At 34.8% G+C, this 243,793-nt stretch overlaps 19 protein-coding genes and 1 long non-coding RNA gene across 36 annotated transcripts; 14 read left to right on the top strand and 6 right to left on the bottom strand.

The window, feature by feature from the left end:
• Positions 1-655: 655 nt before the first annotated feature.
• Positions 656-6,966, bottom strand: LOC132066293 (uncharacterized WD repeat-containing protein C2A9.03-like). 2 transcript variants are annotated; one of them, XM_059459824.1, is made up of 10 exons: positions 6,847-6,966; positions 5,543-5,674; positions 5,184-5,351; positions 5,003-5,089; positions 4,417-4,551; positions 3,707-3,817; positions 3,071-3,162; positions 2,879-2,984; positions 1,764-1,850; positions 656-1,318 (listed from the first exon to the last, which is right to left on the bottom strand). In XM_059459824.1, exons 2-10 carry the CDS (start codon positions 5,651-5,653, stop codon positions 905-907), a joined length of 1,311 nt encoding a protein of 436 aa, XP_059315807.1. In that variant the 5' UTR covers positions 5,654-5,674; positions 6,847-6,966; the 3' UTR covers positions 656-904. The 2 variants fall into 2 exon arrangements, with proteins under 2 accessions (XP_059315807.1, XP_059316278.1); XM_059460295.1 differs by lacking the exon at positions 6,847-6,966 and adding an exon at positions 6,694-6,793.
• A 9,678-nt stretch (positions 6,967-16,644) lies between these two features.
• LOC132065440 (aspartic proteinase 36-like) lies at positions 16,645-26,258 on the bottom strand. Its single transcript, XM_059459207.1, has 10 exons — positions 25,785-26,258; positions 23,810-23,939; positions 23,428-23,675; positions 21,649-21,873; positions 20,349-20,511; positions 20,141-20,214; positions 19,347-19,434; positions 18,654-18,729; positions 17,647-17,718; positions 16,645-17,227 (listed from the first exon to the last, which is right to left on the bottom strand). Exons 1-10 carry the CDS (start codon positions 25,997-25,999, stop codon positions 17,067-17,069), a joined length of 1,452 nt encoding a protein of 483 aa, XP_059315190.1. The 5' UTR covers positions 26,000-26,258; the 3' UTR covers positions 16,645-17,066.
• A 2,469-nt stretch (positions 26,259-28,727) lies between these two features.
• Positions 28,728-30,721, top strand: LOC132060676 (uncharacterized). The gene is made up of 3 exons (XM_059453652.1): positions 28,728-28,755; positions 28,818-28,948; positions 30,509-30,721. Exons 1-3 carry the CDS (start codon positions 28,728-28,730, stop codon positions 30,719-30,721), a joined length of 372 nt encoding a protein of 123 aa, XP_059309635.1.
• Positions 30,722-34,988: 4,267 nt separating this feature from the next.
• Positions 34,989-39,178, top strand: LOC132064668 (uncharacterized). The gene is made up of 9 exons (XM_059458096.1): positions 34,989-35,148; positions 35,257-35,376; positions 35,840-35,907; positions 37,308-37,416; positions 37,523-37,591; positions 38,084-38,141; positions 38,319-38,554; positions 38,634-38,685; positions 38,779-39,178. The coding sequence occupies exons 1-9, from the start codon at positions 35,146-35,148 to the stop codon at positions 38,844-38,846; spliced, it is 783 nt and encodes a 260-aa protein (XP_059314079.1). The 5' UTR covers positions 34,989-35,145; the 3' UTR covers positions 38,847-39,178.
• A 1,116-nt stretch (positions 39,179-40,294) lies between these two features.
• LOC132061157 (fanconi-associated nuclease 1 homolog) lies at positions 40,295-53,051 on the top strand. 6 transcript variants are annotated; one of them, XM_059457010.1, is made up of 15 exons: positions 40,295-40,512; positions 41,505-41,637; positions 42,593-43,221; positions 43,307-43,411; positions 43,795-44,059; positions 44,147-44,209; positions 45,894-45,992; positions 46,066-46,184; positions 47,268-47,359; positions 47,455-47,542; positions 47,639-47,779; positions 47,883-48,106; positions 50,216-50,489; positions 51,246-51,479; positions 52,039-52,173. In XM_059457010.1, exons 1-15 carry the CDS (start codon positions 40,429-40,431, stop codon positions 52,069-52,071), a joined length of 2,583 nt encoding a protein of 860 aa, XP_059312993.1. In that variant the 5' UTR covers positions 40,295-40,428; the 3' UTR covers positions 52,072-52,173. The 6 variants fall into 6 exon arrangements, with proteins under 6 accessions (XP_059312993.1, XP_059310582.1, XP_059310181.1 ...); XM_059454599.1 differs by having other exon boundaries at positions 40,299-40,512; positions 44,147-44,203; positions 52,087-53,051; XM_059454198.1 differs by having other exon boundaries at positions 40,299-40,512; positions 52,087-53,051.
• Positions 53,052-57,329: 4,278 nt separating this feature from the next.
• On the top strand, positions 57,330-60,296 carry LOC132067769 (amino acid transporter AVT1H). The gene is made up of 3 exons (XM_059461091.1): positions 57,330-57,585; positions 58,318-58,931; positions 59,530-60,296. Exons 1-3 carry the CDS (start codon positions 57,330-57,332, stop codon positions 60,070-60,072), a joined length of 1,413 nt encoding a protein of 470 aa, XP_059317074.1. The 3' UTR covers positions 60,073-60,296.
• Positions 60,297-63,787: 3,491 nt separating this feature from the next.
• Positions 63,788-69,642, bottom strand: LOC132060243 (U11/U12 small nuclear ribonucleoprotein 35 kDa protein). Its single transcript, XM_059453524.1, has 9 exons — positions 69,521-69,642; positions 69,330-69,479; positions 69,155-69,252; positions 68,721-68,772; positions 68,451-68,521; positions 67,928-68,018; positions 67,768-67,843; positions 64,921-64,999; positions 63,788-64,561 (listed from the first exon to the last, which is right to left on the bottom strand). Exons 2-9 carry the CDS (start codon positions 69,475-69,477, stop codon positions 64,139-64,141), a joined length of 1,038 nt encoding a protein of 345 aa, XP_059309507.1. The 5' UTR covers positions 69,478-69,479; positions 69,521-69,642; the 3' UTR covers positions 63,788-64,138.
• A 1,478-nt stretch (positions 69,643-71,120) lies between these two features.
• LOC132067757 (late embryogenesis abundant protein M17) lies at positions 71,121-73,978 on the bottom strand. 2 transcript variants are annotated; one of them, XM_059461080.1, is made up of 5 exons: positions 73,832-73,978; positions 73,062-73,196; positions 72,469-72,579; positions 71,551-71,651; positions 71,121-71,520 (listed from the first exon to the last, which is right to left on the bottom strand). In XM_059461080.1, the coding sequence occupies exons 1-5, from the start codon at positions 73,923-73,925 to the stop codon at positions 71,392-71,394; spliced, it is 570 nt and encodes a 189-aa protein (XP_059317063.1). In that variant the 5' UTR covers positions 73,926-73,978; the 3' UTR covers positions 71,121-71,391. The 2 variants fall into 2 exon arrangements, with proteins under 2 accessions (XP_059317063.1, XP_059317054.1); XM_059461071.1 differs by having other exon boundaries at positions 71,121-71,651.
• A 4,022-nt stretch (positions 73,979-78,000) lies between these two features.
• On the top strand, positions 78,001-80,953 carry LOC132060666 (ABC transporter G family member STR2-like). The gene is made up of 4 exons (XM_059453644.1): positions 78,001-78,496; positions 78,857-79,599; positions 79,848-80,314; positions 80,430-80,953. Exons 1-4 carry the CDS (start codon positions 78,038-78,040, stop codon positions 80,951-80,953), a joined length of 2,193 nt encoding a protein of 730 aa, XP_059309627.1. The 5' UTR covers positions 78,001-78,037.
• A 3,056-nt stretch (positions 80,954-84,009) lies between these two features.
• LOC132059495 (leucine-rich repeat receptor protein kinase MSP1-like) lies at positions 84,010-91,507 on the top strand. Its single transcript, XM_059452473.1, has 3 exons — positions 84,010-84,126; positions 86,419-86,487; positions 87,272-91,507. The coding sequence occupies exon 3, from the start codon at positions 87,335-87,337 to the stop codon at positions 91,142-91,144; it is 3,810 nt and encodes a 1,269-aa protein (XP_059308456.1). The 5' UTR covers positions 84,010-84,126; positions 86,419-86,487; positions 87,272-87,334; the 3' UTR covers positions 91,145-91,507.
• Positions 91,508-99,260: 7,753 nt separating this feature from the next.
• Positions 99,261-102,898, top strand: LOC132067750 (CRIB domain-containing protein RIC4-like). The gene is made up of 3 exons (XM_059461058.1): positions 99,261-99,679; positions 100,298-100,432; positions 102,549-102,898. The coding sequence occupies exons 1-3, from the start codon at positions 99,547-99,549 to the stop codon at positions 102,737-102,739; spliced, it is 459 nt and encodes a 152-aa protein (XP_059317041.1). The 5' UTR covers positions 99,261-99,546; the 3' UTR covers positions 102,740-102,898.
• Positions 102,899-104,849: 1,951 nt separating this feature from the next.
• On the top strand, positions 104,850-107,363 carry LOC132060655 (V-type proton ATPase subunit e1-like). The gene is made up of 3 exons (XM_059453636.1): positions 104,850-104,878; positions 104,996-105,043; positions 107,002-107,363. The coding sequence occupies exons 1-3, from the start codon at positions 104,850-104,852 to the stop codon at positions 107,066-107,068; spliced, it is 144 nt and encodes a 47-aa protein (XP_059309619.1). The 3' UTR covers positions 107,069-107,363.
• An 866-nt stretch (positions 107,364-108,229) lies between these two features.
• LOC132056727 (uncharacterized) lies at positions 108,230-128,023 on the top strand. Of its 5 annotated transcripts, none has more exons than XR_009415363.1 (15): positions 108,230-108,679; positions 110,821-110,959; positions 111,215-111,434; positions 111,527-111,627; positions 112,536-112,657; positions 112,731-112,822; positions 113,735-113,840; positions 114,883-115,037; positions 124,697-124,821; positions 125,284-125,393; positions 126,195-126,292; positions 126,386-126,624; positions 126,765-126,908; positions 127,019-127,161; positions 127,229-127,318. XR_009415363.1 is itself a non-coding variant. In XM_059450546.1 (15 exons), exons 1-14 carry the CDS (start codon positions 108,317-108,319, stop codon positions 127,302-127,304), a joined length of 2,343 nt encoding a protein of 780 aa, XP_059306529.1. In that variant the 5' UTR covers positions 108,230-108,316; the 3' UTR covers positions 127,305-127,318; positions 127,680-128,023. The 5 variants fall into 5 exon arrangements, 4 of the variants coding, with proteins under 4 accessions (XP_059306529.1, XP_059306126.1, XP_059305364.1 ...); XM_059450546.1 differs by adding an exon at positions 127,680-128,023 and having other exon boundaries at positions 126,765-127,161; XM_059450143.1 differs by adding an exon at positions 127,436-128,023 and having other exon boundaries at positions 126,765-127,161.
• A 13,830-nt stretch (positions 128,024-141,853) lies between these two features.
• On the top strand, positions 141,854-143,400 carry LOC132060644 (galactolipase DONGLE, chloroplastic-like). The gene has a single exon (XM_059453627.1). It carries the CDS (start codon positions 141,958-141,960, stop codon positions 143,398-143,400), a length of 1,443 nt encoding a protein of 480 aa, XP_059309610.1. The 5' UTR covers positions 141,854-141,957.
• An 8,388-nt stretch (positions 143,401-151,788) lies between these two features.
• On the top strand, positions 151,789-152,457 carry LOC132060633 (uncharacterized). The gene is made up of 2 exons (XM_059453617.1): positions 151,789-151,995; positions 152,116-152,457. Exons 1-2 carry the CDS (start codon positions 151,789-151,791, stop codon positions 152,455-152,457), a joined length of 549 nt encoding a protein of 182 aa, XP_059309600.1.
• A 41,142-nt stretch (positions 152,458-193,599) lies between these two features.
• Positions 193,600-195,064, top strand: LOC132067741 (protein CURLY FLAG LEAF 1-like). The gene is made up of 2 exons (XM_059461049.1): positions 193,600-193,993; positions 194,474-195,064. The coding sequence occupies exons 1-2, from the start codon at positions 193,829-193,831 to the stop codon at positions 194,840-194,842; spliced, it is 534 nt and encodes a 177-aa protein (XP_059317032.1). The 5' UTR covers positions 193,600-193,828; the 3' UTR covers positions 194,843-195,064.
• Positions 195,065-202,476: 7,412 nt separating this feature from the next.
• LOC132054147 (clathrin interactor EPSIN 2) lies at positions 202,477-212,302 on the top strand. 3 transcript variants are annotated; one of them, XM_059446389.1, is made up of 14 exons: positions 202,477-202,622; positions 202,987-203,056; positions 203,237-203,288; positions 204,596-204,675; positions 204,755-204,833; positions 205,045-205,128; positions 205,233-205,378; positions 206,563-206,895; positions 207,130-207,171; positions 207,441-207,548; positions 207,632-207,825; positions 208,967-209,175; positions 210,548-211,508; positions 211,589-212,302. In XM_059446389.1, exons 2-14 carry the CDS (start codon positions 203,022-203,024, stop codon positions 212,029-212,031), a joined length of 2,766 nt encoding a protein of 921 aa, XP_059302372.1. In that variant the 5' UTR covers positions 202,477-202,622; positions 202,987-203,021; the 3' UTR covers positions 212,032-212,302. The 3 variants fall into 3 exon arrangements, with proteins under 3 accessions (XP_059302372.1, XP_059303556.1, XP_059302868.1); XM_059446885.1 differs by lacking the exons at positions 202,477-202,622; positions 202,987-203,056; positions 203,237-203,288 and adding an exon at positions 203,419-203,988; XM_059447573.1 differs by lacking the exons at positions 202,477-202,622; positions 202,987-203,056; positions 204,755-204,833 and having other exon boundaries at positions 203,259-203,288.
• Positions 207,310-210,659, bottom strand: LOC132056213 (uncharacterized). Its single transcript, XR_009414789.1, has 2 exons — positions 210,525-210,659; positions 207,310-207,834 (listed from the first exon to the last, which is right to left on the bottom strand). It is a non-coding gene; the product is annotated as an uncharacterized LOC132056213 (long non-coding RNA).
• A 7,878-nt stretch (positions 212,303-220,180) lies between the features above and the next one.
• On the top strand, positions 220,181-224,698 carry LOC132053382 (vesicle transport protein GOT1). The gene is made up of 6 exons (XM_059445733.1): positions 220,181-220,314; positions 220,939-221,030; positions 221,121-221,195; positions 222,592-222,689; positions 222,800-222,875; positions 224,185-224,698. Exons 1-6 carry the CDS (start codon positions 220,242-220,244, stop codon positions 224,206-224,208), a joined length of 438 nt encoding a protein of 145 aa, XP_059301716.1. The 5' UTR covers positions 220,181-220,241; the 3' UTR covers positions 224,209-224,698.
• A 10,077-nt stretch (positions 224,699-234,775) lies between these two features.
• Positions 234,776-239,643, bottom strand: LOC132050858 (extensin-2-like). Of its 4 annotated transcripts, XM_059444582.1 has the most exons (5): positions 238,466-239,643; positions 237,047-237,571; positions 236,936-236,971; positions 235,311-236,860; positions 234,776-235,185 (listed from the first exon to the last, which is right to left on the bottom strand). In XM_059444582.1, the coding sequence occupies exons 1-4, from the start codon at positions 239,508-239,510 to the stop codon at positions 235,350-235,352; spliced, it is 3,117 nt and encodes a 1,038-aa protein (XP_059300565.1). In that variant the 5' UTR covers positions 239,511-239,643; the 3' UTR covers positions 234,776-235,185; positions 235,311-235,349. The 4 variants fall into 4 exon arrangements, with proteins under 4 accessions (XP_059300565.1, XP_059299010.1, XP_059299786.1 ...); XM_059443027.1 differs by having other exon boundaries at positions 236,936-237,571; XM_059443803.1 differs by having other exon boundaries at positions 235,311-236,971.
• Between the last annotated feature and the right edge of the window lie 4,150 nt (positions 239,644-243,793).

The following is a 243,793-nucleotide window of genomic DNA, read 5'->3' as shown; positions in this document are numbered from 1 at the left end:
CTAAATATAACTGTGTTTTTCTTTAATGTCAAAAACTTGACTTAAGGATGTAATTGCAAATGTATAGCCAAATATGGAAGTTAAATAATGAACTTCACTAGCTCATAACATATGAAAGCTAAAGACATAATATATCATTTATGGACGTCACTTCATAGTGAAAGACGTTTCACTGAAAAGCACTAATTTAGTAATTTTGATGTCAAACACCTTCTTACAAGTATGTAATACTTGCAAAAAATAATTTATATGGGAGTTACTAATATATATATTTTTTTGTAATACTTAGTCCCAATAAAATTGTTAATCTCGAGTCACTTTATTTTTCCTTTTTTCTTATGACCAGACTAAAAGGTTGAGCCTGAAGGTTCACTTTTTTTTTGTTTTTTTTTTTTTTGATAACCAAGAATTTCCATAGGATCAATGTCCCATGATTCAAAGCTCGATGGATAATAAACCCTCATCTACTCAAATACGAGGCTTCTAGCTACGACAAATTTTCAACCCGTGACATGCGCCTAACCAACACATCACAAGTTGCACCGTTACCACTTGATGGAAGCCCTAGGGCCTTTGAATGTGAAAGTCAGAAAACAAAACATTGTACTATCTTTCAAGACAATTTTTTTCCTTGTCACTAACTTTAGTATTCCTGTGACAGGTACAGCAATATGCTGTTCTTCTTTTCTCCTCTAACAAACATTTCAAAGTACAAGAGAAGCAAAATGGTAGAGGTTGTATATAACCACCAGAAACAAAGCTTACTCTCAGGGTGTAACTGTACATAGTGTGCCCAGATCAAGAACTGATAACCATATGCCTTGAACTAATTGGATGAATTTGTGCAAAATATTGGGGCTCAATGTGAATAAACTGCAGAACCCTTTTATCCTAAAGGGTTGAACTACGCGAACGAGTCAAGATATTTACAGGAATGCCTTCGGTTGTATTCTAGCAAGCTTCCATATGTTCGATCCCAAATTCCAATGTAAAGAGACACATCGTCCGGACTCAAAGATACCCCTGATATCTCACCGAAAAGATCAATTTCCTGACGTTTCTTGTAATCTGACTCGGTACTGTAAATGTGGACAAAATCTGCAGGTTCAGCCACTACCAGGAATCGTCCATCGGATGAGAAACGGATAGATCTAGCAGCACCGATGTTTCCCTTGAGAATGGCCGTAGACGAGGACAAGTTTCTCAAGTCCCAAATTCGACATGTCTTATCTTGATTCCCAGTGGCGAATGTACGTCCATCTGGATGCCACGCACAAGCAAAAGAGTAGTCTAAATGACCAACAATTGAAGCCACCGTCTGTTAACAGCAAACAAGCTCCCTTAGGTCAGATTTTGGAAGTTCAGCAAATGGAGAACTCATATGAAAGCCGAAATACAGAGAGATGTCTATCTTTGAAGGAAAAAGAAAATTTTGAAGCTCAGCACATTGCAAATATTTGCATTTTTTTAGAACACATTTTCCAAATAATCAACTCATCATAAGTGCAATAACCATATAGACCTAACATGCTTCAGAGTGGGCTTCCGAATTAACAGAACTGACATGCCGTGTTTACATAATCAAAAAGTTGCACTTTATCTGACTTTGCTGTAGTTCCAGTACGAGTGAACCAGCTAAAACGGAATTTTAAGATTTAATAGTATGTACATGTATTCGTTTCCTCTGGGCATTTAACGATCAATAGTACTATCAGAATGATTCAATGGATCTAAAGAAGGTAATGGCTAAAAATTTACAATACCTTTCCATTCCGGGAGTCAACAAGTAAACCATCTAGATCATCCCCAACAACAGTAAAAAGCTTGCTATCTGGGCTCATCGAGGTGTGCTGTGAAATAATAAATACATGAGCTCATAAAGGATGCAGCTTTAAACAGAACTGAAATATCTGTGCATGTAGACAGGAAGAAATAATTTTTAATCCAGATGAAAATTGGAGAGAAGTTAAATATCTATTCAGACATATAATGAATATCCAAACCCCCCCCCCCCCCACAACCCATATCCCCCTACTTACTACTTTTTTATCTTCACTAGGTGGGTTAACGAGGGGAAATATGTTATGCTTTTTCCATGACGACTGACTTTGAGCTTTGAGCAAATGAAAAAACTTCAAATAACCCATTAAAGCACGGCAAAAAAATTTGCAAGCTAAAAACAAGTTATGAAGTCAAAAGAGTAGTTAAACAAATGCAACAATGAGCAGCATAGGAGGTGGAAAAGGGAAAACATGAAATTGAGCATAAAAGAGTATCTCAGGGGTATGTCAGAGCAAAAAGCAATCATGTTGGCAATCTAATATATAAGAAGTTGCACCATCGGCCACAGTGATTGTACTACTCATTGCAAGCCAAATCTCAAATATTCATCCCCCATAAATTAGTCAACAAATGAGAATGATGGGATTTATCCTCAAATGCTAGGCCTTCATCCAACTATCCCCTCTAATATACCACCAAACTAAACCTGAATATATAAATCCTTTGATCATTACTCAGATACTAAAAGCCCATTGTTGGGCTGTCACAACACAAGGTCTTAAATCACAGAGTAAATAAGAAAGAACTTAAATAATCACTTGCAGCCTCAACTTATTCCAGAAAGTTTGTAGTGCATCTAAAGCCTCATACTAGAATTTCATTTAATTAAGAAAAGGCCTTATACTAGAAATTCATGCAACTAATCTAGCTCACCAACAAAATAGATGGTGATGATGATGATGCAGAGGAGGAGGACAATAATATTTATACTTCGTGGACAACCAAAAACTACAAAAGTAACTAATGATAGGAAGTCAAAAAAGGCAAAGAAATGGGAAGAACAATAAGTTGCAGTAAAAGCACGTAAAAAACTGACATTGACTGGCCAAGGGAAGCAGAAGTGGTTCATTTGCTGAAATTTTTCCATGTCGTACTCTCTCACACCACAGTCATTGTTGGCTGCCATAAAACGAGGCCCACAACTGCACAATGTTTATACTTAACTTTCATCAGTTGAAGTTTCAAACTAAGCTCAACAACTGATTATTATAACATTCATACTATGTACCTGACACTTTCGTATATCTCAATGGCATTTGTGATTGCATTATCCTCATAAGTGGTCCTTGCACAGAAGCTAACCCCTGGCTTGTCCAAACTCTGTAATATTTGAAGTAAAGTTAAGAAAATACCACAAGAATGTACATAGTAATCAGTAGGACTAATAGCCTTTGGCCAAGCTTCTAAAATCACCTTATTTTGGAAAGTGCTTTTCAAAAAGTACTTTTGGCGAAAATCAGTTTGTGTTTGGCTCTGATCAATTTGAAAAGCACTTTTGAGCAGCAATTAGTGTTTGGCCAAGCTTTTAAAAAGTGTTTCTAATTGTATTTTCTCAAAAGTGCTTTTGAGAAGAAGCTACTTCTTCAGCTTCTCAAGAACAACTTCTGCTTTTACTCAAAAGCACTTTTTCTTCTCCTAAAAGCTTGACCAAACGCCTCAACTTTGAAAAACAAGCAATTTTTTTTAAAAAAATAAAAATTAAAAAACACTTTTGGCCGCCTTGAAGAAGCTTGGCCAAACAGGCTATTAGCTGAAAGGACTTTTTTAAAATCTGTTTCCACCAACAAACCAGCTCTGTTTCACTAGTCCAGCTAGTCTCAAATATTAGCAGTCATTAAGAGAAACAGGAAAGTATCCCAACTACCTTACAAATGAGTTCCCCTTGGAAGCCCCCAGCAACCACAAAACGGTTCTTCACTGCCATCGTGCTGATTTGGGTTTGTGTCAGACCCTCTAACAAACTTCCTGCATGTTTCTAGAGGCCCAAAGCAACACAAAGGAGTAGGTAAAAACGAAGCAGAAAGAGAAGATATAGTTATGCAAGCAAAGAGGCAAATGTTAAAAAGGAAAAAATCAGTAGGAACTACTTTCTGTGTTGCGGTGGCGAACGCTGGAGGATACTCTCATACGGACCCCACCAACAAAGCCATAAATCAGAGTACTGAAAAGGCATATGCACACAAGAGTCAATTTTTCCCATGCTACATCCTGCATAAGAGGATTATTATTACATTGTATCATTATTTTATTCTTCAACTATTGTCGTTTCTTTTACTTTGGTTATCTTCACTTTGCTGTCAATACTTTTCTTTTCTTCGACACTTTCATCATAGCGTTTTTTATTCTTGTATTTGTCAACCCTGTTTTGATAAACTCTTTCCTTGAGCCGAAGGTCTATCGGAAACAACCTCTCTACCTTACAAAGGTAGGGGTGAGGTCTGTGTACACCCCACTCTCTCCAGACCCCACTGGTGGGATCACACTGGGTATGTTGTAGTTGTTGTTGTACATCACGCATAAGAGGAGGGAAAAAGAAGTAAAAGCATAACAAAAATAAAGAAGGTTTTCAGTTACCTCTGTTGGTACTATATGTCCAGAGAAGTTGACAACTTCTGAGAGGTTGCGGGAAATTGAAGACCAATGCATAAGTGAATCGTTCGAAATCAAATACACGTCATGTTTTGAAGTTGCCCACACCAAGTTCCTTAGCTGCCAACAAGAGTCATAAGAAGTCATTGAAAGATCTCCACAAAGAAAATTGACCCCAAATTATTTTTTTTAAAAGGGCCATTACTTAGGTGGCAAATACCACAGAAAAAAGATCCAATCTTTGAAACTGTAAGTAAAAGATGCTAGCCGCCGAAACCATCGCATATGGTATCTAACCACTTAGATGATAACAATTGACATGAATAGCGAAATAGAGATATAATTCATTTGGAAACCTAATTATTTTTTTCAATCACTGGAGTAAACAAATAAACCACTTCTTTTTCATTTGAATATGAATGGGAAAACAAAAAATACTACACAAGAAAACTGTGTCAGGCATAGAACATGAAAATTGTAAGAACGTGATCTTTCTCTTTAACTCCTTTTCTACTTCATGCCGATGAATTGTAAGAATATTTATCGTAGTGTATGCAGAGTAAATGCAGACCTGAAAATGGAGTATCGTAGGCTTCACCGATCTAGCATTGTAAAAGAATTCGTAGAAGTTGCCACCCTTCTCCACTTGTTTGCATTCCTGAAAATGTGTAAATGACCAGCAATGATGAGAATCTCACTAATTGGAAGCCCTTTAGCCAAATAAATTGTATAAAAATTGCAGTGTCGGAGACCTTATCCACAGCTTCCCCTGACGAAGGGATGTTCTCATAATTTCTGTACTGTTCGAGCCTTGTCAATCTGTAGCTTTCCCTGGTTACGTTCAATCCCTCCCATGTGATACCTTGTATATCTTTCCCTTTCCTTGCTTGTGCAGCTGATGTATCAGTCACTTTTGTTGGCTAAGAAAACATCAGAAATAAAATATGTTCAAATCATGGACCTTTGAATAACATAAGTATCAACAAGCGAGTCAAGTCTAACATATGCAAAAGCAATAATTAGCTGAACTATAAACAACCAATGAGGAACAAGGCAACATTCAATAGAGGCTAAATGAGGGAATAAGTAAATCAAGTTATGTTTTACTAACCATATCATCGTCATCAAGGTTTGTGTCCTCATTATCTAAGTCCCCCTCAAATTCATCCGATGAATCAGTCACCTCCTCCATGTAATCCGATTGATCAACCCGCATCCGCATGCCCTCCCACACCTTTCAACCCTGCATACAAGAAAGTCAAATAAAACCCAATGCACTGTTCCCTGATGAAACTTGTAGATTAAGGGTGTGTTTGGTATGGCGTTTCCAATTTTCCCCTATTCGGTTGGTCAAAATTTTTGGGAAACATTTTCTCTAGGAAAAGAAGTTACTTAAAGATGAGGAAAATGACTTCTTTAGTAGAAGCAGGAAAAACAAATTCTATAAATGGAATTTCACATTAAATGTCTCCTCCGCACCCTCCAACACAACTCACGTCCACCCCCCACCCCGCATAGGCCCCATCCCCACCACCCCCGTAGTGTTTGCCCTCCCGACATCTCCTACCCTAACCCAAAGAAACCCCAAAACGAGACGAAAACTAAATAAACACCTAAAGCTAAACTGCTATTGAAGACTCTAATGCTGAGTTATCATCAATTTGACTATTAATCCCTATCTCTCTGCCATACACAACCATTAATCAGAAAAAGTTTCCCAATCAAGAAAAGAAAGAACCTTCATTTTAGCTACCAAGAAACTCCTACAGCTAAACTAGCATTGGAAGAACACAATGCTGTGACTATCATCAATTCCAAACTAACCTATTTTTTTTATCATACACAACAAAACCAAAAAAAAAAAAAATTTCCTTGAATTAGCCAGAACAGCTCCTAATACTAAATCACCATAGAAAGCTATAATGCTGAAATTTTTGCTAATAACTCCATAAACCTAAGAAAAATATTCAATTCTACTAGTAATTACCAATCTTTTTGCCATACATAGCAAAACCAAGAAAACCATTCCACAAAAGAAAATAAAAAGAACAAAAAAAATCTTTCTTTGAATTACCCAAAACAAGTCCTATTATTAAACCACCATTGCAAGCTAAAAAGCTGAGATTTTTGCTTATAATAAGTCCATAAACCCAAGAAAAATATTCAATTTTACAACTAGTAATTACCTATCTTTTTGCCATACACAGCAAAACCAAGAAAACCATTCGCCAAAAGAAAATAAAAATTCTGTTTTAAAATTACCTAGAAAAACTCCTAATACTAAATCACCATAGAAAGCCATAATGCTTAGATTATTGGTAATAACACCATAAACCCAACAAAAGATCACAACAACACAAAGAAAAGAAAAAAACTGGGAATTTGTGCATAAGAAGAATAGTTACAAGAACTAACCAGAAAATTGTCTCAAATATAACACCCAAATGTATAAAGATTGAATTTTTAAGCTTCTTGTTGTTAGGCGATGTGAATGTATAATAGGCTTGGTGAATTATTACTATATGTGTGGCTTTGTAGGTATGATGATGCTACCCATTTGTTGGAGTTGGGTGTATATAATTGTTTGTAATAGATGGTATGGTACTCCCAAATCACTTATTCATTTATAAAATTAAATTAAATTTATTAAATTTTTTTCATCTTACTCTTAATATTAATATTCTTAAAAATAATCAATATTGATTAGAGTGTACTTATTGGAGGAATATGAGAATAATATAGTAATGTGTTATGAAGAATGTACGCTCAATATCCATTAATAGGCTTTTTTCTTGACCCTTTTTATGAGAAAATGACAAAAAATGGTACGTTGTATTTGCTAGTAAATTTATATGATTCTCTTAAGTACTTAATTATAGGTTTCGGGTTCAAGTTTTGAAAGTAATTTTTTTAATATGAAGCGCTCTTTTCATTAACGGGTCTTATCCAGCGTAAATTTGGATTAATTGAGTCTACGCGGAATGCATTCGAATTAATCAGGGTACAAGTGATAAAAGATAGTATTGATTCTTTAAATTTGTCAAAATTAGCACTTTTAATCTTCATCAAATCTTTTTTGAACCCTAGGGATTAAATTTAATAAAAGGATCCAAAAACTCAATGAAGTTTTCGTGAAATCTATAAAGACTACATCAAACACTAGAAATGTATCAAAACTAACATAAACTACACCTTCAAAATTTGCACTAGACATCATAAAATAAATCAAATGTGAGTTTCTGCAATTTTTTAAAAATATTCTCATTAAATCTAACAATCATTCTTTTTTGACACATTCAAATGACAAAATTGATTAGAGATATATTTTAATGACTATGCCATTTTATCCATTTTCTCCCTTTCTTACTGGTCTTTTTCTTTTCGAATACTTTTTCACTTTCTGTTCCCTTTAATTTATTGCAAATACTGGACAAATCTATTAAAAGGGTATTTTGACCAAGAAATTCTTCAATGGAACAAGAAGATTTTTAAAAGAACACTTGCGAAATGTCTTCCATTTAACAAAAATGAACAAGTAGACTTTTTAAGCAACACACCAACTTTGTCATTTTGTATATTTTTTTGGGTCAAAGGATAATATATAGTACATAATATATTAAATATTGTAGTATAAAGCTTGACTTTGTCCCTAAACAGTCTTTTTTCAAAAACTAAAGTTGCAAAAGGTGAAGGGACTTCATAAAGATTTGGTTTATGATCCCAAATGACTCGATCAACACGAATTTAGAAATCTAAAAACAAGTTTTGCTCGATTATATATATATATATATACAGAGAGAGACACACGAAGTGTAACTTTTTCTATATTTTCTAAATGTGTAAATCGGTAAAAAGCTAACCACTCAAAAAAAAAAAAACCTACAATAAAAGTGTTAACATGCATTTCTAAAATATATTCTCAATAATAGGTATTGCTTATGAAGACGTTTCTTTCCATTGAGCCTGTCTTTCGAAAAGTCGATATGCATGAATTTCTAGAGAACATAGGTCATTGGAGATAATTCCTTCCACGTGATTTTAAGTCTACCTCTTATTTTTAATATCGTCACTCACCATAGTTTCGTACCTACATATATACTGGTGCATTTAAAATCGATAAGACATGACCAAAAACGATGTTTTATTTATCTATTGTCGATGTGTGCTACTTTAACTATTGGAACAAGTCTTCTAAATTTCCCCTTCAGAGACAAGTTAATAAATATTTCTATTATGTCCAAATTAATTAGCCATGCTTAATATGTTATCAACAAAGACCTTGCATGAGAACTAGCCGAATTACAAAATCAAGCAGGATTTTGATCATGTCCGATTAATTATTTATATTCCCTTTCAAGTTCTTTGTCAGCAGATAAGCATCACAAAAAGTTATCATTATAGAAAGAAAATGCACATCAAATTGTTGATTACTTCCTTGCACTACAGAAACTATATAATTACACTTGAAAGAGCTAGAAAAGAGAGAGAAGAGTTTTATAAAATAGGTAGTTTATGCCTACCTTTTTATCTAAAAGCATTTGACGGACACAGTAACTCATGAATATACCTTTACTGATGGAAGATAACAGATATCTGGTAAATTAATCGAAACACAACAAATCAATAACATCGCTTTTATTTATTAGAAAAAATAAAGATGGAGAATACTTGTCATTGTATTGACAGTATTAGACGGCGATTTTGGACGACTTGGTCCAACCGATAGCCGTTTCCACAATCAAATGTCGGATTATTTAGTCCTTGGCTAATCAAGCAAGTAAAAACAAATACATATGATTATTACATCTAATTTCTTTTAAACATGAAAAAAGATCCAAATTTATCTCATTAATATTCCAATTTGCTGAACTTTGGTATCCGTTACACTTGAGTTATCTCATGCCTTATCGATAGCAAATCACCTTGTATTGTGCCATTAACGAAGCTTCAGTGTGAAACAAGCGGACTCCGTCAAATTCTTCAAGAAAAAATGACATAAATTTATTCATTAATTTGTCACTATGGTTTAAAATTAACCTTATATTGGAGATTCATAAGAAGTGAAGGATACAAACGAGACTTTTTTCTTAACAATACAAAAAAGATAAAAAATTTAACCGAAAACAAAAATACTCCCTCCAAAATAGTACCGAGATAAAATTGATCATTTCTCTTTAGACATTTATCTTGTTACCTATGCCAAAATTAAGACACGACAGATACCATGGTCGATTGGTCTCATCCCTATTTGAACTTTTGTTATGTGCTGTGTACCATACTTATCAATCATACCAAAATGTTGGCTAGATAAGCTCTAGCTAATTAATCATGAGTCATGACTGGTCTTTTCTGTATCCCCACATATATACATCTTTCAATAATGTATTCAATAATAATATAGCAACACATTTGTCAGCTCAATGTGAAATTGATATGATTGACCCCACATTTGGGACTGCTAGATAAATGGGATATGTAGATGAATAAGCCATCACTTTCGCAGAATTTGTTTATTTATTTAAAGCTTAATTTGAGTGCCACACCTTCTCTACGGAGTATAATTAATGAAATGTTGCATACAAATGTCATAATCATTTTGCCTGTATTCTTGAAGCAAAGGATTTATAATTGTCTGGATATAAACTAGTAGGAACCTTAATAATGCTTTGATCAAGAAATCAAGTATCACTACCAAGAAAAAGAAAATAAAAATTGTGTAGACTTGCTTTGAGCACTCTAATTTCTTCAAGAAAAATAATGTCAGAAGCACGATCCTGCTAATTAAGGCCACAAGCGCATCGTCTACAGAAAGGACGAGATGGCAGATATACACCTGCGGCGGACCAACCGACCTAATCCTAAAGTGCAACAACGAACATTTAAACTCGACAACTCAAATATATAGTATTCAAGCTGGAATTACCGCAGCTATTAGACTCCAAACTTGTCAAAATAATCTGATGCTTAATGATACATATAACTTAAAACTCTTTTCTTTAATTAGAGGATATGTCAAGCCGAAGACAAATCACAATGGTTCGCATTTTCACAGTCTTAACTAATAGTAAATATTAATCCTAAAATGTATAAAAATACACTAGATAAACTGCAAAAATTTATATACCAAAAGGGGTATAACGTGGGCTGATCCACGTTATACCCCAACTTTTTTTTTTAATTTGTCAGATTCAACGAAACCGAAAAAAAAAATTGCCATAAAACGTGGATCAGTCCACGTTTTACAAAATATATTTTGTGTAAAACGTGAATCCCTCCACGTTATACAAATATATATTTGTAAAACGTGGATCCCTCCCGACTCTCATTCAGTTGTTGCCCTAAAGTTTTCATCGTCTCCTCCGCCTCTTCCTCCATCTTCAACTTACAGAATTTTGATCTCCTTCTCCTTTTCCTTCTCCTCCATTTATTTTCTTTTTCCTAATTTTGAAGCAACTTGTTCATCCTTATCTTTTGTTGCTATCTAAATTAAGGTATTTTTTCTAGCTCATATAATTGTATATTTCTAGTAGATGTAGAATATTTGTTTGTCTTATATATCTTAATTGTTATTTTTTATTTGTGTTATTTTAATACGTATAAGATATATGTTTGTCTTATTTGTGTTATTTTAATTTGAACTTAAGATATGATTGTTAGAAGCTTCCGATTTGTTTAGTAGCACTTTTGAAGAAATTTGTTGTTATGTTACCGTTATTTTTGTGGATTGTTATATAAAATTTCGATTTGGTGACACTCTTCGATAATACATATGTTTCCTTTTCAATGCTCAACTGAATACTTGTTTTCTCCAATTAAAAATTAGTGCGCTTTAGATATTTACATAAGAGCTTTAGGAAGATCTACTCCTAAGTGGTTAACATTATCAACGGTCCAACATTATTTTTGTGGAATGTTATACCCTTTAATGTGATATTTATATTCGAAAATGAAATTTAATTGTCAAAATAAAGATACTTGTGTCATGATAATGCTTTATTAATGGGACCTAAGTCTAAGTGTGGATAATGATTTTGTCTATACCTTTATAGGCATTAATGTGGTCCACTATCGTTAGTTTCTAAATAAGGCGAACGGAAGTCGACTTTATCTAGAGTGCATATTTGTTCGCTAAAATTGGAATAATAATTTTTTTTTAATAGTAAGTTACTCCAAATAGCTTGCTTTGACTTTAATTTTTTTTTTATCTAAATGCGAGCTTCCACGGGTATGCGTACATCCAATATGTTATGTGTTAACACTCTAGGAGAAGCATCGATCACTGTGCTGTGTGGATGGTGCCTCGACAGACCGACCGGATGATATTTCCACGCCGCGCGGATACCGAATTTTGGAAGCACGTGAAGAGTCATCCTTTTCATCCTCGCATCCTTGACTACTTTGGCCCGTGCGGATTTTGATTATGTATCCGATTACCGCACTTATTCCCGAGACGCACACATTTCATCCGCGTACGGTGAGGCGACCATCACATTACAAGTGAGATCATGTTTGGTACGGTTGTTGGTCGAATGATGTTAATGCAGAAATATAGGTATTGTTGAAGGGCAACAATTAATCACAAGCTATTGGTCGTTTGGGCACCCGTCCGGATTGTTTAATGGTGTTAGTAGGAGAGAATATGTTAAAGGCTTAGATGACATTACGCATCGACCCCGTAAATTGTCGCGCAGGCAACAATGTTAGGTTGTACTTGCTATGGCTTTTGGCAAGACGATATTTCCGGATAACTGACACTTAATTTAGACTATATGCGTGATTAGCAACGAGTAGACAAGTGTGTGTGAAAGCATTGTCATATTTGTATATTTGTTTATGCCGCGCTTCGTCGAAGAGAGAGATTCAGTACGTGACCTTTAAAATTATATAATTTTATTTCGTTGTCCTATTTGGTAGTTATAAGGTTTTTATGTATTTATTTTAAATTTTTAATATAGGTTTGGGGGGAGCATTATACCGACGCAGCCCACCACCTGTGGCCCTTCGGCCCACACGCTCTTGCACGAAAGTGGACTCATCGTAAAGCTCGCGAAACGAGGCACGTGTTGTGCTACCCATACGTGAGGGACGTATTGGACAACCTAACAGACGGTCGTGTATTTTATCATAATTATGGTTGTTAATGGCGTTTTGATATAATTGTTACGCTTGTGTGTAATTTATTTATTTTATTATCATGTAATTTTATGTTCTTTCACAAGGCCATCAAACTCCCCGAGTGTCGCCCCGCGTGGCCAAGTTCCCCTTATTTGTGGGATCTATCGAGAGTGGCACATTTATTTATTAGAAGCAACATATTCTCGGACCATGTGCCGAGATTGATCTTTCTCATTACAAACGTGATAAACGGTATGCTATAACAAATGAGGTTCAACAAAATTTTGCACACACGCGAGCTTTTTGTGGGAAAATCGTCGCAAAAGGGTAGCCGAGTATGAAACCGAAGACCCGTAGTCATTATCGAGTATTTTTATTGGTATCCGTCACTCGCTCACTTTTATAGAAAATCCGCACATAATGTGCCTAGAGGATACCAACACATCAAATGTCGGTACGTACATTACATTCCATTAGACCACTATCAAATCTTGTTATTTAATTTTTTTATTTTTTTTAGGCTTTAGGACATAATCAAGACTATCCAAGATCCAACCAAGTCTAATGTTGAAGTAAGGAAGTACATATGTTTAGCCGCATTATTACAGGTCCATGGCCGCCGCTCGGGGGACGCATGTTCTCCTCGCCAACGTTTTACAACAAAATGTTTTGTTGCAAAAACGATCCAATTCATTTTCTCAAAACGTTGGCCTGCCTACGTTTTGCAACAATTCATTTTTTGAACTGGCCGGCTAACGCAAAGAATAATTGATTCTTGAAATTTTTTTTTGCCAGAGTACGTCAAATCACGCATGCAACCGTAAAAGCAAAATAGTAAAATAATTTGTAAAATTATTGTTGTTAAGGCGTAATGTAATGCATGCCAAACACCGCCATGCAATCGTCAAATCAAGCATGCATTCGTAAAATCAAAGAGTACATATATTTTTTCAACATCAACATTATGACAATCAAAGGTCCGTGAATCATTTGTTTTATATACCAGCTTACGATTTGTAGAAAATTCTCCACTTTCGCTCAGAGACTTCATTTTTCAAGAATTCTCCACTTCTCTTGCATTCTCCAATAATTTTTAGATTTGTATTCGTATATTTCTCTCGAATTTTCCACTTCTTCCTTGTAGATTTTATTTTTCAAGAATTCTCCACTTCTCTTGCATTCTCCACTTTTCTTAAACATTTGTATTCGTTGAAAATAATATGGCGGAAAATTATGTAAGAAAGTTAACATAAGAGCCGAGATATAACCGTCGAGCCGGCTCGTACAAAGGTTTCCAATTTCCCTCAAATACGATCGTCTACAACGTGTTTTCATAAGCAAAATGGCTATAACCGATCCTAACCTTTCAAAGGGTTATAAAATCGGACGATATCCAACATCAATTACGGCTAGTGGATTTAACCTTATTTCGGACGATGACTCCTTATCGTTATTTCTTCGAAGTCCCGTTTATATTTAGCAATCATACGCATAGCGACCTGACATGTATGCAAAATAATGTCGAACACCCACCGACGATAGTTTGATATTCGGATACACGTATCTTCTCTTTAGTACATTCAACAAGAAACAATGATGTTAGCCAATCACATAATGCGCAAGTGATATTCCCGGACCGAGTAGTATTCAAGTGAATTAGGTGGCGGAGTATAGTTCGATATTGCCCTACCAAGTAGAGTCATTTACGTAAAGGTAAATATAACGATGTTTTTTTCGCTAAACTAGAGACTTCTAACCTCGAATTTTCCTATGTTTGTAGTGTAACGATTTTGAAGAAAATCCCGTATTAACTTACCCACACAAATTGTTAGCAATAATGATGTAGCTAATGTTGAGTCTAGTGATATCCCATTAGATCTCTAGCATAATTACGGTCATTCTTACGAAGACATTAGTCATGTAACGTTAGCTACCATTCTAATGCGATTCCGTATTTCCCCGTGCTAAGGCCCGATGATCACAGATACATCGACCGCACTCAGATTGTAAAAACCCGAATTTAATGTATTCGAATATCTTTTTATTTGTCGTCCATTTTTAGGGGGTTGATAAGTATTATGCAATTACATGTTATTTGTCAGAAACGAAAGGCGCAACAGATAATATTGTCTCAAAGAAAAGAAAGAGTTCATTTGAGGGTTATTTGCAAGCGTCATATTCGGGACGAGCGGATGATCCGTTTTAGAGAAATTTCAAGTGGTGGGTTTTATCTCCACACGCAGATCTATGATTGATCATTTCAATTTGGACCTAATTGCTACTACGTTGATACCATATATTATGGTCGATCCATACATGTAGAAAAAAATAAAAGGATTGCATTTATTTACTCCTAGTTATAGTAAAAGCACTTTTGGGCGCAGAAAGCTATTGAAATGGTATTTGGTGATTTTGAAACCTCTTTCAAGACATTGCCCGATACATGGTCGCCTTAAAATATTTCAACTGGGGACCGTTCGAGCGGGAGTACGAATCAACTACAATACAATGAACACATCTTCAAGTTTCTTTTCTCCGGGGCTTTATAAACCAAGCATACGGATCGCATCATCTTGCCTGTATTCTTGAAACAAAGGCAAACAATAACATTTTTCCACTTGCATATAATCTCGGGACGGTTCGTGTTGTCGCGGAGACATATATGGACTTATTTCTAACCGTCATCGTGGCAGTGTCCAAACACACGATTGGTTACAACCACCATCCACACACCATAGGTTTTTGTGCCGAGATTTGAAAAGCAACTTCAATAAAAAGTTCCTCAAGTATCACTATCGCAGCACCGGGTTGTTAGAAATAAAATGAGAGAACAAATCAAAACAATGTTGTGGTAGACAACGCCATAAAAGGGGGTTATGACAACGAATGTCTCCGAGTCTTACAACGGTTTATCAAGAAAGCTCTAATCGCCACGGTCCGTTATACGTTTAAAAATCTGATCGGTTTGTCGAGAGAAGCACCCTGTCGATTTGTCGATCATGATAAAAGTTTGGCCGCGCGCCGTTGAAAAAAGAAGTTTGACGAAATCAGAGTCCCTAAAGCATACCGATACGCAAAGAATACAATGCAACCGAAGGGGTCTTTGAGATTCTCGACATTTGCACACGAATGTAAGGGCGAAATATCCATCGCCGAAGCGGAAAAAGTGTTCGCGTGGGAAATGAGAACTACCATATGCCATGTTCATACGCAATTAAATTTTGTGATACGAATTCAACCAAAGGACTATGTTAGCAAGAGTTTTATACAAGCAAACGTACTTGCGGCGCCACCTTTCTCCTTCATTAATCGTTAAACACCGAATACGAGCGAACTTCAGAACGACTACAACTAGAAGTGAGGAATGAAATGGATATCGTATGGCTAGAAAGGTAGTGCATAACAACGAACAGTTATTTCGCTTGTTGGTTTTTATGTTTTTTCTTAACTTGTCGACTTATGTAATCTTCCAAGAATATATAGTATTTAATAGTTATCATGTAATTTAACATTTCTTAGCTTATTAGACGTTTATTTAACTTATATTTTAATATATCAACATATTTAATTATTGATGTTAAAATATTTATTTGAGTTATTCACTAAAATTAACTATATAACTTTAAAAATTAAAAAATCAATAAAATTTTTTTATTAAAAACATAGCCGAATATGAATTAGAGGTCTTACAAACTATTTGTAAAACGGGTGAAAAATTAATGAAACGTATAACGTGAGGAATGACGCTGAATCACAAATTGGACGACCCTCACGTTATACCCCTTTTGGTATATAAATTTTTGGCCGCCCCTTTTAGTTTATACCGTGTATTTTTAATAGTAAATATTATATTCAGTGATGCACCCATGTCAAGATTATTACAAAATTTAATCAAATTGACTCTCAAAGAACCACAAATGAGAAAAGATTATTTCTTTATTTGTTTATGTGTTTATTTCATGATCAAGGTATTTTGTTAGGGTTTATTTTATGATCAAGGTATTTTGTTAGGGTCCTTTCAGAAAAAAATAATCATAAAGATAAGGAAACATAGTGCCCATCAAGCTTATATTAATGCAGTTGCACCAGAAGAGAATGTTCACACAACTCGAAAACTATAAGATATTATAAGAAGACAACAAAAGAAGAAAAGTGTTTTAACTTGTCAAGAAGCCACCCAGCTTCTGTTGCTTGGCTATTTTTGTAGAGTCCGAACAACATCGCTTACCATATCAAAATAAAAATATATGTACAGAGATCTATTTACATTATGCATTTTACAACCCAACTTCATACAAAAATGGAGTGGTATAGTAAATGTTCTATAAAGCAAACAAAAAGGCACCTTCCCAAAGTTCAGTATCTTAAGTTTTCCTATCATCAGCCAATCCTATATGTAAAATATGCACACTCCTACTTGACATCCAGTGAATTGCTGTGCTGTATCAATACTTGAAGAATCCTTTTCAGTATAAAAGCTTCCTAACCCGAGTCTCAAGTACCGGGAGCTAATACTCATGTCAGCTTTGCCCGTTAAATAGAGAATAGTGGAGCAGAGCTGCTAGTAACAACAAGGTTAGAGCCATCTGAGAAGTCAACCTAGAAGCACCTGACAGAGAATGAGCGCCTACTAAATGTACTGATCCAGTAATTTCATCCTTCAATCCGATGCTCGATGAGCCTGTAGGAAACCACAAATTAGAATTTAATGAGTTGGTATGGAGACTGAACGTTGGAGGCAACAATATGACACATCTCTTTAAACTCAAATTTTCAAATTTCCAAGCAGACTCGCAGCATCATTCAGTTTTTCTTTTACCAACATGCCATTGCCAAAACTCAAAAGGCATAATTGTTTTTCTTTATTGACACTTGCTTTAAAATGAACATTAAAGTAGCGAAATTTCCCGAAAAAAGTATTGAGCTAAAAACCGTAAGACTAATATAGTTAAATCTTTTGACCTGCAGATTACTCAAGGGACAAACTACCCCGGTCGGAGAAAAATTCTTCAGGATGAGCAGAAATTAACACAACAGAAGCATAACATCTAATTGCAAAATATCAAAACATAGTTTAGGTGTCGAAGTAGTACAACTTACAGTTATACTCGGTCCAACCAATGGCTTGCTTTTCAAGATCATACAAGACTAGCTTGTTCGAGAGAACCAAATCTGCAAACACCAGTTTACTTCAAGGCTTCAGAAGAAAAGAAGATATCATTTACCGCATTTTTCAATCATCATCTTTTAGTTCAGAAAGATCCAAGGACACCTAAAAGCATGATTGAAAGAAATCACATGCATCTTTTATCAGATTATCATAGCAATTGACAAGATACAGCTGAGTCTACACGCACTATCCCTACAATTTCCTTGACACTTTTTTTTTGGCCTGTCTCAAAAAGATTACTTGTTGTAGGCCCCACTGGAGACACAGAAACAGTTTGGTACTGAAGGTATTTTTGTTTGTTTTTTCCCGCACATTTAGCTTATGTAGGTCTTCCTTCTATATTGAATACCGCGTCCAAGCAAACAAGTGATAGTGCTATGTTACGTATCTCCTGTTTGTTAGTTAGCTAAAGAAAATAATGATGCTGATAATGATGGTCATTGGATATCAACGCAACAAAGAATGTTTATAGAGTATCAATTCCCAAAGAATTTGGAATGTGTTGAGTTGCAAAAGAATATCAACGGAGTGCAAATAACACAGGGCCTAAGTAAACCATTAACATGCAATTATCATCAGTAAAACCTAATAGGAGAATGACAGAAGTACATAAATGGAAGAGAAATACAGAACAACGGAATTAACTAAACGGTCAGCAAGGAGAAGTGCTGAGTTATTATTAAACCAAAACTCATCCACACCTGGTGTTTATACCAAACCAATAGATGCATGTCATGTGTTTGTATATTTACTTTTTTTTCCTTAATCATGGTTAATTAATATAAATTAGCACCTCAATTAATCACTTAACCATGGTAAGCTGATGTGGTTTGGTATAATCACACGGTGCGGATAAGTATTTACCCTTCCTCCAGTTCAAAGCAGCCGGATAATTTGCAATCAAAACGAAATCAGCAATAAGTAGGTAAAAGCAGACCTCCAAAAACCGTGAGGTTCCATTTGTCACGAGATAGACTGCCACTATTTTGCCATCCAATGCAAAATAAATCTTCCTAAAAAGAACAAATAGGAATTAAGTCTCCCTGTTGCGTCTAAACAAAATATGTCAAAGTAATAATTAAGCGTGACCAACAATAAATGAAATGGCAGGTGGGAAGAGGGGCAGTTATATAGAAAAAGGGATGATCCACTTTGATTCTCCGATTATTACCACTTCCAACACCCAACAATTTTATTTAAGGGATATAAGGGATAGCAGCAAAAATAGAATCCCTGAAACAGTAATATCAGCTTTGACTCTGAAGGTGATAGCCTCCATTTTCAGATGATGTGGCTAGTGAAAAGTTCTAAACTGTAAATGCTAAATTCAAAGAAAAATTGAGCAGCAATCAATTTCAATACAAATATTACTCATCTCATAATACTAGAAACACATTATCTAAACTAGACCAACTCATCTACTGCTTCGAGTTATGCAATGCTGAGCACTTGACAGTCTATACTTCCAACATTTTTTATGGTCCTATACTGATACATATAGAACAACTCACCAAGTCCATTCTAAAAAGATAATACTCGAAAAGCCACAAAGTTACTAAGTCCCAGGAAAAAAGAGAATTTGAAACTTTTAACGAGAAAAAAGATGATTTGCAAAGAAATAGATACTTACGTAGGGGAAAAGATACTCATGTGGACGAACTCTTAAAGAAAGAGAATTTTCAAAATGAAAATTGACTCGAGGGAATCCATCATCAACACTGCAAGTTGGACGCAAAAAGTTGCTTTTAAGTTAGTGAATTTGAAGGGCTCAAAAAACTGACACATAACTGCAAGAGAAACCTTCAAGAACAAAGTGTCACCTATGAAAAGATAAAACAAAAAAGACAAGGATCTGGTCCATTAACATAGTTCAGTCTTAGCATGGACCACTAGGGGAACCTGCATATTAGCGGAATGTTTTCCTTTTCTTTTTAATTTCTATTCTTTCCTTGATTAGTAATGAAATATTCAGAGGACGTAATTAATTGTCTGGTAGCTTATATCGAGTGGGTGCATGTTCAACAAATCAATATACATATGGAAAACCATAGCTATTTCAGTACCTAGCAGTGCAGAAATATTTCAGGCTAATGATTGAACTACATATAGACCAGGGTCGAGAGACTGACTAGTAGAAGTAGAATTGAACAAGGCCTCCATTGTCATCTTATTTCCACTAAATAGATATTCAATTTGGCATTAAGATAATTATCAACTGACAGCTTTATCTTGAGATAGAATTGGTAGTCAATATATTTTTAATTGAATAAAACCTATCTCAAGAAGTACAATATAACGTAACTTCCAAATGCCACTATTTCTGGATAAACAAATATAAAGCATAGAGTAGCAGCCTGTTGAACAAATTACACAGATCATCTGCACACACAGCAAACAACTAAATTCACTCAGTATGCACCATACCTTCCAGAGTATTCAAAGCATGTATACTCATCATGAACTGTCCGCAATCCCAGATCAGGTTGCCAGGAGAGTATCTAACAATAATTTAAAATATATAAATGCTTCAAAATGTTAGAAACAAGCATTTAAAATCCAAATTCAAACATTTATGATTCATTTAAGTAACTGAGTGACCTCCAATAGGATTAAGGGAGGATAGCTGAGTTACCTTTTTCACTAGTGGACCATAAATCACCTCAGGAAGATAAGCCAAGGTTGTTCCACTGTCAATAATAACTCCCTGGTTCACTCCATTTGTAAATACTTCAGCAGAAAGGTTTAGAGATTGGTAACCAACATCAACGCCCGTCATATTGACATTGTAGTGTTGCCTAAATTATTTCAGGATAATGTCAGTCAATAATCTATGAAGCAGTAAAATCATTTTGATTTGCCGAACTAAAGCGCAGATAAGGTGATGCTGAATTAGTCACAAAAATCTGAAAAGAGAAGAACGTTACTGGGAAGACCAGTTGTACTGGAGATCTTCTTATAGATAAGGTATTTGTTAGAAATACAGGGAGAATAACAAAAAAGAAGACAGATTAACAATTTAAGCAACATCAAGTAAACTCATGTATTGATATTTGCATATGTAGGAGATTTAAAGATCCGTGAAATAGTTAAGTTAAGAGGGCAATCCTTAAAAGGATCATATGAACATGGTTCACACCATTAGAAGAATACGTAATGACGAATGGAGGCTATTACCTCACCATTCCACCATGGCTATAAGAATTTCTTTTAGTGAAAGTTCTCCACTTATGCAAAAAGGACATTAATGAATCTACTTGCAGGAACAGAACTACTGCCCCATATTAATTCATCTTTGTAAGAAATGTCAAATTTAAGCTCGTTGTTCACCACTATGGGTAATTCATGTTTCCAATGTCGAATTTAGGCTTATTGTTCACCATCCGGGTAATCCATGTTTCTGTCACAGACAGGACCCTCTTTACAGTAATAAAGATCTAAATCTTACATCCTATACTGATTGAGTCACAATTTAACTGGGGACCAAGTCCATGGAATTCAGAGGACAGATAAGAAGTAAATGAATATGCCACTTCCGGGAAACAAATTTTCACAAGGTCCCTAGATGTTACTTAAAGTCAATATAAATTACTTGGAATCCTTGAAGAGAAACTACAATGCAAAATATAGTACAGTAAAGGATCCTTTTTTTTTTTTTCCTTCTCTTTTTTTTTCCCGGATGAATAGAAATAAGGGGTCTCATCAAGGCCCTGAAGGAGAAAGCTGGAGTCTGACATGAGGCGAATCAATGAACAATTTCAAATTTTAGGTTGAAGATTTAAAAATTACAACCTAAAAAGAATTAGTCTCCTGGTAAAATGCTACTGCCAGATATTGGTCCATTTAACATCTATGTTGGCTGAAATATTAAAAGCCAACAAGAAGTGCATTAAAATAACCAAATACGTTAGAAAGTAGCGGGACAGTTCACATACTGGTTTGGTACTAATGCTGTCATGATTACTTTTGGTTTGACAACGTTCCCAATGGCAAATATACCACCACCATTTACACCATCCAAGCAATGAGCAAACATTTTCTTCACTCGTCCAGATGAAGACAGCTGGGAAAGCATCGATGAATTTGATTTCCCAAATCCCAGAACCCCATCAAGAGCGTCATCAGAGGACCTTAGATCTATAGACTGTGTACCCCCACACCTGCCCAAACAAGAGGAAGAATGTCAATAAACTAAACCCAAGAGAAAAAGAAGAAGAATAATAAATGAACTAACAGAAAATGTGCCACCAGATCTCAACCCAACTTAGAGGTTGTTCGACCAAGCTTCCAATCTGCTTAGTTTGATGAATACTTTGTCAAATGGAGTTTCAGAAAAGTACTTTAGAAGCGCATTGGTTTATTATTATAGAAGCAGTCTGCATTTGACCCATCATTCAAAAGTGTTTTTGAAAATCAAATTACTAAAAGAAAAAGACATGTAAAGATTCACTTTTCAGTTAGTACTAATACAAAGAAAGGTTTCAAATATATAAAGAGTAATTCTAATTATGTCTTTCAATTTTATTTAATGAAAATGTAAAAAAAAAAAAAAAATCACAAAATAGAGAGAGGGATCATTTTTGTAGGACATTGGTCATAGATGTGTTGTCGATAATGCATGAGGTTAGATTTTGTCCATATAGTTGTAATATTTGGTAAATATAATTCTTTTTGTAAGGAGATGCTACTTGTTCCAGCTTCTTCCCCTCAGTACAAAACGACTTATATTACTACTTAAAGGCACTTTTTTCCCCAAAAGCTTGGCCAAGCACCTTAACTCCCCAAATAATAAGCACTTCTCTTAAACTACACACGCTTTTTAACTTTAGGAGCTTGGCCGAAGAAGTTATAAAGCACAATCATGGGCTCCAAATGAGAATATTCAACATTAAAAATCTCCAGAATCAATGCAAGCATCTTAAATTATTAGGCAACAAAATGCTATTAGATCTAGGCTGGTGCAATTGTATTTGCATTGTTTTGGTGGTGCAACTTGTTTCACGTGCCTTCATCAACGTCTTTTGGCAGACAACACCTATCAACCCCAACAAAAAATGTTGATGACCGAAAGTTCTACGCTCAAAACTACTAAGGTGGACTTCTAACAGTGCCACCAACAAACAGTGTTGTGCTGATTCTGCTGAAGAGTTCAATTTCAGCAGGTTTATTCAAAAGACAGCTGTAAATGGAAAATAAACTAAACAATAACAGGAAACAACTTCAAGTACGTATAAATTCATAAATCAACGACTCATGAACTGAAAATAGAGCAAATCAGTTAATCAGGGATAAATTTGCCAAATCGCTTGAGCAGATGTAAATATTTTGCTTTTGACTATTTTCCAAATCCCATAGCATGAACTTCCTCAAGCATCGAACTCTCTCTAAGGAAAGACTATGAACAGAAACAATAGATATTAGAGGAGATATCCCCAAGTTACAAAAGTTAAAACTTATATTAATAAACTAAATGTTGCCCCAAATAAGTCTTGATATTTTGTGGAAAAGACCCTGGGCTCATAACGATATTGGAGCTACAAAAACACACTATTCAATACATTGTTAGGGGCACGCATTTACAATGTTTTCTTCCTGTAGGACTTTTCCTTCAACTAATAAGTGTCTAGACATCAAGTTTCAGTTGAGGATTATATGATTTCTACAAGCTACTGAAGTACTTTCTGTTCTAAGAATACATCCAACATACATCTTACCCAAAAATTACAGTTCCATTTGTTGAGTTAGTTTGGAGATCACCAGACACCTGATCATATTGAACAACGTCCTCCACAAAGTAGCCCAAACTATAGCTTCCATCTCCATAATTTTCACTGAAATAACATGAGTTGTTACCATAGCAGCCTGATACCGAACCTCTATTGACATCCTTGCAGAACTGGTGTCCACAAGAAATTAATTTACCAGAGAGAGAATCCTTTCGATTGTAGAATGCTAGCTCCAGCTGCCCAAAAGCACATTTAGATTACAAGGGAGGAAGAGAGCCTAACAAATATCTTCTTCTTTTTTTCTCTTTTCTGGGAGCAAGCATATACAGAGAGCTGAATAAGGATACAATCAAAAAGTTAAGAAACGTACACCGTGATATCCTCTTCTGGGGCATTGATCACATCCAACGCAGTTAACCCACATTATGTCGCTTCCCGTATCCACTTGCACATAATAATCATTTGATGGTGTTCCAATCCCAATCTTGGCATAGTAAAGCCTAAAATATATTAAAATTCAGATTATAACTACAAATACAATAGCAGGCTTAAAATGACCCAACATGGTAAAAAGGTAAGGGTTTTCCAGAGCAATTTGCTACATAAGATATTGCACAAAAATTCCATGGATCATTCTTCAATTTATTCAAGAACTAACGTTGTAAGCCTTAGCCCCGAAATACTATTATTCAACCTACGGATTTTATATTTGCACAAGATTATTCAACATCAAACATCTTCATAAACTAATAATCAACTACATGAATATACTTTTGTCGAACATTTACAGACTTCGGAATTTTAATCGTCCAGTAACTTCCGCGAAATTCTGTCAAGTCAACTAGAAATTCAAAATCCAAAGCACTAATCAAGCTTCTACTGACATATTTAAGAAAATATTTTCATGCACAACCAAAAGAAGCATATATATGCCTATCATATCATTACTAGGGAAACATATATTCTCCAGCAGTTGCTCTTCACTAAGATGATGAGCTACCACAAACTAAAGCACGTAACTTTTCTGCTATCATATAAATGCCAACTTTACGCTATTCACTAATTGAATTACAAATTGTGTTCACCACGGTACAATAGTCCATTAGCGATTTGGAACGCTAACTTCGGCAATCCAGACTATTATCCTTTTAATTTATAAACAGTAGCAACTTTGCCATTAAACTCAACTCAACTTAGAAAAACCCCAACATTAATAATTTTTCCTCTATAATTCAAAGCAGCCTATTTTAGCAAATTAACTATCAACTAGCAGCAACTTCCAAACCCATTCCTATTCAACAAACCAAAATAATCAATGTAGAAAAATAACATAATAGAAGTCTATAACCACATAAGTAAACATGCAACACCACACATTCAGTTTACCATCCACAAATAGGAGAAAGTAACAATATAAGCAATAACAGTACATGTAGTAAAGCCCGACGTACAGCACATCAAACAACAGACTTAAGGGTCGTTTGGTAGGACGTATTAGAGATAATAATACTGGTATTAGCTTTGGTATCATTTAATCCCTTGTTTTTTCAACCTATAGATAACTATTCAGTAATATTCTTATACAACACTAGTACTATTCCTATTCTAATACACCGTATTAATTTAGAAATTATACAATGCATGTTATTTAATATACCCGTTGTCCCAATTTATGTGGCACCTTTCTGATTTCGAAGATTCAAATAAGTTTTTCTTTGACCACGATTTTTTCAATGTCTATAGTACTTGATTATGTAGTTTTCAAAATATGCAAATTTTATCGCAAAAAAAAAAAAAAAAAAAAAACTTACAAATTCTTTTTCCGAAGACACAGTCAAAATTAACAGGTTTGACTCTCGAAATCCGAACTGTGTCACATAAATTAGGACAGAGAGAATACAACAAACCAAATAGTCAGATACAAAATAATGTCAACATAACTAATCCCCAACATTACTCATCCTATCTTTACTAATATACACCCTATTCAGCGGTGAATTGATTAAATGGCCCTCTACAAAATACAATAGATCATCTATGTGTTATGCCAGAATCGCCCATGTATGCAGAGGGTCATATACCTCTATTCATTTTTGTAAACACCCCTTTTAACAAATTTCCTCCGTATTATTCAGTACTACTATTTTTATACACCCTACCAAACGACCCCTAAACTATACATGTTTATACACTAACTATAACACGAAATCTTCATTAGTTTAACTAGAGTCCTACACCATACCTAACGTACAAGTATATAAGCATGAAGTACACATACAATACAAAACAACAAGTAAAAAAAAAAAAAAAAAAAAGAGTATATTATGCATAAGAAGTGCACTGACCCGACTGAATCGGGTCGACCCGTGCCGCCAATAGGGAGGTCAACGCCGGCGAGAAGTCTGAGATGACGTTTTTCATCATGGGCTTTTAGGGCACTGAGAGTCCGCTCCGACCCGGTAAATTTGTAGTTCACTTTAATTACACCTTCAATTCCACCATTTACACTTCCAATTATAAAAACGAACAATAAAAAGTAACCCAATTCGAATTTCAACATTATGATAGGGAAAAGAAAAGAGAAAAAAAGTGGAAAGTGGGATTGAAATTTAGGAATTGGGAAGAATATTTATTTTATCAAAAAAAAAAAAAGTATAAGAATTTGGGTGTTGACTGTTGACCTCTGATGGTGGAGGTCGTTGTTTCTCTATTGGTTGTTTTTGAAAAATGGAATTTTGGTACTAAAATCAAAAGGGAAGCACAAAAGGGTATTTTTTTTGCCATTTAGTATAGGGAAATTTTCAATACCGGCCAACAGAAAGTATTACGACATGTAGCCATTTTAGTTTATGCAATATTATACTTGGAGAAAATATCATACATAATGTATCAATCTTGTATAAAAATATATAATAGTATATAAAAGATGTTTATATACAAATGTAGGTTAAACCGGAAACAAACTCAAAATATGGGATGAAGCAGTGTAACTATTTTCTCCCCGTAAAGGTAACTTTCCCTTTTACTTTCTTCTTTGTTTCATTTTTTTTTTTTTTTTTGTAGGGGTTGCTAATTTGGAAACGACATTTCTTTTATAAAAATAAAATGAGCAAAAAATATATTTGAACAAAAAGAAAAAAAAGACTTTTTAAATTTATCATCAATAATATGAAATGGGATGATGGACTTCTCCATCTAACTAGAGATCGATAAGTAATTACTTAATAGATAAATAAAGCATCATCTATTCATCTTAATGTGCAAGTATGTAGATTTAAGTATACGTTTTCTATTGATAATACATTTGTTCTATGCTCTAGAATATAAAAGTAAATCAAAAAGTATTGATTATCTTCTCCTTGTGTTGTTAAATCTCGGGTTTAGCCTAAAATTTGTTTATTAAGAAAAATCAGTTGAATTTGTTTGAAAAGGTTTTTAGCAACAAAATTATTTCAATTATTTGTAAATCTTTCATTGAAGGTTTGAGGCAACGAGTAATAATTAAAAAGCTAGGCCAGACAGTTAATAATAATCGAAGAATTGAGTATTAAAAGATAAAACAATTCTTGTTCGATCTCGTGAACAGTAATGTAAATTGGTTTAACGATGAAGGAATGTTTCTATAATCTAATGTTCACGATGAAAATTAGAAAGCAATGGTGTATTCATGTGAAATACTAGAGGATACAATTTTGGGATTGGGGGGATTATATATTTTACCTAACTAACCAACTTGCCTAACCTTAAGCGCATTTGTGCGTAATATGGCGCAACCTGTAGGCTCGTTTGCTGAAGGTTATTTGGCAGATGAAATTCTAACATGATGCTCAAGATATTATGAAGATGTTGAGACAAGAATGAATAAGCCGAGACATAGTGATGATAAACCTGATGATGTTGACTATCATGAAAAGGAAATTATGTTCCCAAATATTGGCAAATCAGTAGCGGGTTCATAATTTAAGCTACCACCAATGTAGAAGCTACAAGCACATCGTCATGTGCTAGTTAACGTCATTCCAGCAGCTGACCTATTTCTCCAGTAAGTTTATTAGAAAAAAATTACACAAATTGTACTCCATATTGTTTTAACTTATTCTCTACATAGGGAATTTAGGATAGAAACAAAGAGAAGGTTAAGGAGTCGAACTCGGTCGGAATCTGCGATAGATAAAGTTGTACACAAAGAATTTGTTAACTGATTTCAAAAGCCAGTGAGTGAAAGTTATATCATATTTTCTTCCTACTGTGGAGATTTTAATCAATCATGTAATTGATATGGCTCATTCTCGATGTCAGATTTTGAATGACGTCAACAAGCATTCAATGGATCGTAGGTGGCTTGCAGTTGGACCACTTGAAGAAGCTAAGAGATTCACCGCATGCAATGTCAATGGATTTAATTTAGAACTCTATCACGAGAGCAGGGGCTGAAAACTCAAAACAGTGGAGTAGTTGGTACAATTGATACTAGAAGGTATGCAAGAAACTGTGACAACAATATTGGCATCACAGGCCCAACTTGTATTTTATGTCGGTGATGAAAAGGAAAAAGAATGGAGTGTTGTTGTTCATCAAACCAAGAGACTTGTATGATAAACGTTATTTAGAAATATGACTATAAGATTTTAAAAGTTTCAAATGACCACTACTTCATCCAAACTGTTTGCTGCACATTTAATTAGAGTGTCACTGCTTCTCTTTTGCTTAGCTATTGCTAGAGTTTTTTAATGTTGTGGTATGCACTTTTTTGGTTCTTTCAAACTGTTTGCTGCACATTTAATTAAAGTATCACTTGATGTTAATTTTGACTTCAGTTTCTCTATTAAAGTCTCTACTTTATAATTAGTTGCTGCCAAAATTTTATTATTGGGAAGCTTTAGACTTGAATTATCTTCTTGTTGCTATATTTGTAGCAATGCCTAGGCCAAGAAGGTTCAAGGCTACATAAAAAACTTCTGTAGATTCTCATGAGGTTAGGCCCAAACGCTTTAAGATTACACCACCTGGAGTTGGTTCTGCATCAGAAACTTGAAGTGGAGCTTGTTCTGGTGCTTCATCTAATGTAGTGATCATGTTACCATGCCACGACAAATGAGCCTGAGCATGTTTACTCATATGAATCTGATTCATTTGGCGATGATGATGTCGCTCCTACTTATAGTGAGACTAGTCGACTACTGCAAGTACTAACAAGAAGAAGAGCTATTGGATTGTCAGTCTTATTGGTAAGCATCATTATTAATCTTGTACTTTCTATTTGCTTGACAACAATATGTATTTAAAATATGACAATCGTTGTTCTAGATGAGGGTGGTACCATTACAAAGGAAGACTGAAGGTGCAAGATATTTGGTCACTTCTTACTGGTAAAAAAGTTATCACCCCGTGCAATGAGCTTGGTCAAGCAATAAATGATGCAGATGATCTCTTGGGTGGCTTCCTTAGAGGTTTAGGGTCCGACTATTCTAAATTTCCTATGTGTTACAAGTCACGGTGTAAGATTCCAGTTAACTACAAGAAATAACATATATGACGACATTATAAAGGTACATTACTATTATCGTATTTTTGCATTATGATTTTTGTTTAACTTGTTTAATGATATTTTGTCTTATGAAAAAGGAAGATTCTCGTGGAGGATAGTCGATTAAGAGACTATATGATGAAGAGTATTGGAAAGACATGGAAAGATACCAGATGTGTTCTCTATCATCGCTTTTATAAAGAGTCATTAACTTTGGATGAAAATGTTGCAAGACGTCCCAATGGAATTGATCTTTGAACAGTGGACGTGGTTTCTTCAATACCGCAAAGATAAGAAAACACAAGTAAAATATCTAAAGGAATCTTGAAAAGAAAAAATTGGGTATATGAAAATGCTTATTTCACAGCAATTCAAGATTCAATTTTTAGCCACCATAGTTCTCATACCAAGTACATAGGTCATGGAAAAAGATTAAAAGTTTCAAGATTTAAGCAAGTACTCTGTAAGCCTTAAATATATGTCCACATATAGTTAGGTGTGTAAAGCACAAATCTTTAGCTGTCTCTTTAGATGAAGCTAGTGAAAGTTGCAACCTTTAACAAAAATTTGAAGTGGCTCAAGAAATGTTGGGATTTCCTTCATTAATCAAAATCTGGTCCACTTCCATCAACCATATTTATGTTATTTCCTCTATCATACTTGTAGCTGAGTTTTGTTTTGCAGCAACGGAAGAAGGTAGGGTTGATGAAGTTAGCTTCACTAGTATTGCAACCAAAGCATTAGGAAGTAAAAAAAAAATGGATCTTTTGTTGCTTTGGTTTACGCTTCACTAACTTTTTCCTTGTTGGTAACTTGTGTTTCTGGCATCAGTTCAATTATCTCTCAATGGTCTCCTAAAATCGGTCCTATTCTTGCCAATGAGTTATTTTCATCACTAGTTGGTATAGTTCTATGTTTGTTACCTTTTAAGATTATTAATGTGTTAAACAGGTTCCTATGCATTATAATGCTTGTTTCAATTACATCATTAGTAGTAATTGGACTATTTGTTGGGAGAATGAGTATTCTTGATTCTTTTAGATTTACTTCTTGGGAGAATGAGTATAGTTGGATATCTTAGGTAATATCCAACCAAATTGGATCATTCATATAAGGGAAAAAAAAGAATTCAACTATCGTTTTAATTAATGTTTGGTTAATGCAAGCGTAGAAGATGGGCAAGCAGAATGCTGAAAATCGATGGAAGCAAAATTACACACACACACTCTTGGTTCAAAAAGCCTACCTAGGAGAAAAGCTGAAGAGGTTTGTTAATTAAAAAGCTCAAGTTATATGTTTCATATTCTTTAAATTTTCCATGGTCTTTTAGTTTTAATTATATGATTGTAGTCATGATAATGTTGGAGCGTAAATGTGGGGCAACCATAAGTAGAGGAGAGTTGTGGACTTTGACGCAGAAATTAAAAGACAAAACCTATATGAATGAGCAGCCAAGAATATTGGTGTAAGTAATTGTTGATGTTCAGTTTTCTTAGAGTATATACCTACAATAGAAATGGTTGAAATACTAAATTTATGTAGGAGGAAATAGAGAGGATTGAAAGTCTGGATAGCTCGTCTATGCAAATTTCAGAAGTTGAGTCACTTGCTCAAGTGCTAGGAAAAGAGCATGTTGGTCGAGTCCGAGGAGTGGGTTATGGGCCGACACCTACTCAAGTATTTGGCAAAAAAACCTATCAATTTAATGGTGTATCTTCAAATAAGCTTTTCGAGATCATGAAATTAAGGAGATGAAGTTGAAAATGGAACTTCAATCAGTGGTGGAAAGTGAGAGATCTTGAAGGCGAGCTCTTGAGAACTTTTTAACAAGATATATAGTCTAACAAGGAATGGAATTACCGGCTGAGTTGGCTGATATGGGTAGTACTGGCGATGATATGTTTTTACCCTCTCTCTCTCTCTGGATTTTGGGTGCCTTGGATAGTAGTGGTGGGGTGAATATTTGTTCAGACAATAATAATATATTTGCTGAGACAAAACAAAAGTTGTAAGGATCTGGTGGATATCACAAGCATGAAAGGTCTACAGATGACTGAAACAATGACACTAAATTAGCTAGAACTAGTCATATTTTGCTGATGATGAGATCTAATGTCAGCCAGCAAATGCTTAGCTTTATTTGAAAATCAACATTTGGCCATGAAAATTCCAAATACAACTTGAGGTTGTATTTGAAATTTGGAAAACACCTAATTCCCCCTCCCCCCCACCCTCCCTCCTTTTTTTTTTTTCCAATTTCAAACAACCAAAAATTCTTTGCGAAAACTATAACCAAACACAACTCCATCTTAGTAGGCTTTTGGCCATGAAAACCAATTTTTTTACACTTATTTGGAATTACGAAGTTGGAGTTGAAGATGGAGTTGTGTTTGTTATAGTATTTGCAAAGAATATTTGGTTATTTGAATGTACTGAAAGTGAAAAAAGTGAAAACAAGTTTTAGGTGTTTTTCAACTTCCAAATACAACTTCATGGCTAGACGCTGATTTTCAAATAAAGTGAAAAGATTTTCCGGGAAAAAGTGAAAAATTCTTATATATTCATAGTCAAGTTGTATTTGGAATTTTGATGGCCAGTAGCTGATTTTCAAATAAAGTGAAAAGATTTTCCGGGAAAACGTGAAAAATTCTTATATATTCATTCATAGTGTAAAGATTTTTTTTCAATACGACTGTCAACTAAACGCGGTCTTCTGGGCCCACAATTACATTTCCCTTATACATCTCTTATTTACTCAAATTGCCATTCGCACACATAAATTGCCATTCCACAAATGCGATTTATTATTTAGTCCCTGTCGCCAAACGCCTACCTATCATCCAAAGGTATTACTCGACTGTAATATTTATGGCCCAACTCACCGACCCGTACCCATTTCTATGCCCAACAAAGACCCCCATCTCTAGCCATGGTTTGTTCTCTAAACTACACAACAAATTCAATTAATACACATGTCAGTAATAAAAAAAATATTTTGTAATATTGGTTTGAAAATTTATATTATGAGAGAAGATGAATTTTAGGTCTACAAATGGTGTCTATCATAGAGGGGGAGAGAGAGAGAAGAATCTTTTAAAAAAGGAGAAGAAGTTGATTGGTAACTATCCTATAATTAAGTCCACATTTAAAATCAGATTCTTTTCCTTAAAAAATGCCCAAAATCATGGGTATCTCATTAAGTCATAATCTGGTATTCTATTTGGTATACTTTATAATTTTATTGGTATGTTTTGTAAGTAAGAAAAATTAATTTTATGTTTTGTAATATAGAGTTTTAAGTAGTATTATTAAGTAATTTTCCCTTATTATTTAGTCTCTATCGCCAAACGCCTACCTATCATCCAAAGGTATTATTGGGCTGTAATATTTATGGCCCAACTCACCGACCCGTACCCATTTCTATACCCAACAAAGACCGGGCAATTGGCGCGAATGCCCTTCAAATGCGCTGGTCTTTAATTTTTGCCCCCGTAATGCGTGGTCTTTAATATTTGCCCTTTTAAGCTAAAAGATAATAAGAAAAAGACTTTACTACCCCCTACCCATAACATATAAAAAAAAAAGTTTGAACGAACCCCAAACATCCAATTAAACCTATCCATCATTTCAACAACAAACCTTTCAATCGTTCCATCGTTCCAACATTTCACCGGAGAAATCTCCATTGATTGCTACAACATCGAAAAAGATAAAATACATAATATATAGCGTTTCAATTGAATGTAATTCAACTTAATTTGATGCTTTATTAAGTTTAGATTTGTTAATATTTGAAAATAACAACAAATCATCTTCTATGAACTAAACAATCGATATGCGGTTACGAGATTCACATGCGAATCATAATTTTACTCAACAACATAGAATTGATCAAATTTATTGCTTTGTACGATTTTGATTAGTTTATACGTTCCATTTGATTAGTATACAATGCTCAATGACTTAGACTTGAAATTATAGTAACTTTTGACAAAAAATAATCAGCAAAGTTCGAACAAGTAAAAGGAGAGGCAAAAGTTTACTTTACAAAAAACAAAATGCAACTTTCATTTTCATAAGTAAAATAAAAAAAAAATACACAAGTGTTAAGAATTAGACAAGTATGCCGGAGGCAGAAGTTTACATTAGAAAAGAACAAAGTATCTCTGTTAGAGGCAAACTTTCATTTTTATGAGCAAAACAAAAATTTACGCAAGTGTTAAGAACTAGAAAAGTATGCCGGAGGAGGCAGAAGTTTACTTTACAAAAGAACAAAGTATGCTATTAAAGGCAACTTTCATTTTCATAAGTAAAATAAAAAAAAATACACAAGTGTTAAAATTAGACAGAATTTATGAGGAGGCGAAGTTTACATTAGAAAAGAACAAAGTATGCTGTTAGAGGCAAACTTTCATTTTTATGAGCAAAACAAAAATTTACGCAAGTGTTAAGAACTAGAAAAGTATGCCGGAGGAGGCAGAAGTTTACTTTACAAAAGAACAAAGTATGCTATTAAAGGCAACTTTCATTTTCATAAGTAAAATAAAAAAAAATACACAAGTGTTAAGAATTAGGCGGAGGAGGCGAAGTTTACATTAGAAAAGAACAAAGTATCTTTAGAGGCAAACTTTCATTTTTATGAGCAAAACAAAAATTTACGCAAGTGTTAAGAACTAGAAAAATATGAGGAGGGCGGTTTACTTTACAAAAGAAAAAAGTATCTTTGTTAGAGGCAACTTTCATTTTCATAAGCAAAATAAAAAAATACACAAGTGTTAAGAATTAGACAAGTGCTCTATGGGGCGGAAGTTCACTTTACAAAATTACAAAGTACCGTGAGAGGCAAACTTTCATTTTTCATAACCAAAACAAAATATTATTAACAAAACAACACCAATAACACATAAGATTGCATAAAAATCAAAATTATTAACAAGACAATACCAAAAAATCAAGACACACATAAATTAACTTAATTCATGAAGTTATGTCGGAACAAGCATAACTTTACCCATAAATTTCAAAAATCATAAACTCTCATGGACGGCATATGTTGCCTCGGACAAAAACATTCTTCAAAAAATCGATTATTAAACAAAAACAAAGTAGAATAACATAAAAAGGCATTTCACAGTGCAAAATTTCAAAGATTCAACAAAGAGAAAACCAAAACGCATAATTTAAAATATATTACGACATTCATAATACGATATTCAAAAAATCAAAATATATACATAGGGGAACGAAACTAAAGTTGAAAAAATCGTAGAGACACTATAACAAAACACTATAATTTTAAATAAAAAAGGATCAATTAAATATAAAAAATGACGAAGACAAAGATATTAATTCAACAAACAACAATTTAACATAAAAACAAATATTGCAACGAGCAAAAAGATCCAAATTCGTACCTAAGTTTTAAACGGATGAGATAGACACAAAAAAGAGGAGGAAAGAAGCAAAAAAAAGAAAAGAAAAGAGCAAATGACGAAATAGAAAGAGTTTTAATGGGGTAAGGGTAATTTCGTCAAAAAACTTTCATTAAACAGGTGGCGAGATAGGCAAAAATTAAAGAAGACATTGGCAAAATATAAATCAAAACCTGTTAGGTACGTGCAAAAAAATGACAAAGACCCCCATCTCTAGCCATGGTTAGTTCTTTAAACTACACAACAGATTCAACTTCATCAATATTATTATTTTGCAATTTTCTACAATTAGCTTCACATTATTATCTACTGATATTTTTTGTGATATTTATTTTTTTTTCGTTATGTGAAAAAAGAAAAAGAAATCGGGTGGTTGAATTTATTTAATTGGGTTTACAGCTTAAAATTGAATCATTAATAAACGTCACGTGAAACTTAAATAATATTTTTTTAATTCAATTTTGACAGTTACTCAAATGACATAAGTGAACAAGAGGAGTATTTTTAACAGAATAAATAGATAAAGCGTATATTTAGATGTAATTTTTTTCTTCTAATTATTATTCAAACGTAATTTCCCTAACACCAACCCGGTTCTAATACTTATGGCCCAACCTGCACTCTTGACCCGTACCCATTTCTATACCCAAAAACCCCTTTTGGTTCTCTTTAAGTTAAAAAAGCTAGGGTTTTTCTTTCTCTCTCTATCTCTTTCTCTCTCTATACAGTTTTTCATCGTCAGTAGCCATGGTTAGTTCTCTAAAGCTATATGCGACTTCATCAATCTTATTGTTTTACAATTAGCTTCACATTATTATTACTTATATACTGATGTTTTTTTGGTTTTGTTGAAAATAGCCTCAGGGAGATTATATAGATTTGCATACGAAGAGATATGGGCGTCGCCATGATCACTTTGAGCGTAAACGTAAGAAGGAAGCTCGTGAAGTTCATAAGCGCTCCCAAATTGCACAAAAGGTCCTTTTATTTTAACCCTATTTCATTTTCTCTTTCAATTTTCTAGGTCCCTCTATTATTGATGTTGTTGTTGTATGATTTTAGTCCCTGTGATAGTCAACTAAACATATTTAATCTTTAATTACTTGAAATGTCGCACTTTTCAGTCCTTTGCTTGTGAATAATCACAGATATTCTATTTTTCGACAATTTAAACACCGCTGTGTCATATTGAAGTTGTATTTTTGCTCCATATTTAAGAGTAATATACTTCTAAGAATAGTTTTAATATAAAATATTTTCTACACAAAGGGACTAAAATCACACACTTCAATTAATTGAAGGTTAGATGTGCTTAGTCGAATATCACGAGGACCGAAATCAGAGTTTAACCATAACTGAAGGACAAAAAGTGCTATTATCCCTTGTTGTATTGTATGATATTTGTGCTAATTCTTTTTTTTTTTTTTTTGGTTCAAAACAGACTTTGGGTATCAAGGGTAAGATACTTACTAAGAAGCGGTATGCTGAAAAGGCCCAAATGAAGAAAACGTAAGTTCTTAATTGTGTAATTACCATTTTAGGCATGTTGGTTTGGATCTTTTACTGAGTTATTCACTTGGATTTTTATTTTTAGTATGATTGTGAGCTTCAATTATTTTAACTAAGCTGCGTAGTTGTCCAATGAGAGTTGTAAATGGCACAGTCAAAGTGGAGCTAAATGAATATTGAGAATTTATATTGCCAACCTTGTCTAATTTGGGGTTGAGGTTTAGTTGTTGTTGTATCTACATATTTGTCTGATATAATAAATTGATTATCAAATATGACAGGAATAACAAATTTAAACTATTATGTTTGCGTTTCTCCAACATGGTAAATTGACTATTCAATAATCTTCTACCGAATAATCAGAATTAGTTCCAAAGCCAAACTGAACAGGCAGCATTGTCCATCATTAGTGGCATAGTTCCTCTTTCGTAATATTTCGGAGATTTTGATATGGGTAGTAGGATCAATTAATGCTCCTATGATTGGTTGTTATTCAGATTATGGGTGCTCTTTGGGTTGTTTGGGTACCAAACATATTGGGACCTACTGAACTGTTCTTTATCGTTGCTTTAGTGTTTGCTTTTGGGTTGTTGAGTGTTAGTATAGGTTGGATATGGATTGGTGTGAAACCTTATCCCGGGGAGCAGACAATGGCAGGTCTTTTGACCAGCGAGAAAAAAATTACAGAATGATAGTCTGGAGGAGCAACACATATTCAATATTTTTTTAGATCAAGTGGATTCTACTAATCGATAAGGTTGCTTTAGTAAAGAACACAAACCAGCATGCTCAATCTTATACCTTGAGGAGGACTCAGCCTACATTCTCTTTAGCATGGGATTTTGTGTCTCGCCTCTCTCTGGAATGATGGGTGATGAAGAAAACCATTGGTTCACATCCACCAAACTTGAACATCGGTTGAAGTATAATTCATATCACCTATAGGTAGTTTTAGACAAGTTGAATCCTTTTACTGCTACTAATTGCTTCCACTTCAAGGTTATTTAAATGTTAAATGTAGTTTCTCTAACATTTTGCAGTTGTCCATTGAAATAGTTGTAGACTTTTATTGTCTAATAAGGTTAGCTTTGATATCACTAAGATTTTGGCAGGAGTAATTGTTAGAAAATTAAAGTAGTGAACAGTAGGCCCTATATATATTTAGGTCGTAAAATAAAAAAAAGATAAGAATTAGAAAGTTTCAGCCTCTTACAGCGAAGTAACATCTCCATATATTCTGACTACTGTTGCTACAATCTATGGATGATGCTATTTATGGTGGATCAAATTTTATAAAACCAGTTTAGACACCAAAGCCTGTACCAGTTTTTAAATGGAAGAATTGTAGTGTTTGTGAAGTTTTATCCAATTCACATCTTTACTTTGTTTGCGTTGAACAGATTGGCTATGCATGAAGAGTCATCAAACCGACGCAAGGTTGATGATGATGTGCATGAGGGTGCTCTCCCCGCATATCTGATGGATCGTGAGACCACCACAAGAGCAAAGGCATGTTGAGTTTGATGCAGTGTTGAACTTGCCTTTTCTGTTCAGTTGGTGGTACAATGAACATAGACTGATTATACTGTTTTTAAATGTTAAACCTTCTGTGTAGATTCTTAGCAACACAATAAAGCAAAAGAGGAAAGAGAAAGCTGGAAAATGGGAAGTGCCTCTGCCTAAGGTAAAGTTAGAATAGCCCTTCATTAATAAAATATACTCCTATTACCTTATCCTAAAAAAAGAAGGTAAAGTTAGAATAGCATTGTAATTTTTGTCTTTACACTTCTTGTCTCAATACTATCTGTCTGCCTTTATATTGGTTCTCACTCTTGTTTGGTGTATCCATAATTCTTGCTAAACATGTTTCTCTGCGATTGAAGGGTCTGTCATTTACTTCTGTTTCTGAAATAATTTATGTCTCTTATGTGTCGCTCTGTTTGGCTGGTCACAAATAGAGATACTTTGCACTTCAGTTTGTGCTCTTAAGACTGCACTTGTGGATCTTTCATCTCAAATGGAATATTTTAGCTATATGGATGATTCTTATGTATTGTCTTAGATAGGTACTAAGAGATTCCACTGAAAATAGATGACCCACAAAGGGTTGCATTCCATGATCTGTGATCTTTACGTTTACTGAAATTGCTTTCTAGTAAGACACTTCACCTTACAGGTTAGGCCTGTGGCTGAGGATGAGATGTTCAGAGTGATAAGATCTGGCAAAAGGAAGAGTAAGTATTCTTCACTGATCTAATTTCGTTTTCTGTTGGTTAGCCTATAGCTACAGGTTCTTTACCTGTCCAGGTTCTTAATTGCAGCTCCTCGTACTTCTCCTTTGTTGAGTGATTTGTTTTCTTGGGATTGGAATTTGACTTTTTGACCATTTTGATTTGTTTTCATCTTTGCAGCCAAGCAGTGGAAGAGAATGGTTACAAAAGCCACCTTTGTTGGAGCAGGGTTTACCAGGAAACCTCCAAAGTATGAGCGGTTCATCCGCCCATCTGGCTTACGGTTCACTAAAGCCCATGTGACACACCCTGAACTTAAATGTACATTCAACCTTGAGATCATCGGGGTGAAGAAGAATCCTAATGGTCCAATGTATACTTCACTAGGTGTTATAACCAAGGGAACCATCATTGAGGTGATCTTCCCTTTTCAAGACTGCACCCTAGTTTATCTAGTTTAGCTTGCATCACTAATCGTCTTGCTATAAAATCCAGGTTAATGTCAGTGAACTTGGTCTTGTCACTCCTGCTGGGAAAGTTGTATGGGGTAAGATAGATATGCTTTACTTACATGTTACACTTCCGGGATTTTTTCGGCTTCAAATTTTGCTGATTCATTTTATTGGATGGTGAATGCCAGGGAAATATGCTCAAGTGACGAATAATCCTGAGAATGATGGTTGTATCAATGGAGTTCTCCTCGTGTAGTACCTTCTAACAGAGAAGAAACTGCACCCTTTTTGTTTGAATCGAGTGCATAACTCTATGTATCTCATCATTTCTGCTTGATGCCGGTTGTGACAGAGTTGTAGAACAGGAGAGGAGAAATGAAGACGTGATTGTTGGAGCTTGCAAATGCACCTTTAGCATGGTGCTGTAGCGGTGATTTAGCTTTTCGTTTATTGTAGGTTCTCAAGGAAAAATCAAATCATCATTAAGTTATTCATCAGAAGTGTCCCAAAACCTTCTACTACTAGCATCAGTAAACAATTTTAATCATTTGGTATATCACATCTTATAATAGTAGCTACTGAAGGCAAGGTCAAGGTTTGCCAATTTCCTATTTATTTTGGTATACCTGTTTAACAATGAACATTGTATTACACAAAAACCTTAATGTTACATCAAAACCCCCTAGTTTAGACAAGAGTTTTAGCTTCCAAAGTCAAATGCAGAATCAATTTGTTTGCATATAATTAAGGGACAGCTTCAGCTTAACATAATCCTTGGACCTAGAGTCCTACGGACTACGGAGTATCAGGGAAACACAAGTAATCAAACACGCTAAAATCCAACCAAACCGATTTATTATGAGGGAACATAGTGAAAGAGATCTCTATCTTATGAGTTTCAAACATCCGAGTTTGTTCTAAATTAGTAATATAAACATATTCCATGGATTTTAACACAAATATAAGGTTTGAATTAAAGCTACTTGGTTCGGTGAACCCGTAACCTAAGACCTAGCTCTGTACATATTTGTAATCCAAGGATAGAGAAAACGAGAGGAGGTAAATCCATACATCTTAAGGATCGTTTATTTACTTATTAATAAAGTGGAGATTATAATGCCAACATTGTTTATAAAATGATTAGTAATAAAACAATTATTATGTTGCACATGTTCTTATTTTACATTCTATCCCCCCAGTTCCAAAATAAGTATCACCTTAATAAAAAGAATTTGTTCCAAAATAAGTGTCACGGAATTCAAGACAACAATTAGCGAGTGTTTTCAACTATACAATTAGTGTTAAAGAAGTACATTGCCCAATTCTGAAAAGAGCATCGAATAAATAGGGATAATTTAGTAAACTCCCTATTGTATTTATTGATCTCTTAATGAATGTAATGTTTGTTAAGATGACACTTATTTTGGGAAGGAGGAGTATCTTGCATTATAATATATATATTTCTACACTATATTTCGCACAATTTGTTACGAATATTATTTAATTTAATAGTAATATTTAATATCATCAAGCTGCACTAATTAAATGTGGCCCAACCAAACATTTTATTAATCTTTGCCTTGTTGGCGAGGGTTTGAATCCAACATTGTAATCCCCTTACTCATTTTCTCTTCCTTCCCCGGCCCTCATGTAACAGAAAAAGAAAAATTAAAAAAATATTTCTCTTGGTGGGTTTTGTTGGTATTGGTCAGGTTCAAAAGTAAAAAAGAAAATATTGTAGTTTGGCGGGAGTGAATAATAGCAGAGTATAAATATATGGACAATTGAGCATTTCCTTGTAGTGTAAGCTTGGATCCAAATTAGGGTTTTATTGTACGATGCTCAAAGGTCGAGAAAGCTTAATCAGATTAATCGGTCGCCGTCGCCGTCATCGCCGTCACTCTCTTCTCACCTCTACTCAGGTACCTCACTTTTGGTCCCCTAATTTCATTTTTTGGTTGTGAATTTAGGCTAAACACATTTAACCCTTAATTAATTCAAATGTGTGGTTTCGGCATGTGAAGAGGAGGTGTGAGAGATTGGGCTATAACAGGAGTTAAAAGTAGGTCGAAGAAGAAGAGGTGATTAGATGATACATTTTGGTTGTGAATTTAGGCTAAACACATATATAGCCTTTACTTAATTCAAATGTCTGGTTTTCACCTCAAATTAGGGAGTAACAATACAAAGTTATAACAGTAACATGAATAATTAAACAGAAAAGGGCCAAACATACCCCTCTACATTCAGAAATGGTTTAAATATACCGTCTTTATGCTTTTGGTCCGAATATACCCCTGTTGTTATACTTTGGCATTGATATGCCCCTCATTTTAACGGAGGGACAAGTGTCATCATCCTATTGGCCTATTTTAATTATCCCCTAATTAATTAATAAATCCAACCCATAACCCGGTATCCAATTAAAAGACTCATACCTGTACCTGGAAAATTTGAGGCAAGCTTCAAAAAGCTTCTTCAATGGCGGCTGCTGCTGATTCATTTCTGAAAATTCACAAGCATGGGGATCAAAAGTGAACATTACAATTAATTGAAGGTTATATGTGCTTAACCATATATCACATGGACCAACAACAACATACCTAGTGTAATCCCACAATTTGGGTCTAGGGAGAATATGGAGGGTAGGATGTACGCAGACCTTAGCTCTACCTTTGTGGGGTAGAGAGTCTGTTTCCGATAGACCCTCGGCTCAAAAGAAACTTAGTCGATGCAGGATTACAAGGAAAATAAGACAACAAAATATCAATATACAAAACAAATAAAGCAACACGTAGTAATACACACAAAAGTTTTATCACATGGACCAAAAACAGAATTTACCAATACTGGGATACCACAGCTATATTCATTTCAAGTTTTGCTTAATTTTGATGAAAGCTATTCATTTTAGGGACTTGAAATTGCTCCTAAGGAAGATAAGGATGAGGTAAGCACTGTTAATGGAAATGGAAATGAAGGTGAAGAAATGGTTGATTGTCCTGTATGTCGAAAGAAGGTTCGAGGCGAGATTAACTCTCATTTAGGTATATTCTTACTTTAGTGTTATGTGGAGTTATTTGTGATTTTCATGTTAATTAAATTGTATTTTTGAGAATTTTTTGGAATTTTCTTCCCTTTTTAGCTCAATAGTAGAGTAAATGTGGTATCTTGTCATGTTTTATGCGTGTTGCAATTGTGCTTCGGATTGAAGGAAAATGTTTAAGTTGCTGGAGAAGGTCAGATGCAGATTTAGGTGAACCCACTAGCTTTGGTTCATAACCCTATGCATGTGAAACCCCCCCACTAGATAAGTAAATATAATAGATTTTGAGTACAGTAAATCAAATGGGCTGTGGTAGAATTTAGAACTCGAACACATAAAGTTTAAATACTAGATCCGCCTCTGGAGGAGGTATTTGAAGTGTTAAATTTCTTATGTTATCATTTGTTAATTATGGATGAGTTATTAACTTATTTCCAGAATGCTGATGAATTATGTTAGGATGGAGAAAGCATTTTGTACAAACACAATGTAAATATAAGTTAGTGGAAAATTCTTGCTTTCAAAATTTAAAGAATTCATTTTGCAATTGTTGACACTCTTTGTGAGTATTCCTTCTGCAGTTTGTGTTTAATTGACATCATAGATAAAAGAAGATCTCACGAAAAGAACATATTGGTTAAGACTTAAGAGAGACTCATGTTCTTTGCCTGTACTACTTAGGCATCATATGAATTTAACAATTTGACATATTCACTAGACTACTAATTCTCAGTATTGAGCAGACATAAGATCCGGTTTTACAAGGTAACATATAATCGCAGAAAGAGAACCATGAAATTTAGTCGTCTCTCTTACACCTCTTTTCCTTTTGCCAAGTCTAAAACCAGCCTTTTTTTGTTGCAACAAGTTCATTAATTTGTTTTTAATCTGACGTATTCTTTTGTTCATTTAACTTGAGCTATGTGAAAGCTTACAGCGGAATGTGATTTTCTCAGATAAGTGCCTTGCTAGAGGAACTAAACGAAAATTGAGTCAGTGCACCCTTTTCCAGTTGAAATTCTGCACACGACCTAAAGTAACAGTCTCATCAGTCGAGTCAAACTTTACAAGGACCGACGTTGGTCCGAGAGCCGGTGATGGTAATATCTGTGATCTGGCTTCTGAAATTAGCAGCTCAGATGGTCCCGAAAATAATGTACAAGATGAGTCCAATTCATCATCAGTCTCACTTACTTTGACAACCAACAGATCCAAAATTTGTACAGGAGAGAGTAGTGTTTGTAATGGGGTTAATAGAATGGAAAACTTAGATGGTCTCGTCAAATTCGATGATGAATGCAAACTTCTGTCTGGTGCAAAGTCCACAATTTCTAGGCTAGAGGATTGTCCTCACCACCAAATAAGTGATGATAGAATTGACAACATCACACACTCACCTTTGTCACCTTCTGAAAACGGGACGTCTAAATGTGTGGAACCTTTGGAAGATGATGATAACTCTAAGATTTTGCTGGATACTTTCATTGTTGGCCGTAAGTTTGGTGATGACATAGAGTTAACTATTGGAGCAATGGTAATGCTGTCAAGGGATTCCCAGAATGTCAAGGATCCGAATGCAATCAAGGTTGATTTTCACTATGGTTATCTTTAATTGATAACATTGTATCTGAAGTATGTGTCTGAAACGCATAGCTTGTATGTTCTGGCAGGTTCTGACGGAAGATACTGGTCAGAGTAAAGAGCTAGGTTTCATTCCCAGGGAATTGGCACAGTATTTATCTCCATTGATAGACAAGTTCCAGCTGATGTTTGAGGTAATCAATACTAGACATTTTGTGGTCATATTCTAAGTTTTTCCATTTCCCTCATGAGCTTCAACTTACCTTAACCTTTGTTGTTATTGTAATTGAATGTTTAAAGCATATAGTATGAGCCACTGCAGAATCTACCACGTTATTTGCTAATGAGACTATTGGGCCTGTTAAAGGGTGTTCAATAACCTCCCCTTCTAAAAAAAGGTGTTCAATAACCTCCGAGTGCAAGGAATCCTATACAAAATTGAATTAGCATTTTAACGATTTAAGAAAAGGCAATGAGAGCTCCGACTTGCTGTGCTATCTAGTAAATAGTTATTTTCATCAATTCAAATCCTGGATTTTTGAATGTATGGACTGATCACTAACTTACATGGATTCAGGGACATATAACTTCTATTCCACAGCATCCTCGTGCAGTTGTCCCAATTCAGATGTATTCCTCTAGCATTGGGTCTTTTGACGAAAAGGACTCCTCTAGTTTCCAAGAATTCAATTCCTTTCGAAGAAATGCTCTATGTGCTGCTGAATTCTCCAAGACTCACCCTCCTATCCCTGCAAAATACCAGCATAACCTTCTACTTTTACTAAAAGAGGTTTTGGAGAGCAATGCACACCTTTTCACTGAAGGCGAGAAGACCTTATTGAGTAGGATTTTCAGCACTTGGATCATCCCAGTTACTCCTTGATAACTTTGCGTATATAACTCTGTTTTTTTTTCCTCTGTTGGTACAGAATCTTTTTTATCACTCTCAGATGATAGTCAAAGGCTCTTTGCTCGGCTTTATGCACGTAAAGGTGTTCAACTTTAATCGCTCTTTTGGCTTGCAACTGTAATATTCTAGAGTTGGTCAATTTCGGAATCTTTACGGACGAAGTAGCCTTGCTTTATTTATGGAATTCACATATGCTACTCGTTTAATAAGTCATTAGACCTTTCAATGTCTGGGAAGATTTGAAACATGATACTCAGTTGTGCTTCCCGTTTTATTGGAAATGACTTATTGCTGTGTCCTTTTTTTCTTTTCTCAATAACATCGGTGTGGGTCAGCTTACCTCAGCCATTCTATCGGGTCCCTGCATCCTTCTATCAGTATAAATTATCGGGTAATTCCTCTACCAAGACTTAGATAGATTGAGAAAAGTCACCTAACTCTCTTGCCTCTGCTAAAATTTGAACCTTGGTCGCCTTTGGTCTTCATTCCAGCTTCAGCTACTACTAGACTGGGTGTAACTAGTTAGTACTATTTTCATGATATCATTATTTTTCAGACACTACTTTTCCTGACTGCTACAAACCCATAATTGATTCTTGATATGAGCAGGATACACTTGCATGTAAAGACGCAGGACAATACTGTAGTGCCATCACCTCAATTATCATTGTCGGTCCTATTGGATTCAACTTGCTGATTTCCCAATAAATTTCGGCTTGTGGTTCCATATGCTAATAATGGAGCATTCTGCATGAAAAGGATATATTATTTGGTTTTTAGGAGCTTCCCTTAATTGTTGTCTAGCTTTTGACATTTAATGTAGTTCGTCCTCTAAATTATCACTTAAAGGTTTTACTCATCAAACACATTATCTTTTATATTTTTTATCTGGATTGGATTAGCTTGTAAAATTATAAATTGCAATCAAGTTTTCCTCAAAAGTAGAACTCAGCTATCTGAACCCCACTCATGAGAGGTAATTTTCTTGAAGTGGAAGTAGTTATTTATGTGATTCCTACCTGCAAGTTCGGAAGAACCTTAAGACTCGTTATACTTCATTTACTGGGTCGATAAGTTATCTCTCAGAAAAGTATGCCATAACTTTGAAAAGAAAGAGGGAGAATCAATTCTTATTTTTAAGCTAGTGAAGGATACTAATCTACAGAGGTCCCAATGTCTTTGCATTCCTATTGCTGGAAAAAAGCTTCTATATTAATTGTCAAATTTTTGCTGTTATAATAACCTCAAGTATCATAGATATTTTCAACTCAGATGCAATTGTGGTGAGGTGCAGCTTTGGTATCATATCTTAGTGTTCAACCATATCATATGCTGAAAATATTTTAACATTCTTAGGATCCCAGTTGCAGACTGAGTACAACTTTAGGTGATTAGCTTGAAGTTGGGCAACACGTGATACTGCTGTTTATTGAAATTCACAAAGTTGTCAATGATACATGTGAACATGGTACTAACTTATCCACACAAAAGAGGAAAAAAAAAAAAATGGCAAATGTATGAGACCACGGTAATAATGCATAGGCCTTTTTCTACATAATGTTAAATTACCTGCCCTGCTTGACTGATAATTCAGCTGCTATTAGGATCATATCAGAAGGGTGTGGTTTCAGTTTCCTTAATTTGCACGACCCAATGCTTATAATATTGTGTTTTGTTTTTGTGAATACTTGAAAATTTGAATGGTCCATTACTGGATGAGTCAAGAAGTTTCTTGATCATATGAGGTTCCTTTTTTCTTACCTTAGGTCCATGGTTTCGGATGGCTAGCATATCATATGCCGAAATATGTGATTATGAAGAAGCTGTTAAGGGGCTTTCTGGTAGACACATTGTATTACATTGTGGTAAATTCTATGTAGTCTTGTTTTAAGAGTAGCTGAATGCAACATCATCTAAGTCATTTTTCTTACTTTGCAGAAGCAGAATGTGTTTCTTTATTCGAATCAATTGATAAACTACAAATTGATGACTTAAAGGAGGTTTTGAATGTTCTTAATGTTGGTGAACTACGGGACCTTGTCTGTAGTCTTAACAAGGTTTGTGTTTTATCTATTTTAAGATCTACAAATTGATGAATTTGCTTGTGCCTGAAGGTCTTCCTAGCATACTCTCTCGTGAGGTAAAAAAAAGTAGCTATCCTTAGGATCATGAAAAGTTTGGAGCATTATGGAAGGTTCCATCTAAATTTGATTGATGCCATAGTTAATGCTCCAATAAGAAATTGGCTTCTGATGACTACACAGAAACAGGATACTGTGTGGACAGATACGGGCCATACAATTCGTAGCACTAACGTCATTTGTTCTTTACATGCATTGTGTTAAAGCGAGTGGAAAATCAGATTCCTTTTGTGTGTTCTGAAATATACGCTGAGATTCAATCTGTACACTAGGTTACTAATCTTTGTCTCTTGTAACTTTCTACTGGGTTGGCATCCCCTTAGGGGCCATATCAATACAACTTTCAATATTTACCTATCAAAGATTGATTAATCTTTATTAGCTGGGGAAACGAAGTAGTAGTTTTTCCGTACGAAGGAAAAGAACAAAGGAAAATAAATAAAGTATTACTTTGTCAGAGCTTGTGCTTGCCTTCAGTCTTCTCTGGATCTGTTCAGTGCTTAATTTCTGTATGACTAAGCTTGGTTTGCACGAGGGAGAGATATAAGGAAAGTAGAGTGATTGTCTTCTGTGCAATGGAGGAAAATGTGAAAATTTAAGTTTAAAAGAAATAAATAAATAGATTCGGTTAGGTGGTACAGAAAAAAAAATCCATTTTGCTTCTCCACCTGCTGTCATAATAGCTGCGCTGCAGGCAACAGCTGTAAGTTTTTAGTAGTTGTTTCTCTGAGGTGTTCTCATTGATTAACTGCCTGAAATATTTTCTCTTCCAAAATTTTGTCTGATATTAGTTGTAGTCATATCAGGATCTCTTGGAAGATTAGGCTTACTGATTTTGTGTCTCTGAAGTAAAATATTCTAGATACTACTTAAATGTTCATTGCATTCTCCCTTTTGTTTGTGGGACTTCCATGTTCAATGATAATGGCGTTTCGATTGACTTGGTTGAGTTACATTTATCTTTCTTACGAGTGTGCTCTATTTTGAGATTTAGCTCAGTCACATAAGAAGATCGCCCAAAATTCTGATCATGGTACAAGAAAGCAAGATTATGTTGCTCGGGTTCTTGGTGCATATGAAAGTGGTTTATGGTACGTTGTTTTTAAATTTTTTATTCCTCGGTTGTCACTCTGTACCACACCTTAATATTCTTTCATGTAATTTCTTCAAAATGCCATCAATGCAGCCCCAACCTTCCAAGTATGATTCTAGGGAAAACTGGAAGTTGTGTCCGGATATCTGCATCAGCTGAATCTGTCTTTTGGCGTGCCGAGGTGATTTTTGAGAAATTTCTATTATGTTGTCTAGCCTTATAGTATGTAAACATTGTTTGTTTGACATGTGCCCTTCTTAACTTTTTGTTCCTTTAGAGGCTATTTTTTCTGAATGGAGAGCAAGACCTGTCGGCATTTTTACTTGTCGACTTGGGCATTGTGAAATATCCTGCTTACAACTGCATATTCACGGACCAAATTTTTCCAGACAGAAGTGACCTATTGTCTTATGAGGAGGTACACTTAACCCTTGTGTAAAGATACTTTCCCCCCCTTACTAGCTATCCAAAAGAAAAAAAAAGTTTTTTCCTTTTATTTAGTTTGAATTTAATGCCCTTAGGCCATTGAGGTTGCACAAGGTATGGATGAGTCTCTTGACGAGAACAACAATGAGTTGGTATCAAGATGCATTGAGATTTCTGCCTCTCACGTATCTAGCTTTGTGGAGGAAGATAGATCATCAGATTCTGGGTCGATGGCTGCATTTCTATCTTGCTTTTCAGCCAGTTGGGTCTATTCTAAGGTGATCCTGTTGGGTGTTTCTTTCCTGGAGCATGAACGGAGGTGAGGAGGTCCAACATGCTTGATTAGAAGTTATTCTCTAATGATCTTAACTTTTGTGAACTTTCAACAGAGTTCATTCTTTGAACAACAATATTAATTTAATAACAGATTATTCTGGATATTAGCTTCATCCCCTAGAAACCTTAAGTTGCAATTTATATATTCCATGATCCACGAGGAAGAATTCCACAGTATAATAGCTCATTTAAATTAATGAGTATGAAATGATTCTCTTGTTTCACACCAATCAGGCCAGAGGACCTTTTCTGAAAAAGAAAAGTTTATGTCTAGAGGAATGAGAAGATTAGAGAAGAGTATTTTGCATGTTCAGATGCATAAAACAGAAGGGGAGAGTTCTATAGTGAAGTTCACAAAGACTATATCTGCCCCCTGCACCCCCCCCCCCCCCCACCCCCTCCTTTTCTCTGGGTTGTCTTCCATTACTCCAGCAAAAGTAGGGGGTAGTGGTGCGTGTTACGGTTGAAAGAAGAAGAGAAAATCTGTCACATGGTAAGCTCTTGTAAATAGGGTTATGTTTTATGTTGAGTTCCATAAGATGGTTAATTTCTGATATGTTGAGTTTCCATAATTGGGGAAAACAGTCATTTGTATTTAGACAGTAAATTTTGATCGAGGTTTGTCTTCACTTAGCTGTTAAGTGTTTCCTATTTCATGAAATCATACTTGTCTTAAAAGTTCAATAGTTAGATTTTTGTAAGTGAGTCTCATTCTCCTAAGACTTGGTTTCTCTTTTCTGGAACCTTCAAGTACTCATTTTATTATCTTACTCATTGGAGCTATGGAGCACATACTCATTTATGTTATTTTCTATTAGGAAAAAGTCCAAATATACTCCTAAGTATTAGAAACTTTTTATCTTTAAGTATCTCATATAATCTTCTTTAGTAATTAGAGTGAATCTATGAAGCACATTTTCTTTTAGAAGGTTACACGCCTTATTGTCTGTTTCATGACATGAGTGGCTATTCTGCTTGTTTGGCCTTCTTCAACCATTTTTTCCTTCCATCACTTGACAGTACAGAGTTTAGTCCCTGATATGTGTTGTATGTCGATCAACAAAAGAGGGAAAGGAAAAATGGTAGAGCCGTAGAGGTAAATCACAGATCTTTATATTGGTATATATAAATGTAGAAATTATTTAATTGTTCAAGGCAACAAGTGCCATTGAATTGTCTTTAAAGTTAGAGAATACACTTGTCCCTCATTGGTTGTGTAAGGGTTACCAAAGGGGTTTGTTCTTGGGGCTCCACCCATTGCTTAAGATTTTGGGTTGGATGCTCAAATTCTTTCACATGGTATCAAAGCCGCAATGCTTTCTCTCTTCATATTCTATCGTTTTGGGCTTCTCTCTCAACTAAACCCATAGAGTTGTCTGGGCTTCTCTCTTTCAATTCAGTTCATCGAGCCACAAACTTTGCTCCAAGCCCGCTCCTTAGCCTGTTGAGCCTACTCACCGTCCAGGCACTCTTTTCAGCCTGTTGAACATCTTTTCTACATCAGGTCAGCTCTTCAATCTTCTCAAAAGAAAGACCCAAAGAAAATCAGTATTCATGTGTAAACCCCAAAATCGGGTTACGCGTGTGGGAGGGTGTTAGAGAATACACTTGTCCCTATTGATTGTGTAGGGTTATCAAAGAGTTTTCTAATGTCCGAGGCAACTCCATGCATTGCCTTAAGGTTTTAGGTTAGATTCTCAGATTCTTTCAGAAGATTGACATCAGTTCTTCCAACAAGTGATGTCTGTGTGCATGTTTTCTCATTGGAACTGGTTTATGAACTCGCGCACAGTTTAACAATATTCTCATTGGAACTGGTTTATGATCTGGCGAGGGCTAGTTAGGCTGGTGAATTGAATTGAGTGAATGGCCTGGAGGTAGTCTTTAAAAGTGGACTTATTTCAGGTGTCTTATGAGCCTCTGAGAATATTGTTAAACAGTGCGCGAGTTCATGCTATGCCAAAAAATAAATGGGAATAGAGTCAGGTGGATATATATACACTCTTCATTGGACATTTTCTTGTAATGGTGGTGATACTGTTCTAAGTGAAGTTGCTTGTGTTTTTGGAATTTAGTGGGTATACTTTTTCAGGTATAAAGATGCAATCGATTTGCTTAAGCTGCTGCTAGTTAAATTTAAATCTGATCGAAGAAGGGGATATTGGACTCTGAGGCTCTCAGTTGATTTGGAGCATGTTGGGTGGCTTGATGAGAGTCTTGAAGTAGCTGAAAAGGGGTTGCTAGATCCTTGGGTTCGTGCTGGCTCTATAGTGGCTCTACAGAGGCGGGTTCTGCGGTTGGGGAAGCCCCCTAGACGTTGGAAAACTCCCAGTTTTTTGGATTCCGTCAATAGGAAGATAGTGGAGGTAATTCATTCTATCTCCTATGAGTTTCTCTGATGGACCCCTTTGCACTTCTGCCACTCTCTTAAGATATCAGTATCACACTACAGTTTCAGATTCATCCTCCTCCTTGATTATTTGGTAGGCGTTTGGCCATGCGATTGAAATCATGATTTTATATTTTGATTTCAAATCGGCGTTTGTTTATGCAATTTGCACAAAATATCAACTTCAACTTCATATCATGATTTCAAATCCCAAATTCTCCAGAAAGGTATGATTTGGGATTCCAAATCAAGGTTTCAAATTTTTTTAAATGTAAAACTTGACCCATAAGTTTATATTTGTAAAAAAAGATCCATAAGTTGGTAGATATATTTACCAACCATTTATATCAAATATTAAAAGATCTGCAAGTTGGTAACAAATTTACTCTTACCAATCATTTACCAAATTGCATTTACTTATACAACTCATGTTCAATTTTCCTTGTTATTGAACTAAAGTTCGATCACTTGATGTTGTATTTTTTTAGAAAGGCGTTCTAGTAGCGTATTAATTTTGTTATGAACTTTGATTTGCTCATTTGGTAAGATTGTATCAGAATTGGAAAATTTTTGATGATTTTCACAACTTGTGGGGTTTTTATGTATATGAAAAAAAATACGACTTAAGAAATCCAAATTGCATGTCCTAACAAAACTTCAACTCCAAATCACCATGATTTCAAATTACTGATTTCATGTCATGATTTCAAATTATGTCCAAATGGCTCCTTAGGTTCATGTTCAGGGCAGACCGGTCAACTGCAAAACAGGGGTGAAGAATGTCTTTTATGGTGAGGATGGTGAACGTTGTGGAGTAGAAGAGCTTGCTCTAGAGTATTATGCTGGAGAAGGAGGATGCTGGCAGGGGGTTCACACTGAGAGTGGGATTTGGTTGACTATTTTCGGGCTCCTAATGTGGGACGTTGTATTTGCGGATGTACCAAATGTCTTCCGCACCAAATTTCAGGTATTACCTGCTTGATGTTTTCCATAGACTTGGCTATTGTGGCCTTGCTATTGTCAGAACTTCTATGCTAAATGGTTGGGCTGATAAGTGATAACTCCGTTGATAATTCAGTTACACGACATGAAACTGTTACTACAGCAGATAACACTAGCTTTGCTTAACGATTAAAGAAACAATATGCTTAACTTCATAGTTAGTGAGCAGTGCGAAAGTTGATGATTATGTTTCTCATGTTTTGCAAAATTTATCCAATTATATTAGGTTCCTTCTAAGTTCTGCTCAACGGTGATAATAGTAATTTAAAATAGGATCCAACGTGTTCTCAGAAGACACTATTTTTCCTTGTTCCTCAAGTCCCCTTTATTGAGTGATGATGGTTGTTTACTTTTGTTTTCTTTAATAAACAATTTTTTTTGGGAGCAACAAATGCAAGGTACTATTACATGCTGGATCTACAATCACTGTTCAAACTAGTTGGAAAAGATAATGCTGAACTGTTAAATAGCTTAAATACTCCATTGTCTCATTTTATGTTTGACATTCATGGTTTGCTATTCAGCTTTTTGATCTGCAAGAAATTCTTGAGAAATAAAGTCTTTTTGCACAGACTGCACCTTTGGATCTGGAAACTGATAGCTTTTATGAAGTCAGAAGGGGTCTTGTAGAAGCTCTTCTAGATAAGATTGAGCATGGCATGGCGGAAGAGTTACTTATCATGTCATGGGAATCACACGTGGGAACAGCCTGTAGGGGAGTCAACTGGGACAAGCATTCCCTTTCTGAGCTCCGAGCAGCTGTTACATGCATCGGGGGTCCTTGTCTTGCGTCAATCTGTCGGAATTTGGCTCAAGATTACAGGAGCTGGTCAAGTGGAATGCCTGACTTATTGCTGTGGCGCTTCCATGACGACTACAGAGGTGAAGCAAAGCTCGTTGAAGTGAAAGGTCCCAGAGACAGACTTTCGGAACAACAACGTGCATGGCTACTCTTTTTAATGGACTGTGGCTTCAACGTTGAGGTATGCAAAGTGAGTCATGCCCCAATATAGTGGTAGAAATTTGCATGGCAAGCCATCCCATAAGAAGATATGGGTTGGTTAAGAGTTACCAACAATTTACGACACTCCAAGTAGAGATGATATGAGTTATACCTAGATTGAGTCACAATTTAGCTTACTACCCAGTTATACAGATCAAGCATTTGATTTGGCTGTAAAGATGGGTACCTCCCATGCCACAATATTTACCATAAAGGATAAAGAAAAGAAAATTTTCAGAGCCATTACTTTACACATAAAGAGTTGCATCAAGTGAAGGTTGGCACTTGGCAGAAGCAGTTAGTCCAGAATTCAGAGGAATCAAGACTGTAAAGTAGCAACCATGAGATTTGCTTGTTTTCACTGTGAACTGGCTAATTGCCTCAAATCTTCTATCTAATTCCGTTTTTCCTGTCGACTTTATTCTTGTACAAGAATGCTACCTTTTTTTAATTGTATTGCTTTTATTGTAATATTTTACTTTGAGGTGATCATTGGTATTACAGAGGTTATCAAAGATCTTTTAATTCGTTGAAGCTTCCATCTTTCTTGTGCCCTTTGATAGAGAGGTTTTTAATTAACGACTTAATTGATGAAGTACAATGCAAACTAAGAACCAATATAGTCTGAAAAGATCGTGCAAAGCAACACATGGAGTTCGGTAGCTAATAATTTTGTTCCTCTCGGAAAACCCAGGTCCCATATACTGCTGTCAAGTCCGCAAGTCAGATAGGGTATGAGCGGGTTGAAAATGGGATAGACAAAAACGAATAAGCCCATGAGCCTATTTGGATTGGCTTAGTTTACCTGCTTTTAAGCCAAAATAGCTTTTAAGCACTTTTGTGATGTTTGGGTAATACAAAAAAGTGCTTTTAGGCACTTGTTTTTAAGCCAAAACAAGAAAAATAAGCTACAATTCCTAACTTATGGCTTTTGGCTTATAAGTCAAAAGTCATAAGCCCATCCAAACGGGCTCACATATCTAATAACGGATAATATAGGTTCCCATATTATGCATAGCTTCTTGATATTACCATATTCCTAGCCTTGATTTATGTTGTCGTCGTTTTCTTGGCTTTGCTTACTAATCATTCTTAGCTGTAAATCTGTAATGTTCATATAGATCTCGCAGAAAAAATATTTTTCCAACAAGAGAGTACTCTACACCTTTAAGGGGCAAAAACAAATGCAAAACTAGCTCTTCTCTGTTTCACCATCGATAAACCATACAAGCCGATAATCATACGAAAATAACATGCACATGCATACAAAGTCAGTGACGGATTCAGGATTTTCATTCAGGGTGTTCGGAAAAAAAAAGAAGCTAAATATCTGTTGTTATTTTTTTGCCGGGGGTGTTCAAAAGTTAATATATGCGCATAAACACGAAAATTTCACCTATATATCTGTTTGTAATTTTTTTTTACGAACACCCTGGTCCCAAGTAGATCCGCCCCCTACAAAGTGACCTTAAACATAGGATCCCCAGGCCACCAAATGCAATTGTTAAGACGAGTTCTTCAGTCAATCTTCTCGGTCTTTCTTTCTGATAGGAATATTGTCACACACGCGCGAGTTTTGTATTTGACCACTTCTGTAGAACATCTTACAACAATAGTAACTACTTACAGTCCCCAACATATTGGGTTCGACCTTGAACCATATTTCTTTATGTCATTTAGACCAAATGAAAAATTATAAATAATAGTGATAATACTACTATTAGAAATTCTCTATATTATTGCTGCCATATAAATCTACGATAAGGTCAAAATACTCCTAGAAAATGATAGGTTTATAAGCAATGTAACTAACAGGACTAAAACATATTTTCAACAAGTTGATATCACCTCTATGGAACTTTTTTCATCTTTTATGCTCTATCTTTAGCTAAATTCAGATTAATTCAAAGAAATTGTAAGTCTTTCGAAACAACTTCGATCCCTGTGATCTCTGATCTATCTTACCCTCTTTTAATACCTTCACTTACCATAATTTCATACCTATGGATTGGTGTATTGGTAGGTCGACGCAAAATAAACCATCTAATCTTAATTGTTAACGATATTGTTAAAATTAGATATTCAGACTAAATTAGACAAAAGAAGCTTTATGAATAAAATATATAAAAGGTGGAGCCTTTATATTGATGTGAAAATCATTTCATGTTTGAAATATTTGATTACGCAAGCAGAGGGAGCATTTTTCTTTTTCTGTTTTACCTAAAAGAAAGGAACTATATTAGATTTGGATACGATTCTTTAAGCATCATTTTAATCTAAGTCAGCAAAGGTATTTAAAAACAGGAAAAAGGAAATCTAAATAGTCTCTTTTATCATGGAGAATAAGATTAAAAAAAAATAAAAAAAATCATATTCTCTTGCAACCATTAGTATCTTCTAGTCGGAATCTCAAACCTCCTAAATTCTTTGTCATAATATGAAAATTCTTTTTCCGCACTGCTTAAATGCTTAAACAAGGGTAAATTCTTTTCAACGGAACCTGGAACCTGTAACAAGATCTATTCACTACAAAAAAATGAGTAATTTGTGGAGGTTGGAAGTTGCAATTCGCGGAGTTTTTACCCTCCTTTAGCAAATAGTGGAGGTTAAAACGTCTGCAAATTGTAACTTTCAACCTCCGCAAATTACCTATTTTTTGTAGTGATTTAGGGATGCAAATCAGAAAAGAGATTATCAATGGTACAATATACTATTTACACTTTTAAAAGAAAACACAGCTTATATCATGACAAATTTAATATTTATATGTGAGTGCATATTGAAAGTGTAATATGAATAAAAGGTAGTGGCGTACGCAGGATTTTCGACCAGCGGTGCCGACATTTAAAGAAGTGGCCAACAGACTACCATAATCAATAATGGATGTAGTCTTAGTGCCACAGGTTCAACCGTATCCGCTATTTTTGATACCAAACATAGATATATTTATGTAAAAAATAAATAGAATTACAGCAAATATTAGGTTCTGAATCTTAACATATCAAGTTAATAGTGAGCAACCCTAGCAAAAAAGGAGGAACAACTTACTTTTTTTTTTTTTTTTTTTTTTGTGAAAAGGAAGGGTAGTATTTCCAAGATATTGGGTAAGTTACTTATGATAGCATTAATTACCATAAAACAACTAGTGTTATACTGGTTTAATCCATCAACACTCCTAACCATCAGCCCATGTGTTTCATTTTATCCAGTGATGTCATCTAATACAACATGTATGTTTTCGAAAATTATTCATATAGGTATTTAATAAAAATTTCTGACGAAGGGGTGTCCGACACCCCTTAGATGAACGTGGATATATATATATATATATATATAGATATATAGAATTTAAACTCATGGGAAAATAAGCATCGCGTGTACCTTTATCAATGTAGGAAACGAACTCTCTTTCTTATTTGTTTTATTTGGTTAATTGAACTTAGTTATGATACTACATATTATGCCATAAGATGAGGAGATTTCCCTTTATTAGCCTTTGATGATCCTCAATTCCTATGGAATATAAGGTGTTTGGCTGCATGTCACAGAATCAGCATATAATTAACTTTATTGGTATGTAAGCATTTATTCATTTTGCAACTCCAATTGCAAAAATTTCATTCATCCATTAGAATCCAACTGGTATATAGGTACATACACAAATTAAACCCCACTCTAAAGGCGACAGGGTTCATCATCGGAATCCTCTGTATAAGAAATTTATATGGCATAATATAAAGTGAGAATTATTTTTATGTACATATAGAAAATGCTTAATTTTTTGATCTTTTTAATACTTTTAATTTCGTCAATAAATTTTTTAGCTCCGCCATCGCCCATTGATCCCACCCCTTGCAATTCACAAACCCTATCACTTGCCCACCCACAAGAATCTTCCCACATTTGTGGAAGAATCTGATTATGTCATAGAAATATTCCACTTTGAGACCCCACCCTTCTTTTATCATTCTTCTCACCAATCAAATCATGTTTCTTGATTCAATTCTAATTTATTTACTGATATCTTACCTAATAATATCTCTATGTACATTATATTGGGTTTGTTACGTTGTTTCGATTTTCAAACTAATAGATGAGCATCATTTAATTAAGCTCTGGAAAAGACGATCAACTTCTTTATAACGGTTTAAATTGTCTATATATATTTTTGATGACTAACATCTAATATAACACACAACATGAATAATTGACTTTTCAAAGAAACTTGACCGTTATAATGAAATGTTGTTATAAATGATGAATGTTATAGAGAGGTTTGACCATAGTTTATAGCATGGTTGGTTATATTTCTCTTTCTTCTTCGTGATTAAAAAAGAAATAGAGGTTGCACACATATAAATGATATTTTCGCTAGAAAGAAAAACATCTTCAACACTAAAATCGTTTTTGCTGCTCTTGAATGATCATTATAAGCGGAAAAAGCTAGTATTTTCAGTTAAAGTTAAACGAATAAATGGACAATTGAAATAACTCCAAAATAGAAAACAGAATTGAGACAACCAGACTTGACATAATTAAAGAATGTGTTTATTGATGATGGAAAATCCTCAACGTCAGCTAGATTAGAAGGGATATATATGTTTTCTATTTAGCTAGATTCTTTCTTAGCGACATGCATGCATATTAATTAATTAATTAAAAAGAAAAAAAAAAAGAAACAGTAGATTCTCACAAATAGGAGTTAAAATGACTTAGCTTGTGCAATTCTGAAGCTATAAATATGACCAAATTTCTTTGCAATTTACTCATCATTCTCAAGAATAATATACATATAAAAACAAGATATATACAATGTGTGACAAGATTTGCAAGTCTAATGGTAAACCATTGTCCCTTGATTCAACTTGTTTGCCTCATCATAATCAAGTAACAAGTGAAAATAGCTCACATGGAGAAAACAATGTTGAGAAAGAAAACAATATTGTTTTGAACAAATCCTTAGAAAACTCTATGGATTTGGAGAGTTTGGTTTATGTTGAGAATCAACATGTGAAATCGAACAGCTCTTTTCTTCATGCTGTCATTAATATGATTGGGATGCTTATAGGTGAGTTTCCTCAGTTTTTATAATACCTGAATAAGTTAATCAGTTTCATTCTTTTCGTTTCATATGTATTGTCCGGAGGGGCAGAGCTGCACGGTTCGAAAGAAATTCAACTGAATTCCCTTAGTCAGATAATTATATCATTAAAAAAACTATTAAGGGGTGTAATGGGACAGTGTCATCCATCCTTAACTAGAGGTGACAAGTTCAAGCCCGAGAATGAAGAATTTCTTGGTAACAAGCGCTTATCCTCTTACCGGGCCTACACGGCACACACGACTATGAGCTTATTCACCCAAATTTCCCCTTTTCAGGTTGTTTCCATTTTTAAAAGTTGTGTAAATATAGCCCTTGAGAATTATCCTTCTAGATAACACTAGACCCATAGATTGCTCAACCTTTACACATAAAATATCAAAATATCGTCTAAAATTTGCAGTAACTTACACAAATTTTAGGCTAGCGTCATAACATTTCTCATACGATTTTTAATTTACTCAAAACAGATCTGTAAATCGTGGCCTAAAAATTTCATAAGTTGCAAAGATATAAGTAAAAAGAGAATCATTTACTAAACAGTTATTCCAAAAGGGGACAACTAGCTAGCAAAACATTTTGATTAGTCGTATCAGTGTACTTCGGATACCGAGTGCCTAATTACACATTCTTTCATGTATGTAATGTTTGCCTATTGTTTTAACTTCACTCACAATTTTTTTTAATTTTTCCTTATAGGTCTTGGACAACTATCAACTCCATATGCTTTAGAAAATGGAGGGTCCATCTCTTCTATCCTACTTATAGGACTTGGAGTAATATGTGCTTATACTTCCCATCTTCTTGGAAAATGTCTACAAAAAAATCCCAAATCAAAAGACTACAAAGATATTGGCCACCAAGCATTTGGAATAAAAGGAAGAATCATAGTCACATCTTTTATATACTTAGGAATTTTCATGGCCCTTATTTCTTACACAATTTCCCTTCATGACAACTTGTCCATTGTGTTTATAAACACAAATTTCAAGTTACAAGGGATTTTAATTCACTTATCTACTTCACAAATATTAACAGCAATTGCTGTTCTTGTAGCTATTCCAAGCCTTTGGTTAAGAAATTTATCTTCTATTTCTTTTCTTTCAAGTGTGGGAATTTTTATGTCACTTTTAATATTTGTGACTGTGGCATGTACTGCTATTTTTGGGGGTGTTAAAGCTAATCATGAAATACCAATTCTTCATATCCAAAATATTCCTTCAATATCTGGCCTTTATGTTTTCGGCTATGCTGGTCATATTGTTTTTCCTAATATCTACACAGCTATGAGAGACCCCTCAAAATTCACCAAGGTATGCGGTACTTTTAATTTTTGAATTAATTATTTCTTGATTTTCTTCATAGTGATCATAATAATCTTCTCATACATAATCCACGAGAATTAATGAAACTCTTTTTCTAAATTAATAATAATGACTGTCATCACAACAATTAAAAAAAAGGTTATTAGATACATGCATACTAGAATAGGATTTAACTTATTAAAAGAGAGCAGGAATTAGCTACATACTATACAAACGACTTCCATCGCGAAACAACAAATATCCTTCATCACTATAACGATTAGAGACAGATTATCAAAAACTCCTATTAGTTACGGGCAATTTAGCGACAAATTTGGTAGCCAATTATATATTACACTTAATGGGATGATTTATAGCCACACAATGTTTATGACTTGTTTTAGACCATAAGTTTTAAAAGGCCGCATAAAAAATAGCTCGTAGCTAGCATAATTTTGTGATAAAATTTATCATTAATTTGTCGCTAAATAGGATTAGCAACAAATTTTGTTGTTTAGTTATAAAATTTATTTGTCGCTAATTTTTTTCTTTTTAACTGGATGCATTATTTTTTATGTACTAATTATTAGTTTTATTGTGTTTGAAGGTATCAATAGTGAGCTTCTCACTTGTGACAGCACTATATGTATCCTTAGCTTTCATGGGAGCAAAACTCTTTGGTCCACAAGTGAGTTCACAAATAACTCTAAGTATGCCCCATGACCAAATCATCACAAAAATTGCATTATGGGCAACAGTACTCACACCAATGACAAAATATGCATTGGAATTTGCACCATTTGCTATGGAGCTTGAAGAAATATTGCCACATTTAATGAATTCTAAAGCTAAGATGATGATAAGAGGAATCGTGGGATCAATTTTGCTATTGATAATCTTGATTTTGGCCCTTTGTGTGCCTTATTTTGAGCATGTTCTTAGTCTCACTGGCTCATTAGTTAGTGTGGGTATATGTGTGATTTTCCCTTGTGCTTTTTACACTAAGATTTTTTGGAAGGAAATTTCGAGGAGGGGCTTGGTTCTTAATGTTGTTCTCGTCATCATCGGCTTGTTCTTGGGAGTTTCTGGAACTATTTCTTCTTCTAAGTTACTGGCGAGAAGTCTGAAGAGAGCTCATGACTCAACCTAGAATCAGTTGTGAAGCATGCTCTTGCTTATGAATTTGTTGTTCTAGCTCAAATCATGCTATCTTCGAGAAAATAGTGGTCCAGAATGGAAAAAAAATAAGGTGGATTGTCCTTTGACTAGTTTGTAGTTTTTCTGGGATTATGTAGAGGTTGAAGTGATTGTATTATACATAATATGTAGGTGGAAAGTTATTAGAGGAATCTTGCTTTGATAAAAGAGTGTACAAATAAGGTATATTAAGCATCTTATATGAATACAACAACTTCTACTGTATTTCTCTATTGCATATAAGTTATATACATTAGTGTAATTGCTTTATATATTTTCTTAAAACATGAGTGTAGTTGTAATTCTTTTATACACTCAGGGGTGACTCGACTACAAGGCCAATAAAGCAATCGCTTGAGGCTCCAATTTTTTTGGGGCCCAATTTTTTCCTTAAAAGATGTATTTTATATATACACTGTTGCCTCAATCGAAAAAAGTTTTTCCAAATTAAAATTGATAAAATCATATCTAAGATTAGTAATGTCTCAAGAGAGACTGAAAAATCATATTAGATCAATTGAAAAGGAATTGTTAGAACAAATCGATTATAAAACAATAATTAATGACTTCGCATCTGAAAAAGCTAGAAAAGTAGATGTTAAATAAAAATATATATGATGATTTTTCCTTTAAAAAAATTAGGGCCAGAGGCGTATCTAGCCTACCAGGTAGGGGTTCAACTGAATCCCAAACTTTCAATGCGGAGCCTAAACTTATGTGTTAAAAATTATTAAAATTTTAATAAATAGTAGATATGAACCCCTAACTTTAAAAATATAATGGGTTCAATGCTAAAAATCTTAAGATTGAACCCAAAAAAAATGGTCTTTAAATTTTGCCCCTCATATTTGTGGTCTTTAAATTATGCCCCTCATATTGGTGGTCTTTAATTTTTGCCCTTCGCATTGCAACTTTGAGCTTTCGCGCAGGTTCTGAGTTCGAACCCCCGCTCAAGCAAAAATTAAAAAAAAAATCGCAAGACAAGGTTTGAGTCGCTTGTATGCGGGACCCGGCATACTTTTGTTAAGGGGACCGAGACTTGGCATAAGTATGCACGGTGTTTGATAATTCCTTCACAAATTAGGCCCTAACTTTGTGAAGGAATTATCAAAGTTATGTATGCAAGTACGCCATAAGGCATAAGTATCTTAGGGTCAGCATAACTTTGATAATTCCTTTGCATACTTTTAATGGGCAAACTTTTACGCCGGACCGGCATAACTTTGTGAAGGAATTATTGACCATGATACTTATTGCACAAGGCATAAGTATCCTTGCATTGGTAATTCCTTAACAAAAGTATCGGTCCATAGAGCGAAATTAAACTTGCCTTGCGAATTTTTTTAAAATTTTTGCGCGTGGGTTGAACCTGGAACCTATGGGTGTTAGCCGTTACAAAAGGGCAAATTTTAAATGAGGGGCAAAATTTAAGCATTTGATGAGGACCCAAATTTAAAGAACAATTTAAGTCCCTTTTTCCCCGAATGAAAGTCTTTGCAATTTAAGCTTTTTTGAAAGTCTTTGAGACAGCTTTGTTAATTATTTTTCTTCTTTGGTGGAAGCATCATTAGTATTTAATCAAAATCAATTAATATATATAAAAAAAACAATCAAAATACAACGATATAATCTAGAAAGTTCTAACTGATGATAAAAAAGTAGTTCTAGCTGATTTTTCATTTGAAGTTATTTTTTTGATTTATTTAACCGAAATGCGATCGAAAGCACAAGGAAAAACATAGCTATTGACCTATATATAGTTCAAAGACTAAACTGCAATTTGTCCATAAACTTATTGAAAAAAATAAAAATAATAATGAAGAATTTTGTGCATACACGTCAAACCGTGTTGGATATATGTGATCCATATGACTTAGTCACTTGCTGACTTTGAAAGTACACTTTTTGTTATAAAAAAAGGTGATTAAATGCATCATCACTAGGAAACGTAAGAAGCCATCTTGTTATTATATGCACAAACCTCAAAAGGACATTTATATAATTCTGGTTCTTGGTTATTAATTTCTTCCGGAGTTTTTCGGGTTTTTTTGAATAATTTTCAAAACATATAACTCTCAAATATTCTCTTTATTTAGTTTTTAATCTATATAATTTTGATGTTTCATGAAAATAACATAAAATGAACATATATATGACATTGTATTAAAATATTAAAGATAATAAATAAGTTAAAATAAATATTGCTAATTAATAAGCCATAAAGAAAATGACCATGATCTAAAAATACTAAGTCATGCTAAAATAAATACACTTATATGTATTGATCATCTTTGAAAAAAAACTGGTTGATTTTACTCTCTAAATAATTATGCAAAACTAAAGAATAGAATTTATTGTCATTCCAAATGACTACATAATTATAGCATTAGTATTTTGATTTGGACTTTATTTGAGTCATAGAATATAAAACTTATTGACATTCAAAATTTTAAGTTCAAGCTTTAATAATATGATAACATATTATCTTGATAATCAAATGGTCACAATAGCTGAACAATAACCTTGAGATTGGTACATTTTCGGACTTGGATTTGCCTCTCCTCTTAGGGAAGCAAGAAAGAAATCTAGAGGTTATAATTGCCATTATTTTATTTCGTATTTAGCTTATATATACTAATAAAATAAAGGTAGAAATCAATAAAAATATTATTTTCTTGATTCTAAAATCTATCATGATAAAGTACATAAAAGAAATGATGAAAAAAAAAGGATAATTCTCAACCAAGAGTTTATTGGTGAGTCTCCACATCTAATCTTTTCATGATCATTCATTTAAAAAGAGTAAAAAAGGTGGCAAAAATTAATTAAAAAAGAAAACCACCAGAAACTTACATTTTCTGGCCATCTGGCCATTTGGTTACCAAGGTGATAGTCTTGTGAATTTTAAGTGACAAAACAAAGTCGTGTGCTTTGGCGCAAAAAAAAAAAATAGATATATGACTATATGCGAAATTTACCCCTTATCTTATCACCTGACTGATAAAATAATATAAAATAATAAGCAGTTCTTTATTTTGATAGCTTCACTACACATTGTGATGGTTCTTTGTTCTTTTATATTTAGGTACAAATATAAATCATGCAGATATTCGTCAAGACCATAACACTGGATGCTGAAACCTTTGACACCATTGATAATGTCAAAGCCCAAATCTATGAAAAAACAGGGATTGAAATAGATCATCAGAGGCTAATATTTGGTGGCAAGCAACTGGGAAATGGCACTGTGAAGGATTATGACATAAGAAAAGAGTCCACTCTTCATCTTGTTCTTCGCATGCTTGGTGCAGCCAAATCTTGAATTTCCTTAAGAAAAAACACTTCTGATTGTTTACTTTTTGTTTAAGCTTTAAGTTGACTCAGAAAGAAGTAATAAGCAGATATAATAATTTCTTGGATATATAACTTCTCTAAGTTACATTACTTGGCTGAATTTGAATGAGTTAGCTTGATCATTGTGTTTACTACTTGTCTTCCAATCCTTTTTCTTTCCTTTATATTCACCGGTCTCAAATATTAGTCGTTTGGGCAAACTAAATTTATTACACTTACTGCTCCAATTAGTGCAGTGTTAAATAGTGAGATGCTTAATGAGATATAAGGAATAAATTAGACAAATAATCTTATGAGTGCTTTTCTTAAGGGTGTGTAAGAATCTTAAAACACAGCTAATATCAACGGGATGTAATCTTTTACAACATTTCAAGAATCTGAAGATTAGAGTCCTTTCACATACTATTGGGGAGGTCGTCCCTATGACTCTATAAGCATAAACTTGATTCATCCCCATAAAAATTACTCTTTTAGAAAGCATAGCTACAAATCTTTAAGTCTAAACTAGAACTTGAGGCCGACCTCTTTCATTTAACAAAAAAGACGGTAAGAGGAAACCATCTAACAAAAATATTCGTATATTCTCGCTCATCCACAGGTTTTACTAGGCCATCACCACCATATGGGTGCTTAGTATGTCGCCTATGATGTTCTTCCTGAGATATTTAAGCGTTACCAAATGAATCATCCCTGCTTGGTGACCACCTGTCATCCCCATGAGACCGTGCATTATGTGCTCGACGACGTTCTTCTCTGTGCATTGAAGTTTCATCAGATGAATGATGAAGACTGGGAGATCTCCTGTCATGCCTATCTCTGCCACTCTTTTGGCGCTTGTGAGAAAGTCTGCTTCTGTCCATTGAACTCCTATCGGATGAATGATCATGACTGGGGGACCTTCGATCACCTCGTTTCCTTCCATGTGTTCTCTGCCTGTGAGAGAAATCTTCCTTGTCGACGGACCTCGATGGGCACTCTCGACTTATAGACCTCTCCTGTCGATGAGAATGCTTGTTTCCTTTATCATGCTTGTGAGAAAAGTCTCTAGCCTCGTCAAAGCTCCTCTCTCGTCTGGGTGGTGATGGAGCCTACACAAGTTTAATTCAAGTCATCAGAATCAATAAACAACTAATTCTCATTTTACGTCCTGTATACCACCGGAAACCAGTCTCCACTTTCTGTTCTTGACTTAACCAGTACTTTCTCATGAAGATTAAAAATCACTTGTATGTCAAATTATTTCAGTCAGAGAACTTGACAGCCATGGATAATGGTAAGAGCAAAACTATAGAGAGGAGCCATTTATATAAGTTCAAGAATATCATAAGCTACAGAACTTAGCTAATTGATACAGTGACCGAAACTAATAAGTTCAGGTACAGTAGAGTGAACACGAGCGATATGGTTTTCAGAAGGCCAAAACCAGATGTGCAAGAAACTGGATTACCTGAAATCGTGACATGTATCTTCCCTCAGGAGGAGGTGGAATACCAAGCCTCTTTAAATCATCCCACGGTATCTGTCGTCTGTTTCCACAAGTATATACATATAAAAATAGTAGCATGGAAAATAGAGCTGAAACAAAAGAAAAGATTGACAGGAAACAAATTGAGACATTGGGATTAATAGTTAGGTTTGGTTACTTCATATAAACTCATCTCAGGCCAATATGATCTAATAGAAAAGAATAAGCTGGAATATTTTAGTAACATTGGCAAGACTTATATTTGCAATATGAAGAGAGACATCTTTGCGAAAATCACAAATCAAATGTGGGCAATTATACTTCAAGAGAAACTATGTTTCTAACAGCGAATCTACAAGGTGCAGAAAGACGACCTCCTGTATAGCTGTGTTCCCATGTCCAACTGTCAACATGACAACAAGTAATAATGCCAAAAAATGGAAAAAAAAATAATGAAATAAACACTTAATTTCATAGCCACAACAGTCTTTTGGCAGGATAAGGAGTCCTAGGTGAGGACTAAGAGTTTATTAGCGATAGGCAAAACGAGGAAAACAGAAGAAAGATGAAGGGCCTAGATCCTTCTTTTTTGAGAAACTGGTACTGTAAGGGCCTAGATCCTTCTTTATTCCTCCTATTTGTACACGAGGGGCAAAAGTTTAATTTTTGCAAGCTAACCCGGTGAGATTGTAATCCTCTTGCCCTTCTCCTCTGCACCCCCCCGGCCCCAACCCCTCTCTTTCCAGGAAAAAAAAAAAGAACCAACTATGTTTTTTTTTTTGATGAAGTAAGTTGTTTCATTGAGAAAAGGCATCAAGCAGATGCATAATTACAGGGGCTAATTACAGGTAGACAAAAGCAAAAGAGAGTTATAAGCCCCTATACATTGGCTCCCTCTAAAACTAGGGTGCTAATAAAATCCAAAAACTGATCTGTACTAGTCACTGGGGACAACATTGTCCAGCAATAAAGGTTTACTAGACATTTCGCTTTAGTGCATGAATGGGAGTGGTAGTTGAGGAACCATCAAAACATCTTCTATTCCTCTCGATCCAAATACACCAAAAAATTACAGCAGGAATCATAATCCAGATCTTTCTGATGGTCTTATCAACTAACTGAAGACTCCAAGAAAAGCTTCCCTTAATCTTTGCGGCATCACCCAACTTAAACTGAAAAAACACAAGAACATGTTCCAGAGGTCATATGCTACTGGGCATTGAAGAAAAAGGTGGTCGACTGTCTCTGGAGTTGTGTTGCAAAAAAAGCATCTGGTGTTGTCCAACTCTAATCCTCTCCTATTTAGATTGTCTAAAGTAAGACAAGCATTGTTTAGTGTAATCCAACTGAAGCATTTGATCCTCATAGGCAGATTGGTCTTCCATACTAGCTTCCATGGCCATCTATCAGGTACTTGACTTTGTGAGCAGAGTTGTCTATAGCATTCTTTCACTGTGAAAATGCCTTTGCTTCCCCACCTGAGCCTGTCTGCTTCACTTTCATCAATATTGTGAGCTCCACCTTTGCCAACATTTCCATCAAACTCCCAAGTTCCCAGTCTTGCACAAACCTTCTGAAATGCACATCCCAATGGTTGTTAGTCCTGTTTTGAGCAAAAGTCCTTATCCATAGCTATGTTAAAGATATTGGGATAATCCACCTTAATTGTTGAGCCATCTATCCTTCCAAAACTTGATATACTCACCAGCCCCGGGTTTGAAGTGTATTCCATGAGAAAATTCAGAGCCTAGCTTACTGATAAATTTCCAAGGACCAACTCCATAGGGTAGATTCACAGTGTTAGAGCTCCAGTTGTCTTTCTTTCCATGTTTTGCTATGACCACATCTTTCCAGAGGCTACCATTTTCAGAACCAAATCTCCATAACCATTTCATAAGTAGAGATTTGTTATGGATTGCCAGATCTTTGACCCCAAGACCCCCATTGCATTTTGGGAGCAAAACTTTGTCCCATTTTATCAGATGGACCTTATGAGTGCTGCTGTTTCCTTCCCATAAGAAGTGTCTCCTGATCTTATCCAGCCTTTCTAGCACCTTCTTTGGGATGGGAAAAAGGGACATAAAATATGTTGGAAACAGCAGCACTCATAAGGCTGGAAAGTATTGGAAGAAAGTATTAGAGCCCGTTTGGATTGGCTTATAGCTTAAAGCTGTTTGCAGCTTATAAGCTGAAAAAAATAAGTTGGGGTAGTCCAACTTATTTTTTTGGCTTATAAGCTGTTTTCAGCTTATAAGCTGCTTTAGATAAACTAAGTTAAATGGGTCCAATTATTTTTTTGAGCTTATTTTAAGCACAAAATGACTTTAAGCTGGCCAGCCAAACACTCAAAAAAGCTGAAAACAGCTTATAAGCCAACTTATAAGCCAATCCAAACGGGCTCTAATCCAGTTTGACACACAAAAAGCTACCTGTTGGAAATAAATTTATCCTGCCTAATCTAATCCAGTATCCAGCAACAACCAATCGGAAGAATCAGTAGCCAGGTAGCGGATTTTGTTAGGCAAAGAGAAATTTATCCTACATTTTGGTAACATTTAAAGATCGAACTGATTAATTTTGCCAGATCACTACCAGATTACACTATAACTAAACTTCCACAAAGACCGTATAATGGGTCCGTCCTTCTACCATTCTCCACGTAATGATTGTTAAAACTAAATTAACACCCTTCAACTTCATAAACATGATTAGCTTTCAGAAATGAAAAAGAATCGATGAAAATGCAAGTACGACTTTCGAGCTTGTAAGAATGTGAGACAATCCTCCAGTCCTCTTTTCTATCTTAAGAAATGAAGCAAGAATACTTACAGTGGAGCACGAAATGGTCTTTCACGACCTCCAAAACGAAGCTGCCCTGATTCCTTCTTACCGCCAAGACCGCCTCCTGTAAAGTAGAATAGCCTTGATAATAAGTTTAATAGCAAATTAAAACTTGAAGAAGAAGGATAATCAGACTAATGTAACTAACCTAACCTTCTTGGAATCCAGCCTGACATTAACCTTTGCCTGTTGTAGTCCACTATTATTTCAGAATCATCAATAATCTTATGGTGAGCATCCTGCAGTATGCGAATAGCAAAATGAACAAGATTATGCCGTGAGTTTGGTAAATGAGAAACAGAACCTAGAGATTGGCCAACGAATATAGTAAGTACACAATAAAGAAATTTCCTTGCCACAAGTTTGGCAGGTCTCACCCTTTTGAGTATTTCGGCAACTAAGGACGAGAGAGCTGTTTAGTCTTACAAAATCTCATACATGTCACTAAAGAAGGGTTTTCCATAAATGCCACTATTTCACAGATCTAAGCTAACAGCTAGTACTGCAAGTCTTCTGGATCCTTCATTTTGATACTTAAAATTTCTCTATAGGTTACTCTAGTACAATTATTCTACTTTTTACGTGTTACGCAGAAAAGATTTGCCAGCATGCCGAAAAAAATTCACAAAATGAGGAAATATAGGTTTCACTATTAGAGAGAACATGTCTACCTGGTATGCTCGCCGCATTTCCCTATCTGTTTCAAATTCAACAAATGCATAACCTCGCGAAGCACCCGTTACTGCAAAAGCAACAGAATATGAGAAGATTTTATCTCCAAGTTCCTACCATTTTATCTGCACTTCAATTCTTCAAAAAGTAATATCTTTTCTTTTTACAGTTGCATATTTTCATTGAATTTCCAAATATGCATTAAACCTTCACAACAGGAAATCTGAAATTCCACATATCCAGGTAAATTTGAAGGAAATAGCCAGTACCAATATGTCTGACAATTCTCAAGTTCTTCACCCTTCCATACTTGTTCATCTCCTGTTAATAAACACAACCCAAATTAAATAATTAACAAATACTCAAATCAACAATAAGCACAACAAAAGAAGAACACAAAAGTAACAAAGAAAGACACAAAAACAAACATAACCTTCAAACCCAAACTAATAAATAATCAAATCCACAACACCAATTAGGCAATAAGCAAACAACAAGGAAAAAGAACACCAAAAGTAACAAAAGAAAAGCACAAAAAAAACGATATAACCTTTAAACCCAAACTAATCCGAAAAAGAATAGACAACCCAACATGATAATTACACCTAAATAGCCATATTTTCAGTTTATATTCGCATAACCAACTGTGTTTCCGCAATACACACAGTATACAACACTTCACAACAAAAAAAGAAGGCCTAACCTGGCGAAGCGTATGTTCAGTGGTAAAATGAGACAAATGGGCAACAAAGAGAGTACAATAGGGGTCACCAATAGATTTGGGGTCACCAAAGGGGTCATCTGCAAAAAGAGGGGGGGTTAGAAAGAAAAAAAGAAAGCGGAGAGAAAGAAGAAGAAGAAGAAGTGAGTATACTAACACAAGCGGGCATTAGAACAAAGAAGAGCTCTGTAAACAGCGTTATCGTGAGGAAGAATATCAGTGCCATCGATGCTTCCAGATTGAATAGGATGGTATGAAGATGCATAGAATACTGAGTTCACATTCCCTTTTGATTCCAAACCCATTTCTTCATCTAACTCAAAAACAAAAACCCAACTGCTATTATTTGTATCTACTTCCGGGACTTCCTTTTTTGTTTTTAAAGCTTCCGGCCCTATTTCCAATTACCAACTATTTATCATCTTCGACACTGATAAATAGCGAAAAGGGTCAAACAATACCTCTCTCTCTCTCTCTCACTCGTTCGTGAAAGGAGCTAAAAATATCCTTCACTATAAATTTAAATAAAAAATAGAGAAAAGGGTATTTTTTTACTTTAAAAAAAGGGTTAAAAATATTTTTCGTTTTAAATTTGGATAAAAAATAGGGAAAAGAGTCAAAAGTACCCCTCTACTTTAGAAAAATAGCTAAAAATATCCTCCATTATAAATTTGGGTCAAAAATACCCCTCTCATCATTAAAGTTTTTAAATATACTCCCGTCTTAACGGAAATCCTCAGCATAACCCAATTTTATTTTTAAATCTGACCCAGCTAAATAAAAAACTCATATGGGTTACCCGCTCTTGTGCCTATTGGCTCCAAATGTAGTACTCGGGAATAAGTTGGTCGCGTATGGGTTCTTTTAATGTAGTTGGGTCGGGTTTAAAAATGAAATAGAGTTATGTTGGGGATTTCCGTTAAAACAGAGGTATATTTGAAAACTTTAATTTGGGAGGGGGGGGGTTATTTTTGACCCAAATTTGTAATGAAGGATATTTTTAGCCCTTTTTCTAAAGTAGAAGGGCATTTTTGACCCTTTTCCCTCGATAAATACTTATCCATACCAAATATTATAATAAATTTATTTATTTTATTATGATTTAATGAAAATATATATATGCATTAATTAATTATTATTAATTGATAGAGGTATATATGCAAACACATATTATGCATTTACTAGTTTCTAGCATAAACACTCAATGCACATAAATTGTTTATGCTTCAACACTGATGACTTGTTTGTAAAATCAAATTCGACACGTAGAAATATTTTTTACCACTACAATATTTATTCACTATTTTTAATTAACTAATCCAACTATCTTTGAGTTATACAATATTGCCAGATTATTATATCCTAGACATGATAAGTTAAAAATATTACTATTGAAACGGTGAAGATCATCCATGCGGTAGATTTCTATCTACTTATAGAAAGCGAGATATACTTGTCTCAACCAACATTATAATTTGTTCCTTTTTTAACTATACTTCTATTCCATCAAGAGCATTATTACTTATTAGTGAAAATTGATAAATTTGAATCTTCTTAAAAATACAAGAGGTTTTTCAGTTAATGCACCTAATTCAAACACAAATACCTTTCAAATAAAGGTACATGAACAAATCCAAATTAAATGCACAATTATTTTTCCAAATTATATTTTGAAAACTCACTAAAGCCGAGTAAAAACGCCACTTTTTGTTTGTTTAAATGTCACATTCAGATGTAAAGAAAAAGCAAATTAACCCAAATTAAGATAATATATAAATAATTACTCCATTCGTTTATTGTGACTTACAGTTTTTTTTTTTAACGTAGCTTATGAATATATTTTAAAAAAATAAAGATTCTATGTCTGAATTCATACCAAATATTAGTTAGTTTAAGTGTCTAATTGTCGTACTCCTAATCAAGCCATATAAAATTAAAACAGAGGAAGTAACATGTAAACAAAATAAATTCACATTATTCAGTACAGTAGAAAACATCAAATTTACAACATCACATGTAAACTTGGGTTCTCAAAGCCATTAGAGATCTAACCCTAAAGGCAAAAGTAGTGAAATAAAATACAGGAAGGAAGAAAAAACCCATATATATATATATAATAAGCATCCATATTATTCATACATAAACTCTCATATTTATTTTAGTTTACATTAACTACATGTGGATGCTTCTTCTTTCATTCCAACAGTCTTGAAAACCTTTTAAGGCTGAGCTTCATTTTCAACATAGGCTTTTGCTTCTGCAGCTGAGTAACAACACCTCCTACATTCACCATATCTAATATGACCACAACAACCATATCGGCAGCCTCCCCAGCCACCACCGCCGCCGCCACGGCCTCCCCAGCCACCGCCGCCGCCACGGCCTCCCCAGCCATAGCCATAACCACCTTGTCCACCATAGCCGTAGCCATAACCATCACCATCATGTTCATGTTTTTCAGCAACTACAGCACTTTCTTCTGCAAATATACGTACTAGTTATAATACGCAGAGGTGGAGCAAGAATTTTGAGTTTTTGACTTGTGAATTTTAGAAAGGAAAATTTATTTGGTCATGCATAAGATCTTTATGCACATTAAGTGCATTTTTTTATAAATATAATTATTTATGAAAAGAGTGTTTGATACAGTCATGTTACGGAAAATATTTTCCAGAAAATGACTTATAAATATTTAGAGAAGTGAAAGATATTTTCTGGAAGAGAGATATTTATTAAAGACTAATAGTATTAGCAAACCAATATAGTGTTTTAATTTGATGAGACTTTGAAGTACTTTTTTCCTTATAATTTCGGCCTTAAGGTGGCGTATCCCTGATATAGGTATAACATATAGTATAGCAAAAGAGGCAAGGGGAGCCAAGCTAAGCTACCACCCTTCCTGGGGTGATCAGGGGTTAAAAGAAAAAAAGACTTTATTTTTTGGAGACTTTTAAGTATTGAAGATTGATAAAACTTACTAATATATAAGTTATAGTTAAACAATGTCATGAAATTAAGAGTTCATATAGTTATGAAGGAAAATGACTTCCGCCCAATGGTAGGGGAAGTCATAATTTTTTCCCTTTTACCCTGAAAGATATTTCCACGACCAAACGTTAAAAAACACTACTTATTATTTAAAAAATAGTAACAAATCCATAAAGGAAAAATATCCAACGGTAGTTATAACTTCTAATGTTTATATATTTTGCATCAATTGATATAAAGGGAATAAACATAGGAGGAAAAGAATAACAAATAAAACAACATAAAGAAAAAAGGTGAGATTTAATTACTTGGTCTGCAACATGCCCGGCAACCAAAGCGGGTATAACCACCGCAGCAGCCAAATCGACAACCGCGTCGGACCTGCTCCGTTTCCCTCTTTGTTTCTTCTATTTCATTAGCTTCAATATATATAAACAAAAGGTAAATAGAATATATATACTAAAGTTTATATTTTTGGAACGAGCATGCATGAAATGTAAAGTATTATAAATAATATTCATACAATCAGATCACTTGAAAAACAATTACATATAACTCTTTATAATCATATTAAGTGATAATTTGAAAAGATACAATGTAAAGTACCGTCAGAACATATTAAATGTTGCTAACGCCAGTAAAGTTTATAATATTGGAACGAGCCGTGCATGGAATGTTTAAAAATATTATAAAAGGTATCCATACAATTATATATTACTTGAAAGACTGTTAGATATAACTTTTAATTATATTGATTGCAAATTTAAAAATATATAAAGTATAGTTATAACATACTAAACGTTGCTAACAGTATAAAAAATTTAACCATATTAAATTTTTGAAAAAGAGGGGTAAATTATCGTTGTAACATATTAAACGTGACAGTGTAATTTTTTTTTACTTGATCTACAACAGCGGCTACAGAAATTGCCTCTCCAACCACCACAGCAACCATATCGACAAACTGTGCCTCCGCCCAGCTGGTATTTTGTTTCCTTTGGTTCCTTCTCTGTGCTTGCTTCTTTCATTTCATTAGCTGCAACAAATATTTTTAGCAGGCTTTATATGTGAACATGAAATAATCACATGTTTCTTATTATTAAGACAACATTAAGAAAGTAATTAAGCACAAGTTTATTATATTAGTATATATGCAAATATGAAATGAAAGATATTAATTAAGATTAACTAGCACTTCATTAAGTACTATACTATACACACCAAGTACAAAGCATATATATCATGTCATGCAACTAGAATGAGCGAACTTTTATGAAGACTAGCACTTCATAAATACATAGTAAGATTTGTAATTAGCACATGATAAAGGTCGAACGAGGTACCTAGCCATCTAATTCAGTCAAAATTATCATTGCTTGTCATTTAAGTACTATTACGAGTTTAAGTTATTTACACAATTAGTATAAAAATATTATACACTTAGAATATACACAGGTAATCGTTCTTAAAATGTGGAATTTATATCTTGTAACGAGTACAAGTTTAAGTTATATACACAATTATTATAAAAATTTTATACACTTAGGATATATACAATAGATAAAGATAACTTGTGGAATTTATATCTTGTAAATAATTAAGTAATTAAGATAAGTAACATAATACAATAGATAAAGATAACTTGATGGTGTAAAAATACAAGGTTATTACCCTTTTTGTCATCTTGGGATGTTTCAGCAGCACTTACATAATAGGATATGAGAAGAAGTAAAAGCAAAGGGGGAATACAAGTCTTAAGCTTCATTTTTTGGGTTAACAAAACTATGTATTGAGAAAGTTAAAATTATGAGTAACATTTGCTATTGTGGCCACTTTTTATAGCAAAGGAGGAGTAGTAGTGAGGTTACTATAATGGAGAAAGAACCAAATAGTGAGGTTACTATAATGGAGAAAGAACCAAATAGTGAAAAATGAAGCCAATGTTTTCAATATTTTCTCTTCTATGCCCACATATGCAAATGTTGTTGGCTGTTGAGGAATTGGATCCTTTCTATTTTTATAGCAAAGAAGGAGTAGTAGTGAGGTTACTATAATGGAGAAAGAACCAAATAGTGAAAAATGAAGCCAATGTTTTCAATATTTTCTCTTCTATGCACACATATGCAAATGTTGTTGGCTGTCGAGGAATTGGATCCTTTCTATTCTTTCAAAATCTTATCAAAGCAAATTTTTGCGATCTTCATCTTTTTTCAAACTTATCAATTTGGCTGTGATATGTGCATACATAGCTACTACTTCGTCTGACTTGATATGGGGCTATCACAACCAGGCCAGTTCGATAAAGTTAATTAGTGATCCAAAGCTAAACTTTAATTAAAATTTAAATAAATATTTTTATTTCAAGTTATTTTTACTAAATCTTTAAAGATTTGTATCATTTTCTCTCTCTCTATGATCTTCAATGTTTTCCCGAAAAAGATTTAAGTCATATAACTAAGTATTTACTAGGAGGCTGAGAGCAATAGTATTGGACAACGTGTACAAATCACTTTCACGATCCTATTTAAAGAATAGTAGAAATCCATAAGGTTTTAAAGTTTAGCCGTCTCAAAATAAACTTCAGATATGCAAGTTAAGTTGAAATCACGAGTTTAAAGTTTTTAAATTGAGACGACTGTCGGTTCTGAAGAAAAAGAAGTAACTGCAACAAGCGTTTGGTCTGAAGCTGCCATAACTGGTTAAACTTTAAATCATTTGTAAAATTGGATATATTCTTAAAAAGGGCGTCATAAACGACTGTCTGCTGTCATTTTTACAATAATAATTGGGCCCTCAAATTTAAAGATTTACTAGCTTGGTCCTAAGCTTTCCTATTTTCGTAGAAATAGCTTCCACCGGCCACTTTTCCACAATGTAATAATAGCCATATTGTCATGGAGTTTCGAATTTCACGCGTGACACTCGATGGCAATGTCTTGCTGTGTCACCTCTGAAGTTTAGAATTCCATGACAACGATTATTTTTCAATTTCAAAAAATAGAGAGTGGCTATTTGTGAAATTTATCCCTATTTTTCAACCAGTAAAAGGGTTGAAACACAATGCATTGAATTGAAGTGCATAAATCGCTAAAGTGCTTAAAGGGATAAGATCTATAACAAAGTATATTAGCAAAGCTACTTCCAGAATATTAGCTTACTACTGCTACTTTTTACTCTTCAGAAAAAGAAAAAAAAAATCTCGTTTTCATTATTTTGATATCCAAATTAAGGACATCACTTGTACAAAGTCAGCAATTGAGAGCTCTCTTGATATGAGCGTCTTACGTCAAAAGAAGTCAAAAATGTTCTGCTATAGATGCTCTCATTATAGAGGTCAACCAATGAGGTATGCGTATTATCAGCTTTTGGTTGACCAAAACAAGGACATGCTTTAAGGAAATTATAACAGGCATAATATCTTAAATATCCTTCAAAACTGGGCGAGTTTTATTTAGATCCGCTTAAATTATACTTGGTCCTAACTCTTAATTATCCCTATACTTGACTTTTCTATAATTATTATCTCCTCAAACAATAATTGGTCCTAATTACTTCCTTATACTTGAATTTTCTATAATTGTTACCCCTTCAAGAGAAAAATAGTAAATGAAGGAAAAGTTGATAGCTATATTTTAATGGAGGGATATAGAAGATATATGGAAGGAGATAAGGAAATAGCCATTGGAATGACTAAATATAAGGAAATGATATTTCAGATTTTTTTTTTACACATCAGATTAATATGATGTGGTTGTTATTTTACAATCTCACGCACTAAACGTAATTTTATTTGAAATCACTTAGATTATAGACCTTGTACGTGTATTCGAGAATTCATTACATATGTATAACTGTTTAGTCGCGAACCCGGTGACAAAAACCAATATGGATTACGATGCAAGTTCAGAACTCATAAACTTCAAATCTTGACCCCACCTCTATTCATACACCACAGTTATATAAAAAGAAGTTAAATAGTAATCTAAAGCCAAACTTTAATTCAATAAAATTAAAATGCACATACTCATTTGTAATTCACTTTATTAATTTTTAAAAGATTTTGTACCCTTTATTCTTTGCAAACTTGAATGTCTTCCTGTAAATAGATTAAATCATAGAACTAGTTACTTACTATTACTTAATTACTAGGAGCAAAAATAATAAGCAAAGTGCATAAATCATTTTGAGGACCCTATAGAATAGCATGAATTTATAAAGTTTTTAAGGTTTAGCACCTCAAAATCAACTCCAAGGCATATTGTGAAGAAGAATAAAGCGCAATATTCGCATGAGTATAGTATTAACTAGGATCGATGAGCTATAATTATGTCGTAACTATTATTACCGTTTGATGTGTTAGAATTTTGTAAAATAGTTATTTATTGCTATATTTGTTTGGACATAAAAACACATATGTTTTAGTTATTTGCTCATCGAAATAGTAAAATTGTTATACACATATCTCATTCTTTGTTTTTGTCACAAGCTACCTATTGCATTTTCGAAAGAAAAAAAAAAAACTATTGCATTTTCGATTATTATAATTTTTTCTGAAGAAAAATGCTTTTGTGAAAGCCAAAATTTGGTTCTTGAATTGGGCTAAGAAGTAGGCTTGGGCTTCATCTCATACATGGGCTAAAGATTGGGCGTTTTGCTAAGTAACAAGAGGGCCTGATGGACCAGCAGGAGAGTTCAGCCCATAAGCCTACAGTCCAAAACTGAGAATATACAGTCAAAAACAAAAATAATGTAAAAAAAATCATCCAATTTATCTATTTATCTTCATTAAAAATTAGATTACTTTTAAGCATTTTTATTTTTCTTAGTTTAAAGCTTCTTTTACAGCTTTCATCAGTTTTAGCCTTATAGCTAAATGTTAGTCAATTAAGTCCAATTCTTTCACACATGTTTCTATGTGACTGATGAATTTTGTCTATTATATGAGGAAGTTGTGAGGAAATAATCTCTTATACTCACTTATAATTTAAAGAGAGATGAAATGGAATTATTCAAATAACCGAGAGCTGCATCGAAATTTAAACCTATCTTCTCTGATGTGATTTTATTTGACATGAGTTGGAATAGGCTTGTGGTGATTGTACAAAAGGCTTGGAGAGTAGTATAGTAGTGCATACAGCTGCATTATTAAGAGTTTGTTATTAAGTTGTACGTATCACATTTCAGTCCCATAAGTTAGTTGAACACTTCAATCACAAGAATAGGACTTGCATATATCTCAAAATTAAAAGTTCACTGTTTTACTTATCTTCAATGGTAGGCCGATGTCTTTATAAATATTGAAAACATTTTGATAGAGGAACGATGTCATTAACCAGCGAGCTTGAACTGTAGGTCGGTTGACTCTCCAATTTTTCTCGGTTATGAAAGTGAAAGTGAGATTGTTGTTAAAAGTTAACAGAGTTAACTATTGAGAAAACCAAAGTAGACTAACGTTGGAGGAAAAAGTATATTCTACAATAATTATACAACCTATAAAACATATAAAAGTTAAAATGGTACTAATATTCAGGGTGATATTGGCAAATGGATCAAAGATAAGACAAGCACAAGTTGCAAATAGAGGATGAAGCAAACAAGAAAATATTTTCTCCGTATTGATCAAAACAACTTACAAAACGGATTACTCAATGTTAAATGTAATTATATTAGCCTTGGAAATGCCTCCTTTGGAAAGTCATTTTCTCAGCGTCACCCTTTATAATTCCCCTGCAAATCATCTAAATTCTTTGGGACACATAGTTATCCAAAAAAAAAAAAAAAAAAGAAAGAAAGAACTAGTAGTCCCCAATAAGTCTATATATAAATCACACAGGTGAGCTTAAGTTTTGTGCACGGACAGTGTAAACTACTTTGACTATGGGGCATGTTGTGGACATAGGAAAGCCGGTAAATTATACAGGGGGGCTCGAGTTCTCAAGCCTAACATACACAGTGACAAAGAGGATCAAAGATGAAAATGGGAAATGGTTAAGTCAAGAAGTGGACTTGTTGCACCAAATAACAGGCTATGCACCAAAAGGTTGCATTACTGCAGTTATGGGCCCAAGTGGTGCTGGAAAGTCCACACTTTTAGATGGATTGGCTGGAAGAATTGCAAGTGGAAGCCTTAAGGGTAAAGTGTCTATGGGTGGGCTTGATATGAGTCCAAGATTGATTAAAGGAAGTTCAGCTTATATAATGCAAGATGATAGACTCTTTCCAATGCTTACTGTCTATGAGACATTCATGTTTGCTGCTGATTTTAGATTGGGGTCACTCTCGACGACTGAAAAACAGGAGCGTGTTGAGAAGCTGATCGAGCAACTTGGATTGTCTGTAAGTCGACGACAACTCATTCGCTAATGTTATATAGTCAAACTTCTTTATACCAACATCGTTTGTGTGGATATATTTTGGTTCTTTATAGCGAAATGTTGTTATACAAAACATAAAATATAACATAATATGAAAAACGAGTTGCAAAGAAAACTTGGTTGTTATATTGAAACATTGTTATAGAGGATGACTACTGTAGAGATGTCAAACTGTATAATCGTCATGTTTCTTGAGAACCAAATATAAGTAACTTTTAACATATGTTATAAGATGTACTTAATTTGAGCATCATTCTTTCACGTCTCTAGAATTTCCTAAATTTGAATCATTATGTGGTTTTGATCGTTTATTTGAATGCAGTCGACTAGGAACACTTACATAGGTGATGAAGGGACTCGAGGAGTTTCTGGTGGTGAACGTCGTAGGGTGTCAATTGGTGTGGACATTATACATGGACCTTCATTGTTGTTCTTGGATGAGCCTACTTCAGGTCTTGATTCAACTAGTGCTCATAGTGTAATTGAGAAGGTGCACGATATAGCCCGAGCTGGAAGCACTGTGATTCTAACGATTCATCAACCTTCGCACCGCATTCAGTTGCTTCTTGATCATCTAATAATCCTGGCTCGCGGACAACTCATGTACCAAGGAGCACCGAATGATGTATCACACCATCTTGTCAGGATGGGACGAAAAGTGCCAAAGAACGAAAGCTCGATAGAACACTTAATTGATGTGATTCAGGAATATGACCAATCTGAGCTTGGAGTAGAAGCAATAGGAGCATTTGCACTTACTGGTATGAAACCTCCACCAATCGGTGCAGCAGCAACACACGAGATGTCAGCTTCCACCGTGCCTCCATCACCTGCCCGCCTATCACACCGTGCTAAACATCAGGCCATGGAGGCACAGGGTCGTGACAAGGCAAGCAAACGTCTTCGTTTGCAAACCGGTGCACAAGATGACACAGGATTTGATCACAGTGTTAGGAGTCCCTGGAATACATCCAAGTCCTGGACTGCCAGCCATAGTGGTGTTCTACAATCTCTAGGCTTTTCACCAGCTAGGCGCAATGATCCTAGAAGTCCAAGTGTAATGGGGTAAAACATTCACTTCACTTCTATTTCATGTTATACAAATGTCTTTCAGGTTAAAATTCAATAAATACACGCTGACAGCCTGAAAGATAACTATAGGTAACGCTCCATATTAAATGGTACTAATAGCGAGGAAAATAAGACAGATATTTTATTACATGTTGAAATGCTATGATATTGTAGAAGATTATTTAGGTTGTTAGTATATAGTATAAGTTAAATCTGACTAACCATTTTGGATGTTGGTGCAGTTCTTCACCAGGATGCTATGCCTACTCTACAGAGATCGTTCAAAGTACTCCAACTCCGAATAGTAGTGACTACACTGTCAACGAAAATGACTATTTGACGCCCAATGATTTTGCGATCAATACCAATCATTCTTTCCATGATCCAGGGCCAAAATTTGCAAATTCCTTCTTCTCAGAGACGTGGATTTTGATGAGAAGAAACTTTATAAACATCATGCGCACTCCTGAACTTTTCCTCTCGAGGCTTGTAGTACTAACAGCCATGGGAATTATGATGGCTACGATGTTCCTGCATCCCAAAGAAAACCTTCAAGGCATAACGAATCGTCTCAGTTTCTTCATCTTCACTTGCACCCTCCTTTTCTTTTCGTCCAATGATGCTGTTCCTGCTTTCATTCAAGAACGATTTGTCTTCATCCGAGAGACCTCTCACAATAAGTATAGGGCCTCTTCATACACAATTGCAGGTCTGATTACATTTTTTTGAACTTATTACTCCATGCTAGTACTTAGGGTACATATCTTTTCGAATAAATCTACTAGTGGACGTCGTCCTAATAAGTGTTGTACAAAATGTTGCAGGTCTAATTACATATCTTCCGTTCCTAGCTCTCCAGGCTGCAGTTTATGCAGTGATTGTTTGGTTTGCACTATCGCTTCGAGGGCCATTCATATATTTCTTGGTAGTTTTATTCATGTCACTACTCTCCACGAATTCATTCGTTATATTCGTGAGCTCGGTGGTACCAAATTACATACTAGGATATGCTGCTGTTATTGCTTTCACCGCGCTATTTTTCTTGTTTTGTGGCTATTTCTTGAACAGCAATGACATGCCGAAGTACTGGAAATGGATGAACTATGTTTCAACTATGAGTTATCCATATGAAGGACTGTTAATGAATCAGTATCAAACAAATGAATCTTTTGGAAAAGATCCTCTTGGAAGAGATGTTACTGGTTTTGGAATATTGAAATCACTTAATATTTCACAAGATCCAGGCAAGAAGTGGGAAAAAGTATATGTAATGTTGGGATGGGCTGTTTTTTACAGGGTTCTGTTTTATATTGCTCTCAGATTCTTTTCAAAGAATCAGAGGAAATGAAATACTAATACAAAAAGTAGTAGGCATTGTAAAATTTATTTTGTTCACATACAAAGTTACAAACTTGAATTGTATGTTTAATACTATCAATATATCTTTTCTTCTTTTTATTCTGAAGAAAGTTGTATGACATGTAGATAAGGGTGGCAAAATTAATCCATGATTCCTCAATCCACTCAGCTTATTTTGATCATTAATTCCCAACCAAATTAATCCATGATTCCTCAATCCACTCAGCTTATTTTGATCAATAATTTCCAACCAACTTAGCCCATTTGACACCCCTGCATTATTGCGAAGGTCTTTCTCAGGCACTAATGGCGTTCAAAAACTTCAAAATATGGGAACACTTAATCGGCTTGAGAAGGGCTTAACTAACTGGTTGTACATAGGTGGAAGTAGGGGTGTCAATGGTTTTCAAAAAACCACCGAACCGTACCGTACCGAATCGATTTTATGTTTCCTTAATAAAACCGACAGTTTTTATAAAAATTTATAACCGTACCGAATAATTGGGTTGGTTTTAAATTTTATAAAAATAAACGAAAAATACCTAACCGTACCGAATACATTTATATATGTAAAAGATATTCTATATATTAGATTTAAATATAATAAATATTAAAATTTTCGTCTTGAGTTCGGGATGATGAAATAATTAACACCTAAAGTTTCAACTCTAAAACCTATTAAACTACTCCTATTGAAATTAAATTAGTTCTAGCGTCTCGAATAGTAACTAGCTACTCTTATTGGATACTTAATCTTAGTGGTCTCAGTTCTTGAGTCCCATCTTGATTGATTATTGCCCCCTCATGCGATATAAATTATACTTTTTGTCTTTGCTTGACATTGTTTTACACTACCGTAAAATAGTGGGATCAATCTTTATTCTTATTGTCTTTCATGTTTTCTTGATTCATCACCTTTTAAACAGTAAAAATGTCTAGAACTTTAGCCAAAGTCCTATTGAAGTATGCATGATATCGTGTCTTTAACTTTTACTAGTGACTATGACATGATGTTGCTTTGTTTTTAAAAAAATCGAAAATTAACCGAATCGTACCGCTACCGAAGAAAAACCGAGATGATGGGACGGTTTCGAAAAGTCTAATTTTGGTTCTACAAAGTAAAATAACCGAAAAATTGGTATGGTATAAATTTTATAAAATAACCGCCCAAACCGTACCATTGACACCCCTTACCGTAGAAGCATATTTCTTTTGTGTGATCAATCAAATATACTATTTTTATGCAGGATTTAATATTGAAATTAATGATATCTAACCAAACAAAGATATAAGAGTGTTATTTCAGGAATAGTTAATTTGAGAGTTGATTTTTCCATAGAACATTTTCATACAACAAAATAAAAGTTAATCTAAACTCTTTTTCAGTAAACGGTTGAATCTAAAGTGTGTTGAAATAATGACTTTTGTTCTTTTGTGATCTGATTTCATTATAGTAATCTTTTTGTTTAATGATGTGCTTCCGTTACAGTTCTTATGATATCATAGTCTATGTCAGATTATCATAATTGAACTCTTGTTTGACTATAGAATATGATGCTCGTAATAATTAAAAATATTGAACGCAAAGAATTACTCCTACTAACCATAAAAATAAACTTTTACTTAAAATAGAATTTAGCAATAATAATTTATAAATGATACCGAAGAAAACATAATTTATCCAAAATTTCAAAAATCTTGTAACTAAAACAAATGCCATGTCTTATATAATTTTAGTTTCCTACAACTTTAAATTAATTTTCCAACAGACACAACCTAATCATATTTTACTCTTTCTAAGTTGCCTCTTTCCTTAAATAATAATAAAAAAAACTATTTAATGATTATGTAAATAAGGATAATTTTAGAAGAATAAGATTAATTTTTTCTGGAAATCCTAAAACGCCACTTATTTTGATCATAAAAGCTCTTCTTTTTCAATTTCGATACCCATTAATGACCTAAGAAATTTCACCAAACAAAAAAATGCGGATTGTACGTTGTAACTCTTTGGGTAATGCTCCTAACGAACGATCCGAGGGTGAAGTATGGTTAACGTTGAATCTAGAGGACATATTATTGGATGAATACCTTTGGTAGCTAATTCTGTTGATAGTACGGTAGTAGCATCTAAATGTGCAAGTGTCATAGCGGGATACAAAGTTCATATTTCCACTTTATTTTTGTCCAAACAAACAAAGTACTAATAATACTCTTGTCGAATGTTTAAATACTCTTTAAGGTTTAACTTCAAATAATTATTTTTTTCAAGTGTGTGTATTGGCCAATACGTACTATTAGGGGCCGTGTGATATGAGGGGTAAGGTGGAATATCTCGGTATAAATTGATCTCATACGTAATTTTGGATATCCCACCTTATCCCATTATACTTGGGATTATTTTATCCACCTCTCAAGTATGATAAATTAGTCCAAAAAGTAAAATCTCAGAAATATAATAACGGAATAATTTAGTCCGCGAACAGACGACCCCTTAAGCAAGGGGTGAATCAAAGGAAAAGTGACTAACCAAACACAGGATGAGGAAAAAAACTTTTATTTTCCCCTCCCTAGCATGTCTTAAAAGTGCGTTAAAGAATATTTTAAACCGACCCCAAAAATAAGGAACATTTGGTGTCAGGCAAAATCCCAAGTTTCTCTTACTAATAGATAAACCAAACAGAGAATAAGAAAAAAGAAACATGTATGTTTGTTCCCTGCCTTACCTATTTTCCGAACACATGATAATAATGAGCCTAGTCGTACCCATAGAGTAAACGAGAAAATGAGTGGGAAAAGGAAGAAGAAAAAGATATATTTGTGTTATAAGGGTGAGGTCAGGTAGTGGAAAAAAGAACGTAACCGTCCTTATGACAGTCCCAATTTTGGATGCATGTGATAGTGAAACCGTATCACGCCTTTGGCACCACCCCACACACTCCATTGATGAGTACTATTAGTACTCACTCTAACAAAACAGTATCAAATTTTCTGATTCTCTTACACAGTTTTCATTTTCAGTTACACAGTTTTTATTTTTTGCTTTTCTTCACTATTGGCTTCTCAAAAACAGACCCCATTAACTTAATATCACCCTGAAAAAAAAAAAAAAAAAAAACCCCATCATCAAACATACCAGCTACTTCTTCTTTTCCTGAAAAGGTAAGTTCTTTTTTGTTGAATTTTTTTTTTTCATTTCCAAGAACTCCATGTTTTTTGGCTCCTTTTTTTGCTGATAGTATTTTTTTTTTCGGTGTGTGATTTTCTGTTGATTCTTTCAATGCCTATTTGTATGTTCTTACCTCATTGGGTTCGGTTTTGTTTGATCACTTAAAGTGTTTTTCTTGTGCTTTTCATGAATGAGTTATCACTATTAAAAAATCTCTACCTAAATATTTAAGTGGTATTTTCACACGAAAAAATTAGCAAGTTTCCAGTGTTTCAATAAAATCTCACCATGCTTTTTTCCGGTGAATTGACTTGGTAGAGATGAAGCGGGAAAATTATATTTTACATTACAAATTTCCCGAACATCGGAGGGAAAAATCATTATTTCTAGCAGTGTATGAGTGTGTGAAATAGCCAAAAAGTGTGTGGAACAGAATATCAATCTGAAATCCCAAGATCAACGTCCTCTTCTTTTTCTTCTTGTTCTAAAAGGTACCTTTTTTTTTTTTTTTGAAGTTTTTGATTTCTAATTATACACCATTTTGTACCACCTTCACTGTATTTTCACCTCATTTTTGTTCATGGGTTGAGTCTTTTTTTGATTTATTTAATGTTTCATTCAAAAAACTTCCTGATTTGCATTACCATGTTTTTTGGTTCTTAGCTCATTTTTTTTTGTTAAGTGGGTTTTCTTGTTCTACTTTTATTTCTTTTTCTCCTTTTTTCATTTATATATGTGGTTTCTTTCTTTTTTTTAGCTTGTCATTTGTGAGAAAAAATTTGTTAGGTTATACATGTTGTTTCATTCTATTCTTGTGTACGCAACATATGAACTCGCTTTGAATAAATTTTTATCATATATATATATATACTGTATGTCTTTGTGTTTGAAAAAAGTGCTGTTCTTGGCAGTTTTTTACTCCCTCTGTTCCAATTTATGTGATATTTTTCGCTTCCCGAGATTCAAACTATATGAACTTTGACCAACGTTTTGAGATGTATTTTTTTACCAAATTGATATGACAAAAATTGCAACTTATAGTACTTTTCATGCAGTTTTTAAATATATAATTTTTTTATCTTAAAAAATTGAGTTAATCTAATTCAATTTAACTTCAATATTTAGTCAAATTGACTCTTGAAAAGCGAGATGTATCACATAAATTGGGACGGAGGGAGTATTAACTACAACTACTTATAACTTGAATTTGGAAAAAAAAGACATTGACAAGTGTTATGGGAGAGTCTCATTTTAGTCACACATAATGTGTAGATCTATAAATGTTTCCCTTTTTTTGTATGGAACCCATTTGGTTGTTGTACAGTTTTTTGCTATTTTTAGTAAATTTATGCGCGTGAGAAATGCTTAAAGATTTATGGCTATTTTTTGATATAGAATAACGTGCATATCAAATGTTGTTGAGATCTTTCTTGAGCCCAATGCCTAGTTGTCTAATACATAAAGTTATCAGCTTTTTTTTTTTTTTTTTTTGCTCCACAGTTTTGCCACTCGAGATTCCTCATATTTTCACTCTTGTCTTTTTGTGACTTGTTGATTTTCCAGTAATACTCCCTCCGCATCAAAAAAAGAATCTACTTAGTCATTTATATAAATTGACTAAACTACTTCTAATTAAATATGTATTGAGATTTGATCACATAACACTTAATAGGGGCAAATCTTAAAAGATAAGGTTAATTGTTTCTTGATTTAATAAGTGGACATTTTTTTTTTATCAAAAAAGAAAAAAAAGGCTAAGTAGACTCTTTTTTTTATCCGGAGGGAGTAACTGATAACTTGTTATTTGGCATTTTTCTTGGCCTTTTACAGTATAGTACTAGTTTTTTGTACTTTGTACAAAGCATTAATCATAATTTTGATGAAGGTTTAACTGGTAATATTAACTAATTGGGCATGTTACTAGTACTAATTAATGCTCTTTTATAATTATGTTTAGACATAGATTTTCCTATTTCTTTGGTTCAGCTTTGATGAAATCTTTTGTAGTCGAACCAAATATATTAAGTAACTTATCTTAAGCTTTACAAAAGATGAAACACTATACTATCATATGTGTGATGGATAATATTATGGTTAACACCATATTTAATGTCTTTAAGCCTGTTTTTGTACTTTCCAGGTACTATAGAATACAATGGTCTTGGATTTTCACTTCTCATAAATCAATTCTTGACACCATTTCATAATATAAAAGAATATCCAATAATTTGTTCTTTAATGACAAAAATAGATTTGAAATTTATACAGTTTTTGCTTTATTATAGGAGAGTTTTCGAGCTGGTTTCTTGGGTGATGAAGTTGGTACATTTAACTTGAAGGTGCACACTGCATTGGTATATAAGTTTGAATTCAGTCTTGCCATTTTGTATCTATGACTTTTATCTTAATGCTAAAAATTGTTTGAAGAATGTATTTTCCTCCAACTTCTTCATGAACTTCAGTCAGCCAAATCTGCATATCTGCAAATAGAACTGAAGTGTTTTTTTTTTTTTTGTTTTTTGGCTGATTGTTGTTAGTCGAAGAAGCTATGTTTTTTCTATCCATGGCTTTGCTATACAAAATGAATTCAGGTGTATGTTTTCAGAAGGTTAGATTCAAAATAGTCCCTTAAGTATGCATTTAACAGTTTTGGTAACAATTTTAGTCGGGGGAAAAAAGATTTAACCATAAACATCAACAAAGTCTCATCAAATCCTAAAATATGCAACACAAAAATTGCCCTAGACATTATGAAAAAAAAAATAGCAGAAATTACACCTCAAAAGCTGCTCTAGACTCTGAAATAAATCAAAAATAGCATAAACTACAAAAAATGTACCTCTAAATTTGAGTTCCCACTAATTTCCTTTTTTTTTTTCATAGTTCCAGTCAAATCTAATTAAATATCAGATGGAGACTAAAAGTGTTATCTTTTGGCAAACTTTTTTGGCAAACTTAAAGGACCAAAACTATTAAGCGCATGCTTAAGGGACTATTTTCAACCTACACTCAAAACATAAGGGACTATTTTCGTCATTTTCTCTATGTTTGCATGTACCTATTAGTTCATCTTAGCATGATGCATATTTGATTTCACTTTATAGCTTTGTTTCATCTTATTCATGGAATACCCTGCAGATTCATTCTTTGAAACTGAAGTGAACCAGCATAAAAATAGTGTATCTTCCATTGATCATCAGAATGAAAAAAAAAGGTTCAACATGGGAGGCTTGTGTACTAATGATCATCCTTCTCTGCTTTACTCAACAACCAGTAGTCACAACTGGCTATTTGGTCCGTGACATCGAGTTACTGAAGGCTCTCCGAAATTCTCTTGTCCAGAAAAAGGATGTTATTCCCAGTTGGTTTGACACAAATGCTACTCCATGCAATTGGACCGGCATAGAGTGTGAAGGTGGACGTGTTATCCGGATTGATTTTCCATGTTCAGTGTCACCACTAAATTTACCATTTCCTGGAAGCATTGGAAAATTCAGATCCCTGAAGTACCTGAATCTCAGCCATTGTGCCCTCACTGGTAATATACCGATAGATGTTTGGAGTCTGGAGAATTTGGAGACACTAGACTTGACTGACAACAGGTTAACTGGCCAGCTGTCTCCAGCTATATCTAACCTGAGAAACCTGAAACATCTTGTGCTCGACGATAACAGGTTTTCAGGCAATTTACCATCAAAAATTTGTGAGCTAAAGGAGCTAAGGGAGTTATCAGTTCATGCAAACTCTTTTTCTGGCGATCTTCCTGATGAGATCGGAAACATGGACAAGTTGCAGTCTCTTGATTTCAGCTCAAATTTCTTCTCTGGTAGTCTACCTTCCAGTCTAGGTAATTTGGGGGAGCTTCTATATATCGATGCCCAGCAAAACAACTTGACTGGATTGATATGTCCAGAAATTGGAAAGCTAAGTAAGCTTAGAATTCTTACTCTCTCATCCAACATGTTGACTGGACCTATTCCTGGAACAATTGGCCGTTTGAAGCAGCTGGAGGCGCTTGATCTTCAAAACTGCACATTCACTGGAAGTATTCCTGAAGAGATTTCAGAATTGAGTAATTTGAATTACTTGAATGTAGCCCAGAATGAATTTGATGGAGAGCTTCCTTCAACCATTGGAAAGCTAGAAAATCTGGTTTACCTAATTGCTTCAAATGCCGGATTGTCTGGAACAATCCCTTCAGAGCTAGGGAACTGTAAAAAGCTCAAGTTAATAAATTTGTCCTTTAACTCGTTTTCTGGTCCATTACCTGAAGGTCTTTCTGGGTTGGATTCACTTAAATCCCTTGTGCTTGATTCAAACCGCTTATCAGGCCCCCTGCCTACGTGGATTTCCAACTGGACGCAAGTAGAGTCAATAATGGTGTCAAAGAATTTCTTAACTGGATCTCTTCCCCCACTTTATCTCCCTTTGCTATCCGTTCTCGATGTCAGTTCCAACAGGTTATCTGGTGAGTTGTCTTCAGGGATATGTAGGGCCGAGTCATTGAGCATTCTGCTGTTGTGGGATAACAACTTCACTGGTGACATCCAAAGTACTTTCAGGAATTGTTCAAGCCTCACAGATTTGGTGTTGTCTGGAAACAACCTCTCAGGAAAACTGCCTGATTATCTAGGGGAGCTTCAGCTCATTACTCTTGAGCTATCGAAAAACCAATTTTCCGGGAAGGTACCAGATCAACTATGGAAGTCGACAACATTAATGTCGATCTCACTCGGCAACAATGTGCTCGAAGGTCCAATTCAACCGACCATTGCAAAACTTTCAACCCTTCAGAGATTGCAACTTGATAATAATCTGTTTGAAGGAAGCATACCGCATACCATTGGTAACTTGAAGAATCTGACCAATCTCTCTCTTCATGGCAACAAGTTAACCGGAAATATTCCGTTGGAGCTTTTTGAATGTACAAAGTTGGTATCTCTTGACCTTGGTGCAAACAGACTTTCAGGTGAAATTCCCAGATCAATATCTAAGCTGAAATTGCTAGACAATTTGGTTCTGTCTAACAATCAGTTTTCCGGTCCTATACCTGAGGAAATTTGTTCCGGATTCCAGAATATTCCTTTACCGGACTCCGAATTCACACAGCATTATGGCATGCTTGATTTGTCCAACAATGAACTAACAGGGTCCATCCCACACTCAATTAAGGATTGCATAGTTGTGACTGAATTACTTCTACAGGGAAATAAGCTCACAGGGATCATTCCTCGCGAAATTTCTCTGCTCGGTAATTTAACATTGCTTAATCTATCTTTCAATTCCTTGACAGGTCCAGTTTTTCCTCAGTTGTTCTCAATGACAAGCCTCCAAGGTCTCATACTTTCTCATAACCAGATAAGTGGATCTATTCCTGATAATCTTGACTCTATGATGCCAAGTTTAGTCAAGCTAGACCTTTCATATAACCGGTTAACTGGCTCATTGCCCCCTTCTGCATTTAGTGTCAAAAGTTTGACTTACCTGGACATCAGCATGAATTCTTTCTCAGGCTCATTATCTTTTAACTTTAGAACCTCCAGCTCTTTGTTGGTCCTAAATGCTAGCAACAACCAACTCTCCGGTCCTCTTGATGATTCTCTCTCTAATCTAACGTCCTTGTCCATACTAGATCTCCATAACAATTCAATTACAGACAACTTACCACCTTCATTTTCCGCTCTTGCTTCCCTGACATATCTTGACTTATCCAGCAACAGTTTCCAAAAGTCTTTTCCTTGTAGCATTTGTGACATAGAAGGCCTTGTTTTTTCCAATTTCTCCGGCAACAAATTCACTGGACTAGCCCCTGATGTGTGCACTAAAGCTAGGAAATGCATACCAAGTGAACCTGTTTTACCTCCTAGGGGAAGTATTTATGCATCTGCACCAGTTCTAAGCCATGCGTCTGTCTTGGGTATCATCTTTGTTGCATTGATCCTTTCTCTTGTGGTGCTAATCGGAGTTCTCACATGGAGAATGCTCATGAGACAAGTAGATGTACTTCTCGACAGAGTTAAAGGTAAGGAAGGAAAGAAAACAGACCCCACATCTACAGATGAGCTTCTGATTAAGAAGACAAAGAAGGAGCCTCTGAGTATCAACATTGCAACGTTCGAGCAGTCTTTGTTACGGATAAATCCAACAGCTATTCTCTCAGCCACTGAGAACTTCAGCCAGAGTTATATTATCGGTGATGGTGGCTTTGGTACTGTATACAAAGCCAAACTGCCTGAAGGCCGGACTATTGCAGTTAAGAGGTTAAACGGGGGCCACATGCATGGTGATCGTGAGTTCTTTGCTGAAATGGAAACAATTGGGAAAGTAAAACATGATAATCTGGTGCCATTGCTTGGGTATTGTGTCTTTGCAGATGAGAGATTCTTAATATATGAATATATGGAGAATGGAAGCCTTGATTTCTGGTTGAGAAACCAATCAGATGCAGTAGACGTACTTGATTGGCCAACTCGTTTCAAGATTTGTCTAGGGTCAGCTCGTGGACTTGCGTTCCTACACCATGGTTTTGTTCCACACATAATCCACAGAGACATCAAGTCAAGCAATATACTCCTAGACAGGAATTTTGAACCACGAGTATCCGATTTTGGCCTGGCTCGGATAATTAGTGCATGTGAGAGCCATGTTAGTACAATCCTTGCTGGTACATTCGGGTACATACCACCCGAGTATGGACAGACCATGATGGCTACAACCAAGGGCGATATCTACAGCTTTGGAGTGGTGATGTTGGAATTGGTGACAGGACGGGCACCAACAGGACAGGCTGATGTTGAGGGAGGAAATCTTGTTGGTTGGGTGAGGTGGATGGTTGCAAATGGCAGGGAGATTGAAACGTTGGATCCGTCGTTTTCTGGTTCAGGATTATGGAAGGATCAAATGCTGCGCGTTCTTGCTATTGCAAGGTCATGCACCAACGATGAGCATTGGAAGCGGCCAACAATGCTCGATGTGGTAAAACTGTTGAAGGAGGCCAAAAGCAATGCCTAGCTTACAAGTCCAACAAATAGTAATGAATGGTCTTGTAGGGTTATAGTTCTCTATGTTATGCTGTATCTGTATTATGAGTTTATAGAAGTCAGATGTAATGTAAGTTAAGAGATATGGTGGATGCTTAACCAAAAGTTGAAAAGAAACTATGTTGTTCCCATAAATTGATCAGATATAGAAGTTTATGTATGACACTTGTTATTCATAAGCTCTCACTTGAGAGTACTATAGTTTTTCTTCATACAGATGACAGAGAGGGAAATCATAGAGTCATCCTAATCTTCCCTTCAGGTGCAAAAGAAAAAGAGCTAACTCCCCGCTAATCCAGAATTACAGACAGGATTAAACTCAGTTCGGTTCGATCTTTCTTAGCATTTGTAACTCATTATGTTTTTAACGTCATAGATTCATATTTACTATTTGTTGTAACTTTAATGAAATTTCACGCGTATTTATACTCCGCATCCAAAGTAATTGGTTTCAAATAGACCTGGTAAGTCAAAGCTACATCTGCCCCGTCTGAAATTGAAAACTCAACCAAGCGCGGGATATCATAATCTCGCATATCCCAAAATTGTTATTCCTTATCTCGCAGACCAAACTATCATTTGTGTGTGCATGAACTTCCACCAACTAATCACGATATGGATCTAACAATTAATCCACTAAAGAATGGCATAATATAAAAAAGGATATGTCTCTTGATTTTCATGCACGACAAAATTGGACCGTGATCACGAGCAGAATAGTTGCATCTCGACCATAGAAGAGTTGGTTTGATTAATTTGTGGGCTCTGCTGAATTATTTCTTAAAATGGACAAGTAATCAGCCAAAATTAGGCACCTAATTACTAATCTAACCCACTGTACTCAATCCATAATTTATTCTCCTTTTTGCTTTCTCATTTAGTTTCCACAAACCTCCATTTGGCGTACGTGTCTTCGTTAGCGGAGACAAAAATTCTAACGAGGAAATTGGATACAGAAATTATTACACTATCAAGGGCGGAGTTACAATATTAGGTACAAGTTTAGACGAACCCATAGCTTTTGCTTAGACTCTTTACATTACGAAATCCATTAATACATATAAATATTTAATCATAAACCTAGTAACTAAAACGAACTATGAATTTGGTGACAAATTTAGATCATAACCTTTAAATCACTAATTACTTTAAAAGTTTTCTTTATCTAAGAGAATTCAATACTACTTTTTTTAACCAATCCGACACAAAGCAAGGGGAAGTGGTAAAGGTAAACACCCAATGTATGTCTCCTAAAATTTATACTTAATACAAGTCGACAAATGATAATATATCACTTATGTAACCTTCATATGTCACAAATTCTGATTTAATCCTTTCTCTATCAAATCTGTTTTTAGAGCCATGTTTTCCTTATGAAGAACTATATAATAAATATAAGTATGTTGCCCTTTTCTTTCCCTTTCAAACAAACACAAAGAATATAGAAGCTATGATTTTAATTATATATGAAGGAAAAAATGGCAATAGTTAGAAAAAGTATGTGCAAGAAGAATTAAATTAGCAGTACAGCAAACTCATTGACCATTTCTTTTCTTTTTGTGAGGATGAAGAAATAATTGTGATTATTTTGAAGTGACAAAATGTCCCTTGCCATTCACTCTTTCCACTGAGGTGATCAGGTGACACACCATGCAATGGGATTGGGGAGGAATTGGGATTTGGGAATATGAGTAGATTAATTAAGGATTAATCAAGATAATTTAGACGTAGCATCTTTCCAATGGATGACTGATATCCAAACAAACAGAAAAGGAATTGAATCTTGGGATCCACTTAAATCAAAGAGAATGATTAGACCCAAAAAAAAAATAAAAAAAATGCAAGACTCCATATTGAGACTCACTAGATATAAAGTTAACTTCAAAAATAACAGAGAACATGCTCAAAAAAAAAAAAGTGAAACTTTCATCACCATTAAATAAAAGGATAATACGTACGTATTTTGCATATATTTAACTAACGTGTCAAGAGTCTTTTTAATTTTTAAATTTTGTGCTTAGTCAATAGATAAAATGAATGGGCCGGACGGAGCATTTGACAATCATTTGTGAGCATGAACTTCCATTGATGAATCGCGATCTGTAACGACCCGTTAGGTTGTTTTGGTAGTTTTACTTATTTTGCCCTAAAAGACCCTTTTCTTAGCCTTAGGTTGGTGGTTTTGATGTGCGGGTATGAGTGACACGGTTTTCGAGGCAATCAGATTGGAATCGGAGGGAGAAATTTAAGTTTTAAATCCTTAAGTTTGATTTTAGGTAAAACTTTGATCAATAGTTGACTTTTGTGTAAACTCATTCGGGATCGAATTCTGATAGTCCCTTTAGGTCCGGAACGTCATTTATGACTTAGTTGAGCCTTTGGTTCGGGTCCCAAGGTGTTCGGGTGTGTTTTGAATCGTTGGTTGGGATTTTGGAAGTTTAAGGATTTGGAGTTGACCTTGATCAACACAGGGTCAAGACAATCTCTTTCGGAAATTCTAAGTGCGCGAGCAAGTTCGTAGCGTCGATTATACTCAAGTTGCATACTTGGTTTGTGTTGGGTAGGGGTATACATGAACCGAGTTGTTTCGGATTTTTTAAATACCAAACCAAACAAACTGCTTCAGGTTTTTAAATTTATAAACCTAATCAAACTAATAAAATTTGGGTTTTTCAACCTCAGATTTTTTCGAGTTATTCGGTTTTCTCGGATTTTTTTTTCCGGAAAAGTCTTCATACAAAACATATAACTTTTACTTCAAATATTTCTTTAGTCCTAGTAAGTAGGGGTGTTCACGGAAAACTGAAAAATCAAACCAAACCGAAGAGAAAAAATGATAGTTTTTTGTCTGATGTGATTTTGATTTTAAGCAAAAAATAATCGAAACAAACCGACAATATAAATATCTATCTAAAAATTATAGATGCATAATAAATACGCTCAAACACACACACACAAAAACACATATATGTACAATCAAACGTCTCTATAATTGTCATTCGTTATAACAACATTTCACTATAACGGCCTGATTTTCTCCGAAACCGATTTTTCATGTTATATTTTACTTCTCTATAACAGCATTCTGCCTATAACAGCAATGACATCCATTATAGCGGTACACTCTTTGTAAAATTATCTCTTTATAACAGCCATACTCAAATAGCGTGTAATAATATTTTGTAAGAAATATATTATGTGACAACAAAAGTGTCGATGAAGAGCCTCAACCTACTGCAACTTGGAGCTAGAAGAGTCAACTGTTAAGCACTTAGATAGCCTTTAAGGGAAAGCTATTGAATTTCGTTTAGCTGAAAGTTTGGACAAAATTCTTCGTCAGTTCAAGCATTATATTATCACTAAGAGACTAGAATTTACGAAACGGCCTACAATTGTAGAGTTCTTACGTCAAACTTGAAATATTTAAATTCTCAATTAATTTATAATGCATATGTTCCATAGATTTTAATTCTTTATCTGTGTGGTACAGTTAGTTATGGATTTAATACTAATTTATTAGTCTTTTCAATTTTTGATTTATGAGATATGAAAATCAATTAAGATTTTAAAATTTACAAGTATATTGTTTTTGTTTATAACATAAAAAGTATAAAAATTTAATTGTTTGCGTACTTTTGTTTATAACAGCGAAATGAGATCTAAATATCAAATGCCAGTATGCATGCATAACAGCACCTCACTATAGCAGCCATGAAATTTTCGCAAACGCTACCACTATAGAGAGGTTTGATTGTATATTTTTATAGATAAAGTTTGAAATTTTACGATATTAATCTTTTGCACACTTGATTCATAATTTATATTTTTGCCTTAATAATAATTTAATTTTTATATTTACTTTCTAGTTTGATTTGTTATTTTTATTTTGATAATTCTAAGAATCTATTTCTTGTTCAAAATAACTTATTTTTGAATCCTTCAATTATTCATCAAGATATCTTGGTATATCACAACTAGATCTTTAATTTATCGCACAAAAATAAATTAATTGTAAGAACCTTTTTTTGATGTTCCTTGAAATGGCTAAATTTTTAGATGATGCATACAAATTTTTGGAGAAAGTACATATATAACTAGATTAGGTTTATATTTTCTTCTTTTCACAAATAGGAATAATTGATTTGGTAGTGTTATGCTAGAGAATGGTCAATTTAATATGTGTTTGGACGTATATTGTCATATATTTAAATAAAAACCGACAAAAACCGAAGTAATGAAAAACCCACTTAATTGATTTGATTTGATTCTAAAATTTGAAAAACCGACTAAGTTGATTTGGTCATCTTTTAGAGGATAACCGACTCAAACCGAACCATGAACACCCCTACTAGTAAGATATAACTATATAATTAAGTGTTTCTTAAGAAAATAACACAAAATGTGAGATGAGTGATGACATTGTATTAAAATATTCAACAAAAAAGATAATAAAATCAGTTAAAATAAATATTGCTAATTAATACATCATAAATAAAACGACAATAATCTAAAAATACTAAGTCATGCTAAAATAAGTACGGCTATGGCTAATAAGTATTAATTACATGACAAAGAAAAAAAATTAAGTTATGTATTTTCACTCTCTAAAGCAATTATGCAAAATTAACGAATAGATATTCAACATTATTGTCATTCCTAATGGTAGAATTGAATTTCTTTCATTAGCATTAATGTTGTGTTGGTTCTGGTTTGAACTTTATTTGAGTTACTAACATCTATGGGATATAAAACTCACATTCAAAATTCCAAGTTCAAGCTTGAAATAATATGATAGAAGGCAAAAAACTACAAAAAAAATTCAGAAATATTTACAAATTATATTACAAATAAATATTTTTATGTATAAAATATTTTAAATATTGAATACACGTAATGTCGGGTTGTTTTGGTTCGGTTTGACTTTTTTTTTAGCTAAAACCAAACCAAACCAATTATGGTCGGCTTTTTTTTTCAACACCAACCCACTAGTCGGATTTTTTTCTCGATTTGACTCGGTTTATCGGTTTTCTTTTTACACCCTAGTGTCGGAAGGGGGAGGGGGGGGGGGTTCCGAATAAGTTTCGGGTGTTGAATCGAAGTTCGAGGAAGTTTGAAATTTTGCTGTTTTCTGCTGTAACCGCAATTGCGGATAGTGCCACATTTGCGATGGTAGGCTGGTAGGGGAAATGCCAAAATTTCGGTTGTTTGACCGCTTTTGCGGTAACCGCATTTGCGGTCTTTAGTCTGCATTTGCTGTATCTGTCGCAATTGCGGCGTGACCTGTAGGTTTTGTAGAATTTTCCCCAATCCGAAAGTTATTTCCCATTTGAGTTCTAAAGGTCGATTTTAGGTGATTTCAAGTTCTACTTTCAAAATACTTCATTGGAGTAAGTTTCTAACCTTCATCTAGGCTTTAATTCATGATTTCATCCATTATTTTTCGTTTCAATCTATGATTTTAGGTATTGGAATAAGTGTTTTCTATAATTTGGGGTTTTGAGTAAATAGTGAAATTGAATGCTCATTTATGATTAGATTTCCATGAATCTTAGGATTATGACTATTTAGACTATGGGTAATCTAATTCCACACTAAAATTTCAGTTTTACCCTTGGGATTCGCGTTTGATTAGGTTTTGGCCCAAGGTAGAGCAATGTGGGTATTATTGGATTAGTGTGACCTCGTAGAACACTATTTTGATATTGTTGAACTCGGATTCTTGATAAATTATCGTTTTGACCCTCGGGGTTTGAGGATGGGATTTTGAGTTGACTTTTCAATCCGAATTTCTTCTATGGCAATATGGGTATCCTTGGAAGCTTGTTTTAATGTGAAATTCGTAGCTTGATAGACTTTGCTTGTTCGGAGGCGCTTCGAAAAGGAAAGGCTCAAGTATAGTGTTCGTGGCACCCGCTCAGCCATGAGGTAGGTTATGGTTTACTCTTTTAGACTTCGATTGGAGCGCGTATATAGCCTATAAATGTTGGTGGCGTATTGGGCGTGTGAAGAGGGTCCCACCTTAGTGGTTGTGTTGAACACTTAGGAGGTTACCGATGTATCTGTTTTGGGAAATTGTTGCATGATTAGGATGTTGTGTCGGGGAATGTATGTTAGGCCTATGAGCATTGGTTGTAGTGATAAATCAACTTAGGCTGGTATAATTGTTGCTTATTTGGGCTCTGATAGTCATGTTTGACTTGTTCGTGGAAGCTTATTGACTTATTTTGCATTCATCACACTATATCTCATTTACAGTATGAAAGTGACATCAATCCTGACCTTGAGCTGATATTTTGTGATTCGTGACGTGTACATATTCAGTCCTTACTTCATGCCTCTGTTGACACTTGTTACCGTGCATTTTGTACTTATCTATGCATGCATACATTTATACATTCATTGTGATGAGGCATTTATAAATAATGAAATGGTCTGTCAAGACCGGTTAAAAGGTAAGATTGATGTGTTTTAGCCAGAAGGGAAATGATTCTATTGATGTGTTTTATCCCGAAGGAAAATGATTCTGAGTATGATGGTATGAGTTGCGCGGAGATGATATAACATGATATGATATGATTGATATGGTGCTCACCCAGTCCGAGGGTACATGCCAGATGGTGTTGAGAGGTATATATACCTCACGAGTCCCCCATGGGCCACGACTAGATGACATGACCACTAGTGCCTGTACCAGGCTTGAGATTTGGCTAGTGCATTTACATATATACATTCATTCATTTGACTCATTGCATTCTCACATGATTATTGGCTATCGTCTTTTGGGTGGAACATGACTAAGGTTATAAGAGGTATATAGATGTTGGTTGTGTGATTCTTTTTGTATGTTCTATTTCGATCTTTATATATTGTATGCATTATTCCTTCGTTGTCGGCCTATGATAGCTACTGAGTACTAGTGGTTTTGTACTCATCTATACTAGCTACATTTTTTTCTGGTGTAGATATAGACCCGTGCTCCAGTTCTATTCCATGTGGCTGATTCCGAGGCCATTATTCCCATATTCTAGGGTGAGGGACAACTGGATGTGCAGCCGTGGACTCTCTCTTTATATTATCCTATCCTTTCGTTTTGAGACAATTTCTATTTCTGTATTGACTAAGACTTGTATCCTATTTAGAAGCTCTTGTACGAGTTCGATCAAATTTTAGGCTTGTATTTGACCAAGTATTATTCCGTACTTACTTATATTTATGATAAGACTGTTTGGATAATGTCGATGATGGAAATGATTTTCTTACTTTTCTTTCTTAATGATTTACTACTCTAGAATGATATGCCTACCTCTGTGTGTGTGACCGGGGGGGGGGGGGTATATAGGTGCCATCATGGCCTTCGAATTTGGGTCGTGACCCGATCCTTCTAGATGTGACGGATTATCACTAAAGGGATTCAATATATTTATAAAAAAGTCACAAGAACCAGGCAGATTCATATAATAGATAAACATTAAGAAATTAAATTATTTACAAATTATAAATTTTCAATGAAGTTGTGTTAATTAACTCCACTTCGACAAAAATGGCATCTTCACGAGCGGAATAGTTGCACTTGGACCACCAAAGGAGGTTGAGTTGGTTTGTGGGCTCAACTAGTTTCTTAAAATGGACAACTAATCTGCCAAAATTAGGCACCAGTCCTTCCAACAGGCTAACAACCTAACCACTATTCTAACCCACATATTATTCTAAATTATCAATTAATATACGGTCAAACTTCTTTATAATAACATTTTTATATAATAACACCTCACTATAAAAGTCATATTTTTTTCGAAACTTATTTTTTATGTTATATTTTACCTCTTTATAATCCCTTTTTTACCTATAACAGCAACAACCATCTTTATAACTTTGTAAAATTGCTCTCTATAACAAGTATCTTCTTTTCTGGTAATATACCAATAATTAATCATTTTTATAAAATAGAATCTCTAAGATTGCTAATAATAGGTCTAGAGATTTTGACCAAATATTTTGATATTTTAATACACTACTATATGACAAAAAGACTTTCCTTCTTTACCTAGAGTGATTTTATGCATGTGAGTTGTGACTGTAGTATTAAGTTAGCTGCAATTATTATGTGCGTCCTCAGCGCATAAAACTTTACAACCTTCTTCATTAATTGGTTGTGTCGTACATATTCATCTACGCATCTAAATCATTCTATATATCTTCTTAAATAAGCCAATTGCTCTGACTCTCATAATATAAACTCTATTTATCTCTTCAACTCGTCCTATTTCTCTCATATGAATTCTATCTTCTCTTTATTTTCATTTTGTTATTAGTGTTTATTTTCTAATACATATATATATATACACACGCATACTTCAAGAAAAGAAAAAAAAAATGAAGGAGAGATCCATGGAGAAGTTTGTAGTTTTTCCATTCTCATTAGGGTGTGTTGGAGTAGCCAAAACCAGTAGAAGCCAACCTACAAAGAACACAAAGAGTTCAATATTACATCAAGCTGTTTTAACGAGTATGGTTCTCTCCTTTTTTCCAGTTATTTTTTGTATAGTTAATTAATTAGGCGGCTGCGCGGAGCTAGACGGCATAAGGGGTTTTGAAAAAATTACAATGGCCGTGAGTGTTTTTTTATGTATAAGTAGTAGATGTTGAAATTTGGCTAACCTTGACTTTTCGTGTATTCACTGTTTTATATTTTTGAATTGCATTCGTGCAAAAACTTGATTTTGCCACTGCATTAATGAATAGATCTTCTAGGTTTTGATTGAAAATTACTTCCATGTTAAACTTACTAAACGCAAAGGCTCATCCAAAATCTAGAATCATGTATTTAGTGTCTGATTGTATGTATTTTAATATTTTTTAAATATATGTTATAATAGTTCGAATGAAAAATAATGAATTCAGTTGAACGTACAAAATTTGTCCTAAATCCGCCTTTAACTAAGCGAAATGGTGGTACCCTGTCAATAAGAAGGAAAAAGTTAAAAAGTAAATCCAGACAAACGGAAAAATTCACTTCTGTGTTTTCCAGTATGTTGTTTGCTTCTGCTGGTACTATTTTTTTTTTAATTTTTTTTTTGAAAATAAAAGATTTTGACATTGTTTATTTGGATGTGATTTTCTCAAGAAATACAAGTAGGAGAAGACAGTCCATCAAAAGTGAAAATAAATGGCTTTTGGAGATTTTTGGGCAGACGACGGTTTTCTGAAGGTGTGCACACATTGATCAAAAGAAGTTTCAAAGGTTTCTCTCAATTATTTGGTAAGTATTTATACCTATAAAATTTGGGTTTAAGTTTTATGTATGGATTGTGTTAAATGTGTTTACACAATTTAGTCACTTATTAGATAATTACAAGTAAATCTCGTGATAATTTTTTGGTACTCTACTAAAAATGGTAAGTAACCTGCTAGCATAAATTTTAGATCTACTGATTCTGTAATTCTTTTTATATTATATTATTGCTATATATATATAACTCAAATCCATAACTTTTTACACGATTAGAGTGATTTGCTCAACAGTAGTATCTGCATTATTTTCAAAGTCATGAATCGGTGTTTACTAGAAAGTTAGTTTTTGGATCATATGATTAGTCATTTAATACTGTCAATGACTATATACATACATATATAAAAAGTTAAATCCAAGGAATGATCTAACTTATCTAATGAATTGTGTTGATTATCATTTGCATTGTGTTCATTAGGAAATGTAGATGGAGTAGAATGCCATAGATTTTGTCAATGGTAGTTTCCTGACTTAGAAATGAATATTAAATTGGAAGAGAATGTAACCAGCTAAGATCAAGTGGAAAAACTCTTCATATAAAAGACTTTCGCTTTTAATCATGATGCTCAACCAACGTGAATCCGAATTAATTGAATGATGGGTTTCGAATGGTAAAAGAAGAAGAAGAGAATGTGAGTGTATCGTATTTCGAGGATACAAGTAAATACTTACCCACAATGTACAGGGTGTTTGGCGTGGCTTAGCTTATAAGCTGGTCAAATTAGCTTATAATCATTTTTCAGCTTATTTGTGCGTTTGGTAAAAATAAAAGTGCTTATAAGCTAAAATAAGTCATAAGTTGGTCTCCCCCAACTTATTATTTTTCAGTTTATAAGGACTCTTAGTTTGATTGAGGATTTTACTATTCTATCCTAATATTATTTTGTAATTCATAGAATACCTTACTTAAATAAAACCCCTAATTAACCCTCTCCATCAAGTCACTCTCTCACCATGTTCAAGACATCTCTGCAAATACAACAATTCCCGTCGGCCATCACCAGAATATAACAAGATTCTGAAGCTCTTCTACATAAAAACCAATTGCACGAATTGATTTCGGTGACAAACTTTTATCTCCACATTGCCGTAGTCTTGAATAGATATGTAGACGACAGATGGGTATCAATATTAGATGAAGATGACCGTCCAATAAGTAGTTGCTAAAAAGTCCATGTAAACTAGCAGTTCTTTAATTAATGTTAAGCAAGACAGTAATTGGTCTAAGGGGAATTAACATATGACCTGAACACATATGTTTTCAATAATAGCATTATATTAAAATAAATAAATTGCATGTTTGTTCCATTCAAATATTTTTTGTGATTTACCCAAAAAAAAAAAAAAATGTGTACCATTTGAGGGTTTAATCAAATTACTAATTATTTCATTATAGCTTAATTGTATTGTAATTTAGAATAAAATAATTTATATTTATAAAACAATCTTATCTAATTAATTTTGTATTGAAAATAAAATGAGTCATAAATTATTTGGTATTTTGAATTAATTTGGAATTTATAATCTTGTAAAAATATTGCTTTTATTAGTGTAACTAACTTTAAGGACAGTTAAGCCATTTTAATAGAAAGCCCGATTATCAGCACTTTTCTGCCAAACACTTCAGCTGCTTATTATAAATTTTAGCACTTCAATACAAATACGTAACTGCTTATTTATTAAATCAGTTTCAGCATTTAAAAATGCTTATCAACACATAATGCTTATCAACTACTTTAAATCGGCTAAGCCAAACGAGCTCGTAGTAGGATTTTCATTAAGAGGATTCAATAATTCAATATTCAATATATATAATTTATCATATATGCAGTGTAATTTTTTGGCCAAAGGGATTCAGATGAACCCCCTTGCGTCCCTCTAGTTTTGCTCTTGCGCACACGATACTTACACTAAACCAAACAATCTAACCATATAAGAATAATGAATTAAATTAAGAATGCATATCACATAACCATGACCAAGGGATAAAAACTTATTTGCATGATGCACATCTTTCATCCATTTATTTGGTAAGCAATTTTCTCTGATTTCTATTTGGTAATGTGTTGTTTTATTTCTTGTGCAGTGTACAAAAAAGAGATTGAAGAAGTGGAAATGGAGATGGAAATAGGGTATCCAACAGATGTGAAGCATGTAACACATGTAGGATGGGATGGATCCACTAAAACACTTGAGTTACTTTCTTTACCTTCAATTTCCATCAAACAATTTGAACTTGCTATGGCTGTCCAAGCTGGTGGATCCTCTAGGTTTTAGTAGTAACAATTTTTGTTGATTTTTTCCCCCATTTTTTTTGGTTCCATTTCATGATCTCAGTTGTCATTTTTGCTTTTATTTTTGTTGTCCTATTCATGAGTGTGGAAAAATCATTTTTGTATTGTGTCATGGTGGTATTGGTGTGTAAATATTACTCCATCCGGTCCATTTTATTTGTCATGTTTTTTTTCTTTTTCGCACACCCCTTAGTAAAATATTCACTAAAAGGGTGGTTTGACTAAATTATTTAAATTTATTCTTTGACCTCAATTTAATATTACATTATTTTTCACCACATTAATCTCTCTCCACATTTGTTAAGTAAGGTTAAAGGTGAAAAGTAACAGTTAATTCTATCTTGATTTTCTAAAATGACAACTATTGTGGATCATTTATTTTTAATAAAGACGATAAGTAAAATTGACCGGAGGGAGTAGATGTATTTAAATTTTAAAGTAAAAATGATATTGAAATAGGTTTCCTAGTTTTAAAAATATTAACTGAATTGATAGTGTTTGATGGAATATAGTAATCGGGAAGTGTTTGACAGTGTATGTCACATACTTTAACAAGAATCAATTAAAAGAAAGAAAAAATCGACTCTTGATTTGATTTCCTTTAGGAAAAAAATTAACTCAAACCACCCCTACTCTCCGTCCTTTTTTTATTAATAATGACAAAAAATATTGTATGAATATATATTTTCATGATTAAAAGATTTTTCTTAATGTCAAGTGTGATTAAGGTTAGAATTTGATATTTTTTTGACTTAAAATAGTAAAATATTTTTTAAATGTCAAATGTTGTTATTAGTGTACAATAACCTCGTTATAACAGCCAAAAAAATAAATTAAAACCAACAATATAATTGCAGAGAGATTTGATTGTAATTTTACTTTATTGTTTGGTCAAATATCAAACACTTGAAGCAAAGAAAAGAAAATAAAATATCAAATGCTTTTCAAAATATTTTAATTTCTTGGCCACAAGAATTATTCACTTTTTTCCGATTTTTTTTTTTTATTTTTTTAAAAAATTATTGTTTGGTTATAAAAATTTCAAATTCAACTTAAAGTTGTATTTGAAATGTAAAAAAATAAGAAAAACTTGTTCTTCACGACCAATACCTTGTTGAAAAAATATATTTCAACAAAAAAATATTATTTATAAAAATTATGGCCAAACACAAATTTCAATTCCAAAATTTCAAAAAAAAAAAAAGGGAAAGGGTTTTTGTTTCTATGGCCAAACGCCTACTAAATCTTGTTAGTAATATTTTTGAGATCACAATCTGTCCTTGTCAACAGTGAACAGTTCTCTTGCTCTCTCTGATTTGCAAAACCCATTTTGAGAACCCAATAATCTGAATCAATTCAGATTTGGTAATAATATTTTATTCATTTTCCTAGTTATCTTTTTTTATCATATTTCTTTGGGGGCTGCTATTTTTTTGGTCCCAATTAACCAGTTTTCTATGCAATGTTCTCTCCAAGACTTTCTACCCTTGATATTCCTAACGTTGAGTTCCCTCCACTTTAGCTTCTAAGTTAAGATCATTTCAAAACGCTATACGTTTTTGTTATGTCTTGCTTAGATTGATATTCTTGCATCCTTTCACCACGTACAACTATGAGTTGCACTATGGGCAGTAACACAAATAAACTTATGGTTGGATCTCCCATTCTTTCAATTCAAACACGCAACACAAACTTTCTAAATATCCTTTTGATTGAGCTTCCTCGGCTTTTGGTATAATAAATGATTTGCTTGATTATCAGTAAGTCAAAATATCAATTTGATTGTCTAAACGTTCCATTATAATAACTTCTCTGATCGAACTTCATAATGTGAAGAATGCAATTTAAACAAAAGAATAACATAAAAGCATCAAAGTATACTCTCTTTGTAGAGTTAAATATTTGAAGATCGTTGGAGAAGAAATCATCAAATCAAAGGGGATTTCAGATTCATCTGCCCTCACTTTTATGAATATCTGCATAGTCCTTGTAGAGTTGACAATTGAGTTGACTTATGTTGGATTTCATGATTAAGCCTATTTAGATAACTGAGAGAACCAAGCAGGTTTCAGCAAACCGAACTGGTGCGAATTATGTATTTGCTTAGTTTTTCGTCTTCCATGTGTTGTCTTGATTACTCAATCTAGTTGTCTATGATTGAGCCGGATATACATTGACTGCACGTAACAGAAACTTTGAGCTCTGTTGCTACATCTCTAACTGAAGTTTGGTGATGCAGGTTACACCTGACATTGATTATCACTGCTACAGTATGCTGTTGGATGATGTGAGTCTCTCTCTCCCTCTCTCTCTCTCTCTCTCACACACACACACACACCCTACACACTGCACACACAGAGTGAACGCATCCCCACTCACAAAAAAGGAGAAAAAAAAAAAGAAAACACTTTTAGCACGTGCAGGATCAATAGAAAACAAGACATGGTACATATATTCCATATGCCCATATTTATTCAATGTTGAAGCTTGAGTTCACATGTTTGACCTGAATTGAGAGACTAGTTAAGTCTTATTCTGAATTTTCTACATTGCATTGCACTTTAAAAGTTTTGATGTTCAAAGGGGTTGTATTGTTAATTACTCATTCACTGTATGTATTATGTAGACTGCCTTTCTGCTGCTAAGTACATATTTGTCTGACTACTTGTTTAATATCTCATTTGTGCTCTCCAAAATGCCTTGAGTGTGCGTAACAATGCAGTGGGTATTGGGATGATGCTACCATGAAGAACCTGTAGTCATTTGAGGAGTTGACTGGTTACATAATTTAGCTGTGTACTCAATAATTGTAACTCTAGGATAGATGACTGCTGACCCGTCGCCCTCTAAGATGATTTACATGATGGTTTCCTTCCTAGGACGACTTTTGGTATTTGTTTTGTTAAATTGTTTGACCATCTCATATAAAAGTTTAAATTGTTAGAGAGAGCACACTTTTAATATATTTAGTTATGTTTTCAACACGCCTCTTCACTTGCGTCTGTGATTCTTTTCCGGGGGCCGGCATGTGGAAATTCTTTTAAGATAATAGGTGACTGTGAGACTTGGATCTTGGAAACTTTGTTTGCTATGATACTATGTAAAATTGTGTGATTATTTCATTTTAAAGTTTAAACTATTAGATAGAGCACACTTTTTTTCTATTTAATTCTGTCTTCAGCAGTTTTTACAACGAAAGATTCGAATATTCACTGAGTAGCTCAACTACAAAATAGGTGTCGTAGAAATAAAAATATTTAGATTGGTCTGCTATCATATAAGATTGGGCAAGATTACAGATTATGATATGCACCCAGAAAGTGTAAGTAGCACAGAGGACAAAATGAAAGGTCACGAGATGATTTAGCCATGTTCCATATATACTTCAAATGTAATAATTGTGTGATACCCTGATGCTTGATGGTGCTAATCAGGAGGGTGTATACCTAAAAACATGGAAGGGAGTAGTCTTAAATATCCATAATCTCTTAGAATCAATGTCGCCTTGGCTAAGAACAGAGTATTATTGAAGTAAAGGATGCATATAGGTAACGACATCGACTATTGGGGTTAAGGCTTAATCATCGTCGTTGCACTTACATCTTTGTTTGCCAGGTTAGTGACTTCTTTTTCGGTGTAAGGGAGTTGTCTTAAATACCCATTATCTTTTAAAATGCTTCCTTCTCTTTTGCCCCCTATCCTTGGAATTCAGTATTCTCTTTCTATTGTTGATAAGTTTGCGTGGAGAATCTTGAGTTGACAACTACGTAGCGTCCATGTTAGGTCTCTCTCTTCTTTCCTGCAATGTGTGCATGGACTTGGGGATACCAATTTGGCACGGTCGCTACGTGGTGACCTCATATAGAACGACCTTCTGAGTTCTGAAAGCTTGGATTGCTCTCTGCTTGAAAGTGGATAAATTCTGCTTACTAATAGTATTATTTAGGGAAAATCGGCAGAATCTGCTAGTAAATGGGTGCTCTTTTTTAAGTATTCATTGCAGCCATGAAATGCTTGTTTTCTGAGAAATCAGAGAAAGTAAGGATATTTAGGCAAATGGTGCATCTTCACTAGGAACTGTAAGAAGTAGTGGAATCATTGCTACTCTGTCTGGTTGAACTACTGCTGAACCATAAGTCGTTTTAGTTAGCTTCCATTCATTATTGTGTATTAAACTCAACTAGCATGAGTGACGTACCGATGGAATTTTGACTGCTTCTAACTGTTTTATGTTCTTATGGATAGGTGGGCCATCGTGTACCTTGCGCAGTTGAACCCGCTCATTGTACCAGTCTTGAGTGAAGGAGAATGAGATGCTCATAGAAAGCCAGCAGTCGTTTATTATTCATGGAAGATTAATGAGAGGAAGTATTTTGAGGCATGTAGTAGTTGAAGATACTGTTGTATCAAAATTTCTATGTACTTGTAGTTGGTGGAAACTATAATAAAATCTTTTGTAGATTCATACAGTAACTATGCTCTAGTTCAAAATCCTTTTAGACCTTTCTCTGAATTTTGGTGTAATGGCAAAAATAATAGATGGATGATGTAACTGGTAGCTCTTACTATCTGCTTTTGGAATAAAATCATTATGCATCTTGTTTTCACATCTTTTTTCATCTATAGTCTCCTTGCTGTTTGGTGAAGGAAAATTGTTTAGCCTTGTATTATTTTTTTCTACAAAAATGCCTTTTCTAATTTGAAAGAAAGGTACAGTATGAATTTTTAAATTGTATACGAGTGATGAATATTTTGTGGATAAAATGAAAGCCTTAACAAAATAGTATTGACGGCGCCTTCCACGGTCAATCAAAGCCCGCCGGTTTTCAATATTGATGCCATCAATATATTCTATTTTCTAATAATAATCATCAAATAATTAGACCAAGAAATATGTGAGAAACTATTAAATTATATGACTAGTTAAAGTAATGTTTAGTAAATGCAAAATTACATTCCATAATTTTAAAAACCTTGAGAGGTTGGTTGTTTCAAAATAGTCACATTGAGATTATAATACTGAAAAATTGTTGTGTAATGAATAATGATTTCATATATTGTTGTTATTCTTATTCTACATCTATTCGTCCATAAAATAATACACGGAGTAAATAAGTATATCTTGCAGTGGATGAGACTACTCCTCTCTTAACTGTATGCCGTGACACCCGCCAACCCCCGTTTTTGGGAAAAAAAAAAAAAAAAAAAAAAAAAATAAAGTAATGCTAAGTCTTGTGTTAGAAATAAAAAGTTATACTATAAAATTTTGTACAGAAATATAGAACTTAGGCGTCCAATCAGACAACCTCTGAAAAATAAAATCAACAAATAAGGTAATTAGCAAGAAAAAGAAAATTGAAAAGGTAACGAATGAAATTCTAATTTTTACACGTCATAAATTGAGAAATCTCCTTTTTTAAGTGACAAATGAGATTTGTGTCTTTTTGTTTCAGGAGAGATATAACTCTTGTGTCTCCTAAGCGACACCTCCATCCCACAATTCTTAAAGCTAAAAACAAAGATGATACAACTCCTAAAATGTCAAAATCTAATTAATTGAATGTCTCCTCTTTTACCCATTCCTAAAAAATCACGTAAGCCAAGGCCCATTTTGGGCTTCAAATCATTTCGCAAAATGGTGCCTATAAGGGCACCTGAATTCAAGAGGTTAAGGCGATCTGCTTTAGTATTAGGCGTTTCCAATGCGCTAATTATAATTATGGGAGTTGTTATTGTTATTGTAGCAAGGAATTCATGTGGCCAAAAGGGTATAGCCCCTGTTATTGTTTTAATGATTGTTTCGTTAATTAGGATTTATGCTATGATTGGGACTGGCATTGCTCAGCAACATACTGCTTCCAGTATTTTGACTTCTCAAACCGATTTCCCTGATTCTCAGGCTGCTATTCGACATCAAAGACGGGTAATTTTTTACCCCCTTTTTTTTGTTGTTGCTACACTAGCTTTTATTATGTGGAAAATGAAAAAAAGTTCTTTTTGTTCATGTTGTGATGTGCATTTTGTTTTTATGTGGCGATATTTGATTGGGCATTGGAATTGAAGTATTAATTTGACTTGGGGTAGTTCGGTAGGGTGTGCAAGAATAGTACTACTTAATAGGGTGTATTAGTAATGCTGAGATTAGTTATCTTTGTCATTTATTTTTATCGACTGTTTGGTTTGTTGTATTAAATAACATGCATGACAACAACAACAACAACAACAACAATAACAACAACATACCCAGTGAAATCCCGCAAAGTGGGGTCTTTTGAGGGTAGAATGTATGCAGACCTTACAGGTAGAGAGGTTGTTTCCGGTAGACCCTTGGCATAAGAACAAGCAGTTCAAAGCAGGATGAAAAAGAAATGACGAACAAACCATGGAAACAATGTGATACAATAGTCAAAGGACAAGAAATAACAAATAGTAACAGAAATCGACGGGCAAGGAACTACAGGAGTAATACTACGACTACTAGCATGGAAGGATAAGTGGGACAACACTCAACTACCTACTAACCTTCTACTATAATCTGTGCCTTCCAAAACCGCCTATATACGGTCATGTCCTTGGTAACCTGGCATGACATAATTTCCAAATGGTACTGAATAGGGTGTATTAGAATAGGAATAGTACTAGTATTGTTAATGCCATGGTTTACGATGTATAGGAATAGTACTAAATAGAGTGTATATTAGTTATACATAGGTGGAAAAAAATATCAAAGACGGGTAAATTTTAATCTTTTTTCTGTTTTTCCTACAGTAGCTTTGATTTGTGTCAACAGGAAAAGAATGCTATTTTTCTTTCCTGTTTGGTATGCATTTCATTTTATATGGTGATATTTGATTGGGCATTGGAATTGAAGTATTAATTTGACTTAGGGGTTATATTAGTGATCACCAGAGCATTTTTAGTCCTTTAAGTTTGCCAAAAGTCAATCACTTTTGGTCTCTGTTAAATATTTATCAAACTTTGGTTATTAACTTTAACTGGAATTGTGAAAATAGGAAATATTTAACGGGAACTCAGATTTGAAACTACAGTTTTTGAAGTTTATGTTATTTTTGGTCTGTTTTAAGAGTCCGGTGCAACTTTTTGAGGTGCAAGTTTTGTTATTTTTGGTCTTCTTTGTGTCTGATGTAGTATTTTATGTTGCGCTTTTTGGGTCTTGACGGGAATTTCTGGTTAAATCTTTTTTCTTTTTTCACAGTTCCATTTAATTTTAACAATCCAAAGATTGGTAAATATCTATCATAGACAAAAAGTGCACGCTTTTGGCAGACTTAAAGGACCAAAACTGCTCAGGTGATACTTAAGGGACTATTTTGAACCTACTGCCTTAGATAAGGGACCATTTTGGTCATTTTCTTGCTAACTTGATAAATAGCAAAAGTAAGTCACTGGACAGTGGAAGAAAATATTAAAGTAGTTGTTGAAAGGTGAGTTTAGATGGAGAACATATTACATGAGCTATTTTTCATCTGGAAGGAAACTTTGAAAGTAATTTAAATGTTTTTTTCATAGCTTTGATCTAAAGAAGAAAAGGATTGTAGAGCTAAGAGGCTAATGCCTACTTGTTTCTTAGGTAATGTTACATTATCGCAAAAGTATTACATGAAAGGAATTGTGGTAATATGTTTTTCTCTTACACAAGGTAGGTTCTGCCTAAAATTTTACTTGAACAAACCAATATTCTGCACACACAGCTGGATTAAGCATCTCCTAGTTTCTATTTCCCAGACGTCTTAATTAGCCTTTTAGACAGACCTGATACTGTTTATCTCCTCTGGTTTTTAGCATTCACATGTGTATATATATTATGTTTACATATGCAGCTTTTGGTTATTGTTATATTTATGATTTAAACAGAATTTGATGCCAGTGTGCTGCTTTAGATATATTATTGCTTTATTTTGGCAAGATATGTTCATCCGCTCTGATGGCGTGTGATAAATTATTCTCCTTTACCAAGGATTTTGTACATTTAAAATCATTAGAACTCTCCGAATGACATTTCTTATATGTAACATACTTTTGATTATTATGTCCTGATTACAGAGGAAATATAGGAGACTATTATTGTGGACGCGAATTGCCTCGGTGATTACGATGGTGCAACTTCTTGGGGCTGTTTTTCTTTTGTTCAGTGTCACCAATCTTTTGCATCGTGATACAGCATCAAGCAACTGTCTGAGAGGTAATATGGAATTGTAAGCGTGCCTTCTTGAAAATTTTGTCTTTCATGGGCATATTGTTTAAGCTTTTACATGCTTTATTTTCTCTGATTCCTTTGTTATGATGTTTCCATAATATGTGTCGACTGTTCTCCTTTTTCTTTTTGGTACTTTGAACACGACCATCAGTTTCGTGGATTCAAGTTTTCTTCAGATGTCAAAGATTGTTATTGGGTAGACTGGCATAGATGGCTGATTCTATGAACTATATCTTGCAGGGATTCTCTCAAATGGTTCAAGGTGGCAACGCAACATGCTTATTCTTTTTATGGTTATTACATCTTATGTGGCTCCAGTACAATGTTTTGCTGGAGCCGATGTCTTGAGATGGAGGTCTTTCTATGCAACGGAAGATAATGCATGGAGGGCACATTATAGGGAGGTATTTGATCATGGCATTCGTGAAGCTTTGTGCTGTCTGGGACGGGTCAAATACTTGTAGGCCTCTCTGCATATGTTGACCACAGGATTTGAATTGTTATTGAGATTGTTTAACCCGCTTTCTTTGTTATACTCTGTTTGCTCCGTAGGACTGTGCTAGAGGAAGATGAAGTTTGTTCTGTGGCACAGTTACTTGGTGATCTTGTCACTTACCGTGCATCTGGAACAGGTCATTTGGAGCTCTTGGCAGGTTCGTGCTGATATAGGGGGTCTGTGTACTTTACTTTTACGCACTCTTTATTTGATGCATGTAATACAATTCACCATTCTATAGGAAGTGTGAGAATCTGAGTACCCAACCTAAAATCTTAAGACAAGTAGTAGAATGATGCAAGACCTTAAAATCCTTTTGGATGCCCTTTTATACTCGACGTGGGACATGAAAGGTTCTTAATAAATAGAGCTGTTATAATATTGTATTATGTAGTCTAACATCTCTACCAAATCATGCTGGTTGGACATGTACCTGGAGAAGCGTATCCCTAATTTCCAAAGTCATGAAGATACCTCCTCAGTTTGTTATGTGCATCCTTGTGCTAGCATATCTGACAGTAGGGGTGATATAGAAACAGAAACAAAATAATCATGGGCTTTAACTCGCCCCCAAACCTTCGTTCACCCCAAAAAAGCAAAAGGGACATAGTATTATCTACGCTTACCACAACTAGTTTAGGATGTTTGGATGCTGCAGTTGTTTCTAGAAGTAGGAATTCAGATGTTCTGACTGATTTCTACAAGGAAAAGGTGGTATTGATTTAAAAATAGTTATATAAAAAGTCACAAAGTTTCATGCTGGAAATAAAATGCAGAAGAATAAAAAGGTAATTTGAAATCCTTACAGATTTTAATTGCAGGGGGAGCTAAGAGGAGAATTCTTATTCAATTGACATGATCAACGTTTTCCTTATTGTTTTGCGCATTTTGTTCAGTACAGTTCTCATCCAAAATTACAGTAAAAATGATAGTGATGAATGCTAGAAGTGCTTTAAGTATTGTATTTGTTTTCTATTTCCTCGATTTGTAAGTATTCACTTTGAAAACAAGCTTACCTCTTTCTGTCAGTAAGGTAAAAGAAAATGATCTCTTCTTGATATTCAGGACTAGCTTTATTGCAGAATCCTCGTTCCTTCTCTAAATCGTATGAAGAGTCAATGGTTGTACCCTTGGAAAGGATGCGCGAGGCTGCTTTCTATCATCCATTTGCTGAAGCAGCCTACACGGTATGACAACAAGGCATTTTAATTTGACTTGATTCTCGTTTTGCTTATTTTGATGTGGAATGGTCAATTGCAGGGTCTATTACTTGATATAGGAAGAAATCCTGTACTTTTTTCTTGTTCATGGCTCTATAGGCAAGGGATTCTTGCTCCCTGGCTTTGGAACAGGTCAGACACCCACTGGTTTATCTTGGTTGTAGATCAGCAACTTTGGATTGTTATAGCATGTAACAGCATTGGCTTTTTATAGTTGGAAACAAAGGGCTTCAGTGGAAAAAAATAGAAGTGTATTTGGCTTCAAGTCATAAGTTTGCATATGGATGGATAATACATGGGAACCAAAGGCAACTTACCAGTTCTCAAAAAAAAAAAAAAAAAAAATTACATGGGAACAAAAGGTCGAGAATAAATGGACTCCTATATGAGTTGACAGGATGTAAGAACTGAAATATGGCATATTAGATTCTCTTAACATTTTGATTTTACTGTTTAATGGGAGGAGAATCGAGCTTTGTAGTATGGGGATGAAACAAACAAATGATTGTTCCCTTAAATAGACCATATACAGGCTCCAATTCTTGCTAGTAAAAAAAGTAATAATCTTCAGATCACCTCTAAGAGCTTTGGCTTAAAGGAATTAGCCTTCTTAAACCTGAAAGATCTTGAGAAACGTTAAGATGCTCATCACTCTTTGCTCTTAAGTATCCTAGAGTATCAGACATACATACACAGTACGACCCTTGGTGCATGATAACTGCTTGCTCCACTCAGGAAACTTCAAATGTATGTCTAGTCTTGTACTGGTGGCCAGCAACTGATATTAGACATAAAAGGATAAAGTGGAATTACCTTGGTTCATGTAGCTTTCTTTATTTATGTTCAGATACCTGATAATTTAAGACCCAGCACAATCAAATGAAGGTTCCTGCTAAGGATTATTGACTTCTTTAAATCTGCTTCCTTAGAGGATCCCAAACCCTAATCTCTATGGCACTTCGGCATTTTCAAACTGTTGTTTGGTTCTTCGTATGGGTGCTTGATTCTTCTTTTTCCTTTTGGAATCAAAATCTATTGATGTAGGCGCCCTTTACTAGAAGGTGACAACTGGTGGCGAGGTCATGCAGCAGCCTTCTTGAAACACGTTCATTTGTCAGCACATATGCTCAGAAAAGGGCGTGTTAATCAAGTAAGTCTAGCTTTAGATTCGTAGGCTATTTTAGGCTGCACATGTTTTGCGATGACATTCCTAAGCTCTGATCACTGATCACCTAACCATCCAGGTGTGTGGTGTTAATAGACATGAGTGTAATATTATTTTCTGATTGTACGAGCTACCTATGTAATAGCACTACCAGATTCTGATAATAAACAGTAAATCACGAACTTTTGTCCGCTTATCTATTTCGTTCTATGTTTGTAAGGACATATTGAAACCATGCAATTGCCTAACCACGTGAACTATATTTTGATGTCTAAGCTATTTATAAACCGTATGAAGTTTGAACTGTCAGATTGTCATTTCATAAGGCCTGTAATTTCATAAGTTTGAATTAGTTGAAGACTTTGATTCTAATTTTGAAAAGCGACCACTTTGTAGTATGAGGCGATTCAAGGTGGGGTGATTGCTCTGGGGGTAACAATGCAACTTCATTGAAGTGCATGCTTAGACAGGAGAAAGTCAAAGCTTGAAGATAGAAAAACATTATGTCATTAGTAAGGCCATCTTATCATAAATGCGGGGACAAACGTTGTGGCACTAAGACCATCAGACTATAAATACCGATTATTAGAGAAATTATGACTTTGAACTGACACGTGACACTGCAACTCCGCTCCGGTTGATTGCAGACTTCTCTCCAGTCTTTGACAGCCTTGACGCTACTTCTCTTCTTCTTCTTGCCCTCCAACTAGCTTTCTGTCTTTTAGTTTCCATCTTAGCTCTTCTACGTTATTGAATTCCAGGCAACAATTCCTATACATCTCTCAAAAGTTTGCCATGTCTTTTTCTTTTTTTAATTTATATTTTGAATCAAGTGAAACCATGAGTACTTTAAATATCTTATTTCGGAATTTTTTTTTTTGGAGGGGGGGGGGGCGGGGGGGGGGGGGAGAAATAGGTTTTGTACCCTTGTGTTTCCTTATATTATCGTCTTTAATTTTTCTTATCCAAAAAAGAGATATTGTCTTTCGTTTTAAAAAAAATAACAACTTCCATATCTCTGTTTCAGGGGAAGTGTAAAGCAGCATATTTTATTGTGGTTTTGCATAATGTGAAATCCGTTGTAATTGCTGTAAGGGGAACTGAGACCCCTGAAGACCTCATAACTGATGGTTTAGGCAGGGAATGCTGCCTTACTGAAGAAGAATTAGATAGCCTGCTAAAGTAATCTTTCTCTCTCCCTCTCTCTCTCTCTCTATATATCTATCTATCTATCTATCTATCTATCTATCTTTCTATCTCCTCTACACTCATTTGGTCCTTGTTACATATGCACTTGCACTTAAATCTGCTTCTGGCGTCACTCTCAGACATCCTTTGACTGCTTTCTTTTTTGACATTACATCTTTGCATATCTCTTTGGTATTCCACCTGTGCTTTTTAAATACTTCTTGATTAGTGATAAGAATCGGGTTACTTGAACAAAACAAGATTATAATGCGGAAGCAAAAATATGAAGATTAAAGACAAGAATATAAAGATAGGCGAAATTCAAGAATAAAATCCCCAAATTTCAAGATTAAGTGATAAGAACCCTAATTGGTCTTAGTATTCAAAATTAGCGGATTAAGACTAATTAAGATACTAATAGAGTCAATTCAAGAACTTATATCAAAAGGTGATCTAGACCCTATTTCGAAGAAATTAGAGACAATAATTAGTATAAGAGTAATTACCTTCTTTAATTTACGAATAAGAACCAAAGATATCAGTACGAATTAATCTTACCTCTTAAAAAGAATCGTTCTTATAAGGTTGCAAGATAAATCCAAAGTAGCCACGCACAAAGGTGTAAAGTAGAGAAACTCTCAATAATAATAATATTTGTCTAATGAAAATAACAAAATCCACCCCTATATATAGGGGAAACTTATCCCAAATAGAATGGGATTAGAATATACTTTTATGGAAATAATTAAATAATAAAACCTAATTAGGATTAAACTAGGAAATCCTAAAACTAGGAAACCTTAAACTAGGAAAGCATATAAAATATTGTCAAACTTGTTCCTAAAGAAATAAAGGAAAAGTCAACCAAAGAGCCCATGTTTGGGCGTGACTTTCAGCCCAAATTTGGGCGTGCAAATCAGCCCTTAATTGCATGCAAATCAGCCCCCTCTTTGGGCTCTTCTTTTGGGCTTCTTGTGGGCCTAAATCTTCCTTGTTTCGTACTTGGACTTGGATCATGAAATACGTGTAGTACTTAGTCCACTCCTCGCTATAGTTCTTGAGCTTATTCTTGGGCTCTTCTTTGGACGATAAGCATCTTTTGATTTCACATTTAAGCCCGTCAAACTTTAATGGATGTACGCTACCGTGGATGCTATCATTCCCTCTTCTTGAAAACAATTCGTCCTCGAATTTGAATCTCTTAAAATCAAGTAGACTTCCATTAGTAAGCAACATTCATTAATCGAAAGTAACAATGGTAGCAACAAAACAAGATAGTGACCATGTGTCCACTTAACCCAATTAATCCTAGCATGTATAAATACACCCCTATAAAGTACGTGAATGTCATCATCCCAATAGAAAATTTTCCTACTTATATAAGCACCACAAAAATTACGTCTATATGTTCTAAGGAATGATACATGCCTTGCCAATTTAGTTCTATCAATAAAGTCTTCCAACGGGCATGATAAAGACGACACAAGACCCCTAAAGCATGCTTCAAATTGAACACTTTTATGATGTATCCAAGCATCCTTAATTTACATTCTACATAAAAGCCATTCACATAAGCACAAGAGTTTTCAACAGAAAAACCATTAAATTTCAAAACAAAATGTCCATTAAAGAAAGTTAGAAGAACCATTAAATTTCAAAACAAAATGTCCATTTTCAATCTTATTGGGATCATCACAAATAATATTTTCAATCTTATTGAATTCTAAGTAATTGCTCAAATTCTCAAACAAGAAATCATGGATACGTTCAACAAAAAGTATTTGAAACAGTAGCATAATAATCATCTATCTCCTTATCAGTAGTATAGAACTTGTTAAGCTCACAATTAGCAATATTGCTAATACTTGAAGAATTATGTCTCATCATGCGTAAAAAATCATATTCCAACAAGTTATCACATGAAAACTCATTTGACACTAGAATAAGAGAAGAATCATCTAACTCACTAGCAAGCCTACAAACATTATGTCTTTTTTCAAAGTGAGAATCCACAAATAACAACGTCACGCTCAATTTTAAAAAGAACAAATTACTCTTATGTGAACTTAGAGGTTATAGTTAATGACTTGTTATATAGCAAAATAGCAGCATCCTCAAAAATTAATAAAGTCATTAACATAAGAAATTAGAGCGTAGTTCATTACCTCTTAAAGACCTCAGTGTTCAGAATTCAAGAGTGTGAATAAACCAATTATACATACCATACTTGGTCTTGAAGCAAAGAAATAATATCACCTGCGTTTTTTCTTGTTCATTGGTATTAGATTCTGACAACTTTATCCTTTCCTCATCAACACTTTAGAGATGTGTAGTTTTGACCACGTTGGGATTAGTTTCATCCAACGATGGTTTTACAATGCAAACTTTTCGTAAGTACCTACGAGAGTCAAAACTCGGAAAAAGAAGTAGGAATGTTAGAGTTAGAAATAATCTCACTCAAACTCTCTTGTTTTTCTCTCTCAATCTCACGACTATCCCTCTCCTTTTCTCTTTCATTATCATCTCTCTTTTTTTTCTCTCAAGCACACTTTTTCTCACTTGACATCCCACTCTCTTCACACAACACAACCTCCTTTTCCTCGGGAGATGTCAACACGCACTCCTTACTTTCTCGTTCTTTTCTCTCTCAAAAATTTGTTACTTCGCTCACACGTTTCGATCTTCATAAACTTCACGGAGGTAAAGGTGCAAGTATATGTTTTCTTATTTAGCTCGAAAAAAATTCTATAAAGACTAATTCCTATTAAACAACCGTAGGCGTTCCCAAGCATGATATGACAATCTTGCGTTGAATTACATCACAAAGAACATTATCGAATACTTTCCAATGGCGAAAGAAATTACGCATTGCTTTGTCACCTTAAGTTATCAAAATCATTCAACCATTTTTTATAAATTTGTGCTTGATGCATGTAAGTTTCTTCACCACGTATGAACTACCACATTAGCACCACTTGCATTATCAATAAAAGCAAAGTCTACCATTTTATCCCACACCTTGTATGAAAAATATTTTCCCTCCTTAAATCAGCTACATTGACATTCATATCCTCCATCATGTGGTCATCATACCGGATTTTTAGCTAAGTTGGTGTCGTTTTGAGTTCCTTCAATTTCTTACATGTGTTTGAGACATCTCAAGAAAATATCAAAGAAACAAGTATCTCAATTTGGCTCTTTTTCTCTCTCTTGATCTTACCCTCTCTTGCCTTTTCCACTCAAATTACTACCTTTGGTTGGATCCTTTAGGATTTATATATAAACCCTATTAGTAACAATAAGTAAGATTTAGAAAGAAAAATAATTTACCAACTCAAAATTGGGGATTGATGAAACAAGAAAAAAAGACTAATTTATAATTAAAAAGAAAATTCAAATTTCCCTGATTTTGATTTTCCTTCTTAAGTTGCAGAAACACATCAAAACCCAAGTTTCTTGATAATAAATTCTCCTAGCAATTGACTTTTTTCTTTCTTTTTTTTTTTTTTTTTTTTAATTTTATTTTTTTTTTCTTGCTGGGTGTAAAGCTTACCTTTAAGCAACTACAATTAAAAAAAAAGAAATTTTCGTTTTTTTTTTTTTTTTTTTTATTTAAACTCCCCAAGATTATCAAGAACGAACCTCCACCCATACCAACGATAAGAATCTAAGTTACTGAACAAAACAAGATTATAATGCGGAAGCAAAATATGAAGATTAAAGACAAGAAATAAAGACCGAAATTCAAGAATAAAATCCCCAAATTTCAAGATTAAGTGATAAGAACCCTAATTGGTCTTAATATTCAAAATTAGCGGATTAAGACTAATTAAGATACTAATAGAGTCAATTCAAGAACTTATATCAAAAGGTGATCTAGACCCACATTTGAAGAAATTAGAGACAATAATTAGTATAAGAAAGTAATTACCTTCTTTAATTTACGAATAAGAACCAAAGATCTTCTGCGAATTAATCTTACCTCTTAAAAGAATCGTTCTTATAAGGTTGCAAGATAAATCCAAAGTAGCCACGCACAAAGGTGTAAGTAGAGAAACTCTCAATAATAATAATATTTGTCTAATGAAAATAACAAAATCCACCCCTATATATAGGGAAACTTATCCCAAATAAAGATGGGATTAGAATATATTTTTATGGAAATAATTAAATAATAAAACCTAATTAGGATTAAACTAGGAAATCCTAAAACTAGGAAACCTTAAACTAGGAAAGCATATAAAATATTGTCAAACTTGTTCCTAAAGAAATAAAGGAAAAGTCAACCAAAGAGCCCATGTTTGGGCGTGACTTTCAGCCCAAATTTAAATACAAATCCATCCCAGTGTGCAAATCAGCCCCCTCTTTTCTTTTTTACTAAATCTTCCTTGTTTAGGTACTTGGACTTGGATGATAAATACGAAAGTACTTAGTCCATCCTCGTTTTTTTCTTGTTCGTTGACGATATTAGATTCACACACTTTATCCTCAAACTTTAATGGATGTACGCTACGCTATCATGTATCTCTTTCGAAAACAATTCGTCCTCGAATTTGAATCTTTTGACCATTAGTAAGCAGGATTAGTTTAATCGAAAGTAACAATGGTAGCAACAAAACAAAGAAACCATGTTCCAATTAATCAGCATGTATAAAGTACATGTGAATGTCAAATAGAAAATTTTCCTACTTATATAAGAAATTACGAAGTTCTAGGAATGATACATTAGCCAATTTAGTTCTATCAATAAAGTCTTTGACGGGCATGATAAAGACCTTTCAAACTAAAGCATGCTTCAATTGAACACTTTCTCTGATGTATCCAAGCATCCTTAATTACACCTCCCCAGATTCACATAAAAGCCAGTATAGAACTTTTAAGAAATTAGAAACCATTAAATTTCAAAACAAAGTCATTAAATCCTCATCGGGATCATCTCTAATATTTTCAATCTTTTTTCTCAAATTCTCAAACAAGAAATCATGGATACGTTCAACAAAAGTCTTGAACACTAGTAGCATAATAACTATCTATCTCCTTATCACTTATAGAACCTGTTAAGCTCACTAGCAATATTGCTAATACTTGAAGAATTATGTCATCATGCGTAAAAAATCATATTCCAACAAGTTATCACATGAAAACTCATTTGACACTGAATAAGAAAGAAGAATCATCTAACTCACAAACATTATGTCTTTTTTCAACAGCGAGAATCCACAAATAACAACGTCGCTCAATTTTAAAAGAGAACAAATTACTCTTGAACTTAGAGGTTATAGTTAATGACTTGTTATATAGCAAAAATAAAGATCCTCAAAATTAATAAAGTAAACATAAGAAAGAGCATGTTTTCATTACCTTTAAAAGACCTCAGTGTTCTAGAAAGTGTGAATAAACCAATTATACATACCATACTTGGTCTTGCTTAAAGAAAGAAATAATATCACCTCGTTTTTTCTTGTTCGTTGGTATTAGATTCACAACTTTATCAACCATGGGCCCTATGAGATGTGTAGTTTTGACCACATTAGGATTAGTTTCATCCAATGATGGTTTTACAATGCAAACTTTCCCGTTGGAATTAGTCAAGGTCAAAAAAAGAAGTAGAACATAGAAATAATCTCACTCAAACTCTCTTGTTTTCTCTCTCTCAATCTCACGACTATCCCTCTCTTTTCTATTTCATTATCATCTCTCTTTTCTTTTCTCTCACACTTTTTTCTCGACTTGACATCCCACTCTCTTCACACAACACATTGCCTCCTTTTTCCTAGGAGTAGTGTGCTTGATGTTCTTTTCTCTCTCAAAAAATTTCATTGCTTCGCTCACGCGTTCGATCTTCATAAACTTCTGGAGGTAAAGGTGCAAGTATATGTTTTCTTCTATTTAGCTCAAGAAACTCTCTATTCTTCCATGAATTGCATTCCTATTAAACAACCATACGGGCGTTGCATGATATGACAATCAATAATCACAAAGAACATTATCCGTTTATCCCGATAAAAAAATTTATCGTTTTGTCACCTTAAGTTCATCAAAATCATTCAACCATTGCGACATTATAAGGAATGATGTAAGTTCAACTTCTCCACCACGTATGAACTCACCACATTCACGTGCATTATCAATAATCATTGAGCAAAGTCTCATTTATCCTCATGAAAAATATTTTCCCTCCTTAAATCGTACATCGACATTCATATCCTCCAATCGTGTGGTCATCATACGGGACACTTTAGCTAAGTTGGTGTCGTTTTGAGTTCCAGCTTCAATTTCCTTACTTGTTTGAGACATCTCAAGAAAATATCAAAGAAACAAGTATCTCTCAATTTAGCTCTTTTTCTCTCTCTATTGATCTTACCCTCTCTTGCCTTTTCCACTCAAATTACTACCTTTGGTTGGATCCTTTAGGATTTATATATAAACCCTATTAGTAACAACCTTTTAGAAGTAAGATTTAGAAAGAAAAATAATTTACCAACTCCCAGACGAATTGGGATTGATGAAACAAGAAAAAAGACTAATTTATGTAAAAAGAAAACTTCAAATTTCCCCTCTTCTTGATTTTCCTTCTTAACGTTGGAAACCAAGAAACACATCAAAACCCAAGTTTCTTGATAATAACTCAATTCTCTAGCAATTGACTTTTTTTTCTTTCTTTTTTTTTTTTTCTTTTTTTTTTAATTTTGGTTTTTTTTTCCTTCTTGCTGTGTAGCTTACCTTTAAGCAACTACAATTAAAATAAAAAAAGGAAATTTTTTTTTTTTTTTTTTTACGAAACTCCAAGATTATCAAGAACGGAACCTTGATAGCACGCTCCGATACCACTTGATAAGAATCGGGTTACTTGAACAAAACAAGATTATAATGCGGAAGCAAAAATATGAAGATTAAAGACAAGAATATAAAGATAGGCGAAATTCAAGAATAAAATCCCTAAATTTCAAGATTAAGTGATAAGAACCCTAATTGGTCTTAATATTCAAAATTAGCGGATTAAGACTAATTAAGATACTAATAGAGTCAATTCAAGAACTTATATCAAAAGGTGATCTAGACCCCTATTTCGAAGAAATTAGAGACAATAATTAGTATAAGAGTAATTACCTTCTTTAATTTACGAATAAGAACCAAAGATATCAAGTACGAATTAATCTTACCTCTTAAAAAGAATCGTTCTTATAAGGTTGCAAGATAAATCCAAAGTAGCCACGCACAAAGGTGTAAAGTAGAGAAACTCTCAATAATAATAATATTTGTCTAATGAAAATAACAAAATCCACCCCTATATATAGGGGAAACTTATCCCAAATAGAATGGGATTAGAATATACTTTTATGGAAATAATTAAATAATAAAACCTAATTAGGATTAAACTAGGAAATCCTAAAACTAGGAAACCTTAAACTAGGAAAGCATATAAAATATTGTCAAACTTGTTCCTAAAGAAATAAAGGAAAAGTCAACCAAAGAGCCCATGTTTGGGCGTGACTTTCAGCCCAAATTTGGGCGTGCAAATCAGCCCTTAATTGCATGCAAATCAGCCCCCTCTTTGGGCTCTTCTTTTGGGCTTCTTGTGGGCCTAAATCTTCCTTGTTTCGTACTTGGACTTGGATCATGAAATACGTGTAGTACTTAGTCCACTCCTCGCTATAGTTCTTGAGCTTATTCTTGGGCTCTTCTTTGACGATAAGCATCTTTTTGATTTCACATTTAAGCCCGTCAAACTTTAATGGATGTACGCTACCGTGGATGCTATCAATTAGGTACTTGTGACCATTAGAATTACCTTGCAAGTTCCCAACTGCTATGACTCCTGGATAAATGTTTTTGTATTACCACCTCTCAACAGTTGCCCTTTTTCTCATGTCCGACTTTTAGGTTTTCGCAGATCATGGACACTTAGACTTGAAAAATAAAAAACCATACCATCTTTAAATTCTCTTCTTTTGCTTTATATGCAACATCATACTTATGGAGCTTCATTTAGATTCTCTTTCTATCTTCATTTCTCTTTTGTTTTTCCTCTTGTTTGGACTTGCGGAAGGATGTTTCCGCATCATGGTAATCGAATAGAAAATTGAAAAGGCTATCGATGACTCTGGAAGGAAGAAATAGTGCTAATATGTATAAACTCACTAGAAACAAAAGATTCTAAGGTACATACAGTTTTTTTTTTCTTTTTATAAGGATTCTAAGGTACACACAGTTAAAAAGCTATTAAAGGAACAATCTAATGGCTCTGCACCAAGCAAGGTCATTCATCGCCTAAACTTGTCTTTAGAGATCCAAGTATCTAGATTGAGCCTAAGTACTATACTTATTACTTCTGAAGAATTCTCCTTTACTTTGTGACAAGAACTTCGGAAGAATTTTGTTTGGCTGGATTTCATTTAGAGTAAAAGAAAGTATACATGTCTCAAAAAATGCTACGCATATACTGCCACAATCTTCCTAGTATTGAAGTTGTTGAGTATATTGTTGTCCCACATGGTAGTGTAAATACTTCCAAATGGTGTAAAAAGGTTTTAGGCCCACTCCATCATCTCATCTATAATTGAATGGATTGGATGATCAACTTCTTTTATATGGTATTAGAGCTGCTCCACGTGTAATTTCGAACGATGGTGGGGCAAACCTCAGTAAAGATGTTTAGTCCCTAGGGAGATTGTCAGTGTATATAATACCCTGGGTGATTCCATGTCCACAAGACACAAAAGTGATGTTACACATGAGGAAACATGCCTTAGATCCCTGTGATGCGTTTTAGAGCTGTGTGGACCTATGTCCAAAATGGACAATATCACTAGTACTCTGTTAAAACTTGAACAGAGCCAACCAATGATAAGCTAGTGTTCGTTCCAGTAAGTTCGCACTAAAATTCACGTGTGAACCTTAAGATAGAGTTATATGTGCAAGAGAGTATTGAGTATATTATTGTTTGTAAGTTGCGTAAAGAATTCCAAATGATTAAAAAAGATCTTGGGCCACTCCATCAATTATCTTAAGATCTTGCATTGGATGTTTCGGTTCTTTCATTGTACCGAGAATGGAGGAGATGTTACAGTCCCGCATTGTTTAAGTGTATAGGATGTAGTAAAGCTAACTTTTGGAGTTGAGTTGGGTCCATAGTCCATATTCTCTAATAAAGCAATGTTATATAAAGTGGAAATGATATACACCATAGTAACACATTATAGTGTTCAACCTAAAGCTAAAACCATAAAAATGAAGTGGGTTGAGAACCATGAGGTCTCAGGTTCAAATCCCAATGGAGGCAAAAAACACTAGTTGATTTCTTCCCAGCCTTGGTGGATAGAGATACCTGTTTCCTGTGCTGGTGGGAGGTAGTAGGTACCTCGTGGAATTAGTCGAGGTGTAGGTAAGCTGGCCCAGACACCACAATTATAAAAAAAAAAAACCATAAAAAATAAGGAAAAATGATCTACACCCACATAAGAGATTTACTGGGTTAGATTGAGGAACCAAGAAGAGATTGAACATTCGTTGTAGCAATATTATGTGATTTTCTCGTTTTGCTCCGATTACTGCCTAAATTTGCCGTTCTTGGTTTCTGCATAGCATATAAGCAGCAGTATTTGACTACACTGTTTTTTTTTTTCTTTTTTTAATGCATCATTCTCTTTCAGTGGCAATCATTTTGACCCATGCATTCGTCAAAGAGTGGTTTCATCCACACCACACCATGCACACTCTGGAGTAGTTGAGGCCGCACGTGATCTTTACATGCAAGTAGATGGAAATTCTGGAGATGGTACAGTGCTTTGTTTTCGGGATTATGTAATGCTTGTATCTATTTATTTTTGACCTGAAATCATGCGTAGCATCTAGTTAAATGCTGAGATGAGTTATTAGTGCTAGAATTGCAGGTTGACATGTTTGATATGAAGGAGTGTATATAAGGCCCTTATATACGTGGCAAAGAGGAACCCACTTAATTTTTTTTTTTTTTTTTTTTTTTTTGATTTTTTGAGTTTTTTTTAATATATATATTTTTTTGGTTTAAAAAAGAGGAACCCACTTAAGGTTTTAACTTTACCAGTAAAAAAAAAAAAAGGGCCCTTATATAAGGTTGCCACAGCTTGGCTTTACCTCTTTAGCTATCATCGTACTCCAACAAACTTATGAAGTGAATTGATTTATCTTTCCCCTTCGAATTAAACCTCCGCATCTGCTATGATATTTTGTAAAAATATGTGTGCTTTGTCTATATCAGGTGGATTTCTCTCCTCATTGCTGGGAGTAGGATGTGAGTGTGAGGGATATGGTGTGCGAATAGTGGGGCATTCCCTTGGAGGAGCTATTGCTGCTTTACTAGGAATGAAGGTATTCATTTGTCTAATGAAATGCATTCCTGGAACTTTTCTGTCATGTCTGGCCGCTCTTTGTAGAGGACATGCATGCCGTTTTCTCTCTCTCCCCTCTCCTCCCCCACCCCCCTCCCTGCTCTTCCTTTTGGTGAAACTTGTCCAAAGAACAAAAGAAAAAATGTGTGATAATTGTATTTTTTTTGTGTCGGTGTCACTTTTGCTTCATAAGCATCTGGATTCAGAATAATAGAGGGTGATTGAATCAAATTCACTTGTTTGTTTATCTAGCTGATGATTTTCTTTGTTAAAATCACATTCTCACATTCTTACACTGGTAAAGCTTTTCAACCAAATATATTATTCTGATATTTTAATGGATAGTATCATCTCCAATAAATATGCTATCAATAGATTTCATCAGCTATCCGTGGGGTATGATCTGAACTGGACTACATATCTTTAAAATATATATACTTGAACGTGCAAGACCATCTATTAGAAAACACAGTTTCTTTATTGGGTAACTGAATTGCTGATTAATGCACCCCTGATTTTAATAGACTCATTTTGTGTAAACAGTGGCGGATTAGTTCAAGCACAGAAAAAAGTATTTTATTGTTAGATTGTCTGGATTACATAACTAGACAATCCCTAGTTATGTAAAGATTTGTGAAGTTCATCTCCGTACTTTGAATTTTGTAATGGTCACTTTGATCTCCATCTATTACCAATCAGTTATTTTCTTAATTGATATAAATTTCTGGAGTTACTACATCTAGCCTATTTATAAATCAAATTACTATATTTTGTTGAGCAGCTACGCAAACAGTATCCAGATTTACACGTCTACACATATGGTGCTCTCCCATGTGTGGGTCTGGTGGTAGCAGATGTTTGTTCAGAATTCATTACCAGGTATTTTCAGTGTGTTATTATCTCTGCCACAACTGAGTGTTGCTGCTCATATGCTATTAAATTAACTTCCATTTTTATTTTAACATCTTCCAGCATTGTAAACAATGATGAATTTTCAGCGCGCCTTTCAGTAGCATCAATTATGAGACTTCAAGCAGCTGCACTTAAGGCACTATCAGAAGATGGCACTGTTGATATTACAACAATTCTTAAACTTGCTCATCACTTTACTTCACTGACTATCTGTCAGAAAAGCATGAACGATGGAGAATCGTCAGTTAATTCTTTGTCAAGTTGTACAAACCAAATCAACCATAGCCAGCTTGAAAATGGTACTACTGGACTTTTGAATTTGCCGTGTGAATACATGCCTCATTTAATCATGTTGTTTCTAGTTAACTGTATTTGTCTGCAGTTTCTTCTATTTGTAACTATTTCACTTTTTCATGCAAAAGTGCTACTATTTCTGCAGGATTGGCTAAGCATGAACCAGGATCCTCTGTTTTGCATGACTTAGATACAGATCTTAGCTCTGATGATAAAATCGGTTCAACTGATTCATCAAATCGTTTCAACAGTCCTTTCAATTGCTCCACTTCTGGTTCAAGTCCATTTGGTGATCCTTTAACCGAATTTATGGAGGCTGTTCCATCTTCCCAAAATAAGTCATCATTGAGTATCCCGGAGTTGTATTTACCTGGTCTTGTTATCCATATTGTGCCACAGAAGGATGGCCTTCATCAACCCTTGTGGAAACGCTTGAGAACTTGGGAGAGAAGCTGCAGGTTTAGGGCATATGTAGCGAAAAGAGAAGCATTTAAAGATATAATAGTATCACCATACATGTTCCTGGACCATCTACCTTGGAGGTATTTAAATTAGCATTCCTTTTCCAGAATAGATTTTCCATAGACATACTAATATCTACTTCTTCAGATGTCAGAATGCACTGGAAAATATACTTAAGACTGGAAAACTTAAAGCTCCAGACGATGCATCTGAAATTGTGTGATTGCTGACAGCAAGGTCAGTTGTCACGTCATCAAATTTGTAGTCCTTGACATGATCTTTTTAATGGTTTATCCTTCTCTTTTACTTCTATTGTATTTTTGATTGGAACATTTTATTTTTTGTTTCACAAAGAGAATGCCAATTCACTCCACGTGGTTCTTGAACAAGCATTGTACTAGTCTGGCAACCTAGATATAGTCTGGCAACCTAGATATCATTGGGAAGAACTGATTCATAAACATGACCATGACAATTAAATGAACAAGCATTTACTTCCGAGGATGTAACCAGATCAACAGAAGCATGTTTATCGTCACTTTTCCTGACTAAGAATGCGATGTATATTATCGTTGCATAAGTTGTTTCTTTCTCTTAGGTGATTCACAACCTCAGAAGAGCCTGCATCCAGAACTGCTTCGCAACAAGTCAGCTTAATCATTTTATGTGTCTTAATTGTATAAGCACTTTGTTACTGCAGAATGATTCCTTAAATTTTGTGAGTTCACTTAAAAGTGACCAATCTTGTCATCTCTTTTCTTTTTAACTTTGAAAGGATGAACAAACTTTGATAAAAGGACATGAGATTATCACAAAGTATGGATTTTGTCATTGTGAAATTGAAAGCTTCAGCCTATGATACGCTTTTTGTGTATATAAACAAACAGTATCATTTGTAACTCTTATTGTGAGAAAGATTATCATTTGTAACTCTTATGTGAAGTCCAAGTTTCTTTAGCGTCTAAAGTTCCTGACTTCCTGTGCTAGCACTTGGAATGGTATCAAATGTTTGTTTGGACTTTGGTCGATAGAAAAAATGAAATGACGACAAAATTTTTAAAAGTAATCTCACTTCTCTAATCATATCATTTTAATTTTAACTAAACAATAAATGATCAGCGAAAAGCTAGCGACTTACAGATCCTAACAATGTAAGCTTAGGATCATGATATAAAATAATAATTTCCTCAGAACTTATCTTTTAGAATGTAATTATTTTCAAAAATTCATATCACACTCGTTTTGATTCGCCTTATGGGCATATTATGTTAAAGCGACAACTACCATTTTTAGTTCCGCTATTTTAAATAAAAACCTCGAAAGACCTTTCTTGCGTTTGCCCTTCATTCTTCACATTAGCTATATCATCTTCCTTGCGTACTGATTTGCTATTTCTTTGGATGAAATCTATGGTGATAAATATTGCATAAACTATAGTATAAAATGATGATGAGAAATATTAAAATCCTTGTAATATTGAACCTAATTACTTGGTACCATGATTATTCTTAAGTTTTATACACGCTTCAAATTGGTTACAACTGCTGTTGTTTCTTTCTTCTTCTCCCAAGAGCAAAGAAAGCCAGTTATCTAATGAGAAAGATAAGCAAATAACAAATTTTTTGTCAGATTTCAAACTAAAGACCAGTGACCTTGACGCCACTAGTTTCTGCCAAGTACCTTAGCTTCGGATTTGCAATGCCCCACTAATGCCGTATTCTTCTGTGATAGAGATTACTTAAAAGTATGATTGAATTTCATAAAACATTGTTATGGTATTTACATTTGAAAAAAGAAGGAACCACAAAATATCTTCAGCTCCTTTTTTACTTCATTTCTAAGTTGTCATATTTTTCTCAAAGTTTTGTGCATGTTAGTCTAGTGGTCATGAAAGATTTGCATGTCAAGTTAAAATTATGCATATGCAGGCGCAGACGTATACACACCACCATGTATGTTTTCAAATGGATAACTGGTAGTACTTCCTATGCTATGTAAAGATTTCATATATGCCTACATGGTGTTATTGAGAATACTTACGTGAGGAGGATTTTGGTTTGCTCGAGCTAGGTGGGATTCTAAATTAGTTGCATATAAACATTATGTTACTTCCTATGTATATATTGACCAAATTTGGGACCCATTTGTTGAATCTTCTCCCTACACAAAACTCATCAACGTGAAAAAGAATGCATAGACCCGTTTAAAAACATTTTAATGTTTCATTTGTAGTAGACAAAAACAAAAGAAAGGCGTTGGAGTCGTTAGTCAACTGTACAAACTGTAACACGTAACAAAGAAGTATTCTTCACCTTTAATCAAAGGTCTCGAGTTTAAGTCTTAAATATGAAACAAAATCGCGTTAGGAAGAGCTTTCCACTTAAAATCTTAAATAGGCCTTAAATAGTGCGAATATGAATTAGTCAGAACCCCAATCCAGATACTGGATCTTTGGGTAGGGAAAAAAACAAAGAAGAAAGAACAAGTGCTGCAGCCTAAGAAAAAATGGTTCATTCCTAATTTTCTTTAATAAGCGTTACTTAGTACATACACTAGTTGATGACTTGAGAATGAACACAAGAGGTATATTAGATATAAGGAGATTTAATTAGTCAACCATTTGAAATCAAAGCTTACTAGCTGATCGTGACAACTAAAAGAAAAAATAAAAAGAGAATATTTTCAGTCCAAACAGTTAACTTTTTGGAACATATGTCTGTTACATTAACTGAAACAACCTTTGACGTTTCATTAATAAAATTATTACGTCTATATATGTCAAATGAAATCCCGGTTCTCTATAATAACTGCAACTGAATGCAGCTATTATTTTGCAACGAAATGAAAGAAAAGTAATGACTACTAAATAACCGTCTTTTTAATGTTTCAATAATAAAGCCATTAATCTTTGTATTTGTTCGCCAGATCGACCTAATTTGGAAAGTGAATTATCCTACCATTTGCAACCAAAAACCGCACGCTAGGAATGGAAAATAACCATTAAACTGGGAGCTAGAGACCCTACATTATTTTATTATAACTTAGAAGTCAAGGATTCCGAATAGTGCATGCATACTTATTAACATTCACGGAGTTAATTTCAAGAAGAGTGACATTTATTTATATAAATTTTAGGAATAATTTAATTTTAAACTTTAAATTGTACCTCCCCTTACTACTTACATAATTAGCTAGAAAAATGTAAGGACATGTACGTTTAAGACGTGAATACAAAAATTCTTTTTAATTTTTTTTCTTAAACTCCCTATTCAGTCAAACAACTTCATATAGAGTCTGCGACCATACATACACCGGACACTTAGCCAAAGCCTATTGTTCAAGTGTTGGGAAGACGCTCTATATTGGAGAGAGTGTAACTTACTCTGTAAACTAGTCTTGGTAGGCGTTTGAACAAAAAACATGAGCTATTTGGAGATAAAAATAGTATTTCAAAAGAAGTATTTGAAAGTTTAAGTTGTGTTTGGACATGCATTTAGCTTGAAAAAATGTAGAAGTTTTGTGAGTGAAAGGAAATTTCACTTGAAAAGCTGGTCAAAACTACAATTTTAAACACAAAATTCATCTTCAATTTTCTTTTTTCAAAACATCTATCCAATATATAATGAAACGGTTTTTTGAAACAAAATTATGTCCAAACCAGAACTAGGTTTCTCACGTTACGTTCAAATCCATGAAAAAAAGGATATAAACTTTAATTTGACGAACAATCACATCAGAGTAGTTTCATGTCTTTTTCTTTCCTATACCTTTTCAAACAAATCAACATTTGAAATATCATTATCTAGGATCCAATAATGGGTGTTGTTTAGTATTTTAATTGCTAAAGGCACTTTTACTCAAATCTTGGATTTTGTCTGCTCTTGATTGTTGCCTTGTATCCTGTGCTAATTACATGCATATTAATATAATATCTCCATAATATAGCACTTACACTGTTCCGATGGCAGCAAGAGCCAACTGACATACCAGAGGTGGACAAGTGTGTTTGTGATATAATACGGGGACACTTAGTTAGTACATCTCAATTATTTCATCGGGTACATACTATTTATTGAGTAATTATTGTTTCCCAATTAATTTAGAAAAATGGAGAAAAATATTCACCTATATTATATTTTTGTTCGTCTTAGAATTTCAATCTTAATCTTCAAAATTTACATTTACTTCATTGACAACTAGCCTACACTGTATAGCCTTGTGATCATGCCCAACTCTAGTCCTAAAAAGGATAGCGGTCGCTGCAAATATAATCCGGTCTACAAGTCCAGAGTCGAATCCCACATAGAACTGACGTATGCTATAACTGTTCAGTATTACTAAAAAAATAAGTTCGAACAATATTCTGAATTATAAAGATTAAGATTTCTATTTTAAACTACTTAACTAATAAATAATAAAGCAGTAAAAATTGTCAATTAAAGAGGATGAAGTTGGAAACAAGATTAAGGAGGTCTAGGGTTATGATTTCCCCAATTATTGGAATCCCACTTACTACGTTAGCTGCAATCTCACCGATTTATTCTCTACGGATCATGAGCACTCAATTGACCGTAATTCTCTCTCGAGCAATTACAATAATTTACTAGACGTATTCTCTCGAACTACTCTAGCTAGCAATTTCTCACCGCTCACTATGACCATGTCAAAGCTTCGTTATCTCTAATCCCGCTTTTAAACCCACAGTTTTAATCTCTCATATACCTACGAGTGACGTTGTTCAACAACAACCTAAATATGCATTCTTTCTCAAGCAACACATAATAAATAGGCATGGTCAATCGATGGCCATTCAATCAACTGAAATAAGCATGTAGTTGAACAAGTAGAAAAATTCAACTGTTTAATTATATAAAAACATAACAAGGATTCATCCTACAAAAGGTTCCATCAAAACCCTAGATAAGGAATCTAGCTACTCATAATATTGTTTAAGAACATAGCATAGAATTCCATAACAAACAAGTAAAAGAATGGAAGAAATTGGGACTCTAAGCCGAATCCTGTCGCTTCCGCTCCGTGCTTGTTCTTGCCTCCAAAATAATGTGCTTATGTTCTGTGTTCGTCTTCTGTGCGTTTTCCCTCTTCAAAAATATGTCATTAGGGGCTTTTATATGACCTAGGTTTGTTTAGGAGATCATTTAAGCCCATCCAAATTCTGACAGGAAAAACTGAAGTCGCACGTCTATGGGCCTTTTTACGAGGAGGTTGACGAGCACCTTCTTGCCAATGTTCAGAAGTTGCATGTTATGGGGGAAGTTTTTGGCATGACTTTGTTGATTTGTGTTGCTGCCAACATCACTGGCATGAAGCGAGCAGGTTGACCTCCTTCCGTTCGCTTCAATTGTTCTTGCTTCGATTTCATGTCAATTCATTCATTTATGGCTCTTCCAATCCCAAGCACTTCCTACACACATAAAACACATAATAAGCTCAAAGTAACCCAATAATACATAAACCGCACAACGATAATCAAGATATGAGGCGATAATGTACTTGAAATATAGACTTTTTAGCCGAATATCACCTTGGTCAATGAAAAAAGAAATATTTTTTACAAGGATACAAGTTATGAAAGCTGTAGCAAGAAGTAAGCATTAAACTTCAAGAAATAGGTTAAACCTTTAAATGCTTATGAATAATTTATTCAGAATTCACTAAGCAAAAAAAATGCAATTTTCAGCCTATAAATTTAAAATTTTGAACGTCTTTAAATAAAGCCTGCATGTAATTTATCTAATCATATGATGTGCAAATTAATACATACTGATTCTCATTGTGGCAGGTATATATTTACACAGATGAATCAATATATATAATATATAGTTCAGATTGCACACTTAGTTCTGTAATTAATATTGGTCTCTTCACAAAATTCCCTTCAATCATCCGTTTAGTTTGACAAGTGAATTCAAAAGTTCTTTGATAATTCTACATCAACATCAATATTTGCTATGTGGTTGAAATTTGAATGGCCTGTGAATATTTTAATTGGAAGATGAAGTTAATTCCTTCCTTAATGTCAGATTTTTTTTTTTTCCCTTTCTAATCGTGTTACACGACAAAGAGATATGAATAACAGCTTCATTGAAGTCGGATTATCAAACTGAATTGTCACTTTCGAACGTGAAGCCCAGTGTTTAATTTCCTTTCTTAAATTGTCTTAAGATATTGAGTCTAGCTAAAATGTTCTTTTCAGAGTCAAAAATTAGTTTTAATTAGTTAGAGATTGAATCAGAAATCTCCAAATTCACATGGAATTCTAGAAACTAAACAAATTAATTGACTGCCATGCGTTTAAGAAGTACAAGTGCAACGTAGTAGGTTGGCCGGTATGTTTCCATTAATTGATGGACAATTATTATATGACTATACAGTAAAGAAGAAGAATTTCGCCAAGGACTATTCATATTTTTTTTTTCCTATTATACGAGGATAGAATTAAATTCACACTTATTATTCCAAACATTTTATAAATACTAGTACTAAATTATAAGCCATTGTAATAATTAATACTCCCTCTGGTCCAAAATAATTGACGTTTTAAGTTTGGACACATGGATTAAGAAACTTATTAACTCCTAAAAATTAGCAAAAGATGTTATAGACTAAAATACTCTTAATTACGATTTTCTTTTCTTTTTAGATTGACATAAGTATTATAAGGATATGGGAATGTATCAAGGGCAAATTAGGAAAGAGAAACTAAATAATTTCTTGATTTTATGAAACCTCAATTATTTTGGACCAACTTTGAGAGGCTAAAACTTTAATTATTTTGGACGGGAGGGAGTATATGCTAGCATTAGATATTGCATTTTACACATCGAGAATTAACATGAGCCGAAGAGCCACAGTTCATTACTACATATGTTAAAAATATAGACTATCATAAATTTCTAATAGCTTTTACAGTATAGTGTCGACTCCCCATTCTATATACTTTTCTTTAACTTCCAAATCCACACACTATTGCAAAACTTTTTTCGAATAGTACGTTGTAAATTTAATGAGATAGTCACATACTTTAATATGTTAGAGCAGGCGGAGATCTAGAGGTTCAAGTCTCATTGTCAAGTGATTCGCCACCAATTTTTATAAAAGAATTTACATGTGTCTCGCTCATGATTAACTTCCATTAGTAATGAAAAAAGGGGTGGAGTAATCAAGTCAGTACATGAAACTAAAGGACGTGCTAAAGATATAATTAAGTAAATAAAAATACGTCATCTCTCACAGCTTAAACTTTTAGATGAATTGGTAAAACACTTCAATAATTTATTATGAACTTCAAATTTATGTAATAAATAAGTAAGCCTTTTCAAAATGGACACAAAAACCTTTAAAAAATTGTAAAGTTAACACTCAGTAATCTCTATAACCTCATCATGATGATGAGATACAAGTCACATCAGCATATATATTAAATTCGGCAGTAAATATTTTTCAAAGCATTCTTTTATAGGGAATTAAAGACATTCGTTTTTGTTGTTCTAGCTACTTCGTCTGAACATGAAATTGGATGTTTCTTTGGTTTTTGAGTTTATAAATTGGGTCTCTTCTTACTTACTTATAAAAATAAAAATATTCAAATAAAGTATTCAGATCAAACTGTTTTAATAATGCTTCATCCGTACCAGAATCCAGATAAAATATTCATGTTAAAATGAAGCAATTACTCTCCTAGCACAAATGAGGAAAATGCAAAACTCAGAAGGGTACGTCTTGAGTTTAAGCGGGCTAATAGGAGAGTGGTTGATTTAATTTACTATTGGACTTAGTATTCGGCTAATGTCTAATGGATAGGACTAATATAAAAATATGAGTATTTGGTGAAAGGTATACTTAAAAGTTTTTTAAGCCCTTTACAATTTTTTTTAGTTTTATGATTTTTTACAAGAGATCTTCATTTTTTACATATAAGAAAACATACAAGAGATCTGAAAAGTCATTTTCTTCTATTCAAATTGTAAGAGGGCAAAAAATCTCATTTCCTCGAAAATTTCTCTAAATTTTGTTGAATCGCTTAATAAAGACCGCGGGATATAATCTTAAAGCCTTTGTTACACAAAGGTGGAGATATACTAAATTATAGATATCTGACTCGTTTACCTTCCTTGCCGAGTTGTGAGTCCAGTTCCTTGTACCTGCTCTGCAACATGTATAAATTGTTATAAATGAAACTAGCTGTATATGGTCAATCAAACACTAAAATTGAAATAAAACAATAACCTGGGGGTCGAAGGAGTATCTTTTTAATTTGCACATAAAGATTAAATCAAGAAAACTTGTAGGTGTATAATGCATCTGATCAGGTGCGGAGTGGTGGAGCCAGGGAATGAACTCTCTTTGCAAAAAAATTACATTATATATATACTGTCAAAATTATTTTTATGTATATATGGTAGACGTTGAATTCATTTAGCTTCTTCATATGTTTATTTCTTTATCTTCGAATCTTTTAATGAAAATTTTGGCTCAACCATCGCATCTGATCACAATTTTTTTTGTTATTTTGGGGATGAAAAAATTACATTAAAGTGGAGCAATTAGTACTAGTTGATATTAAAATTCAAATTTATGGTCAATCAAACACTAAAAAAATGAGGAAATGAAATCTCTTGGCCTCTTATAATTTGAATAGAAGAAAATGACCTTATAAAAGAATAAGTCAATAACCTAGGGATTGAAAGAAGATATTTTAATTTGTACATAAAGATTAAATCATTATAAGACTTGTAGCTGTATAATGCATCTGATCAGGGACTGAGCCGGGGATAAATGAACTCCTACGAGGGAAAATTACATCATATATATAAAGTTAAAAGTATTTTTATATATATATATATATATATTAGATATTGAATTCATTTGGTCATTTCATTATAATCTTTTTTCTTCTTAATGAAAAATGAAATTCTGACTCAACCATTGCATCTGATTACAACAGTTTTTGTTATTTTTGGGATGAAAAAAATTACATGTAAGTGGAGTACTGTAATTCGTAGTTGAATATTTAATTTCATTTGCATAAGACATCTTTTTCTAGATTTTTTTTTTCTACTAATCGTTATTGGGTTCGTTATGTTTCATTTGTAAAGAAACTACAAGTTTTAAAAAATATCATGAGTACATCTAAAACTCGTGTTGATATGTAAAATATATGGATTCATCTCCCTCAATCTTGGAAGAATGTTAAAATATATGGATTCATCTCCCTCAATCTTGGAAGAATGTTAAAATATAGAGCATGTTTTATAGATACATGAATATACTTGTTTCTTTGAGCCCAAACAGAAAGAAAGAAAGAAAATGAATATAGTGGTTTGAGTGATGGTGGGTCCATCCGCGTTGATTTCTTACGAGTAAACTCCTATACAGAATTCTCGCATCGGTAAAACTTTGTATCGTGTTGACAATTTTTTTTATTTACCATTATAAAATAATCTGAGGACAAAACTCGTGAGAAGTTAAATTTAGCAAATTTAAATCGTTATCCACGAAGGAAAACTAATTTGCCTATACCTGAAGTGCAATTGATGACAAATCTTCAATAATTATAAAAATAAGAGAAAACACATTCTTTAATTTATATCATAAAAGATACTTGAAAATTATAATCGTAAACCCCAGTGTAACATCAAAAGGAATGAATTAGGCTAATGCTATTTGTAGGGGTGTTCAAGGTTCGGTTTGGTCGGTTATTGATTAAAACTTCAATTTATCGTTTTTAAATGTCTAAAATCATAACCAAATCAATTTATCGGTTTGATTATTATCGGTTTGGTTCGATTTTTCTTTTAAATGTCTAAAACCATAACCAAACCAAATAAAATAATAATTACATTTTTTGATTATTATCATAGGAGCTTTTGGTTACAAACGATTTTTAAACATAAAGACTACCTAAAAAATTAAAATGAAAATATATGAAATAAAAAAACCTTGTGTAATATCCCAAACTTTGGGGCGGTACTTGCATTTTGCCCATTCTCCCATTTTATTAAAAAAACTTACGATGAAAGAAAACATTAAAAGTTAAAAAAGTTATGTTTTTTTTTTTGTTCAAACGATAACTTTTATTTATAGTATATATTAAGGTGTAGTATATTAACTAAAAACTAACTTAGTAGAACATCACGCACCATTTTTGTCATCTTAATACATTTACCTCGGAAATAAAGTAGAGCATAGGAGCTTTTAGTTGTTGTTACAAACATACATATTAATTAAACATAAAGACTACCTAAAATTAAAATGAAAATATATGAAATAAAAAAAACTTTGTGTAATGATCCCAAACTTTGGGGCAAGATTAATATGCATTTTGCCCTCAATTCTCCCATTTTATTAAAAAACGTTGTGTAATGATCCCAAACTTGAACAAAAAAAACATGTTTTTCTATCATTATCCCAAGGCTGAAAAAGGGTCTCGACTAAAAGGAGTTGTTTTTTTCTCGCTTTTTTAGGAGGATAACCCACTACTAGTAGCATTAGCCTAATTCATTCCCTTTGATATTACACTGGGGTTTACGATTTATAATTTTCAAGTATCTTTTATGATATAAATTAAAGAATGTGTTTTCTCTTATTTTTATAATTATTGAAGAAGTATATAGGCAAATTAGTTTTCCTTCGTGGATAACGATTTAAATTTGCTAAATTTAACTTCTCACAGTTTTGCCTCAGATTATTTTATAATGGTGTTCACCCGAACGAGAATTCGGGCAAAAAATTACTTAAAGCGTATATATAGTAAACCAAAAATCAAATTAATGATTAAAATAGAAAATATTTATAATTATTTATGAAAAACTAATATTATACATATAACTCGGTTTTTGAAAACCATAACGAACAAATACAAAAAACAAATGTCGGTTCTTTTTGATTCGGTTTGGTTAAATTTTATTTTTTCCCACCACCTACCCTACCCCCACCTACCCACCACCACCACCACTCAACCCCGACACCATTCACCACCCCCACCCTACCTCCCACCATCCACCTACCTTACCCCTAACCACCACGCACCAAACCCACCCCATCACCACCAACCCCACAACCCTCCGACCACCACCTAACCCCACCCCCCCCCCCCCCCCCCCCCCCCCCCCCTCAAAAAAAAAAAAAAAAAAAAAAACCACCACCTAATACGACTACAAAATTTCCATTATTACTAACAAACATAATTGTTTCATTTTTTATCAAATAGTATTTTTATTTTACTAAATTTGTATTTATTTTCTAATATTTAGTTACTTTCTTATTTGAATTGTATATTTATTATTTTTGAATAACTGCATTATGCACATTTAGATGTTGAAAAATAAACAGTCTTAATCATTTAGTGTTCAGATCTAGGGACAACATCTTAATCATTCAGACGTACGTCTTAATCTTAATGAAAACAAATGAGGCCTTAGTCACTTATTAGTTGCTAATCCATTCCCTCGATCCCCTTATGTAATGAGTTCCTTTTTCTTTGAAGACAAATTAATTTGGGTCATGGGTTGGTTTCACTGAACTTGCTCGATGTTTTCTTTTATTGTTTTTGTTTTATAAATTGGCTAAAGTAATGTAAGTTTTTTGTTTGGTATAATCATCAGGATACGGTATTCCCTGACTCAACTAATCCGGATTTATTTTACGTAGAGCTCATTAAAGAGAAGCATTATCTATTATCTCAGAAAGTCACTTTCTTTGTTGAAAACAATTGGAATCAAGAAAAAAGATAACTTTCTAAGAACAAAACTATTAGCTGAGTGACCATTTGAAAAATCAACTCAAAGATCTCATTCATTCCATCACACTCCTTAGTGGTAACGATCTAAATTTTCAAGTACGCAGTGAGGCTATGCCAACGTAGTAGATCCTGAGTTCGTCCGTTATGTAATTATGTTTATACTTGGTTGGGCGAAGATGTAATATTCCATTGTGTAATCCTTCTTCAAAATCACTAATGAAGTCCTCCAATTCCTTAATAATGGTAAAACTATGTCCATGAATTAAAATAAGCACAAGTGAGGATTCTTTAATTAAGGTTCTATTTATTTTCACTTAATAGAAATTTGAATTTGAAACTTTCAAATATCATCCAATCGAACGTGATTTGTTTTTTTTTCCCTCTCTTTCATGATCACTTATTAGCTCGTAATAAGTCTGAATCACTCAAATCTTGTACAATACTTCAAATATATTAAGATATTCATCAAAATATTATGCGAATATGTTACCTTTACTGCTATACTTAATTAGTATCCACCAAGCATAAGTCACTACACAACGACCACCGCTATCCTGCCATCAAGGCATCAATTGCACCTTTGCGACGTGACTAGTCATCACCACCACCAACCATCTCTACGAACAACCTTCAATGTACAATCACCACCATCAAACACTTTCACCATTAGCAATTGCCGCCAACCATCTCTATCGCCAATTTTACCAAATGAATCATGCACCTGCCCACCTCTATTAATTCACCACCATATGCTCATCATTTATGTCCACCACCTCATTACTAGCTACCCATCGGTCATCTATATAACCACCATCACCACCACCTCCGGAATAGTTTTAGAAAGTGGTTCATTAAAATAAATTATATAACACCATGTGAATTACAATATTTGTAATTTTTATAAATATTATATTTATTAATAACTTATTTGAATTCTATATTTATTAACTTTTACATATAGATAACTATTCATATTCGGATGCTGCAAAACAATCCTAAATATTCAGTATACAAATCTAAATGTAATATCTTAATACTCAAACATATATGCAAATTCAGACCTCTTGATCTTAAGAAAAACAAATGAAGGCTAACTTTATAACTAGACCAGATATTAAATAACTTGGGTTGTCATCATCAAAATATATTTAGTGCATAGCTAACTTAATATTCATCAAGGGTTTGGGAGCAAAATAAATCATTTATCAAAATTAATCCATATTTATTAATTGGTGTCACTTTCCATTTTAGGGTACATGCCTACATGGGATGACTTCCTAATGGAAAATGTATTCTCCTATACTATAAAAGGGGATAAGCTACCAGGACGTCAACATGCTTGTTTAGGCATTTTGAGGGTATTTTCGTCATTTTAGTTATAATGGAATAATATAACTGGTCAAAATAGAATCTTTCTGTAGCTGTAGTGTAATTTCTTGAGCACGATGACTAAATTGCCCCTTCGCTTATGTCAGCTTCCATCATCACTGTTCCACACAATAACTCCCTTTTGTACAAACTTTTGCCGGACTGCCATTTGTTATGGTAGAACTTATATTCAATTTCTAAGGAATGTTAAAACATTTAAAATATTATAGAATATAAAGATATATCATTACATTTAAAATTGTGCAAATTGGAATGCATCTTCACTTTTAAGGATAATGAATCAGTGCAGAGTTTAATGTTGTAGAAACTTTATAAATCTAAATATGAGTTGAAACTTTTTTATTTCACTAGCGAAATTAATTTAGTTTTCTACACATAACTGGTAATATTTAATTTAGCTTCTTATTTATTTGTATACTTTGAATTGAATTTAACTTTTATTTTATTTTATTTATATGTTAATATAATCCAAATTGGTCCTACATTAATTAGATATTTGAGTATACAGTTTAAAAAAAAAAAAAACACTTGACACTTTAAAACATGTTTTAGGGTATTTGTGTGGATAAATCATCTTATAATGGAGAAAAGTTAAAATAATTTCTACATATCAAAAAGTAAAAAAAAGAAATTAGAAAAAAGGTATTTCTTCGGATAAAAGTATTTTGGGTTAATCAATAATATACATTCAGTTAACAAAAGGCTATTAAAACTGTAATTGCTTTAAAGAAATAAAAGTTTAAAGTGAGAAAACTATTCTCCCACTCTATTTATGTTAGATTGTTACATGGACGAGTACCAGGGAAAAATAATAGAATAGTTAAAAAGAAAAGGAGAAAAATAAATGTAAATCTTCAAAAATAAGAGTATAGCGTATTCAAAGAGTAAAAGAAGGATGTATGAAAATAAAAACTAAATAGGCGAGGAATATTCGGGAGAAAAACACAAAAGTAAATAGATATATTAGTTGCTTTTATGGTTCAAGATTTGAAATTTAAACTAAAAAAAATTCAATAGTATATTCAAAATTGAAATTTTAGAAAATTGGCATACGTTGAAGCAGAGATGGTTCCAATGTTATTTCTATTGATCATGATAGAAGTATTTAGTTTTCTTCTGAGTGCATGCTACATAAAAATTAAATTGAAATTTTAATAGATATAAAAAATATATTAAGAACTGCATTAGCAAGCAAAACATGAATGAATTACATTGAAATTAAAATTGTTGGGCCCGCGCGGGCGTTTCTTCATCTAGTTTTCTCCTACAAAAGGAAAGAAATAGATAGGGAAGAGAAAGAAGAAAAATAAATAAACATTAATAAACACGCTAAAATTTGTCCACATAGCAAACGCACCTTTGAAGTCAATTTGAAGGGAAATAGTAAAACCGTATTTTACATTATGTTCCTCGAAACATATTTTATTTGCAGCCGCAAAAGTTAAACAATTAATTATAGTCACGACTTGAGCCTAACCGACCATTTAATTTATCACATAAATTTTTCATTCCTCAGTCAAATTACTCGCCAAACATGCCTTTATTTTCTACTTCTTTTTCCCCCCTACACCTCAACAACATCCTTTTCAATTATCATCAAAGTCCATGACAAATAAACACACAATATGTACATATATATAAGTATATAACCCTTGATCTATAATTCATCTAGAGCTCTCACTCCCTCTCTAATTCTTCCTCTTAAATATTCTCTTTTCATACAATGCTTAGGTTACCAAATATTCCAAATCTGAACTTCCCTACATTTTCAGAAGAGTTTTTGTCTAAGCCATGTTTGTTAAGACCAAATGAAGGTATCTCAGTTTTACCTGCACCATCTCTAACATTACAACAACAACTACGCATCAGTCCCAAACTATCACCAACTGTGATATCCACTAAGGAAATATCGAAGAACAATGCTACTAGTACTAATACTACAATGGATTGTACTTGTAGTAATAGTAGTAGTTGTAATAGTAGTAATATTGAGAGATTGGCTTCCATTTGGAGAGAAGTTCATGGGTCAAAAAACTGGGAAAACCTAGTAGATCCATTGGACTCTCTTCTCCGAGAGGAGATTATCCGATATGGAGAGTTTGTGGCTGCTTGTTATGATGCATTTGATCTTGATCCAAATTCAAGAAGATACTTAAATTGCAAGTATGGAAAGAGGAGAATGTTGAGTGAAGTAGGGTTGGGTGAATCAGGCTATGAAGTGACAAAATACATATATGCTACTCCAGACAAAAATGTCTTTCCAATTGGTGGCAATAGTATAGGCTCATCATGTGGAAAATGGATTGGTTATATTGCAGTATCAAATGATGAAGAAACAAAGAGACTTGGGAGGAGAGATGTGCTTGTTACTTTTCGGGGAACGGTCACTAGCCCTGAATGGATAGCCAATTTGATGAGCTCATTGACTCCGGCTCATCTTGATCCTCATTATCCGAGACCTCAAGTTAAGGTTGAAGCTGGATTCTTGAGTTTGTACACCTCCAATGAGGGCAAAAAGTTTGGCCTTGGAAGTTGTCGGGAACAATTACTATCCGAGGTAGGGAGAGTACTAAATAAGTATAAAGGGGAGGATATGAGCATAACTTTGGCAGGACATAGCATGGGGAGTGCATTAGCGCTCTTACTAGCTTATGACATTGCAGAGTTGGGCCTGAATAAGGACAAGTTGTTGAATATTGATCACACAATACCTGTGACCGTTTTTTCCTTTGGAGGGCCAAGAGTTGGAAACTCAGGCTTCAAAGAGAGGTGTGAAGAGTTAGGTGTAAAAGTTTTGAGAATAACAAATATAAATGACCCCATTACAAAACTTCCTGGGGTTTTTTTAAATGAGCATTTTAGGGTTTTGGGTGGGAAGTATGAGGTTCCTTGGAGTTGCTCATGTTATGCACATGTTGGAGTTGAGATCTTGTTAGATTTCTTCAAGATGCATAATCCTTCATGTGTACATGACTTAGGAACTTATCTTAGTTTGCTTAAGTGTCCAAAGAGGTTACAAGTTCAAGGAAAAGAAGGCGATGATTTCTTCAATCGAGCAAAGGAATTTGTCATTTCCGGGGCTCAAAATAAATTAAACTTCAATGCCTTGCAATTGAAAAATGCTGCCATGAATATGGTGAACTTGGTTCAATCCCAAAGGACTTAATAAACATCATGACATGGTCTAGAGTGATGTGTTTTAACCCAAAATTAGATAGGTTTTTGGTTGAATTATATATAGATTTTCCATCCTCTAGAAAGATCATGAGGTTAATTTGCAATACATATTGTACAATATTAATGATTGTAAATAATGCCAGGAAAATCAAGTCGACATCACATTGTCTTCTCTTCCTTTTTTTTCCATTTGTTAGGTATATATGGTTATGGAGTAACCGACGACAAAACTTCACTAAGCTGAAACAAAAATTAAAGAAGATAAATAGAGGAAGATGCATATGGTGTATATATGTTCTTTGGTAGTTAGTACTAGTAATAGATTCTCTGACCAGGTCAATAGACTGGATTGAAGAAATTAAAAATAGCTCAAAGCATATCTTAAGTATTATTCCTCCGTCCAAAACTTATGTTCCGATTTCTCTCAACCTATAACGTTTATGATTTATGACTGATTGTTTTCTAATTTAATTTAACTCAACGTATAAGTTTCCATAAAGTTTAACTTAAATATATAGGAACAAATGACATGGAAGTACTTGTAACTTGTAAGGGGAACTAAATACTATGAAAACTTTATATATCTTTATCAAATAATTCGTTTGGCTTTTGAGCAATATATATACAGCAACTATATGGAAATGGTATCTACACCTTAAGGATGCTAACAAGTAGTAGTACTATTCATGCCGTAACGACACAACATCTACGTCTTAAATGTCGTTAGTTATTCAAGTTGACTATGTGAATTCTCAATATCTATTTTCAGTCCATTTACATTTACTTTATTCAAATACTCTTACCAATGTTGCCTTCTATCACATGAGTTTAAATTGTATGCACGTGTGAATTGTGAAAAAGATTTAGACAATCAGATCATATATGATACATGTATTAAGTAATTACGGGTAAATCTCTTAATTAATAAGCATATAATTCACTCACGAAACATTAAGATCAACTTTAAATTCATTAGCCCCTTCTTTTTGTTCCTAGTTTGAGCAAGCAATAAAAAGTCAATTATTTATTATAGCACGGAAGAGGAAATTGATGCAATAGAGGTTTGACTCTATAAATGATGAAAATGACAGAGACGATAACGAGTATTTGGAAAGAAGAATTACTAGATGAAAATGAAAAACAAGATGTGTCTGTTGATTTAAAATTTGGATTCGACTATATATGGAAAAGTTGAAAAAAGAAAAAGGAATGGAAAAGTTGAAAAAAGAAAAAGGAATTCCAAATATGGATCACGTAGAAGAATGAGGTCAAGAAGTAGCTAACCTTTCTCTCTACATCAGTCGAACATAACTTATAATAGTCAAAGAAGAAATCGTTTCATCCATCGTGAAGTTGTTCTTGATTCGAAACTATAGTTGGCGTTATATTGTTATATTTAAATAGTCAAAGAAGAAATTTAGTTGCACCATGAGGTATTTAATTTGTAGGAATATTCGGCCTATAGTCAGTCCCCCGCCCAGACTTTGTATCAACAACCTCGAGGTGAAAAATAAAATAAAAATTCCATTGATAGTATAAAAATATCTTTATATATGTTGTCAGTCTAGGTAAATTTAATTAGCTTAATTTATTTATATATTAATGCATGGACTTCAAATTAAAAAAAAAAAAAAAAGAAGATAAGTACTACATTTATTACTAATAATAAATATTTTAAAAACATTATATCCCAATAAATTAGGAGTCACTTTTTACGGAGCATTTTAGTTTTCTTTAAAATTGTATTTTAAAGCTAGACAATCTTGTTTTCTCAACAAATATACCTTTGATACATGGAGTATATAGTATGTATTAGATTGTGGTAGTACTTATCTCAACAAATATACCTTTGATAAATCATTTTAATTTCATGCCTTTTCACAAGTGTCTACGCAACAGAGAGGCACCCCTCCACCCCTAATAGGATAATACCCGACGCTATGTGGAGATATATGTCACCATAATGTTGACATTTAACATGTTCCTCATTTACTCGCTCAAAATGCATCCACACCGCACTTGAGGTTGATCTTCGAACTCGGGAGAAAGTGGAGGTGAAGTAATGTACACTAGTTGAATGACAAATTTAGATAAAGAGAGAATTGTGGAAAAATTGTGTGAAAATGAAGAAGAATGGAGCAATATATATATAGTTTGAAAATATGACCAAATAGTTATTCATAAATTTAGGGGTTCAAATAAAATTAGCAACGACTAATTTTTTAAATTGACAACGGCTAGCTTTTTGAATTTGACGACGACTAAACATTTTTTTAATTTAGCAATTTTATCATTAGATGTAAATGTTAATTTTATTATTATTAGTAAATGTAAATGTCTATTTTTGTATTAGAAGTTAGAACTTAAAAAAAAAAAAAAAAAAAACCGACCCATTAACTATAACCCGGCCCGGCCCGATTAGCCCGAGGTGTAGCCCCTATCCGAGGTGGGCTGGGTCGGACACCCTTCTCTCTCCAAGCCCGGACCCGGTTCAACTTACGGCCCCGCCCGGACCCGGCCCCTTGTGGCCCAATTAAATGCCCGGCCCGGCCCAATAAATCACTTGTTTGACACCCTTCACCTTTATGTGTCTAGGAGTGTAATGTATACATATTCTTATAAAAAACAATTTTATCTATATAATATAATTTTCCAAAAAGGGGTATCAAGGGTAGCTTAATTTTGACTTGCACCATGAGGTTAAAAGAAGGGCACCTCTCAAGGTGAAAAATAAAATAAAAATTTCATCGATAGTATAAACCGATCTTTATATATGTTGTCAGTCTAGGTAAATTTAATTAACTTAAATTATTAATGGACTTTTGCAAATTGTCGTTGAATTAAGTGACAGCATTGTTGCTACGTACATATTTTCTTATGCATACATGAAGACTGAAGTATAATGTAAACGTCCAGTTTCAGTAAAGAAAAACGATAAACTACAGGAAAAGGTGGTTTACCAATTTGCTGGAATGAATAGTAGTTGTTGTGTTCTATTCACACTCGACAATATTCAAGAGCTTAAGTCAGATTGTTGAAAGTTTAGATAGAATTAAAGGGAGCTTCTCCGACCAAATGTGAAAGAGAGCATTGGGATTAGGATAAAAAGAAAAAAAGAAACACAATTAAACACAAACAACAAAATTTAAAGATGAAATTAAATCTATAGAATCCACAAAAAGAATTGCAAGTGTACGTAAATTATAAGGCTGTCATGCATGGGTGAGAACATCGCGGCCGCAAAATCACATTCTCTTCTTCTTCTTCTTCTTTTTTTTTTTTTTTTTTTTTCTTGTTGGTTAAAATGCTATATTTTATAGAATTTTTTATTGAAATTTAATTAACTAAAATCCACCGATAATATAAAAAGAATTACACTATCAGATTTTTTTTTTACTGTTGCAACAAATTAATTAGCAGGAAATTTGATTCCCAAGTTACATTGCATGTATAATAATAGTCATATTTTCCTTTTGCATGTCCCTTAAGAAATTATAAATATAAAAAATAAAAAATTACTGTTTTTATTCTTATGTCTCTTTAATAAATATGCACTGTTTTCAAAACTCGACTATATATTTAAAAGAACAAGGTTAAATATTTGAACTCAATCAATAAATCACTCGTTTGAACTCTTCAACTTTGTAATTTCTATGTTATGTAATCAATATTGTTATCTCAAAAGCAATTAATATTAAGCGTAAAATAGGAAAAGTAATTAATTTTTTTTTTTGATTTTATAAAATGACAAGTATTTTAGGATAGATATATTTTTAGTAACTTTGACAACTAAGGATGGTGTATAAGTTGAACTCATATCAATGTTTATAGTATCTACAACCAAAGGGGCCTTCAATGTGTAGGGTAGTTACTGACCAAAGTTGGGTTCACAAAGGGGTGGGGGATGGGGTGAGAATGATATTGCAAATATTTTAATTGAAGTATCTTATTTTTTTAATTCTTAGAGTCTTTAATTCGTTGTGCTTTTATTAAGTTTAGCCTAAATCAACAGCGCTATTTTCTCTTCTGTTTTGAATCAATTTCTGAAATGGAAATTCTTTTTAGTTTATTATCGATCCACATATAATCTAAACAATATTCAATGTTTTTAAAGATCCATATTTGTATCTATATCATACCCGTATCATATAAAGGTTAGTACTGGACCTAGCTTTAGATCCAACATATCTTTGACAGCATAATATGAAACTAAAGTAGAATTTTTGAAGACCAAAAGATGTGATGCGGCGGATTAAATTAAACTTAACTGTAGGTCTCGGATTCGAGCCCTTGGCATGGAAAAATCCTTGGTAGGGAGCGCTGCCCCCCAAAATGGGGCCCTACTCGGCGCGGATCCGAATATAATCGGGCTCCAATGTGGGTACCGGACACCGGGTGGAAAAAAAAAAAAAGTTGCGAACCTAGAAATTTTAATCTGTAGTGTCAACATTTAAAGAAGCTGCCAACAAATAAATAGTTTGTTGTAGTGATTTTGTATTAATAGAAGATACATTCTAGACAATGTAAGTAATAAAACACAACTTAAGTAGATTGCCACAATATTTTCGATGAGTTTTTTTTTTTTTTCAAAAAAAATTGTATTCATGATAATCTCGTTAAAAATGCTTAATTTTAAGTGTATTTTTTCATTTTAAAACACTAAAGGAGCCTTGGCTCAATAGTTTAGTTGATTGTTAACTAGTGTAAGATTAGAGTGTTTTTCCCTGTGACGTTTGGTGTCTAACAAATGAGGCTAAATTTTTTAAGACATATACAATTAAGGAACTCGAACCTCTGATAGTAATTAAACGAATGATGAGTTGTGCATTGAATTGGGAAAGTGCTATATAATTTATATATTCTGTTGCAGCAATTTGTATAGTAGTTTAACATTAAAGATCTGATTAGGGACATAATCGTAGACTTAGGCTGCTTTTTAGCATTAAATTACAAGTACTAAATTAAAGCTGTCTGAAGATTAATGATATGCATGTTGAAGCTGACGATACTAATGGAAGTCATGGTCAACGACTTCAACTTATAAATATGATTAACTCGAAAATATGATCACCTCAAATATGGAGATCTTAAACAACACAGATTTACCAAATCAAGATTCAAGAATACTATTTATCCTACGCTACTGCAGCTCTTTTTTTGTTTAACAATCGGGTATCCTACATATATTCTCCCTAGTTATTCAAATTCACGTCTGAGTATAAGACCCATTTAAGGGGAATCATTACGTATCCGAAATTCTATATTATTAAAATTGGATTTGACTTAATTAAAGGCAGAAGGATCTTGCCACATTCCTAGGTGGTTATTTTACTGCAGTTCATCAAGCTATAAGTTTAATTTATGTGATTGATTAAGAAATCTTGTCTCTAATTGTGACGGAAGGGCCATCACAAATTTGTAACGGAGTTATTAATCAATAATACAATTCTGTTTGAATTTGTGATGACCAATAATTTGTTATATAGATCGGTTCAATTTTCGACTTAATTGTGACGAATTTTTTCATCACAAACCTTGTTTTTTTTTCTTGTAGTGTGATGTTTATATATACCACCTTCAAATACATAACACATGTCTTTACATACACTATAATTACTAAGCAATAGTGAACGGGTCATTCTCACCTCAATTTATTAGTTAATAAAGTAAATTAATATTGTTTGATGTAAAGATTGAATTCAGTTTTAACACCAAATTGGTTTCATTCCTGCTAGGGTAAGGAAATTGCATGGTTTGTCCTTCAAATGGACTGATATTTAATTTTTGTCCCTCAAATGGGCTGGTCTTTAATGTTTGCCCTTCAAAATCGAGCGTATGCTTAGAGGGACATAAGTTTTTTTAGGGAAACTTACTCAAATAGCTACCTTTTGTTACCTTCTAACTGGATATAACTACAAATGCAATATTACCCAGTGTAGCAGATTTTTTGACAAAACGCGTGTATTCCAATTATTTTGAAATACAGAGAAATATAGCGAACAGAAGACAAGTTCCAGCGAAATCAGAAGCTATTTTTGGAATAGATTTTTTAATTTTTTTTTATGAGAATCAATGTAAATGGTCCCATAAATCACGCAAAACGCATGTTCATCCATATCAGCTCAAATATCTCTCTCCACTTCTATCACATTCAAAAAAAATTGAATTCAAAACCAGTAAAACTTCCAATTAGAGGAAAAACTTAACGAGCTATGTTTTATACTTTCAAATTCTTCTAATTTGAAGTTGAAATACATTCAATGCCATGTGAACGAGCGTATATATAGAATCATAGTGACGATCGGATTTGTATTTCATATTCTACAAAAGGTAAATTTCAATTTTTTCAATTATGCGTTTTTAGATTTTTGTTTTGTTTCTGTTTTTTGTGATTGAAACAATGAATTATTTTTTGAGTGTAGTATTTGATATTTTTATTTTTGATATATTTCGAGACTTAAAGATGTCAAGCATAACAGCTGTTATCAAACAATCCAGGTGTTTTAACGACCAGAATTGCTTTGTTAATTACAAAATAGATGCAATCGTATTCAAAGATTATTGTTCATATGCTGAGTTGCTTGAGATTATTGCGATTCAAATAGGAGTTGATACTAGTAAGAAATCCATTTCAATAAAATATGTTGTCGAAGGAGACAGTATACCGATTGATATGGGAGTTCGGGTGTAGACGATTTGTGCGTTTGCCGATTGAAATACACAACGATATGGGAGTTATAGGTCAAATTGAAATTGAAGATTATACGCATGCTATGGATGTTGAATCAAATGATATATTGAAATATATTGAAAAAATGACAACTTCATAATTGAACAAGGAACATACTGATCAAATTATAAGGATACTAGTTATTCAATTCGCAAAAGATTTATATTTCAAAGGTATTGTATATTGAAATATATTGAAATACATAGTTTTATTGGCATACTAACGAGTTTATATTTCAAAGGTATTGTATTAAATACATTGAAATATATTTTTGAAATTTTTTTCATGTTATTTTTCATGGATTTGTTTTTGTAGTTACACACTGGTATCTTTGGTAAACTGATTGTCATTGGAAACTCCGAGCTTCTAGTATTGCCAATTCTGAAATGTTCAGAGTGAGATATTTCCATGACGAACATACATGTCCGTTGAAGGACAAGGTGTATTCCCAAAGACAAGCAACAACTGGGTTTATTTGGGCATCAGTTGTTAAGCCAAAAATAGCAAACCACAAGAGGAAATTTACACCTAATGTAGACGACGTAAAAAATGAGTTTGGCGTTGATGTTTCTTATATGACGGCCTGGAGGTCTAGAGAAAAGGAAATGAATGAATTAAGAGGGGAACCATCTGAATCATATAAGAAGTTACCGGGGTATGTGTACATCTTAGACAAAACATATCCTGGATCACATGTGAGAATGCATAAATCAGAACAAAACGAGTTCTTGTATTTTTTTTGTAGCCCTTAAAGCATTCATAAAAGGATTCGAGTGTTGTAGACCAATAGTGGTAGTAGATGTTTCCCACCTTAAAACTACATATAACGGTACATTCGTATCAGCCAGCACGATGGATGGTGCAGGTATGTAGTCACTTTTTTTTGTTGTTTCCTTTTGGGGTATATTTCATTATATTTTAAATGAATGTCTCAGTTTTTTATGGTACTGGTTATTGTACAATAACACTCTACAATAGTATATTACATTGTATTTTAATGTATTGCATATATTTTTAAGCTATATTTCACTGTTAAAAGCTGTCACTGTAAAGTATATTTCACTATATTTCATAAAAATTTTGCTTTATTTCACTGTAAAATCAAATGTTGTAAAGAGTATATTTCATAGTATTCCCTATATTTTTTAGCTATATTTCTCTGTAAGATTATTCATGTTTGTGCAGGAAATATTTTGCCATTGGCATATGGTGTGATAGATTCCGAGAACGATAAGTCTTGGACGTGGTTCTTTGAGCAGTTCAGACAAGCTTATGGAATTAGGGATAACATGTGTGTTGTATCGGATAGGCATGAGAGCATTATTAAGTTCTTATCAACAAAAAAGGGAAAATAAGAGAGGATCACTCCTCGGGCAGTCGCTAACCGAGCAGTGTTAAGAGCATATCCAACTGTGCCACATTTGGCGTGTATATGGCATTTATGAAAAAATGTGACAAAGCATTACAAGACGAAAGATGAAGTATTGAGCCCCGTATTTTATGCACTTGCAAAGCATACACAAGGATGAGTTTGACAAGCTGATGGAGAAGATTGAGGAGGTTGATTATCGGGTAAAAGATTACTTGGAGGATACTGGAAGGGAAAAGTGGGCTTGACTGTATTCACCAGTTAACAGAGAATGGACAATGACCTCAAATATAGCCGAGTGTATTAATGGAAAACTAGTAGCAGCAAGAGAGTTGCCTCTTTTTTATCTTCTTGAAGAAGTGAGAAAGATGTTCGGAAGATGGAATTGCACTAATAGAAGAAACGGAACATACACATTCACAACGCTCGAGAAAGCATTCCAGCAATTATTATCAATAAATGAGTGTAAATCTCTACGTATGATGGTATGTTTACTGTTAAATTTGAATAAGTATGACTATATATATTGTTAAATGTATTCCAGTATGGGTTTGAAAGTACTGACTCTATGTAAATCCTGCTCTGACAAAATTCTTGTTTGTTAGGTTGAACCATCGACTAAATTTGTGTATATCGTACATGATCAATCAAGGCGTTTCATAATTGATCTTAAAAAGAAAACATGCAGCTGTCGGATGTTCCAAATGGACGAGATACCATGTCCGCATGCATGGGCTGTTTTGAAGAGTAAGAGCCTTATGCCTGATGATTTTTGCTCAGATCTATTCAAACCAAAGACAGTGGTGAAGACGTATGATGTGATAGTTGATCCTCTCCCTGACGAGAGTGAGTGGAATATTCCTAAACACATATCCGATGAGGTTGTTTTACCACCGAGATACAAGAGGCCCCCAGGAAGGTCAAAGAAAAGCGAGACAAACCATTAATGGAGACGATGATTGGTAAACGTAGGAATGCTTGAAGTACTTGTGGACGTCTTGGCCACAATAGGCATTCTTGTTCTAATGAGCCTTGTAAGAAGCAGTTGTTTAGTTTGTAAGTGCATTTATTTGTTATGGAACACTTATCCCAGAAAAATAATTTTCAATAAGCGAATTATTGGTTAATCGTTGTAATCTGCATTTTCTTCAATTGTCTATATGTCAAAATATTTCAGTGTATTTCAAAATTGTAGCAGATGGACACAGGTCAGGTTGTCTATATGTCATTATATTTCTCTATATTTCAGTGTATTTCAAAACATTACCAGCTGAAAAACAGTCAGGTTCTATATATTTCATTATATTTCTCTGCCTTTCAATATATGTCAAAAAAAATTCATTGCAAACTTGATTTATTAGGTGACAGAAATACTTCAATTTATATTGAAATATAGTGAAAATGCAGACTGTGTATATCAGATGATAAAAAAACACTGCACTTTACACAGAAAAGAACTGAAAAAATATCAGATGATTCAGAACGCTGCAAAAATTTCATTGATGAGAAAACACACATAGTTGTCAAGTCCTACCAAAAAAAAAACCCAACAAAATGTACAAATTTTTCAACTAACAGTAATGTAAATAACAGAGTTCAAACATTAAAAACCTAACGGACTAATTAAGAACTACTGTGGCAACATCATCACAATCTATTGCAGGCCTAGATGCCTTTGGAGGCAGTTCATTATCCTTTGAAGGCATTCAAATCACCCTTTGCCATCCATATTCCTAAAGTAATGTGCCGTATCTCTAACGTAGAATTTCTGCATCGATCTTTTCTGGAATCCCTCTACCAGAACACAAGTACTTAGCAAATGCTACAACATGAACACCACAATCCCTGGAAGAAGAAAAAAGCCGTTACTTGATTAATTTGTGAAAAAAAAAAGGAAATGTCATTAAGAAATACGTACATGGATCCGGAGGCTTGTTATGGCAGCTTGTTCACATACACAATATCAAAGTAATCAGTCTGTTGTTTGCTTTTGAGTTTTGGGTGGTTAATAAAATCGATGTCTTTTTTATTCTCATAAAACCCAGCCAGTTGTAAATGATGTAGCAAAAGGGTGGCTAGCTTGTGTATTTCTCTTCTAACAATGGCATCATGACCTGCAGCTCGGTATGAGTTGTAAATGTACAAACACCTGCACGTAAAAGTAAAGTACATCAGCTCGGTTAACAGGTTAAAGTACATCAGCTCGGTTAACAGGTTAAATAATAACAAAAAGAAAAACTATAAATACCTTTCAATGAACGGCACTACAACCAATATCTAGTGATTTTCCTCTTTGATGTTGACAGGGATGAATACAAGATCCCTTTTGTATGCCATGGCACATTTGCCAGCAGCCTGTGCCCGTTAATGTACTCACAAATTTTGGACTATAATTTGGCAACACTATTACCCCCTTCGGTATTTGCAAATCCATGATGAATTTCATCAATTTTGTAGAAGAATATACAACTAATGGTTGTGAATTTGTAACTGACATCATTGTCATACTTGCCTTTTTTCCGTAAGTAGTAAAATATTACATCAATATGCTGGAAAAAAATGACTTAAGTTAATGTGATTCATTAACTCAGTTTACATCCAGATGTTTAGGATTTTTACTAACAATAATAGGAATATAGAAAAATCTGTTGTAAAAATATATACATAACAGACAGTGGCGTACGCAGGATTTTTCGTAAGCGATGTCACATTTTATAATGCCTTAGACTCCACTTTGTGGGATTTAACTGGGTATGTTGTTGTTGTCGGTGTCACATTTTATAACGAGAACAAATAAATAAAACACTATAACATCATATTTTTTTTAAAAAAAAATACATAAATAAGATAATTCATGTATACTACTACAACTCTTCTCAATATTTTTTTTTTTTTAAATGTATCCAAAATAACATCATTGGAAGGTGAAAGGAAAAAAAATGGCACAGCAGTTCAGCAACTAAGGAGGCTATTCCAAATTTATTTTCAAAACAATCCTCAAAAATGTGAGAAAAAAGGCTAATAATGATGCTGCACGGTTTCGAACTCGCGTCATTAAGTGGAAAACTTAAGCGCCTGACCAACTGAGCTACCTAGTACCTTATACCAAACAGTGTCATTTACTTAATTTATTACCTTTTTTGTTCTGCGTTTTGGCTATACATGGTAAAATTTTCCGACGAAGCAGTGTCACGTGACATCTCTCGGCCTAAGTAAATCCGCCCCTGATAACAGATATGTCACTATGTCGACATTAATCAGAAAATATAGAGAAATATAATGAAATACAGTGAAATACAAAGTTGCAGAAAGAATTAAGGATACTAAAATATAGATAAATATATTGCCATATAGAGAAATATAGCAAAACAGTATACTGAAAGGGTAAGAAGTATGGGAAATATATCACCTCGTCATTCCAAGCATGACCATTCATCGATAAGGTGTAAAACCAGTTTTTGTTATCAACATATAAAACACCAAAATTGAAGGAAAAGTTGATGTCTTCAGGATCCAAAAGTTCCTTGTTCTTTTTGTAACGGCTTTCCTTGTCCTTTCTAAAAAAAAAATCAACAAAAAAATTTTTCAATGTAAAAAGTTTAATCTCCTAAAAAATGAATATGCAAATTTAAAAGATAAATACGTTCAAACTTATTTCTTGTCATGTCTGAGAAGCAGATCCTGCTTAAGCCAACTCCGGTATTGATGAACCAGAGAATTATTGCACGGATCATTGATATTATTTCCAACAAATGGATGCTTCTTTTCAAAAATACAAGCTGGGGGACTTTCGGTAGAAGTTGATGCAGAGCCGTAATTCGTCATGTATGGTGAACTGAAGTATTTACTAGGTTTCCTAGTTGAACCAACATCTGTTTTTTCAATCACTACTTCAGCATTAGTCACAGACTCTTGTATACATTGTCAACCGATGTTATTGGCATAACAAAACCTTTTTCACCCGTTTGATGAAATCCGGTGGTTCCTGATCCTTGTATTTGGCTCGGTAACATCTCGTCAGGAATCAGCCATTGAGACTTAGTTATGGTGTCACTCACTGGGTTGGGTGTTGACTCCAAATTTGAATGTTCAGAGATGTTCGCGGCTTGTATTACTGAATGAGCTTGTGGATTCTGAACTTCGAGCGGCAAGTCAACAAGCAAATCTGCACCATTCCCTTTATATAAATATAAATATAAATATATATATATATATATATATATATATATATATATATATATAGTGTAAAAAATAGCAGAATCTTTAAAAGATATAAATTTATAATTGTAAATTTACCTCTACGGTGTTGAAAGATACTCCATCAAGCTGATTATTCTCTTCAATTGAAGCTCTAAGTGTTTCTATGCTAACATTGCCGCTAGTGATTCCAACAACCGGGACCTCACCATGTAACATGGTTGGAACACCCTTGGAACACATTTCAAATAAAAAAAATATTAACAGAAATATAAGGTTATAACATAAGGAAAAAACAGTTCAGCTGGAATACAAAAATTAAGGGTATTGAAATATAGAGAAATATAGTGATAAAACACTGAAATACAGTAATTAAGGGAATTGAAATATACACAACTGCATATATAATAAGAATAAATACACAGAAATATCTTTGAATATACAGTAAACTATAAAAACCAATTTGAATGAAAATGAAAATAACATAACTTCAAAAATAGCTTCCACCTAACAATAATAAAATTACCTTTTCTGAATCATCAACATGTTTTGGTGGAGTTGTCTTAATGGCAGAATCCTGATGTTTGTTTTGTTCAGGCGATGATTGTACCCCACCGTCGGATGGCTGTACCGGCGCTTGACTATCAGCAGCCTTCTCAGCAGAATTGTTACCCTTTATCGCTTCAAAAACCTTCTTGAAGTTATCATCGATTAACTTGTGAAGATTTGTGATGTCAGTTCGAACATTTTTAAACTCACCAAATACCTAATAGTTGAACATAAACAGTAAGTTAAGTGTTTAACAAACAGTACATAAAAATACATAATAGGATATTTTTTACTTAACCAAAACACTTACATATTCTTTGAACTCTTGGAAATCTTTCCTAATCAACTGCAGTTCATTTTTTGCATAGGCGGTAGGGACATCACATTGACCCTTTGGAACACCTTTCGAAGTTATGAGTGGTTCGGTATGGACTTGTTGTTTGTTCGATGGGGAAGCTGAAATGGGAAGTTGTCTGCGTTTCTTAGAAGGTGGAGAAGCTAATTAACCCGTGATTTGTGGTTGTTTACCCTTAGCAAGTTGGGGAGGAGTGGAAGAAAAAACATCATACTCGCCAACTGCCATATCTGCGCCATGTGTAACTTCATTAACCGTGTCAACAACATCAGGCAGTTGTATAGTATCCAACTCACTGCTACTGGGAATTATATTTGAAAAGGAACACCTCTGAGGAACAAACAAAAGAAAGAGTTAATAAGTGTGTCATCTAAAAATTAACACTAACATAAGTAAAAATGAAAAAACAGAGAAATATATTGAAATATATGATAACAGGAAACTAATATATCTTATATATGTGAAATACAGAGAAATAAAGAGAAATATAACAACCCAAAAATCTGACAAGTATATCATTGATATAAAAATGAAAATAGTAAGAAATGATTAACAATAAATGCTATGAAATATTACCGACTCTTTGCCAACTCTAAACAATCCTTCCATCAAAATATCGTATTTTGGCTGAGCGTCATTGGTACTTCAATTCAACATTCTTGGAATTGAATTTCGGGATTTAACAGCAAGATAAGATGGAACTCTTGAGCAACACTCATATAGCCAAACTTGCATTGCAAGAAGCATCCCATGAATCCTGTAATACTATGTTATGTTGGAATATTTCTTGTTGATGCTTTTGATCAAATCTCGAACTGATTCTTTGCCCCAAGTATAATCAACATATCTTCCATCCTCAACAACTTCAAAATGAACTCTTGGTATGTTCGTTTTCTTTGGCTCACCTATATATATATATATATATATATATATATATATATATATATATATATATATATATATATATATATGTATGTATTTATAAAGTACAGAATTGCAAGCTTAAGCGCGTCCTCATCATTATCACCCCAACTCTTATTCTTAAAACCACCAATCAACTCCAATCTTCTGACGTTACTTCTAGTTCAACCAAAATAAGTATCCATTATCCTATTCTTTTTTGCCTCGTCGTAAATAAATTGACCTTCGTCGGCTACACAATTCAGCCCGCTAATAAGGGAAAATTCTCTCATTGAAAAACTCAAAACAGTACCATTTATATCTAGAGTAAAGCAATCAAGAGTACTTTCATTGAGCTCTCTTACCATGAAGCACCTAAATATCTGTGCTTGTACCTCGAGGTGCTGGATCCCGAGAAATTTTCCAAAAATTATATTGGTAAACATTTCTATCTGTGGATCAGTTAGATGACCCCTGATATCTTTGAACACATCGATGTTCGTGTACCGTTGCATCGATGGAGCCCCTTCGGGATGACGCCTAACATAAAATTTAGATTCCTGAAATAAACAAGGCAACACTAACATTTAGACGGGGCACAAATAAATACAACGCAAACAAAACAACTAATGTGACATACCCTACACTTAAATATATTGAAATACAGTGCACTACAGACCACATTCCACAAATGTCAACATGTATATACAAAAACACAGTAAACAAACACCTCAAAAAAATTCTTTTAAATATACATAAATATAGAGAAATACAACAAACAAGTCGAAAAAATTGTACAAAAAAGAAACTCAAAACCTTTGAAATATACAGAAATATATTGAGGGACAAAAATTAAAAGCCAACCCATTTGAAGGACAAAAATCAAAGAGCCGAAAGTGTAGAAGGAGGAGGGGTAGGGGTGGGTAAGTGGACCTTGCATTGCATATTTTAATATTAGCCGTTATTTACAAATTTACTTTTGCCGGAATTCCCTTTACTCCTGTATCAGTAAGTCCTGCACTACTATCACCATATAACATTGACTACGTAAATGATTATATACTATGCCTAAATTCAAAAAATGAGACAAAATTTTCTACATAGAGATTTATTACTGTTTTCCGGTAAAAACGGATAATTAGTTAGAGATTTATATTTTAAGGGTATAAGAGAAGTAAGTCGTATCCAATCCCAAAAACTCTCCTTTCAGGGTCAGTGTTTGTGATTATAAAATCTATATCGAAGGAACCGAGCCTAATAACAAGATAACGTAAGACAAATAGATATTCCAAGATAAATGATGTGCCCGGATGTATATTGCTCTTGAGAGAAAAATAAGAGATAGGTTACAAGAGATGAAGTAAAGCTGCCTTAGCTTACATGATAAGCTATCTATATAGAAATCAAAACAAGACTTTTCAACCCTAACGTTCGACTGATGTAACCCTTCTGCACCACCACGTGCTTCCCTGCCATAGCACTCTCATCGAGATTCATTGATGTGACCCGAGTTGTTGGGAGTGGATGCCAGCTGCAGAAGCCCTCCCGGTCTCCCCGCGTTCCTAGGTGCGAAAAATAACTCGGGCAAGGATTATACAGATAGTCCCCCCACCCCCTTGTCCAGTCCCTTCATAAACATGAGATCGAGAAGGGGAAGACCCCAGCCTATCCAATTTTACGCGGGAAAGAAGCGAAATGTTACGCTTACCCCTTCGATTGGGCACCTTGTCAAGGCTGCATTTAATGTGCCTCTTCACCCATTTGGTGGTGTCGCTTCAGAAGCGCATATCTAGCGTTTTCTTTCTCTCGGCAGTCCCGATCTTCCTGCGTTTGTTCGGCTCACTCGATTTCCCTTCTCTTTCCCCGGTACACGCTTGCGAGGTACCGAGAATTTGAATGTCGGGTTTGACAGCATCTGATAGAGCTCTCTCCAAGTTTTTCGATTACGACACATTTTTTTATAGTGGCCTCGTTAAAAATCTTGCCAGTAAAACCTCTCCGGGATAAAACTTAGGTCAACAAAAAGAGTGCAACACGTGTCTTCTGTCCTCCTTCCGGCAATCAGGAGCGGGGGCAAGTAGCTCTTCCCAGGTTGATTCCTCCCTCATCTAGGGAAATAAGGAGGCTGAAGTCTTAGAATTCCCTCTGAAAGCTGATCTGTCCGAGCAGAGGAACCGCGGATCTTTTATAGGCTCCAAATGAAAGGAAGCAAGTGAGGCTTTGTCTTCCCGAGAGGGAGATTTTATGGATCTGATGACTGCCCATTAAGAGCTTTACGAACAGACGGCTCAGTCGGAGGCAAGGAGGTTGGCTGCCCAAGGGCGAGTGCAAGCATTGGAGGCTTCCAAGACACGACTAAAGGCCCGTAATTCTCAATTAAAGCAGTGTCGGACTGACGATCAGCATTTTTCCAATTTTTTGAAGGACTACATTGTGTTGAAGACCCGGTTCGATATTTTTCTGGACATTAAAGAGGGCCGAATTCGAGACATTGATTCAGCTATGACGGACGCATAAGTGGATGTGGGGCCGCTGATATTTCAATGGATGATCTTCGTGACCGTACCCCTTCCTCTTCTGATGCCTCCTCTGGTTCATTGGAGGATGAAGCCGCTGCCTCTCTTGCTTAGTTATTGTTTGCTGTTTTGCGGGCCTTTGTGCCCCGTTAAAATTGTTCCACTCGTCGGGCCTTTTTTTTATTTTTTTATTTTGTGTTTTGCTGAAGGTTGGGTCTGCGTACCCCTAGTACCTTTTTTGTCCGAGCCTGCGAGCTCATGATTATGTTTTTTTTTAGTCACCTTTATTAAACATCGGGCCTCGGTGCCCTAAAAAATGTTTGTCTAAATAATTACAAATGTATTAATATGCGTGTGATTGCATTCACTTGATTTCTTTTGTGCTTTGCTGGCAACGAAAATGATTGTAAATAATCTTGTTGGCTTTTATTTTTAACGCTTAACCGTTGGGGCGTGACCGCTATGCCCGTCTACCGGAACAATGTTCATATTCGAGTGTCGGTGCTTCAGCTTAAAAATTGATGACCGGTGCACTCATTTTTGCTTTAGCGTTTTGGGTTGGAGGTCATTATTTTTAACTCAATCCGAGCATGTCACTTCCGAAGACACTTTTTGTGATCAGGAATTATTCGTCTGTTTCTCAAATAAAGAGGAGGGCCCTGTATTTTGGGGCTGATGAGAAAGACATCTCAACCTTATTTAATGGCACAAAGGTTCATGGAACCTGCATTTTCGAAGGGTCTAAAAGTCGTGTCGTGTGTTTGAAGCGATTTTTTTTGCGGGGCTGCTCGGCCTCCGAGTTTGATTCAACCCCGAATGTTTTTTACTCTTTTAAAAGTTATCTTATTGGCTAATGTTTGGAAAAAACAAGTGAAGATTCTTATTTCACTCTCCCTGCAGCTTATACGAACAAATTATTTGCTTTGAGGTATAAAAATTAATGAGATACATGAGGGCGGGGATATATATATATAGGCAAGGACCAATGTTTTCTTTCTCCCAGCAGCCCCATGTTAGGCTTGTGGTATTTATCTCATGCATGGAGGGGTTCAGGACAGAGTACAAAAGGTGTACTACGGAATCTGATTTCGCTTTTGTTATCTTTGGTCGACGAGCCGAGGTTTGCTAACGCATTGGCTTCATTGTTCATTTCTCGAGGGATCTGGGTGACTTTCTATCGTTGGAAATATGCTAGCAGCGTTTTGACTTTTCCCAAGTACTCCCGTATTCGGTCGTCTTTGGCCTCGTATTTCTTGAGGATCTGATTTACGATTAGTTGGGAATCACTTTTTAGCTCGACCACTTCAGCTCCGAGTCCTTGAACCAGCTCCAAACCTGCAATTTGCGGCATCATACTTGGCCTCATTGTTAGTCAAAGGCAAACATTTTACGGCCTGCCTGATCACGACTTGATAGGGTTATCAGGACAATTCCTAATCTCATACTCTTTATATTGGATGCCCCGTCCGTATACAGGACCCACTCTCTGGAAGCGACCTCGAATTCTCGAGCCGCTTTCTTTTGAGCGTGGGGCATTAGACCAGGACTGTAATCCGCCACGAAATCTGCTAGGGCCTACGACTTAATTGAAGTCCGAGGCCGGTAGGTAATTTCATAACCACATATCTCGATTGACCAACTTGCAAGCCTGCCTGAAAGCTCTGGCTTATGCAAGATGTTTTTTAAAGAAAACGTCGTTACCACACAAATGGGATGGCATTGAAAATAATATTTCAGTTTTCGGGCCATCACTACGAGAGCTAGGCTAATTTTTTAAGATACTGGTAACGAGCTTCAGCCTCGGTCAAATCTCTGATAATATAGTAGACGAGTGATTGCGTACCTTTTACTTCACGGACTAACACGACACTTACCACGGTGTCAGAGACAGCCAGGTAGACTAGGAAGGGCTCATTTTCTTCTAGGCTCACAAAGCAACAGCGGGTGCGATAGATACTTTTTCAAGTATTTCAACGCCTGCTGATATTCCGAAGTCCATTTAAAATCTTTCTTCTTTTTTAACACGCCAAATTTTTTTTGACAGTGCTCAGACAAATGAGATATGAACCTTCCTAACGTCGTTACTCTCCCGACTAGCTGTTGCGCCTCTCGGGCATTGGTGAGCGCATCCGAGATTTTCTCAATTGCTTAGATATGGCTTGGGTTAGCTTCTATTCCCCTGCTGGCCACAACGAACCCTAGGAATCTGCCGGAGTTTACTCCAAAAGCACATTTCTCTGGGTTGAATTTCAAATTGTGCTTGCGGAGAATGTCGAATATTTCCTGCAAATTCTTTATATGTTCCTATGTTCCCCGGGATTTAACCATTATGTCATCTAAATAAATCTCCACACTTTGTCCTAGCTGGTGTTCAAACATCCAGCTGGCCAATTGATAGAAGGTGGTGCTCGCGTTCTTCAGGTCAAAGGCATGACGGTATAACAATCGGTACCGTGCTTCGTTTTGAACGAAGTCTTTTCTTGATCCGCCGGGTCCAACCGGATGGCCGAACTCTGAGAAAACATCCAAGAAGATGAGCAATTCATACCCGAACACCAAGTTGACAATTTTGTCAAGACGGGGCATGGGGTACGAGCTTCTTATGCATGCCTTATTCAGGTCTTTTAAATCTAAATACATTTGAAACCATTAGGAGTTTTAGGGAGTACCACCACGTTGGCCAGCCAGTCGGGGTATTTCACTTCGCGGATTGCCCTTAGCTTGATGAGTCTAGCCACCTCCTCCTTAACGAACTGGCTACGTTGAGCTGATACCAGACGCCTCTTTTGTTTCACGGGCTGACTGTCCGGGTGCAGGATTATTTTGTGAATGGCTAACTCTGTCGGGATACCTGCAGTATCCACCCCCAATAGAGTGAAGCTATATGAATTATTTTCTAAGAAGTTAAGAAGCTTCCCCCTGGACCCGAGGTTTAAGCCCGAGCCCAGGTATACCTGCTCCCCAGGGGTATCTGGTTGGCAAGCAATCAACGTTAGCTCATCTGCCGTGGATCTCCCTGCATCCGTTTCTTCGGGTGCGATGAACCCTCTTGGTACCATATCTGTTGTGTCCTCTGGGGGGAAGATTTTTACCTGCAGCTCATTGAGCCTAATCGGGGATCGGACTCCGAGGTCAGGATTCTGTAATTTCTAGCTGCTGCTGCCGTCGGGTTTCCTTTCGATAATTGTCAGGGTCGTATCCCCTTAAATGGGCTCTGGTTCTCCCTGGATCTCCGTAATCCCCCACGAGGTGGGAAACTTCAGGACCTGATGGTAAGTTGAAGGGACCGCCCTCATTCAGGACCAAATTGTAAGGCATCTCTCCTTCAAGGACGTCGAATAGAGCTTTCGAGGAGATTCCTCCCACATAAGTGATCAGCTTGATCTGCCCTCGGGTGGTCTCGCTCGACAAGTTGAACCCGATTGGAATTTTTATTATCGGGATTACCTGATCTACCACCTGCATCTCTTTGAGCACTCGAAGGAGCACTATATTCACGAAACTACCTGGGTCGATAAGAACATGTTTAATATTAAAATCTAAGATTAGTAAGGATATTACCAGTGCATCAGCGACTTTTTCCTCTGCTTCATCGAAGGTTATGACGTCTGCTGGGTGATTTCTCCCTTTGAAGCGGGAGACGGGTCCCATTGCCGTAATTCCTGAGATACAGCTCTTACTACCTTTTTTTCAAATATCACATTGATCCTTTCCTGGGGCGTTGTCCTGTTGTGAGAAGTCCCGACCCCTTTCTCCCTGTCACGCGTGTTTCGGTTATCTAAGAACTCAATAAGATGCCCCCTACAGAGCAAGACCGCAACCTCATAATGGAGATGTTTGCAATCCTCAATCGAATGCCCTGGAATAGCGTGGTACTCACACCACAGATCTACGTCCCGCCAGCTGGGTTTAGACCTTGCGACAGTTGGGAACCTGGCCTCCTCTATGTCTTTCATTGCCATGACCAATTTACCGACTTCCACGTTTAAGTTATAGGATGCCACACTCGGCCGACTGGAGTCTTTTGGCGGCCGATATCGTGGTGCGCCCCTGTCCCTCCTGGGCTGGCCCTGATCATACTGCGGCCTGTTGTTTCGGGCCTCATTCCTTGGAAGAGAATGAGCCGCATACGGCTCACACCACTCTCTTGGGCCCCGTTGTTTAAATGGGATGGTAGTTTTGGGCTTTTCCTGGGGCCACCCTCTGACTTCGATTCGAGCATCTGTTCTGAGATCATCCTCAATCCTTATATTAGCCTTGTACCGGTTATTTACTTCATTCCAGGACTTGGCCGGGAACTCCCTCAGGCTTTCCTTCAACTTTTTTGATGCGTCTGAACCACCGGTGTTTAAACCATCGGCGAATGCCGCGGCAGCCCAATACTCTGGGATGGCTGGCAAAGTCATCATTTCCCATTGGAACCTCTCTACGTAACTGCGGAGGGATTAGTCCTTCTTTTGTTTGATTGTGAAAATGTCCTCTTTTATGTGTTTCCACTTTTCGTGCCCCCGCATGAGCTTTTACAAAGGCATCTGCAAGAACAACAAAAGAATCAATAGAATTTCGGGTAAAAAGGTATACCATGAGAGTGCTCCCTTTATGAGCGTTTGATTAAATTTTTTTAGCATGACTGATTCGATCTCGTGTTGTTTGAGATTGTGCCCCATGATTGCAGCTTAGAAGGTCGTGATGTACTCTTCGGGGTTCGTGGTCCCATCGTATTTGGGTATTTCCAGCATTTTGAACTTTCTAGGGATGGGTGCGGGGGTCGCGTTTGATTTATAAGGTATCTTTCCATACTTTCTCGTCACCGCTCTTTTCAAGATTGGGTGAGCCCCCAGTATCTGGCTCATCCGATCATGTAGTTTTTTCTCGAGCCTGGAGAGCCTCGCCAAGTCAGCGTTCTGCTCGGCCAATCCTAGCCCTGCTTGCTCCACATCTTCCGCAGAGGTCTCCGGTGCTTTAGTGTTCACTGGGTCATCCGACCGGCGCTCTCCCGGGGCCGAGCCAGATAGAGAGTTTAAGAGTTTTTCCATACGTTCCATTCTTGCATCACTCGCCGCCATGATCACGGCCAGGGTGGCATTCGAGAGGGATTCACCTTCCCATACATCTCTTCCACCACATGATGAAGGCGCCTTCTCTTTTTACTGGAATAACGCCCTCTAGGGGGTGCCTTCCTGTTTTCCGCTGAGTGGTAGAGATGATCTTCCCCGATTGGGGCTTTGCCATGGTCTTTTGCCAAAGGTGGTTTTATCTCCTCTCTTTTTTCCCGTTCGCTCGGTGCTAGGTCATGTTCCCTCGGCCGCGAGCCCTGCGGATCCCTCCTCTTGTCTGGAATACTATTTTTTGATGAACTACTTCCTGACTCAGGCATGACTGAGCGTAACGTTATTGTTAAAATTTTTGGAACGATCGTATGTCCCTTCGAGAGTTTTTGCTGTAAATCAGCACAACTCCCCAGCTGTCTATCCCCCGTAGACGGCGCCAAACTGTTTTTCGGTGAAACGGATAATCAGTAAGAGATTTGTATTTTAAGGGTTTAAAGACAAGTAGGTTGTATCCAATCCCGAAAACTCTCCTTTCGGGGTCAGTGTTTGTGATTATAATAGCTATATTGAAAGAACCGAGCTTAATAACAAGTTAATGTAAGACAAATAGATATTCCAAGATAAATGATGTGCCCGGATGTATATTACTCTTGAGAGAAAAATAAGAGATAGGTTACAAGAGAGGAAGTGAAGCTGCCTTAGCTTACATGATAAGCTATCTATATAGAAATCAAAACAAGACTTTTCAACCCTAACGTTCGACTGATGTGACCCTTCTACACCCCCACGTGCTTCACTGCCACAATACTCTGATCGAGATTCATTCATGTGACTTGAGTTGGTGGGAGTGGATGCCAGCTACAGAAGCCCTACCGATCTCCCCAGCTTCCTGGGTGGGCAAAACAACTCGGGCATGGATTTCGCCCAATACAATTACCATGCCTAAATTCAAATTGGAATGGCTTATGATCCGAATCTGGATAGAAATAATAATAATGATTATGTGTCATCCAAATAAATTGGGATCGATACATGAGTCATCATATATGGACTGTGTTTCTCCATTTAGCTTGTCAAGTCTCTAATTATTATTTTTTTTTTTATTTTTTTTTAAGTTATATTAGTTTTATCTATGAATGACATTTCGTTGGTAACATCTACATGTGTCAAATAGGAAGGTTGAGCTGAATTTGAGTGGTCTGAATTAATAAATAGGTAGATTTATAACTAGCCTACATGTTACTTGGACTGAAATAGACAGGGCTAAATTTTTCATATAGCTCAATCCGCCAATCATGACTAATTTTAAATTTCTTTTTCGGTTTCTTACAATTTGTTTGAGTACCTACTCCCTCCGTCCCAATTTATATGACACAGTTTGACCATGCACGGAGTTTAAGCAAGAAAAGAAGACTTTTGAAACTTGTGGTCTAAATCATTTCATTAAGGGTAAAAAGGAAAGTTTTAAGTTAAATTATTTCAAAAGATACAAATGTGTCATTCTTTTTTTGACAAACTAAAAGGAAAGTTTAGGAACAGAGGGAGTAATAACTTTTTTTCTTTATTATGACTATATATAACATATCAAATTTTATGGGCTAATTTTACCGCCTCTAATTAACATCTTTTCTCAAATTTCTATTACCTGTTATAGTAGTGAATTTTTGTCTAGTTTTCAACGTGTTTTTCAGAATGTCTGTAAAAGCTAAAGCCTAAAGATGGGGTAACATGGTAAAATAAAAGTTTCTACTAAAACTATGTCTTGCTGGAAAAATGGAAAACATGCTTTTCATCCTTGGTAGAATTATTAGTAACAGAAGATGAGTTGATTTGCTCTGTCTTTTGCGGACAATCTTTTTCTTTTTACCAACCTGAAAAGAAAAGTGTAAGAGAGAAGTTGAAATATACGAGCAAAGTGCAACTAACACATCAGATAATCATATTTTCTTTTTTAGTGCATCACCAGATAGTCATATGAACGCATACCTTAGGATTGAATATATGATATTACCTTAGGATTGAATATATGATATTGTAGCATATAATTCTCTTAAAAGTATAAGAAATTAAGAATAGGCTAATCAAGAATTTAATGCATACAGAGAAATTGTATGACACTAGGCACTAACTAAGGAACCCAAATACACTAGATAATACTTAGGCCAAAGTCATAGATGGACCTCTGAAGTTGTCCTGATTTTCCATCTAGACCCCCCAACTGAAATGTTGACCATCTGAACCCCCGAACATAAGATAAAATGTGCCATTTGAACCCTCGTGCAGTGGGCACACGAGTGAAGCTCACTTGCCGTGACATGGAAAAATAGACCGTTGACATGGAGCCATGTCATGTTACCTTTTTTTTTTTTTTTTTTTTTTTTAAATAAGCCATGTCAACAAAAACAATTAATTTTAACAAAAACTTTATTTTAAAATCTATTTAAATAATTAAAAAAAATTGAAAAACCCAACCCATCCTCTGTGATAGCCCACCTCGCCGCCGCCACTGCCGCAGCTTCCTCCGCCGCCGCCACCGCCGCCGCTTTCTTTTTTTAAATTTCTAATCATTAAAAATTAATTTTAACAAAAACTCTATTTTAAAATCTATTTAAATAATTAAAAAAAAATTGAAAAACCCAACCCATCCTCTCCAATAGCCCACCTCGCTGACGCCGCTGCCTCCTCCGCTGCCGCCGCTTTCTTTTTTTAAATTTTTAATCATTAAAATTAATTTTAACAAAAACTCTATTTTAAAATCTATTTAAATAATTAAAAAAAATTGAAAAACCCAACCCATTCTCTCCGATAGCCCACTTCACCGCCGCCACCGCCACCACTGCCCCCGCCGCCGCCGCTTCAAAATCTATTTAAATAGCGTTTTTGTTAAAATTAATTTTTAATGATTAAAAATTTAAAAAAAGAAAGCGGCGACGGCGGCGGAGGAGGCGGCGGCGGCAGAGGAGGCAGCGGTGGCAGTGGAGCGGTGAAGTGGGCTATCGGAGAGGATGGGTTGGGTTTTTCAATTTTTTTTTAATTATTTAAATAGATTTTAAAATAGAGTTTTTGTTAAAATTAATTTTTAATGATTAAAAATTCAAAAAAAAGAAAAAAATTGGTCTCTCACGCTCTGTTTAAAGCAGTGAGCTTCACGCGTGTGCCAGCTGGCACGAGGGGGTTCAAATGGCACAGTTTATCTTATGTTCGGGGGTTCAGATGGTCAACGTTTCAGTTGGGGGGTCTAGATGGAAAATCAGGACAAGTTCAGGGGTCCATCTATGACTTTGGCCTAATACTTACTCATACGCGATACATGTATGCCACGTGACATGTGTATGCCTTGTAAATGATTTTTTCTTCCTTAACCCTGGTTAGAAAAATGGCATCTTAATTTATCACTTTGACCATGATATAAACTGGCATGATTTATCACTTTGACCATGACATAAACTGGCATGATTTAATCCATACCCGTGATTTGAGTAAGTTTTTTTTTCTCTCAACACGAGTCCAGTAACTATATATTACATATTTTATAGGGAAAAAAGTCAAATATACCCCTCTACTTTGTTTTATTAGTTAAATATACCCTTCGTTAGTGAAAGTTAATAAAAATACCCCTGCCTTCTTCAAACTTCACACTTATGCCCCTATTTGGATGGAAATCCCCAAATCCTCTCAAATTATCCAATTTAAAAAAAAAATACCCACTTTTTTTGTTGGCCCGCCCCTCCCGACCCGCCTATCATCATCATCAAGCTCTAACTTCATCTTCTTCCATGGAGAAAAAAGAAAAAAGCATGAACACACCCAAATGATAAAATCCCAAAACTCACCTCAAATTTAAACAATGCAATACCAAAATAATATAAAAAACAGACAGAATATGATTCTTGATTATTGAAAATCCAACAAGAAAGTAAATAAAAATTAAAAAAAAGACTTGCCTTTTAGCCTTTAACAGCTTGTTTGAACTAAGTTGTTGACTTAAGACTCAAAGAAAAAAATACCTACCAACCCAAAAAACAATACGGTTGCAATATGTTGTTGTAATTTTGAGAGTAAAAATGAGGAAAAACAAATTTGTTCTAAAGTTTTCTTGTTGGATTTTCAACAATCAAGAATCATATTCTGTCTTCTTTTTGCTATCTTTTGGTATTGCATTATTTAATATTGTGTTTAATATGCTTTATATAGTTCATATTTGTGTATATATGTATAAGTAGAAGCTTAATTTGCTAGTATTTCATAGTTCATTTGACTTATGTTATGTAAATTTATGAAGAGACTTTGTTAATACTGTGTAAATCTTGTTAATTTGTTCTAAAGACTTGATTTAAAGATGAAATTTGAGGTGAGTTTTGGGATTTTATCATTTGAGTGTGTTCTTGCTTTTTTTCTTTTTTTCTCCATAGAAGAAGATGAAGCTAGAGCGTGATGATGATGATAGGCGGGGCGGGTAAAAAAAAAAAGTGGGTAATTTTTTTTGAAATTGGGTAATTTGAGAGGATTTGGGGATTTCCATCCAAATAGGGGCATAAGTGTAAAGTTTAAAGGCGTCAGGAGTATTTTTATTAACTTTCACTAATAGAGGGCATATTTAACTAATAAAACAAAGTAGAGGGGTATATTTGACCCTTTTCCCTATTTTATATTATTCATTTCACTGGAGATCCTCATTTAAGACGTATGAGATCAATAATTTACCTAAAACATGAGAAATTCTTGTACAATCATTTTCTTTTATCTGAATTTTAACAGGTTGTTTTGTACCAGCCATTTCCTCTCTCGACCCCCGGGGCTAGAGGCAATGCAATATTATTTTTTATTCAGAATTATATATGCTGTAAGATTAAAAAATAATGTATCCATGATGATTCTTTTTAACTTCACATGTATTATATGTTATCCAAACCTAAATATTGAATTTATTTTTGCTGGAGTATCGAGCGAGTATGTGAAATTATGAGAAGACATGGATGGATCTTGGTGAAATATCGGTTTTGAATGAGTAAAAGTCAAAAAGAAAACAATTAGTCGATCAATTTTGAAGATGAAAACTAATGATAGGGTGAATGATTAAGTGGACATTATTTAGTAGTACCCTATTAAATGTAGCCAACTAATTCTCTCAAATTTCAAATAAAAACCATAAACAAAGAGGAAACGCTAGTACACGAGAATCACGGTGGTAATATTTCTCCTTGAGAAAGGAAGGTTTGTAACTTTTACCACTTATGATTGATAAGACAACATAAGATTGGAATGTGTCAACTGATTCTTTTCATTATCATTATTCTGTGATTGAAAAATGAGCACATCTTTAGAAATTAATGCGATTTTTATTTGCTTTTCTGTCTAATTTCTTGCTTAACTGTATAGTATGTGGCATACCTGTCGAGGGAAACATATATACATACCAGCTGCAATATTTTATTTTGAAAAATGAAACACCTAAATTGTTGGAATTTAGGCTCGAATCTTACTTGTTCACATTGAATTGATTCAAAAAAAAAAAAAAAAAAAGGCTTACAAAATGAGGAGGCAGACATATGCCAATGAGAAATTGAGTAATATTTTGACAACTCTAAATTGGTCTTGTTTTCAAGTCTCTCGTCTATAACCATTTGGATTGTGGATCTTGAGATGTGACCAACAAATTGAAGGTGCATGTTCCAGTTGAATTCCTCTAAAATTCGTCCCCCTTCTCAAGGATAAAAATCCAAAAGGATATTTGTCTTTCATACACCTATATTCTAACGTAATTTTTTCCTGCTAAAAGATTAAATTGCCCGTTTTGCTTTAAATACAAAATAAGGGTATAAATCTAGTTGGAAATGACAGTGCCTGTTTTTCCGACTTGTTTTCAGGGTAGGCTCTCGTCCGAATATATTTATTTTAAATTTGTATTTATTAGTAGATACAATAATTATTACTCTAATTTAAAATCTGATATGTAAAATAATTATAGAACCGAGAGAATTCATAAATTTTAAATTTTGGGTCGAGCTCTAATTCCAGCTTAGAGAGATGTTCCCTTTTTGAAATCATTGGCGGAACTAAAATTTTACTAAAGGGGTTCAAAATATTAAAAATATATGCACAAAGAAGCCAAGGGAATTCAACATATACTATATATACATTAAAAAAAATCCTCTAAAGATTTGCTCGGTTTTTCAATACTGAACATCATTATTTTCATTTTGTTGTTTCCTACGTACGATCTTTTTTAAAAAATATAAGGACTTTTAGGTACAAAATAAAAGATGTGTACAGTTAAGATTACTGCCCCCTAATTTAGTAGCTATCCGATCAAACACAGCAAATGAACAATTCAATTATCTTCCTTCTAATTTCTATCTTTTTAAACACTCTTTCACTATATATATACGCATCTTTAGCCAAATGTTAGGAGCTAGCCGTTTGACCATGAATAAAAGTTGGATACATTTGAAGAATATCATAAACAAATTATCTTTAGCCAAATATTTGTTCATCAACTTTAACTTATAATTTCGACTTCCAACTTGAAATATAGATTTTGAAGTTTGAAAAATAAGTTTTAGGAGTTTTCAAGTTTTTGCTAACAAAATTTTAACTTTGTTTTCATATTTAAACACAACTTTAAGTTTCAAATATCATTCTTCGAATCTCAATTAAATCATGCACAAACACCTATCTAGTCATCTGTTATGTCCAAATCAAATTGTGACTTTTTATTTGTTACTAGGATACTTTCGAAAGATGGATTAATTTTAAGATTATTTATTCTTCTTCTTAATTTATAAAGGATACTAAAACTTACAAATCTCGCCACAAGTCAACAAAAGTTATCGTTTTGCAAATGTTAATTCATTTTGACTCTTTGAAAGACTAGATAAGATAACCATTTAAGATTACAATTGGATCGATTTATAAATACTCATCGATGAGTTGGTCAAATTCCTTTCATAAAAGTCACCAATATCCATTAAATTATTAAAAAGATCTTCAAACATTAAACCGTATTTTCCCATTTTGGTTAAAGGATCTCCTTAAGGTAATGACAACTATATTTGTTCACACTTTTCCCTCCAAAAAAGGTAAGAATAATACTCCCTCCGGTTCAAAATAAGTGCCCCCTTAGTCTTTTTATTTTTAGTTCAAAATATGTGTCCGCTTACATAATCAAGAAGGAATTAACTTTATTTTTCAGATTTGTCTTAATTTACTCAAGGCAATAAATAAGCAAGAATCTTATTTATTAAAGGATATTTTAGTCAAAATATTTATTTTTTCTTCTAGAAATTAGTATTTTCTTAAAGGATCTGAAAAAGGCTAAGTAGACATTTATTTTGAACTGGAGACAGTAAAACACAGAAGTATTCGTCAATCTTTATTACTCCTCTCCACACGGCGAATATCCTCTATGGATTATGATAATCTGATTGGCTTAATTACTCTTTGGCTTAATTACTCTTCTAATCCTATGTATAAAACCTTCATGATTGTAGCATAGGTAAGAAATGCTACCAAAATTCAACCTCGAGACTCTTGGTGAATTAAGCGGTTCGTGGATTTTTTAAACTTTATTATTTATTTTAATTTGATGCATCTACCATTTTATGAATAGGGCTCCATATAATATACGTTTTTTCATTCTTTTTACTCTTCACTACCCATCTATCTATTTTTAATGGCTCTTCTAGTTATGCAATTTATTGATGTACCAGCTTAATGAAAATTATCTTCATATATCTATCACGTCATTTTCCTTTATGATAGTTTGAAAATGGTGACGCATCGAAGGATTATAGAACAATTTTTATTGGTGCTCTTTCTGTGCTTGAGCTATGACGGGGTTCGCGGAACAAAATTATCTGAACAAGAAGATCTGAAGTTGTGGAAGAAATTAAAACTCCTGGATAAGCCACCAAAAAGAACGATAAAGGTACGCGTCTCAATAGCTAAAATGTAGTAATATTGAGAAGTCTTTTGCGTTTGCATTGGTATAATTATAATTAGGCATAACATAAATGATTTCGTCAATATTTTTACAGACTGAATATGGTGATATATGCGATTGTGTGGACTTTTACGAGCAACCTGCATTTCACCATCCTTTATTGAAAAATCACAATTACCATCCTCAGGTTTGTCTCCATTATATCCTTTTATGGCTTACAATAAATTTTTAATACTAACAAATTATGTAAATAAATGGCGCGCAATTGATTGTTTTTCTCTGGATGAACAGATGAAACCCTCTTCGTTTATGAAAGAGAGCGTTCCAACTACATCGACTAGTGATATACGTTGCAACCAATAGGATTACGTGAGGAAGGTTGTCCTGCTGGAACCGTTCCTATCAGAAGATACACAAAAGAGGATCTTATTAGACATAAAGTTTTGCCGCTACCAGAAGATAACGCAGTCGACCCTCCATTTACTAATGTAAGATTTTGTTGTTTCAATTGATAGTTTTTTCAACTAACAAACAGAATACTCAAAAAGTTCACAGCACAATTATAAATTCAGCTTTCCAGAATATATAACATCTCTTGTGTAAGATAATAACATTATCTTACTTTGGCACAGAGGGACAACTTCACTGATTCCAAAAATAGAAGGATTAAATCTTTGAAAGGGTACAAGGTAGGTAACTATTACTTATGAATATTATCTTTGTATAGATTTATTGTTCTCTTTTTGGCATTTTAATGTTGTGTAGGACATCTTTTGTGATCCTCTTTTTCAATACTGCAAATCTCAAAATGGAAACAGGGCATGGATCTTAACTCTTTCTGAAAAAATTTCTAATTTACACTGTCATTTATTCTCTTCAGCGGGCTATAGTTACAACTTACAACTGAAGACAATCCAAATAATAAGTTCGGTGGAGCTTCGATGATAGCTGCTATATACAATCCTCGTAGCATAGGTCAACAACATAATGCATGTCGATTGAAACTTATTAAAGGAAAAAGTATTATACAAACGGGTTGGAGAGTAAGTCAAATCAACTCCTTCAATTTGTGAATAATATATGTTCCCTTGGCGCCTATAAATCATTATTTTTTTAATTTGCTTTAGGTTGACCCTACTCTATATGGCGACAACAGAACTAGGTTATTTGTACATTTCGATGTAAGTCTCCAACTAGCTAGTAAAATCGCTTAGCTTCTTATATTGTACTTTAGAAATAAGTACCTCAAATTATACATAATCTTTTTAAATATTTTCAGGATTGTTTAACCTTAAAACGGAGAACAATTAAATTTATGTGTGATGCTAAAGATATGTGGCTAAATTCAATTACGGATTAAATAGAATAAGGCAATAAATAAACGAAGAAGCAGTAATTTGACCGACTACCAAGTATGTCTAGCCTCGGGTATAGAGACCGAGGTAGGTACTTCTGTTGAACACTTACACGACGAATAATAAACTTAAGAACAGATGGGAATGATTTCAAAGGACTGTTATTATTCTTGATATGAACTCTTTAGTGTTTTCGTTGCCAGCCTCCCTAATGGATGGGAACCTCCTCTTTATATAGTAGAGGAGTCCCAACCCTAGTACAATCCTAAATAAGGAAAAGAAATCTGGTGACAGCTGTTACCGAGATCGATGCCGAAATACCCGATTGAGGGCGGACATTTCGGCCTTCTCCTTATGGCAGTTAACCGCCCTTCCTTTATCGCCTCGCTGCAGATTGAGCTCGATGCCTCGTTCCCGATGAACCGATCGTATCGTGATCGAGCATCACCATGACAACGGAAAATCGAGCGTGCCCTTATCCTCGGTTTTACCCGTATACAGATAGTCCCCTCATTTCCCGAGGTAAAATTATTGACGACGGGGAATGGACCCGAATAAAGCTGAACAGGCGCCTCCAATTACCTGGGCCAAGACCTTCCAGTCAAGATCTCACTCTGCCCGATGCTAGGTCATCATTACCCAGCCGCTAAATCTTTCTGGGAATCCTCCTTGTATCAGAGTCCTTGATAGGCTATAGGACCTCTTGATTCTCTTTCTATATAAAGCCCATGCCTTCTTTCTTTTCCACGTATCTGCACTTCTTCAAATCTCACTTTGCTTCTCCTTAAAAACCTTCAGCGATCATGGCTCACGTCCCATTATTGACTCAAGGTGAAGATCAGCACTCGTTTACGTCGTCAAGGGGAGCCGCTGGTCCTGACCGGGGGCTAGAATCTCTTGCTGCTGGTATTCCCCCGTCGGGTCTTAGTTATACGAACGACTGCAAAATTCTTCACCATTCTGATTCGGTGGAGAATTTTGAATCTTGTATTAATGATGGTGCCATTATCGTGGTCAGAGAAGATTGCAATTTAAGCGCAGATGTTAACGTTCGCCCTGTTGGGGAAGGTGTGAAAATGAATCACCACATTGCCGGGTTCACTCTCCCTGTTCACCGAGTGATCGAGGACTTCTGTCGCCGGTATCGGATATGCATCGGCCAGATCGCTCCACAGGTTTGGAGACTTGTATATTGTATTGAGAAGTTGGCTAATGTGGCCGGAGTCACCTTCACCCTTGACCATTTGCTTCACATATATATACCTCGGGTGATCCGAGGGGGAATTGTTCATATGATTCCTAGAGGAAGTCGAAGCCTGATCGATCCCGAAGACGATTACGACCGAGGGTGGCTTCATCGGTTTGTGATGATACGCACAGCTCAACTTTATCGTCTATCCTCTGTCGATTTTCCTGAGGTGTGGAACCCTTCACCAAATTCGGTTGCACCCAAGTTTGTTACGGCTATTTTCGAATGGGTGATTGCCCTTCTCCGAGCTTCCCTTAGCATAGGCCGTTCTTGGAGAAGGATGGCACCCGAAGGGTGGAAAGGCAAAGATCATGGTAGTCTCTTAATTTGATTGTTTTGTCCCTCATTCCCCTGTATTATGTCTTAGCCCAATGTATTCGGTTTTCAGGACTTCGGACGAGGAGGGCTTCCAAGAAAAAGTTGGTGGCCGAGGATGTTACTCGGGGAAGAAGAGTATCTGCGCCACCGAGGGCACCTGGGCGAAGAGGGACGGGAAGCTTCCCAGTTAGGCATTCGGGGGTCGGATCTCGGGTTCGAACCCGTCATATCATGGAGACCCGTCGAGAAATGCCTTTTGGCGAAGCTCTGCCAACAATAGTGCTTGATGAAGAAGATCTACCGGGGCCAGATATCCCCGGTTCATCCACCTCCCGTGTAAGTCATGGGGATATCTAACTGGTATCATGCGTCATCGCCGCATCCCGTAGAATAAGCTAAAGATCCCAACCTTCGACGTCGCTGGGTCGGTTAGGGGTGTTGCTGTTTTACTTTCGTTTTCCCACTAGTAACAGTAGAGTAGGGCTTCTCCCGTTTTTCCTGTCATACTGATGTATCCGACATAGTCGAAATTTTGTGGAATGGAACAACCTTTAATGGGACATTGCGAATTGGTTTATATTGGACTTGATTGAGCATTCCATGTGCGTTATTTGTACCTGAATTTTTGTATATGTCCCTGCAATATTTGATCAATAATCTGTAGTTCTATAATTTACAAAAATTCAAAATGTTTCGCTACCGGCTCCCAAGTTCGAACATGATAAAATTACAACCTCATATAGCGAAAAAAGCTTTAGAAATGCCGGACAAGTTAGATAATGTTAAAGAATTACAAAAATTCCTAGGAATAGTAAATTATGCTAGAAACTTTATAAAAGACTTAGGAAAAATAGCAAGACCATTATATTCAAAAACAGGATCTAATGGTCAAAAACACTTTAATACTGAAGACACTAAACTAGTACAAAAAATTAAAGAAAAAACAAAAAATATTCCTGACCTAAATATGCCACTCGAAACAAACTATTTAATCATAGAAACAGATGGTAGTTTCGAAGGATGGGGAGCAATACTAAAAACAAGACCAAATAAATATAGTAATAAAAGTGAAGAAAAAATATGTGCTTATCAAAGTGTTAAGTACAAAGAAAAAGGTAACATGAGTAGTATAGATGCAGAAATTTTAGCTGTAATATACGGATTAAATAGTTTTAGACTATATATCTTAAACAAATCAGAAATACTAGTTAGAACAGACTGTGAAGCTATAGTTAAATTCTATCAAAAGATAAATGATAAAAATAGTAGTAGAAGGAGATGGCTAAACTTTATAGATACTATTTCAATTTATAACTTAAAGTTTGAACATATAAAAGGAAAAGATAATAATCTAGCAGACCAATTAAGTAGATTAAAGATTACTGTTAACTAATAACATGATTTTCCATTTGACAGCATGAGACCAACAAGTTCTCAGACAACAGACAAGGGAAAAGGCATACAAGCCTCAACCCCAGACACTTACGGACAAACAGTACTAGATAATCTTCATTTCAGACCTATATCTTCATTAGGAAGTAATGCCCTAGAGAGAATACAATTTGGAACTAAACATAACCATCAATCATGACTTTTAGAAAATTACCAGAATGCATAATAGATAGACAACAGACATGTTTGGTAGACAATTTATGGATATCACATAACAAAAAAGATTCTAAACATTTTGTAGCCACCCTAAACGCACTTTGTCAATATTTTACAGACAAGAATCTAGACAAAAAATTTAGATATTATGTCGTAGTTCATGGCAGGACTAATGGTATTTTCCAAACTTGGCCAGAAGTCATAGACTCTATTAAAGATATACAAAAACCTCTTTTTAAAGGATTTAATGATTTTACTGTGGCATTAGATTATGCTAGGGGAATATTGGGTCCAAACTACTATATTTCTCCAGCACTCAGACAAAACCCAGACAAAATTCCTCAGTACAACATACAAAAAGACACAGACAAAGTAATTTTTTGTGATCATTGTTCCTCTATGACCGAAGCCTTTAAAAGACTAAACCAGACAAATGAGACATTGATCCAAGAAAAAATGAAGTTATTGGAGCAAGTAAAGATGTTAGAACACAGACTACAAGCAGTCAAGTTCGAGTTAGCACAATCTCAGAGTTTTTCATCTCAAACTAAAATGGATGAGACAGGTGTGCATTCCCCAATGAATGCAGTTAAATCCACTATATCGGATAAAGATACAACTAGTCCGGTTCAAACGGTAGCCGGTAAAGACTTATCAAATTCGTTGATGGCTGTCACTTTGCCAAAAAGTGAAGATGAGGGATGTTCATCTCTCCAGACAAACCGAAGACTACCAAAGACACTAACACAAGGAGCTACATCTACAAAGAAAAGTATACTTGCCAAGAAGAAAAAGAATGAGAAAATAGAGAATATAGTTAAACAGACATTAGAAAGATTTTTTCAGACAAAAGAAGAACAAGATAAACATATAGTCCAAAATCCTAGTCCAAAATTATCTCCAAGTCTAGGGATGTCAGCAGTCCATAGTTCAGATCTTGAAGGAGACATGGAAAATTTTCAGAACAGTGCATTTCAAGACTCGCAGGATCCAAATGATGTAGATTCGGGAATGAGTTTTGATTCCATTGCACTACATAATTTAGACACGTAAGAGAGATAAATTAATGGAAGAAGTAATCATGATAGACAAAGACAAAGAGAAAGGCAGATTCGTGGAAAAAGCAAAAGGAACTAGAAGACATTAATGGAAGAAGTAATCATGATAGACAAAGACAAAGAAAAAGGCAGATTCGTAGAAAAAGCAAAAAGAACTAGAAGACTATTATAAAGTGGCTTTATTAAAGTAACTTTGAGCTACAGCAAAGGACAGATCAGCAAAGGACAATACTATTAAGTTTCTTCTGAAAGTTTCACGTGACAATGGGGCCCAAAGAGCACCCGGCTGAACTCAAAAGATTCTTTAATAGTTTGAAATCCGGAGTTGAAGTCTGCCAGACGCCTATATATAGAGACCATTTGGTGAAGAAGGGATCATCAACAACACTCACAAGCAAAAACCATAACCATATTCCCCTTCTCTTTCAAATGCCTGAAATCTTTTCCCTCACCAAAATTCTTGTAATATAATCTTCTATTGTAAAATAGTATTAGTTTTCAATAATTCTCCTAGTGTGAAGTAATTTTTGGGGTTTCCCGAAAGGGAAACCTCCCTCCGTCGTTAAATCATGTAAGTTTTATTACTATGTTTTTCTGTATTACTCTCCCTACTATATATGTAAATTATGTCAATATTTATGTAATCTATGTTTTATGAATCTGTTACTCTTAGTATATGGTTATTCTCTTAAATTTTTTAATAAACTCGATGGATTAACCTGTAAATTCCTAGGCGATAAAGCGGCCGTTTTAATGTCTAAAAAATGATAAAGGACAATACTGGCCATGACCGGGGTGTGGTTAAAGAAGAAAGTTATTAAGAACAAAGGTTAAGAGAAAGAGATGAACAGTGTAACAAGATTCATGGTTGGACGAGTCCATATTACTAAAAAAAAAAAAGGGGGGGGGGGGGGGGGGGAGATAACGAAGAAAACTTAGAAATATAACTACATGATAATAGGACATCTAGGAGTGAGGAAGTACCGAGTAGGATTGTTTAAACATTTGATAAAAACCACCTTAAAATTTTCCACCAAGTTCTTTGAACTTTCTTTGAAATTTTAATATGAAATTTTAATATTGAAAAACCATAACCCCCCTCTCTCTTTGGTATCTATATTCAGGTAATACATTCTTCCTATGGGAAATAATTGAAAAGGAATCAGAGATAGGTGGGGCGTTTTAATTGGTTGAATTTTTCACGTAGGATGTGATTGACATTCACGCGCAATGCTAAAATAATAAAACTCACCATGTATGCTATGTAAGTCGGATTGTATTTGATAGATACGATGTGATTGACATTCATGCGCAATGCTAAAATAATAAAACTCACCATGTATGCTATGTAAGTCGAATTGTATTTGATAGACACGCTTGAGGACGAGTTCAGGGATTCAATAGGAACAACGCTTAGTTAAAGTGCCAAAATGGAAAAAAGGTGCAAGTTTTAGGGGGCCGCATATGCATTAAGCCTTTCATCAACTTTAAATCTATATATATATATATATATATATATATATATATATATATATATATATATATATATATATATATATATATATATATATATATCAACGCCTACTATATATGTATAGGCTGCTAATACTCTTCATCTCTCTGGTATAACATTAATCGGTAATATTTCAATTTTTTTATCAACAGAATAAATATGGTGATATATATAATTGTGTGAACTTTTAACAAGCAACCTGCATTTGACCATCCTTTATTGAAGAATCACAATTACCATCCTCAGGTTTGCCTCCACTATATATATGCTCTTACAATCAATTTTTATTTTCAAATCTTAAAATGAATAGTGAATTATAAAAAGAAAATTTGGATGCACAGATGAAACCATCTTTGTCTATGAAAGAGAGCGCTTCAACTATATCAACAAGTAACAAGTTGTCAAGAATTGGATTATCTGGTAGAGAATGTCCAGTTGGAACTGTTCCTATCAGAAGAACCACGAAAGAAGATCTTATTAGACACAAAGTTATGCCACCACCGGAAGATATCATGGTCAACAATTCACTTACTCGTGCAAGATAATATATTTTAAGTTTACAAATTAAAGTTGGTTTAAATACAAGTCATATTTCACTATATACCATGCTAGTTTATGAATTATAAACAAAAAACACTGAAGTCATTGTTATCACAAACTAAATTAGCTTTTCAGTATAACATATCTCATATTGTTACCTTATTTTTGCAGAGGGGAAACTCCATTCATTCAAAAAGAAGAAGATATAAACCTTTGCAAGGGTACAAGGTACATATCATGATTTATCATACTTACATGAGTATTATGTTTTTGCATTTTAGTTTCGAGATTGACATCTCGCACACTTCTCTTTTGTAATAACAAATGATTGATACTTAGGCCTCAGCATAAAGACAACTTAATATTAGTATTTACTTGATACTAAATTTTATGCTTATATTGCCAAATTATGATTGCATCCGCTAGAATTTGACACTTTCCGCTCTATGACTACATCATAGTTGTAGGAATGTACTTTATGCACAAATTGACAAAAATAGATATTTTTGATTATATATGAATTATTGAGTTCCTCTGACATGAGGGAACATTCTATAGTGAAGTGGCAAAGGAGGTTCAAAACTTGCATTAGATCACTGGTTTAAATGTTGATTAGGTGTGACACTAGTCTAGCATTTTTTAAAATCTTCCGTATGATTTCTGGTTGTGACACTGTATCTATGAACATCTTGTTGGCACGACAGTCTATCCGCTCTCGGATAAGCCTTGATATAATGATGTAAACATTGCTAAATCGATAGCAAATCACTAAGGGCCTGTTTGGAAAGCCACTCAAGTAATTGGAATTGGGTGTGATTGAGTGTAATTACCTTTGTTTGGCCTATTTGTTTGTGGGTAATTCATGAGTTAGGTGGGAATTGGGTGTAATTGAGAAGGTGTAATTACACTCTCCAATTCTCAAGGGGGGGGGGGGGGGGGGGGGAAGAGTGGGTGTAATTACACCTTTGTAATTACAGGGTTACCTTTTAGTTTATTTCTTTTTAATTTCATTTTAATTTCTTTTCTTTTTTAATTTATTTTTTATTTCTATTATTTAATTTATTTATTTTAATTTTAATTTCTTCTCTTTTCTGATTTATTTTTTTATTTCTATTATTTTAATTAATTTTTAATTATTTTTATTTTTTAAATATATTTTTTATTTTTGTAGTATTTATATTTCATTTCCTTTCTTCTCATTCCCAACCTTTACTTCTTGTGGTTCCATATAATTGCTCGTATTTTTTTAGTTTTTTATTCATTTAGCATAACTATGTTAATATTCTAATTTTTGAAACTACATCTCTTAATATTAGAAAGAATGAGTCATTAACAAACTTGGCATATAATAAGTGACGTTATTAAAGTAGATTTTCGTTGTGAATGAGCTTATAGACTTATATTTTCCCTTTCTTTTGAATTATAGGAGTATTTACTTATGTTACGTTGAAACTTACTTATGTAACGTTGGAATTTGACATAAGAGTATTATGTTAAATTTTTTCTTTTTCTTTTTCTTTTTCTTTTGGGTTATATTTTCGATTTTAAAAATATTTGCTTGATCTATTGACTTGTTATTTCACATTGCATGTTGTTTATTTTTCACTTACAGTTGGTAGAATTTTGTCAAACATTTGAATAATGTTATGGCATTATATTTATAAATATTCTTTTTTTGTCAAACATCCAATCCCATGATGTCCTCACAAAAAAGGTATGCTTTTAAGTTTATAATCAATTAAAATTAAAATATTATTAATTTGAAATTATATATCAATTATTTTTTACAATATTAGTTACAAATATATGATTATTAATTGACATATTTTCAAGAAACAATGTATTATTAAATAACTAATTTAATATCATTTATAAAGGCGAATATTTTTTAAATATTAATTTTAAATTTTTTATAATCAAATGTTATTTTTAAATTAAACTAAGCTGTGTAATTACACTTGTGCAACCAAACACACGCTTGTAATTACACGGTAATTGATATTATGATAAACAAACGGGTCATTGTAATTACTAATTGTAATTACTAGGGTAGTAATTACACCAATTCCAATTGTTGGCTTTTAAATCTAAATCTAAAATATGTTTAAATTAATCCTAACTCTTTGTGAAGAAATTTCAAATTTAATTAGTGATCATATATATATATATATATATATTCTCTTCAGCTTGCAATCATTCATACTAGGGGTGGGCGTTCGGTTTTTCAAACTTCGGTTCGGTTTTTTTGGTTTTGATTTTTTGAAAGTGGACACCGAACACCGAACCGAATTAGTTCGGTTCGGTTCGGTTTTTTGAAGTTCGGTTCGGTTTTTTAATTCGGTTTTTTTTTTTTTTTGCATGGGCCTAAATTGGGATATTTTCTGCTTGTAAAATGAGCATTCTTTTTAATTATAAATGAGCTATTTTATTGTTTTTAGATAAAAATGGGAAAATACTGAAAATATAGCAAGTCCACGACGAAGCGGTTGAATGACCGATACTGGAATATATCATTGAAATGGTAAGTGTGAAGGATTCGTCTAGCAATCAATATAAGAAGAAACATTATGTTCGAGGTTTCTCTAGTAATATATATATATATAGAAATGCCTACTGCGGGGCTAAGAGATAGTGCTCGCAACATCAAGGCTCTCTCCAAACAAATCCATAAGTAAACCAAAGATGTTTAGCTTGTTGAAAGCATAAGCTTTAATCACTTTGTGAAGAGAGATCATGAAGCTTTCCAAGTAGTGAGTCTTTCATAGAAGAAACGTCACCAGAGTTCATAAAATTAAAGGTAAGCGGGATAGGCTGGGAGTACAACATGCTTGACAAAGACGTAAAGGGCAAGAAAGAGATGATATATACTAGAGATATATATATACTCCATAATTATTAACAAAAGGCGTTCGCTTTTTGGTTGATAAGTACCATCCAATTAAAACCTAAATAAAGTATATAAAAAAAAAAAACGGAGAAGGGGTGCAGCAAAGTGCAACCGAGAAAAGCGGATTGGAAAAGATATGAGCAATTAGCACCGCCGACCTTTGTTCGGTTAAAACCGAAAACCGAAAAAGCGGTGAAGCGGCAACCGAACATCTTAGAAAAACCGAAAAACCGAAAAAACCGAACACGTGCAAGAAAAATTGGAAAAAACCGAATTAATTCGGTTATTTTCGTGTTTATGCCCACCCCTAATTCATACTGTAGATGACCCAAGTAACAAATTTGGAGGAGCCGGGATGATAGCAAGTGTCTGTAATCCCCATGTCGAAGGTCAACAACATAGTCCATGTCGATTGAAAATAATTAAGGGAGCAAATATTATTCAAGTCGGTTGGAGAGTAAGTCAATTTTATTTTCCTATCTACATAAATAGAGAAGTGAGCTACCATTCCACCTATATTTATCATTATTTCCTTTCTGTTTTAGGTTGATCCCACCTTGGATGGTGACAACTTGACTAGGTTATTTATACATCACGAGGCAACTCATGAACTAGTTAGCTTTTTATATATTTCATTTGCTCGATCCCTCAAACATATGATCTTTCAGACTTAATTTCAGGATGGTAATACTGCTTGTTTTAATTTGTTAGGTCCTGTAGATGGAGCTTTTGATCCTGTTACACAACGTGGAGGGAATATATCTAAGATAGAATTTTCGATAAATTGGGTAATTTTTCTTTCTTTATTCAAGCATAATTGATGAAATATTGACCTTTACTTGTTAACCATTTTTTTTTATTATTATTATTGAAAATATATAGGACCTAAACAAAGGAAACTGGTGGTTGTTCTATACGGAGACTAATACACCAATTGGTTTTTGGCCTCGAGAGGTGTTTGATGACGACTTTGAGGTGGAGCAGTATATAGTCCACCTGGAATACGCGAACCTCCCATGGGTTCAAGCTTTTTTCCTAATGTTTGCAAAAGGGATTTTACGATTGTGATCTAAAAGGTCCATAAATCTATCTATATAGAATAGGAGAGACAAAAGCATATTAGGATGACAAGTGTCATCACCATAAAAATTTTATTTTTAAAAAAATAAAACATAAAAACACATAAAAAAGGAATGAAGAGAAAAGACAAAAAGAGAAAAATTCCCCTCTCACACACACATGCACGGTTTAAAATATTTAAAAAATTAATTTTTAAATTTTAAATTTTAAAATCATATTTGTCGCAACTGTTTACACCATGATCTCCCTATTCTTGGGCACATTTCTTTGCACTTATTTACATCCCGACCGGTACACTTTATTACTATTATGTGACTTTTTTATTCTCTCTTTATACATCACCAGTTTCTCTCATGTATCAGAATCTTTTTGTACTCGTGAAATGGGGGACACAAAATTAGCAGTCTCTACATTGTAAGTTGTAAATTGTACTACATTGTACGTTGTAAATTGTAACCGTAGATGGTGAAATTGCAAGACCACTTTTGCGGTTGAAACCGCTAAGAAGATTGGACGGGAAGGTTAGTGTTTTTAGTTCTTCTATATACTTACTATATATCTCTTGCAGGTTTCTTTTCTTTTTTGTTTCTGGGGAATACCAGAATTGGACTGTATAAGTTATATCTGAGTATTGCACTGTTTTGCAGATGTTTTTGATAATTGATTGTCTTTCTTTGCAGATGGAAGACCAGATCCTATTCCATTTTCCGGTAAACTATGCGATTGAATTAGATTTTACCAAAACTACTAGGGATATACGTTAATTTCCCCTGCTTATATATTCTATTTTATTTTCTTGTGCAGGGGACACTTTGGCTTAATTTGGAGATGAATAAAATGAAGTCTAGCTTTCTGGATGGATGAGATCAATGATGTGGTAGGATTTTTGCCATTGTATTCTTTTCTTTTCTGCGATCTTAAATCCATGCGACTGGAAATGATATAATTCTTCAATATCACATTGCCAAACTTGTGCATTCGGTTGATATTGTAAACTAAATCTCAATTTTATGAAAAACAAAATCCAAGTATGAAAGCATCACTAATTGATACAGAAATTGCATTGTACATCATAAACTTGATTTTTGGTTATGTAAATACATAATAATCGGATAGGTAACTTATAAGTTATAACTAATCAAATTTACTAAGTAAATATGTTTGGAGCGCACTTAAAAATTAAAACACAATAGCAAATACAAAAATCATTCCATTAACTTTTGCTCAGTCCTATAGCTCACGTAAGAATATGTGATGTTTCTGGCAACTATTAAAAGTGCAGTGCATATACTCATGAACGTTGGATCAGATATACTTCTATATTTAGAATTGGGAAGTTTCACAATTTCTAAGAAAGTAGTAAAGTTAACTCAATTACATTCTGTGAAAATTGAATATTAGGGAAACAAGACTTGTGACTCGAAACTATATATTCAAAGTCGCTTTTAAGAGGGCCCAAGACTTTTGTAACCCAAAAATAAATTTTTGGAACCAAAATAACCCATTAAAAAAAAAAAAAAGGTTTTACGCACAAAATCTGTGGGTAAAAGGACCAAAGTGTAGTTTTACACTTAAGTCCTTCTACGCACAGATTCAGTGCGTTAAAGCTCTTAAATATACGGCCTCCTTCCTCCCCACCACTGGTCCCCCACGATCAAAAGAAAAAAAAAATCAGCCATTAAAGGTGCGTTCCGAGGTCCCACGCGATCAAAAATATCGTTTTCTTGTGGATTTCCAACATAAAAGTCAATATTTTTGGTATATTGGAGTGTAGGACAAGTTTCTTCGCAATAAAGCGGCATATAATTCAATTCAAAAACTCAAAATTAAAGCTTCAATCTAGATATTTTACTACGATTTTTCTATTACATTATTAACCTAAGCATTACTATTGTGTATTATTTGTGGATATGGACAAAAAAAAACTTTTAAGCACTTTTTTTGTGCTCAAAATGGGTTGTTTCTGCCCGTATTTTCATTTTTTTTTAAATTTTTTTATTTGTTTATTTGTTGTTAATTGTTTATTTAGTATTTGTTAATTGTTAGATTAGTTATTTTAATTGTTAGACTAGCTAATTATTTATTTAGTTTTTGTTAAGCCAATTATTTATTTATTAATAATTTGTTAATTATTTGATTAGTTAGTTAATTGTTTATTTATTAATTATATGGTAATAATTTGTTAATTTTTTGATTAGTTAGTTAATTGTTTATTTATTAATTATATGCTAATAATTTGTTAATTGTTTGATTAGTTAGTTAATTGTTTATTTATTAATTATATGCTAATAATTTATTAATTGTTTGATTAGTTAGTTAATTGTTTATTTATTAATTATATGCTAATTGTTTGCTAGCTAATTGTTAATTTTTTTATTTGTTAATTATTAATCTTTATATCTTTAATTGTTAATTTATTTATTTGCTAATTAGAAATTGAAAATCCTTAGTTTAGGATTCAATTCTTTGTATAATTTCTCGGTAAAAGATTACATAACTAATACTACGTATTAGAGATTAATTAAAAAAATAATGATTAATTTAAAATGCGTAAAAAATATACCACTTTAATTCTTACTTCATGTATTAATGATTAATTTAAAATTCCTAAAATAGATAGGACACCTCCACGGAGCCTGGCCCCGACGACGTAGGGGTACTTTATCTATGTAATAAGCATGGGTCCCAAAGATGTATGGGATGCAGGGTATCCTCAGTAGCAGTGGTCCGTACCCGTCGGGGGAGTCGGCATGGGATATTCTAGTAGGCTATTCCCCCACATCCTCATGTCATAGATATGCTACGTCGGGCAAGATCATCGGTGCGTCGATCGAGGTTGGTCGAACTTGTGCACGATAGGGCTTTGGCGGCCGTGATTGAGCGAAGCAGCAGAGGCCCACATTTCATCTCCTCACCGGCGAGGGGGCTACCATCACCCTGCAAGATGTCGAGGTGATTTATGGTCAACATATTGATGGACGAATGTTAGCATCAGATAGAGTAGAGCCTCCGTGTACTGCCGTATCTCGAGAGTTGACTAGGCTCATCGGGTTTCGCGGCCTCATCGAGAGGATATTCGTGGACGGAGTCGGTTGTTGAGGTCCTCCCTCCGTGCTCACTTGCGCCTCGTACATCTGCAGCATCCGATTGGCGAGGCGACGCCTCACGCTGATGTTGACCGACGTGCTCGCTTATATCTTCTCATCATATTCGGGGGCATCGTGGTTCCCGAACACGTCGGTGCGGATATGAGCATGAGGTATCTGCTCTTTATTGAGGATCTGACTCACCGGAATGTTACGGTCGGGGGCGCCGCCGTCCCGGCTTACATGTACGTAGGATTTAATCAAGCCTGCATGGGCGAGAGGCTCGAGGTCGCATTTAGCCCTCTTCTTCAAGTAATATATTTAAGTGTGTGTAATAAAACACTAAATATATTTTTTCGAAACGACGACCGATAAATATTTTTTTTGATAATTATGACCGTATACGGGGCGTGGACTAGGTTCGAGACCTTTTCGTACCCATACCAAGCCACCCTCCCGATGACTATGTTTCGCTAAGGATATGCCATACGCGCGGAGATGGTCGCGAGGCTGCATACCGAGAGGTGTGGAGACGCACCATGTCATTCTCCCGCTTAGGGATCGTTAAACCTGTGAGCCACCGCGCCCAGGTAAGTTTTTTTGGATTTAATATTAGTTTGTTATTTTTGTTATCTTTTATTGTTAACTAGTTGAATTCTTTTATGTGACCTTTCATATGGATGTTTAGTATGATCGGATTTTGGGTCACCGTCGGCGTTTTGTAGAGGTCAAGGAGCATTATGTGGACGGCAAGGTGTCCATTGATCCATATGGACATCGTTCGAGCATCATGCGCCCGACCGCGTGTTTACGGCGGTTGGGCATGTACGAACATACCCGCGGCTACACATTGAGAGCACACCGATACCCGGGGACGAGCGTTCGATCGACACGGCATGGCGAGCGCGTATCCACCGCAGTCGATGCATGGAACGCGAGGACGACGACTTGGGCCGCGCGGTCGGACACAGACACTCGGTCCGTACGAGTACATGACGTGGTACATGCATTTCACTCGCTCCTTGATTGCCAACCCCTCGACGCCTCATCCTGATGGCTGAGGATATACATCACTCTCAGGAGCGTATGAGGCGCTGGTAAGTTTTATTAGTCTTAAACTTAATCCATCGTCTTATTATGTATTACTTTACGAATTTATTCAATTCTTAAAATTTGCAAATATATGCAGCTACGGATGACTTCGATGTTAATACGCCGTGAGAGCATTCACTTACGGAGTCCACCGACCCGGGATAGCGGCATATGCGGCACGGATAGTTGACTTATCGACACCGGTATGACACGGGCACAGAGTGGCATCGTGTCACTCAAGATGTTCCTGCAGCCTCGCTCCAGCTCGCCAAAGGGTGTTCCGCAGGGTGGGGGTGATGAGGTGGTCGGGGCCAGCGCAGGTCTAGTAGATGAGCCACGACGATATAGCCCGTCGGGCTCCGCGGTACAGATATCCCGTCGACTTCTCTTCCGGTCGTCGACTTCACGGTGAGACCTGGATATGCGAGATGTTCGCATTATGATCCTTGGTCATCATTGCCACAGGTGCCAGTTAGTGATCTACATATGGGAGACGGACATGAGGACTTAAACTTGGATATTATTTTCGATGAGTACTTTCTTCGTCCTACAGCCAGGCCTATGGCACTATCTGCATCTCCGGCTCCGCGGGCCGCTCAGGAGCCCTCTCACATGCCATCTCAGGAGCCCGTCGACACACAAGTTTGTTTTTTTACAATAAAATAATGTATTAATTAATTATTTTATTAATCTATATTAAATTATTTACATGTATTATAGGTTCATTCTTCTGCGCCTGTGGACCCGTCTCCTCTTGTTCGTATTGACCCGTCTCCACCTCCCGGCCCTACAGCTCCGGTAGCACTCGGGGAGACCGTTGGAGGAGCCGCCTAAGGAGCCTCCTCGACCGCCCATCTCGTGAGGCCGTCGACACACAGGTTTGTTTTTTTACAATGAAATAATTTATTAAATAATTGTTTATATGTTATTTCATGTTTTGTTTATGATAAATCTAAATTAAATTGTTTATATGTTATTTCAAGTTCATTCTTCTGCTCCTGTGGTCCAGTCTCCTTCGATTGAGTCATCTCCTGAGGCATCTAATGAGGCTACTCAGGTTTCGACCGCCGCCGTCTCCCACAGGAAGCATATTTTCACCCATGGCCTGAAGAAAGGAAGAAAGGATAATCATGACATAAATCATCCTGTCATTAAGAGGAGGAGAGAGGATCCTGATGATAGTGAGGGTGGTGGGGTTGGCCTTAGGAGATTGTATATTTGTAAATAAAATGTACATTTTATGTTAATATTATATATATTTTTGGGTATTATTTTTTTAATGATAATTAGTTATTTTAGTATTTATTGTCGATTAATAATAACTCGTGCGACGTCCTATATTAATTAGAACCGTATAACGACGATCTAAATGTATATGTATAACAAGTTTTCAAACTTACTTCGGAGCACTTTACAACCCCTAAATGACGATCTAAATGTATATGTATACTTGATGTAATGAGTCGATATCATTGTACACTAAAAAAGATATTAAGTTCTATATAAAATATTTATATTCTGGTGTTTTGAAACGTGACTAATCTTCGGTCAAAGTACGGAAAAAAGCTTAATTTTGAGTTTGATTTCAAAGAATAAATTTTGGGTTGGGAGGGGGTTTCACCCAGTTAGATCGTTTGAAGCCTACTTTGATTCTTTTTTTTGTAACGGGTTAGTTTGGTTCCAAATTTTTTTTTTTTGGGTTAGAAAAGTTCCGGACTCCTTTTAAGAGGAAGATTAAATTCACATTTATCTCTAAAAAGAATTGCTAGAAAGGATCGAGCACCCTCAAAATATCACCATAGAGACATAGGTGAAGCCTACATTTAATCAAATTTAATACTGTTTGTCTATATGACATTTTAGTATTCAAATTCATAATCTCAGTGTAAATAAACTCTTTATTATATAAACCTAAAATTCAACAAATTTTATTATCTTATTACTTAATTTTTAAAAAAATTATTCAAATATTATCTGATAACTTTGAACATATAATGAACGTTAATGTCATAAACAGATCAAAATAATAGATATAAACATACTATCGCAAACAACAAGGAGGTTAGTGGTACGAAGGCAAAATTAAAGAGTGTTGTCTCTTAAATTATCCAAATATTAAAAAGAGAACAATGAGCAAGAATATTAAGTCAAGTGGCGAACTAACACCAAAACGCGACATGATAATCTTTGACATTGTTAATAGGCAATATGGTAAAATTAAGTGATCATGTTTGTTTTTGAATTGTAATTAAAACATATATAAAAGTTTTAAATTAGGTATGATTAATTTGCTTGGGAATTTGTATTGGAAGATTATTTTTAATTTGAATTAAAAATAAAATTTGCGTTCCCATGTTTTAGATTAAACAAAGTACTTTTTTCTAAATATACCAATAGGAATATAGGATGTGTTAAAAATATTACTTTTGTTTCCATATCAAAACGTCTAGAGCAGTTGTAACCGTGATGGGATATTAAGTGTCAACTTAAGTTTTTCATATAAAAAATTTGTTTAAGTTTTGCATCATTGATGACGTTAAATTTAGTATATTAATAGTTATATTTAATATTTCACAAATTTATTTGTTTTAAGTGTTTCAACAGGCTATGAATTTTTATTTATTATATCAAACAAAATTAAGATAATAATATTCTACAATTAGCTTCTGATACCGGCCGCTCATCGCGCGGATACTAATACTAGTTATAAGAAAAAAATAGAAGGTGGTCATTTACTAAACCGTTTTCTCAAAAAGGGACAATCTGCAACATTTTCACCATGTCCATAACATATAAAAATGCAGAAACAAAAAATCAAATCATTTCCATTTATTTGAAAAATAGATATCAAGAACTACAATATTCCCTTCAGATATAATCATGTCTAAGTTCCTCGTAGATTTCAAATTTTGTATATATAACTTCGATAATTTTTTCTTGAAAAGTATCTCTAACTTGCATCATGTCAATGGTTATTTTACTAAATGAATCTCTCCCAAAAAAGTGAGTAATAACTGTTGAGGAAGGCCGGTAGATTTGAAAAATGTAATGATTAATGTCTTTTTAGCTTTCTAAAGAGACACTCGTTTTGAACCAAATTTGTTTTGCTAAAACGACATTTAAAACAGATCCGAGGGAGTACTGGTACTCTTAAAATTAAATACTGTACAAGCTAGCTTTTACTGTTGTTGCAGCGCGCAAGATAAGCCTAAATTGATGTGAATTTTTCCAATTGAAGAGTATCCAACTAGGTTTGCAGGCTAACTGCAAGTACTTCTTCACATTCCAATAAATGAGGTGTACTAATAGTAGATAATAGTAGTACTATATACTCTCTTTTTTTATTGAATTACTCGTAATTAATTTATAGATGCAGTCTCCCAACTTCTCATTAATTGTAAATGAGGATTTCACAGAAAAGAAGTTAATACATCCACTCACAATATAGGAAAAACAATGGCTCTCCATTGGGAGTACGAGAAGAGTCTACTATATGTATAGCATTTGTTAGATATCTTCATCTGACTCAACTCATCATGGAGCTAGAGGGGACGACTTAATGGAATTTGTGGCCAAAAGTTAAATCATGTATAACGGGCCCTTAACTTAAACTTATTTCATAAAGTTCATATACTTTAAATTTCTTATACTTATATATATATTTATATATACACATCTAGGTAATTTGGATTCCGATTTGTATTAAATTAAATAAGACCAATCTTCTAAGATAATATGCTCCTTATCTTTTCTTCCAAACCTCAATATAGTACGACAAATGTTGTGTGCGTGATAATAGCTACCAGCCATTCTTATCCTTATCAAAACCATCGTCCATCATGTATAGATCGTGTCAAGACCTGATATAAGAGTAAGTCGATAGCGAATAACCTTTTCTTCCCTATCTTCTCGACCTTCAAACCTAGTCTTAGTTGTTTTTACGTACCTTTCGGCTGTTGTTGAATCCTTTGCTTTTGGCTAAGGTCTTTTGTTATGTTTTTCATCCCCCTCACCAAACTATACATTCCCAGATTAATATTATTGAAACGACACCATATCAATACTATAACTGATGTACTTACTGAAAGTGTGACTGACCTAAAAGTTTGTCTTTCCCCTTATGCCATGCAACATTTTGTGTTAATTAGAACAGGATAAAGTTTACTTTGGGAGGAACTAACCATATATATATTTTACAGTTCTAGTATGATTTTCTCGCATTTTAATCCTAAAAAAGGTAATAATTACAAAAATTTCTAATGGAGGCCTTCAATTAACCCCCTTCATTTATGTCCAGTACTATTGCATAAAACTATTTTATGCATTCAAGTTATCTTATGGTTTTCGGTTATTCTAGTCTCTTGAACACATAAAATGACTTTAGGATATAGTAAATTTCCCTTTAATAATTGAAGACATTAATTGTAGTGCTTAATGAATGAACTATATGTGGGATGAAGGTGGTAGTTTAAACTAATGACTTCAAAACAGAAGCAGGTCACAGTATTCCTGAAGTACATTGCCTAGGAAAATAATTAATGTATCTTTAATATTTTAGCCCTTTTTTGGCCAAGGGTGAATTAAATGGAAATTGTTGAAATGCAAACACCACAATAAATTTGGGATTTAATGTTTCATCTGTAGAGGGGGATTTTAAATGCCAATATGAGAGAGCTAGTAGGATTTTAGGGCATTAAAGAGATATATCTACTTGTCTCATTAAATGCTTGGCCTGCCCTCCTTTAAATGTGTTTGATGAAGGCAATTTATGGTCTCTTTTAAGTAGACTCACCTTCTTGCATGACCCTCTGCCCTCTGCCAACAAAAAAATTCAAGTGAAGTAGAGGAATTTAGTTTGTCCAACTCCTGATATGCTTTAAATTTTGTTTGTCCTTTCTCTTCTATTCCCCTCCTATAAGTCATTTGCCTTAGGCTCATACAAGAGTACTACACCATAACAAAGCAAGAATATATAGGTGATCAAAAGTTGATGAATTTGTGAAGAGATTGTTGATTATAGTGATGGAATTCCCTGAACTTTCATTGGCTCCTTCTCATCTTTCCAATTATGAATCTCATGAAATCGATCTCCCAATGAAGAGGAAGCAAGAAATGATTCAAGCAAGTGTTGATCTTCAACTTAAAGACCCTCTTCCTTTGGATTGGGAGCAATGTCTTGATCTTGAAGTATACCCTTTTCTTCTCCAAGTTTTCACTTCAAACTTAATGATCTTTTTCTTCATTTTACTAAAGAGTTTAACTTATATTATACACTGACAATAAAGAATTTGTATATTGTTAGTGTAGTTTGAGAGTAGGTTATCACACTATTTCTTAAGTCGCCATATCAGGCTTGATATCGCGACCTACATATTTTTGTAGGTCAACCTAATCTGATACTATATAAAAAAAAAAAAGAAAAAAACTTTTACACACCGGCAATAGAAAAAACTTTTATATTACCAGTGTAATTTGACTGTTTAGAGCACCTTATTGCACTATTTTGTAGGTCACAATATCAGGCTTGATGTGAAGATTTACCTATCATAAGTTATTTACACCGTCAGCGACTCAGCGTAGAAAACATAAACTCATCGGTTAACCTTTTTCTGGTGTATTAATTACTAATGATGTTTCTTTGTGTTTATTATTTGCAACAAATTGCAGTCAGGAAGAATGTATTACCTGAATAGGAAAACATTAAGGAAGACATGGGATTGGCCAAAGGATCAAAAGCTAGACCTTGAATTAAACATATCATCAAGTTTCAACCATCAAGAAACAATGGATGATCATCATCACAACTACTACTCAAAGAAGCAAAACTACTCATCATCAAATTACAAAGGCAACAACAGTGGAAGCAGCAGCAGTATGATAGCATTGCCATGTTCAAATTGTCATCTATTAGTGATAGTGTCAGAGTCATCACCTTGTTGTCCTAATTGCAAGTATGTTCATGACTCTCTTCTTTCCAACAAAGATAATGCCAACTTCACCCCAAAGTGTTATGACACTTTGAGCCTCTTGAACTAGATTACTTGTACTACTAGTCTACAACTACTACCTGATAGTTGGTTTGAAGAAAAAGTTATTAATATCAGGCCAATGGTGGTTACAAAGCTAGCTAGCAATCCTCCAAGTACCATCGTATGTCATCATGTAGTGTCTCTTTCTATTTTCTCTTCTTCTTTTTGTTCCTGTGTACTTGAAATCGTAAATAACTTTCAAACATCACTTGATGCATCTAATGTTCAAGTTTTATTTATCGGGACAAAGGCGAATTCATAATTTATATCTCTATAAAAACATTGGAATTAATTGCGATCTTCCTTCTAATCCATCATGAATTACTAACGGCTGACGGGATTTTTTAATAATCTATCATAAATAGGATTAAGAACATATTTAATTTGCTGTTTAGCTACAAAATTTGTCCGTCGCTAATTCTTGTTTCTTTAGTAGTATTAAAGTTTATGGGTTTCTATAACGAACTCACGTTAATAACATAATAATAATTGAATTCACAGTGAAACGTTTATAAGGATTTAGTAGATTTCCAAATTGATATAAGATTTGGGCAAAAGTTACTAGTTCACATGTACTCGTAACTATCACAGTAGATCCACCCCTCTATTGGGACAATACATAAAAACCTCCAAACTAGTCCTAATTTTCCCATTATGACATTAGTTTTGCGGGGGTCCTAGCACTCTCCTGATTGGTTCAAGATGGTATTACTATCCACTTTCTCCACCAACCACAATTTTATTTTAAATAGGAGGTATGTGTCACGCATCAAATCTTGTGGTGCCACTTATATTTTTAAAATACAACTTTTATTCAACAAGAGTGAGTTCTTCCTTTTGTGAAATTAGGAAAATAAATCGAATATCTTCTTGTCTTAGGTAAATATTTTGAAGTTTAAATATAGATTGATACCAACAGTAATCCAAATATTAAATTGGTATCAATAATTATCAAATAATTGAGAAAATTGATAAAAAAAAAGGGCCTTTTTTTTATCTTACAACTCATCAAAATTCAGAAAACACTCTTTCAAAAATTCGAAAGCGGTTAACGTGCATGCAATAAGTGACTCACCTGGCGATCTTATTCTGCATAGTATCTCGTTAGACAATCACTATGTTTAAAAATATTCAGCTCCACCCACCCACCCCCAACCCCCCCCCCCCACCAAATTCCCTTCTTCAAGTAGTTATCACATACAACAATTTTAGGTTACTAGACTGGACTTTCAACGAACTATACGACGCTTTATTTATTGGAGTAGTAATCGAGAATGCACAGAATGAAGTGAAGTTTAAGAAGCAGGTAATAAGTTTGACATGTCGAAACAGGTCATATTTTGCTCTAAAAGCGAAAACAGATCATATTGTACGCTACAAAAAAGACTAATTTATTGCCAATTAATTCTTATGTTTATTTAACTAATAATCAATTGCACATCTTAAATCGACATCAAGCAAACACCTCCCATTCTTGGTTTATCACATTAATAGTAACAGAGGATACCTATGCAAGCAATAACTTATCCGATGAAGAACAAAGGTGGTTCTTAACATGAGTTATCCATTAATAACAAAAACGAGCCTTTTCATTTATTTATCGTCCGATTTCAACCTTAGTTAATGGAAGGAGTTCTTGGCATTTTGCACCCTTAACATATGTCCTCTTTTGCGATTTGCATCCTATCATATTTTTTTTAATAACTTGCACCCTAATCTCTTTATTTCTTTGCAAAACAATAAAATCACTCCTTTTTTCAATTTTTCCTTAAGGGTAAAATAGGAAAAATAATTAATATATCCCAAAATCTTTGAGAGTTGAATATTCTGGCCAAGGTTCATATTTGATAGGAAAAAAATGGAGTTAGCTCCTCTCTATAGTGAGCCATCCCTCCCTACCCTTTTCCCGATTCTCTTTTCTCTCCACGAATATAATCCATTAATTCTAACAAAAGAAATCCATCCTCTCTACTCTTTTGGAAAAACGAGTACTTTCAATGTCCAACAAAAAGTGGTACTGTGGTAGTGTTTCATTTAAGATGATGATAACCGCTGAAATCATCTGCTCATAGCTTTTCTGCAAATGAAAATCTTGAACCACATAAAATATTGTTTGGTGAAAAAATATAATGTTGCACAAAAAAGATGACATAAAAGCTTTTGAGATCTCGCCATGGCCGAACCAACTTTTCTTCTTCTTCCCCTAATTTTTTTTTCTCTCTAATTACAAAAGATAATGTCATTTTCGTAGATGAAAAAACATTGGACTTCAAGTAAAGATCACGTTTTTGATTAATTTTAGTTGACCAGTTTTAATCGGCACCGCAACATTCTATACTTTTTTTTTTTTTTTTTGAATCTTAAGAATTTAAACAAAAAATATAGTTAGGGAGATATTAATTACTATGTTTCCTATTTTACCCTCAAGAAAAAATGAAAAAAAGAACGGTTTTATCATTTTGCAAAGAAATACAGAGATTAGGATGCAAGTCATTAAATAAAATAAGATAGGGTGTAAATCGCAAAAGAGGACATACGTTAAGGGTGCAAAATGCCAAAAACTCTAATGGAAGAGTTCTCCAAAATTGTCTTTTACTATAGGGTAAAGGTGCAAATATACCCCTCAACTTTGCGATTTAAAGCATATTTACCCCTCGTTAAAAAAGTAGTGCACATATACTTGTGCCATTACAAAATGATAAAAATATACCCCTGCCGTTACACAAATGGTGCAAATATATCTTTTTTGCTGACGGAATATTTTTTTTAAAATCATTTAGCTTATTTTTTAATTAAAAAAATGCCACGTGACTTTGAAAAAAAAAAGTCTACCCATATTTTTTTTTAGTAGATATATTTTTCTAAAGCCAAATGATAATTTTTTTTCTGGTTTGTCAGGTTTGGTTAGTTTTAAAAAAAAAATATCTCTGTGATTTTTAAAAATAATCTACCCATTTTTTTTTTTTAAACGAGCCAGACCCAAGTCCCAACCCAAAAGAAAAAAAAATTACCATGTGCCTTCAGAAAAATATGTCTACTAAAAAAAAATGGGTAGACTTTTTTTTAAAGCCACGTGGCAATTTTTTTTAAATAAAAAATAAGCTAAATGATTATGATACAAAATTTCGTCAGCAAAAAAGGTATATTTACACTATTTTGTAACGCAGGGGTATATATACATCACTTTTTTAAAGAGAGATATATCTGCTCTGAATCGCAAAGTTGAGGGGTATATTTGTACCTTTTCCCTTTACTATATACTTTCTCGAACCATGATATGCCATCTCTCTCCATTCGAAATAGGTTAGTCTCTTCACAGAAACTAGATATAAGGTTACTCCCAATTCAAAAACATATAGTGTGTGTTTGGTACGTATATTCTACCCTCCTCGAATTCATCTTGTGGGATTATACTGGGTATATTGTTGTTGTAGTTGTATAGTGTGTTTGGTAAAAAGGAAAATGTTTTTCATGAAAAATATTTTATTGGAAAACAATTAGTCCGTTTTTTACTTATTTTCTAGTGTTTGGTAAGTAAGCAAAAACATATTATCTCAAGAGCATTTATATGTAATCTAGCAAACCACTATGAGGGTAGGATGAGGTAAGAAGTGGCGGTTCGAGGGTGGCGGGGGTGGGCTTGGAATGTCACTTATGGAACTTATTTTCCTTACCTTCATAAGAAACAAACCAAACATAAAAAAAAAAAAAAAAAAAAAAAAAAACATATCTAGAAAATGTATCCTCCGTACTAATTACATCCATATAGTCTCTAGACAACTTCAGAAACTAGAGACGATTGATAAAGGCAATGATCAAACATTAGTCAAAGATGTAAAATCATCCATGGAATTTGTATATATAAAGTTTTCAATGATGTCATGTAAAGTTGTAGTTGTCCACCATGGAAATTTTCTTTGTTCATTGAAAGGACCCAGCCAATGCATCCTTTCTATAGGCAAATATGCCATAATTAAAGGGTAAATGTATGCCTATACATGTACCTGCATTAATCTAGTTATGTCACATTTCATGAAATTCCATTGAAATTTCAAAGTATACACTATATCGGCTACCTACTCCGTTATTTCATCATAGATTGATCCATATTTATGGTTGATACGGAGGCGCGAGTTTCAGCATTACAAATTTTGAGTAGAACGACTGTAACTTTCATTGAAAATGTTCAAATCACGGGGATGATGAGTGATGACGCACGCATAGAAAACTAGTCTTTAAAAGTTACTTTAGATTTCATGACTATATTCATTATAAATGGACAATTATAACTTTGAATTTGAGTCTTGATTCGTTTGATAGAAAGCGAATATATCTCCACTATCTCAAAATTTCCCGGAAAGGCATTATGATTAATTAAGATAAATAAAAAAACCGAAATCGACGAATCAATTGATTCGGTTTTTCGGTGTTCAGGTTTTCGGGTTTTCGGTTCGGGTTCGGTTTCAATTTTCAAAAATTTCAGGATTCGGTTCGGTGTTCGGGGTTTAGGGTTCGATTTTTCAGGTTTTCGGTTTAAACCGAAATTTTATGTATTAGCCCAAAAATATTAAATAGTCCAGCCCAAAAATTTACTCCTCTGTTCCTAACCTCACTGAATGATCTCCTTCTAACACCGACTCTTTCATTCGGTAATAATTACTCTCTCCATTCAATTTTTACATCTATCATATGACGAATAGTTCAATGCCTTCAGGTTAATTTGCGAGGTTCAGAGTTATGTAGACGTAAAAACTGCTAGTACTAGTTAGTAATAATATTCACCATCTTTTGTTACTATCCACTTCTTCATCCGGTAATTTTACTCTCTCCAGTCAAAACCGGTAATTTACGATGCAATATATCGAGATCTGTTGTCATGTCATTTTTCTTTAACTATCTATGTCGTATAACTCTATGTTTTAAGGTTAAATTGCAAGGCTCAGAGATTTTTACTTAGATAGTAAAGCTACTAGTGTTGTTCTGCTTAATTCGGGTATGTGTAAGTTACCTAGTTAGGAAAAGTTTCAGCTGTGCTGCGGCTGCTGCTAAACTGTGCCGCGGCTGCTGCTAAACTGTGCTGCTGCCACAGTTTCAGCTGTGCTGCTGCTGCAGCTTTGAACCTGCTGCTGCTTGCGAATCGCGCGCTGCTGCCACAGTTTCAGCTGTGCTGCTGCCTTGAACCGTGGTGGTGCTGAAACCGTGGTGCCTTCGCCGAAACCGTTGTAGTCTCGAAAGCCCGAATTGAAAACACCGAATTGAAAAACCGAAACCGAACCGAACCAAACTTCAAAAAATCGAAACCGAAAGAACCGAATCGAACTAGTTTGGTTCGGTGTTTGGTGTCCACCTTCAAAAAATCGAACCCGAAATAGCCGAACCGAAGTATGAGAAAATCGAACCGAAGAACCGAACGCCCATCCCTAATTATGATGTTAACAAAGAGTTATTCTTGATGGATATAGTATAAATTCCAAAATTTATTCTAAATAGAGAGCTCTTCAATTTGATAGTGATTTATGTTTTCAAGCAGATAATTGACAAGGTTTTAGACACCAATTGTAGGAAAAAGTGTGTACTTGGATCAATATTTAGTTTTTTTTTTTGTTTGTTTTTTTAATAAAAGAAATCAGGTGGCAAAATGTAAGTTTAATTGGAAAGACATTATTTTGTAATTTGAGGCTTTGTTGAATGAAAAAAGAAATACTATGTTGAGGATAGAGAGATAAATATTGAATTGAAAAGTAGTCGAGGCTAATAAAAAAAACGGAAAAGGGCCAAATATACCCCTGTATTATTGGAAAAGGGCCAAATATACCCCTCGTTATACTTTGGGTCTAAATATACCCCTGTCGTTATACTTATGGTTCAAATATACCCCTCCTCAGTTAAAGTTGTTCAAGCTGGACATCAAATCACAAGTTGGACATCAAATCCTACGTGGCACTCACATTTGATGAGGTGGATGCCACGTGGCATGCCACCTCATCACCCCTAACCCATTTTACCCCTCTCTTCTATTTGTTCTTCCACCACTAAAATTTTCTTTCCCTCCACCGTCATTGTCACTATTACCGCCATGTATTCCGGTTAGAAAAGAAGAATAAACAAATCTCTGAATTCTGAAAATTGCTTATTCCGGTGAAGATATGCCAAATCACTAAGATATAAGCACATGCAGAGAACACAGTTGCTTAAATTAAGTTATGCTAGCTAACCTAAGAGCTCAATCAAATGCGTAAAAGTGGATAAGGAAACAAACTGGTGCAGATTGGCCCTCAAAGTATTCGCTGAAGCAAGGTGAAAGGTCTCGCGAGAGTTCGAAAGGCGTACAGGAAGGTAACATCTAGGGAAGCTGAAAGAATGCGGACTAGCAGATAACAGCAAGCAAGGTGGTCGACGGTAATGGTGTATGCGGAGGGGAAAGAAATTTTAGGTGGAAGAACAAATAGAGGGAGGGTAAAATGGGTTAGGGGTGATGAGGTGGCATGCCACTTGGCATCCACCTCATCAAATGTGAGTGCCACGTAGGATTGAATGTCCACCTTGAACAACTTTAACGGATGAGGGGTATATTTGAACTAATAGTATAATTTAAAGATATTTGGACCCAAAGTATAACGAGGGGTATATTTGGCCCTTTTTCAATACTACAGGGGTATATTTGGCCCTTTTTGGGTAAAAAAAAAGGGGTGAAAATAAAAGGGTTAAGTTTATAGAGAAGAAGAGAAATAAAAGGAAAAAAGAATTTAGACATGGGGATAGAAAAAGGAGAAAAGAGAGGAAGAGGAGGCCTATGAGTAGGGCTGGGCATAAATTACCAAATCCCGAATTACCGAACCGAACCGATTATTTCGGTAATTCGGTATTTAATAATTCGGTATTCGGTACTGGCCTTTCTGGAGTAAAAATTTAAAATTCGTATTCGGGATTGGGTTCGGTACGAGCTATTAGTACCGTTTGGTATTCGGTATTTCCCGAATACCGAATTATTTAGTAATACTACGGGTTTCTTCATCTTTTTTCCTCCTATTCCCGCTCTTCTTCACTTCTCTTTTCCCTTTATTCGCTTGTCCCAAACCGTACTTCTTCAATTTAAATATGAAAGAGATGGACATTTAGAATTATATGCATTTGCTTTTTCCGGAGCTATGAACCATAAATATTTCTCTCTATTCTTTTCTTTTTCAGATTGTTTTTTTATCTAGCACACATAATATTTAGCTGCCCAAAATTTTTGCAATTCCATTAGTTTGTCACCTAATTTCAAATACACAATATGTGAAAGATGGGTTTGCATTCATGGCCTCTGAAGTAAATGATAATATCTTATTATTAATATTTGCTTTCTTGAATGGTAAATCCCGAATACCGTACCGGAATTTACCGAACCGAATTTTGATTTACCGAGCCAAATCAAATTTTTTCGGTTCGGTATTTGGTATCTACTTTCAATTACCGATAACCGAATTACCGAACCCGAACTTTGAAAATACCGAACCGGATCCCGAATGCCCACCCCTACCTATGAGAGTGATTGATTTGATTGTCCCACCCCGCCCCGCATGTATGTATGTATGTATATTGGTAGGGTACGTGCAAGAGTCTCCTTTTTCATTTGCTTCCAACCATAACGTTACTACTTATATTAATTACACCCTCCCTCTCTCTCAAAAACAAAAACCAAAAAAAAAAAAAAAAATCATTCGTAGCTCTTTCCCCCCTCCTCCACCATCATTATATGTGTCTCTCAGATCTAATATTGGGAGGAGGCACTCCTATATCATCAGGTTCATATCTCATTCCATCACTTTTGAATGTTTGTTTCAATCTGCATCAACATTCTATTCTATCTCATGCAAAATCAATCCAATCCAAATACGCCCATTCTAAACCAACACCATGTCTTTGTTCTCATGCTTGCTCATACGTGGAGTAACGTAGGATAGGGTGCAACATATTGCTCATGCTTTGTTCTCTCAATGATTATATAAAAGCCAACCTTCGAAGATCCATCATGTCTTTATTTGGTTGTCTTCATTCATTCTGCCTCTCTTTCACTTCTAACTAGAAAAATAGTTGCAAATGAACTTCTTCTTCTGTCCGGATAAAAGATGGTGCTTGGATATAAATGACTCTCTTCTGTCTCTGCAGAATAACTTGACCTGCCCTGCTAAGCATACCCCAAAATGAAAAAGGCCTTTGGTCAAACTGTCAGGGACATGTAAGTTTTAATTATTTCTAAAACTATTCTGTATTAATTAACCAGAATACTGTTTCTGGTGATACTTCTCATTTCTCTATGTCAGCATTTAGGTGCAGCCAAAATAATGATTATTCAATTAGCTTTTGTAATTTTGCTTGCGCTTCATATGGAATTAGCTACTTTTCCCTCTTATTGCAGCAAGAGAGGGGTGAACAAAAAAGTTCTTAAGGTCCCTTCGGTTGAACAAAAAGTAAGTTATGTTCCTTGACCCTTTTGTTAGACTGATATCTGTTTTTTTCCGTGCAACTACAAAATCAGATTTGCTTTCAGGGAATACTGTCCTGTGCATCATTGCACAACCTTCATATGGAGGTTTATCTTTTGAGTTGAGGAGCAGAAAACTAATATGTGGAGGATATCCATTTTAGTCTTCATAAGAAGTTGTTTTATCCAAGAAACAATTGTCATAGATAAGCCTTTGAAAATGTACAAGAACTCATGATGAATACTGACATGCGACTATGAAATTATAGAACAAACTTCTTCAAGGGTTAAGAAAAGTGCCGTGTTCTTTGATAGCCAGTAATGAGTTAGGTTTTAACCTCAACCCTAACGAAAAACATCATAAGGTTTTGCAAACCGAGCCTATTGCCTTGACAGAAGCAGCACGCCTCGATACAACAAGTGCTAGTTTCAAAATTAATCTTTTCCTTATAAAGTAGTTTCAAACTAATTAAAAAGCATGCTTCTTCGTGTTAGGTCATTGTCTATATTTTGGTTCCATCTACAGCGTGGTTGTCTTTCACTTGTGTGGGCTTGAATCTTATGAATAGCTTTTGCAGTAGTACAGCCATCACTGATTTCTCTTATCTTGCCATAGATCGTTCGTAAAAAAGAGAATAGGGAGGAGATGTGGGGCATATCAAAAATCTGAGTTCAGAAACAAATAGGCACTGTCATAATTTCATTCTTCTCACTAATAGATCCTTCCATATGTAGAACATTGATGCCCTCATGAATGCACCCAAGGGTGTGGTCTAGTGGTCAATGACGTCGGTGCATACCTTGGAGATTAGGGTTTAGATCCCAGCATAGAGAAAATCCACTAGGTGATTTTTCCCATCTGTCGCCTTGATGGGCAGAGTCCCGGTACTTGTCTTTGGTGGGAGGTAGCATGTATCTGGTGGAATAGTCGAGGTTCACGCAAGCTAGCTCAGATACTATTGTTGTTATAAAAAGAAGACCGATTACTCCAGAACTATGTTTTGCATTTCTTTGCCTTTTATTTTGGCAGTATGTATTTTTTATATGCATAAGCCAAAGCAAACCTAATTGTTTTTGTATTTAGCTTGCACTGAATGGGAGGCCAAATTTTGGATCAGGGAATTGGGTAGACAAAATACCTGTTGCCTTTACCAAGCTTGTCTTATTCAACTTTAATTTTTCTTATTGAATCTTTGCTAACTAAAGCTGCACGGGAAGCATGGGAAATATGTTGATCTTCGTAGTTCTTCTCTTAATAATTTTCTCATCTGTTTATTTTTTTGGCATCTTAAGGTGCTTGATGCGACTAACAATGAGCCCTGGGGTCCTCATGGATCACTTCTTGCAGATATTGCTCAAGCTTCAAGAAACTAGTAAGCTTGTTTGTGCCAACATCTTTATTTAACTGTGCTTTCTTTTTTCTCCTATTTAAGAGTTCAACGCAAATTTCAGTCATGAGTACCAAATGATTATGGCTGTAATTTGGAAGCGTGTCAGTGATACTGGAAAAAATTGGCGGCATGTTTACAAGGTTTGTGATATTTGACTTTATTTTGCTCCTCCCGCCAAGGTTGCTTTTAGAATATCTCTGGAAAATTTCAGATTGGTGTGATATCTCCTGAATGTGGCATTTTCTATGTTACCAAATCCTTCTTTTTTATACCAAGACATAAATGCGCGCATTATTGCTCTGCTTGCTTTGTTATACCTAGTCTAATCTAATGATAAATGGTTAATTCCAGGCTTTAACTGTTTTGGATTATTTAGTAGCCAATGGGTCTGAGCGTGTTATAGATGACATAAGGGAACATGCATACCAGATATCTGTAAGTTTCTTCTTTGTTTTTGATATAAGAGTATGATGACATAATCTGCATTTTTAGTATCTGGGAAAAATGGTTAATTGTTGTTTTCTCCGGTCTTATCACAGACATTATCCGATTTTCAATATATCGACTCTAGTGGAAAAGACCAGGGATGCAATGTTAGGAAGAAATCTCAGAGTCTTGTTGTTCTTGTAAATGATAAGGAGAAGATACAAGAAGTCCGCCAAAAGGCAGCTACCAATAGGGACAAGTAAGTCTACTTCAATCTGCAGTACATTCACATTTTGTTCCTTGTACGCTGGTGACATGTAATTATCCCTAACTATTCCTAATTGCAACCCCCCCAACCCCACCCCCAAGAAAAAAAGAAAGAGAGTGACGACGATAGGACAAAAAGTTCTAGTTTTTGAAGTCACAAATTGCTCTTCGTTTTGACATTATGCTGACATAATACTTATCCCCAAAAAAGGAAGAGAAAAAAGGTAAAGAAATTGATTGCTATCGTTATGTCTCTATATTTAGACATTGCTCTGTATTTTTTTTGTCCACTGATATCTATGTTTCCCGTAATCCTAATCTAAGTAAAATGTGATGCAAATATAAGCCTTTTGAAATCTTCTATTTTCCAGCTAAAATGTGATTAATACATAAGCTTTTCTCTAACCTGTTATTTCCGGATGGAAATTGTTCATATAAATTTTGTGTATGCTTGAACATGTTTCTGGTTGCTACTGACAAATTCAAGTGAGAGTGTGAGACGTAGTCTAGAATCCAAAGATTCTTCTAAGAAGAGAATATTAACAGTGTTATTCCGGCTAGAGCACATCTCAACTCCGAAAGATATTTAACAATGTTTTAGTACCTCCATCAATCTTTAGCATATACATTTCGAGAAGTATGTGATTCTGAGGTACCAATGAATGTTACCAGTTATTAGAATCGCTTCAGAGCAATTTTGATAATACTTCTTTCACAAAATACGGAATTGCCTCTTCTAGACTGACTTGGTCATCACTGGACATCCATTGAATCGTTGTTTGACTAGGGCTATTTTACTTGATCCAACTTCTTTGTTGTATGGGAAGAAAACAATTTATTGATCCTTTTGTCTCTCTCTTCACAACAAAACTTATCTTTTGTCTTCCCGAGTAGTTTGTAGTTTCGGTGATCTCTGATGATGCACGGTTAGTTGAAGAGCTCAGCTGTTTTCATTGAAGGAATATAATCTTTTTAATAATTGGAAGACTAAAATAGAAAATTTAACTGAATGAGCGACCACATTCTGATAGACAATTAAACTGAAATGAATGATAAAATTTAAGCTGAAGGTATGCCTACATTCTTAAAAAGCAAATTTTGCCAAATTTTTGTTCATTTCTGTTTGTTAGCCCTTACAATGGCAAGGTGTCTTAAATTTTCTCATCATCTTGATAGATTCCGCAACCCATCAATGGGTGATATGCATCGAGGGTATGGTGACAGATATGAAGAGGATCGTTATGGAGGCAGAGATGAAGAGAGAAATGGTTATGGGAGAGAAAAAGAATGGGGTTACAAAGATGAGGACAAATATGGTAGGTATGGTGATCCATGCAGCCGTGATGGGGATCGCTATGGTAGAGGTTATGATGAACGCAGCCGAGATGGAAACAGGGATGATGATCATCATGGAAGAAGTCGGAGTGTAGATGATTATAGTAATGGCTCAAGAAGTAGTGACAGAGACAGGGATCGTGCTTATGATGATGATGGTCAATATTCTTCTAGGTTTGTCTTCTCACCTTTCTGTATATCTTAGAAGGCATAGTTTGTTGTGACCTAGTGTAAGTTTCAAATTCTGATTGAAAAACTGAATAAGGTCTTTTCTAGCACCCTATTTTGTTCCTGCCATTGTTCTGAAATTTGATTTGCAATTTCCATGTATTCATTAATACTCAGACCTTCTTCACTAGTAATGCATTACTTTAATCTTCATGGTTGACTGTTACGTTTTACCAACAGAGGAAGCGGTGCAAGGGCTGAGGATCACTCTCAAGATGGAAGGTTATATTATCGACTCCTTTTAGTTTTTTCTCAAGTTCTGTTATTAGACGTTGTATGTGGATTCTCTGTTGTATTACTTAAACCATGATATATATATATATATATATATATATATATATATATATATATATATATATATATATATATATATATATATATATAATGTGTATATGTAGCATCAGATGATACAGACACACACATATACAACAAACAATAAACTAATTAGGGAATGGTTCCCTTTCTGACAAAATTTACATGTTCAATTTCAGTGTTAATGGTATGCAGCTTGAAAGAGGGTTTTCTGAACAAAACCTTGATGCACCTCCCAGTTATGAGGAAGCTATTGGTGCGTCACGAAGCCCTACACACAGTGAAAGGTAATAGTTGTGTGAGAAGATTCTTAACCCAACTTCTTTTTTCTTGCAAATTCTGTATTGATCTTTATTTTTCATTGTAAAAGGAATGTGGAAATAGCTTCAGCATCTGCTCCTAAATCTTCTTCACCTCACGCAATTGGAAGTCCAAACCAAGAAACCACCCCTGCTCCTGCACCAGCTGCTGCTTCATTGCCCACTCCAGTACCAGTTGCTGCTCCGCCAGAGAACAACGACATTGAGAGCTTTGATGAATTTGATCCTCGGGCTTCTTTTTCAGGTAGATGACCTATTTTAAAGATTAGCAGGAAAATTAATACTTATAGCATGTTTGGTCAACCTTCTGAAAGGCCAAAAGTGCTTTTTCTTCTTAAAAGCACTATTCTTCACCAAAAGCTTGATCAAACACCTTCATTCTCGAAAGTAAGTGTTTTTTTTAAGCAGAAGCTGAAAAAAGTAGCTTCTCCCAAAAATCTGTGCTTTTGATTTTTTTTTTTTTTAGGACAAGATTACCCATATCAAAATGCATATTTACCAAATGAAAACCTGTAGTTTCTTCCTTTTTTGTAATTTGACACTTAAAGCTCTTTTTGAAAATATTGGCCAAACACAAATTACTAACAAAAGCACCTCTCAAATGATTTAGTCGAACACAAACTGCTCTCCCAAAGCATTCAAAATGCACTTCTGATAAGAAGTACTTCTCAAAATAAGCTGACCCTCAAGTTTATCAGTGTAGTCAAACACTTTGGGAAGGTGTTTCTGGTAATGAAGACCTACTATTGTTTGTTGTCCTCACTAGCCGGGACCTTCGTTGTGTAATCCTTAGCTGTGTTGGTTATCTACTTATCTCTGTCAATTGAAGGTGTTACTCAAGCGTGTAGCATGCTTAAGGTTATTTTACTTTGATTGGGGTTGTGATGATAAGGACCCAATTATTTGAAGTTTAATGGTTTTGTTACTAGTGGTAGAAACTTTTGAACGTGAAAATATACTTTGCAAATGTTAGGTAAACTTGGAAACTATTCTATTTGGGGACAACTAAATTAAACAGAAAATTCTACGCAAAATAAATATACTGATATAGATATACTTCTTTGGGTTTATAAGCATGAAAACCTTCCGTTTTTGTCGTCAAAAACAATTATGAGTTTCTCAAGAAGAGAATTTTGCAATTTAAAATGACCAGTTTACCAGAAAGAGAATTTCTATGATTTGCTTATTTTAAGATCCACTTCTCACTCAATTATGATAGGTCATTTTCCATGTCACAATTGAAAATCTTATACTTCAATTTGCTTTGTAAATGTAGTATAAGCTTACAGACTCTATGTGCCCTTTATTTTTCTTATTATTGCGCAAATCACAGCATGTGTTACTTAATTGGTCTGAGCTAATAATTTCTACTGCTGTCTGAGCAGTGGCCCGGGCTCAATCAAATGGTGCTGTGCCAACTACTACCATTGGCACTGAAGTGGATTTACTTGGCTCCTTATCTGAGCCATTTTCTTCTAATTCGTTAGCCCTTGCATCAGCAACTACAACCACCTTTGAGGTTAATCCTTTTGAGACTAATGTTTCTGGACCCGTGTTTGGCGGAGCATCACCTGCATCTTCTGTCACTAACCAGGTTGCCTTTAATCCGTAAATATGTTTGTTTTGTACTTCAGTTTTATGCCCTCTTCATCCTATAACAATCCTGTACATTTGGTTGGCACATGAGACTAATTCACCTTTTAGTTAAGTTTCGAACAGGGGACGGAACTGATTAATTGGCCTCCCTTCAGGGAAGCCTCCATTTCTTCCTTTTCATCCTCTTTCTCAAGGGGCTGGAAAAAATTGTCGTGGAGGTTGCTGACACTTTCATTTACAGCTTGAACTAAATGACCCTTAACCCTCACGTTTTTATTTTCCCTTGTTCTAGACTTCCCTCTTTCCACCCCAGGCAATTGCTTAGAAAAGTTTTAAGCACAAGGTGAGGTGAGGCAATACCTCAAGCTGTGAGGCGAAAGCCTTTTCGGAGTCCCTATTTAATTGTAATGGAGTAATTTTTTCAAAGCAGTAAAAAATGATAAAGAAGAAAAACGAAAGGAATGAGCAATTTATTTAAAGAATTATTGAATTAAAAAATCTCCCGGAATCCGTTTTAACACCTGAAACTCATCCGGAACCTTCCGGACACGGACCTAATATGCAAATTGATCATAAAACGCGCTACAAACCTGATGGAATGCTCAAAACACTGATCCGGATCATATGCAAACTTCAATAGAATGTGAACCATCACTAGGAATAATTTCTTCCTTTTTCCTTATATTTTGTGTTATGACGATTGAAGTTCTTCCATCCCGGAGCAATTTGTGCCTTATTATCTGTTCTACTTTGTGGTATTTTCCCTTTTCTTTTTTCTCTTTTTACTCCTAACATATTCTCTCCTCCAAAACTTTTTCTGGTAGTCCATCTCCTTTTAACATCCCTCCTGTTGATGCCAAACACTGTAATCAGTTTTTGAAGCTTTTTTTCTGCTCCAACTTTTTAAATTTAACTGTCAATCCCGAATTGATCTCATGTCTTTGTTGTTTTGATCAAGATGTTCTCATTCACTTTCGGAACCATTTTGTAGTTAAACCTCGTTGAATTTTAGAATCAAAGAAATCAAGTCTACCTTTACTATTTGAGTATTATATGATTTATCTTCTAAAACTACAGAGTGGATAATGTATATTACACTCCCTCCAGCCTACTTTATGTTTTTCGTTTGATACCATTTGCATGGATGCTTATTGACAAAATTTTAACAAATTGTGGCTTTATTTGTGAGCGTGGGAGAACACAAAGACAGAGAGGTTAGAGGGGTAGATAAGCCAAAAACACAGCACACAAAGAGGATTACATATATTTTGAAGATCTTAAACATATGTTGTATGCCGATATCATATTACACACCAGTATTTTAATCATGTGTTGTCATTTACTTACTGAAGTTTGCGCTTTTCTTGCAGATGTTTGAGGATCCTTTTGGTGATGGTCCTTTCAAAGCTGTACCAACCTCAGACACGGTGCAAATTCAGCCGCAGAGCATTTCTTCTCCATATTTCCTTCCTAACTCAAATCAAAGCCCTGAACCCCCAGTTCCTCAGAGTGCTAACGTCCCGAATACAACATATGCAGCACACAATTATGGTCATCTGGAGCTGTCCACATCCAACCACGATATTGATATATTGGCTGATATTCTCCCGCCTTCTGCTCCTTCACCTTCTCTGCATCCCTCTAATGACCACGCAACCCCAAGTGGCCCACTTGCCGCACAGGCAGGTTATCCATCTCACAGTGGGCTAGCTGCACAACCAACAGGTTATGCAGCTACCCATGGTCAGGATGCTTCACTAACAGGTTTTGCAGCTCAACCTGGTTTACAGTTACCACAAACAAGTTATCCTATCCATGGGCAACCTTTTTCTCAGATTGGGTTTTCTGGTCAAACGAGCACTTCTCCATCTCTTGGTGGTTATTCAGTTCAACCTGTCCAAACACCACAGACAAGTTTTGGGCTGCAAAGTGGTCAACCTACATCTCTTAATGGCTTCCCATCTGCATCGGGTTCCTTTCCCCATCCTGGATTTCAGGTCACTGCTGGTCAGTCTCTGCAGACAAATACTAACTTTGGAGGTTACAACACAGGATTGGGATCTATAGGTTCAGTTAGTACGCAAATGGGATTATCTCCTGCTGGACCATCTATCCTTACGCATCCAGCTACTGCATCCCATATACCTACACAAATGAATCTTCCATATTCACAAAATCAAACAAGTAACGTGTCAATGCCCCCACAGTCGGCTCCAGTTTCAACAGCTCTCATCAGCAGCAACCAACCAGCCAATGACAAATTTGAGACAAAATCTACCGTTTGGGCCGATACACTGAGCCGTGGATTGGTCAATTTGAACATTTCTGGATGTAGGTTCTCGTGCTTTTGCACCTCTGAATATCTTTTATTTTTCCCTCATAGTCATAATTTTGCACTTTTTGGTATGCAGCTAAGACAAATCCTTTAGCTGATATTGGAGTTGATTTTGATGCTATTAACCGCAAGGAGAAGAGGTTGGAGAAACCTAGTACAGCACCCGTGACATCAACTGTTACCATGGGCAAAGCAATGGGTTCTGGTTCTGGTATTGGCCGTGCTGGTGCAGGTGCTATAAGGCCTTCATCAAATCCAATGGCAGGGGCTGGCATGGGCATGGGTATGGGTGCTCCTGGAGCAAGTGCCATAGGATTATATGGAGTAAACCAGCCTATGGGGATGGGGATGGAGATGGCCAGACCAATGCACATGGAAATGGGCATGAACATGGGGCAAGGAGTACAGATGCAACAGCCAACTGGATTTCCTCCTGGTTCCACCATACCAGGAGGTTATAATCCCATGATGGGCGGAGGTAACTATGGCCAACAATCATTCGGTGGTGGATATCAATGAGCTTAAGCCTGTGAATTTGGGAAGACCGTTGAAAAGAAATGTTGTTTTGATAGAATCCAGAATGTATTCTAGTGAATAGCCTGTTGAGCTCAAACCATCTGTTGTAGAGTCGATACTTTTTGGGTATTGCATGTAGCATTTGCAGATAAGAGGGTAGTTGTATCTTAATTCTTTCTTTCAGGGTTGTTTTGAAGTTGCATTACCGATGTCCCCTATTTCGGTCAATGAGCGCTTGCATAGATGACTTTGCACATCTTTAATTTGAGGATCACCTATCTCAGGAGTCCTTTTTTGCAACTTGATCCATTTGTATACATGTAGATTTTTTGGAGTCATTATTGTTTATGGTACACCTGATGACTGAACAATAATTTGATAATTCAATTTATGCATTAATTCAGCGGTATATATTCAGTCTTTTCTTATTATTGTCATGTTCTTTTTGAAAATTTCCTGCAATTAGCGAAATGGTTTAAAGGAATAGAGACCATACCATGTAGTGTTTTGTGTTTGTGAGAATGTCTAGGGGCAATATCGAAGATGAACAAAAGAATCCCCAATGAGAAACACACGGGCCAAATAGCCTGATAAACCCCTTGTTTTATTTTGACATCCCACTCCGTTTATCCAACGGGTTTCATGTTGTTAAAACACACTATTTTAAACAACTCTTAACTATTGACTGAGCACATGTGGTACTTGACGACTGAATTGGACAAAATGCATAGCGACTTCCGGTCACTGATACATGTTCCTTGGATTCCAAATTTTCACTACAAAGTTTATATGATTTTGGGATATGATGTTTTAGCCATAAGAATACAACTAGTGTACTTGTCGTACGCTTTGCGTGGTCGTGAAGAAAATATAAAATATGAACAAAAATTAATGTTATATTTTTTGTAAAAGAAATAATATTTTTAAAACAAATAGCTTTTCATTTTTTTAATTCATGATTCTTTAGATAATTTATATAATCCTTTGAGTGAAAGAATTGTGATACACATATCAAGATTGAATATGAATTGTACATTTAAATCAATTTATGTTGACTTGAATGGAAATTAAAAAAAAATAATGTAAAAAACTGGCAATCTAAACTTAAGAGCTAGCCTGTTTCATTTAATCCTTTATAAACGATCTATTATGATTTTAAGATATACAAAAAAGTGGTTTCTTTCATGTGTGTATACACACACATTTTTTAACTTATAAGGGTTCCAATATTAATATACAGAATGTTGAAAATATTGATCTGCTCTGATTACTTGTTAACATGTGAAGCATTTCCGTTACGTTTTAAATTTGGGTTCTAATATAAAATAATTTTTCTCTAGTAGAGATTTCTGAAATTTCAAATAAAATGAAAAATGGAAACAACTATTTGTTGGACTTTATTAATTAAAGCAAATGGTTGGTTTTTCAATTGTGACTTTTGTACTTTTAGAATTACGGTTGAATTGAATTAAATAAAATAAAAAGGATGAGGAAAAGAATGGCAAAAAAGGAGACAAAAAAGAAAAAAGAAAAAAGAAGAACAAACAAAAAACCCAAACAAACTTAAATATAGGCATAACTGAAGTTGTTAGCATACCAGTGATATGAAAATAGTTCCTAATATTACTTTTGATACTATTCTGTTCTTCTATAAAAAACAAAATCGTCAAACATCCCTTTGTAGTTGGTTCAATAGCTAATTCATACATTAGTGATATTTGTAACTTGAAAAACACCAAAAATGGTGTTTTCACTTTTTTTCATTTTTTTTCACTTTCAATACATTCAAATAACTAAATATTTTTTGGAAAAACTATAACCAAACACAACTCCAATTTCAAAATTCCAAATAAAGTGAAAAATATTTGGTTTTCATGGCCAAACGCATACTTAATAGGCGTAGTAACTCTTGGTAACAGTGGCGGAGCTAGAATTTTTACTAAGGGGATTCAAAAATATAAAGAAAACCATGTTAAGGGAGTTCAGCATCTATTATATATACATGAAAAATAATTTTAACCATGTATATACAGCGTAATTTTTGCCGAATCTGGTTCGGATGAACCCCTCGGCCCAACCTAGCTCTGCCCTAGTTGGTAATTAAGAATGGGCAATTCGCAGAATTGCCCTTCTTTTGGGGTGGTCTTTAAATTTTGCCCCTCATATTTGAAATCTTTAAATTTTGCCCTTTGGCTAAAACCCATAGGTTTCAGGTTCGAACCCACACACACTCAAAATTTTTAAAAAAAAATTCGCAAGGCGAGTTTAAATTTATGCCCTCACACGTAAGATACACTTGTGAAGGAATTACAAAGTTATGCGGACCAGATACTAATGCCTTATGGGAGACTTGGCATAAGTATGCTTGGTCGGCTATAACTTTGATAATTCTCACAAGCTATGCGGGGTCGCATAAAAGTTTGCCCATTAAAAGTATACCCCCACGGCATAAATTTGTGAAGGAATTAAAGTTATACGGGCCAGCATACTTATGCCTTATGAGCGTATCTGAGATAAGAGTGCCGGGGTCCGGTATAACTTTGATAATTCCTTCACAAGTTTATGCCGTCGGCATAAAAGTTTACCCGATTAAAGTATGCCCCCACCGCGTAAACTTTGTGAAGAAATTATTTAAAAGGTTTATCCCAAAAAACCCATCCCATCCCCAAGTGGCCAATAAAGGATGGACCCTGGTCCCGCATAAATTTTGTCATTTAACAAAAAAGTATACGGGTCCGGCATACACGCTATCCAAACCTTGCCTTGTAATTTTTTTTTTAAATTTATGCTTGGCGGGAGTGCAAAAGCCTAACCTGGAACCCTCGCGGACTGCCGTGAAGCTCGGAGTTGCAATGCTAAGGGCAAAATTAAGACCAAAGAATACGAGGGGCAAAATTTAAAGACCACCAGTATAGGGCAATCGCGCAAAAATGAAAAGAATTAAGAATAAAACGGCAACTTGATTTAGGCCTAATTAGGCAATTTGCGGTGATTGCCACCCAGAGGTGGTCTTTAATTTTTACCCTTAAAATGGTGTCTTAAATTTTTGCCCTTTAGGCGGGACTTACACGGTAGAATTTCTCCTCGGGGCGCAATTTGCATGGGCGAAGTGCACTTTTGTGCCCGTCTAGATCACGCACTTTGCCTATGCGATATATATATATATTTTTTTGCGAGGTTGAGATTCGAACCCACGGCCTCGGGGTGTTAGGCGAGGGAAGGCTGATACTTAAAGACCGCTAATTTAGGCAAAAATAAAGACCACCCCAAATGAAGGGCAATCCCGCGCCAAAAAAAAAAAAAAAAGGCGCTATTGTAAAACAAATAAGGACGTAAATTTGAACGAAAGGTATAATCATTTTTTTGCGTGAAAGTGCCTTCGTTTGGGGTGGTCTTTAAATTTTGCCCCTCATAGTTTGAAATCTTTAAAATTTTGCCCTTTCATTAACACCCATAGGTCAGGGTTCGAACCATTTACATGACAAAATTTAAAAAAAAATGATTTAAATTTATTATCACTTATGCCAATGCTCACATTTTTGTTAAAAAATTACAAAGGTGCTATGTCAGACCTTATCTTATGCTTTCCTGTAAGACTTGGCATAAATGTTTTGGTCAGATGCTGATAATCTTTCCATACAAAGTTAAGTGCCGGTCCGGCATAAAGAAGTAGTTCTTAAAAGTGATGCCCCACCGCATGCTGTGAAGGAATTATCAAAGTTATACGGTTCCGCATACTTATGCCTTATAAATGAGACTTAGCGTAAGTATCTTAGGGTCGGCATAACTTTGATAATTCCTTCACAAAGTTATCTGTCCGCATAAAAGTTTGCCCGTTAAAAGTATCCCCACCGCACAACTTTGTGAAGGAATTATCAAAGTTATGCCGGACCCGACATACTTATGCCAAATGCCTTGTAAATGTAGTATGCCGGTCGGCAGATAAATGTAATTCTTAACAGAAGGCCACATGTGTTAGTGACATTAAAACCGCCTTGCGAATTTTTTAAAAATTTTGACCGCGCGTGGGTTCGAACATGGAACACATGGGTGTTAGCCGGGTTAAGAAATTTAAACATTTCAAATATGAAGGGCAAATTTAAAGACCACCCCAAAAAAAGGGCAGTTACAACGAATTGCCCAGGTATAATTGAGATTTATTGCCAAGTTGTGCGTGGGTTAGCTCTTGCAAATGGATATTTAATGTAGTGTATGAGGCCTTTTTTAATCCAATCAGATTGTAGATTATGTAGAAAAACGAAGAGAAAAATGTAAAAAAAAATAAAAAAATAAAAAAAAGATAATTAGGTTTTTTTGGCGAAAGAGAGGTGCCACATCACTTATTTTTTGCCTAGTTTTATATTATATATAGATATAGATATAGATTACACAAACAAGATACAAGGAGAAATCGGTTTCAACGGCGAGAGACTTTAATAATTTCCTAATTGACATAGATTTTTTTTTTTATTTCCAACACGATGTCCGGTATTGGCATTGAAGCCTAACTAAATTTGAATTCGCATCGCACTTCATTTTTTTTCTTCATATCCCGAGCTCGAACCCAAGACCTGGTGTAGTCCCATACACTACATTACATAATTTTATGGCATACTTAAACCGTTGTACCGCTATCCCCCACTGTGAGGATAGTGATAAACCTGCTTTTGCATAGCTAAATTTTAAACTACACAAAAAAGGTTACCCACACTAGACAAAAGAAATAATATTTTTAAAACAAATAGCTTTTCATTTTTTTAATTCATGATTCTTTAGATAATTTATATAATCCTTTGAGTGAAAGAATTGTGATACACATATCAAGATTGAATATGAATTGTACATTTAAATCAATTTATGTTGATCAATGGAAATTAAAAAATAATGTAAAATGCTGGCAATCTAAACTTAAGAGTCAGCACTGCTTCATTTAATCCTTTATAAACGATCTATTATGATTTTAAGATATACAAAAAAGTGGTTTCTTTCATGTGTGTATACACACACATTTTTTAACTTATAAGGGTTCTAATATTAATATACGGAATGTTGAAAATATTGATGCCATTGTTTTACTTGTTAACATGTGAAGCATTTCCGTTACGTTTTAAATTTGGGTTCTAATATAAAATAATTTTTCTCTAGTAGAGATTTATTTAAATTTCAAATAAAATGAAAAATGGAAACAACTATTTGTTGGACTTTACTAATTAAAGCAAATGGTTGGTTTTTTTTTGACTTTTTGTATTTTTAGAATTACGGGTTGAATTGAATTAAATAAAATAAAAAGGATGAGGAAAAGAATGGCAAAAAAGGAGACAAAAAAAAAAAAGAAAAAAAAAAGAAGAAGAACAAACAAAAAACCCAAACAAACTTAAATATAGGCATAACTGAAGTTGTTAGCATACCAGTGATATGAAAATAGTTCCTAATATTACTTTTGATACTATTCTGTTCTTCTATAAAAAACAAAATCGTCAAACATCCCTTTGTAGTTAGTTCAATAGCTAATTCATACATTAGTGATATTTGTAACTTGAAAAACACAAAAATGGTGTTTTCACTTTTTTCATTTTTTTTTACTTTCAATACATTCAAATAACTAAATATTTTTTGGAAAACTATACCAAACACAACTCCAATTTCAAAATTCCAAATAAAGTAGAAAATATTTGGTTTTCATGGCCAAACGCATACTTAATAGCGCAAGTAACTATTGAAAATTAACGATGTGGCCACTAGGAATTTTTACTAAGGGGATTCAAAAATAAAAACCATGTTAAGGGAGTTCAAGCATCTATTATATATATATGAAAAATAATTTTAACCATGTATATACAGCGTAATTTTTGCCGAAGCTGGTTCGGATGAACCCCTCGGCCCAACCTAGCTCTGCCCTAGTTGGTAATTAAGAATGCGAATTGCCCTTCTTTTGGGGTGGTCTTTAAATTTTGCCCCTCATATTTGAAATCTTTAAATTTTGCCCTTAGAAACATAAAACCCATAGGCTCTTCGGTTCGAACCCACACACGATCAAAATTTTTAAAAAAATTCGCAAGGCGAGTTTAAATTTCGCTATGCCCCACCGGCACACTTGTGAAGGAATTACCAAAATTATGCGGACCGACATACTTATGCCTTGTATGAGGCACTTGGCATAAGTATGCGAAGTCCGTATAAATTTATATTTCTTCACAAGTTTATGCCAGTCCGACATAAAAGTTTGCCCATTAAAAGTATGCCCATCAAGATAAAACTTGTGAAGGAATTATCAAAGTTATACGACCGGCATACTTTATGCCACGCATAAGGCATGGGTATGCCGGTCCGCATTAAATTTGGTAATTCCTTAACAAAAGTATAGCCGGTCCATCTGATATGACCCAAAACCTTGCCTTGTAATTTTTTTTTTAATTTATGCTTGAGCGAGGTTCGAACTCGAACCTCATGATTCTGGCATTGAAAGCTTCGAGTTGCAATGCGAAGGAAAAAATGAAATTAAAGACGCGTGATACTGAGGGCATAATTTAAAGACCAGCAATATGAGGGGCAAAATTTAAAGACCACCCCAAAAGAAGGGCAATCCGCGCAAAAAAATGATTAAGAATCGACGAAAACGGTTGTAGGCCTAATTGGGCAATTTGCAGGATTGCCCTTCGCTGGAGGTGGTCTTTAATTTTTACCCCTTAAAATGGTGGTCTTTAAATTTTTTCTTTGCCCAAGAATTAGTAGGAGAACGCCGCCGGGATTTGCATGGGCGAAGTTATACGGTCCATGCAAATTCTGCCTCTGCGAATATATATATATTTTTTATTGGCGAGGCTCGACCCGCGACTACGAGATGTTAGGCGAGGGGCAATACTTAAAGATGCAAAAATTAAAGACTACCCCAAATGAAGGGCAATCCGCGCAAAAAAAAAGGCCCTATTGTAGCAGCAAATAAGGACGTGGGCTGAATGAAAGGTATAATTGAGATTTATTGCAAGTTGTGCGTGGGTTAGCTCTTGCAAATGGATATTTAATGTAGTGTATGAGGCCTTTTTTAATCCAATCAGATTGTAGATTATGTAGAAAAACGAAGAGAAAAATGTCAACAAAAAAAAAAAGAAAAGATAATTAGGTTTTTTTTTTGCCCGAAAAGTCTTTCATGTCTGTTTATTTTTACCTAAATATATATTATATATAGATATAGTATATAGATTACACAAAACAAGATACAAGGAGAAATCGGTTTCAACGGCGAGAGACTTTAATAATTTCCTAATTGACATAGATTTTTTTTTATTTCCAACACGATGTCCGGTATTGGCATTGGAGCCTAACTAAATTTGAATTTGCATCGCACTTCATTTTTTTTCTTCATATCTCGAGCTCGAACCCAAGACCTGGTGTAGTCCCATACACTACATTACATAATTTTTTTATGACATGGAAACCATGTGTTCGCTATCCTTCGAATGCACACATAGGATAAGCGGCTTTCTTGTCAATAGCTCGCAAACTACACAATTCTGTAGTTACCCACACTAGACAAACCGTCTATGCCAGGCCTCCAAATGCAAATCTCCTACTATCATAGGCAAGAGATTTTAAACTTGAGATCTCCATTATATAAGTCTCATGCTCAATCAATTGAGCAATCCAAGCGGGTTCTACTTTACATCCTTTGATGGTGACAGACTGTAGAATAAAATTGGACATATTCCTGACGTACAGCATCCATCAAACAATTTATTTGTTGGGAACCGTAAACTCGATCTGCAGAAGGGCAGCTGAGCTGAATCTAACACACTGGTATTTTCTCTCTACTCATAGGATCCAAATTTTGCTTCTCTTTTCGCTTGCTATAAGCCCTTAATTAGGGCTTCTAATTTTCCTGTCCTTTTTTCTGTTTTTCCCTTGGAAATGAAATTTGTTCTTTGCAAAAAGGAAAACTTGTTATCCTTTTTGACTATAATAATATCTCAAAGCGATATATATATTGTGAGAGAAAATAAACCCACCATTTCCACAGGTTATCAAAAAGGAAGAAAACAAACAATATAGTTGCTGGTAAGAGAAAGAAATTGTACGTTAATCAAAGAATGGGTTTTTAATTGGCTTCAGTCAGTGTATTGAGATCCATCTGGGTCGGTTTACTTACTTTCTGCTGTAATAGTTACACTCGCCTCTTCGTTACTCTTACTTATATTCAAAATCTAATTACTGGAAACATGTGTATATTCTTATTATGCTACTCGTTTTGTAGAGAGAGCGCCATGGCATATGAATTAGATGAGCAAAAAAGTGAGTATCATCTTCTCCCACAATTAAACTTTTTATATGAGTTGATTCACCCAAAGACTAGTTCATCCTCCCGCTGAAACACATCGCCCGGTGGGTCACCCATATGCACTAAATTCCACTCTTGTCTGTCTCATTCAAGTGAATTGGTCGAGAGCATTTCGCCAGTTTTTGGCAGCTGTCACTTTCAACCCATTAATAGCTAGTCTTCTTTAAAGAAATTTAACTTGTTGGAAAAACTATTTTTTGTCATGATGCTTCTTACAGATGAATTACACCCACGCTTGGTCTTGCTAGTAGAATCCATGTGCTTACACGTGTGTGTGTGTGAGAGAGAGGGGGAGGGAGATCATTTGCATGCTCTTGTGATAAACCTCATCCTTTCCAAGAGGCTTCGAAGAGCCATAAATGCATTCTAGTATTCATTCAGGATCTACACCTCTACAACAACATACTCATTATGATCCCACAAGTTGGGGCTGGGGAGGGTGGGGTGTACACAGACCTTACCTCTACCTTGTGCGAGGTAGAGAGGTTGTTTCCGACAGACCCTCGGCTCAAGATCTACACCTCTATTTTACTAATATACTTTAGCGTCTGACAGTGAAAATCTTATAAACCTTGCAGAGGTTGGGTTAGGTCTCATTGGATTTGGCATCCTTTTCACATTTCTTGCCATAATTTTATTCTTCGACAGGGGTTTGCTTGCGCTGGCTAATGTAAGTAATCTGTAGTTATGGATGTTTTAATTTCAACTATTCTTGGTTTATGAAATCACCAACTAATTTCTTCTTCATACCTTGTCCTAGATACTTATGTTGGCAGGTGTAGCACTTCTGCTGGGTTTTCGTTCTACATTACATCTCTTCAAAGTAAACTACAAGGTAGGACATCTTTTGGATAAGTAAAGTGCATGGAAGTAATTGAGGAATACATCCTATTCTCCTTTTATAATTCATTAAATGTGTAGTAATAGCATTTTCTGCTGCTTATATTAGCAATTTTCCGTATATATAAGCAGTCTCGTATTTCTGTCGTGTAGTTTAATAGATCTAGCAGATTTATCTCTTCCATGTGATCGAACACAATGTCTCAATGTGGCTTAAATACACCCCGAAAACTAGTTGCTCTAGCATGGGTTTGTTTTGCAGTCTTGTTAGATAGATTTTTAATTTGTTCTCGGAGCTAAAGCTCTTTCATCAGTTTTGGTTTCTATTTAAAAATACTGAAGAAAGAAGATTAACAAGTCCAGGAATAGAAGATCACAAAGGAGCAGAACATGAAGTATGGATAAGATGCTCAAAAAATTCACAAAAGCATCTTTGAAAGGATGAGAAGACCACTAGAATTTTAACCGATAAAGTCCTAAAATATTCTGAATAAATGGCCAACAAGGCAAACCATCTGATTCTGTGGGAAAAGATCATCAATATAAAAATGTCTGGAGAGGCTTCATTACTCTTTTATGAGGCAATATAAACTTCTTGTTTTAGTAAAGGAAAGAGAAAAAAGGTTCACTGCTCACAATCTCCCATATTGAAATTCTGTAATTATAAAATGCATCTTTCTGGCACCCCCCAATGCAACTTCAGATTATTAGACATTTAACTAATAATGTAGCTATTAATTTGATTCCAACTTCTTTACTTGATCAGTTACAAGCCACACTGAAGTATTCCTGTTGCTCTCTTTTAGCTCGACTTTTATGTTCCATCCCTAGTCTATGATATAGAGCTTGTTTAGGTGGCTTAATTTCCATTTCTCGTGGTCATGACGCTAGGCCTAAGTTACCTTCTAAAGCAAACCGCTAAGCCCTTTCCGCAAAGTAGAGAGGGAAAGTTGCCCGGGGGGTGGAGGATTTACTCTTCTATGTAGTTCTGGATGATACTTAACTTTAAAGAATTAAAGTTTCGGAAGTTAACAGCTTAGCACCTTTTGCTCTATTACCAGACCTTCTTACCGATCTTTCAAGGGCTATTAATTCTTAGGCAATGCATTCATGCCTTGCTGTTTTCTCCGGTTTCTGTCATTTCACTGCTGGATCCAAATGCTTTATGTTCTCAACTTTTACTATTTTAAAATGAAGACAGTGACGGTCTTCATAATGTGAGGGTAGAGAGTTGGGGTGGAGGGGGAGGGGCACACTGATATGTGGTGGTAATGACCTTGTTCAAAAACATAAATGTTAGTGTCATTTATGCAGTTTCTTTCTTTGACTGAAACTAAACAAGTCGCTTTCACTTCAGTTTTCATCTTAGGTTCTTTTTTTACTTACTCCAGGGCACGATATCATTTATGCTTGGGCTCTTCCTCATATTCGTTCGCTGGCCAGTTGTGGGTATCATTGTGGAAATATATGGATGCATTGTCCTCTTCAGGTGAGCACCTTTTTTGGATATTTTACGGACAAGTTTTCTCATTTTTCTCTTCTCATTCGTCTTCCCTTGAGTAACATAAGATATTTTAACTTTGGTCTTTTCCCTGCCAGCTGTTTCTGGCCATCCATTAAGGTTTTCCTTTTCCAGATTCCTGTATTTGGGTGGATTCTGTGGTATCCTGCTCTGGTGAGTTAATACTTATTTCTGTCTCAACTCTAGTGGCTAAATATGGCTTCATTGGAGAGGGAAGGGTATTTAAAGCTTCTGCAGCTCCTTCAAGCCATTTTTCCTTAAAGAAGGGATATAATTATACTGATACATGGTGTTGATGATGCTCTTTTCAAAACGAGGAAGGCGAGCTTTGTCCCTTGATCGGTTGTGTTAAATATAGAGGTGGCAACATTAGCCCCTGAAAACATGACCCGCCCAAGTTTGGGTTGGTCATTGACCCGCCCATTTATTAACTTAGCCCATTAAAAATTGGGCTGATATGTAGCCCAAATTGACCATGAGAAATCTTTTCAAAATAGGTACAAAAAGTCAATTCTTTTAATTTATATGTTATATATAGCCATAATAAAGAAAAAAAATAGTTTTATCAGGTACTCAAAAATTATAAAAGAACAAAGAAAGAAATAAAAACTTAGTAAGAATTGGGCGGGTTGGGTCAATGACCCGCCGATTTATTAACTCAGTCCATCTTGACCCGCCCAAATTCAGCCCAACCCACCCATTTGACACCCCTAGTTAGATATTATACAGATGCATGCCTGATTTCAGATTTGGTTGTGGTCACGTTTCTTTCTATTATGCGCTTCTCATTGTTGTTATTTTTGATCAAGATTCTTAGAAATTTTTTTGATCAAGACTTCTCATAGTTGTTATTTTCGAGGTTGTTAGAATGAGAGTTATTTTGTGGTCCTCGATGGTTGTCTGGGGTTGCAATTTGGTCCTCAGTGCTTTGGTTGTGCAAATCGCACTCCTATATGTTAATTTGTGCTTAGGGTTCCTGGTGTTATCAGATAAATGGTCATATTTTTTGAATTCTCATTTGATAATGGTTATGTGAAGGGCCAAAGGTTGAATGGAGGGAGTAAATATGCCTAGTGTACACTATTGCTTACCATAGGGCACCATATTTGGTTACGATCAAATTTATCTCATATTCTACTCTTTGGGAATAGAAACATGTTAAATCCATCACTCTGATGTCATGTAGTGACTTAAACCTTCCACCAAACCCCACTTTATTCTTCACCAAATCCGAAGACATGGATGTGCGTATGCATCAGTAGAACTCAAAGGAGCAAGTTCTAGTTAATAGTAGGAGTAATTAACCTCTGATCTGGAACTAGAGCTAATAAGTGGCCATTATGGTGTGACTAGGGGAAAAAGTTAGATGGTTGACAGCGGCATTTATTTTACCGATGTGTTGTAGTTCTTGTATTCAAAGGTATCGTGCGAGGTTCTAACATCTTGCCACCTTTGTTTTCAGCTTCTTGACCGTTTTCGAAGCTGACTGATTAGTCTGCTCCAGTTATCCTGTTTGATTCCTCATCATCTTTTTGATGAGTTTTTGTGCAAAGGAGGAAGAATATACTCAGCTAGGACTCATCAAAGTTGTCTGTTATGTAATGCAGCAATTTGCTGTCTCGCTGATCTTCACTTGGTATCCTCCAATGGTTCACTCAAATGTATATTATAGATTATGATTATTTCAGTAGCTGCCTATATTTCTGCAGAAATATAATCATTAGTTTCTAACTAACTATTCTTCTTCTCAAGTTTTCTCATACCATCCTCTATTTCCTCTACCATTTCTAAGGAAACATTTTACATGTTTGGTTGTTAAGAGGATTGTAGGTAATTGCTTAGGGGTTAGAATTTGTTCCAAATTGCAAAGCCTTCTCTTCAATTTTGTTAACTCTCGGCTAATGGCACCCTTGGAATATGATTTTCTAGGTCCAAAATTAACATTCTTTGTCGTCATTAATGATTTATTTCTTAGTCTAACTATTGTTTTATGTTGTAGTATTGTAATTTGAGATTCTTGAAACTTTTTCTGATGTTGATATTTTATCATCTTAATGAATCAGTAGAACAATGGTCCTAGCATGTCATACTGTCTCAATAGACCATTTTCATAGTACCATGTAAAATGTGATAACAGCCAACTCTTGCTAGTTCCCTTTGGCAGTTTCGGAAGGTTTCTGGCTACAATATATAAGAACGGAAATTTTATTTGCACTGTTCAAGAAAAGACTATGAAGATGTCAAGTCCAAACTTATATCTCTCACGAATGAGGCCTGCAATAGAGAAAAACAGTCCCACGCTAACTAGAGGATCGAAAATGCTTTGAAAGGTGTTGATTACCTTCTTACTAACAACGCAACTAGATTTTGGCAATCAATTAGTAGCACCGGCACGTCACTCAGACTCGTCACCTCAAGTTTATGCTGAAGGTGCGGCTTAAATAAGCCTTCCATCTTGCAATCTCAACAACATCATCACCAGCGACCACAATATTATAGACATTTTATGATCCGACTTACTTTATCATCCTTTATTACAAAATGTGTGTGATCGGAAGTATCACACCCCAACCTTGGGGGTGTGGCCGGCGCCGCACGGAAGGGGCCAGCGAACCCAAGCGTGATGTCCGAACTACATAACTTGAATCAAAGGCGAAGGCCGCCGAATAACAATTGTAAGAAGTATTTCATGACAACGCAATGACGAAAAGCCCAACAACACATATATGCATAACTAGGGTTGACAAGGCCACAACCAAGAAAGCCAACTAATCGGAAAGTGGCAAGGTCAAAAACACGCTTTGTACAACCGATAGTCCGTAAGCCTCTAAGAGCGATAATATGCATCAACTGGTCGGGACAGTGGCCCCGACGTACCCATAGCCATACTCATAATACATATACAGTTAAACATCTCTATAATTGTCATTCGTTATAAAAGCATTTCGCTATAACAGCCTAATTTTCTCCGGAAGCGATTTTTCATGTTATATTTTACTTCTCTATAATAGCATTATACCTATGTGACAGTGGCACTCATTATAACAGTACAGTCTTTGTAAAATTACCTCTCTATAACAGCAACATTCAAATATCGTGTTGAAGAAATACCGGAATTCTACCTACAAATGACAACCCCAATGTTAATAGTGAAAATTTAGAATTTATTGAGGATATTGGTAGTGTATCATCTCTAAATAGCCCAAATCCCATCTCATAACACCAATCAAGCAATGGATGCTACAACTTATACGGAGTTTGAGGCAACACTTCCAATCCTCGAAACTCACACGGATGAAGAGATTATTGCACAAGCGATTGGAGTGGAAGAACAAGAGACAGCGGATGCAGAAGGTGACAACGAAAGTGTTGATGAAGAGCATCAACCTACTGCTATTTGGGGTGAGATAGAAGAGTCAACTGCTAAGCTCTTAGACAGCCATCAAGGGAAAGCTATTGAATTCCATTTTGCTGAAAGTTTGGACAAAATTCTTCGTCAATTCAAGCGTTATATTATCAATTGTAGAATTCTTGCGTCAAACTTGAAATATTTAAATTCTTAATTAATTTTATATGCATATGTTCCTTAAATTTTAATTCTTTATCGGTGTGGTACAACTAGTTATGGATTTATTAGTAATTTATTAGTCTTTTCAATTTTTAGTTAATGAGATATGAAAATCAAATGAGATTTTAAAATTGACTAGTATATTATTTTCGTTTATAACATGAAAAGTACAAAAAAATAATTGATTGTGTACTTTTGTTTATAATAGCTAAATGAGATCTAAACATCAAATGCCAGTATACATACATAACAGCACCTCACTATAGCGGCCATGAAATTTCCGGACAAACGCTGTCATTATAGAGAGGTTTGACTGTACGTACATGCATGCATCCTATTTGATGACTCTAACCGGCAACTCCGGAGAATGGAGTGCGAACATCCCTACTGAACTCTAGTATCCTACTAAGAAAGGTACATCAATCCATCTACCGTACCTGTGGGCATGATCACAGCGCACAAAATGCGTCAGTACGCAATATGTACCGAGTATATAAGACGGTAAGTGTAAACATAACATAAGCATAAGAGATACGGATAATCATGGGAAGAGATGTAAAGACAACCTAAAACTCTGAACGAGGCCACTGAGGGCGACCATAACCATGACATAAATGTAACTGCATGCTCGTAAAATCATTCCTCACTGTGGAGGCATATATCATATCATATAACAATAATAAATTCCTCTCAGAGGGGTGAGCTCGTCATCATAACATCATCCCCGGCCCGGTCGATATGGTATGCGCGGCTACGTACGCCCGGCCCGTATACGACACGACACGGTAATGAAAGAAATACATCTAGGTGCACATCTACGTGGGGGCCCGGCTGACTATAGCACGGTGCGGTAATGAAAGTAAATACATATGTATATAAGTGCAATGCAAGACTGACCTCAGAAGAGATATCATAAGAAGAGTCGGAGTGACCTATTGTCGTTACCCTCCGACTATCGTTATTGTCGCTACGTTCTTTACCTTTCAATTCAAGAGACAACAACATGGAGAACATGTAAGATACTTGGTATGAGTTACACATGAAGTAGAGTTCAACTCGTTCGGATGGTATATGATCAATCCAAGTTTAGCGGAAACATTCCCGATTCGGTGGCAAAAGAGATATGGAAGCATGAAATGCGTTTGATGCAATCATATAAAATAAAGATTAGTCCATCACAGGAAGCGTATTCATCTCATGTTTAGTGGAAACTTATATCAATGGAAGGTCCGTCATCTTTAAGTGATGGACAAGAAAGATAAGGATGCGGGTATACACTTTAATACAAGCTAGTTTAGAGAAGAGGTAAGCTTAACCATTTCGGGATACGGCCGACTCAAGTTTTGCAATAATGTTTCAATCAATAACCAAAGAAACATGGAATATGGACAGTACTTTAATATAAGTCATGTATGAAGTAGCGGGCTGCTCAAGTATAAGAATATGATCGACTTATGTTTTCACGGAATGAATGTATCAATGAAACGCGTCGAGTTCTAATCATGCCACAAAAGAGAAGAGAAAGCCCTACATACCCTAGTCTTGGAGTTATATAGGTTTTCCGAGTCCTTGAATGCCTTACGAATGATCACCTACATCATACGACCAATTCGGGATCAATTCCAAGTTTATAGCTTATGGAAATACTCATTAAGGCATTTTGTCGAACAACTAGCGGGCATAAGTTCGTAGGGTCATTTGTAGTTTAATTTCTTCATTCAAGACTACCATTTTCTTCTCATTTACTCCTATTCTTCATTATCAATCCATTCATAGCTTCACAATCCCAAAAAAATACATTTAAACCACATAAATCAGCTCAACCAATCAAGTTCATCCATAATAGTTCATATGAGTTCATAGAATCGGTATTCATGGGAATTCTTCCAAAATTTCTAGTCTAAATATTTGGAGAATCATAAGGAGACCATAATAAGAGTAGAATATACCTTAATAGATGAAGAACACTCTAAAACAAAGATTACTTCAAGTCGAAGAATTCTTCTGAGAAGCGAATTGATGGAGGAATGAAGGTCTTGTGATCACTATGATCTTTTTCACGTTGAATTAGCTTGTTTAGCTCTTGGATTCATCCATGATTGATGAAGAATGGTTTGGAAAAGCTTAGGGAGTGTCTTAGGGTGTTTATTTGAGAGAAAATGGAGTTGCCAAACGTTTGGGATGTTTTTATATAAGTTGGAACATTGTCCACCGACTTTGGGGCTTTCTGTCCACGGCAATTTATGTCCCTGGACGGAAATGCGAATTTCTCTCTATTCCGATGTTGTATCGATGAACGGTAAAATGTGTTGGAAACTAGACTCATATACCTTCAACTTGATAGGTGGATCACCTCATAACTCCAAGTATATTTAGAGAAAAGCTCTTCGACATCTGACCCAAATTTCAGTGAAATTTACAAGCTTAACTTGCGACGCCCTTTGTTGACTTTCGTATTACAACTCGTTTGACTTCCAAATTTAACAAGAGACCATTATACGATTCAAATACTACGTATCATTCTTAGCATGTGAAGCGACTCTAATCTCACCCAAAAGTACAAGTTATCGTATTCCCAACTTGTGAGACTTTTAACGAAACTCATCCTTCTTTGATTCATTCACCCTCCAAACCTTCCGCCACTTACTAATATTATTCATAGATTCTTATAACCATTTATATTAATAAGCTCAATCCCGTTTAACCTCAAGATAGTTTCTTTTGAACTTGCGTCGACTAACGCATGATGCGGCTTTAACGTGCAAAAAAAAATCCGGGGTGTAACAGGAAGCACATCTTTTATAGCTAAGCTATGAGGAGCGCATCTTCTGCATCTCTCTTCCCATATCGGCCGTGATGGGACCCATTGTTTGTGTTGTTGAAGAGATGGTCTTGGGAGCCCATTTCCCACAGTAGATTTAATAATTTGATTATTTCTTCGTGCAGGGCATTTTTCATCTCACTTTGTAAAGCTAAAAGAGAATCATTGACCTGATATACCTAACAAAAAAACCTTTCATTCTAATGTTGACATCTTTATCTCTTTCTCGCACTGACCAGACGCACCCTATAGGACAATCATAGCTTCCTTCTCGCAGTATGTATATATATGACTCAGGTGGGTGTCGATTAGTCTTCCTTCTCTTTTTCGCGTGGGTGGAATCTGGCCTTATAACTACAGACTATGTAATATTACATGTCCTCTACTTTGAATAATTAGAATAGTTCATTACTCATTCATCGAGAGCTCATGTCGGCAAAGCAAATCGAGAGAGAAAATTGCCTTCTCCATAATTAGCTAGAGTCACATCAGTAGGGGAGTTCATACCGGAACTTTCTTAATAGGGAAAGGACTCATACCACGAATCGGGGGAAAGGCAATAACGAAGCTAGGAAATGGTGAAGTACTGTAAATTGACTCGATATGATCTATAGTCATACAAATGTCTAAGGTTTGTGTTAGACCACAAGTTTCAAAAGTTTTTTTGTTGCTTAAACTTCATGTAGGAGTCCAATCAAATAATGCCACATAAATTAGAACGGAGGAATTTTCTAACATGAAATTGCTGAATTGTTTATAATTAAAATCAATTTGAACACTTAAAAATATATGTCAGCACTTAATACTCATCAGCTAACTCAATCAAGTTCTAAACTTTTTTCCTATATTTAGATATTTCGGATTTTGGTGATGTGTTATTCTCCCTGCCTAATTAACTTGGTTTCAAGTATTGCATTTTGTCCAATATTCCTCAACAAAATATCGGGGTGAGGAACCACAAACATCATTTGAAGTTTGTATACTTTTCTTATTCAATATTCATGGTTCGCAATTAAGCTGATCAATAGTGATTGGAATTTGGATGATGGTTACACAATTGTCCTCATTATAACCTACTTTTCTTCCTAATAATTACTTAACTATATTATTTCTTCAATCATGCTTTTAACAGTCTCCTGACTAATTTTTTTTTTTCCGAGTCTTTGGTATTATGTGCTTGTTGTGACCACTTGTTCGGGTCGGGTCATTATTCAGTATACAGGAATAGGACCACGTTTAATACCTGAGCGAGCACCACTTTATTTTATTTATTATTTTTTTCAAATAGAAAAAGACAATAAGTGGACCGGTCATTGTCCATGTTTTGGATTGATATCTTTTAATTATTGAGAGGAGATAAAATGATATTTTCTTTTTAAATTAGAATAAATACAAAATGGAAAAATTAACAAAGGTAATGTTGAAGTGTCTAACCATTTTCATCTACATGTTTAAATTATTAGAAAAAACACATTTTTATTTACTTAAATAGTATCCATTTTCTTAACACCTCCCATCACGTGTAGGTCTGATTCATTTTCATGAGTCAAACGCGTCAATTTTTTTTTTTTTAATAATGAGTGGCAATGAGACTCGAACTCAAAACCTTTATTTGCTCTAATTATCATATTGAAGTGTATGATCATCTCATTTAAAAATTTATACTATTGGAGATAACACATACTTTTATTTGCTTAATTATTATACCTTCTCAGCATGTAAGAACAGGCTGAAAATCAAAATTCAATTTGAGGCTGAGGTACTACATTAAACAATCACATGCATAATCCCACTAACTAGGCTTCAGAACAGTAATCTATACTATCATTTAGCAAGAAGCAAGATTATGTGAAGATTCTCGAATTTAATCATTAAGATTCTAATAATCAATCGGGTACTAATAAATTTTATTAAAAAAAAAGGACAAGAAATTGATTGAAATAGCAAAAACCATAGTATACTCCAGTCTCCAGCAGCCAGAAGTGACCAAGGGAGCAGTTGATTTAAAGGAAGAGTCAAGATGCTTTATATCTCTCAATCAAGATTAAAGGATAGTACGTCCAAGTTGAGTTGGCTTTATAAATGCTCCATCCAATCACAGGAAAATAGAGTGCTGGCGGCTATTAGAAGGGAACAATGAGACAGCACACAAAAAGTTAATAGGGAATGAGGAAATGCCAACTGGTACCTATAAATGAATAAAATTCGAACTTGTTTCCTCTTTGTTTCCATCTGTATATATTGTCATAACTCACATGTTTTCGGTAAAAATAAGATCTCTTATTCTCTTACAATTTGAATAAAAGAAAATGACTTTTTCAAATCTCTTATGTGTAAAAAATGAAGATCTCTTGTAAAAAGGTCATAAAACTGAATAAAATTTATAAAGGACCAAAAATCCAATTCTCCCTTGGGGTTTATCTTAATTTCCAAAATCCGTTCTAAAACAACAATATTCATCTTCTTCTAAGTGTAAATTTCACTTTAGTAATAATTACTGTTGGAAATAATAATTCAAAATTGTAGGAAATCAAAATTGGTTAAGATTTGATATTTTAATTCATATCTAGTTAGGATTTATAGTCAAATTAGTATAGGAATAGGTTTTTAAGTATGAGTTAAAATAGGTTTAATACTATTATAAATAGGGTGCTGCTAGCTATTTTCATAACAAGAGGAAACAAGAGAAATTGTAGAGACCGTTTAGAGATTTATAAAATTTATCAATAGATTATTTTCCTTCAAATTGGTATCAGAGCTCCTACGATCCTGGTAGAGAATCAAATAGATTTCGCTGTCGGCGGGCGGCACCAGCCAATATATGCCGCCCGTCTGGCCAAGAATCACGTAGACAAACATATGTCGGGCCAATGATATATGCATGAAGAATAATCATGCCGAGAATGATTGAGAAAAATATTACAGGTTAAAAAAAAGGCAAATTCAACACAAGAGGAAGGAACGATCTTCTCTAAAAATTGGAGAAGTGAGTTAAAAAAATTGAAGGTTGGTGACAAGTGCATCAACGGGGTTGGAGACAAGTGCTTTAACAAAATTTGGTGTTGGTGACAAGTGCATCAACAGGGTTGAAGACAAGTGAGTCAACAAAATTGTGTTGGTGGCAAAATGCATCAAAGGGGTTGGAGACAAGTGCTTCAACAAAAATTGGTGTCGGTGACAAATGCATCAACGGGGTTGAAGACAAGTGCTTCAACAAAATTGAGTGTTGGTGACAAAGTGCATCAACGGGGTTGGAGACAAGTGCTTCAACAAAATTCGGTGTTGGTGACAATTGCATCAACGGGATTGGTAACAAGTGCATCAACGGAGTTAGAGACAAGTGCTTCAACAAAATTTGGTGTTGGTGACAAGTGCATCAACGGGGTTGAAGACAAGTGCTTCAACAAAATTGGAAGATGGTGAGTGACGGTTGAAGAGAAAGTACTTCAACAATTGATGGATTGGAAACAAGTGCCTCAACAAATTGAAGATGGTGACAAGTAGATCAAGAATTAGATATACAATTTTGAATTATGGGAGAATGTTGGAAATAATAATTCAAAATTGTAGGAAATCAAAATTGGTTAGGATTTGATATTTTAATCCATGTCTAGTTAGGATTTACAATCAAATTAGTATAGGAATAGGTTTTTTCTTGAATTAAAATAGGTTTTATCTTATTATAAATAGGGTGAAATTTAGCTATTATTAAAGAGAAAGAGAACAAGAGAAACAATAGAAATTGTAGAGACCGTTTAGAGATTCATAAAATTTATCAATAAAATATTTTCCTTCAATTACCAATAACCCTTATAAACTAGTATTTAAAGTATGTTATGTATTTAGATCCAACTCCGGTGCTCTTAATATTGATCGAATTAACCATTTAATTAACTAGAGCTAACACTATAAGTTAAGAGGAAGGCAACATATAATTTGTTGAGTGAGCGCGCGCGCTCTCTCGCACTAGGCTGATATAATATTTGAGACACAAATTAAACATTACAACTGACCTGCCTTCTTGGCGTAGTGTATTCGTCGAAAAAAATTGGTTTTATGATGGGTCCTCATATTAATTTTTTCATGGGTTCCCAATTTTTTGTGGTTCAAAAAGCGTTCCCAATTATTGAAGACAAAGGGCTAGCTGCTAGTGATACTTCATAATAATGTAGGGTTTCTCCAATATATACTTTTCCAGTGCCATGCATGTGATATTAATTTGATGTGTGTGTTTTGGGACCAAGAATTGGCAAAGAATCCAAACAAGGTATATAGTGACTAACAAAAGATGGGGTACCACCATTGATCTCAAGTTTGAGTCTCCGCGCCACTTGTGCATTATTTAGGAGAGCAACACTAAATATTCCTAGCTATGTTTTCAGGACTCGATTCTCAAAAAAATGTATATAGATATCATCATTTTCCTTCATACTTTCGGATTAAAAGTGCATCAAAATAATCCCCCCCCCTCTTCCCCCCCTCTCCCAGGTAGGGGTAAGATTTCGTCAGACGTCATGATCCTAGCATAAACATGAAATTTCATCACACCTGATTGTCGTTGTTATGTCGACTTTTTTGAATGATTGATCATACTTTTTATTTAAATGGAAAAAATGATCTCGAGAACAATGATAAGACTATTATGTAGGATATGTAATTGAAGTCGCTTTAACCCAAAAACTCCCATTAATCTTAAGGTAATTGGTATGCTTAATTTTTCTTAAGAATTGGATATTATTGGTATAGCTCATAAGCTTCATCGCCTTCTTTTGGATAGCTTAATCCAATATGGTATTATATATCTTGAACTTGTATCGTCTCTCTTAATTTCCAAAAGAAGATAAAATGACATCCTTTAATCCGACTTTGGATAAGAGGGTAAAAAGAACTTGTCCCTTGTAGTATTTTAAAGATTGATTAATGAGAAGAAAGGTCACCATAATTAATGAAAGAGTCGATCGAGCTAAGTTAATATCACTTTCTAGACATTTATATCTCTTAATTGCTAAATCAAGTAGCGTCAGATTGAAGTAATAAATATTACTACGCAATATTTTAACGTTGTCCTTTCTGCTGTAGAAGAACGCCAATACGCTAATTAACCATAGGAAAATAGCGGCGTTTATGTAATAGCTTCACCATTTATGTTAAGCAGCTACCGTTTATGTCGTCTTTATTCTAAAATGAACATTCATTAACGCCGTTCGTTACTTGTTGATTTTACAATCAGGGATAGAACCGTGACTTAGAATTAGAGGTCCTATTTTCTTTTAGTTAAGCAAGCCGATTTAATAAAAAATTAGTTCCAGCCCTCACCCACCCATAATTCTTTAACTCAAGAACCATAATCGATTTCCCTCTCCCTCATTCATTATACTAAAAAAATAGACTTCTCTTTAATATTGGGGGGTAAAGTGGGATTGACTCTTTATTTGACCAAAACCTTTCTTTGTAATAACAAAAATATTATTGTCTACTTCAATCAGTGTCTTTCTTTTCTTGTTTATTTTTTCAATCTCCCTTTAAATTTTATTTTTTCGAAAGAGAAATGTAATTTTCTAAAGAATAGATTAATTGCCATTTTCATATGTTCGTAGAGGAAGAATCTTATCGTCACATATATAACCAAGAGGAATGATAATAAAACCAAAGAGAAGAGTGAAGTGAACGAAATTCATCTCTTTATTGATTTGGTGCACAATGCACAAGTAGGCACTAGGAGACAGCCAACAATAATTAACAGCAAACGAATCAAAGATATACCCCTATACAATAATAAATTACTATAAAGAAGCAAACATGAAAACTCAAATACACCTCCAAATCCACTAAATAATTACTATTTTCTTAATAAAATAGAAAGCTGTTGAAGCCGCTTCCACGTGAAGACACAAAGAGAACAATGTGTAAGAAGGCCACCAGAGAAGTAGAAGCAAAGTGGTCCAAGTCGCTAGGAATCAACCTTTCAATTGCAAAGTTGAACACCTTATTGATTAAATTAATTGCTTTTGACAATGGATCTCTGAATCTTCTCCTCAAGAAGCCATCACTTATTTTGTGACTTAAACTGAAATCTGCAAAAGGGTAATAGAAAAATATTAGAGGACTTTACAAGTTAAACTTAGGTAAAATACTTCCGCCAAGAAAAAATTATCATGTAACAAGAAAATTTTAAAGTCTAATTCAAACAACTGCTTACTTGAGTGGTTGTGGAAAACGGCCAAGCTTTTCAAACTGCTTAGTAGTGGACTGGTGGTGGTGGAGAACCGTAGATGTATACTGGAGGGGGAGGTGATTTTACGGGTGGGGGAGGTGAGCTGTAGTAGTATGGAGGAGGAGGAGACTTCACAGGTGGAGGTGGAGAATGGTAGTAGTAAGGAGGTGGGGGAGATGGTGATGGTGGTGGTGGAGATTTGTAGTAGTAGGGAGGTGGGGGTGATGGTGATGGGGGTGGTGGTGATTTGTAGTAGTATGGTGGAGGAGGAGACGGTGATGGTGGTGGAGGAGACTTGTAGTAGTATGGAGGTGGAGGTGATGGAGATGGTGGAGGTGGTGACTTGTAGTAGTATGGAGGTGGGGGCGATGGTGATGGTGGGGGAGGGGACTTGTAGTAGTATGGTGGAGGAGGAGATGGCGATGGTGGTGGAGGAGACTTGTAGTAGTATTGAGGTGGGGGTGATGGAGATGGTGGAGGAGGGGACTTGTAGTAGTATGGTGGAGGAGGAGATGGGGATGGTGGTGGCGGAGACTTGTAATAGTATGGTGGTGGAGGAGATGGAGATGGTGGTGGCGGAGACTTGTAGTAGTATGGTGGAGGAGGAGATGGCGATGGTGGTGGAGGACTCTTGTAATAGTATGGAGGTGGGGGTGAGGGTGATGGAGGTGGTGGTGACTTGTAGTAGTATGGTGGAGGAGAAGATGGTGATGGTGGGGGAGGAGACTTGTAGTAGTATGGTGGTGGAGGAGATGGATCCGGTGGTGGTGGAGACTTGTAGTAGTATGGTGGAGGAGGAGATGGTGATGGTGGTGGAGGAGACTTGTAGTAGTATGGAGGTGGGGGTGATGGAGATGGTGGTGGAGGAGACTTGTAATAGTATGGTGGAGGTGGAGATGGCGATGGTGGTGGTGGAGACTTGTAATAGTATGGTGGAGGTGGAGATGGCGATGGTGGTGGTGGAGACTTGTAGTAGTATGGTGGAGGTGGAGATGGCGATGGTGGTGGAGGAGACTTGTAATAGTATGGTGGAGGTGGAGATGGCGATGGTGGTGGTGGAGACTTGTAGTAGTATGGTGGAGGTGGAGATGGCGATGGTGGTGGAGGAGACTTGTAATAGTAAGGTGGTGGTGGTGGTGATTTGTACACGTACTTCGGTGATGGAGGAGGTGGGGACTTGTATACGTACTTGGGTGATGGCGGTGGTGGGGATTTATACACGTATTTGGGTGATGGAGGAGGTGGGGATTTGTACACGTACTTCGGTGATGGAGGAGGTGGGGACTTGTACACGTACTTCGGTGATGGAGGAGGTGGTGGGGACTTGTATACATACTTGGGTGATGGAGGTGGTGGTGATTTATACACGTATTTGGGTGATGGAGGAGGTGGGGACTTGTACACGTACTTCGGTGATGGAGGAGGTGGTGGGGACTTGTATACGTATTTGGGTGATGGAGGTGGTGGTGATTTATACACGTATTTGGGTGATGGAGGAGGTGGGGACTTGTACACGTACTTGGGTGATGGAGGAGGTGGTGGTGACTTGTATACGTACTTGGGTGATGGAGGTGGTGGTGATTTATACACGTATTTGGGTGATGGAGGAGGTGGGGACTTGTACACGTACTTCGGTGATGGAGGAGGTGGTGGGGACTTGTATACGTACGTGGGTGATGGAGGTGGTGGTGATTTATACACGTATTTGGGTGATGGAGGAGGTGGGGACTTGTACACATACTTCGGTGATGGAGGAGGTGGGGACTTGTAGACGTACTTTGGTGATGGAGGTGGTGGAGACTTGTAGACGTACTCCGGTGATGGAGGAGGTGGTGACTTGTATACGTATTTTGGTGATGGAGGAGGTGGAGATTTGTATACGTATGTTGGTGATGGAGGTGGAGGAGATTTGTAGTAGTAAGGAGCTGGAGTTGGCTTAGGCTTCATGCATTCTTCATATGGTGTTTTTGGAGCATAAGCAAATGGTTTTGCAGAGAGTACAACTTCGTATTTATTCTTTGACTTCACTTTGAGGCTAGCACCCTTCATGCCCCAATGAAGATTTGTGGGAATGTTACATTTTGATCCCTTTGGTGCCTCGTGGAGTTTAGCCTTGCATGCATCTGCTCCATATTTGGCATAATCAAATCCTTCAACAGTGATGGCAACCTTGCCATTGATCTTAGTGGTACCATAGCTCTTGATTTCCTTGTCACCAACCTTGCATGTCACCTCGACAACAGCACCTATACCAAGTGTGAAAAATGCTGATTCAGTCAGTACTTAATAATTGAGTCATTAACAGATCATGTAGACATATCTTAATCTTATTTTGCCCACTAGCTGCAATAACCAACTTTGTCCTATTCTTAATATAAAATTAACGGTTCAATCACATGGTCAAAAGCTCATTTTCCACTTTTTCATTTTTTTTTCCTCTTTATCGATTAAGGAATTCAAAAGTCAAGAATCTATCCATCTGTCATCAATTACTGCTTTTAAGCTGTAGGCTTCCTTTTGTTGAATGATTAAATGGGCAGTTTGTGAGCCAACGAAGACTCTGTTTGGCACCACAAGAGGAAGCTTCTTTTTCACCATTGTGGTGATATCCAACAAAAGAAAATCTTAATACCACAAATAATTTCTTAATCATGAGTATATATATCTCAAGTCTGCTTTTTGTATGGCAAGCATAATTATAAGTGACAATGTTTTTCTTACTTTTACTTTTGATGCTTTTTCATGATTCAGTTGTAAAAAGCTTTTTCAATTACAAGATTTTGCTTTCACAAAAATTAAATATCACTTTCATTTTCAGAATCAAGAATTAATAGTCACTTTCACTATAATACTCCATACACAGAGAAAGAATGTTGATCGACACATGCTAAATTAAATTTAAGTCCCTAAAGGCATTTCAATGAATAAGGTGGTGCCTTCAAATTCGAGCATGTCTCAGGGTATATATAAAGTAGAAGATCCCATGATCCAAAATTAGGAAGACACATTAATTTCGAGTAAAGCTAAGAACGAAACATAATATATTCACAAATAAAGATCTAACTGAATATAGGTATGAAGAAATATTAAACAGAACAAAAATATTGTATGAGAGAATGTGACAGAGATGAGTAGTATACCTTTGAGGTGCTTCTTGTCATGGGACTTCTTTGGGTATTTCCAATCATAGCATCTGTAGCAGTAGACTTTTCCAACAACCCTAACGATCAAGGGATGAGGAGGAGGGTAGTAAGGAGTAGGTGGTGGAGGGGAAGTGTAGTAGTATGGTGGAGGAGGTGACTTAACTGGTGGTGGAGGGGAGGAGTAGTAGTATGGTGGAGGAGGAGACTTAACTGGTGGTGGTGGAGAACTGTAGTAGTATGGGGGTGGAGGTGATTTCTTGGGTGGTGGAGGAGAGGAATAATAGTATGGTGGAGGAGGTGATTTCTTGGGTGGTGGTGGGGAAGAGTAGTAGTATGGTGGTGGAGGTGATGGTGAAGGTGGTGGGGGAGACTTGTAGTAATAAGGTGGAGGTGGTGAAGGTGAGGGTGGTGGTGGCGATTTGTAGTAGTATGGTGGTGGTGGTGAAGGAGAAGGTGGTGGGGGGGACTTGTAGTAATAAGGTGGAGGTGGTGAAGGTGAGGGTGGTGGTGGGGACTTGTAGTAGTAAGGTGGAGGTGGTGAAGGTGAGGGTGGTGGTGGAGACTTGTAGTAGTATGGTGGTGGTGGTGAGGGATCAGGTGGTGGTGGGGACTTGTAGTAGTAAGGTGGTGGTGGCGAAGGTGATGGAGGTGGTGGGGACTTGTAGTAATAAGGTGGTGGAGGTGAGGGTGAGGGTGGCGGAGGTGATTTATAGTAGTATGGTGGTGGAGGAGAAGGTGATGGAGGTGGTGGAGACTTGTACACATATGGTGGTGGGGGAGAAGGTGATGGAGGTGGTGGTGATTTATACACATATGGAGGTGGTGGAGAGGGTGACGGAGGTGGTGGTGACTTGTACTCATATGGCGGTGGTGGAGAGGGAGAAGGAGGGGGTGGAGACTTGTACTCGTAAGTTGGTGGTGGTGGAGAAGCATATATATAAGGGTCTGCAGAAACGATATTAGCAATAGCCAATATGGCCAATGCCACTAATATTTGTGGCATATGACGACCCCGGCCGGGGCCGCCACCGGGAAGCCTCATTGCTAGGAGGAAATTAAGTTGCACCACCAGTTCCTCAAATGTGGCTATAGATCATAAATCTGCAAGACTCTTTGGAAGAGTCAGAAAGAAGAGGAAGAGAAGTGGTTTAGAGAGGTGATGACTTAATGGGAAGCAACGGGCAAAGTATTTATAGTACTAACACTCTAGTATAAGGCAGTCGTTGGTATGGAGCTGTCAATTGGCATCAATTCAATTTGTCTGATTATGAATCAAGACTTTTCAAAAAATGAACTCTATACAGCTGGACTTACTCTAATTTTATTTTAAAGTTCCATTACTCCATCACTCTGCATTTTTCTTTGTTTCTTTGTCTAACAAGTGGTTACCTGCTACATAAATTTATAAAAAGGACATAACAGTATGCAGTCTGCATAGAGACGCATGCTATACTTGTGCAAGGGAAAAGGAGCGTTTTTAAGTTTAACTAACATTTTCACTCTTCTGTTTTCGTTTTCAATATATCAATTTTTGTGTTGCCTGTAATTAAAGTCTAATAATGAACAGTGAGATCATATAATTTGGTCTATATTGTTGTCTTCTATTTTCCTAGCCGCCGTGGTGGGGTTGGAGTTGGGGGTGGGGGTCCTAAGGAATAAGGGTAGGTGGAGTTGCCTTTAATTTGGATATATTTTCCTTTTTTCGTGTTCAAAGGGGCCACCCCTTAGATTAGTCGAGCCTTATTCATGTGAGCATTTTATCTTCAAAGAGAGTTAAATTCTCTCTTCAAAATGCCAATATAATGCACAATAATCTTATCTTCTCCTTCTACTATATGCACGTGCAACCGCAAATGGGGTTGAAGTGAAAATACACAGTTTTACCTTTATTTAATCTTAAGATATGATAAACAATGAATAATAAATTAAACAAGAGATTCTTTCAGATTTTTTAGGCAAAACATTTGAAACTCAAATCATTGAAGCTGTGGTTCTTGATATCTCACTTAGCTTGGGAAGCGAGAATATTACTCGCCCTTGGTGTTTATACGAAATCAATATATACACGTCTAGCTTGCCCTTGGTGTTTATACGAAATCAATATATACACGTCTAGCTTTCATTTAGACATTTAGAATATACACCACTATAATGCATACTTGTAAACATTATATTGTTTATTTTTGTGTAATTAAACACCGGGTACATGTAGGTGATACTGGCTTCTTGATACTTGATAGCTTCCGGAAAAAGTAACCCTTAAATATGGAAGATGAATAGTTCGAATGTTCTGTTCATTGAGTGTCGATGGCTATAGAAAATTATTGTTTGCCAACTGGAAAACTAGAAATAGTCCACAAGAAACTTTGAAGGGGACATTTTGTTTGACATTAAAACGTCTCAAGAATTACAAATGGAACTCTCTCAGCGTTTTCGTAGATACACCAATAATAAATAAAAGTTAGAAAGATTATTTATATTGATGTTTCTTCATTATCAAATATCAATTAGAGAAACATTTTCTTTACTTGAGACATTACTGAAAAAATATTACCGCATCATTTCTGTTATATATTCAATGTAAGAAATTAAAATATTATAACTTGTGTAATAAGACTTGGTATGAACTACTAATTCAAAAATTACAATACCGCGTTTATTATGTAATCTGATCCTTTTTAATGTTGGTTTAGTATCATTGGTGCATACTGCATACATAACGAAATTATGTTGAAAATATTTATTTATTTCATTTTCGTACAGAGTCAGAAAGAGAATGACTTGGTATAACCTGCTACTAATTCAAAATTTACAAGCCGACATAATATAAATAATCAACTACTTATTAGTTGACTTTACTTTGCTTCTATTCCGTTACGCCACTTTTTACAAAAAATTTAAGTGATCTATAAACCGATGAAACTTTCATTTCAGAAAATTTCCTTTTCTATTTTAATCCAATACATTTATGTGATGTTTGCGACAAGGGTAACACAGTCTGCACAAAACATATGTAGTACATTTCAATTATAGTATTTCTTAACGTACGTCCTAGTAAAACTAAAACTATAGAAACCTTTAAATAATTAATTAAGTTGATATGATTCCTTTAGTTAACCCTCAAATTAATTAGACATATTTGAGTTGTTATTAGGGACAAGTTGACTCTGTCGACAACGCTCTCTTTCTCACCTATTTAATTTATATTTTCATTCTATGTGGATCCAGAATTTAGAAACAGTGAATTCAATATTAGTGTGATCTAATTATATGTATGCATATTTTATTGTATAGTTCGAGCTGAAAGTAATAATTTCAGTTGAACCCACAGACCCTGTCCTAGATCCACGTCTATTTTTAGCCGATTGGTTAATTATTTATCAAATCAATTTCATCAATCCGATTCATATCAAATTAATCAAGAATCATATAGCCTTTGTGATCCACTACTCCTCCACTGTGGAAGACTTCTTAGGATAGTTTTCGTTTCTTATATTTTCAATGTGTATAAATTTTGAACTGCATGTGATCTCAATGATGAGATCAACTGCATGTGGAGGCAACTGATCAATTTTCTAATTTTTTTTTATTTTTTATTTTTTTTCTCTGAGCTAAGTATCGAACAGCAAAGAAACACGTAATACGTAACATGATAAAAAAATAAAAATAAAAAAGAGGTAACGAAAAGGCCCTTTTCTACCTTTTTTATTTTCGTTTTCAAACAAAAACTCCTAGTTTCTTTCTTACATTCCAAAGTAAGTCCCCACTCATTGTGAGAATTATTCGTAGAATGCTTGCAAGCAATCCTTCAATAGTAAAAGTTCCACGAGAAACCCAGTTTGGACGCTCCTGTTTAATTTATACCCACTTCTTCGATTAATAACATTTACTCATCTTCCTTCGCTTCGTCGTCTTGGTACAATTCCTTATTTATAGTTTCATTCTGAAGTGAGTCTATCATCACAATTTCTAAGTAGAATTTCTTTTCTTTGTCAGGCACAAATATCTGAACTTATGCACAAATACATGAACAAATGTTTGAACTTTATGTGTTTTATACGAAGTTTGCTTGTACAAGCAATATGCTAGATTTTAAGCAAATTCGTGTACAAGCAAACACGAATTTGTGCAACTTCGATCGCGTTTGTAGGAAGTTGATTTTAAAGTGACTCTTACAAAGATTTAAGCACCGGAGGTATAACTTAAATGGGAGTCTTAAAACGTTTATTTGTGCACTTCGCCCCCTTCAATACGGGAAGTGGCCTTTCCTTATTTTATTTTATACTAATTTTTATTTTAAGACGGATAATAAATATCAAAAAGTTCTAATACATTGTTTATGCAAAAACACAACTCTAAGTTAAAATAATTCTAGTGCATTAATAACGAGTAACGTGATTTTAAAATTATAATGGATAAAAAATAATATTTTTGTCTACATCTAAGGAGAGATAAGCTTGGATCTATAGCATGCTGTTTCTGTCGCAACGTTCCTATTTCTGAGTGAAGTAAGTTTGAATTTGAAAATATTTGAACAGTAAAATTATTTTTTAGACAAAAACGAGTTGAAGTTTCGTGAATAATACACATATATATTATTACTTTAATTTATCAGTTAACCATAGAAATTATATTATTTGAAGTAAGGAATACTAGTTTTCACGTCAGCCCAGGCAATTTACATAATCAATGTTTCTTTTATGTTAAACTTCTTTTTGACAATACATAATACCATATACTTTTTTCATAGTGTATATTACGTTATACTAAAAGTTATACATCTAATAGGATTATCATCTTCGAGTACCTAAATTATAAAAAATTACTATTAGTATTTCCCTTTTCACAATTACTAGTAGAGAGCAACATGTTCTAATCCAAGAATCATGTGACATGCATAAACTAATAGTAAGTTAAATCAAATTTTTGGACGATGGGAAAATTGGATAACAAAGAGAAATACACCAAAAGAGACATAATAAATTAATTTATTTTGGTGAATTGAGTACATATCAACATTTCACTAATAAAAATGATAGTACAAATTAAAGAATATCGAGAAAAATTTCTTCTCCTAAATAGGATTTTTCAACTTTAAAGAACTACATTGTGAATTTTCTTTTTCTTTATTTTTCAAAAAAAAAAAAAGTGAGAAGGAGATTCATTTTTGTAGAGGTCAAAAACAATTTCCTCCAAAAAAAAAAAAAAAAAAGAATTAGTCAAATATAGAAGGGATTTATATTTTTCTTTTAGGAAATTGAAAAACCAATTATGATAATGCTTTGCCCTTGCTTCAAGAAAAAAAAAATTCAAATAAGGTAAGAA

The sequence above is a fragment of the Lycium ferocissimum genome, chromosome 1 (genome assembly GCF_029784015.1).
Source record: "Lycium ferocissimum isolate CSIRO_LF1 chromosome 1, AGI_CSIRO_Lferr_CH_V1, whole genome shotgun sequence".
Taxonomy (NCBI): Eukaryota; Viridiplantae; Streptophyta; class Magnoliopsida; order Solanales; family Solanaceae; genus Lycium; species Lycium ferocissimum.
This window is presented reverse-complemented; position numbering and strand designations above follow the sequence as displayed.

Coding starts and splice junctions, on each gene's coding strand:
- LOC132060633 (XM_059453617.1), top strand. CDS start 151,789: ATGACCTCAAATATAGCCGAGTGTATTAATGGAAAACTAGTAGCAGCA. Junction 151,996..152,115: donor GTAAATCTCTACGTATGATG/GTATGTTTACTG, acceptor CTTGTTTGTTAG/GTTGAACCATCGACTAAATT.
- LOC132067757 (XM_059461071.1), bottom strand. CDS start 73,925: ATGAAGCTTAAGACTTGTATTCCCCCTTTGCTTTTACTTCTTCTCATA. Junction 73,197..73,831: donor ATCCCAAGATGACAAAAAGG/GTAATAACCTTG, acceptor TATTTGTTGCAG/CTAATGAAATGAAAGAAGCA. Junction 72,580..73,061: donor TAGCCGCTGTTGTAGATCAA/GTAAAAAAAAAT, acceptor TATATATTGAAG/CTAATGAAATAGAAGAAACA.
- LOC132064668 (XM_059458096.1), top strand. Junction 37,417..37,522: donor AGACCACCACAAGAGCAAAG/GCATGTTGAGTT, acceptor CCTTCTGTGTAG/ATTCTTAGCAACACAATAAA. Junction 38,686..38,778: donor TGCTGGGAAAGTTGTATGGG/GTAAGATAGATA, acceptor GGTGAATGCCAG/GGAAATATGCTCAAGTGACG.
- LOC132061157 (XM_059454198.1), top strand. CDS start 40,429: ATGCTCAAAGGTCGAGAAAGCTTAATCAGATTAATCGGTCGCCGTCGC. Junction 47,543..47,638: donor CTGTCTTTTGGCGTGCCGAG/GTGATTTTTGAG, acceptor TTGTTCCTTTAG/AGGCTATTTTTTCTGAATGG. Junction 51,480..52,086: donor TCTTCCGCACCAAATTTCAG/GTATTACCTGCT, acceptor CTTTTTGCACAG/ACTGCACCTTTGGATCTGGA.
- LOC132066293 (XM_059459824.1), bottom strand. CDS start 5,653: ATGCGGATGCGGGTTGATCAATCGGATTACATGGAGGAGGTGACTGAT. Junction 4,552..5,002: donor CTACGATACTCCATTTTCAG/GTCTGCATTTAC, acceptor TCTTGTTGGCAG/CTAAGGAACTTGGTGTGGGC. Junction 3,818..4,416: donor GACATATAGTACCAACAGAG/GTAACTGAAAAC, acceptor TTGGGCCTCTAG/AAACATGCAGGAAGTTTGTT.
- LOC132060655 (XM_059453636.1), top strand. CDS start 104,850: ATGTATTTGCTTAGTTTTTCGTCTTCCAT. Junction 104,879..104,995: donor CTTAGTTTTTCGTCTTCCAT/GTGTTGTCTTGA, acceptor TTGGTGATGCAG/GTTACACCTGACATTGATTA. Junction 105,044..107,001: donor ACAGTATGCTGTTGGATGAT/GTGAGTCTCTCT, acceptor TCTTATGGATAG/GTGGGCCATCGTGTACCTTG.
- LOC132065440 (XM_059459207.1), bottom strand. CDS start 25,999: ATGTTGAAATTCGAATTGGGTTACTTTTTATTGTTCGTTTTTATAATT. Junction 23,676..23,809: donor CCAGAAGAGGATATCACGGT/GTACGTTTCTTA, acceptor GCTTTTGGGCAG/CTGGAGCTAGCATTCTACAA. Junction 18,730..19,346: donor ATGAGTATCTTTTCCCCTAC/GTAAGTATCTAT, acceptor TGTTCTTTTTAG/GAAGATTTATTTTGCATTGG.
- LOC132054147 (XM_059446389.1), top strand. CDS start 203,022: ATGAAAAAGGCCTTTGGTCAAACTGTCAGGGACAT. Junction 205,379..206,562: donor GCAGCTACCAATAGGGACAA/GTAAGTCTACTT, acceptor TCATCTTGATAG/ATTCCGCAACCCATCAATGG. Junction 207,826..208,966: donor TCCTCGGGCTTCTTTTTCAG/GTAGATGACCTA, acceptor CTGTCTGAGCAG/TGGCCCGGGCTCAATCAAAT.
- LOC132060676 (XM_059453652.1), top strand. CDS start 28,728: ATGACAATCGTTGTTCTAGATGAGGGTG. Junction 28,756..28,817: donor CGTTGTTCTAGATGAGGGTG/GTACCATTACAA, acceptor CTGGTAAAAAAG/TTATCACCCCGTGCAATGAG. Junction 28,949..30,508: donor AGTCACGGTGTAAGATTCCA/GTTAACTACAAG, acceptor AAATTTATGTAG/GAGGAAATAGAGAGGATTGA.
- LOC132067769 (XM_059461091.1), top strand. CDS start 57,330: ATGTGTGACAAGATTTGCAAGTCTAATGGTAAACCATTGTCCCTTGAT. Junction 57,586..58,317: donor TATGATTGGGATGCTTATAG/GTGAGTTTCCTC, acceptor TTTTCCTTATAG/GTCTTGGACAACTATCAACT. Junction 58,932..59,529: donor ACCCCTCAAAATTCACCAAG/GTATGCGGTACT, acceptor TTGTGTTTGAAG/GTATCAATAGTGAGCTTCTC.
- LOC132060666 (XM_059453644.1), top strand. CDS start 78,038: ATGGGGCATGTTGTGGACATAGGAAAGCCGGTAAATTATACAGGGGGG. Junction 78,497..78,856: donor TCGAGCAACTTGGATTGTCT/GTAAGTCGACGA, acceptor ATTTGAATGCAG/TCGACTAGGAACACTTACAT. Junction 80,315..80,429: donor CTCTTCATACACAATTGCAG/GTCTGATTACAT, acceptor AAAATGTTGCAG/GTCTAATTACATATCTTCCG.
- LOC132060644 (XM_059453627.1), top strand. CDS start 141,958: ATGCTTAGGTTACCAAATATTCCAAATCTGAACTTCCCTACATTTTCA.
- LOC132056727 (XM_059450546.1), top strand. CDS start 108,317: ATGTCTCCTCTTTTACCCATTCCTAAAAAATCACGTAAGCCAAGGCCC. Junction 111,435..111,526: donor CTGGGACGGGTCAAATACTT/GTAGGCCTCTCT, acceptor TTTGCTCCGTAG/GACTGTGCTAGAGGAAGATG. Junction 113,841..114,882: donor GAAAAGGGCGTGTTAATCAA/GTAAGTCTAGCT, acceptor TCTCTGTTTCAG/GGGAAGTGTAAAGCAGCATA.
- LOC132060243 (XM_059453524.1), bottom strand. CDS start 69,477: ATGGGTTTGGAATCAAAAGGGAATGTGAACTCAGTATTCTATGCATCT. Junction 69,253..69,329: donor TTGTTCTAATGCCCGCTTGT/GTTAGTATACTC, acceptor CTCTTTTTGCAG/ATGACCCCTTTGGTGACCCC. Junction 65,000..67,767: donor AGACCATTTCGTGCTCCACT/GTAAGTATTCTT, acceptor TTGTGGAAACAG/ACGACAGATACCGTGGGATG.
- LOC132053382 (XM_059445733.1), top strand. CDS start 220,242: ATGTGTATATTCTTATTATGCTACTCGTTTTGTAGAGAGAGCGCCATG. Junction 221,031..221,120: donor GTTTGCTTGCGCTGGCTAAT/GTAAGTAATCTG, acceptor ACCTTGTCCTAG/ATACTTATGTTGGCAGGTGT. Junction 221,196..222,591: donor TCTTCAAAGTAAACTACAAG/GTAGGACATCTT, acceptor TACTTACTCCAG/GGCACGATATCATTTATGCT.
- LOC132050858 (XM_059442445.1), bottom strand. CDS start 239,510: ATGAGGCTTCCCGGTGGCGGCCCCGGCCGGGGTCGTCATATGCCACAA. Junction 237,572..238,465: donor TGACAAGAAGCACCTCAAAG/GTATACTACTCA, acceptor CACTTGGTATAG/GTGCTGTTGTCGAGGTGACA.
- LOC132059495 (XM_059452473.1), top strand. CDS start 87,335: ATGAAAAAAAAAGGTTCAACATGGGAGGCTTGTGTACTAATGATCATC.
- LOC132067741 (XM_059461049.1), top strand. CDS start 193,829: ATGGAATTCCCTGAACTTTCATTGGCTCCTTCTCATCTTTCCAATTAT. Junction 193,994..194,473: donor AGCAATGTCTTGATCTTGAA/GTATACCCTTTT, acceptor AACAAATTGCAG/TCAGGAAGAATGTATTACCT.
- LOC132067750 (XM_059461058.1), top strand. CDS start 99,547: ATGAAGGAGAGATCCATGGAGAAGTTTGTAGTTTTTCCATTCTCATTA. Junction 99,680..100,297: donor ACATCAAGCTGTTTTAACGA/GTATGGTTCTCT, acceptor GATTTTCTCAAG/AAATACAAGTAGGAGAAGAC. Junction 100,433..102,548: donor AGGTTTCTCTCAATTATTTG/GTAAGTATTTAT, acceptor TTTCTTGTGCAG/TGTACAAAAAAGAGATTGAA.